The sequence below is a fragment of the Rhinolophus hipposideros genome, assembly GCF_964194185.1.
Source record: "Rhinolophus hipposideros genome assembly, chromosome: 6".
Taxonomy (NCBI): Eukaryota; Metazoa; Chordata; class Mammalia; order Chiroptera; family Rhinolophidae; genus Rhinolophus; species Rhinolophus hipposideros.
In genome coordinates, this window is record NC_138052.1 from 17,152,581 (window position 1) to 17,423,171 (window position 270,591).

Below are 270,591 nucleotides of genomic sequence, written 5' to 3' on the forward strand. Positions count from 1 at the left end.
TCCTCAGTCAAGCATTCTACATAAAAGGAGCTTATGACACCATCTCTGGCTAAACAACAAATCCTATACCTTTCACAGGTGGAACAGCTTGATCACAACAGCTCCAAATAATGAAGAAATTGGTAGTCAAAGCTTAGGCACTATTTGTAAAATACTGTACAGTGTGTGACATGTGAATGTGTACATTCACATGTGTACATTTTCTATGAATCATGTAAAAGGCGTCATCCTATTAGACCCACTGGGCACCACGCCAAGCCTCTGGTTGCCAAAAACTGTGTCCTGTTCAAAAATTATAACAAGGACCCTGTTAAAACTTCTCAGTTCCATTTACTACCCAGACTCAAGCACCCTGAACAAGTCCTGAACAAAGCAAGAGGAAATATCAAGAAGGTTGCTTAGTGAGTCCAGTTCATAGCTCAGCGATTTTTAAATAATTGAAACCTGTAGACTTCCGTAGGATCAAAAGATAGATGAGATTGCTAAAGGCTGATATAAACACCATCTCTATCACCTCACTAAAAATCTCCCCTAAATATTCCTTAAGAAATGCACTTGGATGGAAAACAGAAAAGCCTCTCTTGTCAAATTCTCCTCAAGGTACAAGGGATTTCCAATTAAAATCCCTTTGTCTACTTCTTTCTGGCCCTTTGTCTACATCTTCCCTAGCTGCCGAAAAACACCCCATTCTAATTTTCAAATACAATCACCCTTGTGTCCAATTAAAACCACAACCTAGAATGAGCAGGTCCCACACACTCCTAATAATTTATTTCCCTTTTCCCAAATGATATAAAAATCTTCCTTTCATCTTGGCCAATTGATTTTCAGCAGAAGTGAAGCTGTAACATTTAAGCAATAACTGAAATAAGCAGTTCATTTGCTAGGTATTTTGACAGCAACAATCTCAAGAGGTTTATCCACTGGGGGTAAAAACAGGCTCCTTTCAGAAGTAGGTTTAATTTTCTAAGAGAAATGCAATGGTCTGCGTTTTCTATTCTGCCACATGGCATTTTCCTTCCAAAGTCATCCTTCCAACACTATGACCGAACCACACAAACCAATCTACACACCTCACCCCTCAGCGGGCCAGCACTCCCCTGGGAGAGATTGGAATGACGGCCCCTATGGGCTGGACTGCCCTGCTAAGGAGGCACATGGTCCTCTCAACACAATAGGACTGGTGGATCTTCCCCAGATCTGATCCTTTGTGTGCCTCCCCCATGAGATTTTTTTAAATTGAAAAACTGGAGTAAATGCAATGGGGAAGACAGCCCAAGAACAGAGAAACTTTTCCATTTCTATTCAACTTTTATTTCCTACTAGTTTTCCTTTCCAAAAATATAGCCAATCCCAAGAATGGAACTTTCCATTCCTCAAAGGGAAGTGGAGTACAATTACCAACAAAGACCCAGCTCAAAAATGAATGGTCTGCTGCACAAGGTGCCTCTACCTCTGCTCCCATATTGGTGCATACACACTTGCAAGCCACAGAGATGTGAGAACTTCTGAAGTTTTCAGGAAGATGTGCTTCAAAGGTAGAAGAAAGGCAGCACAGAAGCTAAGGCAGGCCACAGATTTGCACACAGGGCTGGGTCATTCCTATTGGAATGACCTCCACATCCAAATTTCTAATCTCATTCAGATTTCACATATTTGTAATTTGGGTCAGGCAATAATAAGCAAAAGGGTTGTATTAGTAACAGGCGTAAACCTTATTATTTGAGGGGATGCAAATTTATACGGGGAGGTTGAGGGCCTCAGTCACTTGCATGCTAGCATGCACTAGTTCCGATTGCTTTGTCCTATAGAGTTAGTCATGCTTGGATTCGCTGAAGGAAGGGGAATAGTCATTAGATGGGAAGGTAGACGGAAATGCTGAAGCGTGGAACATTCAAGGCTGGGCTAGGCCCTAAGGCGAGGGGCAGAATAATGGGAAAACACTTGTGGAGAGAAGAGTATGTATTAAAAGAGAGAGGATGGAAATGCCTACGACAAATTTGGCCTGTTTTGTGTGTGTTTAGTCCCTAAAGGTCTCGGACCACAGAGCTCTTGCTCCCCGAACTATGAGGCTCAGCCAAATGGCTCTGCAGTATCGACATGAGCTAGACAGGTTTTGGGAACCAGCTCACATCACTTCTAAGGGGAAAAATACCTCCAAATTCCCAAAACACTAGATTATAAAGCAAGACAGACACACGTTCCAACAGGGTCCTGATAGCTCAGAAGGAAGTTAAGACAAGAGAGAAAGCCAAATACAGGTACACATCCAGGGTGCTCACCCCACACACACCCTATAGGTACTTAGGCCTTAGAAGCAAGCAAGCCAAGCATGATGAGGAGATGTGCTGCAGGCAACTGCTGAAGCTTCTTTCTCCCCAAATCTTCTCACCACCAGGAAGAAGGCAACAGCAATCGAACCATTCCCGAGGGATACAATAATCAATATTGGAAAGATGGGGCCCCATAAGAAAAAGCACAAAATATTACAATAAACCTCCCCAGGTAACCTGATTTATTTAATAAAGATGACTCATTTATCACTAACTCTTCGCTGGCAGGAATAGGTCAAACAAAAGAATGTCACACTGACTTTCAGCGATGCCACCCAGCAGTGGGTTCTTTGGGAGACAGGGTTTATCCTAACAGAGGCTCTCTGTGGTATGCAATGCTTTCACACAGTAACAGTTTATGAAACAGTGAATGCTTTTATGCTATAATATAATGGAAAATGAAATTCAGTAGACCAGTGAAAAATAACCTTAAGAATGAATTCAGATGGGCTTTCTACACTTGAGCATGAGCTACAAAATGATGCTAAATATGAACTCACCCTCGTACTTTTTTCCCCTCCTATCCTTTTGTGGGGTGGGGAGAAATAGGCCAGCTTTTGACCTGCAATGCTACAAAAATAAGCTCAGCTCAGAGTTCCGTCTTTCTTCAACACCAAATTTGTAAATGTGAGTTGCAGACGGAAAGGTCATTAACACTACCTATAATAAAACTGATAGGCCTTGTTGGGTGCTTGTGATGTCACCAAGCCAGTTATGTGAGACTAGCAGGAGAAACTGCAACGTAGGTGCAGAACTCGTTGCAACTGGAGCGGCTCCAGTTCTCGCCGAGCTCCCTGCCGATTCTCCATTCTCGGGGAATTGCCGTTTCCATGTCATTCTATTTCACAGGCTACAGTTTAAAATTTCGAAGACGAAAGAGATCGTGCATCAGCACACTAAACCGGAATAAAAATGTACAGGAGATACTAAGAATAGGACAGAAACCTGCTAAGACTAAACTATAAAAATCCGCCACAGCCAACAAAAAATAAGGCTTCCAAGAAAAGGGGGTGGAGGGGCAATGAGCCGGCTCCCCTGGAAGGGCCTGGCTGCAAGAATCCCGCTTCGGCCACTAACCGATTCTAGCAGAACCCGAGTCTTTCTTTCTGAGCGGATCGATTTGGATTTAGATTTGGATTCAGCAAGAAGCAGGAAAAGGTACAGACGCGGCCAAGAGCAGGGCTCCGAGCCTAACGGAAACGAGAGAGGGATGCAAAGAGGGGTGTAGGAGGAGGAGAGACACGGCAATGAACAGGGCAGTCTCTCCCATTTCGTGCGGGCAACTCAAAGGCGGCATCGCTGTCGGTCGGAAAGTGGGGTTTAGCCTCCCAGGAAAAAGACGTTTGCGAGGTTCCAGGCCAGTGACTTGGGAACGGTTCTGAAGGGGGTGGAGACGTGCGCTCCAGGAACCACCAGGTTTCAGTGGCGTTCATCCAGAGGTTGGTGGCCCAAACCCAAGTGTGCCAGTCCTCTGCCCCCATCACCCGACAGCAGGGCAGCGACCCACGGTTAACGGGGTCCCTGTCAATGAGAGTCGGGGGCCGCCCGAATTCCCTTCGCAGAGGCGGGCAGGCCGGCGGCCGCCGGGGAACCCCTCCAGGCCGGACCCGCAGAGCCAAGTTCCTCGGGAAGCTGGTGGAGGTCGGAGTTCGGGGGAAAAGGACGCGCGGAGCCCAGGTCGCTCGGAACCGAGCGCGGCCCGCAGTCCCCCGGGAGCGCTCGGCCCCGAACGCGAAACGCCGCCTCCCTCAAACTTTTGCAGTGGGCGCGGGGGGGGTCGGGGACCCGCCGGGAGGAGGGCGCGGACCCCGCGGGCTTCCCCGGGAGCAGCGGGTCTCGGGTCCCGGGGAAGGAGCGGCTGCCGAGGCGGCGCCTTGTGCTTTCCGCGCCCTCGCTGGGAAGTCCCGGCTCGGCGCCCCGAGCGCCCGGCGTCCGGCCGGAGAGGGAGAGGCTGGCTCCTCCCCGCGCACGCCGGGCCGGGGCCGGGGCCGGGGCAGGGGCCGGGGCCGGGGCCGGGGCCGGGGCCAGGGGCAGGGGCGGGGGCCGGGGCCGGGGCCAGGGGCGGGGGCGGGGGCCGCACCCGGGGAGACGGCCCGCGGGGCGCGCTCACCTCGATCTTCCAGACCGTCGCTGAGCTGGCCGCTCTGGCTGATCCGCAGCTGTTGCCCCTCCTCGGGCTGCAGCGGCTCCTGGGCTGGGGGGCTCAGCGGACCCGGGGTGGCGGCCGAGGGCGCGTGGCCCCGAGGCGGTGGCGGGACTGCGGGGCCCGGAGGGCTGCGGCGCTCGCGGCCCGCGGCCGGCTCCATGGCGCGGGACAGCAGATCGCCGCGGCGACGACGAGCACCTCCGAGACGCGAGGCAGGAGTGCGAGGCGCTGCGGCGCGGGCGGGCGAAGGGACGGACGGGCAGCGCGGAGAGGGAGGGCGCGCGGGCGCGGCGGGGCGGGGGTGCGCCGGCTGCCGGGGGCGGGGGTGGCGAGCCGCCGCGCGACTCGTGCGGGCGGTGGCAGAGGCCGGGGCCGCTCTGTCGCCGCCGCGCTCCGCCCCCGGGGGCAGGTGCGGGCGTCAGGGACCCGCCCCGAGGCCCCAGCGCCGGAGCCGGAGCGAGGCAATCAGTGTGGAGGGAGGGATCCGTGGGGCCAGACGCCTGGAGGCGCCCGGAAACTACTGGGGACGCGGGGCGGCTCGGGCGGGGCCTTGTGAGGGTGCGGGAGGAGACCTGCCCCACCCACGCTGCGCGACGCTTCCCACGGGAAACCCTCTCGAATCCGCTTTCCTCTGCCGTCCGGGAAGCCGGCGGCGGCACTCGAGCGGGAGAGCGGACAGCGCCCTGATTTGGCATCTTTCCCCCCTGGAGCTTGCCAGGCTTTACAGGCTGTGCAGGGCCTCCGCCCGAGCTGCCGTCCCACCGCGCAGCCCGGGAAAACGGTGCGCACTGGCCCCCAAGCCCACCCGTCCCGCGCCTTTTTCTAGGCGCTTTGATTGCCATCCCAGTTTTTCTCTCCAGCGCCAACTTAAGGGGACCGGGTACCTTGGGACCACCGCGTGCTCTAGAAGATGTTTGGTCCCCACTGCGACTATCCCTGGGCCTTTGTCCCAGCTAGTCCCCCACGGGCTCGTTATTTCCCCTCTGAGAATTCAGGTCTCGCCGGTTCCTCAGGACTCGGAGCGAAGCTGCCCCCGGGTGTCCGGGCGCGGCCCACGTCCCTCATCGGGGACCTCGCGGAGCTCGTACCCTCGCGCGGTGCAGCTGGTCTCCGCAGCGACGTGGCAACCTGGCCGGCGCGGGAGCCCACGCCCGCTCTCGAGCAACCCCGAGAGGTGCAGCGTCGGACCGGCCATTTATCAGATGCAGCTTGATTTCAATGGTATCAACCCAAACTGCAGCGTGTAGATTTCATTTTTTAAATGGATTTTAAACTTTTAGGTTTTTGTCGTTAAATTTAATAAGCTCTAAAATGCCAATTCCTCATTTAAAACCTGCCTACTTTGGGGGTGGGAGCCCCCTGGTTATTGGGTCTGTTTTTTGTTGTTTTTGTGGGATAAGCCAGTTTCCTTTCTCATTCTCTCTTTGCCTGCGATTGAAATAGGAGTGGGATTGAAATGCCTTTGTGTGGCACTGGAAACATCACTAGAAATGGGAAGTGGGTCTCATGTTGTGTTGCTGAGTTGGAACGAGGTCTGACTTGATGTTGGGCAACCCACTTTATACCTTTTTTAACCACTACGTAATTTCTTTCACTACAAACTGAAAGAGATGGACTCGGTCATTTCAAAGGCCCCTTCTTGCTAGGAAAACCGGGTGGAAGTGAGGGAGGAAAGCAAGAAAGAACGAAAAGAAAGAAAAATGCTGGATTAGTTGGCCTAAAAAAAAAAAAGAAGAAAAATTCTACCTCCCAATCGTCGTGCTGTCCTCCTCTGAGGTACACAAACCTTCAGATATTTGCAGACACACACACATCCTTGCTCTCTCCCGCACAGACTTTTTTCCTTCAGCTTTTCACATTTGATCCCTTTGTCAATGGCTATCAAACATTAGAATCACCTGGGGAGTTTAAGGACAAAAATACCCAGGACCCTGCCACTGCTAGAGATCCCATATCATAGCTGATTCAATTGGTCTGGTCTGGGACGTGGGCATCAGCATTTTGTTCCAGCTCCCCGGCCTTTCTAAAATCATCTAGGACACTTTCACTTATTTATTTATTAAAATGTTGGCTCCTCTTTGCTCTTTGTGATTCTGATTTAGTAGATCTGGATGGGAATCTTTCTTTGAAACACACACACACACACACACACACACACACACACACAGGTCTGTGTTCTCTCCAAGGAGCAAGTGTCATTGTTCTTTCCTCTGGTTCCTCAATTAGTTCTCTCGTCCAGCACATCCAGACATGAAAGTGCAGATGAAGACCAGGATTCTCGTTAAAATGCAGATTCTGACTCAGTAGATCCGGGTGAGAGGCTGAGATTTCTTAACAAACCTCCAGGTGCTGCTGATTCTGCTGGTCTGAAGACCACACTTTGTGAAGTAAGGATCTAGTAGATATTTATTATTCATGGGATTTATTTTCTTCCAGTTCCAGCTGCCCTGGTTCAATAAGCCATTCTTGTATCCTCCAGAAAGATTTCTCTGACTCCAGCTCTCCCTGGGCGCTCCTTTTTCTGAACTGCTAATGTTTAATAATTCACAGCCTGTTTCATGTGTGAGGTAGGGATCCTAGTGCTTGTCTGATCCCCATCTTAGCTCTACCTGGGTGCCAAGGACACAGTGTCCCCCCAAACAATCTCTGCTGATTGACGGGGTGACATTAGTTTACATTTTTGGAGGACATAATACCAGGTGTGATCAAAAAGTACGGGGAGTGTTACTGCCAAGTGCCATCCAACAGAAAGTTAGGGATCTTCAATAAGGACGCAGCACATCGAACCTTAGTAACAGGGTGTGACACATTTCAGCTTGTTCTGTGCAGTCAGTTAGGTGTGAGCTACAGTTGAGAGAACGTGTGTTTTAAAGTGTGCCATCAATTAATTATTCTCCATCATGACAACACTCCATGTCACACATCACTTCTAGTATACTGTAATTTCTGTCAAATAAATACATTACGGTGTGTCCTCATTCACCAGATCTGGCATCATGCAACGTCTGGCTCTTCTCCGAAGTCAAAATGATTCAGGACACCGAGGCAGCCACGACAGCATAACTAAAGACAGGAAAGAGGACTTCCAGAACTTCAGAAAGTGCAAGAACGATGGGATACCTGTGTTCAAAGCGAGGGGGAGTAGTTTTGAGGGGGATTATGGAAATGTGTGTTTTACTGTAATAAATTTTTTAAACATTCACCATATTTTTTTAAAATCACACCACATATGTACCAGCCATCTTGCTAAGAGTTTTATATACATTGTCTCCCTCGCTCAACTACTATCTTTATTTTACAAAGGAACAAATAAAGGCAAGTCTCCTGTCTGGCACCACAGCCCACAGTGAAAATGCCGTCCAGGGGGCATTTTGGCAATTTGCAGGTGCTTTAATTGATGGGGGGAGCACTGGCATTTAGTTGGGGTAGACGTGGGCAGGGACGCAGGAAGTCCCACATGCACAGGACTTTGCAGCACAATGGTTTGTGTCCCACCTCACTTTCATATGTCAGACTAGACATTGGGGCAGTTAAAATGCTCTTCTAATTACATTAGAACTTTAACTCTGTTTTACATAAAAGCACAAAATATTCTTGTACTATTTGAATACACATTGATGTCTAATGAACGCAAAAAGTCTGGAGGCTTTGCAAGAATGTCAGGCAGTCAGGATGATGGATGCCAAATTATCAGGAAATTTGGTCACATCAGGTGGTCTGGATACATGAGTCTTTCAGGGGGTACATGGAGGTCTGGTGTGTGGCCAGGTATTAACACACAGCAAACTGATGTACAAGGTCTGACAATTAAGTTTGCGAACTTGTTGCAACGATGCAACGGAAAGCTCTTAGAACAGTGCCTGGTACAAAGTAGGTGCTCAATAGATGTTAGCTATTATTATTGTAAGTAAGACTTACTCCCATTTATTTACCAGGAACGTCAATCAAATTTACAGAAAAAAAAATAAGTATACAATGTAAGTCAGAACTATCTCATTTGTAAGTGATTACTCAAGTTGGCCTGTATAAAAAAGGCATCAGACCGGCTCCAAGTTGAGTTGTTTTCAGACAGAGCTGGCTCTTCAGGCTTAAAGAAAGTTGTCAGGATTTGCCCTCTCTCTCCCTATTACTTGCATCCTTTGTTGGCTTTGTTGGCTTTCCTTTGTTGGCTTTACCTCCTGACAGATACTCTCAAAACTCTAGGCTAACCTCCTTACATCTGGCCATTCCTGTAGAAAGAGGGCTTCTCTTTCCCAAAATGTCCAACAAGGATTTCAGAATGTGTATCATTGGACTACCAGACATAGGAGCCCATCTCCGAGCCAAACGTCGTGGCCAGGGGGATGGGATGCACAGATTGGCCAGAACTGGGTCAGTCCGACCCTGGAGGTGATGGAGGGGAGAGGGTGGATGAAAAGGGTGTAGGGACATGGGGTCAGCCCAACCCAAACCACATCAACTGAGGGTGAGGCAAGGGGATCTCCGAAGGGAAGCCAGAGTGCTATGACTAGAAGGGGAAAAGATGCTGGCAGTCCAAAACAACAGCTGTGTGATGCAATAGCACTTCTAGTTCATATGATGTCTGAGAATTAAGTTCGCAAACTTGTTGCAACAATGTGGCTAACCTTTTTTGATATCAAAGGTTATTCATTATTAATTTGTACCAACTGGACAAACAACCAAGTTTACTATTTGGAAGTGCTGAAAAGGCTTCATGAAAAAGTTAGATGACCTGAACTTTTTGCCAACAATTCATGGCTCTTGCATCACGGCAATGCACCAGCTCACATGGCACTGTCTGTGAGAGAGTTTTTAGCCAATAAACAAATCACTGTATTGGAACACTCTCCCTACTCACCTGATCTGGCCCCTAGTGACTTCTTTCTTTACCCAAAAATAAAGGAAATATTGAAAGGAAGACATTTTGATGACATTCAGGACATCAAGGGTAATATGATGACAGCTCTGATGGCCATTCCAGAAAAAGAGTTCTAAAATTGCTTTGAAGGGTAGACTAGGCGCTGGCATCATTGCATAGCTTCCCAAGGGGAGTACTTCTAAGATGACCATAGTGATATTCAGCAATGAGGTATGTAGCCTTTTTTCTAGGATGAGTTCGTGAACTTAATTGTCGGACCTCACATATCCCGGCATTAACACAAAACTGGAAATTTCAAAAGTTTAAGTGCCCAGGCTAGTTCAAACAAGAATAGAATCGTTTCCTCATGCGTCAACCTACCTGATTTTAGTAATTGAGCAGCTTGACTATAGAGATCACATTTTATTTCTTCACTCAATTCCTCCCTGGATTTTCTGTAACTACAACTACAATCAAGTGCCTCATAATGATGTTTCTGTCAATGATGGACCACATATATGCCTGTGGTTCCATAAGATTATAATGGAGCTGGAAAATCCCTATCCTCGAGTGACATCACAGTCATCTTGGCCCTTGTTAAGCATTACACAAATATTTGTCATTGTGTTACAATTGCCTAGAGTGTTCAGTACAGTGACATGCTGTACAAGTTTATAGCCTAGGAGCTGTAGGGGAACAGAATTTGCCACCCAAAAATATGTCTACGTGGCATATTATTTTATAGATTATAAGATTATAAGATTATTTTAGGCTGGTTAATTTTAAGACAGAGCAGACATGGGAGAAGCTCTGAAAACCAAGTAGAAGTTACCCTTTATAAAAGACATTTACATTTGTAAGGGTGTTTCCCTCCCTATACCATGGTGAGGGAGAATCCTCCTCTCTAGAAACTCTTATTGATACAAAAGACACAGACTAAAACCTGCATAACAACCTTACCCTTGTTTACTGTGCTTTTTCTGGTAATCAACCTTCCATAACATCTCCTTTTGTCTAAAACAGCCATTTTGGCAAGTTACTCAATGTTCCTGGGTCTTTCCCATGTATACAAGAAATATACATGCTATTAAACTTTTGTTTTTCTCCTGTTCCTCTGTCTTTTATTACAGGGATGTCTCAGCCAAGAACCCAGAAGAGTAGAAGGAAAATTATTTTTCCTCCCCTATGGAATGTGGAAGTAGGAACGTCCAAACCTGTAAAGAATTTTTATAAGAATTTATTTGAGCCAAACTTTCAATTGTCCGAGAGCAAGATCTCAAATGTTCCTGAGGGTGACAGTTTTGCAGTTTATTTTATACATTTGAAATTAAGAAGAGAAAGTAAGGATGATTACATGAATGTGGGAGAAAGCAAGGTGGGGATTGGATTACAGGACAGTTAACAAGATTATGTGCTCTCTGGAGGGTGGTTGTTTCAAAGGTGTGTTAACCTACATGCACAGAAACAACGGACAGGGCTTCCTTAAGGCAAAGATAAATCTTTCACTCAAAATGTTACATGCCTGGGGTGTGACTACCTACCATGACCTGACCAAGTAGAAATTTATGATCAGATCACCCTGTGAGGTTACTTTTGTCCACAAGAGCAATGGGTCATACCATCTAGCCTGGTCTTCAGTAGGCCATACCATCTAGGTTTGTAAGGGCACTCTATGATGTTCGCACAACAACGAAATCACCTAATGGTGCATTTCTCAGAACGTATCCCTGTTATTAAGTGGTACATTACTGTATCGTACGAGTCTAGGGAATATTGTACTTTGTTCACCATTTTTAGAAAATCAAGACACTGAAGCCAGTTCCTATCATGACATCTGAGTCAGCAGTCAACACACCCATGCCTGTCAAATGTATAGCTGCTAGACTCCCAGTGATTCCATATGTGTATAGAAATATTTTTATTTAGCTTATACCTAAAAATAAAAGGCCAAAGTGAAAGGCAACAAGAGTTTATTTCAGACCCAAAAGAATAGCTATGCTGAAAGCACTGATTCAGGTAGAAATCCAAATAATGTGAAGGTCAGGGGTATTTATGAGAAAGGGAAGGAGAGCAATTACGTGAATAGAAGGAAAGAATTTCTATGGCTGTAGAAAAGCTAACATAGTGATGCTACTTCTAAAGAATATTTTTAATTTTAAGTCCAGTAGTTATAACAAACAGTTGTTTGGAATACAATGCTGCTTTAGGCCCAGTCCAAATGTTATTCAGCCCTATTTTAACATTCCAAAGCTTAGAGGACTGAGAAGTGCAAGAAGTTTCTCTGGGATGGCAGCTCAGGCTCTATTTTAAAGTGGTTCCATTTGTATTATTTTTTCATGAACTTTCATTTCGAAACGTCAAAAGTAAAGAAAAAGTGTCAGTAATATTCCAGAGTCTTGTTTTACTGCTCTTAAATTATAAGTAGCTGCAAATGTCTGACTATAATTGAACAATGTGGGGTATAGGGGTGCTGACCCCCTGCACAGTTGAAAATCCACATATAACTTATGACTCCACCAAAACTTAACTACTAATGGCCTACTGTTGACTAGAAGCCTTACTGATAACATAAGTAGTCGATTAACACATTTTGTATGCTATGTGTATCATAATTGTATTCTTACAATAAAGTAAGCTAAAAAATATTATTAAGAAAATTATAAGGAAAATACATTTAAACTACTTATTGAAAAATTCTACAAGATTGCCGGTTCAACTCCCGCATGGGATGGTGGGCTGCGCCCCCTGCAACTAAAGATTGAAAATGGCAACTGGGCTTGGAGCGGAGCTGCGTCCTCCACAATTAGATTGAAGGACAACAACTTGGAGCTGATGGGCCCTGGAGAAACACATTGTTCCCCAATATTCCCTACCCCCCAAAATAATTCTACATAGACCCACACAGTTCAAATCTGTGTTGTTCAAGAGTCAACTGTACTTCTTTATGACTTCTGATACAGTTCTGACTGAGCATTTATAAAAGCAAATACATATTAAATATTTTGCTTTTACTCTGCCATTACAATTAGGTCATTATATTGATGTTTAAACTATGTGTATAGGTACAATCTGTGAATTCCATTTCATGATCACAACAGTGAATAATACAAAATAATTGTTATAAGAAGGGAACCTTAACTGTCACAGCCCACAGGAGCCTAAGGAGACATGACAACTAAATGTAGTGTATCTTGGAACAGAAAAGGACATTAGGCATAAATTAAGGACATCTGAGTAAATCATAGACTTTATTTAATAATGTATCAATGATAGCTCAATAATTGTAGCAATGTACTATGCTAACCTGAGATGTCAAGAATAGGAAAACTGAGTGTAGCATATAGAGGAACTCTCTCTACTATCTTTTCAATTTTTCTGCAAATCTAAAACTGTCTTAAAAAATGAAGTCTACTTAAAAAAAGAAAAAGGTAAAATAAAGGTGGGGGAGATGGGAAGTCTTGTGTCTGAGATATAGACATCCTAACCTTGATCTTTGAATGCCCACTGCAGAAGAGACTATGGAAAGACAAAGTCCATTAGAAACTTTAATATGGTCACCAGGACTGCAACATTCATGAACAATGGTGAGAAAGATAGAATATGATATGAATTAAGCTAATACAAAGGGTGCCAAAAAACAGCATACACATTTTAAGAAAGGAAAATCTATTAATATTGTAATACTCAATATTTACCGATAACAAAAGATGAATACATCAGGTTTCACTTCTGCAATTATAAGCGATGTCAAAGTGGTCACCATCAACATAATTTTAATACAGTTTTTTTCCTTTTTTAAAATGTGTATACATTTTTTGGGCACCCTCTGTATTTGTAGTTTTAAGCCTATTCCACTGGCTTTTACTGGGACATACTTTTAGTATACTTAAAGATTTCAGAACTTTTGTGAATTTTGTGAAATCTCAAATTCTTAAATCACTGGGCTTTCACCAGGACATTTTAGAAAGTCACATTTGAGTAAGACCTGACTATTGAAAGATGACAAGAAGTTGAGTGGAGTCTTTTTCTGTTCTTATATATTCCTTTCTCCATTGCCAGGAAATGTCTCCAGATCCCCAATCCTAGCAATATACACAGGAAAGAGAAGAAAGGCCAAGAAGCCAAAGGTAACAAAGTAGGCAGTCAGAGCCTCAGCTGGAGTTAAATCACACGTACCTGATGGAGCTACCTGCTAAGAGTCATGAGTTCCAAGAACGCTGCATGTAACGGTCCACTTAGTCCACACAACCAGGTATTATTAGGTTGGTGCAAAAGTACTTGCAGTTTAGAAGGTTAAAAACAATTGCAAAAACCGAAGCTACTTTTGAACCAACCTATCAGTGTCCCTATCTTAAGGGGTTCAGTAACATTGCTAATGCACCCAGGACTGGAGCTCCCGGGGCCTGGCTCAGAACCACTAACAGTGCATGCCCGCTACAGGAGAATCTGAAGATGACCAAGAGCATACTTTCTACATCGGATTTCCCTGCATCAGATTTCACACTAAAGTATATTTGTCTTACTTTGTTATGTGTGTGGGAGTTTGAAAACCAAATATTAACATGGTATCATCTTGTACAATCTTGAAGAAACATAAGCAACACTTAGAGCTAGCCAGGCATGAACCCTGGGCCTGCGGCTGGGTTGGAGGGTCTCAACGGGCTGCCAAAGTCAACCCAGAGCAGCATTTATAGGAAGGGCCCTAAGCTCTTTCTTTGGAAAGTGGGCAGTGTATGCATTATGCCTGCAGGTGCGAGTGTTAAATAATGAACTACCTTCCCAATAGAAAAAAAAAATGGTAAATGAGGCCATGACTATGGAACATGTGGAGAAACACCATACTAGGGATAAGCATTTATTGAGAGGTTTTATGAGCAACCTAGCATCATTATTAAGACGTACAAAAAGAATTGTTCAATGCCAGCTCTGCCTTCAAGGGACTGACACTCTACGCAGATGGTACAGGTCTGCCCCGCCCACCTTTGCCACTTGCCTATGTTATAGTCACAGGACTGGGGTAAGCATCTTATCCTGGTTTGCTGAGCGTGTTCTTGGCTTTAGCACTGAAATGTCCAAGTCCTGGGAAACCCCTTAGTCCCAGGAAGTTTAGGACCACTGGTCATCCTACCAGAATGCCTTTGAAAAGCCCAATGCCCAAATCAGCCTCCTCACCATCTGCATCAGGCTGCACAGGTGATTTCAGGCGCGGTAGGAAAGGTCTGCTGGCACGTCCCAGGAAGCCCGCATTGTGCGGTCCTGAAGAAAGCCTTGCTTCCTCAGTCTGCCGCAGCCCACCTGGCCCAGCTGCTCCTCTGGGCTCCTCAGACCACTATTTCTGAGTGGCAGCGAGCAGTCCTTTCCTTTCCGGGGGCACTGGGTTTCTCATGCTGGTCAATGGCCTGGCACCACTAAGTGTTTCAGATCTGGCAGCAGTGTGCCTGGTACACGTGAGATGACAAGACCAGCCAGGGCCACAATGGAGACCACCACCAAAGCACGGACGCCTGCTTTTTCTGGCTGGCAGCCACCATGGCCAGAAGTGTTTCTGGAGGACCTACCTTTGGCCCCGCCGAGTGACTTCAATGTGAAGCCTAGCACAAGAAGGGATGGCTTGAGGACCGAGCTTCTCCACTTGAATGTACACAAGAAGCAGCTGGGGATTTTGGTAAAATGCAGGTTTCAATTCAGTAGGCCTGGGGTGGGGTCCAATTTCCTGCCTTTCTAACAAGCTTCCAGGTGATGCCAGGGCTGCTGGAGTAAGCACCACCCTCTGAGTGGAAGCGTCTGGAACGCAGAAGCAGGAGGTTTTGTTTCTACTCTGAAAGAAACTACGGTATAATCAGGAATGGGGGAATGTGGGGAGACAATGAACAAAAGGGGAAAATCAAATAAACAAAATATAAGGAACATGTAATGCAGTACAGAGAGGGAGCAGGTTCCAGAACACATTACTCTTTTGGATGTCTCAAAGCGCAAAACACACAGTGGGCATTCAACATACAGAAAAGGGTCACTAGAGGGCTAACAGTGATTAGCAAGGGAGGGAGGGCATGAAGATTCTGTGGTAAAATTAGCTAAAACTTCGTAGAATTGTACAGAACCACAGTTCTCTCCAAATAATGGTTACCATTGGGGGGGAAAGGGATTGGGATCAGGGTAGGGCATATTGAAGGGGCTTCTGGGGTGACTGGGAAAGTACCTGTTCTAGACTTGGGGCCGGGGGCACTTGCTTTCTAATAATTTATTAAGCCATGCATTTGATATGTGGGGTTTTCAGTGTCTACATTTTATTTTACAATACAAATATTTATAAATTCTACCCAGAGTAACCATCTATATTGCAAGGGATGGGTCTTCCTTGGCTAAGGCAGTTTACACTGAACTCAGCCAGAGGTTGCTAGGACCAAGAGTCATTTCAGTTCAATGGAATCTCAAACATATGGAAGAGTAGGGCATTCAATAGAATGAAGTACAAAGTTAGCTGAATCTGATATGGGAAAGGGAAGTTAAATAAGCTCAAAACTACTTTCATTGTCTTCTGCTCATGTGAAAAAAATGTTGATGACATCTACTCTCCCCTGGTTCTCCTTCTACCCCCTCTGACCTTCCCGAGCCCCAGGCCCAGGAATCCAACTGTCCCTGAATATCTCCAGCTGAGGAAGCACCCCACACTCAATGTGTCCAAAAGCAAACCTTATTATCTTCCCCCCCAAACCTGTCTCCCTCCATTGGTGAATTGCAGCACCATCCAGTCATCTCGAGCCCAAATCTGAGACATACCTCCTCTTGACGTCACTCTTCTCACCTCCTTACAAGCCGCAGGTGACTAACCTCTGTTGATTCCACCTTCTTAAAACCCCTTATGTCATTCCCCCCTCTTCAATTACAGTCCTATTGAAACCCCTCCTGCTACCGTGTTTGCCCAAAAATAGGACCTAACCGAACAATCAGCTCTTATGCATCTTTTATAACAAAAATTAATATAAGACCCGGTCTTATTTTACTATAATATAAGACCAGGCTTATCTAACATAATATAAGACTGGGTCTTATATTAATTTTTGCTCCAGTAGACACATGAGAACTGATTGTCTGGCTAGGTCTTATTTTTGGGACAACTCGGTATCTCTCTCACCTGTGTCATTGCAGTGCTCTTGTGGCCAGTCTTGTCTTCCTCTGGTCCAGCTCCCCCAGCACCCTCTACACCAGGGGTGTCAAAACTGCGGCCCGCGGGCCAACTGTGGCCCGCAATCCATTGTTAATTGGCCCTCAGCAAATTCCAAAAATATATTTAGTTTACTTAAATAAACCAGGTGAGGCAATAAGTACTTCACCTCGAGTGAGTGGCCCGTCTGTTTGTGTATTTTACCGCATATGGCCCTTGGTAAAAAAACGTTGAAAAAAGTTTGGACACCCCTGCTCTACACTCTGTTACAGAAGTTTTTCCAAGAAATCACTCAAACCATGCTGCTCCTCTGTTTACTATTGTTTATAGAATAAAGCCTTAAATCTTTTACGTTAGTAGAGAAAGCGCTCTTAATCTGTGTCCTGCCACCTTTCTCTCCAACTATACTGACCCTGCCCATCCCTCTAGCCCCTATTTCTCCAGTTGGTCAAAATTTCTTTGGGTCCCCAAACTTGCCTGGATAATTCATTCACAACTCTGTGCTTTTGGCCTTGCTATTCTCTCTCTTCCTGGAAGAGTCTTCCAGGCTCTCCTTCAATCCCAACCAAATTCAGTCACACTCCGACACATTCTGCTCTTTCAAGAGTTCCATTCTCTACAAGTCTTTCCTGATACACCCATTGTTGAAGGGGTTCTGAGCTTTCTCTCTGTTTCTCTCCCACTATATATGCCCTATACATACTTCTGTTATAGCCCTAATAACACTTTATTTCTCTAATTTTGTTTACATACCGACTTCTTTCTGCCTGATGGAGTATGTCTCAAGGCAAAAACAGTTTATTCATCCTAGTGCTTCAGACATTTACCATAATGCATGCAGAGAGTTTTTAAAAAGTTGATGAATACATGAATAAATTCTTAGCTGCTCCCATATCAAGCCTTAGATAACTGAGTTGACCAAATCATTTGTGACAGATCTCACACCTAGCCATCGAAGCAGTTCCCAGAAATGACATCTCCCTCCTAACCGCTCTGTCAGTAGGAAAAAAAAGAGAAATCCATGTTCGAGCTTTTAAACCTCTAACATGGGAGGACTTTCAGAAAAAAGAAGTTTAATTTGTACCATCCTCTTAAAGATGGCAGACAACCACTCTCATCTAGCTCTCAATGACGGATCTTACTGAAGTAAATTACATGGTTTTAAACCTGGCAGTCCCTCTTCCCAAAAGCCTGTGTTGTTTTTATATAAACCTTTCATTGAAGGTTAACGTACATGTAGAACAATACACAAATCTTAAGGTTAAACCTCAATAAACTTTCATAAAGTGAATATACACATGGAATCACTTCAATAAACAGAATATCAGTAGTCCCGCAAAAGTTCCTCCACTGTCCCCTTCTAATCATTAACCCCAATCCCCCACCAAGGGCAGACTGAAATAGTTCCAATACTGCTTTCACACAAACTATTGTGTGAAAAGATTATATATTTTATATAATTAAAAAATCTTTGTTTTAAATTACAAAAGAAAGTAACATGCTTGTCGTAAAATGCTAAAACTAAACAGAGGTGCAAAAATGTAGAAAATGAAAAACTTTCTCCCATCAACCCTCTGACCACACACACACACAAATACCCCATTCCTAAAGTTAAACAATTTTAACAGTTTGGTGCATTATCAGTGAAGACTATATAAGAAGTAAGAGAAAATTCTATTCAAAATAGAAAAAATAAGATAACATATTGGCTCTCATAATTTGTTTAATCACTTTCTGAGTAAACAAACATTTAGGTTGTTTCCAGCATTTTGCTATTACAAAAACACTGCCACATCCACCATTTCATTTTGAACATCTGAAATAGAAAATGTAAAGAGATTCTGAAAGTCCAGAGGTAGAGCAGACTTTGGGATTTGTTTAATTCAATCACTCAACTACACCCAAGACTCAGTTTCTTTCTATCTCTTTGCTTTGCCTTCCAAGAACCTAAGTCTGATTCACTTCATGATTGTAATACACTGCCAACAAGGCCACATACATCATCAGAGAGGGGAGTAAGGAAAGGGAAGGAAGAGAGGGAAGAAAGAGAAACTCAACAACCATGGTGATTTTCCTCAGCTTCATTCTGATTGGACCAAAGTTGGCCATGGGCTTATTTATGAACCCATCATTGAGGCCTGGAGAATGAATGTCAAGTATTAACTGCATCAGTTCCCATTCCTGAACCAATCTCTGTGGCAGATAGGATTGAATTATCCTAGTTGGCTTCATGAATAGGGTTGACCTCTGGAATTGGTCATGGGGTCAACTTCACTCAAACTGAGTAAGTAGCAACTACACCATGGGGTATAGTTGAAATGGATGCTGGAAAGGCCACCATATTAATCACTGCAGTGAATATCCTTTGAGCCTTTTGGGGGGAGGTATAAACATATACTCATATATACATGCACACATATTTAATTTTCAACTAAAATGAGATCACACTACTTTGTAACTCACACTATTCTGTAACTTTATATACATATCAATCTACCTCGGCTTTTAAAAGTGCAAGACATTCCATCATATGGGTAAACAATAATTTATTTAACCACTTCCCTAATTGGTGAATGTCTAGTTGTTTTAAACATTTCTTTTACAAAAATTCTACATTGATCATTTCATTCTTAACAATACCTTAAGCACATGATGTAAAGTAATTTTTGAAAGAGATATTTAAAGAGGGTTTTATTGTACCTAAAGTTTATAAACACAAGAGGACACGATGTTCCTTAAAGTTACCTAGGTATATCTCTACCAGTCTCTCTCCAAAAAATGATTTCCTTTTCTTTTATCATTTTGTTTAAGGAAGGTATGAGCTATACTGCCTGTCAAGGGGGTAGTAAACAATTCACTGTTGCTTTTGATTGAAAGGAAATAAAAGCCAGTTGCTGAAACAGAATTCAGATTGGGGGGATGCAAAAATGTTATTTGGCCAAGGAGTAACCTGACCTTGATGGAACTGAAAGACTGAAACAAAGCTCAGCAGTCGCCCAGCCTTTCCTCTGCCCTCACACCGAAATTCACTCAAACGCACCCAGACGTTTAGCTAGAAAGTTTCCTGGAAGCTGTTTAGAGTCTTAACACAAAATATTTGATACAAAGAACTTCCCATTGCGTTCAACCATAAGCACAATTCTTTATTTTTTCTCCTCAATGATGTTTTTCTAAGTTTTTATCATAACTGTTGTCCATTTCATTCATCTCCCTGATGAGGAATTGATTCAGGCCCTGAGGCTGGTGCGCCATGTTCTGCTCCTTCTTGTTGGAGGCTTTCTAGGGTCTAATCTAAAATCCTTCTTGACGTACTTCAGGCCTGTGCTCTCTCACCCTTAACAGAAATGTAAAAATGTTCTATTTCTGTGCTCTCCTTTCTTGTGGGTGTCAGAGCCTGTCTGTCTTACTCTCCCTTTCCAGCACTGAGATGTCTGTTATGGACTGAACTCGTATGTTGAAAATCTAACCCCCAATACCTCAGAATGGGACTGTGTTTGGAGATGTGGGGGTTTTTAAAGAGGTAATTAAGTTAAAATGAGGTCACTAGGGTAGGCTGTTATCCAACATGACTGGTGTCCCTATGACAACAGGAGATTAGGATACAGACACACAGAGAGAGGACCATGTAAAGACGCAGGGAGAAGATGGTCATTTACAAGCCAAGGAGAAAGGTCCCAGAAGAAGTTAACCCTGAAGACACCTTGATCTTGGACTTCTAGCCTCCAGAAATGAGAAAATAATTTTCTGTTGTTTAAGCCACCCAGTCTGTGGTAGCTTGTCACAGCAGCCCTAGCACACTAATGCAATGCCCAAACCCAAGCATGTGATGGAAACTCCTGACAGGGCCTTTAACCTTTCATCCCTATCTGGGTGGCCCCTGGGTCCCTTCTCTGTGTCCTTCTGGACTTTGATGGATGGTCCCTCTAGCTCTGCACCTGCCAGTTTCTGCTGGTTACCTTCCTTATTTTGCACATAGAACAGTGGTCTTCCAACCTTCGGGAGCTTCAAAATTCCTGCTTTATGATCACAGATTCCCAGACCAGGGCTCCAGAGATTCAGATTCACTAGTTTAGTGATGGAGCTGGGGAACCTGCATTTTAATAAACACTCCCAGGTCATTCCAAGAAACCCCTTGAGGATATTTCCACTTTCGTGTCTTTCTAACCCAGGGGTCCTCCACCTTGACTGCATATTACAGTCACCTGGGGAGCTCTTTAAAACCCATGCTCAAGCCTACCCAAGATATTCTGAATTAATCTGGGGTGGAACCTGGACATCAATTTTTCTTTTTGAATTTGTCCAGGTGATTCTTACATGCAGCCAAAGGGAGAAACACCAGTCCAGCCCCACTGCCATTTTCCTAAAGTCAAGCCATCCTCATACTCACTAGAATTGAGCAGAGCCTCCTAATGTCTCACTCTGCTTCCATCATTACTGCTCTCCCCATCCCAACTCAGTCTCCATGACACAGTCAGAGAAGCCGTTCTGAAACGTGAGTTTGGTTGTGTCTTTTACCAGTTGAAAACCCATCCATAGCTCGTCATTACTTCAGGTTAATTTAACAAGCTCCTTAGTCTGATATCCAAAATCTTCCACGTTCTGGCCTCTGAAGGCCTCTGCACCTTCATGCTATCTCCCACTTGACCCCTAAGCTCCAGCCACAGTCATATCCTGGCTCCCACAAATCACCAAGCACGCTCACACCTCTGCCGTCACCCTTGATTTCCCCCTGCCTGGAAAGACTTCAGCCTAGCTAACACCTTCAGTTCAGCTGTGACATGGTCTGGGCAACCTTCTCTGACACCCTCCCCATGCCCAGGCTGGGAGTTGAGCCTCCTTCCTTTTCCAGAAGTTCACCCGTGCGCATACAACACTGTACTGCAATTGCTAAATGTCTGTCTCCTTCATCTGCCATCTTCCCTCTCAGCCTCTCTGGGTCCCAATACAGTGTGCATGTACACAGGAGGGCTTGGTGGATGGATGTTTGTTAAATGGATGAATGAGTGAATGAATGAATACGTTGCCCTTTCCCAGATGTGCCCATGGCTCAGTGCCTGCTGTCTCATTACCACCCACGAACAGGCTTGGCTCTCTCAGTTCTAACATTCCTCCTTACTGCTGTGTTCCACGTCCACTTAAATCCCAGAATAACTCTTTGCACCAGGGCTCATCCAGCCCAGAACGAGCAGTGAGAATGGGTAATAGAATCAAAGCTACTCTGGACCAGGCACTTTCCATTCTTTAATACTCACAACCGAAATAGAAAGTAATTGTTATCATCTCCATTTTACAGCTGAGGAAACTGAGGCCCAGAGAGGTTGAAAGTGACTTGCCCAGGGTTGCAGAGTTGGGGGTGGTTGAACCAGAACTGGAACCACCACATCTGGCTCCACAAGCTCCAGCATTTCCTACTGGGCCACATGCACATCTGTTGAAAAGAGTTGTGACTGAGTGAGTGGGAAGAAGGAATGGCTGCCTGAGACTCAAGCTGACGAAGTGACTCAGTTTCCATGAATAGGTCTAGGGAAGTCCCACGATTTTGTAACCATCAGTGTGTCTGCCATTGGGCATGGTGTACCCAAGTGACCTGTCCATAATGCCACCCTCGATCAAACATGTTTAGAATGTGTGATCCATACAGACAAGGGCTTTTGCCCATTTTGTTCATTGATTTAACCTAAGTGCCTAGAACAGTGTCTGGTACAGGTAGACATTTAATAAATATTTGTTGGTTTAATGACAGAACCAGTACTCAATGTCCGTCTCAGTACTGGGCAGGCTTTTAGAACCCAGTTCTCCAATGAACCGATATGAAAGGGTTGAAATTTTTGTTCTCTCTCCTGAGTGATGTATTCTTTCCCTTATCTCATGAGGAGACTAAAAATTACAAGCATTCATTGGGTACAAATGCACATTATGATCTGATAAAAAGCCTTTTAATAGGTGAAAAAAATGTCCTGATGTTACTTTAATTCCAAAATAGTAATTCTGGGTGGCACCACCTCGTGAGACTGCAAAGCTTTGCAGCTGTTTATAAACTTGAAAATTGGTTCTTATTTATCAGCATGAGCTGTTGCTCATCCCCTTGACTCTGACTTTCAAGTCCTCTCTGAGTTCGACCTTGAGTTCTCATCCATAATGGCAACACCATTTGAAACAGGCTCAAATTATTCTATATACAAACAAAATATAAGACAGAAAGACCCCTTCTATGTCTTTTTTTTTTTTTTTAAGGAGGGCGCTGCTCACCATGGCCCATACAGGGATGGAACCGGCAACCTTGGTGTTATTAGCACCTCGCTCTAACCAACTGAGCTAACCGGCCACCCCTCTTCTATGTCTTTTTAATCTAATGGAAAAGCAGAGACAAGTGACTGGGTTCTAATTCGCCTCGGCCATGGTAGTGTATCCTTATATCTCACTGGACCTTCATTTTTTAATGTCTGAAAAAGACACAGGTACTTATTCTATCTAGTCCCAATGAAAGCCAGGATAGTAGCTATAGAATACAAATATGAAGGAGAGAGTTAGTTGGAGCCTCAGGGGTCCCCTAAGTTTTGCCGGAGGCTCCACTTTATAGATGAGGAACTTGAGGCACACAGGGATATGAAATTCCTATTGCTGCTGTAACAAATAACCACAAGCCTGGTGGCTTAAAACAACACAAGTGTATTCTTGTACAGTTCTGGGAATCAGAAGTCTGAAATGAGCCTTACCGGGCTAACATGAAGGTTGTCAGCAGGGCGGGCTCCTCCTGGAAGCTCCAGGGGGAACCCTTCCTTGCCTCCCCCAGCTTCTCCAGGCTGCCGGCACACCGTGACTTCTGCCTACGTCACTCCAACCTCTGCTTCCACAGCCAGATCACCCTCTTCTCTCTGACTCTGATCCTGTGACTCCCTCTTATAAAGACCTTAGTGATTACATTGTGATTACATTGTGATTATGTCGATTACATCGATTACATTGAGCCCACCCAAATACTCCAGGATCATCTCCCCATCCCAAGACCCTTAATTTCATCACCTCAGCAAAGTCCCTTTTGTCATTCACAAACATTCACAAACTCTGGAGATCAGGACATGGACACTTCTGGGGCCTTTATCCAGCCTACCACCTGGTGTAAAGAGGTTTGCTTAAGTTGGCACCATGAGAAGGAGCCCGGCCTAGGCCTGAGGTCACTCAGCTGCTCCCGTTTATCTACCACCTCGCTGTCCCCTGACGCCGCTCTGTCATTCAAGATGAAGTCACGTGGAATCCAGCCCCGATCCTCGACCCTCGGTTCTGTGGGAAATTTACTGGGCTCTGCAAGGTTGGTCTAACTCCGCCATCATATCTTCTCAAGGTTGTGTCTCCCCTACACCGTCTGACCTCCTGCCACCAGTGAACTCCTCACTTCATTCGCATCTCAACTCCGACAAAGCTTCTCTTGGCTCCTTGCCCTCTTCCATTCCTGCGCTGATCCAGACATGGAACTCGGCTCCTTTCCTTGAGGTACCTCACACCACTCAGAGAGGCAATTCTGTCACTCATGTGTATGTTCATTCACTTATTCATTCATTCATTCAGTTCTCCAGGGGGGACGGAATCCTAGTTGTCCACAGGGGAAACTGACTTGATGAAATACCCCGGATCTGTTTCCATCTTCCCTCTCTTTTACTTTCTGAGACCCCACTATCTGCGTTCTTGAGATTACTCCTAAATGAATTACTAGCACTCAAATTCTTGTCTCAGGGTGTGCCTCTGAGGTGATTCGAACCAAGGCAGGAGGCAAAATCAGTCCACTAGAATTGGCAACATCACGGAGGACAGTCTCCAAAAGGCACCTGTGACCACACATTTGTACTCCCAGAAAGGGGATAAGGACCCTACAGCACATGTAGCCAAGGATATCCTTCCATTTAAAAACAGGAGGTTCTGGAAGGATGCATTCTTCCCCTACTCTCACCAAGAAATAGCTCCTAAATCCATTACTCCCTGAAGGCTTTTAATGGGGGATGGTAATTTTTATTACCCAAATATACATTTAGCTTCCAAATTCTCTTAGAGTAAAGCATGTGACATCTCAAATTCACATGAAGGGGTAGTTGACTGATATCCGATCCTCTCCTGAGAAGAGACTTTAATGCAGGGAGGAGCTGGGCACATAAGAGGCAGGCCACGTGATGGGGGAGAAGGCGGACAGAGGGAAGCCAGGAGTGTGTCCTCGCTTCCCTCAGCAGCAGCACTGTGGCTGGCTCTCATCAGCACAGATACTTTCATCAGAACCTCTAGCCTCACCCTGAGTAGACTCCTAAATTTTCCCTGGAGGAATAAACATAGGGAAAACCACAATAGGACAGAAAGCCCCACAAGGATACTCTGTCTCGATGGAGTTGAGCAAAAGCCAAAAGTATCTCTAGGACCTGCCTTTTGTCAGCCCCCCTCTCCCAACTTCAGTTCCCGCTTGGTCCCTGCTGGAAAGACCCGGATGAGACGGCTTTGCCTGGGGGCCTTCTGACTGGATTAGATCCTACAGTTCCGAGCTCCCTTCCAGCTGATTCACATCCAGGTGCAAGACCTGGTAATTCTCTCCCTGGAAAAGCTCTGGGGTTGGAATAAAGAGAACAGAAACTGGAGTCAGGAGACCTGATTTGTGGTTCCAGTCTCCCCTTCTGATGATTGAGCTGAGGCTATGCCTTTGGAGAATACAGCCTGTGCCCTGGAATACTTTCACCTGGAAGTGACATCTAGCTGTGCTCAAGGTTGATCAGCACTTTCTTAGGTGTAACAGACAGAAGTCAAGGAAAGGCCTCCACTGGCTCCTGTAAGTGGGGAGGACAGGATGCGTCCAGTGTGACAGACCCAGGGCTGCACTGGTGTTGCAGACCCATTTTCCCTCTCTCCACCTCTTGATGCTGTTGCTCCTTGGTATTGGCTTATTCTCTATTACCTCAGGATGTAGCAGTAAAGATGGCCACTGACAGCCCCAGACGCAAATCCCCTCAGCATCTCAGAAGCAGGAGGCTGTCTGTCCCCTTAGTGTCTACAGCACAGTCCCAAAGCAGGGCTCTGATTGGCCTAACTTGGTCATACGCTCACTTCTGAACCAATCTCTGCAGCCGCAGGAGAAGGTGCTCTGGCCCAGGCTGGGTCATGTGCCCATGCTGTGGGAGGTCACAGGGCAGGGGACAGGGTGTGCTTGTCAGTAGAAGGGACAAGAGGAAAATTGTGCTGCGCAGCCAAAATCCATGGCGACCTCGGCCTCCAGCTTGCCTGAGTGTGTCTGATAGCCATGGTCCATGGTGCATAATAGGAGACAATGATGAGACAGAAGCCAGGGAAAGAATGAAGACAAGACAGAGTTAGCCCAGAGGGTATAGAGGCTGTGAAGGGGAAATCAGTGCTCTTATCCTTGGGAAGGAGTAGCTTCAAAGAGGGAAGCTGAGGAAAAACACTTCCTCTGCGGGCAGGTAGCCCAGAGTCATGTCACGCCTCCAGAACCACACGGAATGACTTCAGTGGGGACAGCATCTGCAGCCTCACATTCGCCTTGTGCAAAATCCAGAGAGATGGTAGTTCTGGGCTCACAGGGCTTGTCCAAGGTTCTCTAGAAGAAAGACCTGAGATGGGGGATTCTTGGTGCAAGTTCTTTCAGAAGAAGAATGAGGGAAAAGTGGTTAGAAAACAGAGGAGGAAGCCAAGAAAGATGTAAGTTCAGCTAAATTCTAAGCTCAGCCTGATTCCCCAGGGAGTTCTGTAGCACCAATGGCACCACAGAGGTATCGGCCTTGACATGAAAGACCAGCCTTCTGCACCCCATATCTGTCAGTCTTCCACTGAGGGTCAGCTCCAGAGGGAAAGCAGTCATTTTTAGGCAGCCCAGGGCTCAGAAAGAGGAAGCCGCTGAGAGCTGTGAGCAGCCAACACAAAGCTGTGTGGAAAGGGTGCCCCGCAAATTAAAGGGGAACTGGGTGGGCCCCACCAGCACCCCCTAGAGGGCCGTTGCGAGACCATGTATATCAAAGGCCCATCACAATGCTGGGAGTTATCATCATCATTAGTATTAATAGTTTATTTCTGTAAAAGTAATAGTAAACATACATAATGCATGATTCCCAGCCAGACACTACACTCAATAATGTAGGCATGTGCAGGCAGTAGGCATGTGCAGGCAGTCTGGAGTCTAGACAGACCCAGTCTTTGCCAGCCCTGCCATGGACTACTTATGTGATTGGAGGTGTGTAATAGAACCCCATTGAGCCTCGGAGTTCTAATCCATAAAATGGGCTACCTCTTGGGGCTGTTTCAGGGATGACACAAGATCATCCCTGAGATGCTCCTGGTGCAATGCTTGGAGCAGAGGAAGCTCTCCAGAGATTCGTCATTCTTATTGGCGTCTGTGGCCGGACTGCTAAAACAGCCAGCACTTCCGCTCACAGACACGCAGAGGTCATGAGGACTGGATTCACAAAAGACAGGAGCAAGAATTTGCATTATGTAAAAGGTGAAGCCAACTGTAATGAAGGCAGCAAATCCATTTTCAAAAAGAGGATGTGAAAGCTCAGCCTGAGCCGAGGATGTACGTTATTCGTCACGACGGTATGGGGTGTGGGGGCCTTTGCAGCAGTTCTTCAGGTCCACACAGATCACTGCTCAGAACAAAGGAGCGTCACCCTGGGCGTTCACAAAGATCTGTCAGCCTGAGGTCACTGCCTCTAATTTGGTGGATCAGTTTTACCTGCCTGCAACCAAAGAGGATGCCTGTCCACATACAGACTAATTAGCTCAGGCTCTGATGTCACACAAACCTGGCGTGTGCGCTAGCTCTGCATTCTAACAGCTGTGTGGCCATGAACATGTTGTTCAGCCTCTCTAAGTTTCATTTCCTTCTCAGTTAATTGGAAAAACATAATAGCTGCATTTAGGGTTATTATAGAGAATTAAATATTTGTAAACACTGAAATCAGTGCCTATTCCCAAAGAGCAGCTATTGTGGTTGTTATTGATGTTCATTTGTTCTACCATTATTTATTGATCACCTCCCATGTGTCAGCACTGTTCCTGACAGTGGGAAGACGTTGGCAAAAAACAAACAAACAAAGAAACGTGAGGTTCCTGTTCTTAAGGGGGCTTACATTCAAGTGAGAAGAGATAGTGAACAAATAAACAAAAACTCCAGATGTGTTAAGTGTTATGCAGGGAATTAAAATAGGGTGATGTGATAGAGAGTGATGAAAGAGATCCTTTAGTCTGGCCTCTTCTTTAGAAAGGCTTCTCTGAGGAGGTGAGATTCAGGCTGAGATCCGAAAACAAGATGGCATCAATAATGAGATGACCTGAAGAAAGTACATTTCAGGCAGAGGGGGCAGCTAATGAAAAGGCCCAGAAGTGGAAATGAGTTGGGCATGGTGAGAGCAAGTTCAGTATATTTGAGGGACACCCAAAAGGCTAAGATGGCTGGAGTGCATTGGAAGACGGTGGTGGTGAGGCGAGAGATGAATCTGGAACAGTAGACAGAGATTAGTTACGTTTTTTTAAGCCAGGTGTGGAATTTGGATCTTAATCTAAATGGAATAAAAAACAACAGAAGGATTTTAAGCTAAAGAGAGATACAATCTGAAAAAGGCTTTTAAAAATTCACCTGGATAATTTCATCTGATATTTAAAGAAGTAATAACACCATTATACATATCTTTTAGAAAATCGAGGATGCAGGAACACTTCCCAATTCATGTATGAGGCTGGTATCATTCTAATAACAAAGCCAGAGAGACAGCACAAGACAACTGAAGACTCACACCCACATGAACATAGGTGTAAAACTCCTTAACAAAATATTAGCAATCTGAATTCAGCCACATGTCTTTAGTGCCTTTTTCTGTGATTCTTTAGCTGCTGCTTTCTAGACCTCTTTCTTCCAGCCCCACCCATGGTCTAATTCCAACATTAAGCCTATTAAATTTCTAACACTCATTTTAAAAATGCGTTTGACAAAATGCAACCCCCATTCATGATAAAAGCTCTCAACAAAATAGGAAAAGAAGGGAACTTCCTCAATCTGAAAAGGGTATCTTTGAAAAACCTACAGCTAACTTCATACTTAATGTGAAACCCTGCTTGACCCCTGAGAGCAGAAATGGGAACAAGGCAAGGATGTCCCCACTCACCACTCTGATTTAACACTGTCCTGGAGGTTCTAGTCACTGCAATACTGCAACAAAAAGAAGTAAAACACATCTAGATTGGAAAGGATGAGGTAAAACTGTCTTTATTTCCAGATGACAGGATTCCGTATGAAGAAAATCCTAAGGCATCTACCAAAAACAAACAAACAAACCCAAACTATTAGAACCAATTCAATAGTAAGACAAACAATCCAAGTTTTAAATGAGCAAAGGCGTTGAATACATAATTCACCAAAAAAAAATGTTCAAATGGCTAAGCACATCAAAAGATGCTTAATATCATAAGTCATTGGAGAAAGGCAAATTAAAACCAAACTGAGCTGTCACTATACACCTATTAGAACTTTCCAAGATTGACAATATCAAGTATTGTCAAAGATGTGGAGAAACTGGGATCCGCATACATCACTGGGGGGAACATAACATAGGACAGCCACTTTGGAAAATATTTTGGCAGTTTCATAAAACATTAATTATGTACTTACCATATGACCCAGCAATTGTACTCTTAGATATTTACCCAAGAGAAATGAAAGCATGTCTACCCAAACACTTGTATGCAAATTTTCTTAGTAGTATGTTTTATAATAGCCTAAACTGTAAATAATGTATACATCAACTAGTGAACGGACAAAAAATTTTTAAAAATTTAATGGACAAAAATATACAAAAATTTGGTATATCCATGCGATCAGAATACTATTGAGCAATAAAAAGGAATGAATTATGGATACATCTAGAACAGACGGAATTTAAAAACATTTTACCAAGTGAGAGAAGTTAGACATAAGCAACCACATATACTATGATCCCATTTATATGAAATTTTCAGAAAAGACAACTCTATGGAGACAAAAAAACAGATTGGGGGTTGCCTCAGGCTGGGGGCGGGGGCTGAGGTTGACTACAAACAGAGGTCAGTTCTGTTGGGGGGGTCGATGAAAATGTTCTAAAACTAGATTGTGGTGGAAGTTGTACAACTCTATAAACTTACTAAAAACAACTGAATTGTACACTTACAATGGATGAAATTTTTCTCAATAAATCTGTTGAGAAAATGTAAGTAACTATGTGGAGAATAGACTGTAGGGGATATGAGTGAAAGAAAGGAGATCAGTTAGCAGGCAGTTGCACTGGCCCAACACGAAGGTGATGGCAGCTTAAACCAACATGGTAGCAGTGGAAATGGTAAGAACTGGAGGATTCTGGTACGTTGTGCTAGGAGAGTTGACGAGATTGCTGATGGCTTAGACATGCACTGAGAAAAGAGAATGATAAAGAATTGTGGTGGTGGTGATAGTGGGGTTGTATTTTGCAGTTAAATTCTGAGGGATCCCTAATACCCACTGCAGAGGGCTCTTTCCTGTGTGAGGGGAGATGAGGAGCTATGTGGGGGGCACGTTTAAAAGTGCAGATTCCTGTGGTCTTATTCTACTGAAACGGAATTGCTAAAGGTTGGTCCCTGTAATCTGTATTTCTACAAATTTCTCAGCTGATTCAGAAGCACTGCAAGGTGTGTAAACTAATGGACTGGACTTCTGGTTTTGGTGTTCTCAGGGCTGAAGAAGCGTGGATGGGGACAGCACACATACGCTCAGAACACTGAAGAGGGACATTAGCCTAGTTTATAGGAACCAACTAACAAACGTCAAGCATTGTAACACTTTCAATACCATGTCTGCAACGGATTAGTCACCCTCCCACCAATAATCTAAATTGGCCCTCCTCTCTTTTCTCTCTGTCTGTGCCCCCTCTTCTTAAGACTACTGATAGATTTGTGAAATCTGAGTTTGAATCCTTATGTACCACCTAAATGAGCCATGTGGCCTTATTCTAGTCCTGGGACTCAATGAGCTTCTGTGTAAAGGGAAAATGGAACAAAATCGGTGGTTCTTAATCTTGGCTGCATGTTAGAATCCCTGGAGGAGGACTTGGCTGATACCCTGGCCACACCCCAGACAATTGCGTCGGAATCTCTGGGGGCTGGGACACAGGTGTCCACATTGTTAGAAGATCCCCAAGGTAATTCCAACTGCAGCCAAGGCTCAACACCATCAATCTAAGTGAGGACTGAGCATGCTCAAATCTCTTTCTCTCATCTATATTTTCCTTGGTTCCTATAACCCCACCCATGACCACCACTTCAAGGTCAGGGTGAGTGGGAAGACCATTTTACAGTCCAATGGCTGGCCAGTACCCCGAACGTGAATCCACTCAGTCTGACAAGGGCCATATCTGGCCTGGCTGCTGAAGAACCAGTGAGTATTTTGAAGGTGTGTTCTTGAGGACATAAGCAAAACCAGCTTCCTTAACTTGGGTGTTCCCTAAATTAAGAAAAACTACCACTTTATGGGGAGTAGGGGTTGTAGCTCTCAAAGACACTGCCCAGAAGCCTCCAGGGACCACAGAAAGGAGATGATTGGTTGTTTTTAAATTTTTTGTTTCTGCCAAATGGAGTGAGTCAAAGAGAGGGCATGCTGGCTTTGCAAAACTGAGACTATTTTCAAACATTAATTTGACTTTTTGAATTGGTCATATGTCAACATTAGGTAACAGTATCCTGGGAAATTTGTAGGAAGCTACATTGTATGGAAATCTTTAGACACCTTATTTTTCTATGGATTTAGAAATAGCCCATTATTCTCCAGAAGGTGCCAAAATAATGTACACACATTTCAAGAAAGGAAAACACTGTATTAAAATGATAATTCAATGACACCAGCATTCATGTGATTAACTCCATCTTTTGAGCGAATGTCATACTACACATCGCTACCGTAATTCAATTCAACTTCGAAAAGTAACACAGAGATAACATCTCTTAAAATGTGTACATTTTTTGGCACCCCCCAGCGTATGGTATAAATAATTCCAAAATCTGTAAAACAAAGAATCTGAAGACAAGAATATCTGAAAGCTTCAAACTGCTTTCTTCCCATTTTAGCCACAGTAATTCTAACCTCCATGGTGATTCCCATCTCAGCACATGGCACCATCTAAACCCTGACACATCCTTGACTCTGCTCTTTCACACCTACTTGTGTAAGCCATCAGCAAATTATGTTGGCAAGGCCTTCATAATATATCTCTAGTCGGACCTTTTTCACCAGTCCTTTCTAAGCCACTGTCATCTCTTTCCTGTGTCTGACGCTAACACCGATTTGTTCTGTGACCCATATAAAAGGAGGGGGTTGGCCTAGCTAACAACCCCTAAGGTCCCTGCTAGTCCTATGAGTCTAGATAGTCTCACTCATAGAAGGGAGTAGGCATTTACTGAGTGCTCACTATGTACTAGGCGCTCTACTTAGGTTATTTTGTTTCATCCTCATACCAACTCCATGAGGCAAGTAGTATTATTCCCTCTTTGAAGATATGAGGCAACTGAGACTCAGACCCTGCTGGCTGCCTCCCCAGGGTCACTCCCCCTGCCTCCTCGTTAACAGAGCCTGATTTTTATTTATTTTTTGGGGGTGCAGGGAGGGCAATGAGTCCAATTCCTTGTGAGTCAATGAGTCAAGGTTCGTCAAAGCCAGTTTTGGTAACCTTACCGTGCTTTACCCATGATTAGTACAGATGAGGGCGTGAGGGATATAAGGGGAAGTGTGTTGGGGGTTCCTGGGAAAGTGTCTTCTCCCTGATGAGAGAAAAAGCAGCAGACGAGAAAGCCCTTTATGCCTTGTCCCTGTTGCTGCATGCTTTGGATGTTATCAGGAGAGTAGGTAAAGCTGGAGCCTTGTCAGTCTTATGGCAATCATGAGGTTGGGGGATGGGATGTGCCTCAGGATGGAGAAAGAAAGAATGAGAAATATATGGTCCTGGGTGGTCTCGTTGAGCCTGGCACTGACTACCTCTGGGCTTCTTAAGTAAACCATAAATGTCCTTAGGAATTCAGCCAGCCTACTTGAGAATCCTGTTACATGGAACACAAAGCATCCTGATACATTTAGGAAATGGGAGCACCAGGCTGCAAAACCACGTCTATCTATCTGTCTGTCTGCAAAGCCAAAGTGGACAGGTTCCTGACTCTACCCCATCCCTTGCTTAATTCCAACTCTGTACCTCTGGAATAGAATGTGTTTGAAAAAGCATTCAAGGGTTCCCCAGTCATAACTGATGTTGGGCCCAGATTTGAACACAGCTGCTCTTCTCGCTCTTCTAGGCAGAACCTGCCTGAATGCTGGCCCTGTAGGAGCCAGGATTCCCCTTGGAGCCATGGAAACACTTATCAAGGGCCATCATAATAAACAGAGACCCCTAGGAAGCCACCAGCTACATCACTCATCTTTCTTCATGGTGCCCTCTCCATTTCACTGGGCTTGTGTTTGGAGCTTGAGAGCTTCACTCAGAGTGTTTTCTGGAGTTGAGCCTCAACAGACAGATTCTTCCCACAAAACAACATGTTCTCATCAGGGGGCCTCAGAAATCACTCCACTCATTTTTGTACTAGACCCAGAGAGCTCAGGGATGCATGACTGGAATGGCCTACCTCCCTAATCCTGGCATAACCCTGCACCCCAATAGGCTGGCCTACAAGTAGATCTGAGGGAGGCCAAAACGTTTGGCCACCTTCAAATGTCTCTCCCACTGACCTGCTCCAGAGTGAGAAATTCCTACCCTTGGTCAGTCCTAGGAAATACAGTAGTATTTCCAGATTGTGTCTTCCGCAAAACAAATATATTACTTAATAGGGATAGCAGATAGCTTTTTTGGTATACATGAGACTCATATGTTGCTTCCACTTAGGTAGAGCTAAAACCTATCTCTGTTGAAAACTATGTATTTTAAAATGTGATTTGTTATTATCTATTTCTCTTTCTCAATCATCTGAAAGCTCTATCGGTATGAGGTGCCTTCTATTTTTTTACTTGCTATTATACTCTGCACATCTAGTATGGTGCCTGGCATTTAATAAATATATATGGAGAAAATAAATGGGTACCATAGAGAGGGAAAGGAAAATAAGGAAATAAATATGAGTGCAAATAACTCTTTTAAGGTTGGCTGAGATGAGAGAGATTAAGTGATAGTTACAGAAGGACATGGAGGGAAGGGAGATTGTTGTCGTTAGTATGTGTACTGGGGGGGGAAGAGATGGTAAAGAAGTAGGATTTCTATAGTTGTGCAATACGTTGGCCCAGTTTTATATAAGAAGTTGATGGACAAGAACATGGACAGGGCAGAAATCTAGAGCATAGGTTGGCCTTAATTGGGGAACTCATCCTTTGGTATTGGACAGATACCTAATATATTAGGGGTAAAGTGGGAGGCAGGAAATTAGAGCAGTTTTTGCCCAACGGCCTAATTTAGGGGTCACATAAGAGATAAAGCAATATGATTTAGGTCATATAGGAGATGAGAGACCTGGGGCTGTGTCACAGGCTTAAGGAAAGTGATGAGGGCTTGGAAGAGATGAGAGAGTTAGCTAAAGACATCTACAACGATGTAACTAAACTACAGGAAGTTGTACGGATCACAGACTTGGTCTGGCACCCACAGAGGACTCGGGGAGACCTAGCATCAACACAGAGAAGGAGTGGAGGCAAGAAATGCAGTGGAGAGGTGGTGAAACCTGCAAGGTATCTTCCACGCACAACCTCCAATTCACACATGCTTACAAAGCTCTTTTTTAAGTAAGTTGTCTAGACTCGGTAAACATTGTCCTACTGGAACTATTGTTCAATTCTCCAGCCAGCAACCCACCAAAGCCCACTTATTCTCAAAGTCCTTGAAGTCATGACCTAATACTGTATTCATCCTTCCATGTCACCTCCCACTATTGCTAATTATAACCTTTATGTATTCTATGTTACAGCTCAGTAGACCCTCTTTCCACCATCATCCATTTCTGAGACTCTCCCCCAGCACCCCTGTCCAACGTGTAGTGACAGCCTTGGTCGGCCTTCAGAGCCAGTCCCTTTGGTGGGACCCAAACTCCGTTCATCCAGAGCTTGTTAGTTGCATTCGCTTACTCAGGTACTGGACCTGTATTCATTTGTAAAGGCACCAAGAACTCCCCCAGAAATTCTGAATTCAGAGCAACGTTAGAAAAGGGCACTTTTGCAAACAAGTCTCCCTTGGATAGAGAGGTCATTTCTGTGTCATAACACTTTTCCATTGAAAGGGCTTTTATACTCTGACCCAGTAGTTCTATTTCTAGGAACTTATCTGGTTGAAATACCTGCATTAAGTGCAAAGATAATGCTCAAAGTTGTTCACTGAAGCATTATTTGTAATTAAGAAAAGCTTGGAACTATGCAAATATTCATCAAGGGGAGAGGGTAAACTAAATATGGTAGCCTTGTCCTTCTGTACAGTGGGCCACAACACAACCTTGAAAAGGATAAGGTGGGTCTATCTACAGGTATTAACATGTGTATGATTGGTATATTCGTGATAAATAATTGATGAAAAAAATGGGTTAGAAACAGTATGTGTGATAGGAAGTTAGATATAGCTATATAACAAAATACACACATGTTAAAATGTACACGTGCATGCATGATTACACATGTACTTACTAAAAAACACCTTCTCGAATGAACACCTAATTATTAGGTGGTTGCCTCTGGGGGAAGGATTGGGGGAAAAGACATGGGACTTTCATGCTCTACTTCATATATTACAGACTTGCCAGAATTTTTTTACATTGAGCCTGTATTCTATAAGAAAAAAAGCATCTTGAACTAATTTTTAAAAGATATAAGATATTGTAAATATGTCAGGATACCATAAACTAATCTATAAATAAAATGCTATCCCAATGAAAACACCAAAGGGGATTTTTGGGAATGTAACAAGCTGATTCTAAAATTCATATGGAAAAATAAACATACTAATATAACCAGAAATTCTCTGAAAAGGAAGAGAAATGAGAGGATACAAATCCTAGCAGGCATTAAAATGCAATGTCAAAACTATAATAATTAATGGAATTACCTAGGGAGTGACCTGTGAATAGACAAGCAGATCTATTCCATAGAAAAGACGCCAGAAATACACACAAATGCTTATGAAAATTTGTTACTGGATAAAGGTGACACTTCAAACAAGTAGGAAAAAACAAATCCTTCAATAAATGGTATTGGGACAACTGAGTTGTCAGTATAGGTGGGGAAAAAGAACTAAATCGCTCACTTGATCCCTACACCTAATAAATTCCAGGTGAATCTAGATATAAACACTAAAGATAAAAATTTTTAAAGTATTAGAATAATGTATGAGAGAATGTTTTATACTATAGGAACAGAGAGTACATTTCTAAGCAATATGCAATGTCCACAAGCCGTAAAAAAGTCATTGATGTAGCTGATTTGATGAAATTAAAAGGTTTCTATATGGCAACAAATATGAACAAAGTACAGCAGAAAAACTACTGACTGGAAAAATACCTGCACAGTAAATGTCAGGAGGGTAACCTCCTTAATATATATAGTGCTTCTAAACTAATTTTTTAAACAGGTCAATGAACCAATAGAAAATAATAAAAAATTCATAGCAAAACTATGAATAGGAAATTCACAGACATATAAACACAAAGGCTCATGACCACATAGAAGATGTCAGCCTCACATGAAACAGCACAAGTATCCTTTTCATCTATGAGCTTGACAAAGATTTTTAAAAGTTTAATAACAAAGTCTTAGTAAGGCAGAGAAAGCAGAGCCCCCCACACTGTCAGCAAGAGTAGGTACGCCCTCTTTGTAAGAGCATTTGGCCATATCAGAATAAAAGGGGTACCTACCCCTCAACCCTGTATTATATATTTAAGAGTTTATCCTTTAGCCATGCATGTGTGCAAAGATGCATATTCAAAGATTGTAGTAGCAAAAGTCTATCACCGGGAAAGCGCTTAAACAGACTGAAGAACATGTAAGTCCGGCAAGGAGACATTACGCAACTATGGAAACGCATGAGGTAATTTCATGTATGCTGATACATAACAATCTTCATGCTACATTCGTTAAGGGAAAAAGTAACAAGAAAAGTAGTGAGTGTAATACTACCATTTGTGGACACAGGGGGAAATGGTATCTGTATTTACAGAATCACTGGAAGCTTGCACAAGAACCTGGGATGGAGACCAAGGACTATGAGTTTGGGGTAGAAGAGAAACTTATTGTCATTATACACTTTATTCAGATTATTTGAATTGTTTACCAAGTGCATGCACTCATTTTCCAGTTAAACAAGATGTAGTTTAAAATACAGCATTAGAGATTATTAACTAAGTCAAGCCTCCCATTTTACAAACAAGGAAATGAAAGCCCAGTCCATTCATTCATTCCTTCAAAATATGTTTTGGAGTGCTGTATTGGTTTCTGATGGCTGCTATAGCAAATTGCCACAAACCCAGTGGCTTAAAACAAAACAGATTTCTTCCGTCGTAGTTCTAGAGGTCAGAATTTTGAAATGAGGTGGCAGGGCTCTGATCCCCCTACTTTGTACCTTTCCCAGTTTCCAGAGGCTGCCTGCATCTCTTGGCTCCCATCCCCTTTCAGCAATCCCATTGTTCCAATCTCTGCTTCCATCACCTCTCCTTCTCTGACTCAGAGACTCCTGCTTCCCCTCTGATAAGGACTCCTGTGATCATTTTGGGTCTATCCAGATAATCCAAGATAATCTCCCCATCCCCCAAAGCTTAACCACATCAGCAAAGCCCAAAAGGCAAGAGGCCGTATCAGGAAATATATGCAAAGGTTTCAGAGATTGGGACTCAGCCATCTTTGGGGATCATTATTTTGCCCACCACAAGTGACTTCCCCGAGCTGGTGTCTATTCATAGAACAGAAGGTGACAAGTGTGGGTGGAACATGGTAAGAGAGATGGTAGAAGATGCAGCCAGAGTGAGGGGTGCATGGTGTAGGGTCTTCCAGGCCACTGCAAGGGCTGCCTTTTCCTGGAGTGAGATAGAGCCTCTGGAGCAATTGGAGCAGAGACATAACAAGATCTGCCTTACTAACACTGTTAAAATGCACGGGTGGAAGCCAGGAGGCCATCTCGTCACCTAAGCATTACACAGTGATAGTGTGCTTCATAGAACTAGCAGTGGACGTGGAGGAGCAACTGATTTCATGACATGATAGGATACGACATATATGCTAGCCAGATTTACAGGCAGATTGTTTGTAGGATGTGAGAGAAACTAAGTCAAGAATGACTCTAAGGGTTTTGGCCTGAGCAGCGCGAACGATGGAACTGCCATTATTGGAGGAGAAGGTCTGCAAGAGAAGTGGATTTGAAGGTGATAATTAGTTTAGTTTGGAAATGATAATTTTGAGATTCTATTGGACATCCAAGTGGAGCTGCTCTGTGGGCTGTTGTGAATCCCAATCCTGAGTTCAGGGAAGAGGGCCAATTAGAGATAAACACTGGGAGTCAGAGAAGTGGCATTTAAAAACCTGAGATTGAACGATGGGCCACCCACTGGCAAGGCCACAGCTTGAACCCAGCTCTCCTAGCCCCTGCCCTTTTACCCTGGGGATCTGAGGTGGGGAACTGACTGTATTCCTTATTCTGTCTTTGGTTTATAAAAGAATTCATTTCTGTTTTTCTTTTTTTATGGGAAAGTATTTCATGTTCAACTTAGAGACTGAAAGCCAGATAATAAACACCCAAAATTAAAATGGCCTATAACCTCATGAACCATAAACAATCACTCTTAACCATTTGATCTATTTCCTTTCAGACTCCTGCCAATGTAAAGTAGATATTTTGCATGTCACACAGTGATCAGAAAGTATTGGTTGATTTTGCTTGTTTATTTTATAAAGAAATATGAGAAAGGAAACGTGCGGGGAGGGCGGTGCTTTGGAAGGCTCACCTGGTGAAAAAGACTCATACATGAAAACGTCACAAATGTAGGCTTTCATGATATTTAGGATGCTTCATTTTGCAAACGGATGGTCAGTGCTTCGTCCCGGACTGTGGGGCCACTCGGCTCTGCCATCTGTTGAGCAGACAAGGAGCCTGGTTTTGTGACGTGCCCCTCTGGCACCTGGTGTATAAACACATAAATGGGCACTTAGCTGGTGTCACTGCCTGTGTCTAATACGCCTCACTGCCACGAGGCTTCCACCCTACGCCACCACTGGGTGTATGAGAGGCTGTTTCTGTGGCAGCAGGAAATTTATTTCCTTACCCAAACTGTGAGGTTCAGGAAAGGTTATTCAGCAGTGGTTTCACAGCGGAAAGAGAAAACTGTCTCAGACAAAAGGGGAAAGAAAAAGCCTCGGGAATTTGTTGTGCTTTTTCAGCTCCCAGAACATCTCAATCAGAGGGGAACCGTTACCTTTCTATTCCTGACCTGGTACAAGGCTCAGAACTAATGGCCTGCCTGCCTTTGGCCTGAATTTTTTTGAAAATGTGAGGCCCAAAGAGAGAGTCCAGGGAGCATCTGCTCTAAATACTGATTAGCAAAGAGAGCAGAGGGCATGGGGCAAAATCTGCAGGCCCCTCTCTGCCCCCCACACACCTTCCCACTCCCTGTCTCATCCTCCCAGCTAATCCCTCCAGCACAAGGTGAAATTGTGACATGACCACATGGGGCTCAGCATTTTCACCCCTACGGAGATCAGAGGCTCTTACCACAGTGATCCGAGGACACTTTGCACCACTCACCCCTATAAGAGCCCGGCATGATGTACTGAAATGTACTGATTTTACAGGCAGCACACCTGGGCTCAAATCCCACCTTGAGCAAGTTACTTAATCTCTCTCAGACTCAATTTCCACACCTGCAAAATGGGGATGATAATATCTACCTATCAGGTCTGTGGGGCAAGACTGAATAAAATGTCCGCAAAGGCGCTGGCCCACAGTAGAGTCACAGCAAACATCCCACTCTCCCAACACTGAAGCCAGCCTTGTCCATGTGGACACCCTCTCTGTCTGTTCCTTTCGGGGTCCTCAGAAGGTCATCTGGTGACACACTTCTTTAGCATCTTCAATCGTGCTCCAGAAAAGAAATCACAGGTCATTCCCTTAACATTTACAGTCGATACTGAAATGGATGTGATATGAAATACAAAGACTCAAAGTCACAATTTAGGGTTTAGAGAGGGTTCCAAATAACAAGGACAGGGGACAGAAGTTTAATTGGGGAAAACGTGAGAATTCTCTTTGGGGGGAAAATGTACATGCTCTCTGAAGTTGCCTCAACAGCAACAGTCGGTGGAGAGGGAGGCGTGTGAGTGGCCTAGACATAGAAGAGAAGTTCCTGTCCTGTGGTCTGAGGGGCTCGTAAGAGTAAAACTGTTGCCCTGGTCCAGGTGAGGCCTCCAGACACACAGTGCATCTGGGTCCCAAGAGGACCGCCTAAGCGCTGCTGTGGCATGATGAATGGTTTCATTAGGTCATCGCCCTGACACTTCACAGAATCCTCCCAGAGGAAACGGGAAAGCACGAGATAAGCGATCTCATCCTTTGCTACTTGAGCATCGTTAGAAGATGTACAGTGGAGAGCGGTGGTGAGTAAAAATTTTGATTTGCAGTAAAGATTCTAGCTTCAAGATAATTTCTACAAATGCGTATTAAATGCCTAGGGTGTGTCAGATGGGATGAAGCCAGCTCCTCACCATGGCGGGCTATACCCCTGCCAGGCACCCTGAACTTCATTCACCTCCTCGAACACGTGTGTCTCACACACTTGTGCATCTCCACAAAACCCCCTCACGCTTCCTGATTTCAGCTCCAGGAGTGAATAGTGGTTGTGCCTATGGCCAGGCTTGGTGGTCCCATTTCCCATGCCAGTCATTGGTCTGGGTGTGAGCTTGTAACACAGTTCTCGCAAAGAGATGAAAGGGGAATGCCAGGGGAAGAGGGGATTCTGAGAAGAGTTTTCTTCACTGCTTAAACAAAAAGCACATTAAACAAAAAGTTCCTCTTATTCTGCCAGATATTGTCTTATCTGTGTGTGAAGCCTGGAGCCATGGCAGCCACTTTGTGATAGGAAGGGAGTGAGGCTGATATGATGAGGATTGCAACGAGGAAAGATGGAAAGAATCTGAGGTTTCAATGACATAGTTTGAGCCACTGGATTAATCATCCCTGCAGCTTCCTTATCTCAGGACTTCTTGTTAAGTGAGATAATACATTTCCTTGTAGCTGTAGCCATTTTGGGTTTTCTGTTCATTGCCGCTAAAAGCATCCTAACTAATATACAACTTGAAGTCAATTTTTAATGTTCTCATTTGATCGTATAAATTTTTACAAGGCTAAGTTGCCTTTCTCTGATTCTTCCAGTTTTTGAGGGAGCAGGAGGAATTGAGGGCACAGTGAGGGAGAGGAAGCACCACCTCTCTTGGTTGTCCATAAACAAAGATTGGCATTTGCCTGAATAACTGTTTGTTCCTGTGGAGATGGATGGTTACTTTTCTACATTTTACTAGGTTGTATACATGTATGTGTTTTAAAAATGAAGGTGCACGTGGACAATCATAAAAAATGAGGACCTGTGGGAAAATCGGAAGGAGATTTTTTTTTTTGCAAGAGATTTTTCTGGAGTCAATATTTGGATGGTTGGGGCATTTCTTCTGCCCCAAACAAGGGAAGCTGGCCAAGGGGGTGAGTGGGCACAAAAATCCAGCCCAGTCTCTGCTCATTGAGTCAAGTGCTCTGGCGTAGGCTGAATCTACTTGGATAAAAGGCTGCATTTTTCTAATCTGCACAAAGATACCATACGGGCTAGTGATAACTTTATGGGCACCTTTCTCCTAGATAAGAGGGGTAGCAGAAGTCGTTCATCTGTGAAGCCCTCCCACCTCCCAGAGTGCAGACTTAGGCAGATGCCATATTCGAGTCTCCATCAACCTGCTGACATTATTTGTTCCACCCTGTTGGTTCCATGAGACCCTGCCCTACCCAACTTGCAGGACTACCCAAGCCACTTCTAGGGGCTTTTCCATACAAACAGCCTATCTTAGTACACGCTGCAGACTTTCCTGAAATCTCGCAAAGGTTCACAAACCCCAAACAAGCAGGATCTGGCTGCAGCAGGTCCCATACCTATTGGTAAGAAACCCCAAGCCCAACACTAGCAGCAGCCAGCCTTAGTTCACAGCATAGCCTTTCCCAGATACCACCATGGCGAGAGTGGGTAGCTGTCATCTGCAGATTGCTTTGTGGCTCATTCCAGGTGGCCAGGGGTAGGGCACAGGCTTTTGGTGAACATGGCCTGTGGGGGATGGAGGGAGACTCCTAGGATGCCACAGAACTGGCACACCTTGTGGCCAGCTTCAGATTGAGCCAGAATACCACCTAGCTTCCTCTATGGAGGAAATACCCAAGGGCAGACTGGGAAGGCACCAGAGCCCTGCTAAAGTGAAACCTGCTCCCATAGGGTCATCCTCTGCACAATGGCTTCTCTACTGAAGTCACAGCCAATCTTCACAACAAATCAGGCAAAAGGTCAAGCCCTCCCACTGACATGCAAACAGCAACCAATTGTCAACTACAACAGGAGGGCACACATAATCCACACAAGGGACACACCTTGAGTATCTGGCTCAGGTGACAAGGAAATTGAACCACTGGGCCCCACAGCATACCTACTACATAAGACCACTCTACTAAGACTGGGAAAAATAGCAGCCCTGCCTAATATACAGAAAGAAACACAGGGAGGCAGCCAAAATGGGGAGACAAAGAAATATGTGCCAAATAAAAGAACAGAACAAAGCTCCAGAAAAAGAACTAAACAAAATGGAGACAAACAATCCGCAGACACTGAGTACAATACAGTGGTTTTAAGGATGCTCAATGATCTCAGTGACAACTTCAACAAAGAGATAGGAAACATAAAAATGGAGATAAAAATCATAAAAAAAGAACTAGTCAGAAATGAAGAACACAATAACTGAAATAAAGAATACATTAGAGCCCCTTCCAGCATTCAAGATGTCTAAGTGAGGATGTGGTGAGTCCTCCCGTGGAAAATTCTGGATTTTCCTGGGTCTTCCAGTAGGAGCTGGGCTGTACATAGGAGACAAAAATGTGTATGTAATCTCTGTGAAAGGGATCAAGGGATGACTGAACAGACTTCCTGCTATTGGTGTTGGTGACATAGTAATGGCCACAGTCAAGAAAGGCAACCCAGGGGCCGGCCCCGTGGCTCAGGCGGTTGGAGCTCCGTGCTCCTAACACTGAAGGCTGCCGGTTCAATTCCCACATGGGCCAGTGGGCTCTCAACCACAAGGTTGCCAGTTCAATTCCTCGACTCCTGCAAGGGATGGTGGGCTGCACCCCCTGCAACTAAGATTGAACACGGCACCTTGAGCTGAGCTGCTGCTGAGCTCCCGGATGGCTCAGTCGGTTGGAGCGCATCCTCTCAACCACAAGGTTGCCAGTTTGACTCCTGCAAGGGATGGTGGGCTGTGCCCCCTGCAACTAACAACAGCAATTGGACCTGGAGCTGAGCTGTGCCCTCCACAACTAAGATTGAAAGGACAACTACTTGACTTGGAAAAAGACCTGGAAATATACACTGTTCCCCAATAAAGTCCTGTTCCCCTTCCCCAATACAACCTTTAAAAAAAAAGAAAAAGAAAGGAAAACCAGAACTCAGAAAGAAGGTACCTACAGTGGTAGTAATTAGATCAGAGAAAAGATGGTGTGTTTCTTTATTTTGAAGATAACCCGGGGGTCATAGTAAACAATAAAGGCAAGATGAAAGATTCTGTCATCACAGAACCAGTTGCAAAGGAGTGTGCAGATTTGTGATTTAGGATTGCATCCAGTGCTGGCAGTATTGCATGATTCTTTAGTGTATTTGTAAACGAACAAATAAATTAGAAAACTATTTGATTTCCTCCCAAAAGAACACATTAGAGGAAATCAACAGTAGATTAGATGAAGCAGAGGTTCAAGGTTCGCATCAGCAATTTAGAAGATAAGGTAGCAGAAAACACCCAATCTGAACCGCAAAAAGAAAAAATAATCCGAAAAAAATTAGGAGAGTTTAAGGGGCCTCTAAGATGACATCAAGCATACCAAGGTTTGCATCAGAGGGGTACCAGCAGGAGAAGAGGGAGAACAAAGAATTGCAAACCTATTTAAAGAAACAATGATGCAAAACTTCCTTAACCTGGCAAAGGAAATAGGCATACAAGCCCAGGAAAAGCAGAGAGTCCAAACAAGATGAACCCAAAGAGGCCCACACCAAGGCACATCATAATTAAAATGCCAAAGGTTAAAGACAAAGACAGAATCTTAAAAGCAGCAAAAGAAAAGCAGTTATGTACATACAAGGGAGCCACATAAGACTATAAGCTGATTTCTCAACAGAAACTATGTCAGCGAGAAGGGATTGGCATGAAATATTCATTCAAAGTGATGAAAAGCAGGTATCTACAACCAAGATTACTCTACCCAGCAAAGCTATCATTTAGAATTGGATAAAGAGATTCTCAGACAAGAAAAAGCTAAAGGGGTGCATCAATGTCAAACTAGTATTACAGGCAATGTTAAAGGGACTTAAGAAGAAGGGAAAAAAATTAAAATATGAATAATAAAATGGCAATAACTACATATCTATCAACAATTGCTTTCAATGTAAATGGATTAAATGCTCCAATCAAAACACCTAGGGTGCATTTATACAATGGAGTATTACGCAGCCATAAAGAAAAAAGAAATCTTATCATTTGCAGCAACATGGATGGATCTAGAGAACATTATGTTAAGTGAAATAAGTCAGAAAGAGAAAGACAAGTACCATATGATCTCACTTATATGCGGAATCTAAAGAAAAGAATATGTGTATGAACTATCAGAAACAGTTTTGGGGACACAAAAAACCGAGAGTTGTTAGATGGGTGGGGGGGAGGGGGTTGGGGATGGGGGGAAGGGTGAAGGGATTGGGGGGCGGCTGGTGACCACAGGATGGCCTCAGGGTTTTTTGAGAATTACTTTGGGGAACTTATTCAATAGTGTTTGGGGATTTTGTTGGGTGTCCGATGGACATGTGTCCTGTTTGGGAGACCACCTCAGGGATGCTGTGGGTGCCTGGTCATGGCATTGTACACCAGAGACTGGACATTAATGAATGCCAACTATAATTTTATGTGTATAATGTGATGGCTCAGTGTGAGGTCGGGGTGGTGGTGGATGGGGGGAGGGGGGTTCACGGTGTGAGGGATGTAAAAATAAAATAAAATAAAACTAAAAAAAATAATAAAATAAAAAATAAATAAATAAATGGAAAAAAAAACACCTAGGGTGGATAAATGGATAAGAAAACAAAAATCTTACATATGCTGCCTATAAGAGATTCACTTCAGATCTAAATATATACACAAACTGAAAGTAAAGGGAAAGAAAAACATATTTCATGAAAATGGGGGTTCATCACTACCAAACTAGTGAAATGAAAGGAAAAGCTGAGGTAGCAATACTTATAGCAGACAAAATAGATTTTAAAACAAGAGACAGAGAGGGACCCAGTAATCCCACTTCTGGGTATTTATCTGAAGAAACCCAAAACACTGCTTCGAAAGCAAATGTGCATCCATATGTTCACTGCAGTATTATTTACTATAGCCAAGATAGGGACATAACCTGCATGTCCATCAACAGATGAATGAATAAAGAAGAGGTGGTACATATATACAACGTAGTATCACTCAGACATAAAATCTTGCCATCTGCAACAACATGGATGGATCTAGAGGGTATTATGTTGAGTGAAGTAACTCAGTTAAAGAAGGGCAAATGCCATATGATTCCACTTATATGTGGAATCTAAAGAACAAGATAAACAAACAACCAAAACAGAAACAAACTCTTAGATACAGAAAACATTTTGAGGGTTCCCAGATGGGAAAGGGTTTTGGGGATGGGTGGGTGGGTGAAAAAAGTTGAAGGGATTAAGAAGTGCATATTGGTAGTTACAAAATAGTTGTGGGGATGTAAATAAAGCATAAGGAATATAGTAACTAATATGGTAATACCTATGTATGGTGTCAGATGGGTACAGATTTATTGGGGTGATCACCTCATAAGTTATATAAAAGTCGAACCACCATGGTGTACACCTGAGACTAATATAACATTGTGTGTCAGCTGTAATTGAAAAATAAAAAAAATTATTTAAAAAAGAAAATCAAAAGATTTAAAACAGAGATGGAACAAAAACTATTTTTCCTAGAGGAGGTCAAGGATAGAATGCAGTAGAAAAGAAAAACAAAAGCAGGGCCATGGCAGTGGCTTCCAGGGTAATTCTTCAAAAGCCCCATTCAGGTGTGTTTACCCATAATAGCAGTCTTCTCCCATATGTAGTCTATAATTAAGATTTTTAGTTTGAGGTCTCTTTATTCCCTAATACTGGTATCTGCAGCAAGGAATGCTATTTATCATTCCTGGTAAATCGTGTTGTGAGCAAAGCCTCACCTGTTGCTTCAACTGTTCTTTGCTTCAGAGAGAAGGCGGAGACAATTGGGATCAAAGAATTCGTGGCTCAGCTTAAAGTTTCAAATTGATGTAAAAGTCCACGGTGAAGATAATAATCTTGAAAGCTGGGTTTTGTTGAGTGACAGAGGTGTTTTCTGAATTCTGAACCTTTCCCTTTAAAAGAAGCAGCAACGCTTGGATCACAGAGAAGGGAAGAACTTGGGTAAGGGCAAAGCATTTGAAAAGGGAAAGGTAGAAAAGGAAAAGGTCAGATGCAAATGTCCTGGATTTGTCTTGTGGGGTAGAAACTTCCAGAGGGGTATAAGAAGCCCATTGTTGCGTTTTGAGAAACTTGAAGCTGCTGGTGTTCTATGTCAAAGGAGTCTTCAGGGCACTCAGAGAAGTCTCATCGGGCAATGGCGCTGAATTGAATGGCTTGAGGGAGGGAGTGGTGGAGCAGCTTGTAGCAGCAAGGGCTACATTTTAAGTGGCCACTGGCTTTGGGTGTCGAGTACGGGTTCACCATGCACTGAGACAGAGTTGAGGCAGCAAAACACAATTTATTCAGGCAGGCAATAAGTAAGACAGACAGAATAAAGCAAAGTAAGACAAAGAGCAACAGCGAGTTCTCACCACCCGAAGAGTGTGTCCAAGGCCCTGGGGAACCGAGACAGCGTCTTGGCTTCAGGTGTGTCCAGCGAGCGTTCCCGTCGAAGAGTTCCAACTAGGGCTCCCCCAGGACACTAATTACACAGTGTCATGCAGGGTGTCAGGCGGGGTCTCAGCTCCCGCTCCCCACATAAGAACACAGGACATGGTGAGGCCAAAAAGGAACACCCACGGAGCCATAAGTAGGGGAGTCATATCACTATATTCTCACCGGCGGCATCCGCCTCTCTGCAATCCGCTCTTGCTAGCCCCCATTCCTTTCTGCTAGCATAGCCACAGCCGTTATATTAGTGGCCAGTGGCTTACGGGTTACAGCTGACGGCCAACTAGCCACAGCTGATGGCCATCTGATCACAGTTGATGGCCATTTACTACCCGAGCCAGCACCTTTCTATGTGAGGCCGAGAGCCTGGAAACTGCTTTCTGGGGCTTTGTCCCCACATATAGGGTTTTTTCCAATAGATTACCAGTTGGGAAAGAATGCTAGGCCATAGCAATTACAATCAGCAAACATGGGGACAATGAATCACAAATTTCAGTGTAATTATCTAGGGTAGAAAGCAGGGGGACATGATTCTGGAAGTTTCACAATGTACAGGAGATTACTATGGCCACAGGGCAACCTACTTGATCCTATTCATGTGTTTCACCGGCGGGTCAGCTATTGTCCAACCAAGGGAGCTGGCGAGGCCTTCCCGAGTTTAGTCCTGCTGACTGGGGAGTCAATGTCGGGGTGCCACCCAGACAGAGCTTTCCCCTGATGCAACAAGTGGAAGGCACAAAGGGGCACCTAACTCACATTATATTTACTTTACACAGCTCCATTCAAGTGGAGTTAGTAGTTCCAGTGGACCACAGTCTACATGTCACATCTAGAACTCCAGAGGACCCACAAGTACTGGTACTGGGGATGAGGGAGTGATAAGAAAATTGGTAGACCAAAGGAACCTGGGAATCGAGCAGGGGAGGTCACAGAGAACAGGGCCTTGTGACTAAAAGCTGTAGCAGGGAACCTCAACGTTAACAGTGACACTCACAGTTCCAGCCAGGACCCATTACTCTTCAGCATCGTGGGTAGAGATGGCCCAGAGACCCTGTAGGATGAGGGCCATCTTGTGAAAGGCAGGGGAACCTCAGACGCCCTGCCTCTGCACCCAGGTGCCCAAGGCGAGGGGAGGTACAGCCCTGAAATAGAATGTGAATTTGAATCCACTGTTTACCCCAAATTGACAGTTTTAAACTAGAAGACACTTCATTAAATTTAATAAACATCCTCAGTATGGGTAAGAAAGGGGATTGTCTTGAACAGGATACGCTCAGTTTGTGAATATAAGGTTAGTTTTAATTTTTGCATCTGAGTTGTAGTGGGTAAACTTCTATCCTGCTCCATCAGTGGTGTGTGGTAGACACACACACACACACACACACACACACACACACACAGGCTTTTGAATTCCTTCTTTGACAAAAGTCATCATGTCAAAAATTATGCTCCAAGATACTAGACATCATAAGATCCTAGGAAAGGTTGGCTTTCACATGAAAAAGTTGAGGACTCACTTTATAGCACAGGAAGCAAGAGACTGCAATAGTTCAGACCACGAAACCTGATGTGGTGCGTTCATACCTTGATTCCACCACTGACTAGCTGTGACCTTGGGAAGAAGTCATTTATAGCTCAGTGCCTGTTTCCTCATCACTAAAACGGAAATAATACTCATACCCACTTTATAGGCTTGTTATGAATACTAACAGAGTTTATATCTGGAAAGTACTTAGAACAGCTCCTGGCACACAAGTGATACCACATAAGTGTTTAACAATCAAACTTTGGTCTCAGAACCTCTAACTCGTGAAAGACCTGTGATTGAAGGGTAACATGTGAGATGGTGATTTGGACTAAAAACTAAGCTTTCTGTCCAGACTTCTTCTGAATCTGGGCAGGTCCTTTGGTCGTAGATAGCTCTTCTTTCCCCCTAAATCTCTCCATCTACACAGTGGATATAAGACTGTTGTATCTGCTTCTGACACTAAAGAACTGTGAAAATTAATGAGAACGATGTCTGTGAAGTACTTTGAATTCTTTGAATGAAAACTGAATCATAGATAATACAATTTTGGAGGCACTTTTTCACAATCATTAACATTCAACTCTTTCATCATTAATGTCTTTCTTTTAGTGTTCTCTATTTATTTGCCAGATGAATTGAAAAAGACAGCAATCAAAAATACATTTCATGAAATGTTTGACATTTAAATATCTTATAAAATTTAGGTCTGAGTGGCATACAGTATGCTTTTGATATATTTGCTGGTTGATTTTTTAAAAATATATTTCATCACAATGGTAGCATTTAACACATGCAAAGGAATTTCTCTTAGACCTGAATCCAGAAAATTAATCTGACATCTATCTAAAAATAGAGACGGTTTCTTTCTTCTATGTCCTTTTCTCTATTTTTAAAAGCTCCCTACTTGTTCATTTGCCTTTCCCAGATGTAATTCGGGAAATCTAAATCTTTTTTCAAAGCGTAGCTAGAAGAACTCACAGATATCCAAAAGTGTTGATAACACCAAAGGTGCAACTTACATCAAAATAGCACAGAATTCAGAAATTTAAGGATCTGTTGTTGCCACTTCACCTCCCATTATTAAATGCATAGCAATCACAAGGTGTGTACCTGTGAGAATTTCGTGAATTAACAAATATCTAAAATGTAGAACAAGTGGGGAGGGAATGACATTTAGGCTTTGATGCAGTAACAAATTCAGGTTTTTAAAAGGTTGGTCAGATGTTCCATGCAGATGTTGTTTTTGCTAGTGCTGTGATCATTTCATCATATGAGCATGCTTCTTGAAGTGGAAGGAAACGAGGCTTGAGATATTTTTGGAAGGGGTAGTTCCTATGATCCATCTAGATGCACATATGAATTATACTCTGCTGGGTCCACTCCCATCATCTAAAGCAGTGTTTTTCAAACTGGGTCATGACCTTTTCATAGACCCTGAAATCACCAGTATTTGAAAAAAAATAGAAAAATCGGGCGGCTGGGTGGCTCAGTTGGTTGGAGCGTGAGCTCTGAACATCAAGGTCACCTGTTCTATTTCCACATGGGCCAGTGAGCTGCGCTCTCCACAACTAGATTGAAGACAACAACTTGATTTTGAGTTGATGGGTCCTGAAAAAACACACTGCTCCCCAATATTCCCCAATAAAAATTTTTAAAAAATAGAAGAATCAAAACCAGCATTTAAAAAAATAGAAGACAATAGAATACATAACATCATACTTGTGCATTGTATGTTGAAAGACAAAGCCTTTTTCAGCGTGTGTGTGTGTGTGTGTGTGTGTATTGTTGGGTTATGATACCAAATGTGTTTTTTAAAGTGAGTCAACAAAATATATTTGAAAGCCACTGATCTACCTACATGCAGATTTCCCACAAATATGAACTATTAATAAGAATGGAAATTAGTATAAACCTAATGGAAAATAATTTTTCCATGAGTTTTACAGACCTTGAAATTATCCACAACCTCTAAACCAGATATTTCATCTTTGGATATCTGTGAGCACTGGTAGTAGTTCAGTGGTAGAATTCTCATCTTTGGATAGCTATTTTAAGGAAATAATCCAAAATCCAGACCAAGATTGTTACATGAACATATTCACTACACTGTTATGCATTGTACTGGAAACCTCAGACAGCTCAATGATCAATAACATAGAAAGATGAAGTCAATTTTAGAATATTAAAACTGGCTGAGAGCCAGCCGCGGCCCAGAGCTCGCCCCGCCGCTCCCGCTCGCAGCCTCCGCTCCCAGCTCCACTCCAACACGGCCAAAACGTCCAGCCCCACCGAGACTGAGCGGTGCATCGAGTGTTCCAGAAGTATGCTGGGAAGGACGGGATCAAGAGCAATCTCTCCAAGACTGAGTTCCCAAGCTTCATGAGTACAGAACTGGCTGCCTTCACAAAGAGCCGGAAGGACGCCGGTGTCCTTGACTGCATGATGAAGGGACTGGACGTCACCTCTGACGCGCAGCTGGATTTCCAAGAGTTCCTTAATCTTATCGGCGGCTTGGCGGTAGCTTGCCACGAGTCCCTTACCAGTTCCCGGAAGTTCATCTGAGGAGCCCTGGGAGCTGGCCTCCAGGCCACCCCTGAGCCAGCGCACCCATCGCCCCACGCAGACCGCTCCTGCTGGGAGCAATAAAACATTGTTGTTTTTTTAAACACACACACACACACACACACACACACACAAACTGGTTGAGCATTGCATCATCATTAAAAGCATATTTTCAGAGGATTTATAGTGATGTGGGAAATGCTTATAATATTAAAAGGATTCAGAATTGCTTGTACTCTATAATCTTAAGAACTGCAGAAACTTATTAGAATACAAATATTAAAATAGTGGTTTTCTGAGTGGTTGAGTTATAGATGATTTTCATTCTCTGTTCTTCTATATTTTTGGCGTTTTCTACCGTGCATGTGTGACATTCCTATTGTCTGGGGGGAGGGAAGTGTTTCTTTTAAAAAAAGTTCTCCCTCCCTAGGTTAGTTAGTATATTTTTTTATCAGACAGGTAACAATGTCATCATTGCTACCTCGGTGGACCCTCCTGTTGGGCCAGAGAGAGTAACATTTCCCTTCTTTAAATGCGTTTTCAGTGTAATATAACTTTCAGGATTCCGGTTCGTATCCTTCCTGGGTGATTAACACAAAAGAACAGCACCAGGGCCAGGGTTTCCGGTCTCCTAAACAGCATGTCTACCGATACTTTTCCTTCTTTCTAGACCAGCATCTCAGTTTCCTGTCCCTGCTATCTAAGAAATTAACAACTAAGCGGATGGCTTAAAACAACAACTTATCTTACAGTTCTGGAGATCAGGAATCCAAGATGGTTCTCACTGAACCAAAGTCAAGGTGTCACCAGGCCTGCGATCCTTCAGGATATTCTAGGGGGAAATCTGTTTCCTTGCCTTTTTCAGCTTTTAGAAGCCTCCTGCATGCATGGACCCCTGTTCTGTCTTCAAAACCAGCAGCATAGTATCTTCAACTTGTTCTCTGCTTCCGTTTTCACCTCACCTTCTCTGACTGTGACCCTCCTGCCTGTATCTGAATAAAAAAACATTGTGATTACATTGGGCCCACCCAGATAATCCAGGGTAATTCTCTACCTCAATATGCTTAACACAATGACAGCTGCAAAGTCCCTTCTGCCATGTAAATAACACATGCACAGGTTCTGGGGATTAAGACATGGACATCTTTAGGGGAGCCATGATTCTACTACCACCAGGTCTGACAAAACAGCTTGAAACTGGCAGTTGATCTCTCTTGAATTACAGAGTGGTCTGAAAATTGTACTGTGCCCAGGTAGCTGTCCCAGCTGTTTGGACCCGTGATTTTCCACTAGGGGGCAAAATTCATTAGTAACAGGATCTGTCACTCAGTTGTTGGCAAGGGCCAAATGTTCGCTAAGGAAGAGATGGTTTCTAGCTTTACTATTACTCTACAAGTATACAGCATGACAAAAATGTACACAAGATACAAAAGCATACACAAATAGGTGCTACAGGACCGACTATTTTTTTTTTTCAATATTGACATATTTCATTTTCACACCATTACAAAAGTTGTTTTGGTCCATGATACTTTGAACATCTAAATTCTATAATGACAAGCACATCACTCATAGATCTGATGTTATGTAATTTACCTGAACAAATAAGACGATTTTCAGGCACCTTTCTAGTCATCTGAAAGGAATAGTTCAAATATTTGTGGTTAAGGGATATAAAGGACCGACTATTGCAATCACAATTCCTTTCTATCCTTATCTCTTAGGCTATTGTTATTTAGAAGTCAGATTAGACAGAGAAGGGAGACTATGGACTCAAACAATTCAGAGGTTATTCTAACTCGCTCTTATTTTCATTTTAGAACTTTTAAAGTTCCTCAAGTAATTCGACATTTTTAAAAAATTAGAAAATACAGTAAAGTAATACTAAAAGTATTTTTATGTCACTTTTGGTTCTTCAAAGCTAAATACAAAACAAGTAACTTAGTTCTTGGAAAGACTTTTTTACTAAGTTGTGGATTTAGAAAATTAAAATTCATTTAAAAAACTAAATTAAACTTCAAAGTTGTAAGAACATTTGGTTATTAGTTTAACTACATTCACACCTCGTTTTGGGTTGGTTTGTTTTAAACTCAGTAGTGTGCCATTTTTAAGAAATTAATTTCACTGAAATTCATTAATTTAGAGTCACAGTTTTCTCCAGGTTTGGGCAGACCCCTCTCTCTGTCCCGCAGCTTTCCTTTTATAGACTTCAGTTAGTGTCTTCCTCTATTTCCTTCGAAGCTGATAGATGACATAAAATGCCAGCATTCCCAAGCCAATGAGCCTTTTCCTTTAATTCTTCATTGTGGACAGTAAAGTAATTAATCAAATTATTTTTATTGGCTTTGCATATTCTTACTAAAGAGGTCAACAACTTAAAATTCTGTAAAACTGTCTCTTCTCCCTTTATCCCATTTCCAGAATTATTGGTAAATACTTCCCTTTATCCCATTTCCAGAATTATTGGTGAGTTTTGAAGCTAAATATTATTAAGCTCATTTTACTCATGGGAAAAGTGAGTCTTAGAAATGTTAAGTAACTTGCTTGCGGTCACAGAGTTAGTAGGTGAAATTCTGGGATTCAGAACCCAGTCTTTCTAGTGTTATCTTCTGTGTGGGGACTCTCAAACACACATGGGAGTATGGAGAAGAGCCTCGAGATAACAACCAGCACATGTCTTGTAGGCAAAATCAAGAGGGGCTGCACATGCCATGCTGATGACACTGGGCTTTTCTTGTTGGCGATGTGCAAAGGGGGACATGACCCTACTGGCCTCTTAGGAAGGCCTCTCTGGTACAGTGTGGAGTGTGGAACGTCAGAAACCAGAACCTGGAACAGGCAGTGAGTATTGATTGGATCAACCAATACTCATGATATCGGGTGGAACAGTGATGGAACTTGATGACAGTGAGCGGAGTCCCTCCAAAAGAAAAGCTTGAGCTGAGATCTGAAGAATAAGGAAGGGACAAGCATCCCAGTAAAAGGGGACAGCATGTGCAAAGGCCCTCAGAAGGCAGGCAGCGGGATACTCACAGGGAACTGTTGGTAAGAATATAAAATCAATAGACTTCTGCGAGGCAATTTGGCAGTTACTATAAAATTTGCAATGTGCATACACTTCCACCCAGCAAACCTCTTTTAGGTTTCCATCCTAGAAAAACGACTGACACGTGGGCACAAAGTAGCATCAACACCAGTGTTTGTTATAACAAAACTTTGGGAACAGCCTAAGTGCCCATGAACAAGGGAAAGGTGAAATAAACTACAGAACAGCCATGCTACAAAACACCACACAGCAATGAAAAGGAATGAAGTAGACATAGATATAGTAGCTTGGAGATACACAGAGCATTTAATGGTTAAGGAGAAAAAGAAAATTATTGACAACTCTGTTCCAGAAGGTATCCCAGCTTCCATTACCCCCTGATTTGGCCTCTGAATGGGGGCATTTGCAAATAAGGGTTAATCCTTCCTTGGCATAGAACATGCTGCTTTCCAAAAACTAAAGTGGAAGGCTCTTCTTTCATGAGCAAAGCTTTCATGACTAGTCAGACTGAGGAAACAGTCCACCGAAGATGACTGACATTTTATTTATTTTCTATTAATAAATCTGGGCTTCTCTCGAGGCACCGAGGTCAGCTTGATTAAAGTTCTCTTTCAAATGATCCCCAGTGGTAGATTTCTCGCATGAAATTCAAAGTCTAGTGCACCTCCTCCTCAAGTGGTTGCCAGGAGATAGCCGAAAAGCCACGTCCCCGTCTCCTCTGCCATGGCAACAAACATGCTGTTATTTCCTAATCCATCTTCTTTCTGCAGGAGTCTAGGTTTCTGAGAGAAGGCGCTACCCTTGATTATTGAGTTAATCTTGCAGAGAAAAAAGAACCCTTCTAACCTTCCCTCTGCACACAGAGACCTTCTCATGTGGCAGCGACCTACCACGGAGTTTTCCTCTATGATCTTGCACTGCAGGTGCCATCAGTCTTTCTTATCCTCTCAAGGTTTCAGTGAGACACTTCTGGGGGCAGAAATAAACTTTGAACCCTTAAAAATACAATCACTCACTTACATGGTGATTTCTCCAACAGGAGGCAAGGTCTTTGTAATATTTTCCTAACCTAAGAGCAGAAAGAATGTTGAACACGGATTGATGGAAATGGGGCTCACTACATGCCTTGGTTTCTCCATCTGTAATATTGGGAGGTAGTCTCTTGTAGGTTATTGCAAGAATTAAATGAGTGAGTGTATGGAAAGCTCTTAGAACAGTGTACAATAGTTCATAGTAAGTGCTCATTGTAGGTGCTCAATAAATGTTAGCTATTATTATTGTAAGTGAGATTTACTCCCAGTTGTTTACCAGGAACTTTAATCAAATTTACAGAAAAAAAAACAACTATAAATCGTTAATCAGAACGGTTTCATTTGTAAGTGATTACTCAAGTTGGCCTGTATAAAAAAGACATCAGACCGGCTCAAGTTGAGTTGTTTTCAGACAGAGCTGGCTCTTCAGGCTTAAAGAAAGTTGTCAGGATTTGCCCTCTCTCTTCCTATTACTTGCATTCTTTGTTGGCTTTGTTGGCTTTCCTTTATTGGCTTTACCTCCTGACAGATACTCTCAAAACTCTAGGCTAACCTCCTTACATCTGGCCATCCCTGTAGAAAGAGGGCTTCTCTTTCTCAAAATGTCCAACAAGGATTTCAGAATGTGTATCATTGGACTACCAGACATAGGAGCCCATCTCCGAGCCAAACGCTGTGGCCAGGGGGATGGGATGCACAGATTGGCCAGAACTGGGTCAGTCCGACCCTGGAGGTGATGGAGGGGAGAGGGTGGATGAAAAGGGTGTAGGGACATGGGGTCAGCCCAACCCAAACCACTTCAACTGAGGATGAGGCAAGGGGATCGCCGAAGGGAAGCCAGAGTGCTATGACTAGAAGGGGAAGGGCTGCTGGCAGTCCAAAACAACAGCTGTGTGATGCAATAGCACTTCTAGTTCATATCTCATTCACATTAATGGATATGTGAACATATTACATAGTTTAAATCTAGTGGGTTTTAACAAGAGATAAACATCAGAATTATTTACAGTTTATTACAAATTCAGGTGTCCGGGCTCCAACTATAGAAATTCTGATTCAGTCATCCTGGGGTGAGGACCAGGCACTCGCATTTTTTTAAAAAAGTCCCCAGGTAAGTCCGATATAATGTATAACGTGATAACTATGTAAGTGCTCTTTTGTGGTTATTTTTTATTTTTCCTATTTGACTAAGAAGTCATGTGTGTTACGTACACATCTAGGACTTTTAAACCCAAGTCCATGAATCTAAAGAATGATAAAACACCACAAAGATGAAATACTTAAGAGCTCCTTCTTTATGCTCTCACTGCACCTTCTAGAGTGATCGATCACAGCCCTGTCACATTCATTCATCCACTCATTTATTCTTTCTCTTATTTCACTGTTACTCTTTCCTTGGCGTGAAGAGTACGGTGATCAAAGACACCACTTTCTGCCCTGAGAAGCTCCTAGATTACTGGAGAGAGAAAAAGAAGAACCCAGCCATTTACAAGACACTAAGATAAGGGGTATGATATATCATGCTTGCATAGGGTGATAAGGGACCCAGAAAACCATGGTGTGGGGCGTGGGAGCCTGTCACTGTTTACCCATCTGTATCTCCCCGCTACTCTAAGTTCCTTGAGCACAGAGATTGTGTACTTTTGTCTTAAGTTTTGCTCAGGCCCAAGGGAGGGTTGGGGGAGAGTGACATTGTAACAAATCCAAGTTTTGTGGAACCTAAAACTGATATTTTTTGGAGGCTTTCTTTAAGAAAAATACAGAATTACAAGCACACATTACATATAAGGATGAATATTCACTTAGAATGACAAAAGAAGTAAGAACAAATTCCTGGAGCCTTGGAGATTGCTGTCTTTTTAGTGTGAGGTCTCTCTATCAAAAATGCTTACAGAGAAATACCCCCAGTTGCTAACTGGTTTTGCTTCCCCATACAGTACACTTTACAGCTCCCAGCAGCAATCAATACCCTTGGGCCTATGTGAGTGAGGGGTCTTCATGCTTCAATTTCAAGAGCTTCAGGATAAATCTATTTCTAATGAAGTATTTCTTCCCTATGCCCTCAGTGTAGGGGTGCCTTGGGCAGGCTGTGCTCATCCATGGAGGATCACAGCTGCCCCCCGGCTCTCTCTATCTCTGGGTTCTGAAAACTACTCCCTTCCCTTGTCCCTTCAGGCCTAGGAGAGATAGCTGCACCCCACTGGTTCCAGCCTTGGGGTACTGCACTACCCCCGCCTACAACTTTGTAAATAGTCCCTCTATTAAAATCTCTTAAATTTTCTAATTTGAATGCGCTGTCAGTTTCACCAGCACCCTAACTGATGCGGAAGGTAAAATGTGTTCATTTATATGGCCCATGGGTAAGCAGTCTGTGTTATTATATTATACACACTATTGTGTTATGCACCCCATATTGTATATGTCATTATTATGAGTATAAACACTATTCCTCGTTCCTTCTAATTTACTAGCATGAGAGTTCATCATTTGTATTCCTCTACAGACACATGCATATACTAACGCTAATAGAGACCTAACACCCAAAGCAGAAAAGAACTTAAGTCAGGCTTTCTCATTGGAACAAATCTATCAAGGCCTCAAGACAGTGAGTCACTATTGGGGACCCTCAAAGTCAAATGGGGACTCAATGGCAACCCAGGTCTCCCATAGCTCAGGGTCTTAAGCTGCTTAGAGGGAAAGACAATGAGATCTTTGCTTCAACCAGAGATAATTCATCAACAAGCTTCAGCAGGATGACCAAAGACCAAATTACCCTCAGCAACTAGCACTTTGAAAATGTGCCCCAAAAGTCGTAAGCAGAATGAATAAGACAGTCATTTTGAAGCTCCAAATTCCACCAGTAAGCAGAATTTTAGCATACCAAGGGGTCTAAGTTTCAGTCCCAAGTAATGCATATCAACTTAAACTTGATTAAGACAAAAGAGAAGTGTATAGGCTCTTATCACCAAAATGTCGAAAGATAGATCTTGCTTGAAATGCAGCTGGATTCAGGTGCTCAAATGGTGTCACCAGGAATCAATCAATCTCTTTCTCTCTCTTTCTCTCAATCTCTCTTTCTCAGCTCTGCTTTCCTCAGGCTTGGTTTGTTTCCCAAGTGGGGATAAAATGACTATGAATACCTCCAATTTTATATACTGCCAGTCACCATCTTTCTCCATAGCAACAGTGAAATATTGACACTGAATCTGATTGGGCAGACTTGGGCCACATGTTTATACCTCTAACCAATCATCTTGGCCACTGTCCAGATGAACCAGGGAGTGGAGTTAAATGCAATGAAACCAAATGAACAGGAGAGTGGGGGAGTGAGGAGTAGAGGTTGTTAGATAGAGGAAGAAATCCTAGGGAGGAAAACACTACAGATAACCATCACACCATGGCTGCAGGGGCACCAGGCTGCATCTAATGATCTCTGGCTTCAACGTTCTCAGCAGCAAATGATGGTGTGGGATCAGATCTCTGATAATCCTCCAGGATCTAAAACAATTGATGCTTATGTATATTAAACAAATATTCTTACATCTCCAGGTCTCATAGAACAAAGCAAAATATACAACCAGACATAAGAAATAGAAATTCTTTTTCACTTTGTTTTCCAGCCACAACAGCAGATCAGCAGATCAGCCTCGTTGGCCAACCACCAAATCGTCCCCTCCTAAGGTCTCATCAAGGCTGTTCGTGGGCAGACATTAGTGAGTCCAACACTTCTCGGTCACATGCTGACCTTAGCAAAGCAACCAGAGACATTTTGGATTTCAACAAAGGGTTTGGGGTTGACAAAACTGGATGCTAAAACAAACTCACACGGGAAAAGGAAGCAGACCTTACACAATACAAATGGATGGTATGGTCTGACTTACATAGAAAGTCAGGAACACGGATTACATTTTGGCAACAGAAATTAAAGACCAGATCTGCCATGTTATGCTATTGACTGCTCAACAAACACAGGAAAGAAAACTGATCAAATGAAGACTGCTCGCAAATAGGAGTATATAAACCCCAATGTGATGTTGACTTTGATTTTGCCGGGCCTGCCATCCTTAGATGGTTTTGGTTTTGAGGGCCAGGCCTGAACGGTGGCCGGAGAGATAGATGGCCACTGAAAGATCAAAACTGAGAAGGAATAAGTTTGTAGTAGGCAGCTGCACACCAATATCAACAATGGGCAAAATTTGAAGTTTCAGTCTGCCTCTCAAAGTATGTGAAGATCTTCATACCTAGTTGGATTCCTCTGGTACCAACTGAATTACATTTGCTACTGCAGCTAAATATCCGTTGAACCCATCACTTCCTTTTCTATAGAAGTCAACAAGTGTACCTTAGTGGAACAGTACTCACTCAGACCTTGAGGCCTAGTATGAAATTCTTGCTGCGTAATCTAGAGTTGGAGGGTGGGCATAGATAGCAGAAGACGCGGCCTTATTATATTTCCAACTTGGTTTTTCCAAAGAGCGTAATAAAATCAAGGTATGATCAGAACCAAACTATTTAGACAATTACTTGTCTGCTGGTTTCTGGTTACACTGATTACATGGTCAGTTACCCATTTAGTCAACCACATATCATTTAAATGTATTTAACTGTGAAATGTTGCCCACCAATAATGAAGTAGACCCTTATTACAACCGCTTTTCCCTGCTCCAACTCTGCTCTTTCTGAGTAAGGGTTAATATCACTTATCTTGCGTTATATTAGTGATCCTCAAACGTTTTTGGTTCTCAAATTTTTCACACTTAAAAATTGTTGTGTACCCTAAAGAGCTTTTGTTTATGTGGGTTAGATCTATGAGTATTTACCACATTAGATATTAAAACTGAGAAGTTTTAAGAGTATTTATTAATTCACAAAAAAAGAACAATAATTCCATTTCATGTTAATGTAACATTTTATAAAAACCAGCCATGTTTTCCAAAACCAGAGAGAGAGAGAGAGAGAGAGAGAGAGAGAGAGAGAGAGAGAGAGAGAGAGAGAGAGAGACATATGGCAGTGTTTTTAAATTTTTCAAATGTCTTTCATATGTGGTATAGGAGAACACTGCTGGATTTTTACATCTGATTGTACACTTGATCTGTTGTGTTACGTAGTTTTGGCAAAGACTATGAAGATTATCTGGGCTCACACAGATACTCAGTTGGAAAAGAGAGGACTATTATAATACCCTTTTCAGATAATTTTGGGTATTGTTCTTTGATAATACACTAAAACTTGACAAGTGGCAGTTTCTTAAAAGTAAGTTGCAATGTGGAATCTGAAACCAAGCTGATGAATTTTTTTGTACTTTGTTACATTAAAATTCATTGGTCTGCATTTGGAGTAATTTTGTGATGTCATACATTCCAAGACCTAAAAAATATTAGGTCTCTGAATGCAGATCTCCCAAATGTTGACACATTGAATTACACAATATTTAAAAAGTCACATTCATTAATATCATTACCAATGTCATCAGAAAAATCTTTAAGTAGTGGGAAGCTATGGAATTCATGGACATGAATGCAAGGTTTCCAAAACTCTAATTTTGGAAATCTTGAACGCTAGAATTTTATCATTAGCAAAAAATATTCTTGGTTGTTTTCTTTAAAGTAGCAGATTGGTTTTGTTAATTTTCAAGCAACTGTCTGTAAGATATCCAAGTTTCAATTGCCACAGTTAGTCTGGCAGTTATTCTTTCAGGTAAAAATAGTATTTCAAAGTGGCTAGTTCAGCTCCTAACTCAAATAATCACTGAAATACTTTCCTTAAGATATGTGTCCTTCCATGTACAGAAGTTCTTTATGCAGACATCCCATTTTGTCACACAGAATATTAAAAAGGTATATAATCAAGAATTGAGATTTAATAAAATTAATAATTTTAGCTGCTTCATCAAGGACATTCTTAAGTTAAACTGGCTATGTTTTAAACTGCAAGAATGTAATGGTAAAAACACAATCACTACTAGTGTGGTTCCATGCCGTCACCTTGAATTCTGCTAAGGCATCAGAAGTTTTACCCATCATTGCTTTGGCACTATCCATGCAAACGTCAACACAGTGAAAAAGGCAAATAACATTTTGGTATTATCATTTAAATATTTTTTTAAATAATTTTTTACTTTTGAATTACAGTTGACATACAATATTATATTAGTTTCAGGTATACAACATGGTGATTAGACACTTAAGTAATTTAAGAAGTGATCACGCTGATACGTCTAGTACCCATTTGACACATACATAGTTATTATAGTATTATTGACTACATTCCTTATGCTATACTTTAAATTCCTGTGACTGTTTTTATAACTGGCAATAGGCACATCTTAATCTCTTACCCTTTTTCACTCATCCTCCCAACTCCCCTCCCATCTGGCAACCATCAAAATGTTCTCTGTATCTACAAGTTTATTTCTGTTTTGTTCATTTTATTTTGTTTTGTAGATTCATATAAGTGAAATCATACGGGATTTGCCTTTCTCTGTCTGACTTATTTCACTTAACATAATACTCTCCAGGTCCATCCATATTGTCGCAAATGGAAAGATTTCATTCTTTTTTATGAATGAGTAATATTCAGTTGTATAAATGTACCACATCTTCTTATCCAATCATCTATTGATGGACACTCAGGTTGCTTCCATATCTTGGCTATTGTAAATAATGCTGCAATAAACATAGGGATGCGTATGTCTTTTCCAATGCGTATGTTTTGGGTTTCTTCAGATAAGTATTTAAAAGTGGAATTGCTGGGTCCTTCTTTGTCTCTTGTTATATAGCATTTGTTTTAAAGTCTACTTTGTCTGATATAAGTATTGCTACTCCATCTTTTTTTTTCATTTTCATTACAAGAAATATCTTTTTCCATCCCTTCAGTTTCAGTCTGTGTGTGTCTGACAATCTGAAGTGGGTCTCTCATTGACAGAATATGTATGGCTCTGTTTCTTTTTTTTTATCCATTCAGCCACTCTGTCTTTTGATTGGAGCATTTAATTCATTTTCACTTAAAGTAATTATTGATAGGAATGCAGTTATTGCCATTTTGTTATTCATATTTTTTATCTTCTTCTTCTTCTTTTTAAAGAAGTTCCTTTAACATTTCTCATAATGCTGGTTTGGTGGTAAAGCTTTTTCTTGTCTGAGATGGTCTTTATCTGTCCTTCTATTCTGAATGACAGCTTTGCTGGGTAGAGTAATCTTGTTGGTAGGTCCTTGCTTTTTATCACTTTGAATATTTCATGCCATTCCCTTCTGGCCGACAAAGTTTCTGTTGAGAAATCAGCTGACAGTCTTGTAGGTAACTAACTGCTTTTCTCTTGCTACTTTTAAGATTCTCTCTTTGTCTTAAAGCGTTAGCATTTTAATTATGATGTGTCTTTGTGTAAGCCTCTTTGGGTTCATATTGTTGGGGACTCTGTGCTTTCTGGGCTTGAATGTCTATTTCCTTCATGAGATTAGGGGAATTTTCCATGATTATTTCTTCAAATAGATTTTCAATTCCTTGCTCTCTCTTCTCCTTCTGGTACCCCTATGATGTGAATGTCGGTAACCTTGATGTTGTCCCAGAAGTTCCTTAAACTGTCCTTATTTTTTTTTAAATTCTTTTTTCTTTTGCTGTTCTGTTTGGGCCTTTTCTGCTGCCTTATGTTCTAAATCACTGATTCGATGATCTGCTTCATTTAATCTACTGTTAATTCCCTCTAATGTAGTTTTTTTTTTAAGGAGGTCACAGCTCACAGTGGCCCATGCAGGAATCGAACCGGAAACCTTGGTGTTATTGGCAGCATGCTCTAACCAACTGAGCCAACCAGCCACCCCCTCTAATGCAGTCTAATGCAGTCTTCATTTTAGTTACTGTATTCTTCATTTCTGACTCATTCTTTTTTTATGTTTTGCTATCTCCATTTTTATGTTTCCTATCTCTTTGTTCAAATTGTCATTGAGGCCATCTACTCTTCCCCTAAGTTCATTGAGCATCGTTATAACCAGTATTTTGAACTCTGCATCTGGTAGATTGCTTGTTTTCATTTTGTTTAGTTCTTTTTCTGGAGCTTTGTTCTGTTCTTTCATTTGGGATCTATATTTCTTTGTCTCCTCATTTCGGCTGCCTTCCTGTGTTTGTTTCTATGTATTAGGTAGATCTTCTATGTCTCCCAGTCTTAGTAGAGTAACCTTATGTAACAGGCATCCTGTGGGACCCACTCGCACAGTCTGCTTTGTCACCTAAGCCAGGTGTCCCAGGAGTGTCCCTTGTGTGAGTTGTGTGTGCCCTCCTGTTGTAGTTGAGCCTTGATTGTTGTTTGCATGTCAATAGGAGGGATAGATCCTCAGGCTGATTAGCTGTGAGGAATGGCCATGAATACAGCAAAGGAGAAGTTGTGCAGGGGCTGACCCTACAGAGAAGAATCCATTTTAGCAGGGCTCTGGTGCCTGCTGAGTTTGCCCTTCATGTATGTCATTTGTGGAGGTGGTTGGTGGTGCTTCGGTGTGGTCTGAAGCTGGCAACCAGGTGCGTTGGTTCTAGAGCCTCTTAGGAGAAACTCTGGCACAGGATAAGTTCAGCTGCTGCCTGTGCCCTGCCTGGGGCCACCTGGTATGAACTACAAAGTGATCTGCAGATGGTAGGCACTTTTGTTGAGCTTGGAGGTGCCTGGCAGAGGCTAAGTTGTGATCAAGGCTGGATATCACTAGTGCTGGACTTTGGGCCACTTAGCAAGAGGTACATAACATGCCAAGGTTAGACGCTGCTTGTGTGGGGTTTGTGAACCTCTGAAAGGTTTTAGGAAAGTCTGCAGCACAAGCTGAGATAGTCCATTTGTGTGAAAAAGCCACTGGAAGTGGCTTAGTTGGGCCCAGAAGTTGGGTGGGCAGGATCTCAGGGAATCACCTGTTAGCCAGGTTGATGGAGACTCAGATCTGGCATCCACTAGCACCTGTAGCCTGGGTGGGGTGGGGGAAGGGCTCAACAAAGGAACAATAGTGTCTGCCAGCACTTGTATCTGGGAGAAAGCTGCCCCTCCAGCCCTTGCCCTAAAACCATACACTTCAACTTCACACCGTTTGTCTCTGGCACTTTTGGAGCTGCTGCCCCAGCATGGGAGCTCAGAGCAACTTGAGTCCAGCAGTGAGTAAATCCATGTATGGGGTCCTTGAAGAGGAATGCCTAGGATTCCAGCGGCTCTCCATCTCACTTAGCCATAATCCCCACTGGTTTTTACAGACAAAAGTTATGGAGACTTCCAGCACTGGAACTCTGGGCTGGGGAGCCTGGTGTGAAGCTGGGACCCCTTGCTCCTCAGGAGGGAACCACCAAAGCTGAGCTATCCCTCCCATGTCTTAACCACCACACTGTGGGAATGGGGTCTACCTGGTCCTCATCTGTGCCCCTCGTAACAGTCTCTAAGTGGTTTCTTCTGTAAGTCCTTTGTAGGACTTCTGTTCAGCTAGACTTAAGGTGATTCTCAGTGATGGTTGTTCTGTGGTTTAACTGTAATTTTGATGTGGTCATAGGATGAAGCGAATACAGCATTTACCTACTTTGCCATCTTGACCAGAAGTCTCCTATTTAAATAGTTTTTATATGCTACTATTGTGTGATTTTTCTCTAGTTATTGTCAACTGCTGGGGAGGCAAGTTGTTGGGTATAACCAAGGCTGAGTTTCTGCAAGGCAGGTACAAGAGAGACAGAGAAGATCAAGGAATCAAAGGTGTTTTAAAGAGAAGGCATATAATATGTTCTTGGGATCTAAATTAAGAAAACAACAAAGGAGCTGAGAACCAAGAGAGTAAGGAAGAGTGAGAAAGTGGTTTGCTCAATGGAAGAATGTGGGTGATGCTACAAGTAGAATGATTGCCATTGAGATGTCAGAGATACTGTAGATATTGATTATTTAAGCCTCAGTTTTGACCCTATGATAGACATAAGAGTGACTACTAATAAGAACAGTAGTTGGCATTTTTTGAGGCACTATGGTAAGTGCTTTAGAAATGCTGTATCATTTAATCTGTATGTAAATTTTACAAGTGAGGTACTGCCATTATCCACATTTTACTGGATAAAAAAATGACAGGCTTAGGGAGGTCAAGATCATTTTGTATTGGAATTGGGTTTCAAACCCAGGTCTGAAGATCCCAGAACCCATCTATTTCATCACTGTCTAATAGTTTCCTACCCCAACAAAGTTAAGGCATTTGGAAGTCAGGCTTGGTCACCCTTTGCCTTTGTAATGAAAGAACATTTGTAGTTGTGAGGTGATGAGAAGCAAGAAAATGCCATGGTGGGCAGCCAGATGGCTCAGTTGGTTAGAGCGCGAGCTCTGAACAACAGGGTTGATAGTTAGATTCCCACACGGGCCAGTAAGTTGTGCCCTCCACAACCAGACTGAAGACAATGAGCTGCCACTGAGCTTCCAGAAGGGTGGCTGGATGGCTCAGTTGATTAGAGAGTGAGCGGTTAACAACAAAGTTTCTGGTTCAATTCCCGCATGGAATGGTGGGCTGCACCCCCTGCAACTAAAGACTGAAAACGACAACTGGACTTGGAGCTGAGCTGCGCCCTCCACAACTAGATTGAAGGACAATGACTTGGAGCTGATGGGCCCTGGAGAAACACACTGTTCCCCAATATATTTTTTTTTAAAAGCCATGGTGAAAACCTAGGCAGGCAGATAAGAAGGGGGCACAAATAGTGTTTTCCTAGAAGTGCAATCACCTCCGATTTCACTTGTAATAGTCGCTTCCATTCAATGCATAGAAACTGAGTTCTTCCCTTGTGTAGCCTCAGTTTTATTCCAGTCTGTTCTTTGATCCATGGACATGTGACTCAGTGACATGAGCCTGGAGAAAGTGGGACAGATTATTTGCATGTTAATTTGAAATTGAAAATCTTTTTTTAAAGTTATGGGCAGATGCATTTTCTTCATTGAGAGATAAAACATATGTTTTGAATAAGAACAGATTGTATTACTGATTCACAAAATTTTACAAAATAACAGCTCAAGAGTTCACAGTTGTCTTTACCACCATTCTTTGGCTAATGAGACAAGCTTAAAAAAAAACAAAGCTTTTTCACATAATAATTTATTTTTTATAAGAATTTCATTCATTCTTTCATACATTAAAACCTAAATATAAAATACAAAACAATTACAGAGAAGGTCTACTCAGTCCAACTGGTATAAGACATAGACAAAGACTAAAGAGGCGAACTAAACACAGCATCTCTAATTTTACATTCTATTTGGGGAGTTAGATAAGGAAACAGCAAGCTAGATAACTTTTCACAGGTAATTTCTTTATCCCGATTCTCCTAACAACCTGTGCAGTAGGTAGTCATGGTAGAATGAATAACAACTCCCCAAAGAAGTCTATATCCTAATCACCAAACCTGTGAATATGTCACCTTATATGGCAAAAGGAACTTTACAGATGTGATTAAGTCAAGAATCTTGAGATGGGGAAGTCATCCTAGATAATCTGGATGGGCTCAATGTAATCACAAAGGTACATATAAGAGGGAGACAAGAAAGTCAGACGAAGAAGGTGTGGCAATGGAAGCAGAGGTTGGAGTGAGGCAGAGCCATGGTTCGAGGGTTGTGGGAACCTCGAGACCCTAGAAGAGGCAAAGAAGCAAATTCTCTCCCATGCCTCTAGAAGGAATGCAACCCTGCCACCACCTCCATTGTAGCCCACTGAAACCCATCTTGGCCTTCTGACCTCCAGAGTTACAAGACAATACATCTGTACTGTTTAAAGTTACTAAGTCTGTGGAGATTTATTATAGCAGCAACTGGAAACTAACACAGTTGGGCATCACTGTTGGTCCTATTTAACGGTGAAGAAATGAGTAAAAAGTTCACATGACTTAAACCTTACATTCTGGAGGGAGTGCAAAATGGTACAATCCCGATGGAGGAAACCTTGACACTCTCTATCAAAATCACTAATGCATTTACTCCACTTACTCCAATCCCACAGATTTACCTACTTGCATGAAATGATACATGTTCAAGTTCATTCACAGTAGCATTGTTCATTAGAGTAAATATTGGAAACAATCACATTTTTATCTCTAGAGGTGTAATGAGATAAACTGCATGGTGGAATAGTATGCATCTGTGAAAAACAATGGGGAAGCTCTCTACATACTAATATGAAAAGATCTACAAGATATACAGAGGGTGCCAAAAAAATGCATACACATTTTAAGAAAGGAAAAAACTGTATTAATTGTGATACCCAATATACTCATATACCAATAACAAAAGATGAATACAAGTCACATTTGACTTCTGCAACTACAAGAGGTGCTCAACGTGGTAACCATCAGCGTCCAGACACTTCTGATTATGGTAACCTACTGCTTGAGCATAGATAAATCTCTTAAAAGGCGTATACATTTTGGGGGGCACCCCAGTATTAAGTGAAAAGAGCACAGTCCACAAAAATACATACAATGTGCTACCTTTTGTGTATGAAAAGGGAAAAAATAAGAACGTATTCATATTTGCTCTTATTTGAATAAAGAAGTGCTGTAAGAATACACACAAACTAACAAAAGTGGTTACTATCGAACACAAGGCTGTGTGGAATGAGGTAGATGGCTAGAGGGGTGGGAGAAAGATTTTTCAAAATATATCTTTTCACATCTGATTTTTAAACTATGTGAATGTGCTACCCTATTTTTTTCTGATTAATTTTCAAATGAGTTTAAGTAACTAGCTAATGTAAGGTAGCACAAACAATTATCACAGGAGCACTAAACGTGAAAACAGCAGTAGTGACAACAGTTACTCTTGATTGAACACATGTTATGTGCCAGGCACTTTCCTTTCTTCCTTATTACATCCTTCCTTCTTACATCCATGTAAGGCAGGGGTCATTACCTTATTTATAGATAAAGAAACTGAAGCTCAGCGAGGCTGAGACTTGCTTGAGGTCATTCAGCTTGTTGGTAGAAGAGTTGAACTCCTCGCCTGAGTCTCTCTGACTCCAAAGCCTGTGCTCATGGCCACCAGGTTATACAGTCTAGAAACCACGTCTTTGACATCTAATGTTAGTGCTCTTCATATCACAACAGAGCACATTACACACAAGTTGTTGACGGACTAAAGTGAGAGCCAAGCTGGCTAAGGGAAGTATGAGTTTGCCTTTTTTTTTTGGCCAGACTGTCTGTGAGGCTTTGGAGAACTTGATTTTTCAAATTTGCAAAATTAAAATTAGATTTTTAAAATTAGGTAGTTCAAATAGTCTCATTAGTGTTTGCAACTTGGAATTCAATGGATGGGTTCTTCCTTTTATTCCCAGGCCAAGACCTGGGTCCCAGGCTCTTGAGTTCTCCACGTGCCAGCCTGGCCACATCAAGGTCTGGGGCAAAGATATAAATGGAGACATATGTACCATATTTATGACTACAAGTTGTAAGCCAAGCTTAGAAACTGTCCAATAAAATATATCCTATCTACTTACTTTGACAAATGCAGCTTTAGAACTACGTGGAAGATTAAGATTGAAGTCAAAATTCTTGGGCTCCTAGAAGTTCTGCTCCCAAACACAATATTGCAGACAGCTCTTGGTCCCTGGCCCGTGAACGATGCCCTTTCTCTTCTCACTCTTAGTTCCCTTCCATACCACAGTGGGCCTCAAACTCCCAGCCCACATGTCTAAGTTCCATTTACACAGCCCCAAAGAGCCACCCATTTGGCATTCTGTGGGCTTAGGGCGATGCACCCGGTGGCACATTGTGTCCTTGGCAGGACAGAGCAGAACAAGGCCCACACAAACCCTAGGAGCAGACCCAGGGCCATGACGAGTTCCAGGGCTGGGATCCACATGGTGACACAGGGCTACACGTAGGCCTGGTCCCTTGGCCTCCAGGACTCCTCACCCTGTGGGGAGGACGGAGGCCAGAGGACAGGCAGAGCCAAAGTCTTCTAACGCATGGGGCCCAGAGGAAGGAGCCCTCTTTCTCCAGCCCAGCAGAAATACTGCCTGCCCCTGGAAGTATTCACATGGACAGAAGGCAGGGCTCAAGCCAAGTCAATCACTTAGTGAACAGGAAAGAGAAGGAAGGAGAAAGAATCACGTGGTTCATTGTCAATTTCTGTGCTAGGCAAGTCAATAGTGGGGTAAGCAGCGAGACTAGACCCAAAATTCCAGTGCAGTTGGGGTGCTTTGGACATACCTAAGCTGGAATTTAAATGATTAGCAGTTAGGCAATGATGAAAATATACCATTTGCCATCGTGTTGTTAATGTCGTCAGAATACTCAGCCTCCTCCCCCACATTTCACCTTAGAAATCATTCACACCTGGAATGAAAGTCCAGGTCCAAAGTGTTTTGACTTTGTTAATTACAAGGAACTGAATGTCCCTTGGGCCTCTAAAGTAATGGGGGTTTGTTGTGACGCTGTGGTGGGTCAGATTACTAACTTAGGCGAGTGCCTAGGTTTTCCCCTCTACCACCACCACTGAGGATTCGGACTGGGCTTGTTCACACTGGCCCCTACCTGTTCTGCTAAATCAGACCTTTGGGATTTTGTAATGCACAAGTAGAAGTAAAGGAAAAGGAGGAGAAAAACTAGGATACAAAGGCTGGGGAAGAATTGGGGACATGCAGCTTTATGTAGAAAAAACATATTTAAGGAAGTTTTTTTTTGGTCTATGTATCTTCTTGTCATGCAGGAGACCTTGCTCGCTGCGCCAGTTCATGCTGGGAGACCTGTGGGGTCTCTGGTCCCACTCCCCGCATAAGAACGCAGGACATGGTGAGGCCAAAAAGGAACACCCACGGAGCCATATATAGCGGCGTCATCTCACTACAGTCTCGCTGGCGGCGGGGTACAGAGACACAGGAAGCAGGAGTCACACGATCCGCAACCTGCCGTTCACTCCTCTCTGCCAACCAACCTAAGGCCAAAAAGGAACACCCACGGAGCCATAGGTAGGGGAGTCATACCACTATAGTCTCACTGGAGGCTGGATTCACACGACGGGCGACCTGCTGTCTGCTTTTCTGCCAACCGACCGACTCTCCATTTGCTAGCTGCAATCCGCCTCTCTGCAATCCTTGCTAGCTCAGTCACCATCTTCCTGCTAGTCCCCCATTTGCTGCTAGCGTAGCCACAGCAGTTATATTAGTGGCCAATGGCTCACTGGTTACAGCTGACGGCCAACTAGCCACAGCTCATGGCCATCCAGTCACAGTTGATGGCCATTTACTACCTGAGCCAGCACCTTTCCATGTGAGGCCGAGAGCCTGGAAACTGCACACCTGGCTCTGTCCCTACACCCCTTCATGGTGTTTGAGAAATACAAGTGGGAGACTCAAGCTGCTTTGAAATTACATTTGATTGCGAGGACACATGCTGTTGGTGGTGACTGGTAATGTGATGCCACGGGAGAAGGCGCATGAGCTTATAGGTATCTGTGGAATAAGGATGGTGGGAATCTCACAGGGACACGGGAACAGCCATATTAACATATCTGTGGTGACCAGAACATAATGCAACAACCTTAGATATGGTTAGGACCAAAAGCAGTTTCAACAACCATCCTCAACCATTACATGACTCTTCAGACACAACCGTGTCTCTAATTACTCTTGCCACTATTCCCTAGGTCATGGCTCCAATGTCCTCATGCCCATGGCATGCTGTTCACTTTCTGTCTGTCTTTTTTGTTTTCAGCCTCTGTGCTGTCACTAGAGCAAATCTTCTGACTCTCTCTCCTTCTAAGCAAAGTGTAGGATTGTGTTTACCTGCTCTAACTAGAAGTTATGTGCAGGCGTATCACCTTCTCTGGCCAGAGAAACTGAGTAGAAATGACGCATGTCACTGCCAGAGGGAATTCTAAGAATCGGGGTGTGCTTTACTGTGCTCTCCTCATTCCTTTTGCCACGGTAGCCAGAATGTTCCAGAGTCTAGGTGTCGGAGTGAGGAAAATGATATTGTGCAGTGGAGTGCCCAGCTACGTTGGCTTAACATGTGGCCTGCACCAGAAATAAACCTTTGTTTCCTTCATCCGCTGAGATCTGGAGCTTGTTTGCTACTGTAGCATAAGTGAACCCCGTAATCCTCAAAGTGTGGTCCGGAATCTCAAGCAGCAGCATCACCTGGACGTACATTAGGAATGCCAATTCCTGGTTTGTAGCCCAGACGTACTGGATCAGAAACTCTGGGGGGGGGGGGCTCAGGATGCTGTGTTTTAATCAGCCCTGCGAGTTAGTCTATCGCTTCCTAAAGTTTGAGAGCCACTAACCTAACCCATTCTGATTGATTCTGCTTCCATTACCAGTCATCTGATGCTCAGTATTGAGAAACAAAATACACACAGGGAGAATCTGTCTACTCTAACTTAATCACTGGAACCCTACTAGGTTACAATGGGCAGAACTAGTGTACCATACCCTCTCATAGGCCACTGTCCAGACCATAAATCAACAGCCTTGGGCCACGTGCCCCCCTCGGGTTCAGTCCGTCCTGGCCCCAGTGGCCAAAGTTTGGAAAGGGGCGGGGAGGGGCCCTCCTGCAGAGCACGGCTGTGCAGGCCTGCATGACCGCCTAGAATCGTCCACCTTGCATCAGCCGAGGCTGTGGTTCAGAAGACAGTGTAGACGCAGGAGACACCACGAGCTATAGCAAATACAGAAGAACATATAGAATAGAGGACCACAAAAAGAGAAGTCTTTAATGGGTTCTACTGACCTGTCTTAACAATCATTTCTCATCATTCTCCTTCCTGTTTTTAGTATGCCTTCTGCCAACGTGTCTACAGAGGAGGCCTTTTAATGTTTAGCCCAGTGTTTCTGAATCTTGGTGCGCATTAAAATTACCAGAGGAATTTTTGAACATACCAGACCTCTTAATTCTGAATCTGTTGGGAGATGAGGGGAGCTGCCAGACTTACCAAGTAAAAATATAGGATGCACTGTTAACTTTGAATTTCAGATAAATAATGATTTTTTTAAAGTATAAGTATGCCCCATGTAATATCTGAGATATACTGACACTGAAAATATTATTCATTGTTTATGAATTCAAATTTAATTAGGACTCCCTGGCTGGGGGAAGCAGGGGCAGGGGCCAGGGGAGTGGCAGGTGGATCAGTATGTTTAAATTTCCCTAAGTGATTACTATTTGAGGGTTAATATTGAGAACCTATGGTTTTGCTCAACCCTCCCTCAATCCCACAGGGTAAAAGTTATGATTTTCTACCATCATAGCTCTGAGTAAGTCTAGAATAGAATTTATTCTGTTTGAAACTCACTTCAGGTGATGGATTTCGCATTCATTTACTTTTGCTTCTTCCCTCCAGACCACCGTAAAAGTGTGTAATGATTGACAGCCCGAGCATTGCCATTATGAGTGGCCCCATTATGTAAATGCCTACCACCTCATTTCTGAATTAGGCATCAATTATGGCTAATAATGAGTGAAAAGTCTTAGAGAGGAGAGCTGATCTCTGATTCAAAGTCACGGTGGAAAAAAAACAACGATGAATAAAATTCAAGTTTGCTATTAGCTTTTAGGCTGACACTCATAAACCTAATTTAGAATGAGCCAATCATTTTTCCTGAGTTCCAGTAGACATAGCTCTTTCTACCACTGTAGAATCTTATTAGGTTACTCTGATCTGGCAAATGCTAATGTTATCAGAGGAGATCCTGGATTGAATCTTAATTCTTGGTTCCTGCAGTTGATTTAAAAAATATTTCTACTGGAATAGAATGTATGTCGCTGAGGGCTCATTGAAGCAAACAGGTAAGCTGAATCGTGTCTATGTTGTCACAGATGAAACATTAGATAAAACTGCTCAGAGAAGATAAACCATAGTGTTTCGCGGTCAAAGATGACGTTAGTTTCAGTGACTTTTTGAGAACACAGACAATGTGACACATCACAAATTCTTTTTAAATATATTTTTTAAAACCTTTTCAATGACAAGAGTATTATAACTTCATTATAAAATATTTTGGAAATACAGAGATTAAAAACTCCTTCAGAAGCTTGGTCCTCTAATAGAAACAGTGTGCATTTTGGCTGCATTTTCTTCTAGATTAAAAAATTCCTCTGCGTGTTTTCAAGTGGTTGTTCATTAAACATTCTTACATTCCAACTACACTGTCGCCTGACGCTGCTCTTCATTACCTACCAAACAATTTCAATGCCATTTTAAAGCTCTTCCTTTCTTTTTTAAATCTCTAATCCTGTCTTAGTAGATGATCCCATTTTCTACCTTAAAAAGACCTTAGATACAAAAAAAAATAAAGACCTTAGACGTTAGTAGCTCTTGATGGTTGATTGCTTTTGGTTCAACACATCATGGACCCCTTCTTATCCTCTCATCTTTCTCTTCACCCTCAAAACGAGAGAGGATTTGTTTATTACTCCATGCCCCTTTCCCCCCATGAGTTATCTCTCCATCTATACTCTGGTCTCTATGGCTCCTTATCTCCTCAGGTGGCTCACATCCATTGTAATAAGTCCTATACATGGTGGGATTATCAATCCCCAACTCCCCCCAAAACCTTCCTACCCATATAATAACACTTGGGATTCCTAGTTGAGCTCACAGAAATTTCAGGTGTATCATTGTACAAATGTATGAAAAAAATGTAAGTTGCTCTACTTTTCTATAATACCTCTCAATTATCAATACAAATCCTTATGCCATCGGTGGCAAAAAATTAATCTCAGTTATTTCAGGATTTATCTTACCCATACATTTTCTTTGGTGTTTTATATAAATTCTGGCAGTCCTGTATGACAATAACCATATGAAAAACAATGACTGACCCTTACATACCACTTACTCTAGGCTAGGCATTGTTTTATATGCCTTCCATGTCCTAACTCATTAGATCCCTAGAACAGCCCGAGGTAGGTTCTACTGTTCTGCTGTTTTACCTACGGGGAGATGAGCACATACAGAATTAAGTAATTTGCTCAAGGAAACACAGTGTGTCACTCCATGCTATCTATGGCCTATGCTCTACACCATTACCCCTGACCTCCCCACCCTTAATCTCTTCTGTAGCCTCAGGCATTAGCAGGCAGCGGTGGTATCTGGTTTGGGTCCCTGTTGTGCTGACATCCGCTGAAACAGCTTCCTTCCATTGTCAACACACACAGGTGCCTGCTGGCTCAGCCCTCAGCCCTCCCACTAACACTCCTCCACGACTAGCTTGCTTTCAGCTGCTTCTGTCCTCCCTTGGGAATCACTCTGTAGCTCCCTACCTTGCTGCACCTCGAGCTCTCTGCCTATCTACCTAAAGCCTTCTCTGTCCAGGTACAACATGCAGCTACATTTCCTTGCCACCTTCCCAGACACTGCCTGGGAACCAAGGCACACATCCCCTCGACCACCATGTCGAGATCTCAAGACTTATCTGGGGTTTCTTCCCCCATCGCACCCATAAGGATGCCCTCCTCAGGGCCCCACAGTATCAACACACACATCCCTTCTTCTGTGACACCCTCTGCCTAGCCTGGGAGATCGTACTTAGTCAGGCGTGGGTAAAAATTTATCTCAATGATGGGTCCTCTTAAGTTTATGGCTCAAAGACTTTTCATCAAGCACTGAGGCTGAGGCTTTTAAAACTCAAAATCCAAAATTGTGCTTCTGTGTTTACCATGGAACACTTAATTTCCCAAATATAAACAGGGCCACAGGGTTCATAGAAATACTGCGAATGGCACCTGTTACTGCAAGATCTTGAATAAAAACTGAAATCTTTCACTTAAGAGTTCTGCATGAGGCTTAGATAGAAATGATCCTGAAAAAGATATTTTATCTACATATTGATGTTTATTTACTTATTTATTAATTAGGTCATCAAATATTTATGAAACATTTATAAAGCACTGTATTAGTCAAGGTTTCCTGAGAAACAGAACCAATAAAATGTATGTGTATGTGTGTGTGTGTGTGTGTGTGTGTGTGTGTGTGTGTGTGTTGTGAGAGAGAGAGATTTTTAAGGAATTATTTCATGTGATTGTCGAAACTAGCATGTCTAAAATCTACAAGGTAGGCCAACAGGTTAGACATCTAGGGAAGAGCTGAGTCTGCAGTTCAAGTCTGCAGGCTGGCAGAATTCCATCTTTATCCAGGGAAGTCAGTGATTTTATATTAAGGTCTTCAACTGATTAGAAGAGGCCCACCCATATTATGGAAGGTAAACTGCTTGTATCAAAGTCTATTGATTCAAATGTTAATTCCATCCAAAAAAAACCCTTCACAATAACATCCAGAATAGTGCTCAACCAAATATCAGTGTACTGTGCCTAGCCAATTTGACACATAAAATTAACCATCACAAGCACCTAGTCAGTTGCTTTTCACTGAGGATGTAAGACGAGACGGTCCCTGGCCCCATGATGTTCTCTGAAAAATTCACTGATTTAACAGTGCCCCAATGTACACAAATTCAAACTCAAGTGCAGAAAGCGGGAACAGTGCCTCTCCAAATAGCAACTATTGACAAGGAGGGAAAAAAGATAAAGACGCGTGGGTGCCAAAAGCTAGAGGCTGGGGAAAAGATAGCAAAAATGAACTTGATTATCTTTGAAGATGAACTTGAAATCATTCACAGCTTTGTCAGGGGCATTCCTACCCATTCACTCTCCCAATTTACTCTTCCAGGAGGAGGTGTTCCCCTTTTGCCATTTGGAGATGGGTATAGTCAGGAGAGGCGTCATAGAAGTGATGTTTAAGCTGAATGTTCAGTGATGGGTAAATGTACACTTGATAGAAAGAAGGACAGGGAGAGGTCCTTCCAGGCATTAGAAGTCAAAGGATCCATAAATAAGGACAAAAATGGGAAATGCATTACTTTTGGGGAGGTACAAAGTATTCCTTGTGGCTGGGGCACAGGGCACAGTGGCAGAGTACAGAGACCAAAGGGGTAGACAAGTACATGTTAGGGCCTTGTTTCCCATGCGTGCTTGGGCTTGGCAGTGAGAAACCATAAACAAAGTGAAGCTGGAAGAAGATGTGATCATTTTGTGTTTTAGAAAGATCCCACTGGCCAAGAGTCCTGGGGATGGATTACAGTGGGCCAAGACTGGAGTCAGAGACCATTGGTGGGTGATTAAACAGTCCTGGAGAGAGAGGATAAAGGCCTAAAAGTGAGACTACAGAGGAAGGAACAGGTTGGGAGATGCAATGGGATTATAATAAAAAGACTGGTGATTTATTGATTTGGGGGGTGAGGGGGAAAGAGAGAGAAGGAGAGAGAGAGAGAGAAGTTTGGCATGTTATCCACTGAGAGAAAACACAAAAAGGAAAACAGATGTAAGGGAAAAGAATTCCATTTTGGAATCAGGGTTTCCAGGAGTGGTCCTTTCAACCAGTGAAGCCGATCACCTGCAAGTGGATGGCACAGGCCTGGCCAAGGACACACATAATCACGGTGACCATCAGAGAAGACATGCCCACGTCCCACAGTCCTGGATCATATAAAACCAGGTTTCTTATAGAATCCAAGAAAGAGGGAGCAAGGTCCCTCAAACTGACCAACACCAGGCTTCCTGCCAGTCTTTGTACATGGCAGACTAAGAAATAATTAGACTATGTGTCATGGTATAATTCATAGCTGGTAGTTTTATATCACTTGAGTTAATACTTACAATAACTCGATGAGATTAGTTCTATTATCATCCCCATTTTACAAAGAGACTATGTAACTGTCCCAAGGCCATCTAGCTAATACGCAGCAGAGTCAGGGTTGAACCTTGGCATTTGAGCTGATTCATAGCCATCAGATCAGGGCGAGAAGGAAGGAGCTACTCAGACTTAGTCTAAACCATTTTTATACATATACAATCCAATGACTGAATAATTTAAGGATCTTTTGCCTTTTTCCACAAAGAAGTGCCACTTACAAAGCTCATCTGATTTATAATTCATTTTTTTAAATGTGAACATGAGATCTTATACAGTTTTCCTTTTTGTTGTCCTTTTGCTTAGTTTTGTAAGAGTGTTCCCTGTTTTGCTCACGAGAGCCCTATAACGTCCTGACAGTTTAGCCAGAAAGTTTGCCTATCTTTTTAAGCAAAAATAAAAGCATTGCTCTTGTCTTCTGTTATAGGTACACTGGAACACACAGGACTCATGGGATGTCATTACATATGCAACATTTTAAATTTCCCACTTTCTCTTTAATGCTGCTTGGTGAAGGTAGTCTTTTCTCCTCCCTCTGGATGAAAATGTATGCAGCCTCAATGACGTTTCTATTCACTTTTAGATAATAAAAATGTGTAACTTCACTTTAAATTGCAAACTCAGTCTCAGCTGAAAAAGTGAAAATGCCCATTGTAAGATCTTAATAATCTCTTTTATCCTCATTGAAAGGTAAGGCTTCCCTTCCTGAAGGTGGGCTAATGACCCTTGCTTCTCCTTTCCCAAGGCAGTTTTCCTTCTCCCTGAGCTTCTCCTTCCCTGGTGGGGTCAAAGCAGGGTGAGGGAAGAAATGTTAGGACTATAGGACTGTTGTTACTTGAATGACCTCATGGCAAAATGGCTTAGAGCTCTGTGGCAGGCTGGAGCCTAACACGTTCTCTCTTTCTCTATGGAATGCATCTGAGGTTCTTTAGGGGCTCCCCAGCATGGGGCCCTCTTCTGAAACTCCCTGCAGATAATTTTTATTTGATTGACCTATCAACAATTGAGAGACATATGTTGGAAGACTTGCCAAATATATATTTGCAATATGTGTGTGCGTGCATAGTACTCTTATATTTTGAGCAATTTGGTATAGCAAATATAGAATGATGGCGTTGCACTTAGTTGAAACTTTGATTATTATACAGTGCTCCTCTTTTGCCCTAATAATGCTTTTAGTTTTGTAGGCTCTTTTATTTGGACGGCCCTAAAGTGTTTAGGATAGACATGGCTTTCCTTTGGTTAGAATTTGCTTCTTTTATTTTCTCTTACGTTTTTACTTTAAAACTTTTTGTATCCTTATAGTTTAAATGTGCTTCTTTTTATTCTTTTTTTTTTCAGATTGGCAATTTTTCTTTTTTCCTTTTTTTTCTTTTTTTTTTCTTCTTTTTATTAAATTGATTGGGGTGACAATTGTTAGTAAATTTACATAGATTTCAGGTGTACAACTCTGTATTACATCATCTATAAATCCCATTGTGTGTTCACCACCCAGAGTCAGTTCTCCTTCCATCACCATATATTTGATCCCTCTTACCCTCATCTCCCACCACCGACCCCCTTACACTCTGGTAACCACTAAACTATTGTCTGTGTCTATGAGTTTTTCTTTCTCATTTGTTTGTCTTGTTCTTTTGTTGTTTTTGGTTTATATACCACATGTCAGTGAAATCATAGGGTTCTCTGCTTTTTCTGTCTGACTTATTTTACTTAGCATTATACTCTCAAGGTCCATCCATGTTGTCACAAATGTTCCTATATCATTTTTTCTTACCGCCGAATGAATAGTATTCCATTGTGTATATATACCACAACTTCTTTATCCATTCATCTATCGAAGGACATTTTGATTGTTTCCATGTCTTGGCCACTGTAAACAAAGCTGCAATGAACATTGGAGTACATGTGTCTTTTTCTTTTTATTCATGTTTTAATGTAAATGTTTAAATATAATTTATTTATAAAGGGTCATCAAATTTTCATCAACTATAATTATGTTCTGTTTTTTAAAAATTATTTTTTTTCAGTTACAGTTGACATTCAATATTATTTTATGTTAGCTGTATATAAATATATAAATATATATATAAATATATACATATGTTTATATATATTTTATATTTGTATATAAATATATTTTATATTAGATGTAGAGTATAGTGGTTAGACATTTATATAACTTATTCAGCAATTCCCCCCATTAGTCTAGTACATCCTGGCACTATACACAGTTGTTGCAACATTATTGACTATATTCTCTATGCTGTACTTTATATCCCTGTGACAATTTTGTAACTACCAATTTGTATTTCTTCATCCCTTCACCTTTTGCACCCAGCTCCCTAGTCTCCCTCCCCTCTGGCAACCATCAGTTTGTTCTCTGTATCTATAAGTCTGCTTCTATTTTGTTTGTTCATTTATTTTGTTCTTCAGGTTCCACATACTATAAGTGAAATCATATGGTATTTGTCTTTCTTTGTCTGACTTATTTCACTTAGTATAATGCCCTCTAGGTCCATCCATGTTGTTGCAAATGGTAAGATTTCATTCTTCTTTATGGCCAAATAATATTCCATTGTACAATTTAGGACAATTAAACTTGCAAACTCTTCCTAGAAAAAGTGCTATATACCTTATTGCTGAATATCATGGTCACCTTTGAAGTACTCCCCTTGGGAAGCCCTGCACTGATGCCAGTGCCTAGTCCACCCTTCAAAGCAATTTTGGAACTCTTTCTGGAATGGCCATCAGATCTGTCATTATATTACCCTTGATGTCCTGAATGTCATCAAAATGTCTTCCTTTTGATATTTCCTTTATCTTCGGGTAAAGAAAGAAGGTGAGTAGGGAGGATGTTCCAATACACTTATTTGTTTATTGGCTAAAAACTCCCTCACAGACAGTGCCGTGTGAGCTGGTGTATTGTCATGATGCAAGAGCCATGAATTGTTGGCGAAAAGTTCAGTTGTTTAACTGATGGGCACCTGGGTTGCTTCCATATCTTGGCTATTGTAAACAATGCTGCAATGAACATAGGGGTGCGTATGTCTTTTCAAATTAGTGTTTCGGATTTCTTCAGATAAAGACCCAGAAGTGGAATTGCTGAGTCATAAGGTAGTTTTGTTTTTAATTTTTTGAGGAATCTCCAAACTGTTTTCCATAGTGGCTGTACCAACTGGCAATCCCACCAACAGTATATGAGGGTTCCCTTTTCTCCACATCCTCACCAACACTTGTTTGTAGATTTATGGATGATAGCCATCCTGACAGGTGTGAGGTGATATCTCCTTGTGGTTTTAATTTGCATTTCTCTGATGATTAGTGACGTTGAGCCATGTGTCTACAGGCCATGTGTATGTCCTCTTCCGAGAAATGTCTATTCAGGTCCTCCACCCATTTTTTAATTGGATTGTTTGGGTTTTGGGTGTTGAGTTGCATGAGTTTTTTATAAATTTTGGATATTAACCCCTTATCACATGTATCATTGGTAAATGTCTTCTCCCATTCAGTAGGATGTCTTTTCGTTTTGTTGATGGTTTCCTTTGCTGTACAAAAACTTTTTAGTTTGATGTAGTCCCACTTGTTTATTTATTATTTTGTTTCCCTTACTCAGGAAATAGATCAGAAAAAATATCTAAAGCAATGTCACAGAGTTTACTGCCTATGTTTTCATGTAGGAGTTTTATGGTTTTGGGTCTTACATTTAATTCTTTAATTGATTGAGTTTATTCTTGTATATGGTGTAAGAAGGTGGTCCAGTTTCATTTTTTGGCATGTATCTGTCCAGTTTTCCCAACACAATTTATTGAATAGACTGTGTTTACCCCACTGTATATTCTTGCCTCCTTTGTCATAGATTAAGTGACCATATAGGTGTGGATTTATTTCTCTAAATAAAGAGGTGGGCTCTCTATTCTGTTCCGTTGATCTATGTGTCTTTTTTTATGCCAGTACCATGCTGCTTTGATTACTATAACCTTGAAGTATAGTTTGATATCAGGCAGCATGATACCTCCAATTTTGTTCTTTCTCAAGATTGCTGTGGCTTTTCGAGGTCTTTTGTGGTTCCATATAAATTTTAAGATTATATGTTCTAGTTCTATATAAAATGCCATTGGTATTTTGATAGGGATTGTAATGGTGGGAGATGAGGGTAAGAGGGATCAAATATATGGTGATGGAAGGAGAACTGACTCTGGGTGGTGAACACACAATGGGATTTATAGATGATGTAATACAGAGTTGTACACCTGAAATCTATGTAAATTTACTAACAATTGTCACCCCAATCAATTTAATAAAAAGAAGAAAAAAAAAAAGAAAAAAAAGGAAAAAAGAAAAATTGCCAATCTGAAAAAAAAAGAATAAAAAGAAGCACATTTAAACTATAAGGATACAAAAAGTTTTAAAGTAAAAACGTAAGAGAAAATAAAAGAAGCAAATTCTAACCAAAGGAAAGCTATAAATTGCTTTGGGTGGTATGGACATTTTAATTATGTTAATTCTTCCTATCAATGAGCAAGGTATATGCTTCCATTTGTTTGTATCTTCTTCAATCTCTTTCTTCGGTGTCTTATAGTTTTCCAAGCACAGGTCTTTTACCTCCTTGGTTAATTTATTCCTAGGTATTTTACTTTTTGATGGTTATCAATGGGATTGTTTTCTTAATTTCTCTTTCTGACAGTTTATTATTGGTGTATAAAAATACAACCAATTTCTGAATATTAATTTTGTATCCTGCTACTTTACTAAATTCATTTATTGGTTCTACTAATTTTCTGGTGGAATCTTTCAGGTTCTCTATACATAGTATCATGTCAACTGCAAATAATGATAGTCTTGAGTCTTCCTTTCCAATTTGGGCAACTTATATTTCTTTTCTTGTCTGATTGCTGTGGCTAGGATATCCAATACTATGCTGGATAAAAGTGATGAAAGTGGGCATCCTTTTTGTGTTTCTGATCTTAAGGAGAACACTTTTAGCTTTTCCCTGTTGAGCATGAGGTTTGTCATATATAGCCTTTGTTACATTTATGTATGTTCCCTTTATTCCCACTTTGCTGAGAGTTTTTAATCATAAATCAATGCTAGACTTTGTCAAACCCTTTTTCTGCATCTATTAATATGATCATATGATTTTTATCTTTCATTTTGGTTATGTGGTGTATCATGTTAATTGATTTGTAGGTATTGAATCAACCTTGCATACCAGGAATAAATCCCACTTGATCATGGTTTGTGACCTTTTTAACATATTGCTATATTCGGTTTGCTAATATTTTGTTGAGGATTTTTGTATCTGTGTTCATTGGGGATATCACCCTAAATTTTCTTTTTTTGTAATGTCTTTCACTGGTTTTAGAATTATGGCAATGATGACCTCATAAAATGAGATTGGGAGCCATCCCTCCTCTTGGATTTTGGCAACAGTTTGAGAAGGATATGTGTTAAATCTTTTTTGAATGTATGGTAAAATTCACCTATGAGGCCATCTGGTCCAGGACTTTTGTTTGTTGGGAGTTTTTTTATTATTAATTTGATTTCATTAGTAGTAATTGATTGGTTCAGATTTTCTGTTTCCTCTTTATTCAGTCTTGTATGTTTCTAGAAATTTATCCATTTCTTACAGATTGTCCAATTTGTTGGCATATAGTTTGCTCGTAATATTTTCTTAAACTTTTTTGTATTTCTATGGGGTTGGTGGTCACTTTTTTTTTTCTTCCCCTTTTTTCCACCTCCCTCTACACCACTCTGGTTCAAGCCGCTGTTTCTCAGGCTAGTTGTGTAGGACACAGCTCTCTGGACCATGCTGATATTATGAGCCTTGCGCTCTCCCGGCTGAGGCAGTCGGTTGTCGATAGGGCACTCACAGAAGCCCATGGCAGCTCTCACCAGCTTCCAGCCACTCACACTGCCCATTGGCCACTCATGGCAGCCCATGACAGAACACAGCAGCTCACACTGACCGCTGGCCACTCATGGCAGCACACGGCAGCCCGCAGCAGCATTCAGCAGCCCGTAGCGGCTCACGCCAACCTCTGGCTGCTCACGGCAGCGCAAATCAGGGAGAGCTGTTGTTCACAATCTTAGCTGTAGAGAGCTCAGCTCACTGGCCCATGTGGGAATCGAACCAGCAACCTTTGCATTAGGAGCCTGGTGCGCCAACCACCTGAGCCACAAGGCTGGCCCTGGTTGTCACTTCTCCTTTTTCATTTTTTATTTTATTTGGGTCCTCTCTCTCTTTTTTTTTTTTTTTTTTTTTTGATGAGTCTGGCTAAAGTTTTATCAACTTTGTTTATCTTTTCAAAGAACCAGCTCTTCATTTCATTGATTTTTTGTACTTTTTTTGGACTCTATTTTGTTTATTTCCGCTCTGATCTTTATCATTTCCTTCCATCTACTCACTTTGGGCTTTGTTTGCTGTTCTTTTCCTAGTTCACTTAAGTGTAAGACTAGGTTGTTTATTTGAGGTTTTTCTTTTTTCTTGAGGTAGGCCTGTATTGCTATGAATTTTCCTCTTAGAACTGCTTTCAGTGTGTCCCATAGATTTAGGGCTATTGTGTTTTCAATTTCACTTGTCTCAAGGTTATCTTTGATTTCTTCCTTGATCTCATTGTTGACCCATTCATTATTTAGTAGCATGTTATTTAGCCTCCATTTGTTTGTGTGTGTTTTTCTTATTGATTTCTAGTTTCATACCATTGTGGTCAGAGAATATGTTTGATATGATTTCAATCTTCTTAAATTTATTGAGATTTGTTTTGTGGCCTAAAATGTGATCTATCCTGGAACATATTCTGCATGCAATTGAAAAGAATGTATATTCTGCTGCTTTGGAGTGAAATGCTCTAAAAATATCAATTAAATCCATGTGGTCTAGTGTGTCATTTAAGGATGCTGTTTCCTTGTTGATTTTTTTGTCTGGAAGATCTGTTCATCGGTGTTAATAAGGTATTAAACTCTACTATGATTGTATTACTGTCAATCTCTCCCTTTGTGTCAGTCAATATTTGTTTCATATATTTAGGTACTTTTATGTTGGGTGCATAAATGTGTACAAGGGTTATATCCTCTTGTTGGATTGATCACTTTATCACCATGTAAAGTCCCTCTTTGTCTCTTATTATAGCCTTTGTTTTAAAGTCTATTTTGTCAGATATAAGCATTGCTACCCCAGATATTTTTTCATTTTCATTCATATGAAATATCTTTTTCCATTTCTTCAGTTTCAATCTGTGTGTGTCTTTCAATCTGACGTGGGTCTCTTGTAGACAGCATATGCGTGGATTTTCTTTCTTATCCATTCAACTGCCCCGTCTGTCCTTTGGGTGTACTGTCCTTGGAGGCAAGCAGGTGACACTCCAGCTCCATTCAAAGCTGGCAACTGGGCATGCCAGCCCTGGGGTCTCCTGGAAGCGGCCCTGCTGAAGGCCAAGTTTAGCTGTAGCCTTTGATCTTCCCAGGACCATCTGGCATGAGCCACAAAGTAATCTGTAGATGGCCACCACCCATGCTGGGCTTGGAGGTACCTTGAGAAGCCAAGCCATGAACCGAGACTGGCTGCCACTGGCTCTGGAATTAGGGCTGCTCAGCCAGAGTTAGGGGTCATGTTGAAGCCAGATGCTGCTTGTTTTGGTTTTGTGAACATTTTTGTATAGTATCTCATCTTTATTTTTGGTGTTCTCTATTTTCACTGGAAGGTTTCTAGAAATGGAGTTCTTTTTGTTAATCTTTCTTGATATAGGCTTTGAGTCTTGGATCTGTTGGCTCATCAGCTCTGAAAAATTCTCAGCTACGATCTCTTGGAATATCCCTCCTCCAACTTCTCTCTCCTCTCTTTTAGGACTTTGATTAGACTCTTTTTCGCCTGTCTTAGTCTATCCTTTGTACTTAGTGGCACTTTTATATATGTTCAATCTCCTCATCTCTCTGTGCAAGTCTCTCTTCCAGTTTATCAATTCTCTTTTCAACTATGTCTATTCTGTTGTTTAACCCATCCATTGAGTGTTTAATTTAAATTATTATGGTTTCATGTATAAATTTCTATTTTGTTCTTTTTCAAACTTGGACAGTCATTTGATAGTCTCTTTGTTAATTTGTAAATTTTTATTTCTTTAAATATTTCAAATATAATAAACATATTCTATGTTTATAATTCCAATGTACATGTCCTTGGAAGTTTAAATCTATTATTATCTCTGTGGACACTCACTCATGTTGGCTTTTTTCCTCATCTGTGTAGAATTTTTTATTGTAAGCCAATTATTTTTTGACCTTAATCTGTGGTATACTGAGATTGGGGACTGAGTTGGGATGCTTTCCTCCAGAAATGATTTTCATTTTCTTTTTCTGGGCATGGGTATAGAGGGAGTTTTCAAGCATTACCAACCTGGTACTTTAACTAAAAATTTCAGTATGTGTCTTTGAATTATACTTCTCAAAGAAAACCATTATTTCTCCTCTTCTTTTTTCTTTTCTTTTCACCATAGTGGAGATAGATTTCCTTATGACTCCCTTTGTTGTCCAGTAGATATTTTTTCCTAGTCTACTTTTTCACTAGCGGTCTAGCTCCTTCAAGAATTCTAGCTTGGGGCTGGCCTGGAGGGTCAGGTGGCTGGAGCGCTGTGTTCCTAATGCAGAGGTCACCAGTTCAATTCCCACATGGGCCAGTGAGCTGTTCCCTCCATAGCTAAGATTGTGAACAACAGCTCTCCCTGGAGCTGGGCTGCCGTGAGCAGCTGGAGGTTGGTGTGAGCTGCCATGGGCTGCTGAATGCTGTCTCAGGCTGCTGTGTGCTGCTGTGGGCTACCGTGTGCTGCCATGAGTGGCCGTTGGCCAGCGTGAGTGGCCAGCAGCTAGCATGAGTGGCCGGCAGCCGGTGAGAGCTGCCATGAGCTGCTGTGAGCGGCTGACCAATGGCTGGCAACTCAACTGACTGCCTTAGCTGGGGGGAGCGCAAGGCTCATAATATCAGCATGGGCCAGAGCTGTGTCCTACACAACTAGACTGAGAAACAATGGCTTGAACCAGAGTGGGGCAGGGGGGCAGGAGGGAGTGAGCAGGAAGAAAGGGGAAAAAAGAATTCTAGTTTAATGAGGGAGCCTCAGCTTTGTACAAGCCCATGCATGGTATGACCTCCCACTTCTGTGTTGGATATTAATCCTCAAAGCTCTAGGATTCTGCATCCACATTGCCTGGTTTCAAATTCTGGTTCTACCATTTATTGTTTGACTATGGATAAGTTGCCTAACTTCTCTGTGCTTCGATTCCTCATCTATAAAATGGATATTAGTAATAGTTCTTCTCTCATAGGACTGTTATGAGAAATAAATGAACTGATATAAGTAAAATGCTTGGGAAAGTGCCTGGCCCACAGGAAGTGCTCTAAAAGTGTTCACATTACTCTGGGTTTTGGTGTGTGCTTCCGTGTTAGTTTAAGGTTCACTCATTCAGTTTTAGTTCATTGAATTGTTTTTCAAATGACTTGAGGAGTTCAAGAAATTTCAAGCTGATCAGCATTTAAAAGTATGTTTGTTATAATTTATCCAGAATCTAGTTGAATACACTAGTAGGAAGGCTTTTTAAAACTACTTAGTCCCTGTATTTTGGAGACTGAACTGAAGAAGGGAGCATTCCAAACCAGGTTCAAGGCTTGCCAGGGGCCTGGAGTCCCTTGAATATTTTAAACTTCCTGGGAATAGGAAGGGTTAAACATAGAATAGTAAAAAGCTGCTTTGTTCCAGGCTCTCTTTTGAAGTATGATCATGAGCCCCTATGTATGCTCTAGAGGAAGCCCTCCCCAAACTGCTCTGACAACCCTCAATGGAAATAGCTACTTCCTTCTTTTCCCTACACATAGGGCTGTGTATAGTTATCTATTTCAACACATGAATCATTTTATCTCATTCAACTTTATAGCTTCAGCACCTAATAGTTCTCAATAAATATTCGTTAAATGCATGCATGAATGAATGAATGAATGAATGAATGAATGAATGAAAAAGGCTATGGAGGAAACAACATGTATGAAGAATGGATTCCTTCTATGATTGAAAAGTAAAGATAAAACCTCCCCCACAACTCTTCAACATGCTAAATTTTCATGAACAACCCAATTGCTAAGTGTTGTTTAAAAACATGGAGGTAACTAACTGAACAAAAAGAAAAAGCATTCAAATTGGTTGCTTCGGGGGAATGCACCCAAGAGTAAGAAGTGGTGAGTCAGGGATCCATTCTTTTTCTTTAAAAGCCCTCTGACTATTTGATTTTTAACCGTGTACTATTTACTATGTGTACCTTGATAAAAATGGAAACATTTAAAAACAAAGATGAGCCAATTTTGAACCCGCTATAATTCAAAAGCAGCCTGTAATACATTTGATCTCATCGGGTTTAACACAGTCCTTTTCTTTTTTAATTTGTGTCCAGAATCCTGATTACCAAAGAGGTGTTGACCCAAAGCTAAGTTGATATATAAACAGAACTTTGAACTTTCATAAGGCAGTTCCAAAGGACCCAGACTGGGTTGAGCAGGCCTGAAGGTAACCATAAAGGGACAAAGTAAATCAACTCCATGGTTTTCATAGAGATCTCTTGATACCAAAACTTCTTTCTTTACACGCTTCCTGTGGAGATGAAAATTGACATCCATAGTCATATTTTACCGAAAGAATGGCCAGATCTGAAAAAGGTAATGGTGATTCATTTGCTGAACTATTTCTGAAACTTCTCCAGGGTTTCTCAATGCCTCTGTTATAAACTGATCTTTTCTTTTGCGAATTAGATGTTAAATTTCCCTGCTCTAGGAGTGATTTAAAATTATTTGATAGCTCTGATTTCCTAGTTTTTAAAAATGACTTTTATATTAATTTTGAATTAACTTTATATTAATTTTAATTTCAAAGTCCCCTCGTCCCGTTAAGTGAAACATTCTTTAAAATTTTTGGACAATTTAAGTCAGGCAGTTTTACTTTTCATTTACATCACGTATTCATTGGCTGGGAAGATACATGCCAACTACGGCATTTAAAGTTACATTTTTAAGTGAGAGACTATTAAAAAATGAAATGTGATAGGTTTCCAGGATTTCTAAAACATCTCCTTTCCAAAATGTTTAAAGTAAGTTTTAGAAGCACCAAGAGATAGCTTTGTGGAATTTTTTTAGTCTATTTTGGGACACTGTCTGAAACCTTTCCTTTTTGATGTTCTTTAAGCTGTAAATCTTTGTTATGAACTAGAGAGAAGGAACGTCAAAAACCCTAGAGGAAATGACATGAAGCTTTTGCACAATGAGTGTCTCTAAAGACTATTCTCTATATTTCTCAAAAGATGGATATTTCCTCTTGTCATTTAGAACTTTTGAATGAATACTAAAAAAGGAAGGAGGGAAACATGAAAGAAATTTAAAATTGGCTTGAGTTTTGTTCAGGCTAAGTATTAGGTTTGACCCAATCTACAGCCTTCTCTAGAACTTTCACACCACTGATGTTTCATCTTTTTTATCCCAAGTGAGGAAAAATGAATTAACCTAAATTCTAATCAGTCATTCATTGTGCAAGTAGCTGAAACGATTTTCTTTTCCTGAAAGAATGTTAATCATAAGTGCTTCTTTGTTCATTGGTATTTTAGCTAAGATGGGTGGTAGACACTGTAGATGGAAATCTACAAATGATGGTGAACCATCTCTGCAAGGCTTTCCTCTTACAATAAACGGTAAAAGCTAGCCCTATCAAACTAACCCCTGCAATAAGAGTCTAGGTGCCTACATGGGAACTTGCTGTTCTGAGTGCTGCTGTCCTCGTCATAGTTTATTAAACACAACTTCACAATGTTAGTGATGAAGACCCCGAGCAGCCTAAAAAGGTGACTCCTCTATGATGCTACCCCGTATCCTTTGCTGCAAGCCCCCCTCTCATTACTGGCCTCCCCCCCTGAAGCCTGCCTCCAGTCTGAGCAGAGACATGGTCACCAAGTGCTGACCATTTCTAGGTGCCCCACCTCATGCAGGGCCCTAAAGTTATTGTTCAAATTGCTTAGGAAGCTGAGGGATGCAGAGCATGGAGAGGTTATAGCCATAAATGTGTGCCCTGGAGGCTTCCCAAGCACACAGCACATGTTCTGATAAACCGGCTTCTATTTGTCGGTCTCACATGCTGCAAGAAGATAACTGGTACACTTGATGATGATCATGAAGAGGATAGTAATAATAGTCATAATACTCTTATACTTCCAGGGAGCAATGTATATGCTGGGGGTGCCAAAAACATGTATACAAGTGGACACTTTGGTCAACGTTGCTCAAGCAGTAGTTCTCCGTGATCAGAAGTGTCTGGATGTTGATGGGAACCACTTTGAGCACCTCTGTCATTGCAGAAGTCAAACGGGACTTGTATTCATCTTTTGTTATCGGTATATATTGAGTATTACAATGTTAATATAGTTTTCCTTTCTTAAAATGTGTATACGTTTTTTGGCACCCTCTGTATATACATATAGATAAATTGATTCACATAAAATCTAGTGAATGGCAGATAGGGTTTATAGCGTTAACTCTGCTGGATTGATAATGTACCTGAGAGTCAGAAATGAACCTACCACCACACCCAACAGCTGGCCCAGGAGAATATCACTGCTATAAGGGTTGTCCCCACCTCCTTCTGTCCCCCAGTGCCTCCTTCGACACCAGCCTGTTCCCCAAACCCACTGAAGGCTTCAGCATGGGGTCATTGGAACCTGGCTCCCAACCCACAGATCTGTCCCATGGTAGAAGTTTTCGTCTGAGTGCAGGCAAGCCAGTGATGAAACAACTAGCAGAAAACAGTTCTGTGTTTTCAAACTGGAAGGAGTGAGATAAATAAAAGTACATGAAGTGGTGCTGGGATCCCTCTCCCTCTCTCCCAATTTCCAGTCTATCTGGTCAGAGTAAAGTGAGTATTAAAGTGACATAGTTAATAGCAGATTTTCTTTGGTGTTCATATAGTCCAATAGTTACAGCAGATTTTCCTTTGTCTTGAAATTCTTTCTTAGTAGGTAAAATATTATTTCAAAACACCAACCTCTGATCTTTTCTCACCATTTTTTTTCAAGCTTTCCAATTTCCAATAAAAGAATAAAAAGAACAAGCCAGTACTAGTTGTATGTTAGAAGACGAAGCCTGTTTAGAAGAACTAATACCTCTTTCCAAACCTGCCTTTCCTTACTAAATATTAATAAACACACTTCAATAACCTTGACCTTCTTATGCAACTGAGAAACAGAAAAGCAGAATCAACATGCCTCGCTTGATGATTAACTATTGACGACAAAGGACTGGGATTTGAGAAAGCTTTTCATTTTCATTCACTAAGAATGATTTTAGTCCGAGTTACACCTAAGATCTGGGGTCGGGGGAAGGAATCTATGTGAGGTAGAAAGAGAGCAGATTCAGGAGGCACTGGATTAAATTGTTTCTATTGAGTCAGGACCCACACTCTCTGCTGTCACAAATAGGATGGTGGCCCAAGAAACCATGGTGACAGTTGTTTGACCCACAATGAGGTAATCATAGCAACAATGATGATAATAAGGTTTTGTCTTTTTCCTTCAGCAAGACTTTACTAGCATGTGCCCAGTAGTAGGGCATGCAAAGATTCTTCTAATTTTTAAAAGGGGTCAAAAAAGTCTGGTCTTTAGTAAAAAATTTATGTTTGTATCTTCTTTCATTAGGAATAACTTAATTGCACTTGATCACTGTAAGATTTTAGGAAACAAAATCCCAGACATATCTTGACTTTTAAACAACCTCTCTGAGGAAAGATATTTGGTTTCATCACCCAGGAGGTTTATTATTCACCTCATGAAAGTGTGAGGTCCCCAAGTCATTAAAAATGTCATTTAGTTCATCAACCTCTGAATCATACATCCCCATTTCAGAAACATATCTCTTGTATATAGAACTGAATTCCCTTGAATTTTTTTTAAAAGATTTTATTGGGGAAGGGGAACAGGATTTTATTGGGGAACAGTGTGTACTTCCAGGACTTTTTTCCAAGTCAAGTTGTTGTCCTTTCAGTCTTAGTTGTGGAGGGCGCAGCTCAGCTCCAGGTCCAGTTGCTGTTGCTAGTTGCAGGGGGCACAGCCCACCATCACTTGTGGGACTCAAGGAGCCGAACCGGCAACTTTGTGGTTGAGAGCCCACTGGCCCATGTGGGAATTGAACCGGCAGCCTTCAGAGTCAGGAGCACGGAGCTCCAACCACCTGAGCCACGGGGCCGGCCCTGAATTTTTAATTTGTTTTGTATTTGTCATGCCCATAAACGCCTCTGGAACACTGGTCATTGTCAGTCAAACATTTTCAGACTGTACATGCCTCCTGGCATATGCTGTGACAAAAACAACTCCCAGGGTCATAAATTTCAGAACCCAGACTTGTTCAACCCACGGTGAGAGCTGGGGGACTGTGTGGCACCCTGACTTGGAGCAGAATTCGGTTGACTTAAATAGGATAGCTCTTCACAAGGGGCCCCAGGAAAGCACAGAGTGTTCACATTTTGTGCTTGCCAATAAAGGGGAGGGAGGAACGCAGTGACAAAGGGCTCCTCCTTCATAGTGCTTCATAGTGTTTGCCCCAGGGTATGCCTCATTTTACCAGATAAGGATGGAATGGGCTGTCACCACCAGGCCACGCCCATCTCCATCACTGTCTGCCACCACCACCATCACCATCGTTGGTACCACCAATGCCACCAAACTCACTACCACAACCATCTGCCAGCTCACTCCTCCACTGCCATTACCACCACCACCATCCCCATCAAAATGACAACCATCCCTCACCACTGTTGCCACCACCACCTCCACCACTGTCACCATCATCATCACCGTTACCACTGATGAGGTCCATTCTATAAACCAGGTCTGGTGTCAATAGCTGTCTGTGAATGATCTCAGTTAATGCCCATGAAACCCTGTGTCAACAGCTACTGCTGTTAGCCGCATTTTACACATAAGGAAACTGTCTTTCAGATGTTAAGTAAGTCCAACAAAGTTAAGTATCTTATAGTGCTTTGTCCTATATGACAAGAGCCCTCTGTTCAGCCTCCCTCTGCCTCTCTGCCCTTCACCAGATGGAATACTTTATAACCTGCTAACTTATAGGTTAAAGTTCCATAGGGAATTTTTTAAAAGTAAGAAAGAAAAGAGTGAGGAAGGAAGGGAGGAAGGAATGAATGAAAGGAAGAGAAGGAGGGAGGGAGGGAGGGAGGAAAGAAGAAAGGAAGGAAAAAGAAAGGAAAAAAACCCTTTTCTTCTACATTAAAGTAAGATTTCAGTGGCAAATTTTCAGTTTGAGAGAGAATTTAAATTTACTCTGAGGGTAACTGATGGAGGCCTATTCCATCCATTCCCAGCCTACATCTCTGGGCAGCTTTATCCAGGGGAAAAGAGGGGGAAAGCACAAGGGTATGGAATGCATGAAGGGAAAAGAGTAGGGAGCCACAGGCAAAGGAGAAATTGGGTGCAGGGTGGAGCAGCTGTGGCCCCTGGTCCATAATTTCCCTCGCATGCCCAGCCTACTAACCTAGGTTCTCTGACGTGACTTCGGGGAAAGCAGGTAGATTTCCAGAGTTCAGATGATTATTTGGAGCCATAACTAAAGAAGAGACTTTATGCTCAGGTAGAATAAGGCTGGCATAAAATTGACCCAAATCTTCAAAAGTCTGTTGGGGCAGACCCTGTGCTACAGGCCCAGGCCACCCCTCTCAGTCTAGAGAAGAGAGGGGTACTAGGAAGAGGGATCTGCCAAGACCTGACTTCCTCAAGACAACCTCCCTGTCGCGACGTAAGAACCAACCACTGTTAGCTGGTCTCATCCACTACAAGACGCAAGCAGTTGCTCTTATCTTCAGCTTCTTTAACTCGTCTCCCACCATTGCTGACAAGAGCAGCTGAGGATACTTCACATCATTCACAGTATTCTCTCCAGCCCCCACACCTTCCCTTCTCAATTCACCCTTTGAGAGCCACTGCTTTGGAGCATAGAAATGCTGAACATGGAGTTCCTCTCCCGTCGGACCACAGACTACCTTTGTAACCTCTCCCCACCCCCTACAATACTACTTAACCCAAGTTATGGGTCAGGACTCTTCTCCAGGCTGCCGAGAATCTGTGCGTCACTCTGTCACAGAATGTCTCACAAGCGATTACGGCTCTTCAGTTACTTGCCTGCCCAGCCCCACCCTCTCAAAACTGTGCTCCACACAGACTGGAATTGCCCTTCTCTTTCATTTTCTCTGCCCTACTGAGGCCTGTCATGTGTGGGACTCCATGTGGGTTTGAGAAATGAATGAATGAACAGTGAATACATGGAAGAACAAAGCGAGACGTTAAAACCTATAGTTACATGAGTCATATATACCTGTGTTCTTAGGCAGCGGCTTTCAAAGTGTTTTATTCATAACTGTCAAGAAGAAATATAGTTTATACTGACTCAGTACAAACATCCACATATATAACGGAAACAGTAGTTTCATGAAACAAATAATTACTACATGAGAGGCATCCCATCTCATTCCATTCCAATCTTACTGTCTTGGGTTTTCCAAAAAGCAGATCCTGAGACAAAGATTCAAGTGCCAACAGTTTACTTTGGAGGTGACCTCAGAAAACAGTAGTAAGAGCGGGGAAGGAAGACGGGGAAAGCAAGGCAGCCAGAGACAATGTAGCATGTGTACCTCACCTCAGTCTCTGCGGAACTGGTGTATTTCTATACAAACATCCTCAATCATTGGTTGAGGACTGCTGAGGGAAGGGGACACTCACTTCCTGGTGCTTCTGACCCTCTAGAAGGGTCTGACCAAAGCTGGCTCCAAGCCAAGCAAAAGGGAAGCTCTCATCAGAGAAATGCAGGTACCGCAGTGGGAGGGCTGGTGTGCAGAGAAGAGTAAAGGGGAGGTATATGTCTGGGACACCGTCTGCCACACATGCTATGTTTTTAGAACATCTGGGTCACTGTGCACTAAACGTCATGATCTACTCATGGGTCACAACCCACGGTTTGAAGAGCAGTGTTCTAAGATGCTATTTCCTAACAAGTGGTCCTTAGAGCCCTGGTGGTCCATGAAGTGATTTAGGTGGTAGGAGAACAAATATTTTTTAACGTAAATCCTCATTTTAAAATTTCAACCTGCACAAGGAGAAAAGGTAAACCTAGCACTTCTATGATATAGAATTTTCTTCCTGAGTAAAATACATGTAAGGAAAGAAAGTAAATTGATTTAAATATACATATTGAATAAGGGGCACCTGGGTGTGAGTTAAAAATGGGAAGGTGATGTTTAAAAGGGTGGAGCTCAGGATCCATTGCCCTCGAAATGCCCCTTTGTCGCAGGCCTCTCTGCTTTGCCCTTCCGGTCTAACTGTGCCTCTCCTTCTGCAGAGATTCGGCTATGGAGGCTGGGTACAGCTCCAACACCACAGCAAGGTGAGTTTGTCCCAAAGCATGGCACGCCTAGGACCCAGGGCCATCCTGAGCCTGAGACCTTCCTGCAGGCCTCCAGGGAGTGCAACTAGTCTGCCTTCCTATTGACTTTGTAATAGGCAAGGGAGGAGCACTGAGGTTTCTCAAAATTATTAGAAAAATGAGGGTAACTTCAAAGAGCAGCGTTTAAGAAGATAACATTGGAATTTGAGAAGCCATTAAGAAACATTCTTTTTTTTACCCTTGAACTAATTTTAGCTTTACTGCGCTGCTTCAAGGAAGCAACCCGGCCTTCTCCACAGGTCATTACAGTATATTAAGGCCAAGCAAACAAATGGAACACTTGGGGTTTGAGCACAGGCTAGAGAAATTAAATACTGGAGACAAAGGGGAGGAAAAGTCGCTGTTATTAAGACCTAACTTTGCTAAGAGGAGAAAGTGAAAGGCGGCATGAGAGAGAGCGCGAACTGGAGGGCGGCACAGAGGTCAGGTCCGACTTCATTTTCAGAGGTAGCACATGCCCTCGTGGAGTCCAGAGATTGAGCTAGAACACTGATGTGACTAAGGCCGCCTCCGAAGGACCTGGGGGCTGGGAAGATGCAGGTCTGTGCTCAGGGGTGACGCATGCAGTCTGATGAGGTTAGGGCCGCTTTCGCACCAGCTGCTGGAGGACACAGATTTGGGCGCTAAGGATTGGAGAAGGCTTCCTGGAGGAAGTGATCCCCATCCTAAGTTTTGAAGCAGAGGTGAAGGCTTGCCCAAGGAACCAAGGAAGCAAGGTTCCAGAAAGAGAAGACAAGAAGCAAAGGCACGGAGATATTAAACATACATGAGCCCAGAATGCAAGCACTTGGCTATGGCTGGTACCACTATTTCTCAAAGTGTGATCCCCACACCAGCTTGTTCCGCTTCACCTGGGAACCTGGGAGACATGCAAATTCTTGGGCCTCGCCCCAGACCTACCAAATCAGGAACTCTGAAGGTCCAGCCAGCAATCTGTGTTTGGACAAGCCTCCAGGTGATTCTGATGCTCACTCAAGTTTGAAAACCACTGGCTATATTCATTCACTCACTCACCGATTTTTATTAAGACCAATTTGGTGCCAGGCCCATGAGGACAGACACGGGGAATATGCTGGTGAACAAGACAGACATGCTCCCAGCCCTCATGACGTTCAAATTCTAGTGAGAGACAAACAAATGTGCTCACTTCAGAGAACGAAATGAACGACGGGGCTGTAATAGGGAGTGACTGGGGAAAATTCTTTTGGGCAGGCTGCAGAGGAAGCTGGTTAAGACTTGGAGGAAAGGAAGGAAATACATGGACTAGTGTCTCTGGCTGAGGGAACAGTAGTTGCAAAGGCTACCATGTGAGGATGAGCTGTGTTCAAGGCAGGGTAATGTGGCTGAGATGTAGTGAAACGGGGAGATGGTGAGAAATAAGGCTAGTGAAGTAGGCAGGGGCCAGGTCATGGAGGGACTTGTAGCACCTGCTAAGGAATCCAGATTTCATTTTCAACTCAATACAAATTCTTTGGAGGGGATTAATGGCTTAAAAAGACCACTCCAGCTGCAGAGAATGGATAGAGGCAGACAAGAGTTTGGGGAGCAAAGTAGTGGGAAGAAGTCGGAGAGGTGGGCAGAAGCCTCATCAGATGGAGCCCTGGAGGATGGGTTTAAGCCTTTGTCCTTGATCCTGAAGGCGGTGGGGAATCATGACAGAGTTTTCAACATCAGAATCTTTGGGGCAGCTCATTCTCATCTTCATCATAGAGTGCCCACTAAGTGCCAACTTAGACACTGGCTGTACTTCTCCCATGAAAACTGCTAGTTCCTAGCCGGGGCGCTGGTGATCTAAGCTGGAAGTCTCCCCAAGCAGAACAATCTGAGTGGAGCTGATTACAAGGCTACTGGGGAGCCCCAAATGCAGGGATGGGCAGCATGTGATGTATATATTTTTTTAGCTCCAGGTCCAAAGCTGCAGTTTTAACCTTGATACTGGATTTGAAGGGCCTTTATTTCATTTTGTTTGCAAGTTAAGAGATTGCATAAACTTAAGAATAAATCTAAAAACAAAAAAACCAAGAAGAAAAATATTTCCAGTCATATCTGCTACCTACATATTTCCAGCAAAATTGGATATAATGGTAGTCTAACAGAACAAAAGAGTGACACTGTCCTCCCCTCTCTCTCAAAAACAAAGCAAAGCAAAACAAAACCAGAGCAAATCTGTATTTTTCATAATTACAGTGATCAGGGCTTATAGTCACTGGAAAACAACATGCAAATGTATACAAATATTCAAATTAGGTTGAGAGCAGTGAGAAAATCCAGCATTTTGGGGTTGAAATTTCTTTATTTATTATCCTACATTCCTTTGGTGAACAAATATTTTTCTGTCCCTGTGTCTGATTTATTGCAGAGATTTCTGTTCTCTGAAAGGTCTTTCCAGAACATTTCTCTGGTCTGCCCTATTTGTTTCTCTTCTTAACCTTTGGGTTTCCAATGCTTTTGGAATGACTCAAGGGGTATTTGTTTGCCACAGTAAAGCCTTGTTCAGAATTTTAAAATACCATTTGTCCTTTGGTTGAATATTTATAAAAGCATAGGTAGCAAGCTAGTTTGTGCAGACGCCTCTGAGATGCATGGGGTGGGGGTAGAATTGCATCCTGATATCAAGAACACCTGCGAGCATTTCAAAGAAGGGTAGATATATGAGGTAGGACAATTAAGTTGGCGAACTCATCCTAGAAAAAGTGCCACATACCTCATTGCTGAATATCACTATGGTCACCTTTGAAGTACTCCCCTTGGGAAGCTATGCCCTGATGCCAGTGCCTAGTCCACCCTTCAAAGCAATTTTGGAACTCTTTTTCTGGAATGGCCATCAGAGCTGTCGTCGTATTACCCTTGATGTCCTGAATGTCATCAAAATGTCTTCCCTTCAATATTTCCTTTATCTTTGGGTAAAGAAAGAAGTCATTGGGCGCCAGCTCAGATGAGTAGGGAGGGTGTTCCAATACAGTTATTTGTATTTGTTTACTCACTAAAAACTCCCTCACAGACAGTGCTATGTGAGCTGGTGCATTGTTGTGATGCAAGAGCCATAAGTTGTTGGTGAAAAGTTCAGGTCGTTTTAGTCTAACTTTTTCAGCACTTCCAAATAGTAAACTTGGTTAACTGTACAGTTGGTACAAAGTTATAATGAATAATCTCTCTGATATCAAAAAGGGTAGCAACATCATTGCAATAAGTTCACGAACTTAATTGTCAGACCTCATAGCGCCTTTTTCAAATCCATGGGTTAGCAGCAGCTAGAAACATCGACCAAGTGTTTTTCAGGCCCTTCAGAATAAAACACACACACACACACACACACACACACAATTCTGTGTAATCTCCAATCATTAGGTTCCTGCTCTCAAAATGATTTCTCCCTCACCAGGTTGCCAAGAAGACACCCAAATGGGTAAAAAACATTCAGATAGTGATAATTTTGAACTGAGCAAAAGACACAATAAATAGTGAGGGAGTTCAGAGGAGGTGGAAAGCCCAAGGCAGGGGCAGTTTTCATGAAGACGAAGAACATACAGTTGTAGGGCTAGTGATCGTGTACTCCAGGGTTTAAAAATAGGAGTTGCAACCCAGTAGTGAGTTATAATAACAATTCAGTGGGTTAGCACAGTTTTAAAAATGAAATAAATTACACAAGAAAATAGCAGAATGCATTGTTCATGGTAAGAATAAATACTGATTCATGAAACTTTTGTCCTAGTTTGTCTCTGTATAAACAAATATATATGGGTCTACTGGGTCACAATGGAAAACATATTTCTTCATGTGGGGTCACAGCCAGAATTGATTGAAAGCCATTAATGTAGTCCAATGCTGTCCTTTCATGTTTTTATTTCTAAGGTTAATTTTCATTACATAAGTAATATTTGCATAAATTCTCCTTTTAAAATTTAAGCTATTGGATACGAAACTACAGTTCCCTTGGATTAGCACTCCCCATCCTCAAAATTCCATTAGCAGTTTGGTGGGTATCTTTCCAGACCTTTCCTACGACTTTTCTTATATGTACATGCACTTATAGAAACACATAGCATTATTCAATATGTTTATGTACTTTTTTTCTTTTGATAAGGCCATCAGGTGCCAAACAGAAAACAAATGGCACAGTTGAATTAGAATACTTTAAAAGAAGTTAATAAAGAGCCTATGCATAAAGGTGTAGGCATGTGATGAAGTTGTAGAGGTAAGCAAGGCTTAGATCACGCAGGGTCTTACAGAGCAGGTTAAAGAGTTAGGATTGTACCTTCAGGGCAATGGGAATCCATTGAGAGTTTTACGTGGAGGAGTGGCAAGATCTGATTCAGCGTTTTGAAAGTTTGCTGTGGAGGCATTGTAGAGACTGGGGGGGAGGGGAGCCAGAGTGAAAGCAGAGAGAGATTAGGCTGGCGGTGGAGCAGGCCTTTGGGTGAGCAAGGATGGGGCTTGGACCAGGGCTAGAGCAGCGCAGATGGAGGGAAGTGGACCGGCGCAGGCTCTATTCCGGAGGTGGAATTAATGGCATTGGGAAATGGATTGGATGGTGACATGTCAGGCAGAAGGAGGTGCAAACTGATAGTGTCTCAGCGGGATGAGAAGACAATGCAGGCACCAAGGACGGAAGCAGCTGGAGGACAACCAGGGCCGGTAGAGAAATGGTGGCAGGAAGGCTCCCAGGAGCTGTCCTTTGGAACCTTGGAATATGAAGGTTGGAGTGATAACAGGTTGCTTCTGGGAGACAGTGTCTGGGCCATTTCTGACAACTCTGCACCCCAAACCCCACCAGCGCAATAGCTCGCCTGGTCTAGGCGGGGGTGTCCAAACTGCGGCCCACGGGCCAACTGCGGCCTGCAATCCATTGTTAATTGGTTCGCAGCAAATTCCAAAAATATGTTTAGTTTACTTAAATAAACCGGGTGAGGCAATACGTACTTCACCTTGAGTGAGTGGCCCGGCTGTTTGTGTATTTTACCGCATATGGCCCTTGGTAAAAAAACATTGAAAAAAGTTTGGACACCCCTGGTCTAGAGGGATAGCCTGAGTGGGCACTGCAGTTAAAAGGAGAATAGAAATCTGATGTAAAGTACTGAGTTTGAAAATACATTTTTAATGATACACACAGTACCAGACATTTGCAATACCAGCTATATTTGAACTTATTTGCAGATAGTATTAGAGCTATAACTTACAAATCAGAAGTGTTACAGGTTACATTCTCTGGGAATCAGACTCTGAGACAGAGATTAGCATGGAAAGGGTTTATCAGGAAGTACCCTTAGAATGGACACCAGTGGGAAGGAAGAGAAAGAAGTGGGACAGAACAGAAGGCAAGGCTGAGACGTGATGTAGTCCCACTGTAGGCTTCAGCTGACCCTACAAGGTTCTCTAAAGCTTCAGAGATGTCCCAAGCTGGGGTGGGGTGAGAGGGCCAAAATATAGAGGACTTTACACCTCATGTCAACCAATCCTTTGGAAGTGGGCCGCCCTGGAAATGAAGCAGGACCTTGAAGGAGGTGGCTCTCCTTGGCAAAAGCAGTCTTCCCATCTCCCCATACGGATTGATAGCCAAGGGCTGTCTGCCAGTAAAACTCCCAGAAGCTGGGAAAATAAGTCCTTTATTCCTGAAGGGCTTTATTCCTAAATGGCACATCACACCATCCTTCAAAGGACCTCAGACATCAGTTACTTTGAGCCCTTATTTTATAATTAGAGTCTTGAGATTCTGGAAGGGTCAGTAGTTTACACATAGGATCCAGGTCTCCTGACCCCTGCAGTACCACAATTTCCAGTATACCATGTTGTTCTGACTTTAAAAAAATTAGCAGTGTATTTGAAATGGGTTATCAGGGTGATGATGGTTGGTTGAGGAATTCTTTAATTAAAAATAAACACTTGGTTTTCTTTTGAAAAGTTAGGAAAACTACAGAATTTGTGTCTGGGTTGAATAAATTAGCTTGCTCCAATTATTTGGTTATTAGTTTAGTTTTAGATGTTGAGTGATACTGAAGGCAACATTAAAAACAGAACCTAAGAGACAGAGAGAGACGCTTTCCCCAGTTCCTTCCCCAGCAGTAAGTGCTGACCTCTGAGGCACATTTATAGCCCTGCAGGGATACTGGGTTCCCGACTATAAAGTGAAAGGGATCAGGCATTGATTCTCTACAGTGGCTACCAGGTCCCCAAATTATGGCTAAAAGAATAATGAGTATTGGGAGCCTATTACAGGGGCATAGCTGCTCTATGGTAACTTTCACTCAGAAAGAGTTCCACTGACAGCTGCTGTCATTCATTTGCCTTTCAATGGCTCTAGCATTAAGGATGTGGAGAGAGAAGTTCAGTGAGTCTGATTCTCCTGCCATGTAATGAGGTCAATCCCACCCCCAAAAAATCAGACTCTTTAGGAAATTATAGTAATTAACTTTTGACTACTAGGTAGACACTAATTACCAAATATCACCCTGGTGGGTTGGCTTCATAACCTGGCATCTTATACCAGTTCTATACCAACTAAGTGTATTACCTTGGACAAGTTACTGCACCTATGGACTCATTGGTAAATGCAAGAGTTGAACTAAATGATCCATTTCTGCTTTAACATGCTCTGCTTTGTCTGAAACCAAAACTTATTCATGTACCTCCAAGAGAAACCCAATTTCCTCCCTTGCCATGGATAATACAATAGTCTCCCCTAATCCATGGTTTCAGTTACCTGTGGTTAACCACAGTCCAAAATTATTAAATGGAAAATTCCAGAAATAAACAAATTTGTAAGTGTTAAATTGTGAACCATTCTGAGTAGTGTGATGAAATTTCAAGAAATCCCATTCCATCCGCCCTGGACATGAATCATCCCTTTGCCCAGCATATCCATGTTGTACATGCTACCCACCCATTAGTCACTTAGTAGCCATCTTGACTGTCTTGGTGTCACAGTGCTTGTGTTCAAGTCACCCTTATTTTACTTAATCGTGGCCTCAAAGCACAAGCGTAGTGATGCCAGCAATTCAGATATGCCAAAGAGAGGCTGTAAGTGCTTCCTTTAAGTGAAAAGGTGAAAGCTCTAGACTTATTATTTAAGAAAACAAATTATATGCTAAGCTTGCTAAAGTGTATGGTAAGAATGAATCTTCTATCTATGAAACTGTGAGAAGGAAAAAGGAATTTGTGCTAATTTTGTTGTCACATCTCAAACTGCAAAAGTTATGGCCACAGTGCATAAGGGTTTAATGCATGATAAGTGCTTAGTTAAAATGGAAAAAGCATTACATTTATGGGTGGGAGACATGAACAGACACTACATTCACATAACTTTTATTACAGTATATTGTTATAACTGTTCTATTTTATGTCACTATTGTTAATCTCTTACTGTGCCTAATCTATAAATTAAACTTACCATAGGGATGTGTGTATTGGAGAAAACATAGTGTATATAGGGTTTGGTACTATCCTTAGTTTCAGGCATCCCCTGGCAGTCTTGGAATACATCTCCCATGTAGAAGGGAGAGCTACTGTATATGGTAAAATCTGGCCATAATTGGCTGAGCATGTTCTCTGGCCTGGTGTTAAGTTCTTTATTAACCTTCTATTATTGAATCTTTTGAATCACTCAGTGTTCTTAGTTGCAAACAACAGAATCCACTCCAGCTACTTTAATTAGAAAAGCAGCTCACAGACTTCCTAGGAGAGTCCGAGATCAAGCTCAGAGACTGTGCTAACAGACACGCTGCCCAGTCACGCCTGGGCGCGGGGCACTGCTGGTCCCAGACAGGAAGCCCATGCTCACCTGCTGCTGCTGAGGCTGGAGACCAAAGTGTTGCCGTTTCTCCTCCAGCCACGTCTGACACCCCAACAACACCCTGGCCAAAAGATAGACTCTGCAAGGCCCCTGCTGCCTCACAGTGTTCACTTCCAATGGGAGTCACATGTGGGGGCCTCTAGTACACATCAGTGCCCTTTCTGCAAGGGAGGCTGGGAAAGTGGGTACCGGATTCTCCCTTAGGAAGGGGGAATCAGCAGGTGAAAATGTCCTCATGTATAGGAAGTGTTCCAAGGATGTTAGGTGGCCACAAACATGACACATATAATGGTCCACATTTTACAGATAGAAAAAGAAAGCTTCAACTCAGAAGGCCCATAACTTAACCAGTTATACCGCAACTAAATAATTTAGTGAGATTTAAACCCAGGTCCATCAGTATGCAATGATGCACTTTAGCACGCTGCTAGTCTGGGTATTTTATGGTGATTAAGCTTTCTTATTAAGGAGCAAAATGAAAATAAAACCCCTAACTTGCTAAATGCAGATTAGTTTCCTTTTTCTCTTTCACCATAAACCCCTCTCCACTCCCTTCTTTACCAATGGAAAGACACGGTCCTGTATTCTATTTGTGCAATCGGTATCATTCAGGACTTTTGGTTGCAAACAACAGAAACCAACAATGATTAGTTAAGCAGAAAAAAAAAAATATGTTGCAAGCATTTTAAGGCCGTCAAGAATTATAAAATGCCTCACTCATAGGGAACCACACTCCCAAAATGGGCAGGCATTGAAACCACAGCACAGGAACAGGGTGCCGCAGTCTCCCTTCTGGACACTGGAAACTGGCACCAGTACCACTGACAAGAGACACAGCATGTGGCCAGTGCTGGAACCAATGGCAGGCTCAATTCACTGTTCCTGTCTTTTTGAATCACTTGCTCTTGGTTAAAAACCACTGACTGGCCAAGCTTGGAACAAGGAGAGTAGGTGTTTGGGCTCTGGGGCTTTATTAGAGGGAGGCTGGGCCCTTCCTCCACCAAGATTGTCGCAGGAGGTTGTTCAGATGCTGGCGGGATCAGCAAAGGAACTGAGGCAAATCGATCCTGACATCCAGAGACTTGGCTCTTCCGGGGTGTAGACACCTGTCACAGTTACACAAGTCACTCGCGCACTGACCTTTTTCCCCAGTCCATGAGAAATGTAGACATGGATCTGAGGTCTTCCTCATCCCTGCCAGAGGTGCATGGGTTGCCACACTTAAAGGTGAAATGTGGTCAGCTTTCTCCATGCAGGAGATAGGAAAGGGCTAGTCCATGGAATCGAAGGATGGAGAAGAAAGCTACTGCAAGGCCTAGGTACAACTCATGATCAAAGCAAGAGGAAGAGGAGGAGGGCAGAGGACTCCGCCAAGCAGAGCTCAGGGCCTTTGATGACCACGCGCACACGTGGCCATCACGTAGGGCTCAAAGGCAATCCTGAGGCCCTGAAGCACCACCAGAGGCGGTGTCCCCTTAAAGCAGGGGAACCTCAGGCGCTAGCCTAGTCTCTATTAGGCCGTCATCATTAATAACGAATACTCGGACACTTAACATGTGTCAGGTACTCCACTAAGTACTTTATATGAATTATCCCATTTCATGCTCACAGAACCACTATGGGAAATCATATATACCGGGGGAGCCAAAAAATGTACATATTTGAAGAGATGTTATCTGCGTATTACTTTTTGAAGTTGAATTATGGTAGCAATGTGTTGTATGACGTTTGCTCAAAAGATGGTGCTAATCAAATGAATGCTAGCGTCATTCATGGTACTACAATTTTAATACAGTTTTTTCCTTTCTTAAAATGTGTACACATTTTTTGGTCTCTCTATATGTACACACACACACATATACCGTGGGTGCCAAAAACATGTATACAAGTGGACACTTTGGTTAACGTTGCTCAAGCAGTAGTTTGCCGTAATCAGAAGTGTCTGGACGCTGATGGTAACCACTTTGAGCACCTCTTGTAATTACAGAAGTCAAACGTGACTTGTAATCATCTTTTATTATTGGTATATATTGAGTATTACAATGTTAATTTTTCCTTTCTTAAAAAGTTATACAATTTTTGGCACCATATACATATACATATTTAAGCTAAGTCATATTATTAATTCTATTTTAAAGATGAACAAACTGAAGCTCAGAGATGTTTTTCAACTTGCTTAAGGCCACACAGTAAGTGATAGAATGGAGATTTGAACCTGAGCAGTCTGATTTCAGAGACCTGGACCAGAACTTTTCCCTTTTCTTTAGGGATCACAAATTAGAGGCCCAATTTGGAGGCCACTGCCATGCTTTGTGCAGCCATTCAGGTTGCCCCCATCCCTTGAGTATTAAAAGGAAGTGTACATAGGTAGGCGTGATGGCTGGGAAGCCAGTAGCTCAGCACCAAACTGCCAAATGCAACTAGACTGAGTCACTTCACTGCCCACTTCCTCCTGCAGGTGTAGGTATCAGCGGGCCTTGCTCTGTTAGAAAAATCATTTATTCTCACTATCCATCTGTTGCTTCTCTATAAACCAAGAAGTTTGGACTAGATAGTCTATCTCAGAGACACTGGGCCTTCCTCTTGGGGCGTGTAGCCAGTGGTTCAAATCAGCCAGGTGACCAGCCATCCTCAGTCATGCAGCCCCAAAAGGGTCATGACCATGACCTTGTTCTCTCTGTATCCTGCCACTGACACCCACAGAGCACACCCTTTAACTCCAGGCCAATATTAAGGCATGAGGATGAAAAGCTGAGTTGCAGTAAATGAACAAATTTCTATTTTTTTTAAGATTAATTAAAACCCCTAAAAAATGTTAGGGAAGAACCATAGTCCAAAGCATACAAGGAAGGATTAATCTAAGTAAGCTTGGGTTGCCTTTTGCTGATGTGTGTTTTCTGCCCTAGGGAGAGGCAAAGATGCTGAAAGATGGGAAGGTCTTCAGAGTGGTCCAAGAGAACTGCTGGGATCCAGAAGTCCGTATTAGAGAAATGGACCAAACAGGTACTTTTGAGGAGAAATGCTGCCAATGACTGTTTTTGATATAAAAGACATGTCTGCCCCTAAAGTCTGTTGACCACTTTACATGATTTATGTGATGACAACTTCCGATCGCCTCTGCTCCACCAGGCCAGCCTGTTCCAGCTTTGCTGGGGGACAGATGGAACTCTTCACTTAGAATGTGGAATGAATTTTTTATTTATTTAGGTATATCCTGTTTTAAAGTGGAATGCTATATCATCGAAAAATATAAAAGTGGCATTTAATTATTTTTAAGTTTTTTAAAAATTTCAAACGTATATATCTACTTATTATAGAGTCAATTAAAACAGGAAAAATTCGAATTCACAGAGTAAAGATGCCAATTTCCTGCTTAGTCAGATTCAGGATCCAATTTCTTTCTATAATTTGTCTCATTGCACAGTACACAGAATATCCCCACTGACACGTAAAGGGGAGAAATGGGAGCAGTTAAAAAGAAAGTTAATTGTGTAATCTCAGCACACTCTCCCATGAAAACTAATTCAGAAATTTGAAGGAGAACTAGGAAATTTTTGTTTCAAAGCTGAATCACTAATGATTTTGAAGAACTTCTTTCCTTATCTTACATTTTCAAAGCAAACCAGTTCCCACAATTTAAAGGAATTTCAAAGACTATCTAAAACATGGTACGATGGCCATGTTGTGCTTTTTTATAGATCATGTTCAAGTCTAGATTTTACTCTAAGTGTGATAGAAAGTCCTTGAATTTTTCAGCAAGCGAATGACTTGATCTAAGTTTTTAAGACCTTACTCTTATTTCCAAGTGGAGAACCAGCTATAGAACAAGAATGGTGGTAAGAGACCAGCTCAGAGACGTTTGCAGTTGTCTGCACAGGAGACACAGGTTGCCTGAGTCAGGTCGTGGCAGGGGATGGGGAGATGTGGGTAGATGAAAGGAACTGGAATAGAGCAACAGGACTTGCAGGTGGACTGGATATTAGCACGAGGGAAAGACAAGCCACACTCAGTTTGGCAGCCTCTCTTCTGACGCCCAGCTCCGAGAGCTTGAAAACAAGAGATTCCAGGCATCCTGGATGCTGGATTGTGGAGCCACATCCAGGGTCCTCTACTAAGCATTCCAGACAATGGGAACCAGACCCACTTAGGAGCTGAAGTAAAAGGGCTGGGAAGGTGGTTGAGAAATATGTAGACTCTATCACGCATGACCTAAGATGAAGAGCCCTGAAAAAAGTTGGTGCAGAAATGTCTGGCTTAAATAAAACTTCACAAGAAGGAGGGTAGAAATAACCCTTGACAAATGGAGTCAATTAGGTTTTCTTGAATGATTTCATTTTTTCCCGAGACTTTACCCCTCTCCCTAGAACCTGATGCTGAGGGATGAGGCAGGCCTGGGACAGATAGCCTGGGAGAAGGGGCACAGGGAGGAGTGGCGAGGGAAGGGACAGCAGGGAGTGGGTGTTGGAGACTTGTTAGGTGCCTTGGCCCTGGGAAATGCAGGAGGAGTGTCCAGGCTATTCTTCTCATCTCCTTGGCCTTTCTTTGTGTCTGTGTCCAGGAGTGACCATGCAAGCCCTTTCCACGGTTCCTGTCATGTTTAGCTACTGGGTGAGTGTGAAACTTCAAACCATCTCCTTCTGGGTGAAGGCTCATGTCTGGCTCCCTAGCAAATAGATAGATGATTCAAGTCTAGACATGGTCCCACCCCTCCACTATTTCTCCTCCCCTTTAGAGATCAGTGAGGTCCCTCAGCTTCTCACACTCCAGTGTGCCCTACCAGTGTGCCCTGTGTTCTTAGTTCTGTTCTCGCTCTAGACCCACATGGTCCAGCATGGTAGCCAGTACTTTCATGTCGCTATGTGATTGGCATTCTATTTCTACTGGACAGCACAATTCTAGACCCAACCTGCATCTCCATCAGAACCTACCTATCTGATGACCTCTCCCTGCAGTGCCTTATTCAGTAATTGACAAGCCAATTTATTCTGATGATAATGATTTTGAGGGGGAAACAATAATGGCCTAATATGAGTATAGTGCCTCTCCCAGGGAAAGAATATGATTCAAAACAGGAGCTCTGGAGTTGGTTACCTTTCCCCAGGTGGGTAATTCTTGAGTGCTCAAAGTTTCAGGCATGATTGCAAGCCTTGGAAGGACACTCTTGTACATAACTGGGGGTACGGTAAGCACCTGCTCAAACAAATATTCACTCATATAGTGATTTAAGGAGCAATGGAAATACCACCTGCTCATACATACTTCCCCACCTGTGCTGATTATTCCAGTACTAATGATCCAGTCTTTACTGTAATTAGATTCACTGCTTAAAATTAAAATGCCCTAAGATCTCAACATGCCTGAATTTATCAGATTGGGGTATTGTTCTGACTGGACAACAGGGATTATTGTAGAAGTGCCAAATTCCCAGCAGTGGGTTGGGTTGGTGTTGAAAGGAAAGAAAATAAAGAAGGAAGAGTTAAAGGAGCAGAAAGCAAACTTCATCTGCATCGGAATTTTGTTAAGGTAACTCTGATTGTCCCTGCCAACAGGAAGTGCAGGAAGAAGGACAAACAGGGAGAGGGAAGGTACATGGGCATCCTGGCATCCCCCAGTGAAGCATGACAAAGAGGTGCCCCGATGGTGACGTCAGTCAGTCCCCAGGCCCTGCCTCCTGTGCATTGGGGAGTGGGGGCGGAGGGGGCCTGGTATGCCATCTTCTAAGCTCCTGTCTGCAGTTGTTAGGGCAGCCCATTCTTTCTATCTCCACAGTAGGAAGTCAGTCTAGTAATTGTATCCATCCTTTCAGATTATAGCCTCGTTTTTTTCTAATTAATCAGCAATACTAGCAGTTTCCTTTGCAATGATTGGCTTCTGGGTCACCTGCGACCCGTGCCTAGCTCAATCTGTGCCTTAGCTTTCTGAGGGGCAAAGCCATGCACAGTGACAAATGATTTAGCCCAGGGGAGGTGGTGTTCAGGTAAATATCGAGAGAAACAGAAGTAGGTTTTGAACGATGTAGTTTCCCCTTACCTGTCTCCACCAGGCCAAACCTCAGGACACTTTAGACCTGTGCCAGCTTTTAAACGACGACCTAGCTGCCACCGTGGCGAGCCACCCCAGGAGGTTTGTGGGTCTGGGCACGTTGCCCATGCAGGCCCCGGAGCTGGCTGTCAAGGAGATGGAGCGCTGTGTGAACAAGCTGGGCTTCCCGGGGGTCCAGATCGGCTCCCACATCAATGAATGGGACCTGAATGTGCAGGAACTCTTCCCTGTCTATGCAGTAAGTAAGCAGCACTCGATCAGGGGACACACAGCCAGGCTGGGCACTGCGCTGGGTGCTGACGGGAGGAAGATAAAGGCGCTGCACCACTTCACTGGGAGGGAGAAAGATGCCTGGACATGTGAGATGTAGAAGAAAGAGCTCCCCAAAAAGAGTGGGCCATTCCACTAAAAGAGGAATTGGTGGAAATGCTTCCTAGGCCAGCCCTGAGTTAACTAAGTGAAATCTCTCTTCTTTCTATCTCCCCCATGCTCTCTTTTTAATCTTTCATTTGGAAGCCCAAATATTACCCTCATCATAGAACCATGTTAATGACATGCAAAAAAAAAGTGTTTATTTTTGCTTTGGAAAAAAAATACTTTCAAAATTATAAAATAATTTTCAAGAAATTGTGGAAAATACAGAAAAGTATAAAGAGGAAAACAAAAATAAGCGATAATCCTACTGCCCAAATATAATTAACCACTGGTATAGTACATTTCATTTGCTTTTATTTGCATATAACTGCATATATCTATATTTTAATTAAATCATAATTCTATTATACATGTGATTTCATATCCTAATTAAGAATTTCCATCCTAAATGAAACATCTCTTAATGCATGATTTTTAAATAATTGCATAATTTCCAATACCGGGGGTGCCAAAAAAATGTATACACATACCTGTATTCATCTTTTGTTATCGGTATATATTATTACAATTTTAATACAGTTTTTTCCTTTCTTAAAATGTGTATACATTTTTGGGCACCCTCTGTATATGCATAAATTTTGATTTATTTAATTAATTCTTAATTAAGATACTTTTTAAGCCATATATTTTGAAAATGTATAATAAATACACATAACAAAAAATGCCATCCAAATGTTAACATTGATGAAACTAGATGGTGATTAGATGAATGTTCATTATACTATTATTTATAACATTCTGTATTTGAAATACAGCATAATAAAATATATTTTCAAAAACTCAGTGCCAAGAATTCCTGACGTGTCCAAGTAAAGTCTCCACAGTCCCACCATCCCCTCCACAAGTCTTCCCCTGTCTTCTGTTCTCTCTCCTACTAAACCTGCTTTCCTTAGAACCAGGATTCGAGATGCGCAATTCTCCATCCAACTGCATGTTTAAAATTTCCCTTCCCTCCTAGAATTATAATAGTAGTGTTGTCTGTTATTTTTCACTGTAAAGACAAACTCTCCAATAATGAATTAGATGGTGGTAGACTCACCAGGCACTATAATCACTGATCATGTATTCATTTCATCTCTATTGAGCTCTGACTACATGCAAGAATTTTCCCGTGCTTGTTTCTACGGACACTGCCCACCAGCAGGGGATTAAATCGCCTCCTGATGATCTGAAAGATTTACTGTTCCTCGAAATACTGAACTCCCTCAAGCTTATTGGCTGCAGTGGCTTCGCCAATGCAGTGAACGTTTTCTGGGAACTTTAATGAGCTTTGAAAAAGGATTTATGTACTGTGCATCCAAGTTGTTTCAGCACAGTGTGAGCAAACCTTCAGCTCCAAGTCATTTTATTATTCATCGGCATTGGGATTATGAATTACTAAGGGGCTCAGAAAGGAACAGTAGCCGGTTGGGGTCCAAACGGGTAGTATTTTCATTAGTGTGACTAGCTCGACCCATCCATCATTCTAACGAGGCTGTTTGGAGGCGGGAGTCTCTGAGGGGCTTCAGGAGGGCATCCTAGCCTCCCGTTGACTGGTGATGTCCTGGGATCGACAGCACATTTGTTTGGTTCACAGGACTTGCCAGCCTGACTACACTGTAACTTGTGTCAGTCACGTGCTGAAACAAATGAGAGGGGTTACCATCAGCAAGTCGGCTTTGTCATTTCATGGGGAGGCTGGACCTCCAGAGCATCTAGTTGTGCCCCTCATCTCCTAGACCTCCCTTCTTAGTGAGGGACCCCAACAATAACACTCAGGTCAGTTTTCAGGCACAAGAATGACTTTGTGAGGAGGATGAGGCCGACAGAGTGGTAGTGGCAGACGGCGGGCTTCTGCCATTTATCAGGCACAAGACCTGAGCAAGTTACTTCGCCTCTATCGGCCCCCGTTCCCTTCTTGGTAAGATGGGAGTAATACAAGTCTTCATCTCGCACGGGATGAAACTGGTTAATAATTGTAAAATTCTTATAATAGCTTTGGCACATGAGAAGTTCTCAGTCAATGTGAGTTATGATTTTGAAAGTATAAGTGATTTCTTTTTGAGTTCTCTGCAATGAATGCCTCACCTACAGAAGTGACCAGAAGTATTTGTTAATTTCAACTGACATAGAAATGAACCATCATAGGCCATAGAATCTAGTTTTGTCCTCACCGGGAGTCAAATCCCACTGAGACACCATGATCACATGCCTTTGTCATGCCAAGAAGGCAGTGTTCTATAGCCACTCTCAGGAACCAATGAACTCCTCTCCTGTCAAAAAATTTATATCTCTTCTACTCCCCAGAACCTGGTTAATTCAAAGTTCTTTCTCCAATCTACCCTTTGTCTGCCACTTCCAAGATCCCCTGTTGTCCCAGAATTGTTTCTCCATTTTAAAAATGCTTATGTACAGAAGTCCTATCACATCAGCCTAGTTAGCCCACATACTAATTAATATGTAAAGACCAGATGAGTCACTCCAGGACCTAAGTACATATAGAAAAGAAACGCGCCAAGGAATATCTGTTTGGAAGCTTGCTAAGTACTAATACTCAATGCCTGTTGAGGGGACTTTTTTAAAATTAAACATTCTGTTGAATAAAGTTTATTTCATCCAGATGGTATTTCCATTTCCCAGAAGGCCCCGGAGCAGGTCTGCCCATGACCTTCTTCTCAGTACCTGCCTGACTGAAGCCCTGAGAGCTCTTTCCTTTCTCACGTAATTCAATTCACATCAGACTATTCAGGGACTCGGATGGGCTCCTGAGGCTTTCTGATAAGCTGTGGACGCCAGAAGCCCCCACCCAGTATCAGGCTCTGAGTGAGCAAAGGGCTTGGGTCAGGCCAGCCTGCGCCCAGCACATCACCTCCTCATTTCCACATCCTCAGGTTTCCAAGTGGAAGAAAAGAGGGAACACTCCATCCCTGACTCTAAAGATACAATCTGAGCAGTCCTTCTGAAAGAGTGAACCACGTAAGAACCAGCAGGGGAAATTGCCCCCTCCTGAGAGGTGCATGATCGATCCATGGGTCCTTAAGCATTTTGCTCTCAGCCAAAACATTTGAATGATGGCTGTTTCCTGTGACTTGTTTTGCCAAACAATATATTAACTTCATCAATGGTAATTGATGGTAAATCCACCAACCCCCTTGTTAAATCTAAGCGTCCTTTGTATTTTCCAAGCAGAAGCAGAGTTTATCAATGGCTCATAGAGGACAGAAAACAACTTCAAAAATATTTGAGTAGGACCCCGTGTTTGCTGGCTCATCCAAGTAACCTGTCTCTCGTTGCTTCTCTGAAGGCGGCTGAAAAGCTGAACTGTTCCCTGTTCGTGCACCCCTGGGACATGCAGATGGATGGGCGGATGGCCAAATACTGGCTGCCTTGGCTCGTAGGTTTGTGTCAGATTGGGGATCTAGAGAAAAGGACAAAGGCTTTGGGTTTTTCCAGTTATCTGTCAACCCTATTATGTCAAAGAGAGAAAGAATGAATTAATAATTGGACTGTTGAGTTATGGAGCTCTTACTCAGATAAGTGCTGAGTAATACATCACCTCACGTGATTTTAATCAGATCCACACACAAGTCTATGAGGTTGACATTATAATAACCATTTTAGAAGGGAGAAACCGAGTCTCCAAGTGGTTAGGAAACTTGTCCAAGTCACACAGTTAATAAGTGAAAATGGAATTTACACAGGTCTGTTTGACTCCAAAACCACCTCACAACACTCCCCCAAAGGCTCCCAAAACAAGTAACCATGCCATGTAACAGATTTTTTAGAAGCCAATAATAGTATTAGCTCTTACAAATGAGAACCCTGGAGTTAAGAGGAGGTCACCTTCCACCCCTCAAGGGTCTGAGGCCCTATATTATAGATGACCCAGGCTTTCAGTTTTCCTGTTCTCTGTTCTCTTCAGCTCTTTGACTCCTGGTCTATTCATTCATGGTTCCACATGAGGGTAAGGGAAAGGGAAAGAGGAGAGACCTCCATCTGGCCTGTCCACTCTCTCATTATCATCCCTGATAAGAAGAAGAAATGGAGACAGATATAAAATTCTGGGGCCACAAGTAAACAGTGCAGCTCACCTACAAACCCAAGGAAAAGTGGTCCGCAAATGAACAGCATTGGATTTTCTTTTGGGAGGCCATTATCCATTCTCTCCTCAGCCCAATTAATACAAGTAATTGTGAAGTAACCACCATGAAGAATTAAATGAAGCAATATACTGAAAGTCAAAAAACTGGATTTCAGTTCCAGCTAATCACTGTTTTTCAGTATAACCCGTGGCAAGTCATTTTACCTACTGGGGCCCAGTTCTTTCTCTGTAAAATGAGAGAGCTCTCATCTGGATTCTCTTTCTGTCCTGATATTTTATGGCCCTGGTATTGCTTTTGGAGACCAGTGTATTTAGTAAGGCAGCTTCCTACCCATCCCCCACCCAATTGTTGAACAACAATTAGTAGAAAGAGATAACCTAAGAAGCCCCCCTGCTTTTCAGCTTCAAAGAAAACCTCATCCTACTTCGCACAACTTTGACAAGTGCCACAACTTCTTTACATCGCACTTCCCGCATGAAAAGCAGAGGAGAGCATTGCATACAGGGTCACCTCATCCTTCATTTACGCAACACATACATTGTTGATCTCCATCCGCATGTCGGGCCCTGCACCAGGCACGAAGGAGATAGACACAGACAAAACCTCTGCCCTCCCGAAGCCAATGTTCTGGTTAGAGGGAAAGGATGGTAAATAAGTATACAGATCGTAAACAAACAGGCTAATTTCAAAATTCTATTCTGGATGCAGAGGTGTTCATTAGTGGATTGGAGGATTCCGAGGAGGGGAGGGCCATAATCCACTTTACACTGTAAAGAATTCACTTTGGCTCATGTATGGAGAACAGATTGTGGGGTTATAGTCCAAGTAATTAATGGAAAGCAGAAACACAGGACAAGCAAGAAGTGATGCTGTCCATCCCCCTGCCTCAGGAAGCTCTGCCCACTCCCAGGTGCATATGAATTCATCAGGCTTCCAGAATTCCCAAGAGGCCAGGGAGCCAGGGATGTCACTTTCAATGAAGCAACGGGGCAGGAGGAGCACCCAGGAAGCCCCATTCGGCAGCCAGAGTCAGGCTTCCCCAGAAGATCCAAGGCTCAGCCGTGGAGCCCTCACGGATGTCTGAATCATAGTCTGAAAAGCAGTCATCTGCAAATGTAACCCTGACTGGCTCCGTGGAGGTGAAGGCAGCTGGCATGGAACAGCTGCTTCTTCCAGGAGCACAAAGCACTTGAAATAATTCACTGTAATCCAGTTATTTTCAACCTCAGCTTTGAGAAGCAGCAAAGATTTGGAAGGAATAATAATACTAGTTAATATTTATTAAGCACTTACCAAGTGGCAAGAACTAACCATTATGATCCCCATTTCACAGATGAGCACATTGAGGCACAGGGAAGCAACTAATTAATATTTGTTGAGCACCTTTGCTGTGAAGTTCTGACCAAGAACCTTCCCGATACCATCATTTGCAAGGCTCTGCAATAGCCTTGCAGGATGGGTGATACTGTTCCCATTTCACAGGTGAAGAAGCACTGGCTCAGGGGCGTCACATAACTTGTCAAAGGCCAGAAAGCAAAACATTGGAAGAGTTAGGGTTCAGCGCAGACTCATTGCATTTTTTGCTCCCCTGCATCCAAAACTGCAGCTGGGGGGTCAGGACAAAAGCTGGGTCCTCTGGCTCCTTGACTATTCTAGCCATTAGATGACTCTACCTGTAAGGCAAATAGGGAGCCTCAGATTGTTCTTCTTGTCAAAGTAATAGTTAACGTACAACCAAGCCATGCTGGGGCACAGGCTCCCCACGTTTCTCAGCACTAACGATTACAGCAAGCTGCTGTTCCCCCAGCCAGTAGCATCACTGAACGTCTTGCTCGAGGTGACAAGCCCTGTATCTTGTGACTGTTTCCTCACAGGAATGCCAGCAGAGACCACAACAGCCATTTGCTCCATGATCATGGGTGGAATTTTTGAGAAGTTTCCTAAACTGAAAGTATGTTTTGCACATGGAGGTAAGAACCTATCTGTACCGGTCAGCTCAGCTGCCATAAAAAAATACCACTGACTGGGTGGCTTCCATAATTAATGTTTTCACAGTTCTGGGGTTCCAAGGACAAGATGCCGGCAGGGTTGGTTTCTAGTGAGGCCTGTCTTCCCAGTTTGTAGAAGGCCATCCTCTCTCTGTGTCCTCATATGGCCTTTCCTCTGTGCATGCAGAGGAAGAGAGAGAAAGAGAGAAAGAGAGCACTCTGCTATCTCTTCCTGTTCTTATGAGGACACCAATCCTATCAGATTAGGGTCCCACTTTATGACCTCATCTAACCTTAATTACCTCCTTAAAAGCCTCCAAATACAGTCACACGGGGAGTTAGGGCTTCAACATGTGGATTTTGGAGGGACACGGTCAGTGCACAACATCCTACCAGTGGTTGTTCTAGTCATAAAGTATATGGAGGTTCAGGGACCAAATTCCATTTTTGCAAACAAGTTTAGCTTGGTTGTTACACTGTTTGCTTTATTTTGTTTTGGTTTTTATTTAAATATCTCTCCTGAAACCACAAGCTCTCCAGTTTGCAGTAGTCTCTTCCATTCACTATTGTTTACAAATAGAACTATTTCATTCATTTACATGTTCTGCTTGGCCCCTGTAGTAATTGAGTTTGTAACTGTTGTTCAGCTCTCTCTCTCTCTCTCTCTCTCTCTCTCTCTCTCTCTCTCTCTCTCTGTTTCCAGGTTGTTCTCTAATCTGCTTTTCTTTCTCACTAACATACAGAGACATTTTCCATGTCACTAAGTACAGTGCTCCATCATTTCTGATGGCTGTATACATGGGAATACCTTTTATGAATATCCATCATCATTTAGATATTCCCCAACTGATAGGCTGCCTCAGTATTTTGCAGTTTTAACCACGCTACATTCGAAAACTTTGACTACATATCTTTAAACATCTGTCTTCTCTCTTTAGGGTAAATTCCTCAAATCTGAATTTCTAGATGAGTTCATGTTGTTTCTTCTGGGTCATCGCTTAGCACATGGAGCCCAGTCGGTCCCTTGTAAATACTGTTAACCAGCTGGACGATAGTAACTCCTCTTTGTATACAACACGAAGACTCAAAGAAATCCTTTTCACTAGAAGCCAGCCCTTCAGTCATGGGTTTTACTTGCAGGTGGAGCCTTCCCCTTCACAGTAGGAAGAATCTCCCACGGATTCAGCGTGCGTCCAGATCTGTGTGCCCAAGACAACCCAGTCAACCCAAAGAAATACCTTGGCTCCTTTTACACGGACTCTTTGGTTCATGACCCTCTGGCCCTCAAGCTGTTAACAGATGTCATAGGAAAGGTAAGCCGGGTCTGCCATTTGGATTGCTTATCGGGAGCGGAGTTCAGATTCAGAAACAAGCGACTTGCTCTCCCTCCAAAAAAGGGATGAAAGAAAAGGCATTAGAAGAAAGGAGCGGGACAGTGAGGTTTGGGATTAGGGTTGCTTGCTCAGCGGGTCCTATGCAGAATGTCCTTCAGAGTCCCCCAGCTCAGTCCTCTTCCTCGGGGGCACCACGGTATCCATCGTGATGTGCTAAGCAGGAAGGAGCCACAAATTTGAAGACAAATTGACCTGGCTTAAAATGCTGACTCTACTTCCTATTAATAGGGTAAATTGTGAATCCAAATGTCCTCATCCACTAAGCAAATAAAACTGGAACATTAAAAGGGAGGGAAATGGCACAGAACACGGAGGCAAGGGAAGAGGGTGAAGGCTCTTAGGTACCACGTGAAATTTCTTTCTGGAATAACAGGGTCCTTGTCTTGAAACAATTCTTTCATTTGGCCAAAAGGATCAGCACGGTAGAGGTTTAACCTCATAAGTAAGTCTTTCCTCTGTTGTGGTGTGTTGTAAGATCTCCCTGTTGGCATTTCCACCTGCAAGTATTCTTTGGAAATGCTAGTTCAGCAAGTTAAGACAGTTTTTAGGGCAAAGGCCCAGTCTGATTAGTGAAAAGTCTGAAATATTTAGTATTTCAACTCTGTTTTATTACTGACAGATAGCTATAGAAGGTTTCCAAATTTTCCTAAAGAAAAAATGTTTGAGATTTTCTAAAAGAATATGGACATGCTTGAAGATTTGCTATCTGGTACTTGGATTGAGAACAGACTAAAAGGCATTTACAATCTTGTGTGGCAGAAAAAGAGGTCTATCATTTGAAAAGTACAAGTAAGAGTCTATCTCCAGAATGGAGACTTCATCCCCCTTTAAAGTTGACTGCCTCTCTGACTTGAGAAGCTTGCTAGAACATAAATGTTAAACACTCTGGTTTGGTAATGAATTATGTGGCTGAGATATGCTTCCAAGTCTTCAAGCTTTTGTGTTGTTCCTGCCAAAATCGGGGTTTAGCAGCTGGTTGTGACTGCAAATTATTTCTAGTTTGGACAAAGGGACCACGGGCAGGTCTATAAGGAGGAAACTACACAGAGGAGAAGCTGAAAGAGACTGTGAGCTCTGGACTTTGAGCAATGGAAGAGAGGGTGTGGGAAAGTAGCACGGAATTGGAGAAAGGGTCATTCTTATTACCTCCCTTCAAGCCTAGTACCCCCTGATTTTCTTGGAAATGACAAAATCAGGAGAAAACACCCTTGGCAAATACAACACTGACCTTGTCAGAGATACCATCAGCAGTGAGGAATATTATCAGCACCTTCAGACAGCATTCAGGGCAATCCACTTCAGCCAGGGGGTCAGAGCAGAAGCAGAATGTATGTACACACCCCTTTTAGGGACCCTCAGGGAAACTCAGAGGGCACTTTGCAAAGTTGGTGGTGCTGAGATCTTATATTCAAACTGTGAAGACTTGAGCCATTATAATTTGGACATGCAAAGCAAATTTGACCTCATTTTATGTGTGACCTCACAGGCTGGTGAATCCAGGATATATAAGCAGTATATATGAATAATTTAGGATTCTGTTTAAAATATGAATGCTTCCTCATTCTAGTTATGTCCACATTAGCAAATTCTCTCAAAAACAATCCCCAAATCAGAATGGCTAAGGAAAGTCCTAGCATGGCAGCCAGGTCAGAGAGCAACAGTCCAGATTAGAGCAAGAGGACAGAACACTGTGGAGGGAGGTCTCTACGACAGGAAAACTGAAACTGATGGAATATTTGATGTTTGAGCAACAGAAACAATGATTGCCACACATTCAACAGATCTGTTGATGCATTAGGAACAAACAAGCAGTACATGCACAGAAAATTAAGCAAATGAAAGAAAAGGAAATAGTTAACTCCAAGAAAACAGACATGAGGGCAGATAATCATTGTACATTACTGAATCATCAATGAACAATATTTATAGGCATAATAGTGTAAATACTAAGTATTGGCTTAACTGAAGATTGTAATTCTAGTAGAAAAATGGAGGAGAGAAGTTGGGGTAAGAAAGAAATTCTCAATGATCATAATGGGAAGTCAGTAAATACTCTCTAAAGCTAATAAATCAAGAAACAATAGTATGTGCCTGTTGTTTGGAACTATGAAGAGAATTATCAGAAGACGCAGGTTAAAAAGGTAAAGGTGACTGCCTTGGGGGACAAGAGTTGGGAGAGTGGGCACAGGACTGCTTTTGATTAGAAAGATATTAGTAATATTTAATTAACTGTGTATGGGAATTACTTTGATAAACCAAAATTTTAAATAATATTGAAGGACTAAACAGACGTATGTCATATATATAAATCAAAACCATTTGTTGAGCACCTACCATTTCTAAAGCACTGTACTCAACAGAGAACTTAGATCATGTAATCTCTTAGCTTCCCTCCATCTCTAAAATTCTTTGCTTTTCAGCTATGTCTACTCATTTTTAAAGACAGCTACAAAGAACACTAGTTATGTGTTATGAGTCTATCACTGAAAAATATGCCTCCCTAAAATAACATGATCATAGAAAATTACATATTTAGGTGGATAGATTTTTGAGAGGTCAGTCACCCTCCCATTATGATTATATCATAATTTTGGCTAGATCCACTAGTAATCTATTGATTTAGTACTTGCATCAACTCAGTGGCTTAAAATAACAGTGAACACTTATTATTTCTTATAGCATCTGTGTGTTAGGAATTTAAGAACAGCTTAGCTGTCTCAGGATCTCTCGTGAGGCTCCAGGCAAGCTGTCAGTCAGGGCTGCTGTCATCTGAAGGCTTGACTGCAGTTGAAGGATTTATTTCCAAGGTGGCTCTTATTCATGACCGGCACACTGGTGCTGGGTTTTGGCAGAAGTCCTCAGTTTCTCCCCAGCTGGGACTCTCTAATCTCCACAGAGCTGCTTGAGAGTCCTCACAACATGGCCACTGGCTTCCCCCAAGAATGAGTGATCTGAGAGAGGAAGGGATGGGAGGAAAGGAGGGAGGGAGGGAGGGAGGGAGAGAGAGGGGGGGGAGAGAGAGAGAGAGAGAGAGAGAGAGAGAGAGAGAGAGAGAGAGAGAGATCAAGTGCACACCAAGCAAAAGCTATCCTTTTGATGACCTAGCCTCAAAAGTCATGTAGTATCATTTCTGCCTCATTTTATTCATTAAAAGCACGTCACTATCCAGTCCATATTCAAGAGGAGTGGAATCAGGCTCTACCTTTTGAAGGGGAGAGTGTCAAAGAATTTAAAGACAATATTTTCAAACAAGCACATTTCCACATTCTGGCCACAAATGATTTCTATTCCTCCTAAATGCAAAATATCCTCACACCTCTTATGACCACCGCAGAAGTCTCATCCATTTATAGCATCAGCTTAAATAAAGACTAGGATCTCATCACTTAAATTAACTTGTGGATAATGCTCCTCATGCACAGTCTCATGAAGACCTGTGAACTAAAGAGACAAGTTCTTTCCAACACACACTCATATAAAATGGTGACACATGCAAAGAATAGTTACTATAGACTCTCTATTCTCAAAGGGTGAAAACGAGAGGTTCAGAGGAGTCACTAGTCACTGACAAATCTGACACCCACTGGGCACATGTTGGCAGTTCCTTGATTAGAACTCAAAGCACAGGAATAATTCTCCACAGCTCATGGTTCTACCCTCTGAGTCATCCCTCTTTTTCCATGAAAGGTTGCCTATGTTTGTGGCTGAATAGTTTTTATACACTGCTTCATGACCATACAAGTTTTGGGACCCAAAGGTTTCTTTTCATTTTGCTCTATATGTTCTTTTCAATCCAAACTGGTGGTGTTTCTGCTAATACAAATCTCTTAAAAACTTGCTGGGTCTCTCATGAATCTCATTAGGTTTCACACGATGAGGCAAGAGTTTTAACCACAAAACTGAGAAAGCCATTCTCTACCTTGGGTTTCTTTGAAGGCTGCTGAGAGACAACATTCTTAAGCTCGCCCATGCTGTTTGACAGAATGGTTCTCTGATGCACTGCCTTAAATCTTTTGAGGTTTTAACAAAGGATATAATCACATCTTGACTTCATTTTTAGACTATCTGTTTTCTAACTTTGCCCTGGATTTAATCTTTGCCAGAAATCCAGATCTCATTTTAATGTCATTTTTTGTTAGAAATTTTCAAACCCAACAATTCCTGGCTCCTTTATATCTAACAGTCCTTCATTTAATGTACTCCCCTTACCTTTTACTATGAGCAGCAAGAAGCAGCCAGGCAGTACTTTCAATACTCTGCCTGTAAATTTCCTTAGTTATATCACCCAGTTCATTAAATATATTTTCTACTTTTCATGTTACTGTAGGTAACAGTGTTGCTAAAATTTTGCCACTACATAGCAAAGATGTCCTTTTGTCTAGTTTCCAATAACATTTTCTTCATTCTCCCTAAAGTCCTACTGATAATAGCCTTCTCACAGGCCATCAGGCTTCTAATAACAGCCTTTACAAGGATATTTAGTCTTTCACTATTCTCAAAGTCTTTCCCACTTCCTCCCACTAATCAGTTCCAAATTCACTTGCACATTTTTGTTTTTGATATGGCAACACTGCACTTCCAGGTACCAAAATCTGTATTATTTATTTATTGCTGCATAAAAAATTAACCTAAAACTTAGTGGTTTAAAACAATGAACATTTATTATCTCATTCATTTCCATTGGGTCAGGAACCCTATGGTTGGGCAATTCTGTTCAGGTTTTCTCAGGAGTTTCAATGAGATGACTACAGCCCACCAATATCTATCTATCTTTCTATCTTAAGATAGAAAGATATCTATTCAGTATCTATCTATCTTTCATTCTTTTGTTCTTTCACTCTTTAATACTTTTTTGCATCTACTTACACTAACTTAACCCCAAACTCTCCAAACTCTCCACGAATTTTGTGAGTCTCCTCTCAGTACATTCATACATATTGGGTACAGCAGTCTATTAATTCTATCTTCTTGAAGAGATACCTTCAGGAGTCTTCTGACTTGCTCCAAGCTGGACTGGGTCGCTATTTAAGCCTGCTGCACAGCTGTCATCTTGAAATCTCCCCTTACATTCTCTCTCTCTCTCTCTTTCTCTCTCTCCCCCACCCCACCTCAATTCCCTGTTTCCTGAGTCCTATAATTTTCCAATTTTTTGGTGGAGAACATCCACCAATAACTTTCTGAGAAAGGGAATATGGGAGATGAAATTTTTTAAACCTTTGTTATCTATAAATGTCTTTATTCTTTCTTTACAATGAGCTGTCTGGCTAGGTGTATAATTCTAGCTTGGAGACTGTTTTCCCTACTAATTTTAAAGACATTTTCCCATTGTATTCTACCTTTTAGAATTGCTGCTGAGTAATGCCATTCTAATCTTTGAATCTTTATTTAAAACATGCTTTTCTCCCTTTGCCCCACCCCGACCCCAATCTCAAAGACTAAGATCTTCTTTTTGTCCTGAAGTTTCACAATATGTGTCTATTTTCACCCATTATGCTAACCACTTGGTGAGACCTTTCATTTAAAAATTTTTTTAATTTATCTTTAATGACTTCTTTCCCTCTGTTTTCTCTTTCTGGAGTTACTATTATTCTAATGTTGAACATCATATTTTTTCTGTCATATACCCCCCACACACACACTTCTTTGTGCTTTTGCTTTACTTTCTGGGAGAGTTCTTGAACTTTATTGATAAACCCTTCTATTTAATTGGACTTTTTGCTTGTTTACTTTCCAAGAGCTGTTGTTATTGTTCTTGTTCTCTAAACTTTTTTTTAAACATCCTGTTCTTGTTGGGTGGATGCAATATCTTTTCTTATCTCTCTGAATATACTAGTAATTTGGGGAAATTTACTTCTCCCTGCAAATCCTCCTCCTTGCCTGTTTTCTCTTTTTAAAAAAGTCTCAGTCTTTTATATTAAATGCTTTCCTCAAATGTATGTAATTCTTTGCTGTCAACTCATATTTCAGAGCAGTCACTAGAAAGATGATTGGAAGTCTGCATGTAGGTGGGGCCAATCAAGTGTGGTCTTCTCTACAGAGTAACCCAAATGAGCCTTGTTTTTTGGACACTCTGAAAACTTGATCTTTCCTTTTTCATTTGTCAGTTTCCCAAAGAAGCTTTCCAATTGCTTATCTGAATATTAAAGGCCTGGTTGCCAGTATTCTGGGAACTGAGTAGGGCAAAAAGGCTGGGAGTCCCATTTTTAATAAGTAAACTTTCATTTAACCCACCTACTTTCAGAACAGTCACCATTCTTAACTGTGCCTAGTATCTCCCCAGATGAGACCCTCTCTTTCCCTCTCTTTTGAGACTAAATGACTAATCTTTTGCCTAGGTGAGAGAAAAGCAGACACTGCGCTAAGTAGAATCAGGTGTTTAGAGTCTAACTGCTTCTTAAACAGGCTTAAAATGAATCCTTCTGTTTTTAGTCCCATCTTTGTCTTTACTTCCAGAGGCACCTGATGCTATTAATTACAGATATTCAGGGGACTTGGTAATATAAGCCAGGCTACTTTTTGGCTTATCTTATACTGACTAAGAATTTCACTTTTTCAGTCTTCAAAATTCAGTTATTATTGTCCATCTACTTTCCAGTTTCTGAAATTTTCTGGTTGTTTCTTTTATCCTGTTATGTTTGTCCTTGTGGGGAGTTTCAAATTGTGATCCTCAGACTAATACCAGTCCATAAAGAGTTTCTTACCAGTCCACGATGAAAGAAGGAACTTGTGCCAGAATGTAAATCAAGTCCCTAAACAGTGTTTAACTGACTTTTGTTTTTAATGGCAAGACTTTCTTGATAAAGAGAGCAGTGCCCTGATTTACATTTTATGGCAAGTTTCTTATGTCATCATGAACAAGTAAAAGTCCAATTTGGGTACATTTATTAATATCAGTCTTGAACGTTCCTCCCTTTCTCTAAAAAACTTATCTTACTTGTATTGCATCTCCCTATGGCCCAACTTGCAGCTCCCTAAAGTCACTTTCAAAGTTATAGGCAATTACAGGTCAGCAGAAATTATAGCAATAGAAGGGGGTCAGGCTGAATTTTCAGAAGCTAAAGAATTTTCTACTACTCTGGCTTTGGTTGACGGTGGAAACAAGATAGATGATATACACATCTTAGAGTCTTCGGTTTTTTTTCTACTTTCAAAATTTATTAATTCAACTAGAACATTTAAAATCACATAACTTCTTACTTATAAATATTAATTTTCCATATTTATATTTCATAAAACAATTTTATTTAAACGTATCTTTGACATAGTGCCTTGTCATTATTAGAAGCACCACCATTTTAGGTATTAAAATTGTTTTTCAAAGTATATAAGCATTATAATAAATAAACTCTCTTAATGACAATGTCTGTTTCCCAAGTTTCTAAATATCCAGGCTTCATCTTCAACCAAGTATCATTAGAATTTTCTTCTGGAAATGGAGGAACTATAGGACTCTTCATATGTCATTCAAATATCTATTCCAAATTGAATTCATTACTGCTGCTAGTCTTTGTGTGTAGTTTGTACTTTCCACTGGTTTTAGTTTGTTGATTTGTTTCTGCATGCCTGAGAAATGTGGTGTAAAATGATATTATGATTAAGTGCAGAAATAAAAATAGGAATGAAGATGAAAATGTGGGGAAAAAAAGTCCTGAAATTCCATTTTTCTGAAGCAAATAACGAATGATGCTTAGAACTTTAATGCTGTATTACTAGTCATAGCTATCAGGGATAGATGTTGAGTAAATTATTTGATCTCTATAAGCCTTAGTTTCCTTACCAATGAAAATAGAGATAGTAATAATACCTAATTCTTGGAGTTTTTGACAGGGTGAAATAAGATAACCACATAATGTATATAGCACAATTCAAGTTTCATAGTAAGTACTCAATAAAAGCATTTGGTAAAGATACATACAAACTTTGAAGAATGAAACTACAGTGAAAACCACTGTGACAGTATCAATTTGCAAGATTTTTCAACCACCTTGAAATTTTAGCAACTTCAGAATTATAAAATCATGAAAAATTGAGATAAAGGAAAAATTTCTATCGAAATTAAACTTCACAACAAACAAAATGTGTCTCTGTCTGAAGCAATAATGTAAAATGAGGCTTGCATTGTCTAGGAGATTTAATCAAAAGTGAAGAAGGAAAGAGAGGTAGAAAGAGGGACGAATCTAGAAAGTCACACACACGCCCAAGGCAGGACACATGCTCAGAAAAGACATGGTAGGACCCTAAGCTTTACTCTCTAGCTGATCTGTAGGCTCAACATCACAGGAAGCGAACACTAAGGCAGAGGTGTAAATGGCCTGGCTAAATGCTGAAGAAATGACCATGACACAGCCAATCTGCAAAGACTAGGAGAGGTTTTTGTCCTTCCTTTCTCTCTCTCTCTCTCTCTCTCTCTCTCTCTCTCTCTCTCTCTCTCTCTCTCTCTCTCTCCCTCCCTCCTTCCCTCCCTCCCTTCTCTCTCTCTCTCTTTCTTTCTTTCTTTCTCTCTCTCATTCTCTTTTTGCTTTAAGCATTTAAGGAAATCTTAAGCTGACCCCAAGCTTAAGGAACAGAGACTTCAGAGACCACATACAACAAAGAATAAGTCTTTTAAAACTGGTTTAGAAAAATCACTACATGAACAGCTACAAAGTACAGCAAGGAACAACAACAAAACCCGAGGAGAAGGAAACATCGATTATCAAAGTTACCACATTATAATGTGGTACTCAAAATGTCTAGTTTTTAACAAAAAATTAATAGGCATGCAAAGAAACAAGAAAGTATGGCCCATTCTCATGAAAAAATAAAACAAATCAACAGAAATTGTCACTGGAGAAACATTGGACTTATTAAAGACTTTAATCAACAGTTTTAAATATATTCAAAGAGATAAAGAAAATCATAGACTAAGAACTGAAGAATAACAGGAGAATGATTACTGAACAAAAAGACACTGTCTAAATATTTAGAAATTATAAAAAAGGAACAAAATAGAAATTCTGGAGCTGAAAAGTACAATAACTTTAATGAAAAATTCACTAAAGGGACAAGTATCTAATAAGGAACCTGTATTCAAACATATAAAGAATTCTTACACTTCAATAATAAAAACACATACAACCCTATTAAATTAGGCAAAGGATCTGAATAAACATTTCTCCAAGAAAGATAGAAAAATAGTCAATGAACACATGAAAAGATGCTCAGCATCACTGGTCATTAGTTAAATACAAATCAAAACTACAATGGGATACTAATTCACACTCACTAGGATGACTATAAGAAAAAAATGGAAAATGTGGAAGAGGATGTGAATAAATTGGAATTCTTGTATATTGCTGTTTGGAATACGAAATAGTGCATCCACCATGGAAAACAGTTTGGCAGGTCTACAAAAAGTTAACCATAGAATTAGCATATGCCCAACAATGCCATTCCTAGTTATATACCCAAAATAATTGAAAACAAATATTCAAGCAAATGCTTGTACACAAATGTTCATAATAGCATTATTTGCAATAACCTAAAGGTAGAAACAACCCAAATGTCCACTAGCAGATGAATGAATAAGCAAAATGTGGTGTATCCGTACAAAGGAATATCATATTCAGCCATAAAAAGAAATGAAATACTGATACATGGTATAACTGAATGGACTTTGAAAACATGCTAAGAGAAAAAAGTCAGACACACGGGTCACATATTGTATGATTCTATTTATATGAAGTGTCCAGTATAGGAAAACCCACAGAGATAAAAAGCAGAATAGTGGCTGCTAGGGGTTGGGGGTGGGATGAGGCAAGTGGGCAGGGGGAGGAGGCAATGGGTAGTGGCTGCTTAATATGCACAAGGCCTTCCTTGGGGGTGTGAAAATGTTGTCGAACAAGAGAGAGGTGATAGTTGCACAACATTGTGAATATACTAAATGTCACCAAAGTGTAGACTTTAAAATGGTTAATTTTATGTTATGTGAATTTCACTTCATTTGTTTTTTAAGTGAAGAGGCTTCTCTCTGCAAGTTAGACTTTCAACCACTCCAACCAAAATATCTATTCATATGTTCTCTTCATTTTTAAAGAGAAACCAGAAATTCCTGTTCTGCAAAATAGAAAGTATATCTCACAATAAAAGAAATGGTTCATTTTTAGAAGTAACAATGTCATTTTAGGCATTTTATGCCTCAAATTTTTACAATAGGCATATATGAGGTGTGATCAAACAATATGGCAAATATTTAAATTTAAAAAATTATTACAGGAAAAGACACATTGCCATTAATCCCCTTCAAAATACTCCCCCTCACTTCAAACACATTACTCCCATCATTCTTGCCACTTTCTGAAGCAGTTCTGGAAGTCCTCTTTCATGAGTGTCTTTAGTTGCATTGTTGTGGCTGCTTCAATGTCCTGCATCGATTGAAAACCATTACCTCTGGTAATTATATGGTCATTTTGACTTTGGGGAAGAGCCAGAAGTCACATGGTGCCAGATCCAATGAATAAGGTGGATGGGACACACCGTAATGTTTTTATTTGACAGAAATTGCCGTACCAAAAGCGATGTGTGACATGGAGCGTTGTCATGATGGAGGATGATTTATGGCACACTTTAAAACACACCTTCTCTCAAGCGTAGTCATACTTGATTGACTGCACCAAATATAGTGGTATCTTGGTTTTTGAACGTAATCCACGAGTTCTGAAACGTTCGAAAACAGCCAACAACTAGGCCTCAGGATCTTGCACTCAGTGGAAGCCAAGCGACATGTTCGACTTCTGAGTCATGTTCGAAAACCGAAGCATTTACTTCTGGGTTTACAGTATTCATAAACCAAAATGTTCATCAACAGAGACGTTGGAAAACTGAGGTACTACTGTAAGTTGAAACTTGTCACACAACTGTTACTAAAGTTCCATGTGCCCTTTCCCATATTAAAAATCCCTGCCTTTCCATCGGATGGCTCTCGACAGCAGGATTCTCTGTATTTTGCGACCACAACAGAAAGGCTCCATGTCACACATTGCTTCTGGTAGGGCAATTTCTGTCAAATAAAAACATTATAATGTGTCCTCATCTGGCTTATTCACTGGATCTGGCACCATGTGACTTCTGGCTCTTCCCCAAAGTTAAAATGACCATGAAAGAAAAAAGTTTTGTACCGATTCAGGACATCGAGGCAGCCACAACAGTGCAACTGAAGACTCTCATGAAAGAGATCTTCCAGAACTGCTTCAGAAAGTGGCAAGAATGATGGGATAAGTGTGTTTGAAGCAAAGGGGGGGGGTAGCATTTTGAGGGGGATTAATGGCAATGTCTTTTACTGTAATACATTTTTTAAAATTTAAACATTCACTGTATTTTTTTATCACACCTCATAAATGTTATCTTGTCTTGGGAATTTGATCCATGGGTTAGAAGATGAACCTAAGTTAGAGATCAGTCAGGCCCAAAGGCCAAAGTTTCTTCATCCCTTTCCCACACCTTCTTAACATTCAGGACTGTTCTATTCGGGTGTTCTAAAAGGTTAGAATGATCTAGAAGATATGAAAAGGTCCTTCATCATCAAAGAAAGACTTCATTATTTCCAGAGTAACTGTAGGCAGTAGACCACACCCTATGTATTAGAAATATTTCCACCTGACTTGAAATTTCAATATATTTTAATAGTTCTGTCTGTAAAAACCTCAACCTGTATTCCAGTTAAATGATGTTTTCTTGTGCACTACTATCCTCAGTAGAGTGGAACCCTTTCTGATGCCCAGAAGCTTCTTGAGAATAAGAGTATAACTTAATACCTTCTCAAGAAGTTGTGATAAATGAAAGAAAGTTCAAGTCCCAACGCTACCACTTGTTAGCGGGGTGACCTTCAGTAGCAAGTCACTTATCTTCTCAGTCTGTTTCCTCAATTGTAAAGTGGCGAGGCTAACCAGGCAGAATTGATATGAGGACCTAAAATAATACGATGCCAAAGGACTATGCCAACGTCAGTGGTTTATATCATCCAGTGCTTTACAGACAGTAGGTGTTAAGTTAATGCTTCTTTGATTGCGTTGTATGATGATCTTGTGGATATAAGGCTAATCTTACTTTGCACTGATTGAGTTAAATCAGGCTCTTTCTCTGGGAAAGTATGTCTCAGGAAAGGAACTGAACCCTTGGTATACTAGAATTTTTATAGTAAGTTATATTATAACAGTTACATTATATTTTCTGCAAATGCTACTAATGAAATAGGCTAATGAGAAGATAGTTAATTGCTCTTTTTTGAGAAGACAAATGAATTCTTTTCCAGCATTTCAATTTATTTAGTAAGCCACATCTTTCAGTGTTTGCAGCATTCCCTGAAAATATGTAAGAGTTAATGCATCTCAGCAGGTAAGCAGTTTATTTTTCTTCCCTGGCAGGAATATTAATCACGATTATTATCAGCTCTGTAAGTCTTTGGCCTCCTAGGGAATGTGTGCTGCTGGCTTTGGGAAGGGAAAGATGTGTTGGGGCAGAGTGTTGGTGCTGAGAAATCAATCAGGATTATCCACGGCTTTACTGCCTAATAAAGAAAGCCAGTGTCTGTCTACAAGGTATAATTTCAGGACCCCAAAAGAGGCAGGCATGGTATCCAAAATGCCCACCATTAGAATTATTCCTTTGGATTTAATAGAGTTGTTAGAAAGGTCCTACTAAAATGTAGATGTCGTCAAGTGTGGCATTAACACCGATTCATGATCACTGTCAATCCCAAGGGAATATACTCCTAGATCACAGAGCATAGAAGAGAGTTTCATCTTTTGGGAGGCCAAGATCAGGTATGTTACTTGGGAACCTGAGCTGTCACAAGAGTCAGGTATCACAGGGAGCTTGGATCAGTGGGAAATAGGCAACAGTCATCCAAGGCCATACCCTATGCCTCTTTAACCAATTATGCACGTAATCCATTGAAAACATAATCAACTTGCAGTTACGAGATAACAGGTAATAGAAATAGCAATACAAAAATGTATTTTAAACTTAAGTATTTATTAGGCATCAATCAAGTAGAGACTAGTATTAAGCAATGGAGTATGCAACCTTCATCCAACAGGAAGAAAGTACTCTTGAGGAATCTCTTCTCCCCACTTTTTCCCTGCTACTGTCCCTTCTCCCTCTGAACAAGAAAAGCAATTAACAAGAATTCACTTCCAGTTCTTTTACGCCTACTCCCCTCTCCCTTATGAAATTACTAACAAGTTAAAAAATGGTCAAAAGTTTACCAGAAGGTATCAATAAAAGTTGTACAGATAGACAGGGGTATGAAAAATTCACAAACCAGATGATTGCAAGAGGATAATTAACCTCCTATAGAGAAGAGTTGTGAACAGCTACAAATAACAATGAACTACTATCAAACCATGAGTTTGGTGTCTGCAACAGGCATCCAAAACCAAGTTAGGAAGGGGTGCAGGGAAGTATCTTAACCAGGAAGGATGAATTGCTGAATGGTTTTCATTTCTTTCTTAAAACCATTTGCTTTTTCCACATTAAAACAGAACAGACCCTCCCCACCTACTTAAAATGTATTTATGTCCTAGAAGACCATATGGGAGAATCCCAGACTAGAGGGAAAAATTAATTTCTAGATTTCACTGTCATATTAACGTAGCTGAGGAATGTAATATAAGCATGGGACTTGAACAAATTATGTTGCGTTGTATGAGAGGGGAGAAAGTTAGCACTCCCCTTGACAAGGATGGAAGAGGCCCTTGGGCCCTAACTCACATACGGTCAAGGCATTGCCACCTACTTTGAGGCATCTAACCATCGTGGGGGAAAAAAGTTGTGTTTGGGAATTGTAAACAGCTTTGGCAAGAGGAGTAGAAATACGGATAAACAAACCTCCAGTGCCCACCAAGCAGGCGGTTCAGAAGGAGATCAGCTGTTGGCACAGTAGCGAGGAGACGGAACTTTGGTTTTTTAGGGTCTCTGTCAGCAGGTAGAGTTGCTCAGTTTTATACAGTAGTGAGTATAGGAATCTAGACATAGTTGTCAGTCTGTCACAGCCTTCCTCTAAACTTTATCATGCTTTAAACTTTATCATCCTTTAAACTTTATCATAAAACCTATTAAAGTCTTTTTTTTGGTAGAAATCAAAGTGTCACTTATCCTGAACACAGTTCGAATTTAGCATATTTAAAATACATTTAATATGTCAAGCCTAGTACAAATCAGACTTCCCTCTTTCATACATTCAAGACTTCATTCCTTCAACATACACATTTGTTAAAGCAACTCTAAAATTGATGATAAGCATATGGTAGGGTTTTATTTCAAACTTGTTTCCAAAGAAGAGGCTTTCTGAAAAGTCAAATTCAAATATTCTATCTTGGCAGAGACATGTTATAGGGGAAAATGGGTATTGTCAGACTGGAAAGACAAAGGAGGGGGAGGAAGGAGGAAGAAGAGAAGCAGTAGGAATAGTAGGAGCAGTAGTAGAGTTGACAATTAGTCTCTTTACATGTTTGGTAAAGGTCTTAGACTAGTTTCAGGACTAGTAGTCAATTGAATCCCTTTCCTAGAGAGGGTTCTTAAGCTCATATAAATTCAATAAAAAATTGTTTCCATATTTTATTTTATCAAGAATGTTAATTATTCCACAGGAAAAGCAGCTAGTCACATCAGACCACAAAGTTCTGCCCTAGCTCAGGTTTGGGACCACTTTCTTTCTCACATTTATTGGTGACGACTGGTGCCATACTAAGGAATTTGGGCTTTACCTTCTAGACAATGGGAAATTATTGAAGGATTTTAAGCAGGGATGTGGCATGATCGGATTCATATTTTTAAAACAGCATTCTCTCCAGTTTTAAGTATTGGTTAAAATTCATGAGACCGGAATAAGGGACATCAGTTAGAAAACTACAATAACGGCCCAGTTTAATTCCACTCTACACCTGGCTTTTGGCTCAGAGCTGGCGACATGGTTTTGGTCCCAGTTCTTACCTGAGTGGATGAGATGGAGACACAAACCTGGCTCCACCACATACTAGCTGTGCGACTCCAGACAAGTTAGTTATCATCTCTGTTTCTTCATCCGTTGTATGGGAATAATAATAGAACCCATCTCATAGGAAGGTTGTGAGGATTAAATGAGTCACTGAATGAAAATTGCTTAGAATAGCCTCCTGCATGTAGTAAGCAATTAATAAATGTTAGATAGTATTAATATTATTATTATAAGAAATTATCTCATAGCAATGTAAGAAGGGCTGTGAATAAAACTGTATACAGGGTGCTTCCGGGGTACAAAGATCACATGGGGCTGAGCTAAGAAATGGTAAGGGCCCAAGTTATGGAGGAGCTGGGGAAGTGGAGAGTAAGTGATGGGTGCAAGAAATGATACAGAGGTAGAATCAAAGGGCTTAGTGACCCACGAGATCCAGGCCCAGACATATCCAAGTTTATGGATCAAAAAACTCCATGTTGTTAATTAAGATGTCAATTCTCTCCAAATTAATCAATGGATTCAACATAATCCAAATTGAGGCTAAAGTTTATAGAGATATGCAAAGGACCAGAGAGCCAAAATAATTTTGAAAAAGAAAAAGAAAGTCAGAGACTTGTACTATCTGACTTCAAGAGCTGCTACAAAGCTGTAGCAGTCAACACAATGTGGTATCAGCAGAGGACGAATTGACTGGAAAGTACAGAAATACACTCACTCTTATGTGGTCAATTAATTTTTGACAAAGGTGTAAAAGCAATTAAATGGGGATAGAAAAGCCTTTTATGCTGAAAAAAGTAGATATCCATATAGGTCAAATAATCAATCTTGACTCTACTTCACATCATATGCCAAACTTAATTTGAGGTAGGATTTTTTTTCAATTATTATTTTTCATTTATATGGACGTTCAATATTATTTTATATTAGTTTCAGGTTTACAGCCTAGTAGTTAGGCACTTATGTAATTTATGCAGTGATAGCCCCGATGTGTGAGGGTTTGGTTCGTAAGGCGCAGTTAGTGGTGCCAAAAACCTCTGTTTGCTAGAATGCTGCAGAGGTCATCCAGAGCCCACAATCCTAACACTTTTACCTTTTCCCAAGAAGGGAATAAAAGAGGTTGGATGATGACAGCAGTGCATGCTAGGCTTGAGCAAAATAAGTAAATAAATTTAGTAAAATGCAGGGGTCTCCCTGTTAAAGAAGGTACTTACAAATGTAGATAAATACATATAGAAATACAGAAGTGTCTGTGTGTACACACACATACACACACACAGAGTTCTACATCGGCAATAATTATCCCATCTAGTGCCCAGATCTTGGTTTCTAGATACCATTTTCCACTATAAGGAAGCTGGGCCGCTCGGAGAAAAGGCTGATTTCAGGACAGAGAAAGTACAGAATGAGCTAGAACAACTTCTTGTGCATGAGAATAAGAAAGTACTCAGAATAGTGGTATCACACTTAATGGTGAAAGACTGAAAGGTTCTGCCCTCACCCATTCTATTCAGAATTGTACTGGAGATTTTAGTCAGGGCAATTAGGCAAGAAAACTAAATAAAACGTATACAGATTAGAAAGGAAGAAGCAAAATTATTTGCAGATAATATGACCTTGCATATGAAACATCCTAAGGAATCCACCAATAAACTATTAGGGCTAACAAACTGATTCAGCAAGGGTGTAGGATACAGAATAAAATATAAATTGTATAAATACAAAATATTTATATGTATAAAATTTAATATAGAAAAATTAACTGTACTTATATGTACTAGCAATGAATTTGAGGAAATAATTTCATTTACAATAGCATCAAAAAGAAGAAAATACTGAGGATAAATTCAACTGAAGAAGTACGAGGCTTGGACACTAAACTAGAAAACACTGTTGAAGAAAAAATTAAAGAGACGTAAATAAATGAAAAGACATCCTACTGGTTGGAAAACAATATTATTAAATGGCAACACTCCCTAAAGTGATTTACAGATTCAATGCAATCCCTATGGAAAATCCAGGTGCCTTTTTTCTTTTTTCTTTTTGCAGGAATTGACAAGGTGACCCTAAAATTTATATGGAAATGCAAGGGACTTAAAATAGCCAAAACAATCTTGAAAAACAAGAACAAAATTGGAGGACTCAAATTCCCAATTTTAAAACTTTTTACATAGATACAGTAATCAAAACTATGTGGTACTGGCATAAGTACAGATATAAAGATCAACTGATTTTGAACAAAAGTGTCAATACAATTCAATGTGCAAAAAATAGTCTTTTCAACGTACTATAGTGGGACAACTGGATATCCACATGCAGAAAAAAATTAACTTGACCCCTTCTTTACACCATACACAAAAATTAATAGCTCAATATGGATCAAAGACCAAAATGGAAGAGCTAAACTACAAACTCTTAGAAAAAAACATAGTTGTAAATCTTTGTGACCTTGGATTTGGCAATAATTTCTTTCTCTTTTTTTTTCATTCTATTGTTTTATTATAATAATATCATTATTATTATATATTGTAATATCATATTGATGTTGATATTGAACAGCTTTGGAACACATCATGGTCTCTAAATCTTGGCACTGTTGACATTTGATCTGGATAACTCTTTGTTGTAGGAGATTGTCCTATGCTTTGTAGAATGTTTAGAAGCATCCTGGGCTCCAATTCACTAGATGCCAGTAGCAACTCTTGATTTTGACAACCAACAATATGTCCAAACATTACCAAATGTCCCCAGGGGATAAAATTTTCCCTGATTGAGAACCGCTGGATTACATATATAAAATCATGCTTCCTTTATAACAGTATTACAAATCTTGAGCTATACTTATCAAGAAAATAATACTTTCTATTCTTAAAACTTAAGAAGATCATAACCATCTCTTCTGGATTACTGGTTTGCAGGGGGGGGGGGTTTTGTTTTTGTTTTTTGTTGTTTTAGTTTTTGTTTTGTTTTTTTTTTTTATTAGTTTCAGGTGCACAAGACAAAGTAATACTTAGATGTTTATCATTTATATCCTTCACACTGTGTGAACCCCTCTCCCCCATCCACTATCCCTCTGACATCGCACACAGCCATTACATTTCCACTGTCTCTATTCCTAATGCTGTACTCCGCTTCTTGTAAGTATATACATATATGTATATATATACATATATAAATATATACATATATACGTGTATATATATATACGTATACATATAAAATTATAGTTGGCATTTATTATTGTTCAGCTTCAGCTTCAGGTGTACAGAGCAGTGATCAGGCATCTACATCATCCCTGAGGTGGTCTCCCAAATGGGACACGTGTCCATCGGATACCCTACAAAATCTTTATAACATTGATTACATTCCCCAAATTGATTTTCAAAACCCCGTGACAATCTTGTAGTTACTGACTGTTTTCTAATCCCCTCACCTTCCCCTTTATCCCCACCCCCACTCCCATCTAGCAACCCTCAGTTTTTCCTCTGTCTCCAAAACTGTTTCTGATTAGTTCATTCACTCATTCTTTTCTTCAGATTCCACATATCAGTGAGATCATATGGTCTCACTTTGTCTTTCTCTGTCTGACTTATTTCACTTAACATAATGTTCTCTAGGTCCATCCATGTTGTTGCAAATGGTAAGATTTCTTTCTCCTTTATGGCTGTGTAATACTCCATTGTATAAATATACCACAGTTTCTTAATCCAGTCATCTACCGATGGGCATTTCGGTTGTTTCCATGTCTTGGCTATTGTGTATAATGCTGCAATAAACATAGGAGTGCATAAAGATTTTTGAATTAGAGTTTTGGATTTCTCTGGATAGATACCGAGTAGTGGAATTGTGGGATCATAAGGTAGTTCCATTTTCAGATTTTTGAGATACCTCCATATTGTTTTCCATAGTGGCTGCACCAATCTGCAATCCCACCAATAGTGCACAAGCGTTCCCTTTTCTCCACATCTGCGCCAGCACTTGTCGTTTGTTGATTTATTGATGATAGCCATTTTGACTGGGGTGAGGTGGTATCTCATTGTGGTTTTTATTTGCATTTCTCTGATGGTTAGTGAGGTTGAGCACTTCTTCATATGTCTGTTTGCCATTTGTATGTCCTTTTTAGAAAAATGTCTCTTCATGTCCTCTGCCCATTTTTTAATTGGGTTGTTTGTTTTTTAGGAGTTGAGTTGAGTTTTTTATAGATTTGTGATATTAACCCCTTATCAGATATATCATCGGCAAATATCTTTTCCCATTCAGTAGGATCCCTTTTTGTTTTATTGATGGTTTCCTTTGCTGTGAAAAAACTTTTTAGTTTGATGTAATCCCACATGTTTATTTTTTCTCTTACTTCCCTCGTGCAAGGGGATATATCAGTAACAATCTTACTCCGGGTAATGTCTGTGAAGTTTCTTCCTATATTTTCTTCTAGGAATTTTATGGTTTCAGATCTTACATTTAAGTCTTTAAGACATTTTGAATTTATTTTTGTATATGGTGTAAGGAGGTGGTCCAGCTTCATTTTTTTGCATGTGTCTGTCCAGGTTTCCCAGCACCATTTATTGAATAGACTGTCTTTACCCCACTGCACATTCTTGCTTCCATTGTCGTAGATTAAATGGCCATATAGGCATGGATTTATTTCTGGACTCTCTATTCTGTTCCATTGATCTATGTGTCTGTTTTTATGCCAGTACCATACTGTTTTGATCACTGTAGGCTTGTAGTATAATTTGATGTCAGGTATTGTTATACCTCCCACTTTGTTCTTATTTCTCAAGATTGCTGAGGCTATCCAGGATCTTTTATGGTCCCATATAAATTTTAGGATTATGTTCTATTTCTGTGAAAAATGTCATTGGTAGTTTGATAGGAATTGCGTTGAATATGTATATTGCCTTAGGCAGTATGGACATGTTTAACTAAATTAATTCCTCCTATCCATGAACATGGTACATGTTTCCATCTATTTGTACCTTCTTTTATTACTTTCTTCAGTGTTTTATAATTTTCTGAGTACAGATCTTTTACTTCTTTGGTTAAATTTATTCCCAGGTATTTTATAGTCTTTGGAGCAATTGCAAATGGGATTGTTTTTTCAATTTCTCCTTCTGATGTTTTATTATCGGTATATACAAATGCAACTGATTTCTGAATATTAATTTTGTATCCTGCTACTTTACTAAATTCATGTATCAGCTCTAATAGTTTCTTGGTGGAGTCTTTAGGGTTCTCTATATATAGTATCATATCATCTGCATATAATGACAATTTTACTTCCTCCTTAGGCAATAATTTCTTAAATATGTATGATACCAACAGCACAAGCAACCAAAGAAAAAAACAGCCTTGATCAAATATTAAATTAGTCTTGATCAATATTCTAAAAATCCGTCCTTCAAAGGACACAATCAATAAAATGAAAAGACAACCACAAAATGATGAAAGTATTCATAAATCATATATTGATAAGTCTTTACTATTCAGATAACATAAACCCTTACAACTAAACAATAAAAAGAAAACAAATAGGCTTGCATAGACACAAGGGATCTGAATAGATATTTCTTCAAACACATACAAATGGCCAATGGGCATATGAACAGGTGTTCAACATAATTAGTCACTAGAGAAATATAAATAAAAACCACAGCAAGATACCACTTTACATACACTAGATGGGTCTAACAAAAAAAGATGGACAATAACAAGTGTTGGTAAATATTTGGAGAAATTAGAACCCTCATACATTGCTGGTGGGGATGGAGAATGCTGTAGCCACTGTGAAAAATAGTTTCTCAAAATGTCAAACATGGACTTACCATATGATGCAGCAATTCCATTCCTAGATATATAAGTAGGAGAAATGAAAACATGTATTCACACAAGAGCTTGTACACAAATGTTTAGAGCAGCATTATCATAATAGCCAAGAAGGAGAAACAACCCAAATGTTCATCATCTGAGTGAATAAACAAAATGTGGTATATCTACACAATGGAGTATTATTCAGCTGAAAAATAACTGATTCAGGCTACAACATGAATGAACATTGAAACCATTATACTAAATGAAAGAAGGCAACATGTCACATGATTTTATTTATATGAAATGTCCACAATAGGCAACTGCATAGACACAGAGGGTAAATTACTGTTTTCCGAGGGACTAGAAGGAGTGCCTGCTAATGGGTATGGGGTTTACTTTGGAGGTGATAAAAAATGTTCTGGAATTGGATAATGGGAATGATTACACAAATTCATGAATATACTGAAGCCCATTCAATTGTACACTTTTGAAAGGTAAATTTTTATGGTATGTGAATTACATATCAAAAAAGGAAGGGGGATCTCCTGCATCCCCAAATCCTACTGTTCTTTCCTGAAGGCAGCTAATTTACCTGTTTCTTGGGTACATTTCCTGAAATATAGTGTATCATATAAACATGTATTCATGTATCTATAGGTCCCTTGCTAAAAACACAAATATGAGCATAGCAGATACACTGTCCTGGACTTTTCCCCCCTCTTATAACTCCAAGATCATTCCTCTTTTACAATATAACGTGGCAATTGTTCTGCTTCAACATATGTAAGTATTCCTCAGTCCTTTTTATTTTTGGACATGCTATAATTTAGTTACTAGTGTTCTGCCGCTACAAATAATGTTTAATTTCCTTGTATATATGTCCGTTACTGCCTATGAAAGGGACATGTTTCTAGAAGTAAAATTTCTGGTTGAAAATGTGTTTTTTATTTTACTTTAGTAGACTGCCATTATTGATCTAATGTCACCCTTTCTTACTAGAAATGTAAGAAGACAGGGACCATTTCTCTTTTGTTGACCAGGATAATCTAGATTCCAGCACATTGCCTGACATACTGCTTTATATATTTGTAGATGGACAAGGCTATGTGCTTTAATATACAGTGTCAAATGGAAATTTGAAGCTACGTCATACAAAAAAACAGACACCAATCCAGTTTATAGAGATAGGAATTGTTTTGGGGGTTGGTTTTTTGTTTGTTTGGTTTTGTTTGTTTTTTTGTTTTTTTCTTTTCATCCAGTTATTTTTTCCTTTTTGAACTCCAGCATGTTTTCAAAAATTGTGGGATCAATTGCAATGTATCATTCTAAGAAATACAGAATTCTTAATTTCATCTGAAGACATCAGTATTTTTTTATTAAATAAATGCCTGCTTTTTATATTTGAGTATTCTTTATTTCAGTTGTTGAGGAAAAAAGGAAGGGAGGGTGGGGGTTGATTTGCAACTTTAACAGACCTAACAGTGACACCTGCTGGAGAAAATGTCAGAATAAATGTTAAGTCCATTAAATCTTTAAAATTTTAGAACAGTTTGTTTCCATTAATCAAGAAGAAATTTGATATTTTACCATAGGAGTGCTTGTAAGAATTAAATATAATTAAGTTTACAGAAGGTTCTTTGATGTTCTATAAAATTATAAAAATATATTTCCTTTCCTTTTTTCAGGATAAAGTCATTCTGGGAACCGATTACCCCTTTCCACTAGGTGAGCTGGAACCGGGAAAACTGATAGAATCCATGGAAGAATTTGATACAGAAACAAAGGTATATGTCTTTTACTTCATGGTCTTCTTCCTCAGTTTTCTTGCTCTAATTGTGTTTGGTTTCAGAGCATTTTGATACGTGATAACAAAGAACAGGGAACGATTACACTTAATATTCTTAGAACTGTTACTTGATCTCCAAAAATAGCTGAACTATTAAGCACAGAAAAAAGTTTAAAAGCTGATTGTGATAGCGTGGTACAGTGTCACATGTTTGCTGATTTATCACGGTGGAATATCTACTGTGTACACCTGAAACTAATATAATATTGTATGCTAACTGTATTTTTGATTTTAAAAAATCTTTTAAAAAAAAGTTAAAAAGCTGAAAGTCATCTAGTACAACTAAATTCATGAAGACAAGAAAGAAAACTGTAAAGAAGCATATCATAATAATATTTGTTTTCATATTAGATGAATAATAAGAAAAATGTTTAAATTTTTCCTTTAATATTTGTACAAATCTACCAGTCTCAAAAATTGTAATGATTCTAGTTGAGAATCATTGAGACTAAATTGAGTTGAGAATATTGAAATTAAAGTCTTGATTAACAAGGACCCAAGGAACCAGAACCCACAAGTAACTGGATTTTTTTGTTCCAGCATTTGACTTTCAGGGTGGGTAAATGTGCCATCATGCTGCCATGCCTATTGTACCCGTTAGGCTCCTGCACCAAGATGAGCTAAAATGAGATGCATTGTCCTTAGGTTCCCTCTCCTCTGCTATCTCTTCCCCATTCCATCCCCACCTCCCAACAAGACAAGTTCTTCAGAAGGCTTTACCAACAAACACTACCAGGGGTCAGAGATGGCCCAAAATAAAAACATGTGGTATATAAACTCTTAACAAATCTTACCCAGTATTAGTCATACTCCTTGAGTAATACACAATGAATTACACTCCTTGTGTAATTCACATACCATAAAGGAGTATGACTGTGCTCGCTTCGGCAGCACATATACTAAAAGGAGTATGACTAATACTGCTTTAGAAGTATGGCTTGCTTCTAAACTAGAATCCAAAAGTTCTCTTGGACTCTAATTCTCTGGTTTAATCATTAAGGATATAGCTCATCAAATCTTCTCAGTAGGCCTGCAGCACATTAACAGATGCCAAGAAGAGTGCATTCTGATATTTACTCGTTGCAAGTTATCAACTGGGAAACCTGCAACTGCTTTATACAGGAAGCATGCCCTTTGGCACTAACTTTAAGGCAGTAAAAGTCTTGAATTGTTAAATATTTACTTATTAAAGTAGGAAGCTATAATAAGAATCAAAATTAAACCAAAACGAGATTCTCCCAAGTCTCCTAAGAGTTTAATGGGATAATAATTATTTTATGCCTTTTACTCTTTAATTTTATGTGCTTATCACTTTCAAGTTTTAAAAAATTTTGCATACAAATTTTATACTGTCACAAATTCAAAATGACACTTTTTACAAGGTTACTCATTGCAACATCGTTTGTAATAAGAGACTAAAAACAATCTACAAGAGAATAGTTATATAAGTAATAATATATCCCTACCAGGGAATCTATACAGCCATAAAAAATACTAAAAATAAATTTCCAAGATAAATTAAGTTAAAAAAGCAAGATGCCAAACAATGGGTATAGTATCCTTCCATTTGTGCATACCCATTTATGAAAAGGAGTATCTACATACCTAAATATAAGTATTTGCTGATATATACTTAAAATATCTCTGGAAGAACAGACAAGAAACTGATAACTCTGGAAAGATTGTATCCATTTTATACACTTTGTATTTTGAGCCATGTGAATGTAAATTTCACTAAAAAAATTTTTTTAATGAAATAAATCCACTTGATGAAAATATAAAAAAATGGGAGGTAGACAGGCAGATGCCTTCTCCCATATAGATGCAGAGGAGACTTAGGGGTTGAGTGATTTGTCAAATGGAATATATCTGTTGGATTACAGCACATGCACCCAACCCCAAATCTCCTGACTCGGGCATCAGATCTCCAGTCAACACACCAAAGTGTATCTCCTCCAGAGGGTATTTGGTACCAACCTGTTTGTAAAAGCAAAGCAAAGGATTTCTCAGAGCAGCAAGTCGCTTCTGAGATCTTCCTTTAGAGGAGGATGGCCCAAGTGTGGATCAGGGGAAAACCCTGCCACAAACCGCTAATTCTTCAAAGCTGTGTAAGAACCTTGAAGTGATCATAATATATAGATATACATTAATGTTATGGATGTTATACAACCCATACATGTTTCCTTCTACCTTCAGCTGCTCTTCGCAAGCTGGACATGTAGGATATCACGGAGTTACCCTCAAATCACAGGAGTTCTTTCTGTGGAGTTGATCTAGTCTAGCTTGGGAGAAAGTGAAGGAAAATTTGGCAGTCCTTTTCTCATGTGAAACTGATAAATGCACATATTCGTAAAATATTCTGAGATTCTTCATCTATATCACTTTTATTGCTCCAAAAGAGATTACCTTTCCTATGGAGCCATGTGAAAGGACAACACATATGACTTCTGGGCACTGTTCCCAGCTCTCTTGTCCCACAGTCCTAAATTGTACCTTTTCTCTGTTTTGCCTCCAAATAGTCCTTAAAATCCATTGGGGGTCCTGTAGAGGTTTCCAAAGAAGGACATTTTCCTAAGAGGGCTCTCTCCCTTATAATTTTCCTCCTTTCCTCCTACAACTAAGTTTTAAACTTAGATATAAAACAGTAGGGCAAAAAATGGGTCAAGAGGATTTGGGTAAAAAGTTCATTGTTTAACCTGCTAATATTTTTCTCACATTGGGGAACTGATTTTTATAAAACCTGATAAAGACACTCAATAAAGTACTTAAAAAATAACTGTGAAATAATGCTTTTAAATAAAACCTTTTCTTTTATTTTTCAGGATAAACTCAAAGCTGGCAACGCCCTAGCATTTTTGGGTCTTGAGAGAAAACAATTTGAATGACTGAATGACAGAAGCAACCTTTCAAGAAGATATTTTATTTTTGTTTTTAAATATGTATCACACATACATTACCAAAATCCGATTTTGAACCATTTTATCCAGAAATAGAATATGTCTGAGTATCCTAAATTATTCATAACAAAAATTACTCACGTGTTTTCACTCTAAAAAGCAGTCCATTATTTCATGTGTAAATCAAAAATGATTTTCCCAGCACTTTTAAAATTCATGGCAGAAGTAGAAAGCAAAATGTCATTAATGCTTTATATGGAGAAAGACTCATCCTAGAGGGCTCAAGGACGTTCTCCACTTTGGGGAAGTATATGTGACAAGGGCCTCAATGACCTGTTTTTATTACTTCAAATACCTTTCATTAGCCCAGAGCTGGGTTGGGAATAAATAAATGATGGTCATATTCTATCACCTCCATGAGTTAAGAGTCCAAATAAGGAGGCAAGACATATGTACACGTAACAATGACGAAGCAATACAACATGAGTATCACAGAAGTTTCAGTAAGAAAAATTCATCTGGACCCAAAACTGTTGGGAAGATCTTTACAGAAGCTGGAACTAGGGCTGAGTCTGGAAGAATAGATAAGGCTTATTTAGAGTTGGAGGTGGTAAACATATAGGAAGGCAAAACTATGGGAACACATGTTTCAGACTGAATGAGAACTTACCTATTCTGGAGAAAAGTCCCAGTCTGTAAGTTACTTCTACCAGAAGCTCTTTTAAAGTACTGAGCAGAATGTGTAAAGCTAACTGTGGAGATTGAGCAGGGCGCCAAGGCAGCCTGTTCTACTCTCTTCATTAATGGTCCCATCTGGACTGCTGAAAATGAACTTGGTCCTGGGAGGGGTGATGACCATCTGTGATTCAAGTACCTCTGGCTGAATTCCAAAATCAAATATCATTTTTCAAAAGTACCTCTTGCCTTTGACTCATTAATACTTCTTTTCCCTTCGATTAGCCCGGAAAATCAAGGGTTCAGCATGGGCATATAATTTGTGCTAATATAATTTTTGCTAAATTATACTCGTTCCGTTATTTTCACTTTATTTAGTTTATTACACTATCTTTCTTGCTTCTCCTGTTGCTTTTTAGAATTTTATCCACCCACCACTCTGCTTATTATTCCAATCTGCCTAAAAAGAAAAACAAAGTTGAACAAAATAGCTATGTATTCACACATTGTTTATGTGATGTGTCAGGGCTGTACGATTGTTCCAGGCACTGGGGTTATAGAAGTAAATAAAAAGTATAAAATTCCTTCTTTGACGGAGCCTACAATCTGGAGGGTAACAAACATAAATAAAGGAGGGAGGGAGGAAAGCAAAAAGAGGAATTCAGAGGAGGGAAGGAAAAAAGAAGGAAGGAAATTATTCTTATACTGATAAACACTATGAAAAAATTAAAAACAGGGAAATGTATAGAGAGTGACGAGGGGAAGAATGGGGAATAAAACATTAAATTGTGGACCAGAGAAAGCCTCTTTAAAGAGGACGTTGACCTAATACTTGAATGATAGAAAAGTCATAGTTAGAAAGCCCTACCCTACACCCAAATTAAAGAGGACTTTACTCATCTGTTCTTCCAGTACCTGCATAGTTTAATTTTCTTATAGTTAAATGTTTGATACAATCGATGTTGGAGTTATTCTTATGTATGATGTGGGAAATGAATCTAATTTTTTAAAAAGATTTTATTGGGGAAGGAGAACAGGACTTTATTGGGGAACAGTGTTTATTTCCAGGACTTTTTCCAAGTCAAGTTGTCCTTTCAGTCTTAGTTGTGGAGGGCACAGCTCAGCTCCAGGTCCAGTTGCTGTTGTTAGTTGCAGGGGGCACAGCCCACCATCCCCCACGGCAGTCAAACCGGCAACCCTGTGGTAGAGAGGACGTGCTCCAACCAACTGAGCCATCTGGGAGCTCATCGGCAGCTTAGCTCAAGATGTTCAATCTTAGTTGCAGGGGGTACAGCCCACCATCCCTTGTGGGAGTTGAGGAATCAAACTGGCAACCTTGTGGTTGAGAGCCCACTGGCCCATGTGGGAATCAAACCGGCAGCCTTCGGCGTTAGGACCACGGAGCTCCAACCGCCTGAGCCAGCAGGCCAGCCCAATCTAATTTTATTACAGCATTAGTTGTTATTGCAAAATATTGGAAATTATAAGTATTGTCCAAATGTAGATTGAATGAACAAACTATGGTGTGTACACGTGTACACACATGCACATACATACACACACAGATACTAGGAGTCAACCTTGATTTATTTCCTTGCCTTCCTCCTTCTTCCTTACATTCAATCCACCAAGTGCTGTTAGTTCTACTTACCACATCTCACATCCCCATTCTGCTAATCTTGCCCAAGTCGCCATGATGTCTTGCCTAGTCTCCCTACTGCCATTCTTGACCCCCTTAAATAAATTTCTACACAACTGTTAATGTGGCTTTTTAAAAAAAATTAACAAGTCAGAGCATATCACAGACCTATTGCTAAAACTCCAATGGCTTCCTATGAAACTTAATATAAAAATAATCTCTTGACCATGGCCTACTTATCTGGCCAACTTTCCAGCTTCATATCTCACCTCTCCCATTGCCCACAAGCTCTGCTACAAGCTCTTTCCTGCCTAAAATCAATAAGGAAACATTGGCCTTAAACAACACATTAGACCAGTTCGACTTAACAGATACATACAAAACATTCCATCCAAAAGCGACAGAATACACATTCTCCTGGAAATATCATATACTCAACCACAAAACAAGTCTTAATAAATTTAATAAGGTTTAAATCATATCAATCATCTTTACCAAACAGAAACTAGAAATCAATTTCAAGAAGAAAACTGGAAAATTCACAAATATATGGAGATTAAACAACATGCTACTGAATAACCTATGGGTCAAAGAAGAAATCAAAAGAGAAACCCAAAAATACTTTGAGACAAATGAAACTGGAAATACAACATACCAAAACTTATGGGATGCAGTAAAAGAACTCTAAGAGGGAACTTCATAGCAATAAATGCCTATATTAGTAAACAAGAAAAATCTCAAATAAACAACCTAACTACACCTCAAAGAACTGAAAAAAAAAAAGGAATGAATGAAGCCCAAAGTTAGTAGAAAGAAAGAAATAACAAATATCAGAATGGAAATAAATGAGAGACTAAAAAGACAATAGAAAGATCAATGAAACCATGCCTTTTCTGTGCCCATAATTCTGAGGACATTTAGCCTCTGAGATGCAGTTAATGGTATTAAATTCATGCATACTTTAGACATAGATGCTTTGACTCCCAGTTTTTTTACTTGAGCAGCTGGGTAGATTTATGATGAGGAAGACAGTGGGATAAACAGGTTTGGGAAGGAAGAGAATCAACAGTTCTGTTGTTGGACTTCTTATATTTCAGATACCTGTTGGACATTTAAGCAGGAATGTGCAATAAGCAGTTGGGTACATTAGTCTGGAGAGTTCCGAGAGAGGTTGGGGAGAGGTCATCAGTATACAGAAGGTATTTAAAGAAATGAGACAATGAATCACCTGGAGAAAAAGTAGAGGAAAAAAACCAAAAGAACCCAGGACTAATTCCTGGGATTTGGCAATACTTGGAGGTTAGATGAGAAACCAGTATAGGGCACTGAGTGAAATAGGATGAAAACCAGAAAAATGTGGTATTGGGAAGACAATGTTTTAAGAAGTCCTAACAGCTTTAGGCATTAAAAAAAAAATTAAAGCTATAATACTATGGTACTTTAGAGAATCATATGCCCCAAATGTAACTCAATCTCTTTATCCCAAAAGTTAGTTCGACTTCCTATACTATCAACTCTGATTAAGGGCACCACCCAGTCACCTAAATCCTCTCTTGCACCCATATTAAATATGTCATAAATCCAATAGATCCTACCACTTTTATTATTTTTCATATCTTATCTATTCTTTCTTCCCTATGGCTCCTAACTGAATTCAGGTCCTAATCTCTCACCAGGACTATTGACATAATCTCTTATCTATATTAGACTCTGGGTTTAATCTGGTACAATCCATCTTCCACCCTGTTGCCAGGGGAAAATTTCCAAAATACACATCTAATCATATTTCTCTCTCTCTTTAAATTCTTCAAGACCTACAGTGGTGGTTTCTAGGCTTTGAAGTTTCATTGATCAGGAGCTCCCATCCTTAAAAATTACACTGATATCTCTATTAGAGCACACTTCTCATTTTGAATTACAATTGCTATTTTCCCACTAGACTGGGACTTCCTGGAGAGCAGGAACTATGCCTCCATTCACTCATTCGCATGCATTCAAAATATTTATTGAGGGCCTGCTACATATCAAGAACCACCCTAAGTGCTGGAATAATGTAAGTAAAAATGAACATGATTCCTTCCCTCAGCGGTGCTTATAATCTAGTTAGGGAGACAGGTATCAAATAAGCAACCAATCAATATAAAACTACTACAATGACAAGAGCTATGAAGGAGCACACAGTGTGTAGAGAGTTTATAATAAAGGATTTGGCCTAGTCAGAGTTGGAGAGAGACTTTTTTGAAAGAAGTGTTGGTTAAGCTGGTGTTAGAAAGAGCAGACGAAAGCTAAAAGTTTTAAAGAGACAAAGAGGAGAGGGAAGAGTACTCAACGCAAAGAAAACAGCATAAATAAAAGCCTTATAGCAGGAGAGAACACAGCAAGAAATAAGGCCACTGAAGTAAGAAAGCAAGACATTCTTGGTATAAATTGGCAAGATCATATGGGGTCATAGGTAAGCTGAGGAATTTTGTCTATCAAAAAGCAATGAGGTTTTTAAGTAGGGGGTGACATAACTGGAGTTGAATTTTGAAAAGAAACTGCTAGGTAGAGTATTCCTGGTTAGCAGTTTTTTTCTTTCAGCACTTTGATGCCTTCTTTCTAACAGCTGACTAGTATTTCACTGCATAGATGTATTATCACCAAATCCTCAATTCACGAACAATCATGCAATTATGAACGGCTACTGAGAATATCCTTATGACATGATGTTGAACATGTTTTCATATGCCTATTTGCCATCTGTGTATTTTTATTGTGAATGTTCACCTCTTTAGCCCATTTTCAAAATAGGTTCTTTGTTTTCTTTGTTGAGTTTTATGAGTTCCTTGCGTATTTTGGATACAAGTCCTTTATCAAATATGTAGTTTGCAAAAAATTTTCTCCTTGTATTTTGACTCTCTTAACAGCATCTTTTGCAGAACAGAAGTCTTTATTTTTAATGAAGTCCAACTTAATTTTTTCTTTCATGGGTCATGCTTTTGCTGTTGTACCTAAAAACTCACTGCCAAACACAAGATTGACTAGATTTTCTCCTGTGTTATCTTCTAGAAGTTTTATAGTTTTTCATTTTACATTTAGGGCTATAATCAATGTAGAGTTAATTTTTGTGAGTTATTAAGGTCTGTGTCTAGATTTTTATTTTTATTTTTTGCATATGAATGTCCACTTGTTCTAGCACCATTTTTTGAAAAGGCTATGCTTTCTCAATTGAACTGTCTTTGCTCCTTTGTCAAAGATCAGTTGACTGTATTTGTGGGGGTCTATTTCTGGGCTCTCTACTCTGGTCCACTGATTACTAGGTCTTTTCTTTTGCCAACATATGCTGTTTTTATTACTGTAGCTTTGAGGTTGGGTAGTTTCAGTCCAACTTTTTCTTTGATATTGGGTTAGATATTTTGGGTCTTTTGCTTTTCCACATAAACTTTAGAATCAATTTTTTTTTTGATATTTACAAAATAACTTGCTAAATTTTTTATTGGGATTACATTGAGTCTATAACTCAAGTTGGGAAGAATTGACATCTCATGATATTGTCTTCTAATCCATGAACTCAGAATAGCATTCCATTTCCTTAATGAGTATTTTGTAGTTTTCTACATATATATCCTGCACATATTTTAGATTCATGCCCAAGTATTACCTTTTGTAAATGGTATTGTGTTCTTCATTTCAAATTTCAATTATACATTGCTGGTATATAGGAAAGCAATTGACACATATATAAACTTGTATCTTATAATCTTGCTATAATCACTTATTCTAACACTTTTTACACTTTGAGCTTTTCTACATAAACAATTGTCATCTGTGAACAAAGTCAGTTTTATTTCTGCCTTCCCAATCTGTTCACCTTTTATTTCCTTTTCTTATTGTATTAGCTAGGACTTTCAGTACAATGTTGAAAGGAGTGGAGAGGGGATACCCTTGACTTAGCACAAAAGCTTCTAATGTGTCACCCCCAAGTATGACGCAAGCTGCAGGGTTTTTGTAAGTGTTCTTTGTCGAGCTGAGGAAGTTCTCTTCTATTCCTAATTCATTCAGTTTTTATCATGAATGAGTGTTGGAGGTAGACACTTTATAAAACTTCCCTTTACATCACTCTATCCTGGAACTTTTAAACACCGTCAGATTTTGAGACAAGCAATGCAGGTAAGAAATTAAGTTATATAGACAACTGTTCATAACTACCTACTGCAACCAAACCAATAGATCAATAGTGTAGTGTAAGGGGGACAGACTGAACCACGGATACAGCGGCACAATGAATATAGGACCCCCCAAATAATGACAAAAGCCTAGAGTTTTAATCAGGGACTCATTGAAAAATATCAATTGCCTTTCAAAAAAAGTATGTCTGCCTATACTCTAGTCTCTGGCAAATAGTTAAAACCTAGCAACCTTTTTCATCCACAACGGGTATTAGCTCGGAGTGGAGCTCTGCAGTATTTTCTTACAGGGACACAGGAGGTGAGTGAACAGTTATGTGCGGTGTCACTGTATTAACTACCAACATATAATCAAACGTTTTACCGTCCCTCCTGCATTATCTGCTTCTCCTAACCTTCTCTGTTAAATCGTAGCGGGGGTTTACTAATAACGCTATTGTTACGGCCTCAAAACCTAGTCTACCAACTCAGCTCTTCCAGTTACTAACTGGATAACCTTTGGCAAGCAATTAAAAAAGAAAATAAACGCACGGCCTGCGTGGTTGCGGGATTCCAACGAGACAACGGAGGGAAAAAACAGTGCAGTGCGACAGGAACGTGGAGCGCCGTCGCCGAGGCACTCTTCCCCAGGTAGGTCCCTGTCGCAGCCTCCCGCGGGGCGGACGGCACCCGCCACAGACACGGGAGTCGAGAGCCTACGGCACCGCGCAGACCAGCGTCACGGCCAAGTGGTGGCTGCGGCGTGTGGCGTCGCCAGAACACGGTGTTCCGCGCCGGGCCCAAGCACCGCGCGGGTTTCAGAATCCACGCCCACGCCCACCGCGCCGCCGCCCGCCCGCCACTCACACCGGCCGACCCCAGACCCGCCTCTTCTCTCCTCCCCGCCCCTCGGCCCCACCAATGCTACACCCGGCATGCACCGCGCCGACCTTCTCCTTCCGCCAACCCCCACCTTCGGGCGCCTCCAAGTGACACGCGACGCGGAGCATTGTGGTCCTGCGCGTGAGAGCGGAGCCCGGGACAGGAAAAAGAAAGCAAAACACCAACGCGACCCGGTAGAGCGGCCCCCGCGCACGCGCACGGGCGGCGGCGGGGGCTGAAAAGGGGCGGGGCGGGGCCTACGGCGAGCGGAGTGGGGCGGGGTCGCGCGGCCTTGGCGGGGAGTCCGCGAGCCGGGAGGGGCGGGGGCGGGTGAGGGAGCGGGCGGAGGAGGAAGTGTCATGGCGTCGGGCCGTGGAGGTTCTTCTCGCTGGTTCTTTACTCGGGAACAGCTGGAGAACACGCCGAGCCGCCGCTGCGGAGTGGAGGCGGATAGAGAGCTCTCGTACAGACAGCAGGCGGCCAACCTCATCCAGGAAATGGGACAGCGTCTCAATGTGTATCCTTTCCCATTCTTGGCCCTCCGCCGCTCACGCCCTGGCCCCCTCGCCCGTCGCCCGGTCGCCGGGCCTGGTGTCCCGCGAACATGGCGCCGCTGCCTCGGGCTTTCGGTGGGCCTGGCAGCGCTGGAAGGGAAGGCAGGCTCCGGCTCGTCGGGCGGCGAACGTCCAGCGGAGGGGGACGAGTCCGGGATGGCGGGGAGGGAGGCGGCGTTGTGTAATGTGGGGCCGCGCGTGGTGGCGGCGGGGCATGGAAGTGCCGCCGCGGCGACGGGGGCAGCCTGGCCTGGGCATTGTCGCGGAGGAGCGGCGGTGCGGGCAGGGACTGAGAGGCGGGGGGTGCGCGAGGCCGAAAGGCGGCCGGCGTGCGCAGCGCTTCCCCGCCCTCCTCGCCCGCCTGGCGGCGGTCCTCCGCTACCTGGGCAGCGCCCTGGAGGTGCTCCCGCGCTCGGCGTGGTCGTGTGCGAGTGCGCGCGCGTTTCCACCGCTGTGGAGTTGAGTGAGTCACGGCCGTGGATGATCCCTTCCTCCGCCCGCGCGGTAGCCGTACGAGAGGCAAACAGCAGTGGGTACTCTTCCTGTTTGGTGTGGAGCCTTCCCCCCTCCCCCGCACGGGGGTGTTAGGTATTTATTTTCTTACAGGTTTGGGTTTGTTTTGCGGGAACGGGCGGCCCTGGAAGAGAACCGTGTAGGTCGGGAATTTTCCATCGAAATTGTTTTGGAAATGAGACCCTGTTTTGCTCAGATCTATTTCCTAAATGTTAACGATCCAGCTCTCAGCTTACAATAAACACTGCGATTGTTTATATGCACAGGTTTTACATGCACCATTCTTTCACCAAGTTCAATAGAAATGTAAGTACCGTTTTATTTTCCGTTTTTTACTACCACCACATTTGCGGTAAACCGTTATGTGCAGAGGAAAGTTGGTTATGGATTTTGCTGTTGGATTTAGGGTTCCAAGATAACGGTGAAGATAAATCTAGTGATGAACGTTTTGCTTCAAATGCGGGACTTACTGGTTTGTTTTTTAATTTTTGGTGACAAGCTGCCAGGCACTGGGTTAGGCTCTGCTAGGTCTTCTGAGCGAAAAGATACATAAGAAACATTTCTGTACTCAAAGGATTATTGCGTTGGTATTCATTTAAATCTTACACGTTTGAATAATTTCAAATAGTAATGTACAATGTAATTTGAGCAAGCGTAGTCATTCTGTTGTACACCTTAATTGTGTTAGACTACTGTCGTTTCAAATCCTATGAAGTGGGCTTAATGTAATTGTAACTAAGTGTAATTAGTTTGAAATTATCTTTTGAAAGAGTTAAATGTTTAGCAGAAATAATTCATTTGCTAACACAATTTCTTAAGGTGTCAAAAGTAGCTGTTTATCATACAGTAGCATTTGTTGTCTACTTGAACTTCTGGTGATTGAAATGTCAAATCTTGCTCAAACATACTGTGTCAGAGGGTGTGTGTGTGTGTGTGTGTGTGTGTGTGTGTGTGAGCTTTGAAGTGAAACTTATTCTCTAATACTAAGGCAATCAACTTGAACGTAATCTGTAAATCTTGGCAAATTGAGTAATGGCGTTTAGTTGAAGTTTTTAAGTTATGAAAGATGTGAATTTGATGTCTGTTCTTTTCAGAGTAGCAGCCATACTGTGTTGCATCTGTTAACAAAGAAAATTTTGTATTGTTTAGAAATGTTTATTCCTACATTTTCACTGTATTTTTTGTCTTTTAATCACTGCTAATTTAAGAACGCTATTCTGCAAGGTGTGTGTAGAAAAATGGACCATGAAGACTTTATACTATTTGTGGACTGTTATTAGGACCTTTTTGCTAAGAAAACAGTGTTTGAAAAGGTCCTTAAAATATTTTTTTTGAATTGGAAGGAAAAGATAGTTTAGATTAATTCCTATTCTAATCTCTTGCTCATAAGTCTGATTTGGCTTACTAGAGTGGCATATAGGTTTGTCTTGAACATTATTTTTTGTATACATTTTGGTCTCTTACAGTCTTAGTTGCTTCTACTCTTCCTCTTTTAAATCTGCATGATTCTTGATCCATTTTCGTAGTTAATGTCTTATGCAGATTTAGGTCAATGATGGTGTTATGGAAGAGAGGAAGCCTTTTTTGTAATGACATTTAGATTGAGAGAGTTACATTTTTATTTAAATTGGCTCCAATGGCAGTAGTGAACTAATGAATACTAATATAAATGTGGCTTCTCATAAGTAGCCCTGGAAAATGCTGGTAGAAATCACAAGTTAAAATACTTCTGTAAATTCTTTATGGGGCTACAGATGTACCATTTGCTGAATCAGGCTCCTTTTCTACTTCCAGTAAGTGATCTCACCACAGGATTACACTTCTCATTTTGAACCCTCCCTCTTTCATAATTTGTCTCTATGGACTGGTTGGTGTGCTTTAAAACGAATATTTTGCTTACAGCTAAAATTCACAGCTTTAACTTGAAGTTAACTGGTGAAGTCCAGGTCACTTGCATTTAAACTTTCACTATTTAAATGCCATTGTTCAATAAAAAAGCTAGAGTATTTTTATTCCCTTACTTAGTGTCTTATATGTGTATGAAGGTAAACTTCAGCATTTTACCTTGAGTTGTTATTAGCAGAATAATTGAAATCTGGTGGTAATTTCTATTTTGAAAAGTAACATCGCACTCTTCATATCTAACTGTTGTCTTTTTGTTTTTGTCTTTGCTATTATATCCAAAGTGGGTTTAAGTTTCTGTTTGAGCACTTGCATCATTTGCATAGCCTCACTCTTATCTTTTCCCCCTATTCTTTTAGGGTCAAGGGGGTGGTCTTAAATTGAATGTGAGTCACTTTTAAATTCATACTCCCCGACATCATTGGGGAAAATATTTTATAGGATTATAGTGGAATGTCGTAGTAAACTTAGAAAAAGCATGAGCCTTTACCACAAAGAAAACTGAACACCATTCCCTAAACTGTAAGAAGCTTAAACTTGAAGATGTTAGTGACAAACTCTCACCCAGTTTTATAAGTATCATGCATTGATTGTTAAAACTTTTTTTGATGTTAATGTGGCTTCATTTTCCTACATTGACAAATTTAAAAATGAAAAATCCTTTCAAAGTCAAGTGCTATTGTATTTAAGAATAAAATTAGTGTTACGTTGGGTGACTTGGAAACTGTCCTTTATCGAGTTCTATTGTTACTTGCTCTTAGAGCATTTGTTCACTATCAACAGTAAATAACTTACACGTAACTTAGATAAATCTACCCTTTGCTCACTGGATGTAGTGAGGTTTATGTAATTGGGATTAGTAATTAAAGAATGGCTTTGCTGGATCCAGCTCAAGATAAATTTAGTAAAATATAAAAAGCCTTGGAGTCAACAGTGCCTCCAAGGTATATACTGTGGGAGAGCGTCCTCTCCTAGGTCAATCTTAGACTAGATACTGACCCAGCTTCTGTTAGAAACTGTTCATTAACTTGGTTAGACAGGTTTATGATGCATTTGATTCTTACATTAATTCCAAATCTAATGAGTTCTCCTAAGATCAGTTTGTAAAGAGCACACACTTTTCTGAGTATTTTGTTGGTCATGGTCTATTCTTAGGGCACCTCTCCAGTTCACGTGGTCATTTTAATTTTCTCTTTCTTTAGTTCCTTTGCTTCTTTTTTGACCTGCAGCAATCAGAACTGTATATAATATGCCAAATTTAAATGTGTCGTAATTCCTTTTAAGGTCATAGTACGTGGTTAGTTAAGGACAGTATGCAGGACTAGTGATTTTAAGGAATGACTACAGTGACTTCTAAAGTCCACTTCTAAGAATGTATCATCTATCTCACATCTTGAGTTTGATTTTGTGTATGTAGGTTAGATTGCTACACATAAGCAGACTTGTATTTGCTTGTGCTAAATTTTACTACGTGCCACTTTTTGCTTACAGTCTATAATCTTTTTCTTTCTAATCTGGCTCTTGACCAATCATATGAAAATTTGAGGATGTTCTTTTTGCATTCCTTTCTTTCTCTGTAAAGACTTAAATCATATAAAGGAAAGCCATTCTTTTATCTATCTAGAGCAGTGCCCACTCTCCGTGATCTTTGTCTGATAATATAGCATTCTCCCATTATAATTTTTAATTATAGTCCTTGGCAATATAAGTTTATCCAAGACTGTTTAAAAAGTAGATTTTATCCATTTTACACTGTGCTTGTTTATACTCAAGTTGCTCATAAAATTGTTATACACGATTGCCTTTTGTGAAAGAAAACCAACATTTCCGGGGAATTGGTTAGCTAAAGGGCCTTATTTAAATTTTTACTATGAAAGCCCGAAATTTCTCTCAAAGGTAGGACTACAGATAAAGATAAATGTAAAAACATCCCACCCCCAACACACACACATAGTCAAACTAGAAGGTACTCACTATCAGGGCAGGGAGTTTTTTGTTTGTTTTCTTTCTTTTTGGCTTTACTTAACTGTTGTATTATCATTACCTTTCATAGAGCAGATATTCAGCAACTATTTGTCAATAGAATGGATCAAATCTTATTGCTCACAGTTATATTGAATGAATCCTTAAACATGTTTCTATATGTATGTCCTCCCCACATAGACACACTTGGAATGTTTTCTTTCATTATTGGAAGCTTATGTAGACATATGGTAAATGAAAACAGTAGGAAAAGGTATATGATAAATGTCCCTCCAATCCAAGGGTCTAAGGCCCCTGCTGTACAGCATTTGCTATTACAATATTTGTGTACCCTTTCAGAAACACATTTTGCTTGTGCAGCCATATGTGTAAAGATCTTCTTTAGCACAGAAAAGCCGCCTCCCCCCCAATTCTTGGCGTACAGCAGCATTTGAGAACATAAAAGAATTGGATTGGTTCTACTTAGGGTTAGTTGTGGCTACTTCAGGGGAAGTAATTTTTAAGATGGCACCAGAAGGGATAGTATATGAGGTGTGATTTTTTAAAAAAAATATAGTGAATGTGTAAATTAAAAAAAAATTGTCACAGTAAAAGACATTGCCATTAACCCCTGCCCCCTCAAAATACTCCCCCTTGCTTCAAACACACTTATTCCATCATTCTTGCCACTTTCTGAAGCACTTCTGGAAGTCCTCTTTCGTGAGTGTCTTTAGTTGCACTGTCATGGCTGCCTCGATGTCCTGAATGATCAAAACATTTACCTTTCATGGTCATTTTGACTTTGGGGAAGAGCCAGAAGTCACACAGTGCCAGATCCGGTGAGTAAGGTGGATGAGGACACTCTGTAATATTTTTGTTTGACAAATTGCTGCACCGGGCCGGTCCAGTGGCTCAGGTGGTTGGAGTGCCATGCTCCTAACACCAAGGGAGCAGGTTCAATTCCCACTTGGACCAGTGAGCTGCATCCTCTACAGCGAAGATTGTGAACAACAGCTCTCTCTGGAACTGTGCTGCTGTGAGCAGCCGGAGGTCGGCGTGAGCTGCTGCGGGCTGCTGAGTGTTGCCGTGGCTATCATGGGCTGCCATGAGCAGCGGGTGGCCAGCGTGAGTGGCCGGCAGCCAGCGTGAGTTGCTGGCAGCTAGCGTGAGCTGCCGTGAGTGGCTGACCGATGACTGGTGGCCAACTGCCTCAGCTGAGGGGAGCGTAAGGCTCATAATACCAGCGTGGGAGAAATTGCCATACCAGCAGCGATGTGTGATAGGGAGCGTTGTCATGATGGAGAATGAACCCATTTGCCCATTGCACTTTGGTGTGTTCATGATCCATGATGTATGTCACACTTTAAAGCATACCTTCTCTCAACCGTACAAAACTGACGTCACCAAACAAGTTGAAACTTGCCACACGCTGTTACTAAGGTTCGACATGCTGTTTCCCAGGCCGCTTCCCCTGTTGAAGATCCCTGCCTTTCCATGGATGGCACTTGGCAGCAGCCTTCACTTCACCGCACTTGTCGTTGATGCCTCCTGATTCAGTAGATCTCACCTGGGGGCAGTGTTGCACACAAAGGGACGTTTGACAATACCTAGAGGCATTTTTGACTTTCATGAGTGGGGGAAAGGGTGCTACTGGCCTCTTGTGGACAGAAGCCAGGGATACTGCTAAACATCTCACGACGCACAGGACAGCACAACATAACAGAAAGTTACGTGGTCCAAAATGTCAGTAGTCGTGAGGTTGAGAAAACCCTGCGTTGCTAACCTTGAGTTAATTGAGTGAAGGAGACTGACTAAAGCTATGTTTTTCCTCTAGATTAATTTTGAGTGTATTTCACCCGTTCTAGTAAGAAATCACCTATTCATCTGTAATCCCTTAAGGACCTTGAGAACAAAGATCACACTTGTAAATTTTTTTTTCTTGAAAAAAATTTTTTTAGTTTCATTTGTAATCTTTCAAATTGAAGGCTTTAGGGAAACTGGTTTTGATATTCCTAAAATTTAACTTTTAAATTTAGTTCGTTAATGTTGCCTTTTGGTGAAATAATAATTGTTTCTTAGCTAAAGTCACACAGCAATAGAATAACAAAAGCAAAAATTTTACCCAGTTCTAGAAGACCCCATAGTTTATGCAGTTGTCACTATGTCTACCTCAATTATCTGTTACTAGGCATCTCCTCATAGCCCTGAAATTTCTCACTGAAAGCAATATGTATAAAGCTTTTGCAGTGTGCTACTTGTGATTCACCAACTACTTGCATCAGAATTATCAGAATGCTCATTATAAATATGCTTTATTGGTCTGTACTTTAGACCTATGTAATCAAGAATATCTGTGGTGGGACCTGGGATTCTTTACCTTAACAAGCTTCCCAGGTGATACTAATGACTACAAAACTTGAAGACCATTGGTTTAAATTTTGCTTTTTCCTATGTGTGTGTCATAATAACCCATTGTTATACTCTGGTCATGTTTTATAGAAGTCAGATCAGCATGCATTTCATTCCTTTACTTCCTAAAGTGTCTTGTGAAATCTGAATGGTTGTTTATGTTATAGCTCACTTCTTCTGCCTTTTAATTTAATAAAACAATTAGTCCAAGAATAATCTTATGTTCAAAATCCATTAATACTACGAAATACTGCAGTGCTCTCCAGTACAACTTTTTGCAATAATGGAAGTATCCTGTATCTTTGCTGTTTAAAATGATGGATACTAACCAAACATATTTCCTGGATTATAAATTTGAGATTATTAGACTAAGTGATTTCTAAATTCTTTTTCAGCTGTAAATTGCATGAATGAAATTTATGGAAATCCCACTGTGTAACAAGGCACTTAGTCATCTCAGCTACAGTATTATCCTCCTGAGGAAACATGTAGTTACTAAGTAACTTGTCCAATGTCCAAGCAGCCCTTATGTGATTGGTATTTTATGCATTGTGCATCCCTACTTTTTTTCTATATGGTGCTTTCTCGTTACTTTTCATGTGACCGTGATCTGTCAGTTTTTAAGTAAGACTCAGCTGAAGTTCTAACTCTTCATAAAGCATTCCCCGGATAACTGCGCTCTTCTAAATTTTTATCTCTGATCTTATCTTTGGGTCCTATTCACATCCTATTGTATTCCATCTATTTGGTGTCCTTTTGTATTGTAGCATAACTGCGTGTATGAGGTGAAATTTTTATTATTATTATAAAACAAAAACAAAACCACCAAACAAATGGATAGCTTAATGAATTATAAGACATACAGCCTTGTAACCCCTACTCAAGTCAAGAAACAAAACTTTGCTCACTACCCCAGAAGTACCTCCATATGCACCATCAACCCCTTCTCTCCCTCCCGAAAGTCATCAGGATTTTTATGTTATAGTAATCACTTTTTTAAATTCCTTTATAGTTTTACCACCTAACTCTGAATTCCTAAACGCTACAATGTAGTCTTGCCTATTACTAAAAATTTAATAGGCCTTTTAAATTTCAATGTACAGATTTCCCCTCCATCCCTTTCTTTTACCTAAATTTTATCTGTTGAAGAACCTAAGGCATTAGACCAAAAGAGTTTCCAACTTCTCTGGAATTTGCTGTTTGTATACGCATGATGCAGTTTATCACGTTCCTTTGTTCTTGTGTTCCCTGCAAATTGCCAGTTGGATCCAGAAATTTGATCAGACTCATGTTAGATCCCTTTGGCAGAAGTACAGGTGGTGTTATGTTCTTTCATCAGGAGGTACGTAATGTCTGGTTTTTGTGGTGTTAGCAGCTATTGATATCCAGTGCCTAGATCCTTTCGTTGTGGTACTCTTAATTGTCATTTCTTCTTCATTTATTAATTGGAATATTTTTATAATGGAATGCTATGATTCATATACTATTTGGACACCCAGTGGTACAGTTCATAGAGGAAAAGACAGGATAAATACTTATTTCTTGCCCTATATGTGCCACCTTTGTTGAGACAATTTACATACCATGCATTTCACCCACTGGAAGTGTACAACTTAATAGTTTTTTTAGTGTACTCAGAGTGTGCATCAATTTAAAAAATTTTCATTATCCAATGAAGAAACCCCACACCGTTTGGCCCTCTCTCCCCATTTTCCCCCCAACTCATTCTGAGCATTTTCTATAAATGGAATTATACACTATGTGGTCCTTTGTGACTGGACGCTTTCACTTTGCACATGTTTTCAAGGTTCGTCTTTGTTGTACCATATATATCAGTACTTCATTTATTTTGCTTGATGAACTACCATAATACCATTTCATGTATATTCATTAGTTAATGAACACTTGGGTTGTTTTCACTTTTTGGCTATCATATTGCTGCTATGAGTATTTATGTCTAAATTTGTGTGTGGACATACGTTTTGGTTTCTCTTGGGTGTATACCCAGTAGAATTGGACTGTAGTAACTTTGTACCTTAATGATCTTGGATAGCTTCCTCACTCTCTTACAGCACACTGTTCCAGGTTCATCTTGTATATTTTGTGCTCCACAGCTGCATTAACCATTCTTTAAGAAACTTTTTTTTTTTGATTACCGAGTGATATTGTTTCTAGGCATCTTGAATGCACAGAAAGAGGAAATACATAGTACAGTGAATATATATTCACTATGTACATCAGTATATTAAGTGTTATTCTTCATTTACACGTTAAATATATAAAATAGATGTTGGCTGGCCTTTTTTTTTTTTTTTAATTTTATTGAGGAACAGTGTGTTTCCCCAGGGCCCATCAGCTCCAAGTAGTTGTCCTTCAATCTAGTTGTGGAGGGCACAGCTCGCTGGCCCGTGTGGGAATCGAACCAGCAACCCTGTTGCTCAGAGCTTGCGCTGTAACCAACTGAGCCATCCTTCCACCCCTGGCAGCCCTTTTTTGTATGTGTTTATTTTAAATATACATTTAAAATACCTCAGAGTTCATTATATTATATCTCTGACCTTTCACACCCAAATCTTAGTTCTTAAGAGTGTGAGGATGAGGGATGATAGAATTTAAATATCCCATAGTCACATATTAACTTAGTTCCATATTACACAAATAAATTTCAGAATAACAGTACGATCACCATCAGTATTTTACTGAGACCAGTTAAATGTTTCTGCTCTGCTCTCGCATCTTACCCCTGGTTTTTAAAAGTCATAGCTCCATTATCTTAAATAACCATTACAAAACTCTCCCTTTTAATCCTTATTTAATCTTAGTTCTTCATGTAACTGTATTGTTCACTACCAGTGCTTATGTTGAAGTCTTTGCAGTCATTTTGAAGACCACGGAAACAATATTCTCTGAATCGCATGTTTAGAAGTTTGCCCTTAATAGTCAGGGTTAGTTTTGCTGGATAAAAAAAATCTTGATTTACGCTTTCTTTTCTTGGGTATTTAAATACGTAACAACTTTTTTCTGGCATAAAGCACAGTTTGGGTGGTGATCTAACTTTCTTAAATGTATTGTTGTCTAAATGGCCAAAGGATTTCTTTTTTTCTTAAAATTCAGTAATTTTACTACAATGTATCTTAATGTTGGTTCTGGGTTGGTACATTCAGGTGTGTGATGAGCTCTTTCAATATGTAATCTCACATCTTTTCTACTTATGTTTCGTGTTTTGAATTATTTTCTTAATGTCTCATTAGTTTGGAGGTATGCTACTGTTTTAATTTTTTGTTTGTTTTTCATTGTGGTAAATACATGTATATGTAACAAAATATACCATTTTAACCATTTTTTTAAGTGTATGGTTTAGTGACATTAAGTACGTTCACATTGTTGTGCTATTATCACAACCATCCATCTCCAGAACTTTTTTATCTTCTCAAGCTGAAGCTCTGTATTCATTAATCAAACTCCACATTTCCCCCGCTCCTACTCACTGGCAACCACCATTTTACTTTCTTTGTCTATGAATTTCTTGGTACCTCATATAAGTGGAATCATACAATATTTGTCCTTTTGTGTCTGGTTTCTTTCACTTAATGTCTTCAAGATTGATCCATGTTGTAGCATGTGTTAGAATTTCCTTCCTTTTGTATATATGTGCCACATTTTGCTGATCCATTTATCCGCCGGTGGACAGTTGGATTGCTTTTACTTTTTGGCTATTGTGAATAATGCTTCTATGAACATTAGTATACAAATAATTGCTCAAGTCCTTGCTTTCAGTTCTTACTGGGTATATACACAGAAGTGAAATTACTAGATCACACTGTAATTCTGTTTAAATTCTTTAGGAACTGCCATATTATTTTTCACAACCATAGCACCATCTTAACATTCCCACTAGCAATGCACAAGAGTTTCTAATTTCTTCACATCACCAATGCTTGCTCTTTTCTGGTTTTCTGATAATACCCATCCTGTGATGGGCAGTCAGTTAGCTCAGTTGGTTAGAGCACGATGCTTATAACACCAAGGTTGCCGGTTCAATTCCCGCATGGGCCACTGTGTGCTGTGCCCTCCACAACCAGATTGAAACAGCTGTTTGGCTTGGAGCTGATGGGTCCTGGAAAAACTCACTTAAAATAAATAAAAGTTTAAAAAAAATAACCATCCTGGGAAGTGGTATCTTGTAGTTTTGATTTGCATTTCTCTGATGGCTAGTGATGTTGAGCATCTTTTTTTCCCCCATCTCTGCCTCCTCCCCACACTCCGGTTCAAGCTGTTGTTTCTCAGTCTAATTGTGTAGGACACAGCTCCCTGGCCCATGCTGGTATTATGAGCCTTCTGCTCCTCCCGGCTGAGGCAGACGGTCGCCAGTTGTTGGTCGGCCACTTACAGCAGCTCACGGCAGCCAGCTGCTCACAATAACCACCGGCTACTCACGCTGGCCACCAGCTGCTCACGGTAGCCCACACCAGCACACAGCAGCGCACAATAGCCCATCTTCAGGGAGAGCTGTTCTTCACAATCATAGCTGTAGAGGGCACAACTCATTGGCCCATGTGGGATTCAAACCAGCGACCGCGGCATTAGGAGCATGGCGCTCAAACCACCTGAGCCACCTGGCCAGCCCAAGCATTTTTTTACGTGCTTATTGGGGCATTTACATATCTTCTTTGGGAAAATGTCTACTTAAGTCCTTTTTCCATTTTTAAATTGTTGTTAAAATGTAGTTCTTTATGTAATCTGGATATTCCTTATCAGATACATGATTTGCAAATATTTTCTCCCATTCTTTGGACTGTCTTTTTACTTTCTGATGCACAAAAGTTTTTAATTTTTATAAAGTCCAGTTTACCCATTTTTTTCTTTTGTTGCCTGTGCTTTTGGTGTCACATCCAAGAAATCATTGCCAAATCCAAAGTCATAAAGCTTTTTCCATTTTCTTCTAAGAGTTGTATAGTTTTAGTTCTTGTATTTAGGTTTGATCCATTATGACTTAATTTTTGTATCTGGTTTAAGGTAAGGATTAGATTTCATTCTTTAGCATGTATCCAGTTTTTCCATTACTGTTTGTTGAAAAAAAAAAGCAGTTCTTTCTAATGTAATTTTGTTGCTTGGGGATAACTCTTATAATTTTTTCTTAGAGGTATCTTTGCACGGCCTAAATACTCTACGTTACTCACTTTTGTAGGAGAGATTACTTTTCCTGAGCTTTAAGTAGATGTGCTTCAGAGAAGCTTTTCACTTGAGCTACCTTTTCTGTTATTTTGTGTAATGTTCAGAAATGTAGCAGCTTGTTTTCTGAGGTTTAACTGCCTACGATCCCCCTCCCTCATCTTCACCTTCTCTTTGCAGTGTCTCTATCCTGCCAATTTTGCTTTTGTTCCCAGACATTTCTCTTCATGTAGTCCTGGAAGAGAGCCTTGGGAATTGAATTTCAAAATTTCGTGGACATTAACTTCAGCCCTTTACTCCTTACTCTAGGCCTCTTGCATCCACTCACTTATTGGACTTTATAAAATTCCTCCTAGGTTAAGCTATTGTTCTCAGATTGGCCCACCGTGATTTCTAATGAATGCCTCTTGGCTACTTTGAAGTTCTTCTGTTATCAGTCTAGCACATGCTCCATTACTTTCCTTTGCTTCTTGTTAGGTAGATGCTGATACTATGTAGATATTGTGGTTATACAGTATTCTGTTTTGCATTGGGGAGATTTCCTAGGAATGCCTTATCAAGTGGTTTGGTTATACATATCGATGGGGTTTTGGTTTTGCTATCTTGTTACTCTGGTTTTCTGTGGGGATTTGGGTATCGACTGTCACTGTCTTATAATTCCTCACATAAGACATTAAAATGGTCATCTTTAATCACTTTAGAAGGTGATACATTAATTTCCAATCACACTACAATAGATTGTCATTTAAATGTACTTAATAGGTATAAGTTCTAGGAAGATAAGGATGATTTTTTAATAGTAATTAGGTAACTTGAACTTCCTTCTGTTAAACAAGGAGGATGATCTATCTGGGAGAGTTTACTGATAGATGTTAAAATATATATATATGTGGGCCAGCCCAGTGACTTAGGCGGTTGGAGCTCCGTGCTCCTAACTCCGAAGCCTGCCGGTTCGATTCCCACATGGGCCAGTGGGCTCTCAACCACAAGGTTGCCGGTTCAACTCCTCGAGTCCCGCAAGGGATGGTGGGCTCCACCCCCTGCGACTAAGATTGAACACGGCACCTTGAGCTGAGCTGCCGCTGAGCTGCTGGATGGCTCAGTTGGTTGGAGCGCATCCTCTCAACCACAAGCTTGCCAATTCGATTCCTCAACTCCCGCAAGGCATGGTGGGCTACACACCCCCTGCAACTAACGACAACTGGACCTGGAGCAGAGCTGCACCCTCCACAACTAACATTGAAAGGACAACAACTTGACTTGGAAAAAATCCTGGAAGTACACACTGTTCCCCAATACAGTTTTGTTCCCTTTCCCCAATAAAATCTTTTTTTAAAAAAAATATGTATACATACATATATGATGTTTTTGATTGATTTTTTTTCAAATTGATTCTGAAAAGAACTCTAGAAAGTTTTACAAAAGGTTTAATATTATTTTGAAACATTGTGCTCTATCTGCCTAATTTACAGGGATGTTGATTATGGTGTGTATTATGTATTACACAAGTCTTTATAAGATCTTCATGAAGCAGCTTTATTTTTCAAAATTAGATGATTATAAAATATTCAAATAATTCAAAGCTTTTCTGTGTGCACACACAAGCATGTGTCTGTTAGTCTTGTAGTTCACATGCTTCTGTGGTGGCTTTAGCCCGTGTACCCGAGAACAGACACATTTTGTACAATATGGTAATATGATTCTAAACTAAGTCTCATCGTTGAGTGTTTGCATTGGCCAAGGCACACAAAGGTCTCTATATAAAGGCTGACTTTTTTTAAAGAACAAAGTGCCTAAATCATTACACAGTTTAAATATGTATACACATTCTAGAGAATGGGGGAAATGATGGAAACCTTACTAACCTACAATATTTTGGAGCATTAACTTAATATCCTATATTTTAAAAAGTTATGGTTTGGGCTGGCCGGTTAGCTCAGTTGGTTAGAGCGCGGTGCGCATAGCACCAAGGTTGCCAGTTCGATCCCTACATGGGCCATGTGAGCTGCGCCTTCCACAACTAGATTGAAACAGCTACTTGACTTGGAGCTGATAGGTCCTGGAAAAACACTTAAAAAAGAAAAAAGTTATGATTTAAGTTGTAAAGCTGGCATATTAAGTATTCCTGATGTGATCATGTTTAAAGAAATACATGTAATGTGAAGTTTTTCTCTAAATCATTTGAGTCTGATACAGAAAAAGAAATGAATGATGAGGACTACAATAATTCACCTACGTGTTCATTGTTAAAATATTTTGAAGTTATGGCGTTGATGGCTCATACTTAGTGACAGTGTGCTGTCTGTTTGCATGACAACAATTATTCCACAAATATTGAGTGCATATTAGGTAACAAAGCAGTATGCAAAGTTGGTATTTATTTTCTTACAAATAAGAGTGCTTTTCCCTAAGGGATTTATTTACGTTTTAGTAGGAGAAGAAAAAGAAACTTGTCTATCTAATGTGGGAATAACTAGGAACGGAAATAAATTTGAGCTAATTTGTGATGCCTATGAATATTTAATAATTTAAATCTTTTATATAATCTTAATGAATTTTCTATTTAGAATGTCAGCAGTGGGTTGCAACTTGTGCTTATATATAGAGGCTGACCAAAAAATGTTTACACATTTTAACAAGGGAATAAAAACTATTAAAATTGTAATACTCACTATATACCGATAACAAAAGATGAATACAAGTCACGTTTGACTTCTGCAATTACAAGAGATGCTCAAAGTGATTACCATCAGCATCCAGACACTTCTGATTACGGCAAACTACTGCTTGAGCAACGTTGACCAAAGTGTCCACTTGTACATATTTTTGGCACCCCTGGTATATTTGTCTATATAAAACCACTAACTAGATGCGGTTAATTTCCTATTTCTTTACTATGTTAAACGTTGTTACTAGAAAAATCTTAAGTACATATGTGGCTCACATTGCATTTGTAATTGACAATGCTGTTTTGGGTTATAAACTTTTAAAAGAAGTACTAGTTAATGGAAAGTGTAGACATTTGTATCTATCAACAAATAAATTACGGTGCAATTCACACTGTAGTAATTTGTTCTGTAGAGAAGTGTGCACATTCAAATTTTAAATTGAGGACTTATTTAGTAGTTTAAAAAATAGGAATGATGAATCTTTTCTGCTCAAGAATCTTCGGATTATGAAAACTGACAGTTTCCATGCTGGAAAAATAAAATAGCCTAGACATTTGAAATAGCCAAGAGATAAATAAAATAGCCGAGAGAGCAGGGAAAGGAAATTCTGAGGATTTGGAGGTAGTCTTTAAGTGATGAATTCATTCAGAGATGATACCAGATTTTTACAAGCTCCCCATATCCTTAGATGTTTTAGATAGTTTGTATTGCTCTAGTTAAATGATTGGTGTTTTAAGCACTTAATAAGAGTAGGTATTTGAATTAATGATATATGGTTCACTTTATGTAGACTTAAACATCTGTTCAGATTATTTTTGTTAACCAAGCAAACTAACGGTTTTCTGAAATAATTGCATAATTAAATGTCAATGTGAATCATTATTTAAGAGATGGATATATACCTTCTGAAAGTGAAACCTAGTTAAATGTGCAATAAAGTTATACATGGTTAACGTGAATTTTGTTTACCAATATTTGTTGTGCTATGATAGAGCTTTTGGTTTCCTTCAAATTTCCTTTGATGGTGTGTGTACACTAAATATTTACCAGATATCTTTATTTAAGAGATGTCTTTAACATTAGCTCCTTTTAAAAAACATCTATTAAGTTATAATTCACATACCATAAAATTCACCCACTTAGAATGTACAGTTCAATGGGTGGGTGTATTTACAGAGTTGTACAACTATTAGGTTGGTGCAAAAGTAATTGTGGTTTAAAAGGCTATAAAAATTGCAAAAACCTTGGTTACTTTTGCACCAACCTAATACCATCACAGGCTTAAGTTTATAATATTTTCATCAACCCAAAGAGACGTTTTAAGATTTATGTGGACTATTTGAATACTTATGCAATGTTAATGTCCTTGTTTCACAGTACTTATGACTACTCGGAGGGTGGTAGGAACCGAGTATAAGGCAGAAATAGAGAGTTAATGAAATGCTAAGAATACTCTGAAGTATAAGTTAGTGTTGTTTTTCATTCTGTAACAAATTCGTAATGGTGAGGTACTCTTCAGTAAATGTTACAATGCCAGACAGCAGTAAGCATATTAAATATGTTTAAATGTAATTGTGGCAATCAAACTTTATTCTCTTAGTACTGCTTTTTAGCAATACTGAATACTAGTACTTTTCAGTCTTTAAGCCAGCTCTCTATTAAATATAACTAGATGTCCCAAATAACGTCCAACCTGAAGATTTTTAAATTCTCAATGTAAATTCTTATGTTGACAGTATTATATTCACACATAATTATATAGGTAGCAAAGTAACTAAAATACCACATTGGGTTAATGACATTTTCTGTAACAGTGTAATGCCAGTCTTTTCAGTGCAGCAAAATTAAGGGTTTAAATCACTTTTAACATTGTATTGGAATTTTGGTTTAATTTGTTTGAGCTCGGTGATCTTTCTCATAAACGAATGGACATTTTGACCTATTTCATTTTCTTTATTGGGAACTGTATCTCCCTTGCTTTTCCTTTTATCTAAATTTCTACTTTCCTTTTTGTATTCTAGGAGCTTCTTTCTACTAGGAGTCTTTGCTAAAGTTACAACATTACCACTTTTCCTTAACTATAGCCTTAGGCAAGTGATTTCCAAATCTTAAGCTATGATATCTAGAACTAGCTATTTATTTATTAATGAAGTCCCTTTCAAGGCACAGAAAATTATTATCTTAGTCTTAGGAGAGGGGGAAGTATTGGGACAGGTAAGGGACGGGGAGAAATGGCTTCACCAGCCTGTAGGACCTAAAGATAAAACATAAGAACGGTTTAGGTGCCTGTTAATACTATATTAGCAAATAGAAAACAAACTTGAAAGTCTTTTTTTTGTTGGTTTTTTTTAGGGCTTTTTTGGATTAGGAGATTTAAATTTGAGTAATAGAACGGCTATGGGTAGATCTTAAATACAAATGTACGTACAAAGTGTGTGCACAAAATTAATTACTAAAAGAATAAAGACCAGAATGAGTCTCTTAAAACTGGTCATCTTTGGTGACTTAAAAATTACCCAGTCGTTTTGTGAATGCAAACTGACCTTGCCTCCAACTATCAAGGTTGAACCAAGCAATGGAGAGTGAAAATTGTCAGCAGTGAGGGTATCTAGCGCAGAAAGGGAGACGACGGCCAGAAATGGGCCAGGAGGAGAATAGGTGGAGAAGGAAGGGAGTAAAAGGGGGTGGAAACAACTGGACGGAGAAGAGAAGAAAGGAATCTGAGTATAACCATTGACATAATGTCAGGTGTCATTATTTTAGTGTTTGAAACACTTAGTTAGAACTGAGAACTTTTAAAAATTGAGTTTTACTGGAAGGAAGAAGGCGAGCAAGAACAAAGGAATTTTAAAAAGCATGTTAAATCACTTAAAATTTAACATCAACACTGACAATACTCAATTGGCATAATGTGTGAGGCACTATTCTAAGTGCTCTACATATATTGATTCATTTAATCTCCATCACAACTTTATAAGAAGGTACTGTTGCTCCCATTTTACAGATGCAAAAACTGAGCCACAAAGAGAATGAGCAATTTGCGTAGGCTAGTCAGATGACAGCCAGGATCCACTGAGGCAGTCTTTGACAGCTGTGCGACAGCTGGCTTCATCACCTCAACCTGTCCCTCTCCATGATTTGTATAGTATATTTCTGTAGAAATTTGTCTCATTTTGAGGATTTAGTATCCTCTTGAAATAGCTGTACATCTACTAGATGACAAACTCTGGACTACTTCAGAATCATTTTATCTTCCCTTTAGTTACAGTATCTGGAGAAAGTTTATTATTAAACTAGAGACCAAAATGCAAAGACAGACAGTGCATGATCCCTGTCCCCAGTGAACAGAATCTGTTTGTAGTTGCTTCATCACTTGAATCAACCGAGTATGGACTCCAGTGTTGGTATGAACTCTGTGACTTTGAACCAAGTTTACGTGTGTTTGGTAAAAGCCACCAGACCAACTAATAATATTGCCATTACTTATAACTTCTGGAATTCTTTTCCTTTTAATAAGCCACACAACAGAATCAGTTTTTTGTACAAAAAGCAGTACCTAGTTTGATTACTTTCTTTAGTCATCCTTAAAATTAAAGCCTCACATGGATGGCCACAAAATATTTATCTAAAAAGGTGTTTTGTTTGGTTTGTTTGGGTTTGTTTTTACCACCTGATAGAGTAAACTGTTTGCAGGCTGCAGAGGAGGCAGTGTGAATGGAGTTAGTGGATTTCACCAAGAACTTGGGAAGTGTTGGGTGTTAGTTGCACTGGAGGAGGATGAGGACTATTTAGAGAGAACAGAAAGGCCTCTGTGAGGAGTGTGGTAAATACACCAGGAATCTACCCTGAAGGTCACTGATTGTTTAGTTCCCTGAATACTTAATTTTTAAGATCATTTGCAGAATTTTAGAATCATTCACTAGTACACATTATTTCCATTGAGACTATCTTCTAAGGAGAAACACTGTGTGGTGTGAAAGTACCTCTGGATATTGAGGCTTTCAAAAAGTCTGAAGAGGATGCAGCTGAGACTGGGTATACTACAAGATTTTACCAAGCAAAACTCATTGGAGACTTTAAGAAGTGCCTTTTAGGCAAGTAAGAGAAATTTTGGATCACCTGGCAGTTAGGAAGGAAGTTTAAATATTAAGTTCAGTCTAATCTGACTTTTGAATTGATGCTCTTTTGCTTCGCTCTTTGATTAATAGTTGTGACATTTGAAGGCTGGCTTAGCCATTCCCCTCTTAGACATGAACAAGAAAATGAATGAGAGGTTGTAGGAAACTGAGTGTTATCTTCATTTTATGGGGTGTTTCTTACATTTCTTACGTTGGTATCGGCTCTCAGATTTTTATTGTGGTATTTGGAATACTTTGAATATAGCATTGGTGCCTTACACAGAGGTGCTAAAAAGAGGGTACCAAAAAAATGTGTACATATTTAAGAAAGGAAAAAAACTAATATAATTGTAATACAATGAATGATGCTAGCATTCGTTTGATTAACGCCATCTTTTGAGCAAACGTCATACTACATGCACATTACTACGTAATTCAGTTCAACTTCGAAAAGTAATACTCGTACATAGATAACATCTCTTAAAATGTGTACATTTTTTTCGCACCCCCTGTCTATAGATTATCCACATGTCATTCAGATATATATTGAATAGTAGCTACACAGTGCTAGATAATGAGAACATGAATGAATAATTCAGTCTTTGTGTTCAAGCTGCTTCTAGACTGTCAGGACAGATGAAATTAATAACCCAAAGGTAGAATACAGCATAAGTACAATGGTGGAGGTATGCACAATTTCCTATTGAATAAAGAAGGGTACTTCATTCTGACTCAGGGATTTTACCTTAGGAAGAGGTGCTCTTTTGAGTTAATCCTTTAAATAGAAAAGGAATTAAATAGACAAAGTAGGCAGCAGTGGTAGGAAATTTTAAGTGTGTGGAAAAAAAATAACTGATGTAGGAATTATTGTTTGATCTCAGTTATCTTATACTTTCTGCACCTCAGAAAACTCCCCGCCCTGATGGCTGCTATTTAACTGGTATTTCAAGAATGTTAACTAGTTTTGATGTTGCTTAATTAAATCTGTTGTAAAGAAGAGTAACAGTAGTTTATTCTAAATCCATGAAAACTCAGAATAAGTTTTTTTGAGCAGTCTCAATTTTTAAAATATTTTCCTTGTAATTTTAATTTAAAAAGATGGAAAAAGCTTGAAAGTCCGAGTTGAAATTACTCAGTCCTTTTAAGGTAACATTGTTTGGAGCCAAACTCAATTTTTAGGTCAGTTATAAAGATTTGTACATCAGGAAGGAACTTCATTTTTACTCCATTTATTAATCTGCAAATGGATTTGGACTAAAGAAGGTCCCTTTCAGATCCAAAAACCAGTGATTTAATTTCGTGTCTCAGCAATGATATTTGTAAGTTGTTTTAAAAGCTCTCAGAGCTAAGGGTCCACCTTCTCTGTATGAGAAAGTTTCTCCTTGTGTTACCTTCCCCAAATCACATATCATGAGTTATGTCCCCTCGCCTGCCTCCTTTGGCCTTGTTTCTGATTAGTGGTTGATCCCCAAGATACAGTGAGGCCCAGATGTTCATCTCTTGAAAAATAATGTACCTGAATCTTTATCTTTAGAAATTATCTTTCCACGGGATATTCCTTTTTTAAATTAAATTTATTGGGGTAACATTGGTTAATAATTTTATATAAAGTTTCATGTGTGCATCTTTCCGATACAACATCTGTATACTCCATTGTGTGCTCACCACCTAAAATCCCTCTGTCACCATGAGGTATTTCTTGTATGGGATCTTCTTGTATGGGATCTTTAAACTCTTGTAATTGAGTTTAAAGTATGCCTGTTTTCTGAATCAGCAATTATTTGGTTTATTTGTAACTTTGGGAGTAAATATTTGCTCAGAATTGATGTTTCCCTGTCTTACTCAATGTCTTTGTTAGAGCTCTGTTTTTATACTTCTATCAGAAGAACATAATTCACTAAAACTAAAAAAAATTGCTAATTTTTCTATCTCCAACTGGCAATGTTTCTACTCTGTTGGTTTATCTGACACATTTATTCCGTTTTCTACGCTGCTTTTAATACTACACTAGTACAGTAATAGAGATATTAAGAGCAGTTTTATATGCAGACTCTTCTTCTCATTTTTCCTTGTTATAGATCCTTTTTTCTGTCTCTTAAGCAAGATTGTGTGGCTCTTAGCCACACAGTGAATTATTAATTTAAAAGAACTCTAGAAAGTGGTGACTGCCCCAAAAGGGAAAATCTGAATATACTTTATAATCCACTTTTCATCTTTTTGTTTCAGCTATTGCTTCTTCATTAGTTGTCTTGAGGGTTTTTTTCCTTTTCCTTCTCAATGTGCATTAACATTTAAACTCTTTCTCGGTTAGCTAAAATGTAAGTCTTTTCCCTTTTTCCCTTTAGAATTCTACTTGCAAAACAAGTAAAACAGATTGTATAGACTTGGGTAACTAGTTCTATGTAATGAATAACTTTATCAAAACTCTTGTGATGCGTCAGTCTTGTCATAGCCCGACTAGTGGTTCCTTCCTTGCATACCCCTCCCCTTTAGAAAGTAGCTTTTTCCAAAATTGTTTTGAAATAACCAAATTTTTATCTTCTCTGCAGGTAATATCACCTACTGCATTATTTTTGGCTGCAAAAGTGGAAGAACAGGCTCGAAAACTTGAACATGTTATCAAAGTAGCACATACTTGTCTGCACCCTCTAGAGCCACTGCTGGATACTAAATGTGATGTATGTAAAGACGGGTGTTTGTGCTTTTTCTCGCTAAGTTTGAAACCTTTTCATTATTTTGGTACCAGTAAAAACATAATTCATTTAGTGTTGCCTTCCAAATGTTGCTTCTTTCTTTTACCACTTAGGAATCAATCTGGCAGAAACATATTAAATACGTTTATGAATTATAATATCATTCTGAATCATGTAAGGCTTTGATTCAAAGGTACTTTCTGTTTCACATTTTTGTTGTTTTTCTTCACAGCAAACCTGTGATATATATGGAGGGTAAATCCTATCACCTCCATTGTTTGGGTGTTTTTAAGACAGAGATAAATAGTCAGCAAATGAAGGAATAAGAAATCCTTTGGATTTACCTCTAGACCAGTAATTCGTCTTTTCACAGAATTGTTTCTTTATTAATGCTTACTGCTACTTATCTCTCTGATACATAAAAATACATTTCACTATGCTTTCATGAGCGGCATTTGTAAAAAGTATTTTAATTTTCCTAAAGATTAATACTAGATTGCAAACAACTTGCTCATCATCAACATTTTAATAGTTCTTGTTTTGAAACCACCATTTAAAATTTTCTGACATCTTAAAACAAGCTAGAATTCTGTACCTTTAAAATCATTTTTTTTTATCAGTCTTACTATAGGTGAATTACTTTATCAGGAACTTTTAACTACTTATAACTATCAGATTATATCTATTCATTTTTTTTATTTAAGTTGAGTTTAAGGTCCATATTAAATATATCTGATTTTATAAATGACAATTTTATCCTAGATGTTGGCTTTAAAAGGGAGTAAAATATTAATGTAGCCATTCAATAATGAAGAATTGTAGTGTCTACTAACTTTACAAATTCAGAATTATTTCTTATGAATACTTAGGCCATTGTTCAAATAATAGAAATCTGTGTTTTAAAATCAGCTCAGTGACCTTTTCAAAATGGGGCATAAATAAAATTAAAGGTGCTTTCACTTTGGGTTTAGCAATATGTCCTTATATAAATGAATATTTATATATAATACATTTTCTTATCACTGTAGTCAATTTTCATGATCTAAGAATGAGATGGCAGAAAATTTTTCATATCTTTTATTTCCAGAGTAATTACAGTAGGGGAATAATTTATTCAACTTGAAGGAAAAGGTCCTCTATTTACGTCCCCATCTGTATATGATACATTATTTTGATATTTTATACTGTTTCCCTGAAAATAAAACCTAGCCGGATAATCAGCTCTAACGCATCTTTTGGAGCAAAAATTAATATAAGACCCGGTCTTACATTGTAATAAAATAAGACCCTTACATTATATTGTATAAGACCGGGTCTTACATTGTAGTAAAATAAGACCCGGTCTTATATTAATTTTTGCTCCAAAAGACACGTTAGAGCTAGATCTTATTTTCAGGTAAACACGGTATCTAAAATTTTCTCTTGTAATCTAGAAATCATAGGGTTTGTTTTTATTTTGTCTTTTCTGAAGAGAGGAAGTTAGTTATAAAAATAACTCACTGTGACTGTCAAGAAATTACATATGAAGTACTTTGATTAAGTTGATAAGCCTTATCTTTAAAGGCAGTTTTGAATTTGATGTTATTACCTGGGTTAATGCTTCCTGTTCTTAATGTGTCTTGAAGTCCCAATAATACCTCAATAAATTTTTACATTACAGATTGACGATCTCTTTTGTTTAATTAACTAACCCCCTTTCATATTATCATCATTATATAAAGGGATTTTTTTGTTGGTGGTGATCGTGGAGTATTGGGTTTTTTTGTTTGTTTTTTTAGTTTTTGCTTACATTTCCTGTATTAGAAGTAATTCAATTTAGACTTGTCACAGAATGTAGATTTTTCTCTAGCACCCTCAATTTATTTCCTAGGAGAGTAAATATTAATGTAGCCATTCAGTAATAGAGAATTATAGTGTCTACAAATTCATTACAAATTCAGAATTATTTCTTGTGAATGCTTAGGGTATTGTTCAAATAATAGAAATTTATGTTTTAAAATTAGCTTGTGACCTTTTCAAAATAAGGCACAAATAAAATAGTCTAGTGGTATGATTTTTGTCTTAAGCATTTTAATATTATTACTTTTACCTGGCAGGCTTACCTTCAACAAACTCAAGAACTGGTTTTACTTGAAACCATAATGCTACAAACCCTAGGTATGTACTTACGTCATTTATTATTTTGTGTGTGTGTTCTTCGGTGCAGTACAGTAAGTACTCAATGTCATCAATAGGTTCTGCAACTTTAGGTGAAACAACAAATAGCAAAACTAGTTTTGCCATAGGCTAATTGATATAAACAAGAATTAAGTTCCTATGTTATAACAAAATGATGTTGAACAAAATGACATTTGAAGACCTCTGTATTCTAAATAAAGGAAAAAGTTTCTGGAGTAATTTTATCATTGAAGAAAATTTTATTTAAAACAAAGCTTGGGGCTAGAATATTATCACCGGCTTATAAAACCATGTTTTGAATTTTAATTTCATAATTTAATTGAATGGTAAACATAGTCTTCAATGTGATTTTTATGTTTTCAGGTAATTGAGGCACTATGCCTCATTCTGGATTTGCATTGGAGAATAAAATATTTCTTTAGGGCTATTGCATGTGATTGTAATGTGTACAAACATACATGGCAGTTCTTGTTCTCCTACAGCTTATAGTCAGTATTTAATGAATTTATCACATCATTTTTAATGTGACATAATAGTTACTTAAATGTTGATCATCCTTTCCTAAAAGTTACATTGTCTGCAAAGTTTGTGCAATTTAAGTGATCACTAAAGATCATTTATTCTTTCACTTCACTGATGAGATTGAAACCTAACGTTTTGACTTGTGTAGTCATGTTATATTTCTTCTGGAAGAACATGGGCTTTATTGGGATCTGGATTTAAATCTGTAGACCTCTGACTTGCTTTGTAAACTTGAGCAAAGTTTCCTTTACCTTTTGTACCTCTATTTTGTGTAATGAGGTGAAATAATAATGCCTGCCTTAACATTGTGAATTTGAAGATGAAAGATAATGTAAGAAATTTGCCACATTGTGTGTTTATAAATAATCATTATTTATTATGGTAGTTAATTTTATTTATTACTCCATTCCCAAATGTTGAATTGTAATTATAGCTTCCCATCATGACAGATTCTTTTTATTACAAAAGTAGGTTGTTTGACATTTTTATCACTTGTTTGAAGTTTTTGTAGTATAAAAGATAAAAAATAGAACTGAGTCTTCTCATTCCTTCCAAATCCAATGATTTTGCATGTTGTTTATTGTCTTACAATGTAAAATTACATTAATATGAAAATTACAAATTTATATCATGAAGGCTGAAAAGGAAAATTATATTATGTGGAAATAATATAGTTATTTTATTTAAAACCATTATATCATATTTGTATAGTTTATGACAGATTTTTAAGCACAGAGAACGAATAGCATTGTTTTGTAAATTAGAATTTACAAATTACTCGTCTTTGGCTTTCATTAAAGTATGATTGTGCAGGTTTAATTACAGTAGAAATATATATAGACCATACAATAAGTTTATAACTCTAGATTACCTGTTTATTGGGATGTTAATTCATTTACTGCTTCTGAAGGCACTAAATGTGACCGCCACATTTTTTGTAAAGGTAAAACCACAGCTCTTCCTCAGGGTTGACTGAACATTGAAAGCTTTTCAACCTTATGTCTTTGGTTGTAGAAACAGTGATTTAATGAATCTTGAGGCCTATAAGATTTACTTACCTTAATTTTATTTTATTATTGATGAAATGTAGTTATAAGCTAACCGGCTGGAACACTTTAAGGCATACTAAGAAAATAAAGGACTATGTCATTTAAAAGGTCATTTCTCATACAGTGACCCAAAGGTTATATTTATGAAAAATGTTATTTTCACAAAATCTTCTGAAAGAGTTGAAATACATTTAAGAAACATATTACATAGTTGAATCCCTGCTTAAACTACTGTGAGGAAGGCTTAATAATTGCATTTGTTATGATTTTAGTTTGTTTTTAACTTGAGGATAATCTCAAACTAATTGTAATTCAAAATTTTGAATGAATATTACCCTCTGACCTATAAAAAACTTTGATATCAATTTTCATAATTGGAACATTGTTTTTGAGAGGAAATGTTTTCTCATTGGAGGTATAAGGAGCATGTCAGTGATGAGAAAGTAACTTTCTTTGTCTTTGGATGTTTTAATGAAAAATACACATTTATGGTTGTGTGATGAATGGCATATCTCAGGCAAGTATTGTAGTGGTAAGTGATTGGGAAAAAAAGTACTTTTCATTTCAGGTTTTGAGATCACCATTGAGCACCCACACACAGATGTGGTGAAATGTACCCAGTTAGTAAGAGGTAAGTGATCTGTGAAACTTGTAAATTAAGCACGGTGTTAATGCTTTTTATTGTCTATCATTGATTTGAATGCTATTTTGTTCTTCTAGCCTCTTTGAATTTTATTAAAATGGGGGAAATGTCATTTTGAAGCATTAATTTTTCGTGTTATACATCTACCTATTCATCTACTTATATTTGTGGTTCTACCAGTTAATTAATTAGCTTCCTTAAACTTAGGCTAGAGTCTCAGTTCACTGAAAAATTGGAGGGCTTCCAAATATTTGTTCTCTCTCTACCTCTCCATTGTGCTATGCCAGTCCTATTTCAGTTACTATTTAAGATGTAGGCCATTAACACATAAGTGCAGAAAATAGTATTAATTTTTTATTTATGTCAAACTTTTATTGACTTCTTGAAAAGATTATACAGTATAAGAATTTGGCGCTAAGCCTCAAATTTTTCATATAAAACTTGCCTGCCTTAGCAGATTTGTCACTTTTGAAAACGTTTTGCTCATGTTCATTTGAACAAAATTGATTTGATATATTTTTCACAGTTCTTTAGCATTACCAAAAATTGTTTCCTTTTTGTGTATAATGGGGAAATAATTACATAGCATGGTAGCATGCAGTGTGTGATATGACTATTAAACCTTTTATAAACAGGAGTGGGAAATTCTTGTATTTTTTGCTTTACTGCTTTGTTACATTTTTCTGCTTTTGTTAATGAATCCTATGTATCTGTTGTCCTATCCCTAGAAATATTTTTTACACAGTTGCGTGTTGTTATACTACTTGTTACTTCAACTTTCCTGTTTCCCGCTGAAGTATTATGTACTAATAGCAAGCACTTGGAACCTTTTGTGTGCTTTTTTCTGTTATTTCCTTTTTGAAAATGAAATTTTGCAGTTCCATTCTTTTACCCCTAGACTTCTTTTAGGTTTAACAAAATGGGTAAGACTTTTGAAGGCCTTGTTTTATTTTTTAGTGTTTATCTAAATATTCTCACATTTTATTCATTCTAAATTGTATTCATTTTATAGCTAGGTAGGATTTTTATTGTTATGGCTACATTTAAAAAAAAAAAACCCAACCTGTTTAAAACCACAATGATTTTGTTAAGAACTGGACTTCTAAAAATGCCATTTATATTTTTTAGATCCTAATAGCACACGTTATCATTTGTAAACTAGAGCATACGTATAGTTCCTGTTTTTCGTGGTATGTGAATATACCTCATAGCACATTCTCATCCCCAGGATTACAGTGTAGTATAGTGTTGTATAGATAACTAGTGTGAATGTTGAATTAAGAAAAAAGAAGCAGAATAGTAGTTCTGTTTTCCTGAAAACGTGAAAGGGTAAACTGTTCTGTCAGAATAATGGAGACCCATATAGTTTGTTTTAAATTGAGCCTAATGAAGAAAGATATTGAAGGAAGATATTAGTACAGGTTAAAATATGTACTTTATTTTAGTAACAATGAACCTGGATTCATCTTAGTATTATTGAGAGATTTTAGCTTCTTTTAAATCTTTTGTCACAATTTGATATTTTTGTACATGTTCTATATCCAAAAAGCTAGAGGCATAAACACCGTTCATTTACAAAATTGAATAGTAAATTTTAAAACAATGCCAAAACTACAAATTTGAATATCATTTAAAGCAAAGTATTTAAATATGATTTTTATTGTTAATGTTTAAAGTGTGACTGATATTTAAATTTTAGTATAAATCTTATATATATGTTTAACCTCATTTTGTCTGATTAACCTTTCAAGTAACTATGGTATCTCACTCCATTTAAAAAATATTCTTTTGTTTGGTGTCTTTGTCTGCTCTGTTATAACTTTAAGCTAGCAAAAGAACATTTTCCCTACATTCTTCCTCTGTTGCACAATGAATGTTAATGTTATTGAATTTAGATGTATTCTGTGGTTAAAACTGCTATGGAAATTTAAAATTATTTTTACTTTTTCTACATATTTTGAGTCTTTTGTGGGGGAAGGGTAAATGGTTTGGTTTCTTCAAAGTCCTCCTCCATCCCAAGAGAAAACTGATATGCTACTTTGCTGCTGAATTGGCTAATGTAATTTTACAGGGACCTTTCACTTCTGTGATTTCTCCTTCCCTCCCCACCAGGAAAGAATGTCATACTTAAGTCACACTGCCTCCAAGACATCTGATGCTTTGACACTCTTCCTTAGCACAACTCTACTAAGCCCAAGTCCCTTTTTGTAAATCTTTATGTTATGATTCACATGGGGCAGCAGGGATTACAGGTCCTACGAATAAAAATAGGAGGGGGCAAGGAATTTGAGGCCTCTTAGAGAGGGGTGAGTTGAGGGGAACTGACCCTAGAGCAGGAGGGAAAGGTTTGTCAAGTGATTGTAAATGTAATTGGAAAGGGTGGGGGGAAACTAGCAAAGGCATCCCTGTTGGGAAGAATGAGAAGCAAAAGAAGGGAGCGGGGACTGTTTTCAATGTCTTAATTTCTATTTCAATTTTTGCTTTTCTGTTGCGGACCAGTGTTGAAGCATCCTGATTCCCTCTAGAGTACTCGCATCGTTTCTAAAGTTGTCGTTGATTAGATTCCTAATTAAAGAAAAATACAGTGGAGTTTCCTATATCTATGTCCTTATGATGTTTCTAGGTTGTTTATTCTCTGTTGATGCTTAGCATGATAAAAAAAACAAACGGAGCAATTGTGCTCTCTAGAGTTTGGGGTGGGGGTGGGGGTTTGTTTTGTTTTCTTTTGATGGAAATACTTAAACCAATTTAAATATGATGATTGAGGATTAAGTCTGGCAGGCAACTTTTTGTATTTTGTATTAGACTTCAAAATCTTTTCTTCTTCTTCTTCTTTTTTTTTTAAATCCAGGAGAATACTTTATTGCAACTTTTAGCTGACTAGATGCTTAACTTAGTAACAAGTTTAGCCCTTGTAACTGGCTAGCTAAAAGCAAATCGGCTTGTTTCTCAGATCTTTGGGGGATAGCAAGAAACATTTGAGTGAATGTTGTTGAAGATTTTCAGTAGTATAGAAAATGATGGCGCTCTTGTGATATTTGTAAGTAGTAAGTAAAATTTACTTTTTGTGTACACATCTTTGAAGTTTTTGTTGTGTTGAGAACTTTTTGATGGAAGCATGTTAAAGCTGATAGTTTTGTCTTCGTGTTTTTTTTTTCTTACAGCAAGCAAGGATTTGGCACAGACATCCTATTTCATGGCTACCAACAGGTTGTTATCCTGACCCTCTTTGTTGCACTGTTGTAGCACACTATAGCTTCCTTTAATGCAGGGCCCCCTCAATGTGTCTCTTACCCTTGTTGCAACAGGAGACTGGACCATCTACTGTGGTGGTACCTTCCTGTCTGCTTTGCGGTGTATTGTACAAGGGACTTTGGGCACAGAGGGGTTAAATGCACAATGTGAAGTGTAGTGGTGCTTTCTGATGACATATTCTCGATTTGTGAGTGCATAAGTCTAAAATTGGTAGCCTGAATAGCAGCTAAAGATTACAAAGAGCTAAACTTAACGTAGAAATTCGAGCAACTTGGTAAGTATAAAGCTATTTCTAGTTTACAATTATAGTTAAATGACAATTTTTAAAATTTCACATTGATCCAATCTTAACTTTAATCATAAAAGTATTTTTTAACAAATAATAAAGTTTATGTAACTTGGGGTTTTTTTCCAGATAATACCCACTAGTAGTAAATTAGAAGTAGCCAAGTTCTATCAGTGCCTGGATTTGCATAAGTACAATTTTTACTTTAAGAAAACTTTCTTTTCATTTTATATAAATAAAAAATGGTGTGGGTTGTGGTTGATCAATAAACATTTTCATCAGTTCGGAGACTGAAGTGGAACAATAGTTTTTAAAAGCCTTTAGTATCTAATATGAAATTTTGTTCTGTATTGATTATATTAATGTTCTAAATTTGGTTTTTAAATGGGTCATTGAGAAGGGCCTCAAACCAACTTTGATCCAATTTCTTGTGACATGTTAAGTTTCATTTAAAACTTTGGATTGGCAAATATCAATAGAGTTTCTTAGATATATGTTGGGATTTAACCTCTATCCTTAGGAATTCTGAACAAGAAAAAAAAAAACATTTAAGTTTAAAACTTTGTTTAGAAAAGGCTAGTTGTGACATGTTATATGCCCAGTATAGTAGAAGGAGAAGGGTAGTATTTCTGTAGTATTTAGCAACATTGGGACTTGAAGCTATTGAGCGAAAGGTAAGTTTTCTCTATGGCTTTGCTGAAAAGAAGACAGAGTTTACATAGATAAGTGTTAAAGTCCCTTTGATTTACTTGAGAATTATGTTTAAGCCACATCACATGGTAGAATCCCTGATTATAAAACAATGTTGAAATTACTTTGTCAATTTTACAGTCTTCTGCTTTTTCTTTATTTTTTTGCCATGAGTATGACCACAAAAAAAAGCCACAAAAAAGTTAAAGCTGTTACATTTGTATATAGTGATTATTGGAAATATAAGTATATTAAGTATATCTTCTGTTATAAAGAAATAAAAATACTTTGAATTTAGATATAAAAGCAAAATTTAGAAATGTTAATATTAGTATTAATATATTACTAAATATATTAATATTAATAGAATACTCTGGGAAGTAAGAGTATGGGGAATGTTTATAATCTATAGAGTTTTTAGTACTAGAATTTTATAACTATAGTGTTAGCTTTTAATTTAAATAAGATTTTGTACTCTAGACTTACAGAAGAAAACCTTCATAATTCTGTTTTTTTCTTTAATCTTACTGGTAAATGTTTGGTTTTTTTGTTTGTTTGTTTTACATATTTGAATTTATATGGCTCTTCATTTTCAAACCTGCTCCACAACAGTCTACATCTTACAACCTTCTGTCTTCAGTACAAACCAACAGTGATAGCATGTGTATGCATTCATTTGGCTTGCAAATGGTCCAATTGGGAGATTCCTGTGTCAACTGATGGAAAACATTGGTGGGAATATGTGGATCCTACAGTTACTTTAGAATTACTAGATGGTAAGTAAAGAAAATAAGTTTGTTTTTTTTTTATATTAAAAATACTTCTTTTTATTTGGGGAATATAGGTTTAAAAAATAGTGAATCTCAAATAGTGAATCCCATATGTTCATGGGATTCACTATGAACAATTATTAATTCTGGCCAATCCAACATCCTTCCTTCCCCTGTAGTTATTTTGATGCTCATCCCAGATATCATTTCATTTATTACTATTTCAGTTTGTATTTCAAAAGATTAAGACTTTAAAAACATAACTATAATTCCATTTGAACAATTTGGTAATAGAATTTAAAAGTAGATTACGTGATCAAATGAACAGGATGAAAATAAGGATTCATTAACCTAAAGAAAAAAAGTGAACATATATTAACCACCACTGAATATCTAAAGCCCTTTCGGGGTTTTTCAGACTTTTTAAAGTGTGCTAATTTCGTTGAGTTTAAAATAATGTAGACTCAAAGTCAGGTATTAGGTTATTATAGAAGATGTGAAGCAATGAGCTAAAGATGTTTTCTGGCTAACATTCCTTACTCTGTATAGTTCCACTGATAAAGTGTGTCATTGTTGCCTTAAATTGTTAAATGTGAATCAACATGGTTAATTGGGGGTGCAAGTACCATAGATTATGAACCTAGAATTTGGGGATCTCCTGATAAGAAATTTCTCAGATTCTTGGAAATTGAGACATTTTAACCTGATACTCTAGATTTCAGAAAGGAAATAGGTAACACTCTTACTTAACAGATACACCTAAATTTGTATGTTAGGTTTTCAGCTAATTCTTTTTGTGGGCTTTCCCCAGCTCCCTTCGCAAAATTGAAGCTAATGGGAAAAGAGGATTTACATCTGTTGCCACTAAGGACATGTATCACATACAGTGAGAGATCTCTGTGGCTTTGGAATGTGGTCTTCCAATAAAATCTTAGATGTTGCTTTAAAGGTCTGCACCCTTTTCTGTGAAGGGCTAAATAGTAACTATTTTAGTTTATGGGCTGTGCTGTCTCTGCAATTACACACCTCTGCCACTATAGCTAAAAAGCAGTCATGCAATTTGTAAATGAATGAGTGTGGCTGTGTTCCAGTAAAACTTTGTTTACAAAAACAGGATGCAGGTCATAGTTAGTCCACTGGCAATTTTGCCTACCCTTTTGGTAAAATAGGCTTCTTTGTTAGATCTTGATTTTCTGATTTTTTTCCCCCTCTGGAAACTTTCTCCCAGAGTGTGTATGTATGTATGTACGTACGTACGTACGTACATACATACATACATACATACATATATATATATATATATATATATATATATAGTGCTAAAGTTTGTGCGGAGCAGAAGGACATCTTTAGTGACCAGAAATGATATCTAAAAGCCCACAGTGTGTTGGCTGGGGCAGTGGGGTTCCCTGTTGTGCCCATCCTTGGAAAGTCTTTTGAGTATTTAAGGTTTGTAGTTGAAAAGTTTACTGTAAACGAAATCAAAAACAAAAGTGTTGTTTTTACAGAATAAATTTATTGGAATGTGTACTGGGAGTGAGTTTTAAAGTCACAAACAACTTAAATATTTACATAATGTGAGGTATTAATGTGATTCATACATTAAAGCAAAGTTTAACAGCAAAAAAAGATAAACCTGTAGGGGGCTTTTTTTCTTCTGTGACTTGAAGATTAGGTTATCTATGCCACCATCTAGTAGTCAGTAGATAAAGTAGGCATAATCTTAAGAAAAATAGTTTATATACATGGTACTAAAGTAAAGCTTACTGAAAAAATTTGCCTGTTCTCCTGCTCTTACGTTGTAGGTAAAGTTGGGTTGATTTTTTTTTTTTTGACAGACAGGGGTTACCTAAATACCCTCTGATTCCACTCTGAGAGGGGTCAAGTACATTATTCATTTGGAAAGCCACTGAATAGGAATCTTGGACATTTAACATATTAAAAATATCTACATATTACACCTGCAACTAATTTTTAAAGTCTACATAATATATAGCAGCCTTCTCTGCTTTGATTACAAAAGAAATACAGTAACAAAATTGAAAATAGATCTGAATTTTAGCATGGTTTCTGAAGTATCGATATACACTGAAATAATTCATTTAATGACCGTTTCAAAACATTTGCTCGTATTTGTTCTACCTATAAATTTTGTTTGTTTTGTGGGTTTTTTTATGATTAATAACAAACCCTCGTGTATTTTTTTTATATTTTGAATTTCTTCTGTATATTAGCTTTGAGGGAGAGAGGCCTCTATTTTAAGTATCATGCGTGCATGTAGTTTTTGTGCATGTAGTTAATTAGTTACATTAGTACTGATTATTTGACAGATTCTTTTTTTCCTCCACTATAAAATTTAAGAGTAGGATACTTGAGAAAGGAAAACCAAAGCTTGTATTTTATTCCAGTTGAGTACCAGGTATTGGACCAGAAACTTGATGTGCATTTAATCTTTGACAACCAAGCTGTTAAAGAAATTGAGTCAAACAATTTCTTGTTAATGTTGTGCCCCCAAGTATTATTTATCTGCTAGATTTATTAGTGTCCAAGTAGAAAAGGAGTCTTTTTTTCAAATGAGCAGGTGGTAGTGCAGGCATTTGTTTTTTTTCATCCTAACTGGGTCAAAAGCTCATGAAACTTTAGCAGGAGTTAGTTGTCACAACTTGTGGACACACATATAGTGATGCCAAGACTAATATTAATGTTTGTCTTAAGAGTTGCCAATAACTATATTAAGAACACTATTTTGGGGTAGAAAACTGTAATTCATAACTATGCCGCTTTGGAAAAGTGGGTCATCTCATTTTAATCCTAAATTTAAGGGAGAAAAACGATGTGAAAATATAACCAGGGTGGTTTATTAAGACTGTGTTTCCCCGAAAATAAGACCTAGCCGGACCCATCACCTCTAATGCATCTTTTGGAGCAAAAATTAATATAAGATCCGGTATTATGTCATATTATATCATATATTACTATATAAGACCCGGTCTTATAATAAAATAAGTAAAATATATTAATTTTTGCTCCAAAAGATGCATGAGAGCTGTTGGTCCGGCTAGGTCTTATTTTCAGGGAAACACGGTATGTTAATAGTGTTGATTGCTAGGAAGTTATGACATAGGTGGAGGAATGTTTTTCATTTAATATCAAAATAATTCTGAAATTAAAGAAATTGCAAAATAATACAGATATTCTGTATACGCTTCACCCACTTTCTCTAGTGTCAACATTTTATATATAATAATACGTGATTATCAAAACCAGGAAGTTAATATTGGTATAATACTAATAACCAAACTACAGATTTTACTCAGATCTCTCCAGTGTTTCTGTTCTAGGAGCACACATTCCATTTGGTTGACGTGCCCTTTAATCTCTTCGGATCTATGACAGTTTTTCAATCTTTTCCTTTTCTTTCATGTCCTTGACACTTTGAAGAATAATAGCTGTTTTATATTAATAGAATGTTTCTCAATTGGAGTTTTCTCATTATTAGATTGAAGTTACACAGTTTTTTTGGCAGGAATACCACAGAAACGGTTGTTCCCTACTCAGTACATCCTATCGGGTACATCATGTTGATGCGTCGTCGTATGGCTAGTAATGATAACCATGATACTTGGTTAAGGTGGTATCTGCCGGGTTTCTCCATTGTAAAGTTACTGTTTTCTCTTTGCGATTATTAATATCTTGAAGGTATGCAGGGGTTATATGAATATCCTTTTTTTCCTCAAACTTTTGCCCACTAATTTAAAAAGAATCTATTGATGGATCTTGCCTGCAACAATTATTACTATGGTGTTTGCCTAAAACAGATTTTCTGTTTGGGGGCAATTTTTTTTTAATGCTACCAAATTTCTGAGTAAGCGTGTAAAATCAGGTGTGGGGCAGGGGTTGATTTTCTTTTTTTAAAGGCTTCCTCTTTAAAAATACTCGTTCGGAGCTATGTCTACTTCTGTATATGCCAAAGTTGAATAGGAGGGTGATAGTGAAGTAGATGAACTCTTGAGGTCCCTTTTTAAAATTGCCCACTTAAAAGAAATTTAAATCCTAAAGGCACGTTCTAAGTTATACATTTACATTTTATTTTTAGAGCTAACACATGAGTTTCTACAAATATTGGAGAAAACGCCTAGTAGGTTGAAGAAGATTCGAAACTGGAGGGTAAGAGAATTGGTAGGGTTTAATAGAATAACAGTTTGCCATTTATCTAATTGTATAGCTAACCAGTTCAAAGTTTTGTGGTTAAATATTCTTATTTCCAGTATTCCTAGATAATTACAGTGTATCATAAGCTACATACACTCATAGTTTATTCAACTACTATATCCAATGGATTTTGCTAAGTACTTCATAAATTTCTTGTTTAATTCTCACAATGATGGAAATAATCTCCTCGTTTTGCAAATGGGGAAGTTAAAAGCCTAGACAAGTTAAATTTCTCAAATGGCTGGGCTAGAGTTTAACCTGTATCTAATTCTAAAATGAGTGCTTTCAGCTCTTTATAGCTGTCTTTTATGCCTATAAATAAAACATTTATTTACTGGCAATATAAAGCCTTGAACCTCAGTTGATTTCATTTCCATATATTTAATACAAAATTTTTGTAAGCAAAGAAATGTGTATTAAGGTCCTGTACTATCATTGCTTCTTTTGTTTTTTATTTCATTAGGCTAGTCAGGCAGCAGCTAGGAAACCAAAAGTAGATGGACAAGTATCAGAAACACCACTTCTTGGTTCATCTTTGGTCCAGAATTCCATTTTAGTAGATAGTGTTACTGGTGTGTCTACAAACCCAAGTTTTCAGAAACCATCCTCATCAGCATTCCCTACACCAGTATCCCTAAATTCGGGAAATATTTCTGTTCAAGACAGCCATACATCTGATAATTTGTCAATGCTAGCAACAGGAATGTCAAGTTCCTCATACAGTTTGTCATCACACCAAGAATGGCCTCAGCATCAGGAATCGGCAAGGACAGAACAGATATATTCACAGAAACAGGAGGCGTCTTTGTCTGGTAGCCAGTACATCAACTTCCAGCAGGGTCCTTCTATGTCGCTACATTCAGGATTACATCACAGGCCTGACAAAATTGCTGACCATGCTTCTGTTAAGCAAGAATATACTCATAAAGCAGGGAGCAGTAAACACCATGGACCCATTTCTGCTCCTGGAGTGATTCCTCAGAAAATGTCTCTAGATAAATATAGAGAAAAACGTAAGCTAGAAACCCTGGATCTGGATGTCCGGGATCATTCCATAGCTGCCCAGGTAGAACAGCCGCACAAGCACGTGCAGCCCCAGGCAGCCAGCAGCAGTTCTGTGACTTCTCCCATCAAAATGAAAATTCCCATCACAAATGCAGAAAAGCCTGAAAAATACTTGGCAGAGAAGAAGGAAAAAAGCGGATCTCTGAAATTACGGATTCCAATACCACCCACTGATAAAAGTGCCAGTAAAGAAGAACTGAAAATGAAGATCAGGGTTTCCTCCTCAGAAAGACACAGCTCTTCGGACGAAGGCAGTGGGAAGAGCAAGCACTCCAGCCCCCACGTCAGCCGAGAGCATAAGGAGAAGTACAAGGAACACCCCTCCAACCGCCACCACCCCAGCAGCCACAAGCACCCGCACGCGCACAGTGGCGGCAGCGGGGGTGGCGGTAAGCACGGTGCTGACGGACTGCCACCCCCTGTGCTGAGGAGTCCTGCTGGCCTGAGCAGTGATGGCATTGCCTCTAGTTCCAGCTCCTGCAGGAAGAAGCTGCATGTCAATGATGCGTCCCACAACCATCACTCCAAAATGAGCAAAAGTTCCAAAAGTTCAGGTAGTTCATCTAGTTCTTCCTCCTCTGTTAAGCAGTATCTATCCTCTCACAACTCTGTTTTTAACCATCCCTTACCCCCTCCTCCCCCTGTCACATACCAGGTGGGCTACGGACATCTCAGCACCCTCGTGAAACTGGACAAGAAGCCAGTGGAGAGCAACGGTCCTGATGTCAGTCACGAGTACAGCACAAACAGCCAGCATATGGACTACAAAGACACATTCGACATGCTGGACTCGCTGCTCAGTGCCCAAGGGATGAACATGTAACCCCGTGTTTAGGTCACGTTTTCCTTTCCTTTTTTAATTTAAACGTTGTTAGAATGGAATCCTCCTGATCTAGCAGTGGTAACACCTGCTGTTGCTGCCACTGTGTCAATATTTGTAAGTGCTGCTTTATTCTTCATTCTGAAAAGAAGAGATTATAGTAAACACGTCTTTATCTCCACATATGATAGTGTTATAAATACTGTAAACGCATGGAAGGTGCAAAACTCAGTATTTCTACAATTGCAGCTAAGAACATTAGGATGAATGGCTGGCTGCTTCTAGGAATATAAGATGCCTCAAGCATTTGTTATTTATAATTTGAATACTGTAGCTATGTTTTGTTGTTGCTTGGCTTTTGAATGAGTGTCATTGTTTTCTTTTGTGTATTTATACTTGTATGTATGATTTGCATGTTTCAGTGATAAAGGGATAAAACAGTATACTGAAAACTGTTTACAAGAAAGTGGAGAAAAATGTACATACATTTTTGTATGTTTAGATATTACCATAAATACTCAGGATTGGAGCTGCTTGTAAGTATAACAATATACAGAATAACTTTATTTGATCTTGTCAGAGTCCATCACTAATCTAAAGCAAAGGTGGCACTTTTTCATGTTAACCTTAAACTCTAGGCCTTACTGGACACCTCTGAAGAGGACACTTCACTACCAGGTTGGGTATGCAGTGCCTCAGAAGGTCACTTACACGGCGAGGCACTGAACTTCTGCCTTCAGAGGTTCTCACCAGATTGGCTGCTGAAATAGCCCCTAATTTTCTGAAGGCTTGAAGAGGGAGAAATAAAGTTTACATACTCTTGATGTGAAGTGCAGTGAAATGTTGGCTTGTCGCAGTACTATAGCAGAGCTGTTAATAAATGGTTATGTAGATGACTGTGATTTGAAAGCTGAATTCACAAAACTTAAATAGTGAAGAATTAGTAAGCTTTTTTAAGTAACTTTAACACTACATAGTTTAACAGTAAACAGGGATCACTTTGTCCTCTAGCATTCAGAATAACACCACATTCCTAAACATACTCCTCCCCTGAAGCGTGTTTGTGTGTGATGCCATATTTCTTTTTCAAGTAAATGCAGTCTTCCTTATAAAAATAAAACTAAACCTATTGCTCTCTCAGTTCTTTTATATTCCAAGAATAAATTTAAAAAGAAAACATTACTGTGCATTGTACCTGTATTTATAGCTTCTCAGGAAGCTCTAAGCAAAAAAGGTCATCCTCCATGTAAACAGCAGTTGGAGGTTTTACATTAGTTCACACATCTCAGTATATTCCTGTTGAGGTCACATTTGCACTGTCATCTGACTTAGGAATAAACGATAGACTTGGACTTGTTTAAAATTTCTTAACCATCAGTAATATGGTTCTGGTTTATGAGCGAGTCTTGAATTTATTCTGTGGTAAATCTTTGATCTGTTGAGTATCTTTGAGATGGGTTGAATTCAACATCTGTTGAACTGAAAGCTGTCTTAATTTTTCCTCTGTGTATATGAATTATTTTTGTTAAAAAGCCACTGATATGTGCACAATTGTAATTTTACTCAAATATGTTGCAGTTGTAAATATTAGAGAGTTTAATCTCATTCTCTACTTTTATTTAGCAATTACCTAATTTGTCAGTAGCTTTATAATTTTTTAATTGTTTATTATTTTGTCAATGTTATTTGAATTTAGGATACTAGGAGCCTCTTTCTAGAGACATTGCTTAGTTAGCGTGTCCTAACATTTGTTCTTGTCTTGCATAACTTTAGTAATCTTTGTCATTACGTGTAACTTTGTTCTGTATGGCATATTATTGTATCCACAAACATGATAATTTTGATACAGTTATACTTTGACAGTGGTACATAATCCAAGGACTAGTGTAGAATTATGCTGAGTGCAAAAATTAGGGAGGGAAGGGTTTTGTTCTTGGTAATTTAGATGTGAAACCTCTAAGGAGCAATCATGTGAAACTACATAGGGTGGTTGTGCTACTGTATAATTGGGGATGATAATACCAGGAATTTTAATAAGATTTTGTAAAGAATATCCAGAAAAGTAGTGAACTTATTTTCAGTATGACATAGAAAACAATGTGAATATTTAAGGTCTGTGACTATACTTAAACTTCACAAAGAATTTGCAGAATTGTTTTGAGATGTGGGAATAAAGGTAATTTTGTTGAATCTTCATTGGTGCTAATGATGGACAGTTAAAAAAGTAGCTAGTGTATATTGTTATGAGTCAGTACTTATTAGTACTTCCAAAATTGAATTTGAAATGCTATGTATTCACTTTTCACTCTGTAAATGTAAATCTTTACAATAACTTTATTTATTAAAGGGCAGCCAGTTGTAATTTTTACAGGATTGTGTGAGCTATTCGAACTCTTTAACCTCTGAGCAGGATATAAGCTTCCAAAATCACAACGGGGATAAATATGGAAGTCCTTTTTAAGTTTCATTCCCATTAAATGAAAACCCTTATAATTTATGTTACCATGAATTTGCTTCAGCCATCTCATTTGCATAAAATAGTTCATCAGCCTGGTCCCAATAGGCTCAACCAAAGAAAAAGACTCCAGTGAATGGACATTATTACTGAGTCTTCTTGTAAGTAGCCATAAGTAAACCAAAATAGTATCATCAGATTTAGGTATGAAATTCCACATGTGCAAAGTACTGTTAAGGTGATACATTTTTGATGAGATTTTTTAAAATATTTGAAATATTAAAAAGCATTATCTTTTAAACAGCCTATAAAAGAGTGATTCATTTTTTAGTTGTGCTTTCCCTAGATCACAGATCTGTTACCTTTATGCAGAAGCACATTGCATAGATAGAGTTTACTTCTACCTCTTTCAACTAATTTTCCAATATTGAGCTGTGCCCCCTAAATATTTGCCTTAGCTACCTTAAAATATATTTTCAGAACCAAAGCGAGGGAGTACCTTTTCACAGAAATATTGGAGGCCTACTTGACAAGACTGGCAGGTACTATCCTTTATTGGGTAAGACTGCAAAATGTCCTAGATCCTTTTTCTTGTTTAACCTGAGGTTCATTGTTGTTGCAGGTATTTAAATACTGAAAAGTCATTTAGTCACCCCTGGGTTTATCTTTGAATGTATTTAAGATGCATCTTGCTCTTTCTCTATGCAGTTCATTCTGATTAGAGGTCTTAGGAGTCACAGCTTCTACCATGATACATGGTTTCATGCAGAATTTCATGAGGCGTGCTTGCAATTACTTGAACCAACAGATTACAGTTATGTTTAAAAACCTTCAAAGCCAAAAGTTTTTCTGAAAGAGTTTACTGAGCAATATGCTGGCCTGAGTAAGAACCCGATATGGAGCATGCGGTCTACACCACCCGCAGCAGGGCTGGGTGAAGAAGACAGACGTGGCTGCCGCCCCGGGATTGGCGGGGCTGTTTTATACAATGAGTTTGGAGAAGAAAGACGTAAGCCTTTTTGAAAGAATTTACATTGGCTGTGGTTAAATAGGGGTGGGGAAGGTGAAGCGGGGACAGTTCTGGGATAGGTACATAGGCTGAAAAAGTATTTGCGCTTTTGGATTGGTTATGGGCCACAGTCTGGAATGTTCATGTGTAAACTGGATGAGGTGTCAACTGATGATCGGCTGTTTCCCTAGATAATCAGAGAAACAGCCACCTGGAAGTTAATTCAGAGTTTCAACATACATTCAGGCATGTGAGCAGCCTTGTTGGGTTCGGACCAGAGCTCTGTTAACTGATTAATTTCTCCTGTCTCCCACCCACCCTCTGGCCTGCTATTAATTTAATTTAGGACATCTCAGAATTTTTCTCTTGTCAGTAGGCTACCTTAATTTTGTCCTGTCTTACCCCTTTGAAACTACAGAAATGACTACTTGAGATCTATTTTAGGTCACCAAATTAATTTTTTTTTCTGCATGCTTTTCTTTTAAAGCATTTTAAACATAATTTTTTGTTATATTAAATTGCTGGGTTTTATCCTTAACAAATCTTAAAAATAAACCACCGCTTATATATGCATGACTATTGTGTACTCTTTAGGTATACTTGGTCGGTTAGGTATTTTACGGTTTTGCATTAACTGTGGAAATAAGTAAGGATTTTTTTTTTTAACATGATAATATCTGTAACGGAAGATGGTTTTATTCCCAAGATACCTCACTATTTCCAAATGTTACCTAACAAAAAGTAATGGTTTCTCACCTACTACCTTGCTGAAATTGCTAGGCAATTTTTAAGATGTCTTTGCTGAGAAAAATTTGAGAGCTCCTGTTACAAAGAATTTTTGATTCAGTAGTTTCTCACTCAAGCAGCTTCCTTGGGGGGCAGTAGAAATCATGAAACTGCCTTTTCCCAGGTGAAGCATCCACAGACCCCATACTCAGGGAAACTTGTGCTAACTTAGCTCACAGGATGATCTATGCTAATCTTGTGCCAATCTGTTTATGGTAGGTTGATTTAGACAGATTTTCACATTTGGAGAGCAGCACACTGTGTCCCTGGCCGCCCACGGTGCCAAGTTACTATACTAGTGTGTTAGAAAATTCATAGCTACATTAATACCTTCAATTTGATCACTGTAAGCTGACATACGTAAGCCCAATAATCAGGAGGTTGCTTATTTTTTAAGAGAAGTTTGCCTCTGAAACATCTTTACTGTGGGTCTGGAATGCTTGAAGTGTTTTGGTCTGATACCAAACGTCCACTTTTTATTCCTCAGTGTAGAGTTGGGCACAGCCAGCTTTCGTTCCTGGGACTCCTCTCTTTATGTTTATATAATTTACCAGTATCTGTTCTGCCCAGCAGGTTCTTTAGGTAGGCTGGTAAGCAAGATACATTGAAGGTTGTGTGGCTAAGAGTAATTTTGTTCTTATACATGTAACTTAACCTGTTCACTGTGATCCCTTAATCTCAAAAGTAAATTCTGAGGGCTATCTAATTTCCTTTATTTCCAAGTTCTGGGAGGAACCCTCACTTAAAACCTGTTTAGTGGTTGCTTTGATTTGATATGCCTGTTAATGAGTACACTCTTATTTTTAGGTGTGTTTTTCAAGCAGTTTCACTTGGTTTGAAAAACTTATCATGTACTCATTTGTTGTCAGCAATTACTGAAATTTCATTTTCTGAATGTACTCAAAACTCCCAAAAACTATTGATTAAATAGGATGTTTGCTGATAGAAAATCCAAAATAGGAATATGTGTATATGGCATGAATTCCATTAGTCATTGAATTTCAATTCAGTATCTAATACAAGGAATGAATAAAATTTGTATATTGACAACGTAAATCCAAGGCTCTAACATGTCTTGTTAATGTGAAGCAGAAAAACTGGGAAATGTGGGAAATAAGGTTTCTAATATAAAATACCATGTCTGAGTAACTTCATATATCATTAAGGAGTGTGGCCTCAGATCAGATTGTTCACATCCAAATCTTGGCCCCACCACTTAGTAGCTAGTGACCTTGGGTGAATTACTTTGTGCGTTGATTTCCTTCCCTACAAAATGTTGGTGATATTAACAGTACCTGTCCATAGGGTTGTGAGGTTTAAGGCTTGGGTGATCAAGGAAGGCTAAAAATAGACAACATGGAAGAGCGGCCTAATAGAGGTATATATTTTGGATATTAGAGGGAATGATGAAGGCTGATCCAGGCGCATTAAACTGGAATGAATGTATATTAAACACTACTGTTTCCAGAATTTAAATGTTCATTCTTAATTCATACTTTGGGAATTTCTTGTTTAACCTCTTGTGTCACCTCTGTGAAAAGTAGAGAGTAATTGCAATTATCTGGAAGGGGAATTATCCATGAAAAAAATACTTAATCATAAACTTTCAATATTGCTGCTCTTCTCCAGCCCCTTTGCCCCTCCCCCACCAATTTCCCTGCACCTTCCACTTGAAAGAAAATGGAAGCCTTGCAATGACTTTAATAAAATAGAACTAGGATAGAAAAGTTACTTCCACTAAAATGCAGTTTAAGAATAAATAAAATACTTTGAAATCATCAAAAGGTTTGTCTTCATCATATGTTGATAATACCAATAAGGGCTTATTTTATTAGCACATAGTAACATGAGTTTTATTCAGGAATGTTACAGAGTTGATAATTCCACTTAACCGAATTTAGTAATTCCACTTGGTGATTCATCCTACTCCATTGTTTTTTCCATTTTCCCCCAGTTGTTTTCAGTATAATGAAAAAAATTGTTACGCTTTTGTTGTAGCTACATGACCTGCCTGTTCCCTCCCTGCAACACCTCCTCTCAAAGCAATGCAGGATCTCACTGATGAGGGTTTTTATCATCTTACCATGAAATTAAGAGGCTTATTTTGACCTTACAGATGCCCAAGCATATCCCCGAGATCAGTTTTTAGTTTTTCAAGTTGTTATCTGTAGGAGCAACTGCTTTAGGGATGAATTCAGCCATGGCTTTTCACACAAAAAAGTGAAAGTTTGAGTAGGGCAGTAAGGAAGTACCGTAGCACTTCCTCAGGAGTGTGTTCTATTTCAGCTTCTCGCAGTATGATGCCATACAGTTACTCTTTCATGTTAACTTTGTTGATCACCACTGAACATGCAGACTGCCCACACCCGGTCCTTTAAAGCTGACAGATCACCTGGAAAGCCCTTTAAATGCAAGTTTTGACATTACGTAGCTGCTGTGAGCTGAATACTTGTAGGTGCAGCGAGGAAGAGAAATAAAGCCCAGTAGGTGAGGGAGGTTCTTGGTTGCTCATGGAGCAGACTGAGTTTTTATCTTGGAGCTGCTCACTACATTATGGACTGTTGTAGTTGTCAGGCAGGAGGGACGGAACTGGAATACTGTACACCCCTCAAACCCACACTCAGGAGCTCACTTCCGCGATGGCAACTCTCCTAATTCAGCCACTGGGAATGCCTCCCAGTGAGAGGGCTAAAGTAGGTTCAAGTTAAGAAGATGCGGTGGCATTGGAACTACTTTTAGAAGTGGACTCGTGGAGTTAAATTTCCTTTGGTTGAGCTTGGATCCCAGAGCATATAGAAAGATTGAGTATGTGATGAAAGTGACTTCTGAAGGTGAAAACCTGGCATGTTTGGTGAAAAGGGAGGTGATGACAAAGGGGATGGCAATACTGCTAAGCGGAAAAGGAAAAGCTCTCCCCACCATTAAAGTAACGAAAATAACTCGACTGGTGAATGTATCAGCATCTCAGTGGAGTTTCGTTTGAGTAAAGCGTAGCAATGTAACTGATTTTTTAAAATAAATTTTATTGGGGAACAGTGGGTTTCTTCATGGCCCATCAGCTCCAGGTGGTCGTCCGTCAGGCTGGTTGTGGAGGGCACAGCCCACCATCCCATGGTGGGAATCAAACTGGCAACCCTGTTGCTCAGAGTTCACGCTCTAACCAACTGATCCATCTGACTGCCCACGATGTAATTGATTATAAAACTACAAATCTGGGATGCAGTAGGGAAAGGGCACTAAAGTCAGACAAATCTGGTTGGCAGTCCCAATTCCCACCTACCAGTTGGACAGCCTTGAGAAAGTTATTTAGCTCTGAGCCCGATTGTTCATTAATAAAAAGAAAATACTACCAACCCAAACAGCCAGAATTAAATGATGTGCCTTTTTTCTATTAAGAACTCCATGAAGCTAGCCCTCCCATCCCCACCTATCTACTCTCTCCTTCCAGACCCTCGTCCTCCTAAAGGAAGGTATAAAGGGGGCAAACATCTGGGTGACAATAACCGCATAATTCCAGTCTGCCATCTTTAAACACAATGACCAGCAAAACAACAGAGAGCTCTTAGGACCAAGGCTTGCCTACTGAGACTAAAATTTTAAAGGTTCTGTTTAATATTCCAAACTGTTCAGAATCCTATTTAGTCACACCAAAGTTGTGTGTCCATTACTGTGATCTGCATACATTACTATAAACATACCTTATTGACCATAAGGTTTAATTGGCTTGAATGTAAATAGTTAATTGCTCCAAAGTCATATATAACCATTTAGATTTTAAAGAACACTGAAGATCCCAACTAAAATTTAAAAAATATGTAATAAGCCCTACTTTAACAAAATGGTTCAGGTTATTTATGTTGATGTCCAAGTACAGGCATACCTTGGAGATATTCCAGGTTCGGTTTTAACAGCACCCAAATAAACCGAGTCATAATCTTTTTGCTGATGGAAGGTCTTGCCTTCAATATAATAAAAATGCAACATCTGTGGGGCACAATAGAGCAAAGTGCAATAAAATGAGGTATGCTTATAAGTAAAATAAGAGACATACCCCTTAAATTTCTATCAAATATGAGAAAAGAACTGTACAAATGGAAGAGAAAGGTGGAAGGTACACCCACAAAGACCCATCTAAACATATTGGCCAAAGTAAAATGTGTTCTATCTCAGATGGACTGCTTTTCACGTTTATTTCTCAAAAGTTTGAAGCAGCAGTTCGATTTTAACAAAGCCTGCCAACTGGTATTAGAATATACCTAAAGTTAGTTTGGAGTTGTACCATCTTGAAGTTTTTTTAAAAAAAAATCTATATGTAGACATAGCTTAAAACAATAGGAGTCAATGAAATTTAGATGCGTGGAGGTGACAGCAATGGAAATCTTACCAAAATGCTTCATCCACCAACTTAAAACAAGGGCTTGTAATAATTTTGACAACTTGTCTGTGTTGATTTTTGTGAAGTTTACCAATGTGCTAGAAACGAAAGGGACATCTGGGGATGTCCTTCCTTCAGGTAAAGTGAGCAAAATGCCCTGAAAACATTTGCATGCTGACCCACGCTCTCCTTACTTGATCTAGCTTTTATCCTTCCAAAATTATCCTAAACCAGGTAGCTTTTATCCTACCTAGCTTAGGTTTTGCTAGTTCTAGATGTGGTAATGACCTAATTCACTCCGCAAATAAGTGAAGACCTCAATTCATAGCTTTAAATTACAGGGAAAACAGCCTGAGGTTTATGAATCCACCTTAAATAACCCAGCTTTTTGTAGGTGGAGACTTCTGAGGAGTTTGGGGACCCTCTGATAAGGAAATACCCAGGCCCTTAGCTCTTCCTTTTAATCTTGAAGCTCCTGTAATCTGCAAGTTTAAGACTGCCGCCAAAGTAAGCAGAATCTAGCACCTCTCAACTTTTAACTTCTCACCTTTCTCAAGTCCCCTTTGTAAAACGTAGATAAGCGTTCTTACATACCAAGCAAGAAAATTTCTTTTGTTTTTACAATTTATTTTAAACTAATGACATTAAAATTGACGGGCCAAAAATAAAAAGAAATATTGTAAAAGCAATAGAGATTATAGTTCCTGGGTAGTCAAAACTAAACACTGGAGTAGGGTTTTTTTGTTACTGTTTAAGAAAATTTTTTCACATATATAAGTAATTGTGCCTGAAGCTTGAGGAGACTAGTATGCAACAAACTTTTCAGTTAGTGACACTACGGAATCTGTTTAAATTGGGTCAGATTGGCTTTCCAGTAGGAAAACAAGGGTCCCTTCACCATCATCCCCACAATGAAGCAATATCAGTATCTATAATGCAAGTGGAAAGTCTTGATGTATGTTTAGTGACTTCTCTTCAAGAAGGAGTGTTTCAGGAGCTGAACAGCAGAAGGTCGCTCATGCTGGTCCCTAAGAAGGGAAAAACACATTAGAAGCAACGCCCAAAAACGTGCTACCGACTAGACCTACTTGACTCAAAATGCCAACTTTAAGATGAAAGTACAGCCTCTGCCAGTCAGACGGGTTGAGTCCAGGCTCCAGTTTTCAGCTGTGATTATAGGCAAGTGACTTATACTCTTTCCTCATCAGTAAAATAGGGATAACAATAACTCTGGAGAATTGAATAGTGTATATACCACTTTTAAACAGTGTCTGGCACATAACAAGTGTTCAAAAAATAGTAGACATTATGATTAAAAAGTAGGCCCTCTTTTTTCATTGCGGTTTTGTTTAATGTGTTTGGGGAATACTTTATACACAAGTAAAATTCACACTTAGATGTGCCGACTAACGCACTTTTAAATAACATTCAATTTACTTTTAAAATTTCAAGGCATTGCAATCCAGAATTGAAAAGCCGTTAAGAAGGAGACATTTTAATGTGCTTTGGTGATTAATTGAAGTAATCCCATTTGGGGACTCTTGGAAGAACATAAAGGGAGACAGTTGCTCAATTAGTACAATTGTGGTTTTGTGGCCAATGAACCAATCAATGAACTAATGAACCAGTCAATAGTTATCTGCAATGACTTACCATGTTTCCCCAAAAGTAAGCCCTCGCATGATTTTTCAGGATGACATCCCCTGAACATAAGCCCTAATGTGTCTTGTGGAGCAAAAATTAATATAAGACTCAGTCTTATTTTGGGGGAAACACGGTATTGCAAAAGCATTTTTTTGGTTAAATTGGCTATCTTGGGATAATTTTGGAAGCAAATGACCACCAAGAATAACCCAGGTGAAAATGGAAATAAAAATAAAATACTTTAAAAACAAAGTGATGATAAATCATTGTAAAATAAAGACCTCTCTCTTCCTTGAGGCTCTTTCTCAAAAATATGCAGTAATCTCTCCAAAAATCCTTTCCTTAGTCTAGCTACCATGTCCAGCTGCCATCCTATTTCTCCTATTCCTGCCAAATTTCCCTAACATAACCAAACACAATGACTTTTTTTTCAACATTCATTATCTTAAATCCTTAGCCATTTGGCCTACTCTTCTTTATATAGAAATTGCCCTCTTGAAATTAACCATGACCTTCTCATTACGAAATTTAATGAGCTCATCCTCCTTGTGTCTCTGTAGCATTTGAAGTGTTCACCATCCCCTCCATCCTGAAATGATCTCTGCCCAGACAGGAGAAACCGTTCTTTTGATTCTTCTTCTACCTTGGGGGCAACCCCCTTCCCTCCTCCTTTCTCTCCTGCCCTCTCTCCCTTCCTTTTTTTCCATTTATGTGCTAGACTTGATACTATATATTGTTATCTTCTCCCATGAGCATTTTTAAAAACATTATCCTCAGCCCTCTAGTTTTTTCATGACTATAGCTACCAGCCTTATAATTTTCAAATACCCACCTCCCATCTTAATCGCTTTCCTGGGCTCCAATTTCGTAGCTTTAAATGCTTCCTTAGTGTAGGGAGCGGGCTGTAAGCTGACAAGGGCCTTGCAGTCTGCAAGGACATTCCCATGGGAAGCTTCGCCTCAACATCTTCCCAGAAAGTACAAGATAACACTAATGCAGCCACAAACCATACAAACTTGCCAATACACAAAACAAAATGTTCTACTGATAACCTGCTTGTTCTGCTAATACTTGTTCGTATAGCCAACTGTTCTAAGACTGTATAAAAACTGTGTGTGAAATAAAGAGTGCGCCACTGCTCCGCCATCCGTGGACGGTGGACCTCCCGATCCCAGCTTTCTGTCTCTGCGTCTTTTCTCAATCTCCTCGCCCTTCCCCCTCAGGCCAAGCCCTCCTGGCTGCACGGCCGAGGCACTTAGATGACCCTTAGGGGACGCTCTTCACCTTCCTCTCTTGTTCCTGTTTCATGACTTTCTATTATAATTTCTTCCATTTCCAGATTCAAAACCATGAAATCCTATTATCCTCTATCACCAAGTCCTGATTCACCTTCCCCTAACATGTTCTGGAATCCTCTTTACAGTCCCACCACCATCAAAAGTCCAAGCTCTGGATTCCTGCATGACTTAGTCTCAAACAGCCTCTATTCGAGATCTTTCAATGCACTGCCATCTGACCTGCCTTCCAAAAGACTTTGTTATTCACGGCATTCTCTACCCCAAATGTTTTCCACGCCCCTGCTGCTCACTGCCTGTGTAACAAAGCTAAACAACTTGGCCTGTCTTTTCAGAACTTTCAGCCTGCCTTGGGAATACCCCTACCCTTGCTTCTTACTGCTCCCTGAAATTCATTTCTGTTCTGTTCAATCCTTGTTCCTACTCTATACCTCATCATCTCTACTTCTGGATCTTTTAAAGTGCCTTACCCCTTCATTTCTGACTATTCACACTCCAAGGAGTATTGTCATAGACATCAGGTGAGATTCTAGAGTCCTTAGGGTCTTTGCCATAGATTTTCAAGAGGTAATTAATTATATGCTTGTATATGACAGAAATTAGGTACAGTGTATTAGCATTCTCCCTAACAGTTACTGACTGTGGAGCTCTAATTACGTACCCTATACTCCACTAAGCAATTTGCATACACCATTTCACTTAACCTTCACAACACTATAAATTCATTATCTGTGGTGTGAGTTGTGTGTTGCTTAGTTTATGAGGCAATAGTTCAAAAGGAGAGCCAGAAGAAAGGTTCTACCCTTTCTCTTTAAACTTCATGAGTAGTAACAACTTGAAAAAAATGGCAATAGCAAGTAGTTTCTATGGATCAATAATAGACAATTACTCAGTTCAGAGCAAAGCGACTACAGTAATTTTAAGAGCTAAGACCAGTCTCCCAAACTAGTACTGGTCCACATGATATTCCTAACACCTTCATGTCCTATTTGTGGTTTTTGGGGGAAGGAAGGGGCAGCTCTGGGGCTCTGCCCACAAAATCAATACTGGAACACCATGGTGTCTCTGCATCGAGGGATGCTCAAAACTGCATCCCTGGACCACAGGTCCTGCCCTGGCCTGAAATCAACCAGGACAGGCTGATACACGTGTGCTGAGAGAGAGAGAGAGAGAGAGAGAGGAAGAGGGAGGGAGAGACAGGGAGACCTGTGGGTTCTGAGATTCATTAAGAAAGACAGAATGAACCCCCTGGTCTCCATATATGCTTGCTGAAAGCTGGGGCACTGGAATTTTTCATCTAGGGATAAGAAAGCATGGTTCCTCGAAAGGCCCAAAACTTGTGTTTGGGCCTCAGGCCTTCCTCATCCCGTAAAGTATCTTAATGCTGAGCCTCACTAGGTGGGTAGATTTTATGCCGTTCTATATCATCCTAGAAGCTACTTTAGTGGGCTTCAACACCCCCACCTTACTCTTTAGCTCTTGCCACCCACCCAGCCACCCCGTCACACATTTTAAAAAGAACTATCTCTCCACTTTTACATTTTATTTTTTGAATTAAGATTTCGTATGAGCAGAGAGTACCTGGCTAAGAAAAGTTTGAAAACCAACAAGTAGGTAATATCGAAGGTCCCTTACAGTTCTAACATTTTACCCAGAGTTTTATTCCATGGATACCAACAGGGCATCAGAACAAGAGAAAACAGGCAACTTTCTGGGGCTTTTCTTCTACCTCACTTGATGCTTGAAATGCTCCAGGTAGAGATCTGTTCCTTTGGCTTAAAATGTTCACCCTCACTTTTAATGTAAGTACTTCTGGGGGAAGCAAAGCATTAAATGTCAGTCATCAATCAATCCCTCAATATGAATGAATTTCTCACACATACTTTCCTGAGAGCTGTTTTTAGGAAGAAAATGAGAACACTGGTTTCCTGAGAAGGAAGGCAGCCTAGGAAAGGGAAACCTAAGCATAATTGATGTCATTTTACCTTGGCCAGACCCTGGGATGATGTCCCGTGGGTAAATAAGTAGATCTTCAGCAATTTTTGCATATCCTTGACTTGGGGAAAAATAGTTGGGACCTGATAAGACCTCTAACAGGCATTTTGTTTCTACTTGAAGCATTAACCCCCTTATACCCTGAACACAATCACCCAGTATGGCTAGTGACGACTCCTGGCACAAAATCACTGCCCACTTGACTTCATAGGACAGGTGGAGAGCTTTGACTAGGTCACAAATTGCAGGGGAAATGTCAGCTACTTGGAATCTCTGGGACTTTATCCTCCTTCTCCTCCTGCTTTAACTTCCTTACCTTGTTAGGCACACACGCACGAAGTCTGCTGCGTTTTCTGAGAAGTGTTCCGGTAAAGAAGGCATCAGCCCTCGGTGCGCTCCAATGTAAAACATGGCTGCCATTCTGTCCATGGACGCGAGTGGAGGCTTCCCTGTGGCCATCTCAAACACGGTGCAGCCAATGCTCCAGATGTCCGACTTCCTTCCGTAGCCAGACTCGTTGATGACTTCGGGGGCCATCCAATATGGTGTCCCATGCATGGACTTGAGCATGTCACTGTGTGTGCCATTTAAGCCAGCCCAGGCCAAACGTTTGGCACAGCCAAAGTCGATCAGCTTTATTATTCCTGTAGGCATGAGCATGACATTATTTCCTTTGATATCTCGATGCACCACACAGTTCTCATGGAGATAAGCAATGCCTTGCAAAATTTGTTTTGTATATTTACAGAACACCATCTCAGGCAACGGCCCAAAACGATTGATAATACTAGAGATGGAGCCACCGGGAACAAACTCCATGAAAATGCTTACAATGTTCTCTTCCAAGCATGTCCCCAGATAGGCCACAATATTGACATGTTTCAATGCTTTGAGCAAATCCACTTCTTCTTGCAGTTTCTGATATTCTTTTTCAGTAGCTAATTTATCAGAGGTGTCCAAAGCCACCTGTTTTACAGCTATTAGCTGTCCTTGGCTAGTTAGACCACAATATACCTAGAAGAAAACCAACACCTTATGATTAAATATAATCCAGTGTTTCAATGGAGCCAAAGTGGGAACGAGCAGCATGATGAATGGTTATCATAATGGTTTGGAGTCAGGTGGCCTGGATGGGTTAGAATCCTGGCTTCACCATTGGATACGTTGTATACTCTTTTTGACTTCAGTTTTTCTCATCTATAAAACTGAACTAACAATACTTACCTCACAGATATTTATGATGACTACATGAGATGGTGGTTTGGGAAAGCTTCTCACCTAATAAATGAAATAGGGCTATTTCAGCACTAAAGCACTAAGGAGAGAAAGGAAGGCAGGCCTTGAGACAATTCAGCAGTCTCCCTTGTCATGTGATTTCAGTGGTTTCATGTCTTCCCACCTTCTCACTCATTCCTGAAATGTCCGCAACTAGAAATGTAACATGTTATGTCTGGGGGTTTAGTCTTTTCTTTACCAATCTCTATAAACAGGAATTTAGGTGATCTTTTATGTGATTCACAAAATGTAAGGAGCGTCTTTGTTTTTGCCACTCAGCAATGGTTCTCCCAACTTCTGGTAACATATACCGAGCTACTGAACAGAGAGACTTCTTTCCCAGTGGATTTGGACCTAGGAAGATGAGAGGCTAGAAATGCAATGGCCACTATACCACCACCTGGGGCCTGAGAATGAGATTTGGAAGGAGAAACGATGACATTGTTTGGCCCCTGAAACCAGCTGTCTGGGAGCCAGACCTATTCCAGATTCTTCGGTTACATAAAGTAGTGAGCATCCTTTTCCTTAAGCTGGTTTGTGTTGGGTTTCCTGCTACTTGCAACTGAAAGAGTTCTAAGTAAAAGAGTGTGATGGGGAGTGGGGAAGGGAGGACTCACAGTGAGGATTAAGGAAGAAGGAGGGGTCAAGGAGGAGTCGGAATTTTTGGTGTCATCTTGTTTCCTATTTAACTTACTGTGCCATAGGCTCCCTTCCCAAGGATCTCACCCTTGGTCCACAGGATAGGTTCTTCACACTTTAAACTATTTTCAGAAAATACCTTCTTTTCATTGAGAAAATTCTCCTCCTTGTCATATATCCTGAACCCATTATTATGTCTCTGGAAGAATGAGACAAAAGAAAAGTCTGAATGGCAGAGCAGTAAACCCATCTTAGATTCACAGACACACACATACCCCCATTTCCCACCAGGGCCTGAAGGCCTCTCTGAATCACAATTTACCTCCCAGGAGAGACCAAGATCACCATGAAGGTAGAGCTGGCTTCTTAGGACAAGGAACATCTTCACTGTGATGGAGTGATTAAGGGTGTGAGACTGCAGTCAGAATGCCTGGCCACACCACTCTAACTGTGTGACTTTCTAAACCTCAATTTCCTCATCTGCAAAATGGGGACTTGTTAGTACCTTTAGTAATTTATCTCATAGAGCTGTTATGAAGCATATAAAGGAGAAAATGATGCATCTTGCTCATACGTGGCAAGTTCTTAATAAACCAAGTTTGAGTATAATTATTTACCTAGTGTATTCTTCTGATCTTCTAATTATTCCTGATCCTGATATACTGTGACATAAACTGAGTTAGCACTTAATAAGTAATATTTCAGGTAAACCTACTCTTTCTGTCTTTAAAATTTGAGTAGAAGAGGAGGTTCACGTGCTTTAGTGAGAACTAAGACAAACAAAACAAAACAAAAGAACTAAGACAAAATTAGTGATATCCTCTGCAGCCCCCACTCCCATGACAAACAAAGTTTTTAAAAACTTTTTTTCAGGATTGTTGCTTATGCTTCCTTGAGAGCAATGGCTAAGTCTTGTATCCCACCACGTCTCTAATTCATAGCCCAGTGCCAGAAACACAGTAGGTGTCAATATTTTTGTGTTACAATAGTGAACTAGATAGTGAGCCACTTCAGGGCTATGCTCATTTCTTTCTATCTCACAAAACACCTTGAACAATGTTTCATCCATAATTATCTCTCTGCTGACATTTGTTAATTGAAAACTTCATCACTGTATAAACTATTAACCTATTTTAATAAATAGTTTTACTATATTAATGTACTCAACCTTTTGCATTGCAGTGTCCGGTTAAATTCCAGAAATAAGGCGGCATAATGAAAACATCTTAGCCTGAGAGTCAGGCAACCTGTATTCCAAACTTGCAAGCAAACGATGAGACTTGGATGAAATTATTTAATTGTTTAGAGTTTCTGATTCCTGCTTTGAAAATAAGGGCTTTGAACCACATTATCTCTAAGGTCCTTTCCCACCCTAGTGAATCGCTGACTCTAATTATACCAACCTGTATTTTGACATTCGTTGTCTCTCTGCCCAATTCTTGCAAGGTATTTCCTCTCCTACTGAAGACAAGATTTAGGTTTTCAGGATCTGTTTCATTTGCCATTATCTGGCAAGGGTTGTTATCTTTCTCATCAAGAGCTAATAGTTCTGCAGCTAGACACCCTAATAGTTCATCTGTCAATTCTTCATTCTTTATAGAGTCTAGTGTTTCTTGGGAAATTGAATTTGCATCATTTATACTTTTTCCAAACATTTGGTGTGTTATTGTCTTATTACCTAACCAATCATGATCCAAAGAATGTGCCCAAAGTTGATATACTTGGGAAGATGCCTTTTCTTGTCCCTCTTGGAAAATAAGTGTTTTAGACTTCCCTGAAACACTATCAAACTCCACATCATTAGTAAAAATTTGGTTGGCATTTATTTTACCAAGAGATGCTGTATTCTGCTTTTCTTGCAGTACATGCTTGGTGGAACTCTTCTCGCTGGGCACTGCCCAGCTGTTTTCCAAAAGGTACATCTGGTGACGTACCTCTTCAAGTTCATGCAGCTCTCTGAGGCTCGTGGCAAGTATCTGACTGTTAGAAATGTCTCCTTCATCTGCAGACTCTTCCATAGAGACTTCTTCAGCAATGGACAAACCTGAGACAGGAAGGAATTCGTTCTGTTCAATTGACTGCTCATGGGTCTGAGCAAAGTTCACGGGCTGAACTTCATCTTTGGAAGATAGAAAGTCATTTCCTGAAGACTTTACCTGCCACTCTAGTTCTGAAATACCACCGCCATTTTCAATGTCTTGTAGGTTACTACCTACGGCCTTACAATCCTTTTCTTTAAAAATCAAACTTGTGTGCTTTTGTTTAATTCCAAGCAAAGCCTTTGGGGGTTTAGCATGTGGTCTTTTCTGAGAAAGTCTTGCTCTGCTGTTGCTGCTCCTCTCATTGTGTGAAGATCGGCATTTATTGGTAATACATCTGCCTGATGGAGCTGAGCATATCTCTCGGTAATATTTGTTTTCATGCCGTTCAGCCTCTCGCATGTGACAATAAACAGGGGTCCCAAACATTTCATAGATTCCAGGTCCATTAGCAGTTGAATTGATTTCTTTGAACATGTCACTATACTTAAGATCTAGGTAATTTAGTCTTGGCTCTGTTGGTTGAATAGGGAGAGGAACTGAAGATTTTTTTGTTCCTGGATTTTTACAGATGCAAGGAAATGACTGCTTTTTAGGTTTCAGAGCCCGGTAAGTTGATTGCTTCTTTTCTATCTGTGGCATTCTCCTTTGAAACTTTGGTGATTGCCGAGGTCTGGGGTCAACAATCCCCAAAGCAGGGAAAATTTGAGTTTTAATACTTGTTTTATGTATGGTAGGCTTAATGGAACTGTCAATGGAAATTATGAAATTCTGAGGTGTCCTGTGACAGTTCTTGGTTTTTGAATCCAACTTATTTCTATGGGTTTTCATCTTATGCATGTCATTTTCTTGGTGTGCAAGTATGTTGAAGCTATTGTTGTTACGAAGGGTGCCCTTTCTTTTTTGGAGGCTTGGTTTGGCTATTGCCGGTTCCTTGGGAGTTCCATCTCCAGGAAAAGTGATGTGGATATGAGGTACTGTCCCATTTCCGTTCATTTCTGGTTTGGTTGCCTCTGGTATTGATATTTGTGTGTGTGTCTCCATGCCGTTTTGATCTTCTGGGAGCTTTTCAATGGGGCCATCAGGGACTACATTGGATAAACTTTTAAGTACAGCAAACTCTTCTAAAATGTGATTTGGCTCAATTACTTCACCTTTATATACTGAAGCATTTTTTGAATCAGCTTTATCATTTCTAGTCTCTTTATCCTTTAGAGTTATCTCTGCGTGCTGGGCTTCTTGGAACTTGATTTGTATGGTGCATCCAATTTCTGAATTTTGTTTATAGTTTCCGGCTACTGAACCCTCCTTCTTTCCTAATGAAAGATATTGAGAGTTTTCTTCTGTTTTCCTCATTTCACTACCATGGCAGTCAATATCCACTTCCCTATCGGTAGGAAGACTTCTTTCCTTAAAATTCTCGAAGGACACTGAAGACTGCCCTTTTTCGCAGTGAGAGATTTGAATTTTGTCACATTCTTCTGTTGCCTTAGATTTCCTATTTTCCTCCATCTCCAGGTGTTGTCTGTGATGGTTAGCCTTCCAAAAAGAGCACATGTTTCTAGACCAAATAAAGTTATCAGAAGACCTGAGGGTCTGATCCACAAACACCTTCAATGGGGCTTCCTGTTGCTTGTTTGATGGTCTAAACTCATCAGAGTGACTAACAGGCTCTGAGAGTGTAGGCGTGAAGGATACGACATTTGGGATATTTCTTTCTCTCTCTCTTTGATCCTTGTGATTTGGGGGGATAGTAAGGAGACCAGGTCTCATGGGCAAGAATGACAACGGTGGCAGAGGGAGCTAAATGGAAAGAGAGAAAAAGCTAATGACCACAGAGACATATACGCATATCATGTTAACTCATCTAAAGTAATCTGAAGAGATTCTACACTTCTCTTAGGAAGGCCTTGTACTTACGAGGTACAAAGCTACCCTGGAGATAATGATTTTAAAAGCTGAAAACTCATTCCCAAACTAAGATGATCATAGCTACAAAGGTTCATGGTTATATATTTAAAAGAAAGGCCCTATAATGTAAACATCAAAAATTTATGATGAGGGGGCGGCCGGTTAGCTCAGTTGGTTAGAACACGGTGCTCTTAACAACAAGGTTGCCAGTTCAATCCTTATATGGGCCACTATAGCTGCACCCTCCACAATAGATTGCAACAACTACTTGACTTGGAGCTCATGGGTCCTGGAAAAGCACACTTAAATAAATAATTTAAAAGAAAATTATGATGAGGCATTTTATTTTTCTTCTCTTTTCTTTTTTGTGCTCCACAGAGTTGATTAAGATATTTAAAATTCCCATTTAGCCCAGATTAAAATTGCTGTTCACATTTACTTCAACAATGATCATTAGATTACAGACTAACTCAGAATTTGTATCCAGAACACAACTACTCCTCATGTTTTGCTGAATTGTTTTGTTGAGTGTGGCTTTTAAATGTGCCACACTATACACTTGAAAGTTAGCAACGCTGATGGTTTTAGATTCTCCTTTGCCCTCCCAACTGTTTTCAATCTAAGCTAGTTTTTGTTATTATCAACCTCTAGAGGTCAGTGTAACACAATATATAATATTCAGCTTTCTGGTCATTAAGTTATAAACTCTTTATGCTTCTTTTCAGTGAAGACTTTTCCTGGGTATACAGATTTAATACCTAATTATATCAGAATATTTATGGGCTGGATCTTCAGTAGTAATTGAGAGCTATGTGCTTCATTCTCATTCTATTGCCATCTGTGTGTAAGAAGAAAGGAAAAGGATAGGAATCTGACACTGGAAACATATGCATTAGAATCAGGTGAGATGCAAGGTAATCCCCCAGTTTTATTGCCCCAGTTTTAAATCATTTATTTAATGATTTTCTTCAATTTCTCAAAAATAACAGGAAATAAACTTCTCCCTAATAGCAGCCTTTTTTTTTTTTTTTTTTTTTTTTGCCAATGAACTAATTCTTACAATACTAAGCAGTACCTATGCATTTCCTCAAAGGCTCCTGGATACAAAAGAGTTAGATAGTTGATAGAATTGCAAGGATCTTTCTAAATGCTTTACTTATAAATTAGACAACTAGGAAAATCTTTCCACCACTGGAAAAGAGAATAGCCTAATTTCTAGATATGCTACAAGAAGACAGGCTAAAATATGTCTAAGAGAGCTACTAATCTCATTATGTAGAGAACAGGAAACACCCCAGTAAAGAAATGTACACGTCAACGTATAATTTCCCCAGAAATTATTGGCTACTCTATAAACTATGTGTGAGTTATTGTTTTTCCAAGCTATAATTACTAAAGATTATGGTTCTGAGTTCTTTGATGGAGTTAGTCTCTAACAACAAAAGTTCTTTGGTATTAATCCTTAAGTCAATAATGCTAAAACTAATCTTACCTCAGTTCTTCGGCTGTTGTACTTCATATCAGAGGTAGAAAAATCTATAACAAGAAAAAATAATAAAAATTAGATATTCTTAATAGAAGAGTGAACACAGTCAGCCTTACACCTGAGTTTGAGGATGGAATGATCTTGGTGCTGAGGCTTAAAAAAATAAAAATTAAGAATTAATCCAGGTGTAATCCATATGGAAGTGGTTATGGTATAATTAGACAAAAGTAAAGGCTACTTCCACTTAAAGGGGGTTCTTTCTTGTCATACATAATGTTTCACACATACATGTATGTTACATATATGTTTCACATATATAACATTTGTATATATGTTGATAAATAGTTATATATTTACATTTACATTTATATTTATATTCATATTTATATTTATATTCTAGCAGGAAATATGAGATCTCTGGATCAGAGAACAGAGCATTTATTATTCACAGGGCATCATAGCACCAGTTCCCCACACCCTAGTTCCACACAGGACAATGCATTGAGAGCCAGATGTTTACCTGCATATTTTGTGGAGGTTGCCCCACAGGAATGAACCTTGAAATTATGAGACTCAGAGCTTATATACAGAGGGTGCCAAAAAAAAATGTATACACATTTTAAGAGAGGAAAAAAATTGTATTAAAATTGTAACACTCGATATATACCGATAACAAAAGATGAATACAAGTCGTGGGTATTGGCACCCCCGGTCGAGTGTTTGGCACTTCAACCCATCTTTCCCTCCCTAGAAAGAGAGCATTACTATGAAATGTAAACAAATGTCTCCAGGGGAAAGGGGAAATGTGTCTCTGGGCTTTGTTACCCTAGAATGTAAGTAAACAGCTCCTGGGGAAATAAGTCTCTGAATCTCTCTGGAGCAATACACTGTCTCTAATTTTTAAGACGTATATCCTTCAATCATCTTTTAACCTAGTTTCCTACTGCCTTTTGCTTAGAAACACTGGAATGTGCATAAATGTGAAAATATTCATGTATAGTTGTCTCCCAACAGCCGTTTGAACTCGAACATGGATAGATCACAAATTCTGAAGGCGAGGTGTGCGGAGGTGAAATATAGGATTCACTAGGTAGTGTTTGTGAGCCTAGTTGTTGTCTTTTTACCAGTAAGTCAGAATGATCCCTAAAATCCCACCCATTGACACAGCTTGAAACTGCAGCCAGAAGTGCCAATGTGTCCAGAGTCAAAGAAGGTCATATAAATGGATGGAATTGGACAGGTGAGGATAGTGGTCAATTGAAATCATGTACCCCAACTAAAGGGATATCCATTGTCAAGTTCTAATTGATATTGTCCATTCCAGATGGGTAATCCATCACTGCTAGATCTCCCAATTGCCTTCTCCCAAGAGAAGGCAGAAACCTGGAGACTTTAGTGAAATCTCCTTCCCACTCCGCTTTATAAATGCTTTGAAGGCTGAACAAAATGTATCTGTGGGTCCATTTTAGCCACTGACTGCTGTTTTGAAATTTCAATTTATCTAAGATGTAACAGGTACAGAAGCCATTCTCGGGTGAAAAACAGTCACCTAAGATGAGGCTCCCAATTTGGAGGGGTACAGGCATTCCCCTTACCCACACTGGGCCAAAGCACCTCCCCCCAATTCTTCATATATTTATTCAACAAATATTTATTGAGTGCCTACTGAGTGGCCAACACTGTCCCAGATGATGGCAATATAGTTATGAACAACAAAGACAAAATTCTTGCCCTCCTAAAGGTCATCTTTAGAGGTTGAGATTTCCTGTTGCAAAGATACTACAAGTTAATACCAGAAATACAACTGAATATAATTTATAGTTGGGCATATGTATATCCTCCTGAGTTTAAAGAAAAACCTTTCAGGTATTATTATAAATATTTGGATAAATATTATCTAGTGTTGGTAAGGAATGATGTGTGCTAGAAAGGCACTCAACATTTCTGGTGAGAGTGCAGATGTAAGATCTTTCTGGTAGATTTTCTGGTCAAGATGACAGAGCAGGTAAATGCTGTGCTTGCATCCTCTCATGACCACATTGAAATTACAGCTAAACTACAGAACAACCATCCCTGAGAATCGCTTGAAGTTTAGCTGAGCAGAAGTTCTAAAACTAAGGACATACAGAAGTAGCCACATCAAGACTGGTAGATGGGGCTGAGACATGGAATGGGTTGGTCCCACACCTGTGTGTGGCAGTTAAAAATTGGGAGGGATACCTCTTCTGTGGAGGTCTCTTTTGAGGAGTGAGGGATTCCAGCTCCAGACCAGGCTCCTTTGCCCAAGTTTCCAATGCCAGGAAAAGAAGTCCCCACAATTTCTGGCTGTGAAAACCAGCAGAAATTTTGGCTGAGTGAGACGGAGGGCTGCTAGAGTCCCAGGTGCTCCTCTTAGAGGGCCTTTGTACAGACCTCCTCACTGATGGACTAACTTCTTCTGAGCTCCAGTGCTGGGGTAGCCACTGGAAAGGTGCCAGGGAAATACAGGGAGGAACTGAACTGTCTGGCTACAGGACAAGGGCTGAAGGGACAGCCTTTTTTCCAGACAGAAGTGATGGCAAAAACCATTATTTCTCTGTTGAGCCCTCCACGCTCCCAGCATGAAGACTTAGGCAAGCAGCATATCTGAGTCTCCATCAATCTAGCTGACACAATTTGTCTCTCCTTAGTGATTCCCTGACACTATGTCCCACCCAACTTGTGGAACCACCCAAGCCACTTCTAGTGGCTTTTCCATACAAAGGACCTGTCTTGGCTCATGCTTTTTATTTTCCTAAAATTTCTCAAAGGTTCAAAACCCCAAACAGATCTGGCCTCAGCGTGTCCCGTACCTCTTGCTAAGCAGCTGGTCTTGGTTCACAACCTAGCCTTTCCCGGGCATCTTTAAATCCAGCACAGCTGGTGGATTGCTTCATGGCTCATTTCAGATGGCCCTGGACAGGGCACAGACTGAGGCTAAACTTGGCCTGAGGTGGGGCTGGCAAACCCAGTGGTGGGCTTCAGACACAGCTGGAGTACCACTGGCTGCCTCCATGGAAAAAACACCCAAAGAACAGACTGGGTGGGTACCAAATCCCTGCTAAAGTGAATTCTGCTCCATAGGGTCAGCCCCTTCACAACAGCTCCTCCACTATAGTCATGGCCAGTCCTCAAAAACAATCATCCTGAGAATCAATCCTTCCCTTTGACATGCAAACAGCAACCAAGGCTCAACTACAACAGGAGGACACACACAACCCACACAAAGGACACACCTAGAACACCAGGCTCAGGTGACCAGGGAGACTGCACCACCATGTTTCACAGGACACATACCACATAAGGCCACTCTACTAAGACCAGGAGTCATAGAAGCCCTACCTAATCCATAGAAACAAACAGAGGGAGACAGCCAAAATGGGGAGATTTTTGTGTCTCAAATAAAAGACAAATAAATGTCTCAAATAAAATGTGTCAAATAAAAGAGACATGTCTCTTTTAAAAGAACAGAATATGTTCTTTATTTATGTCTAAAACATGTCTCTTTTATTTATGTCTCAAATAAAAGAACAGAACAAAGCTCCAGAAAAAGAATTAAACAAAATGGAGACAAGCAGTCTATTAGATGCAAAGTTCAAAACACTGGTCATAAGGATGCTCAATGATCTCAGGAAGAATTTCAACAAAGAGACAGGAAACATGAAAATGGAGATAGAAAACAAAAAAGAACTAGTCAGAAATGAAGACTACAATAACTAAATAAAGAACACATTAGAAAAAATCAATAGTGGATTAAATGAAGCAGAAGATCGAATCAGCTATTTAGAAGACAAGGTAGCAGAAAACACCCAATCAGAACAGAAAAAGGAAAAAAAATCCAAACAAATGAGGCTAGTTTTGCACATGTTTGTCTCTGGTGGTGTAGGCTGATTGGTTCAGGACAGTGGTAAGCAAATATCAAAGACAGTATTGCCGTAAGGGGAAACGCTGGCGTCAGTGCTGCTACCTGGTAAGTCAGTCTTGGGTGGGATAGAGTGGAAACTCAAATCCTGGAGGACAGCGTCCTCAGTGTGGGCCCCGAAAGTTCGAACAGATAAACACCAACCAAATATGAGTTCATGGTAAAGATTTTCAAACACTCAAGAAAAAGATACTTATTTGTTGAATGAAGAATAAAGACATGACTATGTAATTAAATGAACTCACCTTCAGATTTTCTTTGCTGGCCCTTCAGAAAGGGAGAAACATCTTCTCTGATGACAGATTTGGAAATGTTTGGTTCCAAGCAAGGTCTTGGCACCAAAAAGCCCAATTTTTCGTCACAGAGCTCCTTGGAACTTGCCTCTTTCTTCAGAAGTGAAGGCTGCATGCCTGGCATATTCGTCCTGACGTCCATCATCTTCATTTCATTTGGAAGAGAAGCAGAATGTGCTCGTGCCGGTTCCTGATGCACTGTGGTTGTCTGACTAGAAGGTGGAGGAAATGGTTTGATTTAAAACTTTTCCCATGTCTCCTGGATCTCTAGTGCTCAGTCCAGCCTGACATCCCTAGAAAGTTGGGAGAACGATTTCCAAATGGTGCTGCTGAGTAGGATGGCTGTATTCCTGAAAGGACAAGACCTCTCCAAGCCCCCTGACTCACACCCCACCTTGTCTGCCCTCTGTCTGCCCACTTTAGTTTTCCCAGTCCCTCTTTCCTTGAGCAGAGCAGAGCAGAGATATCAGATGTTCAAAGGGCAGGCATAGGGGAAAGCACCCTTTTATTTCTCCAAAGGCTTTAACCAGCCCAGTGCTTCTCAAACTTCCTTTGATGAAGAGCCAGTTTTTAAATTTTCCAGACCATTGTCTGGACTGACACTTTTGGAAACTGTAATAAAACCGAATTACATTAAAAATGAAATGAAAAGCAAAAACATAAACATAAGTGCCAATTTTTCATTATCAGATCCATGAACATAAAATTACTTTATCAAATTGCTGTACAACTTTGTAAATGTTTAAATTTTTAAGTTTATAGTGACTTCATCATGGATTGGTAATGGAAGAACCACAGAGCCACATTTTAGGTAGCACTCATGCTACCTAAAACAAACTATGTTCTCCAGTCTGTTTTTGTAGATTTACTGGATCACAACCATACCCATTTGTTTTCAAATAGTCTATGGTTGCGTTCAGGATACAGCTGCAGAGTTCAATCATTGCAGTAGAAACTACATGGCCCACAAAGCCTAAAATATTTATCTGGCAATGACACAATATTTATTACGACACATGTTTTCAGGTAGGTTTTTTTTCTGGTTGATTTACTAAAAATGTAGGCTGCCACACAAGTATCACTTCATACTTAAATTCCAATCTAACATTTCCTTACTTGTTTTCTTTCAAATCTTCTTGGCTCATTTCTTGGGGGCGACGGACATCTTTTGGAAAAGTAACAACAATCTCGACACCTACAGAAATGCATGGCAATAGTAGGAAGAAAAAAAATGAATTCCAGTGGTGACCGAGAGAAGTATTTTATTTTTGGTTATTTGGCTAATTTATTCTTAATGATTACAGAATGGAATTATCCAGGTACTAAGTTTTCGCCATCTTTGTATCTTTCCTGTCTAGCATATGATAGGTCTCAAATAAATGCTTGCTTAAACAGTAAAATATCAAAACTTTCCAGATGTAAAATAAAGTTTTATGGTGAGCAATGTTGTTCCTCTGATGGGGAAAACAAGGTCACCTTCTGTAAAGTGTAACGCATGACACCTGCTTCACAGGACAGCCATGAGAATTAAGTAAGATCATTTATGTATTCCCATGGGAGCTTGCTCATATTTATAATTTTGTCCATCTCCTGTCTGATTCCATGGAATGATTCCCAGTATAACCCTTAAGACAGAAAGTTCCAACTTTTGGAATTGATGCTTGCTTACGATATGCCATGTTAAACAAAAATACCTAAAAAACGACTGTGAATGCTGCCAAAATTGTCTGTGCTTTAAGGTTTGTTCATTTATTCACTTTTTCCATTCAACAAACTTTTATTAAGTGTCTATGCCAAGCCCAATGCTTTGTACTGAAGATACAGAAATAAACAAGGTGCAGCTGTGGCCCTCGCAGAGCTGCTAGCGGAGTATAGTGAGATTGGCATTGTGATAGTATAGAAGTGTGTGATGGTTATGTGGGAGCACAGGAGTGTCCTTCCAGGAGGGCACAGTCTTGTCCCAGTAGTCTGTCTTATCCATGAATTTGTCAGGGTCATTTATTTAGTCTACACATCCCTCCCCCACCACTTCCTGGGTGACCTCAGGAAAGTTACTTAATAGCTGTCAGTATCAGCATTATCTCAATTATGGTTTTTTATTATTTTTAAAGGATTTTGGATATTTTGTCAAATATATAGGAACCACCACAGTGAAAGCATTTTTATTGTTCAATTTGTATGCCTGTGTTATTTACGAAACTGGTGCATTAAGAAAAGTAAATATCCTAAAAGGAAAAGTTTTGTTTACAATCAGGCAAATGATAATAGTATTTCCTATCTTCCTCATCCAATATTATGTTTTGTGGTACCATGAAAATGGACCTAGCTCTCGTGATGTTTCTTAAATAAGATAACTAGGTTGCATGTTTTCTAATATTATATGATAGCAAAAAAATGTGCCAATAAAAATGAAGTTTCTTTGGAATGATTGTTTTTTTTTAATCTTCTCAAAGATCCTCTAACCACATTGTTTATGTAGCACAAAATGAGAGGCTCAGAATTACTGTACAGAGCTGAAAGAACTTTAGAGGTCATCTGACCAAAGCCCTTCATTTTAGGGACGAAGAAACAGATACCCATGAGGTTATGTGATGTGCTCAGGGCCACTCTTACACTTGAAAGGAAGATGGATGCCTTTCATAACGTTTTTGTAATCATCCTTGAGTGCTAAAACCTAGCCGACATGTTAGAGTGAGAAAAACATACAGCAGACATTCCTAATAATTAAACTTGTCAGTGAAAAAGATGTTCTAGTGCAAAGGCGAGATGCAGTTACTCCTTTGCTGTGAAAATTAGAAAATTATGCAGTATATTCATGTGAACATGTTCTTTTTTTAAAATTTTATTGGGGAATATTGGGGATCAGTGTGTTTCTCTCCAGGGTCCATCAACTCCAAGTCATTGTCCTTCAATCTAGTTGTGGAGGGCACAGCTCCCTGGCCCATGTGGGAATCAAACCGGCAGCCCTGTTGTTTGGATCTTGGGCTCTAATCAACTGAGCCATCTGCCACCCCTGAACATATTCTGAGGGATGACTGTACTTTTACAATTATCGAGTACTAGTAAAACCAGAATATTTTAAAGCAAATTTAATGTGTTCAAAAGTCTGTTCATTGTTAATTCTTTTTCAAACCAAAGATAGAATAAGCAAGTATAAGAAATACCAGCTTTTTTAGAACTTGTTCAAAGCTGACTGGCTTATCCTAATTGTTGACCTTAAGTGGGGGAAAATGTATATATAAAATGTGCTACCTCTGAAATAAGCTGGGAACATACAAATGTGTTTCTGTCTTGTCTCTCGAATACTGTGAGTAGTCACGAGGGCCTCTGAACCTACACAGTGAGCCAGGAAAGGTGATGCATTGTTACATGTAAAAATAAAACACTTGCTTCCATCTAAATGCATCTTTCCACATAAGAAGGTATAGATTCAGCCTACCAGAAAATGTGATAGTAGAAAGAAACTAAACAGCAACACTTAAACATAGGCGAAACATAATTTCTTCACAGAAGAGGTGAAAATGAAATTCATAAAGTCTGAAAATGTTTGCTAATGTGTAACGTTGAAGCCATGATTAAAATGAAAACTTAAAATGGACCCAGCCTAATTCGTTCAATAAAGAAAACTTATTTTCTCCAGGAAAGCCTCACTCTCCTGTGTTTTCTGCTTGTTCTTTTTCAATGGATAGAGATCAAGTTTCAAAATACGTAGTTTGAAAACTTCTCCACGTTTGATAATTTCCTAAATCATAAATCTCAGCACAGAATTATCAAAAACTGCATTTCCAGCCTGTTTTGCCACTAGAATGCAGCAAGCTAACTTTAGAGATGGAGTCACATGAGTTACATGAAAAAAGATGGGGTGTAGGCATCATTTTTGCTGATGTGTCAGCAGAGGGAGGAGATTCTAAAGTTGATGTGGGAGTATCCCTGATTGTGGCAGAAGCAGCACGATTTGGGGGTCAGCAGCAACCGGTTTGAGATGTTATTACATTAACTAATATATATATGAGTTAGTGATGGTGCCTTCTTACCAGAATAATACAATGGACAAACAGACAGAAACCAAATGATTAAATGTGTATATGTGTAACAGAGTAAATAATCACATAGTATATGCCCAAGATCTTCAGAAAGTGTGCAAGCACTTGTAACATTAACTACTGCCCGACTGAAAAGAGTAACTAGCTCAACTGAAGACATTTGATACTATGAGAAGAAAATTTAGAAACATAATTGTTTCTTACACATTTGTAACCCGAACATAATTGTTTCTTACACATTTGTAACCCGAGTTATTAAAGCTTAAAACTGCAAGACCTTAATGGAGATGCTGTGTGTTATGGCTTTTATATGAAAATCTAAACTATTGCAAATTGATTTAAAAAGAATGACTAGCACCTCAGATGGCAACTCATCTCCAAATTGAGTGGAGTAATTGAATTGTTTAACCTCTTGGAAGGTGCTTGGGACACAACTGGGTATCTGAGAACTTGGCTTTGAAGTCCTTGAATGTCAAAGGCAGACCACAAGGACTGCTTGGAAGGGGACCGGGATTTGTGTATTTTACTTAGGTCTTTCAGGTTTCGTGGTGTTAATAATTTCAAATGGTACTAAATTATTCCCCACCCTCAGCCTGGGGAAAGATTCCGAGGGAGACTGAGAAAGGCAGGAGGCTTCCCAGGAGAGGGCAGCACCACATAAGGCGCCAGAGACAGTACCTAGACTAGCTCTGCAGTGCTCTGGGGGCTTCACAGGGATGAGAGAAAAAAGACATATAAGAGGACAGCTTCCCTGGAGTGTTAGAAATGGAAGTCAGAAAATTGCCAGAGAGAAATTGCAGCAGTTTGAATACACATTTGATTTGAGAAGTTTATAGGCGAATAGGGATAGACAAATGTGATCTCTGCGGTGACTATTTTTCTGAAGTGAGAATCCGCAAATACCTTGTGGTCTGTTAAATGCAAGGACAGTACGGGTATGACAGGGTAATGTATTTGGAATGGGTGTTGTTTTGAAAAACTCCAGACTTATGCCTCATAGAATAGAAGCTTTAGTGCCTTGTTCATTCAGTCCCCCATTTCCTCTCAAGGCAGGAGCTCCAGGGCAACACCTATGGACAAATGCTTGGTTCGGAAAGGGAACAGATCCCTGTTGCTGATGGAAGATTCTGAGAGGAAAGAAATAGGGTGGGGGATGTTATCAGACACAAAAGAAAGTGGCAGAAAATGGCTGGCTGAGCTAGAGTAGGGTGGAATAAGGGCAAGAGACAGTGCAGACATGCTCATTTTGTCAGGGCAAGTTGACAAGGCTCACTGATTCAGATATGGACCAAAAGATAGGATTATGAGTGTTTTCTCATTTCCTTTGTGCTTTTCTGTGTTTTCAAAGTTCTGCACAGAGCACTTCTGAAATGAGGGGGGAAATCCAAATAACCGTTATCTTTGTAAATACTTCAGGGACAGAAGCCAAGTTACCTTCAACCCCGGGCTGCCAATCTTGTCCATCACCATGTGGATCTCCTTCTTCACAAATCAATATGGAATGACTGCAGTCATCATCTTGGGCAAACTCCTGAAATATCATAAAATAGAAACTCGGTTATGCAATGGGCTACTTTGTTGGCAGACTGACTGTTCATTTTTCTAAGCTAAAGTTTCACACTGTGGATTCCTTTTAAGTTGGATAAAGTATTTAGGACTAAAATAATGGGAAAGCATCTGCCCCCAGAGCATCAGGCTCAGACAGACATGGACATGACTAACTGCATAATCAAAAATGAAGATCAAAGCTGAAATCACATAGACACATAGAAATTCAATATTTTATACTTTATCATGTCAGCTTCTAGGCTGCTAAGCTGCCACAAATTCCATCTGGATGGGAGCTGGAAAGAATCCTTTGGCCACAGCCACAGTGTACAACCCCACAGGAGCATGATCTCTTTCATACGCTTCCCCGAAACATCCTTTACAAATGGCGAGGGTAGAAATCCATGCTCCATATGGAAGTTACAGCTAGAACCCTAGACTGAAAGGAGGCACGAAAGCTGATTCAAGTTTCATTCTACTGGCTTCCTGATCTAATCATGGTGTGCAGCCTCTCAAACTTCCTTTATACCCTCTAAAAAAACAATCGTTATGCTGAAAAACATGGTTGAAAACCAACTTGATTTATAAAAAGTACTTCAAACTCTCAAAAGAAGAAATGTTTTCTTATTAGAACTCGTTGTTGTTGATAGGTTCCTTCATTAAAAGTTGTTGCTGGTGAGTTGGCCCTTTTTAATGTCTAGAACAGTGATACATGCAAGTAGTAGTTACAATATGCCATCGTAATCCAGACACTGCAATGAGCTCTCTGGTTTCTCTGAGATGGGTGAACAACCTAGTAATTAGGAGATGGTTGAATAAAAAATCCTTGCCCTAAATGCAGACATCTGTTGTCTGGAGATTCGAACAGGCAGGCAGTCTTTTTACAAAACCCCTGATATTTCATTCATCATTTGCCAGAGAGAGTGGGAATCTTTTCTTTTTAGCTTTGTTCATTTTAATTATTACAAAAAATAATAAAAATAAAACCCTTATTGATACTGCCGCTAAAAATATTTTTGGTATTCAATCGTAATAACTTAGTTGGCATACCTTCCTTTCCTGAAGCAGCAGTTTATGGTTTTAAAAGTATTTTCTACGTCCTGGCAAAGGTTAGGTGTCCTGCTTAGACTGCCTTGGTTGTCAGTGGCAGATAAAAGACCGGACTGGTTCACCCTGATCTTAGACTGCTGTCACTTTCACTGCTCACCCTTCTCTGCATTTCAAAACTTCTACCACTACCGGGCACATTTCTTCTCCCTCCCCTCCAATTACAAAGTAGGGGAGGGTGAGTCTTTTTGGAATACATAGAAATACAAAGTAGTCTTTTTTTTAAAAAGCAGAAGAAAAATCACCTATAATCCTACAAATAAAAAGCAAAGACTCTTAACATAGAAATCATATGTCCTTTATCTTTTTCCTAAGAGTTTAAAAATATAGTTGCATTACATAATTTTATATCTTTTTTCTTATATATTTTATTTATTTATTTTTAATTTTTTTAATTAAAAAATATGCCTAACATATTATATTAGTTTCAGGTGTACACCATAGTCAACATTTATATACCTAAAGAAGTGATCACCATAAGCCCAGCAACCACCTAACACTGTACCACGTTATCACAATATTATTGACTATGTTCCCTGTGCTGTACATTACATCCCCATGACTAATTTGTTCTATACATGGAAATTTGAACCTCTGTTTCCCCTTCACCTTTTCCTCCCTCTTTTTAAAATTTTCACTTACAGTTAACATTCAACATTATTGTGTATTAATTTCAGGTGTATAGCATAGTGGTTAGACATTTGTATAACTTAAAAAGTGATCTTGCCTGGCACATAGCTATTACCATATTATTCACTATATTCTTTATGCTTTACTTCACATCCCCATGAGTATTTTGTAACTACCAATTTGTACTTCTTAATTCCTTCACCTTTTTTACTGTGTCCCTCACATCCCCTCCTATATATCACCCTGATAAATCTAGTACCCATCTGACACCATACATAATTTATTATAATATTATTGACTGTATTCCTGATGCTATATCCTACATCCTCAGGACTACTTTGTAACAACCAATTTGTACTTCTTAATCCCATCCTGTTTTCCACCCTCCCTCAACCCCCCTTCCATCTGGCAACCATCAAAATGTTTTTTGTATCTATGAGTTTTTCTGCTTTGTTTGTTTGTTAATTTTGTTCTTAGATTCAACGTATAAGTGAAATCACATTGGATCCGTCTTTTTTTGTCTGACATATTGCACACAGCACAATACCCTCCAGGTCCATCCATGCCGCTGCAGATGGCAAGAACCCATTCCCATCAATGGCCGAGCAATATTCCATGACATATATGTGCCACCTCTTCTTTATCCATTCTTCCATCAATGGACACGCAGGCTGCCTCCACATCTTGGCCACTGTAAACAATGGTACAATGAACATATGGATACACAGGTCTCCTTGAAGTAGCATTTTGGGTTTCTTCAGATAAATACCCAGAAGTGGGATTACTGGGTCCTTCTTTGTCTCTTGTTATAACCTTTGTTTTAAAGTCTATTTTGTCTGGTATAAGTATTGCTACCACAGCTTTTTTTGTTTTTTCCGTTTCTGTTATTATGAAATCTCTTTTTCCATCCCTTTACTTTCAGTCTCTGTGTGTTCTTCAATCTGAAGTGAGTCTCTTGTAGGCAGCATATGTAAAGGTTCTTGCTTTCTTATCCATTCTGCCACTCTGTTTTCGATTAAAACATTTAATCTATTTACATTCAAAGTAATTGCTGATAGATATGTAACTACTGCCATTTTATTATTCATATTTAATCTTTTTTTTTTTCCATCTTAAAGAATTCCATCTAACGTTCCATGTAACACTGGTTCAGTGGTGATGAACTCCTTTGACTTTTTCTTCTCTGGGAAGCTCTTTAACTGTCCTTCAATTTTAAATGCTAGCCTTGCTTGTAGAGTAATCTTGGTTGTACGTCCTTACTTTTCATCACATTGAATATTTCCTTTAAATCACTTCTGGCTTGCAATGTTTCTGTTGAGAAATCAGCTGACAATCTTATGGGAGCTGCCTTATAAGTTACTAAGTGCCTTTCTCTTGCTGCGTTTAGGATTCTCTGTTTGTCTTTAAATTTTGCAATTTTAATTATAATGTTCGTTGGTGTGGGCCTGTTTAGGTTCATCTTGTTTGAGACTCTCTGCATTTCCTGGCCTTGTATGTCTATTTCCTTTGCCAGGTTAGGAAAGTTTTCAGTCATTATTTCTTTAAATATGTTCTCAATCCCATGCTTTCCCCTTCTCCTTTTTGTACCCCAATGATGTGAATGTTAGTATACTTGATGTACGCTTGTCACACAAGTCTCTTAAACTATCCTCATTATTTAAAATTCTTTTTTCCTTTTGCTGTTCCGATTCAGTGTTTTCTGCTACTTTATCTTCCAAATCGTTGATTCGATCCTCTGCTTCATGTAGTCTGTTAGTGATTCCTTCTAGTGCATTCTTCATTTCAGTCATTGTATTTTTCACTTCTCACTGGGTCTTTTCTATGCTTTCTGTGTCCTTTTTTTATGTTTGTAATCTCTTTGTTGAAGTTCTCACTAAGTTCTGTGATTTGAAGCCAAACTCCAAGTGTGTTGGTTCTGGGGCTTCTTGGGAAGGGCTCTGGTGCAGGGCCAGGTCAGCCACTGCCTGAATCTGGCCGGGGAGTACCTGGTAGAAGCTACAAAACGATCCATGCTGTCTGTGCTGGACCTGGAGGCATGTGGGAAAGGCCACACTGTGAACCAAGGACAGCTGCCACCACTACCAGGCCTGGGTGTATCCCACAAAAAGCCAGTACATGCTGAAGCCTGCTGCTACTTGCTGCCGGTTCCTGGCTTCAGTAAGTTTCAGCCACCAATAAAGCCTCCTGCAGCAGGGAGTTGGGTGTGGTGGGGTCTCAGTGTGTCCGCAGGGCAGAGCTTCGGAGTTTACCCGGCCAATCAAATTCAGTTTTGGCTATGAGCATAGGGGGCGGGCTCAACACAGGTAAGATGGCATCCACCTGCAGGCTGCACGGTAGGATGACCCCACAGAGTGAAAATGCTGACTGTCCTTCTGGCCTCCCCACTGAGGCCACACATGTCAGTTCACCCCGTATGTCTCTGACATCCCCTGAGTCACCATCCCTCGGCCAGAGCCCAAGGTGAGTGCCTGTGAGTGAGTGAGTCTGTGCGTATGCAGTTTAAGAGGGCATCTGGGTTTCCTACAGCTTTCCATCCCATCTGGACATTCGAAATCCTCACTGTTTTTCACAGCCAGATGTTGTAGGGCTCCTCTTCCCGGCACCAGTACTCTTGGCTAGGGAGCCTGGGTGGGGACCTGGGGTCCCTTGCTCCTCCACGGGGAGCCTATGTGGCCAAGATATCCTTCCCAATTTTCAAATGCCATGTTAGTGTGGGACCAGCCCGTTTCATGTCTCCACCCCGCCTGCCAATCTCAACTCGGGTTCTTCCTTATATCCTTAGTTATAAAACTTCTGTTCAGCTAGACTTCAGGTGGTTCTCCAGGTTGACTGCGCTGTAACTTAGTTGTAATTTTGATGTGTTCTCGGGATGAGGCAAGCACAGCGTGTATCTGCTCTGCCATCTTGGATTGGTCTACCTACAATTTTATATCTTAAGGCAAGCACAAATTACATAGCAATTTACTATGTAAATGTCATTTTGATGGAATTCAAAATTTCTTTCCCTCAACAAATATCCATCAGAGCATTATAAGAGTGCTCAATAACACCCACAAATCTTACAATATAAGCCCCATAATGCTTACTAGGCAGTTTTTAATTCTTCATTATTACATCCGTGCTGTGAACATCTTTGCAATTAATACCCCAATTTTGCATTATTTCTTTAGAGTCAGTTCCTAGATACGGAATTTTGGTACAAAGACTGTGAACATTTTTAAGGTTTTTCCCCCAATACACTACTTTAAAAGTAATGTTCACACTTACTACTAACTCTCCACCAGCGGTGCATGAGTGTGTTTCTCTACATCTTTTCCCTTATCAATTCTCATCACTTTTCATTTTTAGTAATGTAATATATGGAATTGGTCATCTTATTGCTGTCTGAATGTGTGTACTTTGATTAGTAGAAATGTTGGAGATAGTTTCAGATGCTTATTGACCATTGAAATTTTTTTTAGTGTACGAGTATATATAGTTTTTGCTCAGATCCTTAGTCTAGAATACTCTATGAGACCTCAAAATATTTCTAACATTTCATAAAATAACAGTGATTCAGTGATATTTTTATGTTAAACTTTGGAAAATAGCAGCCCTAATTTAGAAGTGTTATATACACAACTAGTTCTCACGTTAGGTTTTTATGTTGATTAATGGGCTGTGGTCAGCCTCAACTGCTTAGCTCATTTATTAGTTGATTGTTTAAGAAAAGTCGGAATATGCAGAGTGTGGGCACACCTACCTCTGAAATCCATAACAATGATTAGCATTTACACAGACACTGTTCTATGCACACTACATATATTAACTAATTTAATCCTCACAACAATTCTAAAAGCAGGAACTATTTTCTTCCTTTTATAATGAGGCCCAGAGAAGTCATGTTACTTACTCAAGTTTACTTAGCTAGCCATTGAAGGAGCCTGGATTCATACCCAGACTCTAAAGTCTGGTTCCAGAGCTCTTAAACCACTTGCTTTCTTGCTGTCATGAAAAGATTGGAACACCTGAAACCTACGTAACTTTACTAACAATTGTCACCCCAATAAACTTTAATTTCAAAAGAAAAGAAAATGTTGAAACAAAGAATCTCAACAAAAACCAGAAAGAAAAGAAAAATAACAATGAGCAAAATTAAGAAAAAGGATACTCAAACCCAATGTAAGTTTGGGTAAGGAAAAAAAATAAAATATGTGTGTTACCACACATGCCTGACTAAATGTTCCTATAGAGAACAACCTGAAAAACCATGAGCATCACAAACAAAAAGGATGTTGGGAATGACAGCTACTTTGTAGGTTCTCATGGAAATGAAGACTCTAGAACAGAAACAGCTCAGAATTTTGTAATTTCTTTTAGAATGCAAAATATGAAAGACTTTAAGATGTGCTTGGGTCCCACAAGAAAGAGAATTGACATAATGACACAGTTGTGATAAAAGAGAGAAGACATTAGAATAGCATGTCCCAAACATAAATGGATTTTATAAACCATTGACAATAGTGCAGGAGGTGACAATAGACTAGAAATAGAACATAGCATTCTCATTTGCAAACAACAGAGTTCTAAACATACAGAAGAGAAAAAAGGCATGGAAATCACATGTAATTAAATTTGGAAAGATTTTTTCTTAGATGAAAAAAGATTGAGAGAGTCTATAAAGAGCCTCTAGGAGCAATCTCACAAGCAAGGCAGCTACTTATATTTGTGAACTATAAAAACCTATTGGAGACAACCAAAGAGAAAAGCGAGCTTTCATTCAAAGAAAAGAAGTGAAGGTTTTGCAATTTAAACCCTAGAGAAAGAACTAGGAAAGAAAAGCAAGTTTAACAGTGAAAGAGTCTATTTCTCTCTCAGAAATGAGTTCAAAGTTATTTCAACCATAATAAGAAAAATGTAGAGTGAAAGTTCAACAAACATTTTAAAGTTACACGAAAAAAATGTAGTAATGTGAAGGGAATTTTTGGGCCTTTTCAAAAAAAAACATTGCTTAAATATACCATAAAAAATTAAAAGTATATGTGTTTTATTTATCAATTTCTAATCCATGACACTTACTTTAAAGATTGGTCTCTAGGTATTTTATTTTGATAACCATGTTATATTAGTAACCAAAAACAATGCATGCTTCAGTGTCTTGACAAAATCTACTACACTGTAGGGGTTCTCAGCCTCAGCAACTTTGACATTTGTGGCTGGATAGTACTTTGCTGTGGGGGCCTGTCCTTTGTATTGTAGGATGTTTAGCAATATCCTTGTCCTCTACCCACGAGATGCCAATAGCACCTCTCCCTCAGTTGTGACATGAAAAATGTCTCCAAATGTTGCCAAATGCCCCCTGGGGACAAATCACTTCCTACTGAGAACCACTATAGTAAAACAACGTTGACAAGGAGACTGACCTGTTTAGAAAAGTTATAAATGCACAGAGGTAAACTATTCAAATAGTAGTAAAAAAGAAAAGTTTCCATTCTACCTCCTCCTATCCCACACCCTAGAGGAGTTCTGATTTGTAATTTTTGTTATCAGTGCAAACAAATCCATCTCATTCTTTTAATTTTTATGCAATTTTGTTTACTTCTATTCTAGGAAAACTGTTGCTCTTAATACCCTCTAAACCGTCACCCCAATCTGGTCCACCACCCTCTCCTCCCCTTCCAGCTCAGCCAGAGTGAGCAGTTCATTTGATGAGTCCTTTCATATCAATTCCTCTGCATTTACTTACATGACAAACATCTTCATTCAAAACATATGGCGTTGTTGTGGAGTTTTCTTTTTGATGTAAATGTATCACACTCTACACACAAATTAAACCATGTCAGAGTTTTCTACGGTATGAATATATCATGGTGGGCCTTTCCTTAATTTTAACTTTTATCAAATTTAACATTTTTAAAAAGTCAAATAATGGTAAGAGACTTATAACAAAAAGGTCATCAGTTTTCTTCCCTACCCTTTTCCTTAGAGGCAACCACTTCCAGCCTTTTAATGGTTTCTTTTGGTATTTCTTTCTATATCTCCAGAAAATATATTTATTCTGCTATCTTTTAAGGAATCAAAATGACGCTTGGTCTCCTGACTTATTATTGTAGTTGACAATTCAGTATTTTATTCCTCACCCTGATCCTCTCAATAAATTCACGCTCTTTTTCTGTTAAGTCAATAATCAAAGTTCAAATTATGATTATGTGGAAATAGTACAGTGGTTTGTAATATAATCACACTTTCTTGTACAACTTTTTTTATCTTCACAAAACTTGTTTTTATTTCTAGTTGTTTTGTTTTACTCATTTTCTTATGTGTTTTTTGTTCATGCCTAAATCTCCCAACCTCCAAGAGTCTCTTCATTTATTAACTATATCAGATAATATGTCAGTTCCATTTCCTTCCTGGAAATCTCCATTATCCCACCCTTCTTCCTAATTATCTGACCTGATACATGGCTGAAGCACTGGGACTTGCCTTCTCCATTATACCAATGATTCCCTCCTCTCCCGTGTTTTGGATCCCAGATTCCTTGAATCAAGGATCCAATTTCCCCCTCTATTTTTATCCATTCCCTTAATTTACTAGAGCACATAATACAATAGCTTCCTTAAAAAGTGTATGAGAAGTACATGAGAGCTAGTGTGTCTGAAAAATGTCTTTTTCAACTCTAATACTTGATTTATATATGTCTGGATATAGAAACCTAGGTTGAAAACCGTATTTTTTTTCTCAGATATTTGAAGGCCTGCTTCTCCCCTTTCCATTATTTTAATTTAAGTGCAGCATACATTCAGAAAAGTGCACATATCATAAGTTTATAGATTCATGAAGTTTTATGAACTGAACACACTTGTGTCACTAGGACCCAAATCAGGGTAAAAGTGTTTTTAGACATAACATAAAAATTGAGACCCAAAGAAGAAAACAAAAGATAAATTAGTTTTCATTAAAATAGAAAAATCTGTTCCCTAAAAGACTTGTTTAAAGAGTGAAAAAGAAAAAACAAGCCAAGTTTTTCTCATTGATTAGCAAAAAATACTTGTGAATCGCACATTCAGAATATATAAAGAATTCTCTAAACTCAACAGCAAGAAAACGAACAATCCAATTAGAAAATGGACAAAAGACTTGAGTAGGTGATTAAAACTGATGGCAAATAAACACATAAAAAATGTTCAGCATTGAACATTAGGGAAATGCAAATTGAAACCACAATGAGATATCACCATACACCTGTCAGATTGGTTAATATAAAAAAATATTGACAGTACCAAATGCTGGCAGGGCTGCAGAGAAACAGGATCTCTCATTTATTGCCAGTGGAAATATAAAATGGTACAGCCACTCTGGAAAATTGTTTAGCTTTTTTTTTTTTTTTAAAGTTAAGCATACATTTACCATATGACCTAGTAATTGGACTCCTGGGCATGTATTCTAGAGAAATGAAAACATTATCTTCGCACAAAATCTGTACACAAATGTTCATAGTAGCTTTATTTGTAATAGCCTCAACCTGGAAACAACCCAAATGTCTTTCAGCAGGGGAATGGCTAAAAAAACTGTGGAACATCCATATCACAGAATACTACTTAATATTACAAAGAAACTATTGCCACACACAACTTGGATCTATCTCAAGAGCATTATGCTGAGTAGAAAAAGCAAATCTCAAAAGTTTGTATTGTGATAATTCCATTTATATGACATTCTCAAGATGAAAAAATTATAGAGATGGAGAATAGATGCCAGAGGTTTACGAAGGGGGTGGGTGTGGCTATAAAGAGGGTAACATGAAGGGATTCCTTTGTGGGGACAAAACAGTTCTGTATCATGATTGTGATGATTAAGGGGATAAAATGTCATAGAACTGTACACACTGACACACACACAAACAGAAAAAAAAAAGGCATGCATGCAAAAATTAGTGAAAGCCAGGTATGCTCTGTAGTCTAGTTAATTGTACTGCTTCTATGTCAATTTCCTACTTTTGACAATGTACTACGGTTATGACCATAGTTCCCATTGGAGGAAGCTGGTGAAGGGCACAAAGGGTCTCTATGTGCAAGTTCTTGTGAGTCTGTAATTATTTCCAAATACAACGTTAAAAAATTAAATTTATTGTTTTTTGTTTTCTTTGTTGTCTTGGGATGATTTTTGAAAGGAGAAAAGAACTGAAATGTATTTACCATATCCCAAACTCCTCATTATTGTTTATAAATATTATAGTCCATACCTTATTCACTTTTTTTGAAGAGTATAGGCCAATTACTTTATTTTGTTTTTTAATTAGAGTTGACATTCAGTATTATTTTATATTAGTTTCAGATGTATATCATAGTGGTTAGACATTTATGTAGTTTATGAAGTGATTCCCCCCAATTAGTCTAATACTCACCCAGCACTATACAAAGTTATTACAATATTATTGATTTTACATCTCCATGACTATTTTGCAACTACTGATTTGTACTACTTAATCCCTTCACCATTTTTTACCCAGCCCTCCCATCCCCCTTTCCGTCTGTTTCTGATTTTCTGTTTGTTTATTTTGTTTTTTAGTTTCCACATATAAGTGAGATCATACAGTTTTGTCTTTCTCTGTCTGACTTATTTCACTTAGCATGATACCCTCTAGATCCATTCCATCAAAACTTTTAAAAATAAACAATTTTGTGGCCACATTTTTCTTACCTAACAAAATATTGAGTAGTAATATTTTTAACTGTTTGGGCTGTTAATTTACATAAAAGTTCAAAAGGTGCAAATAGCATACACTGTAAATTCATCTCTAATTTTCTCCCCGTAGACAACCACTGTTACCAATTTGTTGTATGTCTTGGGTATCATTCCACAGTTTTCTATGGATCGCAGTGTTTTTTACTAATGCTGTTACTATACTACGAGGGACTTTTTGTGGAGTCATTCATCACAGGACGAGGCGAAGATCAGGGACAAGAGGAAGCATCTCATTTGTACTACCCTGTGATGGATTTTACTGATCAGACTACTGATCTCCTTTTCCATATTAGCATACATAAAGACAAGCCACATTTTATTATTTAGTATGGATTCACCACAATATTTGGTTGTATTAGACACACACACACACACACACACACACACAATGCATGAGACTGAGAGTGGACTAGCTACTGTTCTGAGATTATACTTGAAGTACACTGTCTTATTAATTGTGCTTTAAATTTCTTTATGATTGCATTAAAATATAATTGTAGTATACAATTGTTATAAAATATTCAAGCAACATAAATGAAGCAGTCAATGGAGTAAGTTATCCATTTTTGTTGGTTTGTTTCTTTAACAAGAGCATCTTACCTCACTGCTGCTGATGCTTTGCAAGAGTATATTTTGGTTTTTAGTAACTGTCATATCAGTTGGAGAAGAGTTTGTATCATGACAAACGTCAAGCAATGATTCAGCCTGTCTCCCTGCCAAAAGAAACAATAATGTGTTTTGATAAGACTCATCTCCAGCAATTTCACTGGAAGATTTAGCTCTAGGTTCTGAAATCAGTTCCATTTTGTGAAAGAGTTTCCTGAAATAGTGGTGTGGGATTCTGATGAAGCTTCAGGTGATAATTTTTACAGGAAGAGATATGAGGACAAGAGGCCACAGAATGGATGGGGTTTGGTTTGTTTCTTTAAAAAGTTAGGCAAAGTTGTTAAGTGAAACACCTAACAATCGGCTGGAAATTACATTTACTGCATAGTTTCCAAAGACAAAAACACTCAGCTACTCTGAGCACACTTCCTGTTCAGCACTGACATCACATTACATTGACAAAGTTTGTACATCAAACAGTGAACTCCCAGTTCTTTCCTGAGGGACATTGTTCTTATATTCATCCTTTTCTTGCTAGCCTGACTTTTTCATATAGGTATGGCCTCTTTGATGAAAATTTTCCCTTTTCCAATGGTTCTTCCATTTACCTTATAACTGAAACAAAATTGAACATGTGATCTATACTCAGACCCTCTATTTCTTCACCATATTTTTCTTTTTTACTCTTTGCGATCTATCTTCTGCCTCTATCCTGCCATTGAAACTTCTCACTTCCTTACTATATTTGATTTGTAACCTCTTTTCTAATTTGATGTTGTTTCCATTTATTTCTTCTTGCAATTCTCTCTTGATTCTCCTCCTTACTCTCTCACTCCCGAGACCCCATGTGCACACCACTCTCTAACTAGGGGAGCACCTCCTCGGCTCAGCACCCCCTGCACTTTTCTCACCATCATTAATCCTTCAATGATCTTGCCTACTCTCAGATCCTCACAATCTCCGTTGTGCAGAGAACTCCCAGACTAACATAGGAACCCATCCTTTCCAACAAGCACTGTCCTACAGAAAACTGCCACTTAAAAGTGCTACAGTTCCATCAATACAATGTTTTAGAAGTCATTACGTTCATTATTTTCACCAAACCAAAATGTTCTTCGATCTTGTTGATTGTATTTCCATCTCCCCACTTCCCAGGGCTTTGGAATCACGTCTGACTCTTTCTCAACTTTTGTCTCGGTGTCTCTCCTATCAACTTTACATCACCAAGTTCTGTGAATTCTTCTTTCACAATATCCCTTAAACGCACCATATCCAGCACCTCTCAGACCCCCTACCACACCAAGGACCCTTTTCCTGGTCCTTATCACCACACATGGACACTTCTATACTTTCTTTCTTTTTTCTTTCTTTTTTTTAAAAAACCCACTATCCTGATTTTTTTATATATACGTAAAATTTATTGGGGAATATTGGGGGACAGTGTATTTCTCTAGGGCCCATTAGCTCCGACTCGTTGTCCTTCAATCTAGTTGTGGAGGGCGCAGCTCAGCTCCAAGTCTAGTCGCTGTTTTCAATCTTTAGTTGCAAGGGGCGCAGTCCACCATCCAATGGAGGGAATTGAACCGGCAACCTTGTTGTTGAGAGCTTAAGCTCTAACCAACTAAGCCATCCAGCCACCCCTCCAGAAGCTCTGGGGCAGCTTGTTGTCTTCAGTCTAGTTGTGGAGGGTGCAGCCCACTGGCCCATGTGGGAATCGAGCCCTGTTGCTCAGAGCTCACGCTCAAATCAGTTGAGCCATCGGGCCGCCCCACATACTTTCTTAATAGAATTCCCTGCCACGAGTCTCTTCCTCCTAATCCATCCTACACAATAAGAACAAGTTCATTTTCTTAAAACATGCTTTCATTATTCTCTGGCCTAAAATTCTTTAGTGATTCTATTTTATTGAAAAAAAGAATTATGTCCTTCAGCTTTACATTCAACGGGTCCTCAATGGACTCAGTTTCTTTATATATCTGACCTTATGTGTTCCTTTCTTCTGACATGAAATTTTGGTTTTAGGCTCCCATTTGGCCCTGGGATGTCCATGCTCCCTTAAAACATAGTGCCTCTGCTCCACAAAATAAAATCCCATCATTTTCAAGGACCAGACTGAGTCTCACCTCTTCCATGAAACCTTCTTAGGTATACCCTTGTTCCCTGCCCAGAAGCTTCAAACAAAAAGCTAATTAAACCACAAAGTCAAGGAAGCAGCTTTCACACAGTCACATGTTGCTCAGTGGCACTTTTTTCATTCCCCCTTTCTCTGTGGCTCTTTCTATGTGTTTGCTCAGACTCTTTCTTCCCACCTGGATCAAACCTTCTCTCTTTTTTCTTTCCTACTATATCTTATTCAGCATTCAAGAACCACTAGAAGTCCCACTTCCTTTATCAAGTTCACAATAAACTCTTTCTCCTCTGACTTATGGGATGTGTCCCTGAGCACACAGAACACTTTCAAATGTTTGGACTGTGTCTTAAGCTTTTTCGCATCTCTCAGAGCACCTGCTCGTGAGTCTTGTAAAGTCACTGCTCAATAAATAGATGTTGGTTTGATTTTGTTAAATGGATTCATCAAATATATAGGAAAAAAGGAAGATTTCTAATCAGGGCCCTTATTGTTGGGAAAATTTAAAAGTGGATTACAACTATTTACCTTGTTTTGGCATAGAATTCATTAGAATGTTCAATAACTGCTGTTTCTTAAAACTCTGTAATTGTGACACATAATGTATTGCTGATTTTCCACCAAAATCACAGAGTTTAGGATCTCTAGGAAAAATAGAATCAACATCAAAGATTAGTTAAGTCTGTTGAAAAAGAAAACCAATATGAGAGGAGAAACATTGACATCAAATAAATACAAGTAATCTTATGTAGTTTGGGAATAACAATAATGACTTCAAAATGTAGGAGACAGAGAGTGACAATTTTTCAAGATTTTTAAACAAAAGCAATATGCTGTATATCTTATTCCCACTCCCATTGTAAAAACAGTCTAATATTTGCAGAAAATTTCCAACTTTGGACAAAAATTTTCATAATTCTTTAATGATGCATAATATCAAGTAAAAGTAAAAACATCTTAAGAAACTGTTGTCTTATCCTTCCAAATAGCTGACTTGGCTCTTTTTTTCTTTCCAGTGTTTTAGCTAACTGTTTATTTTCTTGACGTTTCTGTTTTCTAATGCTACCACCAAGTTCTTTTACCATTCAAAATAGTAGAATGGCATGCATCTCTCTTTACAATGAAGCCAGTGTGCTTATTTCACAGGCTCTTGGTAGAGCCAAGTGATCTTGTCATAAAATCCCTCTCTGCATGATCTTTCCATTCCTCTTCGCCTTGCCCCATGGTTGGTAAACCAAACTGGCCAATCTTAGGGCTCCTTGCAACAGTGCTAATAATTCCCTCTCTGTGCTGTACTGAATGCTAGGATTAGACATCAGCTCAGAGAGATCCAGAGGGTAAACAATGAGAACCCTATTCGTAGATTATGGTGAGAGAAACAATGGTTAACATTTCATAGTCCCATTCTGTGACAAGGAGTGAGTTAATCATGTCTCCAACCTCACACCTTTGGATTTGAATCTCTTTATTACTATGGGCCAGGGTAATGTTTTAGGATCTGCAACAATATTCTAGTATGGCCTTTTCTCCATCAAGGGTCATGATTCAAAAGAAATAGCATCGGACCAGGAATTGGGGGACTGCCACTACCTTCATATGTGGCCTTAAGCAGGTCAGTTAACTCACTGGGACCTTACTTAGCTTGCTCCTCTGCTTTGGTTAGTGTTTCTCCACGTGGAATCCTTTGATCTCCTGTATCCTGGACCCCACGCCAGGCCTGCTGAACACCATCTCTGGGGTGGTGGCCAGTAATCTCCATTCATAGACGATCTCCTCAGCTGTTTCTTAACTGCATTCTGAGGTAGCCTCAGACTTCCACGTTCATCCTCTTATTCTAACTGATCCTTTTACAATAGCTCATGTTCTTGATGGTACTGTTGCTTTGGAAGCTCCCTCTTCCTATTTTTATTTCCAAAACAAAATTCATACGAAATATGGAAAAAGAGCTCGGGCCATCTGTTCTTATTTTTATGACAAGCTATCTAGGTAACAACCAGCATTAGGAAACTGCAGTTTAACATGAGAGACTGCTTATGAACCCTCTGATATTTTTTTAATTAATTGTTTATTTCCCTCCTCCTAAAAGAGCATGTCGGCATATAGTAATTTTTAGATAACTGGAAATCTCTACCATACATTGTTTTTGATATTTGACAATGTTTTCCAATATAATTAGCAACAGCCTGGGGGGAGGGAGCTACATACTCAAGAATTATTTGATATCCTCAGTAACTATCAAAACAGTAGGTATTTTTAGTGGTTACCAGATGGTAAGGTGAGTGGGGGGTGGGAGATGAGGGTAAGGGGGATCAAATATATGGTGATGGAAGGAGAACTGACTCTGGGTGGTGAACACACAATGGGATTTATAGATGATGTAATACAGAATTGTACACCTGAAATCTATGTAATTTTACTAACAATTGTCACCCCAATAAATTTTTTTAAAAAAGAAAACATAGCTTACCAAATATACTGAATTAGATAAGTGGGGGAAAAAACAGTAGGTATATAACTAAATAAAACAAAAGGCCAATATCATAAGAATAATAGATAGTAACAACTAACATTTGTACAACATTTTGCAACTGCAAAGCCCCTTTTATGGACATGCATGTGCATGTAGTATACATAATTTAAAAACCCCTAATCCATATGTCTAGATTTACAAATGACTTCTGCAAATAATAATGGCATAGACACACTTCCCCTGGTGCTGTCTGACCGCTCACACTCACGCGCGGTGCCTGAGGAGCTCAGACAGAACCTCCACAGGTCTGTAGACTGTTAACATATCGAGATTCTCAAACAGGTCCACGTCTCTCACAGCCAACATCAGAGGGGTCAAGCCATGTTGGTTTGGAAAATTTATATCCAGGAACTCTTCAGATGCCTTTAAAAACATGAAACTTTATTTCCATTATGTTTCTCACTGTATGATTATTTATACTAATCTTTGCAATTTCATTGCTTGGCCAAATTCTCATTTTAACTTGAATACCTTCTTTCTCAATGTCTATATTGAGAGGGAGCAGATGAATTGAAAAAACACAGTCCTGAGAGACAGACAGACTTACGTCTGAATTTCAGCTCCTTAAGCTGGTTATGGAAGCTCCCTGATAAGGTTATATCAAGGACACTCTGATAAAAGGTGATCAAATCACCCTGATAAAGTAAGGGACACCCAGTTAAACAATGAATCATTTTCATTTGTGACATAATTATACCAAAAAATTATTTGGTATTTATCTAAAATTCAACTTAAACTGAGTGTCCTGTATTTTTATTTGCAAATCTAGCAACCCTACTCTGAAGGTCAGAATCTTCGTCTATAAAGGAGGAATAAGAGCGTTCTCCCTGCAGGATTGTTTTGATGATTGGAGAGCAGAATGTCTGGCACATGTTCAATAAACATTTGTGGAATGAAGGACTCATTTACAATAATAAAGCAGCTCGTTTATATTTATATAGTCAAATGGAGGTGGATATATAGATGTTATTTGTTGTTTCAATGTTCTAAATTCATTAAATTTTAAATTTGGATAATTTGAAAACTGAAAAGCTACTAAAAGTCCACATTATCCAATTTATTTATTTCATAGACCAAAGTAACTCTAATTTCCATTTTTATTTCACTTTCTGTCATATCTGTATAGTCAGTGTCTCTACCTCAGTTTCTCCAGGGACAAAAGAGAGATAATGATATTACCTCAGAGAGGTGCTGTGGGAATTAATTAGTTAACATATTTTTTCTGTCTCTGAAAAGAAACCACCTCTTTATATCAATGCTTATTATTAGTTAAAACCAACATGAAAGTTTTGAACTGAGAATACCCTTACAATAGCACATTAATTCAGCATCTGTTGATTAAGCTCCAGATCAAGCTATAGACACCAGTTTCTTAAAGCTTTGCTGCCAATTTTGTGAAAATTGGCAGGGGTGAAAAATGTGGTCATGAAACAGGCATTGGATTGCATTAAAATGGATTACCATTAAAATAAAATGCATTGTCCTTCCAAAAAATTTTCTAAGGCTCAGTTCATGCCATATGGCAATTTTAGACTATCATTCAGTACAACAAAAGAATTCAGAGTCCTTTGGATTTTGTTGTATATTTCCTTGAACTCTAGGTGACCAGAATATCATTCACTTTTTCTTTATCGGTTTGCATCTCTACCATAAAGGAATGGAAGAAACTGTTTCCTAGCAGCAATTGATTTTCTTTCAGTTGGAAGGTCATGTGATCTGACAGTATCTCTGAAGGTAAATGTTAAGAGTAGGCAGTTGTCCACCACCAATACTTAATGTCCTGGGTTATACATATTATTTTGCAAATTATATTGGGAAAGAGTATCTATGGGTAGAAAATGTAAACAAGAAAGAAGATCAATATCCTAAGAAGATAGCATTTTAAAAATGTATCCTATTAACTTCTTTAGTCACAACTAAATATTATGCAAAGCACAGCCTCTCTGATTCCCTTTTCAGGATAAAGATAATAACTTCAACTGGTCCAAAGGGATCTAAACAGCAATTGTACAAATGGCAATGATGTCAAGGGAACTCCTTTGAGCAAGTTGACAGTGGTTCTCTGGGGACATCCTGGGAGCACATCATTTCCCAGGTGTGTTGCCTGACTTCTTCTAAAATCCAGCTGGGTAAAAGTGGAAATAGGCTGTGTGACCTCGGTTTTCACCTCAGTGTCCGGTTTGATCCTACCGCTTTCTCATATTTCCGGCCTGAAACTTTCTGGGACTGCATTTGAAAAGAACTTCTTTTTCTTCAAGAGGAATCACACTCTGTGCCTTTCTTACCACCCAACCACCCACCTACCCGAAGGTAGAAGCAAACATCAGTTGAACTGACCAACAAGTGCTGCAGTTGTTCAAGATTGCCTTGCCACGAACTTTGTAGAAGCTGCATTTGGGGATCCTGGATTCCACTGATGGCCAAGAGTTGTCTTTGGACTTGGCAATTAGCCACATGGACTGCGGTTTGGTTGTTGTAATTGCAAAGGGTGATATCTGCTCCCTTTTCCAGAAGAAATCCAACAACCTGCAACACCACAGCATTCTTTTTTTAGCATTTTTGAGTATCAATAGTGTCTTCAGGGCTGGGTGGAAAACTTACACGTGTCTCTGATTTATGTTATAGGAAAGGAGAATAAGAGGGGCACAAAATGAAGGATTGATTTGGATGCAGGTGACTGCTATTTGCCTTTTTTAAATGTGGAAAACAAAAATGTCCATAATATGGATGGTTTGGGGGATGTTGTTTTTTTAAAAAGAAACTAGATGTCTGTGAATATTTTATGTTAAACCCACATAAAACATTGAAGTCCTATTAGTATCATCTATAATTTAGAATATAAAACCCCACAATTCAGGCTTATATATTATTGAATATTACAAGTATTTCCACAAGTATTTATAGGGAGAGAATAAACTCTTCAAAATGGTGAAGGCATAATTTACTCAACAAATATGGACTGAGCGACTAACTAGTACATGTCAAGAACTGTCCTTGGTGCTGAGATTCCAATAATGAACAAGACAGATGGCCAGCCTTTAAGGCATTTGCAATCTAGTGAGGAACAGTGACAGATTAAAAAAAAAAAAAAAAAAAGGCAATTGCGACACAGTGTGATAAATGCAATGATAGAGTGAATACAGGAAGCTGAGAGGACACTTAGAAGAAATTTATTAAGCTGTCTTAGAGGAACTGGGAAGACTTTTTGGAGAAAGTGATGTCTAAGTTGAGAACTGCAGGATCAGACTCAGTTAAGTAGGCAAAGACTGGGAGAAAGATTGTTTCAAGCAAAAGATATAGTATGAGTGTGAACAAAGTACTGTGAATGCTATGGACAGAATTATGTGCCCTAAAAATTCATATGTTGAAGCTCTAACCTGCAATGTGATTGTATTTGAAGAGAGGGTCTCTAGAAAGTACTTAAGGTTAAATAAGTTTATAAGGATGGGGCCCTAATCTGATAGGAATAGTGTCCTTATGAGAAGAGACTCCCTCTCTCTCTTATCAAGGATAACTCCCAGGTAGACTGCAGTCTATTTTTGTCTATATTCCCTACTGCCACTGCAGACCAGACCACCACGATCTCTTGCCTGAAACAATGCAACAGCCTTCTAAGAGGTCTCTCCATTTCCAAATACCTTGCATGAAACCCATTATAATAGCTAGAATCAAAATTCAGATAACACTGTTAGCAAGATGTGGAGAAATTGGAACCCTTATACACTGCTGTAAATGGTGCAGCCACTTTGGAAAATTGTCTGGCTGTTCCTCAAATGATTAAACATAGAGTTACCATATGAGCCAGTAATTCCACTCTCAGGAATGTTAGGAATGGCGTGAAAGAGAAATGAAAGCATATGGCCACACCAAAACTTGTACACAAATGTTTATACCAGCATTATTCATAATAACCAAAACATGAAAACTACCCAATTTCCATCAATGGACAAATGGATAAATAAAATTTGGTATATCCATATAATGGAATATTCTTCAGACATAAAAAGAAATGAGGTACTGATTCATGCTACAACATGGATGAACCTTGAAAAACAGCATGCTAAGTGAAAGAAGCCAATCACAAAGACCACATACTATATGATTCCATTCATATGAAAGTCCAGAATAGGAAAAACTATAGAGACAGAAAGTAGATAGTGGATGTTTAGGGCTAGGATGGGGAGAGGGAGGAAGACTAGGGAGGGAGAGCTGAAGGGTATGAGGTTTCTTTTTGGGGGAGTGGGGAGTTCTTTTTGAGGTGATGAAATGTTTGAAAAATGACTGTGGTGATGCTTGCACACTCATGTAATATATTAAAAAATCATTGAATTGCATACTTTAAATGGATAAATTGTAAGGTATGTGAATTATATCTGAATAAAGATGTTTTTGAAAATTTCTTTGCATGCCTTTGTGGCCCTGAGTGATCTCTGCCCTTATTTCCAGCCTCATCTTGTGCCACTCTTCCCTCTCCCTTTGCAAGCTCTAATCACCTTTCTATACTTCAAATATGAAAATTTTTACTAACCGAGGTCCTTTCTCTCTGTTATTCCCTCTGCTCTAACTGCTTTTCAGATGTCACCTCTTATCATTATTTCAGTCTTAGCATAAATGTAAACACATCAATGAGGACTTTCCTGACCACCTTCTCCAAGGAGGTTTCACTCTGTTGGTTACTTCAATGTGCTAATAACCATTTGTAATTTAATGAAGTGCTTTTTGTTTCCTTATTTATTGTGTTTTGCCTTCATTAGACTGCAAGTTCACAAGGGCAAGAGACCTTATCACATGAATAAATATTTTGTGAATAAGTGAATGATTTAAAATAAATAAATGGTGATACTATTTAATAAAATGGGAAACACTGATGCTGGTGTTCCCCAGGAGGATTAATATTTGGGGGGAATGATAAATACACTTTGAACATGATGTGTTTGAGATGTTTGTGACATAAAAGTGGAAATATACAGATGGAAGCTCAGCAAACTATATATACAGCACTTCAGGAGAGAGATGTGGGATGAGTTACAGAATTAGCAGCCATCCCCACATTATTGAGGAATGCCACCATTTAATGGATGAGAAGAAAGAATCCATAAATGAGACTGGGGAGATGTTGCCAGAAAAGGAGGGGGAAAACCCAGAAGGAAGCCAATGGAAGAAAGCATTTCATGAAAAATTGGTGTGCAATGCTTCTAAGAGCTGAAAGTGCCCAGTGATGTTGTAGGTCACGTTGGAAGAGCAGTCTCAGTGGAGTAGTAGGAAAAGACGACAGACTGCAATCATTTGAAGAGGTGAGGAAATGGAGACAGGGAGGGTTGACCAGCAGGACATTCTTTAGAAAGGCTGTTGAAAGACAGTTCTCTAGAAACTCCGGAAATTTGGTTTCTGTAGGTCTTGTGAGCAGAGGCGCTGACGAACAACCTTGGAAGATAGAGATGGTGTCTCCCTCAGGAGTATCAGGAAGATATGTTCCCTGGCCATTATTAAAGATCCAGACTTTCTAAGCTCAAGGCTCCTTTCTTATAATTCAACTCACTGTATGTGCAGATATCACCTCTTCATGTTGCCCTATAGGAATGAGGGCTCAGGGAACTGAAGCAAATGCTGACTAATGAACTGCCGTTTTTCTGTGACACAGGAGTTTTATGTCTTCTGCCAGACTCTGAAACGATGTCTGGCTGACTTACTAGCTTGCAAATAAAGAAAAATATCAGATGCTTCACAGATGATAATTTTTGCAAAAGGTGAAATTATGAGTGAGACAGGAATGAAAAAGGAAGAATGAGGGCTTCCTGGACTAATGAGTGGGATTTAAGGAAAGTTCATAGGAAGTAGTAGCAAATTGTATATGAATTGTTGATCAAATTGTATGGTAAATTGGATCCTCCACTTTATTGATTATAAATAACTGTTTAAGGACCTGGGAGGTAGTTGGGCTTAGTATCAGGAAATAATTTCAAAACAGCTGTTCCCTGGTTTTTGATAACTCTTCTGTGGGTGGTATCTTCCTTACCAATTGTAACAAATACAGCTAAAATTTGTCCTGGGTACATGGAAGATTCTATTCCATTTCAGACAACAGTTACAGAGATGCATATTTTCACTGAGCATGAAAGGAGGAAAATTCATGACTGAACATGGGCAGAAACCAGACAAATGTTGAACTTTGGCTGGTTTATTTGGGATACGGATGGCTAAAATGCATAATGCTTGTGAAGGAGGAGTGATAATAGTGATACCTTACAGCTCAGTCCTTCCTGCTGACAACCTTAGATCAATGTAATGATGATGGTAAAGTCTCAGAATTTTCTGTAGTGGGCTTCGGCTGCTTTAAGGAAACATTGGCTTTCTTGGGGAGATTTCCCTGCCAAAGACAAATTCTTGTGGTAAACCACAGATGAGGCATTAACTAGTGTTCAGGTTCTTAGTGACTTGATTGGGTTACAATGCTGATAAAGCTGACTCACTCACTGGAGAAACTGACACAAAGAAATCTAGACAAATTCTTGAGAATACCCTGCTGCCCTGGAAAACTCCCCTCACCCATATATTAAAACCAGGTGAAAATTTAAGAGATGTTATCATGACAATGAGTCAGCAAGTGATTCAGATTAATGTAAAATCTATTTTTTAAAAAGTCCTGCTGTGAAAGTTAAGCATGAGTCAACCAAAGGCTTCAGCTCCAGTCAGAAAGCGATGGGTCTGTCACCAATGAGTCAAGGGATCCCTGAAGTTGAAATACATGATGTCAGTAATATATCCAAAGCCCCCTCATGTAGGGCTTTGAATGGATTGAAAACTTTGGGAGTTCATTTGGTTGAGCAACGGGAAGCCTCCATGCTTCTGGAAACCAAAAGCAAATGTGCCTTGCTCATTTGCCTGTAGCCACTCTCTTTCTCCATGATCCTATACCTTTCTTCCTCCTGTACCACAACCTCAGCTGCTTTAAGGTAAAGGATCTTTAGAAGTGAGACCAGGGAAACCCTGTCTACAAAGAGGACTGAAGGTCATGGCAATCCATGAGAGTATTTTGCTGAACTTTGGGGAGGGCAGAGACTAAAACTTTTATGGCTCTCTTGAAGTCACCATCCTCACCAGAAAACTAAAGATAGAATGACGGGAAATCCTCACATATCAATAACCACCCTAAATGTAAATGACTGAACTCACCAATAAAAAGGCACAGAGTAGCAGATTGGATCGAAAAACTAAACCCAACCATATGCTGTCTCCAAGAGACGCATCTCAGCTACAAGGACAAGCACAGACTCAAAGTGAAAGGGTGGAAATTGACACTCCAAGCAAACGATATCCAGAGAAAAATCAGGTGTAGCCATACTGATATCAGATGAAACAGACTTCAGGGTAAAAAAGGGAACAAGAGACAAAGATGGACATTTCATAATGGTAAAGGGGACTATAAAACAAGAAGACATAACAGTCATCAATATTTATGCCCCCAATCAGGGAGCACCAAAATATACCAAGCAACTACTAATAGAACTAAAGGGAGAAATGACCAAAACACAATTGTGTTGACCAAAACACAATTATACTAGGGGATTTAAATACATCATTGACAGCTATGGATAGATCATCCAAACAGAAAATAAATAACAGAATAGCAGCCCTAAATGACACATTAGATGAAATGAACATAATTAACATATATAGAGCACTTCATCTTAAAACCTCAGACTATACATTTGTTTTGAGTGTACATAGAACATTCTCAAAGATAGAACATACATTGGGATATAAAATCAGCCTCAGCAAATTTAAGAAGATTGAAATCACACCAAGAATATTCTCTGATCACAAGGCTTTGAAATTGGATATCAAATGCAAAAAGAAAGCAGGAAAAAACACAAATACATGGAGATTAAACAACATACTTTTAAAGAACGACCAGGTCAAAGAAGAAGTTAGGGGAGAGATCAAAAGATACATAGAAACAAATGACAATGAAAATGCATCCTACCAAAATTTTTCGGATGCATCGAAAGCAATTTTAAGAGGGAAATTTATATCATTACAGGCCTATCTTAAGAAACAAGAAAAATCCCTAATAAATAACCTCATGTTACACCTTAAAGAACTAGAAAAAGAAGAACAAATGAAACCCAAGGTCAGCAGAAGAAAGGAAATAACGAAAATCAGAGCAGAACTAAATGAAATAGAGAACAAAAAGACTATAGAAAAAATTAACGTGACAAAGAGCTGGTTCTTTGAAAAGATTAACAAAATCGACAAACCCTTGGCTAGACTCACTAAGATAAAAAGAGAGAAGACACTAATTAACAAAATCAGAAATGGAAAAGGGGAAGTTATCACAGACACCACAGAAATACAAAGGATCATCCAAAAATACTATGAAGGACTATATGCCACCAAATTCTATAATCTAGAAGAAATGGACAAGTTCTTAGAAACATATAGCCTTCCTAGGCTGAACCATAAAGAACTGGAAAATCTAAACAGACAGATCACCAGTAACGTAATTGAATCATAAATCCAAAACCTTCCCCAAAGCAAAAGTCCTGGACCAGATGGCTTCACTAGTGAATTCTACCAAACCTTCTAAGAGGATCTAATACCAATCCTGCTCAAACTCTTCCAAAAAATTGAAGAAGAGACAATACTCCCTAACTCGTTTTATGAGGCCAACATTACCCTGATACCAAAACCTGATAAGGACAACACAAAAAAAGAAAACTACAGACCAATATCTCTGATGAATACAGATGCAAAAATCCTAAACAAAATATTAGCAAATCGAATACAACAATGCATTAAAAAGATTATTCATCACAACCAAGTGGGGTTCATCCCCGGGGCACAAGGATGGTTCAACATCCGGAAATCCATCAATGTGATACATCACATAAACAAAATAAAACAAAACAAAAATCATATGATTATATCAATTGATGCAGAAAAAGCATTTGACAAGGTACAACATCCATTTATGATTAAAACACTTAATAAAATAGATATAGAAGGAAAATACCTTAACATAATAAAGCCCATATATGACAAGCCCTCAGCTAATCTCATAATTAATGGTGAAAACTGAAGCCCTTTGCTCTACGTTCAGGAACACGACAGGTCTGTTCCCTATCACCTCTGCTTTTCAACATAGTGTTGGAAGTCCTTGCCAGAGCCATCAGGCAAGAGAAAGAAATAAGAGGCATTCAAATTGGGAATTAATATGTCAAATTATCCCTCTTTGCAGATGACATGATGCTATATAGAGAAAACCCTAAAGACTCCACCAACAAGCTGTTAGAAACAATCAACGAATACAGTAAAGTTGCTGGCTACAAAATCAACGTACAAAAGTCCATTGCTTTCCTATATACTAACAATGAAATCTCAGAAAAAGGACACAAAAAACAATTCCTTTTGCGATTGCAGCAAAAAGAATAAAATACTAGGAATAAAATTAATCAAGGATGTGAAGGACCTATACGCTGAAAACTATAAGACATTTTTAAAAGAAATTGAAGAAGACACAAAGAAATGGAAAGACATTCTGTGCTCATGGATTGGAAGAATCAACATAGTTAAAATGGCCATATTACCCAAAGCAATATACAGATTTAATGCAATCCCCATCAAAATCCCAATGACATTTTTAAAAGAAATAGAAAAAAAAATCATCAGATTTGTTTGGAACCACAAAAGACCCTGAATAGCCAAAGCAATCTTAAGAAAAAAGAACAATACTGGAGGTATCGCACTCCCTGACTTTAGCTTGTACTACAAGGCTACAATAATCAAAACAGCATGGTGTTGGCAGAAAAACAGACACGTAGACCAATGGAATAGAATTGAGAACCCAGAAATAAAACCACATAAATATGGACAGATAATTTTTGACAAAGTAGCAAAAAACATGCAATGGAGAAAAGACAGCCTCTTCAATAAATGGTGCAGGGAGAATTGGAAAGCCACGTGCAAAAGAATGAAACTGGACTGCTATCTGTCACCATGTACCAAAATTAATTCAAAATGGATCAAAGACTTAAGCATAAGACCTGACACAATAAACTGCATAGAAGAAAACATAGGTACTAAATTTATGGACCTTGGGTTCAAAGAGCATTTTTGACTCTTTTGACTGATGAGCATTTTGACTCATCTCTTTTGACAAAGAGAATTTGACTCCAAAGGCAAGGGAATTAAAAGCTAAAATAAATGAATGGGACTATATGAAGCTTAAAAGCTTCTGCACAGCAAAAGAAACCATCTACAAAATAAAGAGGCAACCGACTGAATGGGAGAAGATTTTTGCAAACAGTGCCTCCGATAAGGGGCTAATATCCAAAATATAAAAGGAACTCATGAAACTCAACAACAAAAAAACAAACAATCCAATTGAAAAATGGGCAGAGGACCTGAAGAGACATTTCTCCAAAGAGGACATACAAATGGCAAATAGACATATGAAAAAATGCTCAACATCACTAATCATCAGAGAAATGCGAATAAAAACCACAATGAGATATCACCTCACCCCAGTCAGAATGGCTATCATCAACAAGACAAGTAGTAACAAGTGTTGGAGAGGCTGTGGAGAAAAAGGAACCCTCATACACTGTTGGTGGGAATGCAGACTGGTGCAGCCGTTATGGAAGGCAGTGTGGAGGTTCCTCAAAAAATTACGAATAGAATTATCATATGGCCCAGCAGTCCCTCTCCTGGGTATCTACCCAAAAAATCTGAAAACATTTATCCATAAAGACACGTGTGGTCCAATGTTCATTGCAGCTTTGTTTACGGTGGCCAAGACATGGAAACAACCAAAATGTCCTTTGATAGATGAATGGATAAAAAAGTTGTGGTATATATACACAATGGAATACTATTCGGCGGGAAGAAAAGACGATATAGGAACATTTGTGACAACATGGATGGATCTTGAGAGTATAATGCTAAGCGAAATAAGTCAGACAGAAAAAGCAGAGAACCTTGTGATTTCACTGATATGTGGTATATAAACCAAAAACAACAAAAGAACAAGAGAAACAAATGAGAAACAAAAACTCATAGACACAGACAATAGTTTAGTGGTTACCAGAGGGTAAGGGGGTCGGCGGTGGGAGATGAGGGTAAGGGCGATCAAATATATGGTGATGGAAGGAGAACTGACTCGGGGTGGTGAACACACAATGGGATTTATAGATGATGTAATACAGAATTGTACACCTGAAATCTGTGTAATTTTACTAACAATCGTCACCCCAATAAATTAAAAAAAAAAAAAAAGAGAGAGAGAGACCTTGTGACCCTCAGACCCAGTATCCCCACTTTGGGGTGAGTCAACTCAAAGTCAATGACAAACATGCTGGGAGAGGCCCCACCAGCCTTGCTAGTCACATGGAAATGGTATAGTTAAAAAAGCAGCTGGCCTGGCCATGTTGGCATCCTTTCTTTACATGAAAAAGCAGTAAATTTCCTTTTGAGGGAAGTTTCATCCCCCACTATGCCACCTGAAGCAAAGCCACTGGTTCAGAAGGATTTCACATCATAGGGGTTCCCCTAAGTGCATGGGCCTGGGGCACTGATGGATAAGCCAAGCTGAAACGTGATGGCATGTGCTAAGCTGCTGTAGCTGGTCAGCCTCCATCAGCCATGCAAAACTAACAACAGATGTGATTGTTCCATTCAATGGGTAGGATTCATGGCTGTTCCCATAGCTCTAGCCACCACTCCCCTTGATGAACCCTGTTACATTTGTACCGATTCTTGGTCTTCTGCCAATGGCCTAGCTGTTGGCTCTGCCACTTGGAAAATTATAGACTGGCAGATTCAAAACACTTTGTTAAGGCCATGAACTGTAGAAACAAACTGTCTGGGTGAACTCCTGTAGAAACCCATGGCGAGGGTCTGTTCTCCCATGGGATAGACTGGAATGAAACTATTGATTGATCCTGCACAACCCAGATTGCCTCCACTGCTGCCTGGACCCACCATTATCAGACATGGCAATACAGCCACCAAGATAGACTGAGCACAAAGTGAAAAATTCTGTGTGTGATACACGGGTGAAGTTGTCGCTACTGAAGTAGGAAAAATAGACTTTGTGGTGGTGGAAGGAGAGAAACAACCCCAGTACCTAAAGAGAGAACATCCTAGAGCCTGGGAAGTGCAGGGGAGGGAGGGTCATTAATAATCTTTGCCCTTCAGAACCACCCTGGGAGCTTTCCTCATGAAAGAAAATGTCCTGGTGTGGCTCTCCGAAACTGTGGCAAACACCTTAAATTTAACTGACTGTTAGGTCGGCCAGATAGCCCAATCATGGTTTGATTGCCAATTCCCTTAGCCTTACCAAGAAGTCTATTAACAACAGTTGCCGACAGCCCCCGTTCTTGTACCATCCATGTAAGATTCTTGTCAACACCTCCCGATTTCTTCTCACTCCCATTCCTGTAGCCATCACTCACTCATTCTGTGGGGCGAATGAATGCTACGAGGCTATTGGCATAGACAAACAGGACTGATAATCCTCCCAAATCAGGGCCAGACGCAATGATTCAGACCGAATGGGGAATCCTCAGGCTTGCCAGTCAGCTGAGAGGCCAAGTGGGGGCTCTGTCAACCTGTGCCCCCTTGCTAATGTAGGTCCCACTTGGGGGCAGGGGAACAACAACTGTAAACACCACTCTCTGCCCCACACACACCCCTATCCCCAAGGGAAACACTTATGTGGGAACCTGGCGTTAACTTGCATCCCTCCTGAAAACACGATCTTAGGCCTTAGGGGTGGTTATAAGAGACCTTCAAATCTTTAAGGAAATGCCGTCAGTAAATAATGTAGCCTCAGTTGACTTCAGAGCTCTCCCCAAAATGAAGCTACCATTGGTTATTTGGGGGACCTTCCAGAGGGATAGCTGACTTATCATTCATGTGTCCTCTGTGGATAATTATGCTTAAGACAGGAGTCGTCCAATTAGAAAAAAATAGAACAAAATTTGTCCCTGACTTTCGTTGACGGTATCAATGACACCACTTCATCCCTGAAAGACATTCAGATCAGCAGTCCAATCATTGGCCAGGGTTGTTGTGGATGATAGAATTGCCCTAGACTCCTTCCTTGCAGGCCAAGGGGCATTCTGGGCAATGGCTAATACATGCTACTGTACTTGGATTGATGTCCAGACCCAATGGGAAGACCAAGAGAGAAGCTTCAGGAGAAACAACCTGATTTTTGAGGGCAGACCCTGATGGTTTATGGGATTTGTTCACCTGAGGGGTCCAGGACCCTGGGTGGCATGGTTAATGCTGGCCTATGGTATGGCTTCATTCTGCTGGTCGGAGTCCTGTTGATAGAAGCTTTAATCAAATGTTGTATGAGACATATTAACAGATTTGGCCCCAGCCTTTGTTGGTCAGATTAATCAGAGTTACCAACAGAGGGCTGTACTCATGGGGAAATTCAGCAGAAACCAAGACAATGTAGAAATGAAGGGTAGATATTTTTAGGAGACAAGTCTCCCTGGGTCTGTCATATTTCTACAAGTCTTATGAGCAGAAGCACTAACTACCTTTGCACTAGACTCTATTTTCAAGTTTGTTTGTATAATGAATAGCCTTGGATAGCCATAGTGTCTTCTTCTGGAGCAAAGGATAAGTTTGCTTACTGACCATTTTAAAAACTTCAGTTCCCTAAGTTTAGCGTTCCTGTCCTGCAATCCAATCCACTGTATGAGCAGGTCATGTGGCCCCCTTCCTATCATCCTATGGGAATGAGAGCTTAGGGAACTGACACAAAACTGATCACACTCTGGCTAATGCTATTGTTATGAGTAAGAAAGTGCCCTTTGTTTCTGACCCATTTGTGTTTCTTATGCCAAGAATCCAAGAAATTGTGGCAGGCTAACTTGTTAGTTTGCAATTAGGATAAAAATCTCAGATCTTTCTTAGTTCAGCAGTCTGCAGGTGAAGAGGCCTGAAAGAGAAACAAAAGTGGTTGGAGGAGGATTGTGGGGTCCGGGAAGATGTTTGTTTATTGATGTGTCATCAAAAGGGAGGTATCTAAGTACATTAAATGCTAATACAAAGTAGCATCATTGTTTGCAATAACATAAATATGAAACCAACCACCTGTCCATCAAAGGATAGACAGATAAGATGTGGTGTAAGTGGAATACTAGATAGCAGGAAGAATGAAAAACCACAGCTACATGTGTTGAAATGGATGCATTTCAAAAACATAATAACGAACAGAAGAAGCAAGTTACAGAGAAACACATGCAGTGTGAGTTTGTTTTTATAAACTTCAAAAACAGGACAAGTTAACAATGTAGTATTTAGAAATATATGGAGAAGTTGGGAATGAGTAACCCAAAATTCAAGGCAATGATTATGAAGTGGGAGGATGCGATTCACGAGGAGCATATAGATGGTATTTGAGGCCCGGTGGTGTTCTAATTTTTGGCTTAGATGGTTGATATATAGGTGCTAGTCTCATTTTTCTTTTAGTTGTACATACATGTTTCTTTTTTTTTATTAGTTTCAGGTGCACAAGACAAAGTAATACTTAGACGTTTATCATTTATATCCCTCACACTGTGTGGACCCCCATCCACTATCCATGTTTCTTTTTAAAAGCATATATGCTAATATTTTACAGTTTGCTTGAAAGGTGTTAATAGAAAAGAATCAAAAGAGAAAAAGAGCTAAGAATGAGCCAAGAGAGAGGCTAATTGAGGTTGCCAGGAAGGGTTAAGGGTCGCTTTGCCTTTAGACTCCCAAGAACTTGTGGTAGAGGCACCAACCTGTGCAGCTGAGTGAAATTCATCTTTTTCAGCATAGTTTCCTCATTCCAAACCCTTTTCTATAACCATTGTAGCCACTTCCTTGCTGCCCCTCCTCAATTCCAAGTGCTTATATTGTTACCACTTCCACCTACGTTCTTAAAAAGGGTCGTATAAGTTCCACACGCTATGGTATAAATGATCAGTAAGATTGAAATGGATTATTCACTCACTAGTTTATTCATTTAATAAATATTTATGAAGTACCTAGGTATGTCAGGCACTCTAGCTGTGTATATAGCTAGAGGACAATCTTCTGCCCTTTTATATCTTACTGTTATTTACGTACTCCTCTTTCCCTACTATCAGGATTACATGCATTTGTTAGAACAGGGAACACATTTCCAGGTACTGATGGGCCTGAGGGTGGGAAGTTAAAATGAGGAAAAACTCAGGCTCCATTATGTGTTCTCACTGGACCATCAGCTCCTCAAGGGTGACATCTGATTCAACTTTGTATCTAACATGAAGTCTAGTATATTGCCTTGGGTATAGCGAGAATATTTGTTGACTGAGTGAGGGAATAGCTAAAGATGGCAACTGTCTACATTATTTAGGGTCCCCCAGTTCTCCCTCAAGTAGCCCCATACACCTTACCTCCACTGCCAACCCGCCCCCCCATCTCCCCCCCCCCCCCCGCTTCATGCCTTCAGGTGTTCTTTCATGGAGGTGGGTGATAATGCTATCCCCAAATATCCCATCTTGAAATCCTTATCTTAGGAGACTATTCATGGACCCCTGGATACCACACGTTACCTCTGTTAGATTTTCTTCTGCTGCAGTAATGAGTGGTGTATTCCCAGTCTTAGGATGCTGAAAGTCAAGGTTTCCAAGGATGGAATGGACTTTAGTAATATGGTCACAGATGAGTTCCACATCACCTCTTGAAATTACTTCCAGGAAATCATGAATCAGTTTATTTTTATTCATCTTTCTTGTTCCATATAATGGCCTCTAAGAGAAAATAAATGATTTAATTAAATGACAGCTCACAAAAGAGTGGGTAATTCAAATGTAACATATTCTATTTTTAGTGTCACCTGTTTCATTCTCTTATATGTAAAATATTGTAAAAGTTTTAAAGACAAGTTTGAATAAGGGGGAAACCCATAATCCCACCAATTTTGGTTCTTTGCACACATTTTGTAAATTAGGAACAATAATAATTTTACTGTCACTTTGCAAGATCTGCTATGTTGAGGCAAGGATGGATCAACACCAGAATAGAAAGTGTACAAGCTTTGGAGACTCATAGAATCCGGGTTCAAATCCCTCATCCACAGATTATCAACTGTGTATTCTTGAGCATGTCACTCAACTTCTCTGAACTTCATATACTCATCTCTAACATGGAAATGATAATGCCCTCTTCAAATGGTTAGTGAGGATTGGAAATTGGAAGTGTTGGCTCATTCTGTTGGAGAAAATTCTTGTAGGATTTTATTTTCTTTAGTGTTCTGTTATTAAAACTCCTAAAAGTATTTTCTTTGTGGAAGTTTGATCTTCCCAACAATACTGAAAACTCTTCAATAGCAGGGACCTTCCATGCCTTCTGCTTTTGTATCCTCCATAATTCTAACACAGTGTGAGTCATTGAAGAACCTGGTGGCCACCATTAGAGATTTTCCAGGGAAGTTTTAATTTTAAATATCCCCTCAGTTTTCCAAATCATTGAGGTAGCTCTTAAATTGCAGTTTTTGAAGTCACCAAATGGCTTCCCCCCCACCCCAGCCTCTTGCTGTTGGAAACAACACAAAATCCTGCCTTAGGCTCTGTATTTCATTTTCAGCTTCAGACACTATAGTCATATGCTAATTCATTGAGTGAGCAATTTACTTACAATGAACTGGCATTTGTCTAGAAGCAAAAGAACAAAAGGCCCATTTCACAGTACAATTTTGTGGAGAAAAGCTAAGAAAAATACACAGGAAAAAGTCTAGAATTGGTCTTCAACGTTCTAAACACACAGATGCCTTCAGAATACATGGGCCAAACTACATGGAGTGGTTTTTCTCAAAGAGAACATGTACTTCACCCCAGAAATAGTACTGTTTGATAAATTCATCCATTCATTTAAGAGGATACTATTGTCTTCAGGATCTTTCATTGACTTGTCACAATAGAACATAATATAAAATAGTTAAGACAAAATATAAGGAAGAAAATACATAATGAAGCATCAAAGCAAATGATAAATATTGAATCTTATAGATGCCAGAGAAATGAGATGGTCATGTGGGCTGGAGCATCCATGGAAAGAAAGGCATCAATAATATTTGGAGACCCTGAGTGAAGGAGGAAGGGCAGATTGGAGTGGGGGAAGGGCATGAACAAAGGCCTATACCCACGGTCAGTGAGGAGAGAGTGGACCCAGTGGGAATTTACACTCTACTGCTGAACAGGTCTGGAAGGCCAAGGACAGTTCTGAATAGTGCCTTTCAGAAACGCTGGCACTTTAGGAAGATTATTAGGATAGTGAATAGAAAGGCACAAAGAAAAACAAATTGAAAGTAAAGCTTACCAGGACTTGTGATAGGTTGGCCACAGAAAATGAAAGATGGGTCCAAGAGGGTGGGGTTGGGCAGCTGGGAAAGGCCTGATATGGAGGAAGCACGCGTTTACATTTACGGAATGATAATAGATGGGGTCAGCAGCAGAGCCAGCATGTAAGGAAGGCATCTTGTATCTTTGGCTTTTGAAGAAACGTGGCCTTTACTTAGTGCAGTTTTCTACACTTCCTTGAGTATAAGTGTCATGCGATACCTTTGTTATAAATAATGATTTCCAGATTCCTTTTGATTTAGTAGGTCTGGCATGAGACTGGGACTCTCCTCCCTTTTTGTTTTAATTTAAAAAAATTAATAGACTGTATTTTTTTAGAGTAGTTTTAGGTTCACAATAGAATTGAGTGGAAAGCACAGAGAATTCCCATATACTCCCTGACGCCCCCCTCTCCGCCCAAACACACTATCAGCATCCAGCCCCAGAGGTGTACAATTGTTACAAGTGATGAACATACATTTTGACACATCATTATCATCCAAAGTCTAGAATTTACATTAGGGTTCACTCTCAGGGCTGCACATTCTAAGGGTTTGGATAAATGTCTAATGACATGTATCCACCATTACCGTATCAGTAGTTTCACTGCCCTGAAAATCCTTCATGCTCCACCTGTTCCATTCTCCCTCCTCTCTAATCCCTGGCAACCACTGATTTTCTAACTGTCTCCAGGATGTACTATTTTCTTTTTTTTTCTCTCAAGCATTCAGATGATTCTTATCATTAGACAACTTCTGGAAACACCGACCTAGTGATTAGAATCCATACCACAACCTTTCTTGTAATTCACTTTATTTTCTAATCAACCTTCATCATTTCCACTATTTCTCTCGATTTAAGTTTCCTAGGATTAAATAATAGTGCTTCCCCAAATTTCTAGTAGAGAATAAATTGAAATAGAGAATCAATTCCTAAAGTCTTTTCCTACCTTTCCTCAAAGTGACATTACATAAGAAAACCAATACTATAATAAAAACATTTATTAAATGCTTACTACATGCCACACACATTCTAAATGCTTTACATAGATTTTGTCTGTTTAATTCCAAACAGCACCGTCAGAACCGTAGTATTACTATCCATATTTTACAGGTGAGGAAGGCAAAGCGCGGGCATTGGCAAAATGGGATCTCACACTGGAGAGATGTGTCAGGGCCCCAAAAGACTTAATGGAACTAGTATTTAAAGGAACATTTGTAAAATAAGCCTATTTTCATTTCCTCATTTGCATCTTAGGTAGAAGGGGTTGGGTTAATCACGCTCCTCAATGGCAGTATTAGGCCTTGTCTGGTTTTCCTCTTGTTCATTTGTTTCCCCCCCACCCCCCCCACACCCCCACACCCCCACACCCCCACACCCCCATACCCCCACCCCAGTCAGCTCAGATCCCCGGTCCCACTTCCCTCTGCCTCACAGTGACCCAACCTAACGTGCCTGGAGGTATCCTCATATGTGTATGTCTTTATAAGGCATATGGTACTGTTACGTGTGTGTGCCTGTTTTAAATTTGCAGAAATGATGTTGTATCATAGCTCTTGCTACTCATTACTTTAACTTAACACGTTGTTTTCAAGCGTTAGCCTTATACTTCTGCGTACCTCTGGTTGTTTGCTTCCAATGGCTGTATCGTGGGTATCCACCAGATTTTATTATCCCTTCCCTTGATGATTGACATCTAAGTTGCTCCAACTTCCCACTCCATAAACAACACTGATAAATATCCTTGGTCAGGCCTTGTTACGCACTATGCAAAAGTCTCTTTGGGGTGAATGGGCCGAGTGTATTTAATTTCACCAAATACTTCCGGATTGTTCTCTAGAATGGCTGTATAAACTTACACCCCACCCGTAGTGCCTGTTTACTTTAAGCTTTCTAAAGGAAGCCGACATTTGGTTGATTGCTGTCACTTAACCATCATTATCCTAATAATTAGCATTAGATAAGCTGTGTACTTTAAACTTTACTAAGGGCTGGCTGAGGGAACAAATGATACACTCGAAATCAGGCCACAGAAAATTTGAAAACCAGTATACACATCTGCCCTAGCCAATTGCTTTACAACTTGTATTTATATAGTATTTGCAAAGAAATGCTTTTGAAAACAAAGGATAATTAAAACCTGTCCTTCAATAAAGCTGAAAATCAGATATTCAAATAACAAGGAGGCAAGAAATATACACTTATATCACCAGCTTATTCATAAAGTGGAAGTAAGACCCCCACAGATATTTTTTCCCATAGTTATTACTCCTGGCAATGAAATGACAATGTATGTTATGGAATTATGGTTTAAATTAATTAGTTGTGGTTTAGAGAGTACTATCTATTCTCTAAATAAAAAATGAAAATTAAGATTTAAACCAAACTGCAACCTGAAAATTATCAAATTGAATCACTAAAATACTGGGCAATGTGGTCATTAGATGGTCATGCATTGTCTCACATGCTCACTAGTGACTAGAGGAAGACAGTAGCAGCATTCCTATATACAGAGGGTGCCAAAAAATGTATACACATTTTAAGAAAGGAAAACTGTATTAAAATTTTAATACTCAATATACACCAATTTAAAAAAAAAGATGAATACAAGTCATGTTTGACTTCCGCAATTACAAGAGGTGTTCAAAGTGGTTACCATCAGTGTCCAGACACTTCTGATTACGGTGAACTACTGCTTGGGCAACGTTGACCAAAGTGTCCACTTGTATACATTGTCGGCACCCCTGGTACAGTTCTCTCTTTCAATTAACATGGACAGACCCACATTGCTTTTGATTAGTGAGCTCCCTACATTTCAGTCTGTACATTTCCATTTTAAGTTTTTTTATAAGAAAATTTTTCTCAGTTTTCCCTTTAGGATTATTTTGATCAATGATTTATAAGCAATAATATTTCATTCCACAGGGATTTCTGATGTAGCATCTATTGAAGCCCAGTTTCTTTTATCTTTAATTGTGTGCATGGTTAATTCTAAAACAAAATCTTTTTATTACACTGTACATTTGATTTGGAATCTTATGTAATTAAAACAAAATTATCAGAATCCTCTTTCATATTGAGAAAATATGACCAAGGACACATATATACAATAATAGGGGATTACAAGAAAGTTTATACCACGTAAAGTCAACACTTGTTGAGGTGATTAAAATAAAAGATTGTCCCTGGATATAATTCAATGGAAGCAAGTATTTTATATGCTGTTCTTGTTTCTACCAGTTTAGCCTATAGTCTAGAGGCATTTGCATAAAATATTAGAAGGGATTGTCTCAATATTGGAAAAGACAAAAATAGCTTATAACAACTCTAACGATATAATTATTTGAGATTAGGACGCATTTTTATCTATCAGTTTACCCGATGTTCCTCCTGTGGGATACCCTTTGGGGTGAAAAAAAGTTATAACAGATGGTATTATCTTAAACGTGATGAAAAGTGGGAATTTGGCTTACCTATAGTGTGTTTTGCGGATAGAGTTGGTACACAGTTGAAGAAACACCAAGCCAAACAGCAGTCCACGTCATCCTAATTCATTGTGGCATTGATTTCGGGGACAGCTTGTCAACTTGCACTTCAACAAGGGTTACATTTAAAAGCAGCATAGATGTAGATTTTTTTCGTTGATTGTTTTCCACTGTTACACAGCTCAAAGTACTTTTGAAAAAATAATTAAAGCTGGTTCTGCGTGCACAAACCCTTCAGTTAGCTGCAAAACGACTGCTTAGTTTACAGGCTGTCACCCAGGCAACCATCCACTGTGCACTTAGCTTGGAGAATTGAAAGCAGGACAATCTCATCCAGGAAGGAAAACAAGTATTGTACACTCCTCAAAGTTGCTGTTTAAGTGCTTAAAAGAGTTGTATCCCAGTGTATTTCCCTGGTTGGCACAATTGCTATTATCACTGACCCACTGAGATTTTCTCCAGGAAAGCCATACCTTTGTAATCACTGTAATATGCCAGAAGGGCTCCTTTCCAAATCTGACTGAATCTAATAGAGTGAGAACCCAATAGCTTAGGCCCAAAGTGGTTGTATTATAGAGTCATGCTTGAGAAACCACTGGTGAATGGAAATTCTTACATTAGAACATATTTCTTGTCTCTACTTGTGATTATTTCCAAGTAAATGCTTCAGTAAATGGACTACATTTTTTTCATCACCCAATTCAAACTGAAGCAATTTGACATTAATCCAAGCACATACCGGCTTGGATTACTCTGTTTTACTTCCTACAACCTACCTTGTTTTCTCCTCCCAGTAAGAATAGTACACTCTCTTAGCTTTTATGTCAAGAGAAAGTGAGAAGTACTGTGGGTTTCTGATGTTTAGGATTTCTGCAGAGCTACCCTTGGGTTCAGGGTGGTCTGCAACCCATCAGTATTTCAATTGGTTCCCCAAAGAGTAATCCTCTTCTTGTCTCTCATTTTGAGAAATAGTCATTCATTCATTCAAATCATGTTTTTTCAAGAAATTCAGATTTTCAGAAACAATGGTGAGTCAGGCATGCAAAACAAAAACAATATTAAGTGATAAGGCCACCAAGGAGCTGTGCAAAAGGCTCTAAGGAAGCATGGAAGGGTCATGTCTAACTTTCCGGGTTGGAAGGAGTAGGGTATATTAGTTTTCTAGGGTTTCCATAGCAAAATACCACAGACAGGGTGGCTTACACAACAGAAATTTATTTTGTCACCGTTCTGAGGCTGGAAGTCCAAGATCAATGTTGGCAGGTTTGGTACCTCCTGAGGCCTTTCTTGTTGGCTTTCAGATAGCTGCTTCTCACAACGTCCTCACGTGCTCTCTTCTCTGTGTACTTACATACCTGGTGTCTCTCCATGTGTCCTAATCTCCTTTTCTAATAAAGATTCCAGTCAGATTGGACTAGGGCCCTCTCTAATCACCTTTTTAAAGGACTCATCTCCAAATAAAGTCACACCCTAGGTACTAGGGCTTAGAGCTTCAACATATGAATTTTGGGGGAACACAGTTCAGCCCATCACAGAATTACATAGGGAGCCTTCAGCAAAGAGATAATGATCTGAGCTAAACTTAAAGGACAAATAGTTCACCAGGTAAACCACAGACAGAAAGTCCTTGCAGGTAGACTAAACAACAGCATGTCTATAGAAAAGATAAAAGCACAAAATACTGAAAACATTTGGGGAGAGACATGATCAAATCTGTGTTTTAGAAAGTTCCTCCTGACAGAAGGATTGAAAATTAATTGAAGGAGAGGGACAGATAGAAAAGTTAGAAGATTATTGTAATGTGTGTGTCAGGAAAAAACTAATGCTGACTTAAATCAGTAACAGTAAAGATAAATGGAAGGAGCTGAGTCAAGAGATTTAAAAAAAGAAAAAAAGCATGTTTCAGGTTTTTCAGGAATATAGTAAGCTGTGTTATTTAGACCAATCCTTCTACAGATAACAAATAAAAATGCCAAGTAAAATATTTTAGAATTTTCTTAACAGAGAATAAAAGCTAACAAGGTAATAAAAAATTACCAGGCTAAAATGTAGGTGAAAATAAGAACCCATATTGTTTAAGGATGACTGCTATCACCACTTTTTTTCAACATTGAAGGGGAGAATTTAGTCAGCATATTAAGGCCAAAGAAAAACAGAAGAGAAAAAGAAGACAATAAAAGTTAAAGATTGGAAAGGAAGAAACAAAATTGACATTATTCATGGTTACTATGAATGTGTATATGGAAATACAAAATAATTATAAGAATTAATAAAAATTGCTGATTTGATCCTCTTGCTTCATCTAATCTGCTGTTGATTCTTTCTAGAGTATTCTTCATTTCAGTTATTGTATTCTTTATTTTTGATGGCTTCTTTTAAATGGTTTCTATGTCCTTCTTTATGCTCATTATCTCTTGATTGAAATTCTCACTAACTTCCTTAAGCATCCTTATAACCAGTGTTTTAAACTCTGTCTCTGGTAGGTTGGTTGTCTCCATTTCATTTAGTTCTATTTCTGGTGGTTTCTCCTGTTCTTTTATTTGGGACATGTTTCTTTGTTTCCTCATTTGGCTGCCTCTCTGTGTTTGCTTCTATGTATTAGGTAGATCTCTTATGTCTCTAAGTCTTTGCCAGGTGGCCTTATGTAGTAGGTGTCCCGTGTGGTCCAGTGGCGCAGTCTCCCTGATCACCTGTGTGTGTTCCAGGAGCACCCCTTGTGTGTGCTCTCCTGTTGTAGTTGAGCCTTGATTGCTTCTCATTTATCAATGGGTGGGATTGACTCCCAGGCTGACTGACTGTGAAGACTGATTCCACCCATAGTGCATGAGCTGCTGTGTGGGGGCTGACCCCTCAGAGGGAGATTCACCCCCATGGGCTCTTGTGCCTGTTAAGACCACCCTTTGGGTGTGCCGCCTGTGGGGCTAACCAGGTAGTGCCCTGGTGTGGTCTGAAGTTGGCCTCTAGGTGTGTTATTTCTGGTGTCTCTTGGGAGGGTCTTTTGTGCAGGCCAATTTCAGCCTTGCCTGTGACTGGCCCAGGGCTACCTGGTAGAAGCCACAAAGCTGTATGTGGTTGTTTGCTGCTGTGCTGGAGCTGGAGATGTGTGTGAGTGCTCTTGCTGTGAACCAAGGCCGGTGGCAGTCTTGGGCCTGGGGCAGCTTAGCAAAAGGCTCAGGGACTCCTAGGCTCTATAGGCCCTACTTCATGAATAGCCTCCTGACTGTAGTTTAAGTGGCTGTCTTAGTAAATCTTAGTAAAAGGTGATGTTGGGTTCATAGATCCCTTTTTAGATACGGCATTAAAAGCATAATCCATGAAAAGAAAAATTAATATGCTGGAGTTAATTAAAATTAAAAATTTCTGCTCTGCAAAAGACACTGTTAAGAGAATAAGATAAATCACAGACTGGAAGAAAATTTTAGCAAAACATATCTGATTAAGAATCAGTATCCAAAATATATAAAGAACTCTTAAAACCCAACAATAAGAAATGAACAACCTGATTTAAAAAGGGGAAAAAACTCTGAACACAAACCTTACTGTACAAGATATACAGATGCACCACATCATATGTCATTAGAGAATTGAAAATTAAAACAACAATGAGATACCACTATACACTTTTTAGAGTGGCTAAAACCCAAAACATTGACAACACAAATGCTGACAAGGATGCGGAGCAACAGGAACTCTCATTCATTGTTGGTGGGGATGCAGCATAGTGCTGCCACTTTGGAGAGAGTCTGACAGTTTATGTTTAGTTCTTTCAAAACTGAACACACTCCTTAAATACAAAGAGAGAATCTTAAAAGCATCAAGAGAAAAGCAATTAGTTACCTACAAGTGAGCCCCCATAAGACCATCAGCTGATTTCTCAACAGAAACTTTGCAGTCAAGAGGGAGTGGCAGGAAATATTCCAAGTGATGAAAAGCAACAACATATAACCAAGAGTTCTCTACCCAGCAAGGCTGTTATTAAGAATTAAAGGACAGATAAGGCGCTTCCCAGACAAGAAAAAGCTAAAGGAGTTCATCACCACTAAGCCAGTATTACAAGGAATGTTAGAGGGACTTCTTTAAGATGGGAGGGCGTTTAAGGATGGATGAAAGAGGAAGGGATTAAGAAGTACAAATTTGTTGTTATACAATAGTCATGGGGATGTAGGTTATAGCATAAGGAATATAGTCAATAATGTTGTAATAACTAGGGATGGTGCCAGACAGGTACTAGGTTTATAGGGGTGATAGATGGGAATGGGGCTGGGGGCAGGGTGAAAAAGGTGAAGGCATTAAGAAATATGAATTGGTAGGTAATACAGTATGGGGAATACAATCCACAATGTTATAAAGATCATGTAAGGTGCTGGATAGCACTGGACTTATCAGGGGGATCAAGTCATAGAGTGTGTAGACGCCTGACCAATGTGCCATACACCTGAAGAGCTGAAGTAGAATAATATTGAATGTCAACTATAACTAAATATATAGGTATATATAGTCACGGGATGTGGAGTACAACATAGGGAAGATAGTCGATGGTATCGACTACATAAGATGTCAGAGGGGTAGTAGCTTGGGGGGTGAGTTATCACTTTATGAAGGGTTTAAATGTCTAACTATTACATTGCTTTGTACACCTGAAACTAATTAAAAAAAAACACACCAACTAAACATATTCTTAAAGTATGATTTAGCAATTGTGCTCTTTGGTATTTACCCAAATGAATTGAAAACTTATGTCCATACCAAAACCTACACACCAATGTTTATAGCAGCCTTTTTATAATTGCCAATACTTGGAAGCAATCAAGATGTCTTTCAATAGTTGAATAGATAAATAAACTGTGGTATACCCAGATGATAAAATATGGTTCAGAAATAAAAAAGAAATGAGTTCTCAGGCTATAAAAACACATGGAAAAATCTTAATTGCATATTGTTATATGAAAGAAGTCAATCTGAATAGATGTCATTCAGTAGGATCCCAACTCTATGACATTCTGGAAAAGGTAAAAATATGGAGACAGTAAAAAGATCAGCGGTTTTCAGGGATTCAGGGGGTAGGAAGGAGGAATGAATAGATGGAGCACAGTGGATTTTTAGGGCAATGGAACTATTTTGTGTGATACAATAATGGTGGATACATGTCATTATACAGTTGTCAAAACTCATGGAATATACATCACAAAGAGTGAATCCTGACATAAATTATGAACTTTAGTTAACAATAACATATCAATATTGGTTCACCAATTGTAACAAATGCACTGCACCAATACAAGTATGAATAATAGGGAAAGCTGTGTGTATCAAGGGGTGGGGTATGTGGGAACTCTCTGTACTTTCCAATCAATTTTTACTTAAACTTAAAACTGCTAAAAAGAAAATGAAAGTTTATTAAGAATTTTTTAAACTGAAGGACATTGAGTGGAAGATATTTTTACATAAATAAAAACAAAGGATTTGTCACCAACAGACTGGCCCTACAAAATGTGCTAAAGGAAGATCTGTAGTGTGAAGTGAAATGATACCAGATAGAAACTTGGAGCTGTAGGAAGGAGTGAAGAGCACTAGAAACACTAAATATGTGGGTAAATATAAATAGGAAAGTGGCAATATATCAATGACACCTCAATTTTTTTAAAAAAAGCAAGCTGGGGAAGTAAATGAATTTACATGGTTGAAAGGTTCTTACATTTCATGAGAAGTTAAACTATATATTAACCATAAATATTGTGAAAAGTTAAGGATGAATATTTTCATTCCTAGAGTCACCACTAAAAAAGTTCTAATTAGTAAACCTCTAATAATGCAGAAATATAGCTAAAAAGCCAAGAGATGATTTTAATTTATTAATTCAAAAGATGAAGAGGTAAAAAGAAACAAAGAATGGATGGAGCGAATAGAAAACAAATAACAAGAAGGTAGACATAAATTGAATCATGTAAGTGATTCCATTAACCATAACTAAAAGGTAGATGTTGTTAAAATGGATTAAAAAAGAATACCCAAACTATCCTCTGTATATCAGAGACATGTTTTAAATATAAAGACACGGGTTGAACATTAACAGATGGCAAAAGATATACCATACAGAAATCAATAAAAAAAAGCCAAAGTGGCAATTAATATCGAATAGACTTTAAGACAAAGAGTATTACCAGAGAAAAAGAGAAGTGTTTTATAATGATAAAAGAGTCAATCATCACAAAGTCATAACAATTATAAATTTGAGGCAAAAACTGACAAAAATAAAGGAGGAGAAAGAAAACTCTTCTGGAGATACAATAGTCACTGGGTGATTTAGTCAAGGATTTGTAAGCTAGCTAGATTGCTGGAACATTCAGTGGCACCATCTTTAAAACATGTGAATCAGTGTAATATTACCGTGACTGTACACTTGCTTTGGAACACATATTTCTAAATTAAGCTTAGACAGTTTGTTTTGCACATCGTGGTTTGGTACAGTTTACTGTTTTATGAGTCAGGGAACACTTCGCGTTTGCAAGTGCTTGTTTCTGTTCCAATTCTAAACTGGACAATTTGAAACATATTTTAGAAATAGAATTAAGAGGGTACACTGAGAAGATTGAAAGTAGGAGGTGAGGGGTAGAAAAGGATCAAGAAGACTTAAATTTGGGACTTAAGCAAATGTAAAAATGAAGGTGTCATTTATTAAGATGCAGATAGTGGGAAAGGAACATTTGGGGCAAAAAAGCCAGGAGTTATGTTTTGGATCTACTAGTTTGAGACTCTTGTTAGTCTTAAAAATTGATATCAGGTAAGGCAGCTGGATAGAGAAGTTTGTAATACAGGGGTTGCTATTCGGATGGGAGATTAAAACTTGAGGGTCATCTACATATGGATGACATAAGATCACCTTTGAACGTCAATGATTTTAGCACTTTATTCTTTTCTAATATATGGCTATACATTTCCCTCCAGGCACTGTTTTGCTGTATTAACACAAATATTGATATGTTGCATTTTTATTATAATTTACTCAAAAACATTTTCAAATTTCTCTGACGATTTCTTCTTTGATCCCTGGGTTTCTAATAAGTGTGTTGTATGATTTTCAAATATGTGAGAGTCATCTACATACAGATATAAGGTTACATTACCTGAAAGTGTACCTGAAGGAAAAAAAGGGGTGCCACCCATTCACTCATTTAACATCATATCTTGAATGTCTTTTTTGGGCAAAGCATTATTCTAAGCACTGGAAAAATATCAGACAAACAAGACAGATACGATAAATATATAATCAAGGTATTATCAAATGGTTATAAATGCTATGGAGAAAATAAAAGTGATGGAGACTAACAGTTGTGGATAAGAGGGAACTGTATTGAACATGTAAGATCTTCCTTGCAGGTAACATTTGATCGGTTACCAGAATGAAAAGAAGCAGCCAGCCTGTTAAAGAATTGGAGGCAGAGAGTTCTAGGCAGTGGGGAGAGGTGCAATAGCTGGTGCAAAGGTCCTCAGGTATATATAAACATAACATGTTCAAGTTACAGAAAGATGGAGGACTGGGAAGGTGTTAGAATTGAGGCTGAATAGTATGCAGGGGCCAGATCTTGAAGGTCCTCATAGACAGTGTAAGAAGTTTGATTTTATATGAAACCATCAGAGCATTTTACTCAAGGGAGTAACAGGGTCGTTTTTTTCTTTTTTTTTTTTTAAGACATATCAATAATTCTGTAGAGAAAAGATCATAGGGTGCAACAGTGGAACTCAGAGGTGAATGTAAAAGCAATTGGTATGTGGTTTGCCATAAGTGGAAGCTTTGAAGGCATAAAAATACATAAACGATTGTAAGAGTGTTTTTAATTGAAGGACATTACTATGAGTACGTTTTTGTTCTTTCTTTTTTCTTCTCTTTTCTTTTCTTTTTTCTTTTTCTTTTTCTTTCTTTCTTTTTTTTGTGTGTGTAAACCAAGGGAGAGTGAAATAAAAGTCCTTGGGAAATGACTGCTTGTCTGAGGTCCCTATTACTTGTTTGGCCCAAAGAAATTCATTTGTGATAAAATTTTTACAGGTTATGATTAAAGATGCTTTAGAACCAAAACTCTAACATTTCCATCTCCCTCTCACTATGATCATAATTACATATGAAAAACAACAGGCTTGTTTTTCCCCGTTTCCTATGATGGAGTATCTGGTAGTGTTATAGAAGATGTATACATATGGGTTCTATTTATGTTTTATTGAATACACAAATAATGGGGAAGGAATTAAAGCAGCCTGCCTGTGATCCATTTCTTTCTCATTACTGGGGATGAAGAGGTCAAGATGTTCTCAGGCAAAGAAAGAAGGTAGGTGACCCAGTATTGTAAATATGTTGATAACTGGACCTCTTGGAAAATATGCTACATTCTTTGCTAGGAGAAGCGTCCTTATCTATGGAATGTTCTTTGCAGGACATCCCTCCTTCTTTAAGATTGTTTGTGGTGAATCTATGGATTTAAAGAGAATGGCTTCCTGAAAAATGTCACATAAACTACTCAGCTATATGACTCTAAAATGAAAATGTTTCATTATAGAGAGCATACATCTTATATGAGAAGGAAGGAGCTGGGAGCTGCCCTCAGTGTCTCAGACGACTTCCTGCTTTGCTTGCTCCTGTTGATTAATTATATTCCTGAAATTATTTGTAAAGTTTGATGCTGGATAAGATCTCCGATTTGTGTGAATCTGATTTGACAATATAATCCTGTGTTACAAACATAAACATACATGTTCAGCTACTGAATGCAATTATCTTTGAAACAGGCCTTTGAGAACCTTGATATCAGACTGATATTTCAAGAGACAGAGAGCAAAGAAGTTAAAAAAAATAAACAAAGAAATTTTTTTTGAGGGAAGGAACCCTAGAATAGGAGTTAAGATTATTGAGTTCTCATCCTCACTGTTATCTAGCTAGATGACTTGGGCTTAGTTTTCCCATTAGTAATGGAAAGGTTATATAATATGATTTTACATTTTCCCATTAGTAATGGAAAGGTTTGTAATATGATTTTACAAAACCTCAGGTCCCAAAACAGTAAGAAAAACAATTTTGTTACCCAAGAAAAACTAAGGAATGTGAACTAACATTGTGATCAAGTCCTCCCTCTGGTTGTCACCATATTCAAAAGCTGGCCCTCATTCTGCTATATCCCTGAGGGCTTCAGTACCTCCAAAGCTCTACTAGCCTCTCTGAGCAAATATACTCCTCTCCAATGCATTCTATTCCCATATCATTTCATACTTCTGTTATGACACTGAACAGAGTCAGCCTCCCTGTAGAGTTCTTTTATTTCTCCATTAGAGTCTAGTTTCTAGAGCACAAGGAATGTGTTTTAATTATCTTTGTTTTCCATATTGTGTTTATGTATTTTACACATAGAAGGTCCTCAGTGAATGTTTCTAGAACTGGATATGTGCTCAGGAAAGCTCAAAGACAGTGGAGAATTTTATTCAGTGGCATTTTACTTACTATGGGAAAAGCTCAAGTTCTCAGTAGAGCTGTTTTTATTACATCCTGGCGTAGGTAGAGAGGAGAAGAAATAATTTCAGGAAATAATAGTAGCAAGTGAGATACTGCACAGGAGCTTGAGAGGGACGACAATTAAAGTTTTGAATCCAATGTTAGCTGTCAGAAGCCACTATGAATAATTTTGGAATGTCTGGGCAACCCCAATGTATTGAATAGGATAGGATTAAAAGAGTTAGAAGTTATAAAAAGAGCTTTTCTGCTGAGGCAGCAGTGTTTTGAACATGAGCTGCATCTTCTGCATGTTAAGTTCAACCTGTTTGTCCCTTGCAGCACAATTGTGGGAAAAGGTGGAAGCTTTTCCAGGAAGATTATGAAAGGCTCGGTTGTTTTTAAGGAACACAATCTTCCTAGGAATGCTTTGCCCCAAACCTCTTTTATTTTCCACTTAGAAGGTGGTGGAGGGAGTAGGGAAAAAGAGGAACGGAAGGAAGATAAATTGGGCCTCTTAGGAAACTGAGAAGAGAGAAAAAGGAGATCACTGAGCTCCAAGGGCCATGGCAGCCTAGAGAAATTTGGTAGAGACCAGATTTTCTGTGACTGAATGAGGTGGGGGCTACTGATTTCATTAACTAAGGTGTTTTGCAATTCAGCAAGAGAAGATGAGCAGGGAAATATACAACTGTATGAGATGGAGCCAAAAATGACATTCGTTAAAGCTTTGGCAACCAAATAGGGTTGACGTCAGCTTCATCTGAGAGATTTGGTAAAAACACAGATTCTTGCAATCCCACAGTGAAAGATTTGAAATCACTCTTCATAGGAGAGAAATAAGAATTGTAAACAAATACATGTAAAATTGTTTAGCCTTACCAAGAATTAGGGAAATGCAAATCAAACCATTTTTGTTCAGCTCACTGGCAAAAATTTAAAAGATTGATAATATTAAACGTGTAGGAAAATGGCTACTCTTGTACAATATTAGTTGTACTATTAGTTGGTATGTAAATTAGTAATGCTCATTTTGGGCACTGCAGTCTGTTGCTATCTATTACAGTACATTTTATTTTATTTTTTTTTATAGTTTTATTTTATTTTATTTTATTTTTACATCCCTCACACCGTGAACCCCCCTCCCCCCATCCACCACCACCCCGACCTCACACTGAGCCATCACATTATACACATAAAATTATAGTTGGCATTCATTAATGTCCAGCCTCTGGTGTACAATGCCATGACCAGGCATCCACAGCATCCCTGAGGTGGTCTCCCAAACAGGACACATGTCCATCGGACACCGAACAAAATCCCCAAACACTATTGAATAAGTTCCCCAAAGTAATTCTCAAAAAACCCTGAGGCCATCCTGTGGTCACCAGCCGCCCCCCACTCCCTTCACCCTTCCCCCCATCCCCAACCCCCTCCCCCCCGCCCATCTAACAACTCTCGGTTTTTTTGTGTCCCCAAAACTACAGTACATTTTAAAATGCACAAACCCATGCACAAAACCCAGCATTTCCATTTCTCAGTATCCACCCTAGAGTAATTCTCACACATGATCACAAAAATGCTGGTGTAATAAATTTTTACCCTAGAATTTTTTATTTTTTTTTTTTAAAAACTTTCATCATGGAAAATTTCAAACATGCAAAGTAAACAGTACAATATAAGAAACCGCTATATACCTGTCACCCATCTAAAAACATTATTAATAGCTTTAAATAGTAAAGCGTCTACATGTCAAGCCATAGGAGACAATTAAATATAATGTAGTACACTATACTTTGAATTCTGGAATGTGTGCAGTAGTATAAAAAAAGGAGGAAAGACCTTTACATCATGTCCTAAATGGGCTCCAAGTCATACAGTTCAGTAAAAAAAGCAAGTTGCTGAATATGCTTATATAGTAGTATGATACTGGTATGAGGAGGAGGTTCAGAGCATGAACTCAGGAGCCAGCCCTCCCACTTTCTACCGTGTTTCCCTGAAAATAAGACCTAGCCAGACCATCAGCTCTAATGTGTCTTTTGGAGCAAAAAGTAATATAAGGCCCAGGTCTTATATTAAAATAAACCCCCGGGTATTATATTATGTTATAATTATATTATATTAAAGACCAGGTCTTATATTAAAATAAGACTGGGTCTTATATTAATTTTTGCTCCAAAAGACACACTAGAGCTGATGGTCTGGCTAGGTCTTATTTTCGGGGAAACACAGTAGGTGTACAACTTGGGCAAGTTACCTATGCTCTTTCTGCCTTAGTTTCTCATATGCAATGTAAGAATGTATGATAATAATAGAATCTACCTCATAGGGTAATTGTAAGAATTAAATGAGTTAATATGAATAAAGCACTTAGAATGCTTGGTACATATTAAGTACTAGACATTCTTACTTGTGCAAAATTGATTTAAAAAAGGGTAAAACTATATATTTTATATGTGCAAACATATGTGTAGAAACATAAGAAAGGGTCTGAAAGCGTTACACTTTAACTGGTATTAGCAACTTTATCTAGGGCGTAGGGGAATTGAAGACAGTCAAGAAGGCCATTTATTTTATGCATGTGATTTGAAACTTTTATGATGAGAAGAAATTCCTATTACTTATGTAGTACTTGAACAGTTTAAACTACGATTACCTTTGGTAATAAATAGTGATTTACGTATTTCCTACCAGACAGTATATTGCAACATATAAATGGACAAATGCAAAAAGAGAGATTAACGGAAAATAAAAAATTAACTGCAGCAAAATAGCAGAGCAGTGGACATGGAAATCAGTTAATCTAGTCTAGTTAGAAATTAGACTGAAGTTAATGTTAGAAGGGATCTGAGAAGTACATGTTTGTGCAAAAGTTATTGTGGTTTTTGCAATTATTTTTAACCTTTTAAACCGCAATTACTTTTGTACCAACCTAATAGCTCATCAAGCATTTAGAAATATTATTAATATAAAGTAGGTGGTGGAGCTTACAATAGTACAATACACAAGAAGTTAGGATTAGTTTTAAGATTTCGCATTTATTAATCATCTGTGGCTGAAATAATTCATTTTCCTTAACAAAGAAATATTGGTGATTAATAAGAATATGCCTGTGTAAAATATAGTAATTAGTTGTACATACACACATATGCTTAGAACATGCTTATTCCGTAAACTTGTACACAATTCTAATGACTCTTCTATTAATTCTTTTGTTTCCTACGTTCTGAGTTTGAGACCCATTAAAATATTTTAAAAATAGAACCTGTAAACATGGACAAAATAAATCAACCTGCCAGCAAGTACTGTCCTTTCTGAATCTATCAGACAAGTTAAGTTACAAACGTAAGAATTGGAACTAGCTGCTCTTGACTTATTATAATCATCTGGAAGATCTTCAATTACTTTATACTTGAAACTTTGTTTTTATATTTTTATTTCCCAGTTTCTAGAACAAGCACATACCACCTGCTTTTAACAAATGTTTATTGTATGAAAAAAATGACTACTGAATGGTGGGTATATGAAGACTGTATCACTTTTCTTGAAATTTTCTGGAGATTCCTTGCCTTGTTGACTACACCTTTTTCTAGTTCAAAAAATAGTGGACTAATTAATTAGAATATAAGATATTGTGTGTGTGTGTGTTCTGAAATGTCACTTGAATATTTTCCTACCAACTGATTTTACAAAGAGTTTTAAGAAGTTGGATAACCATCATGAATCCCTTTCTAAACCATATTATAGTTCTTTATGTCTTAGCTCAGACTGTGAACACTTTGAGGGCAAGGATTATTTTTTGAATCCCTCTATAGGATAGACCAGAGTGCCATGATAGTAAATACTTAATAAGTATTACCGAATGAATGAATAAATGCCGTTCGATAATTTTTATTTAGAGAATGCCTCTCTAAAGAGTTTCTTGTTCTCACATGTCTTCCTCTTCCAGCTCTACCTTCTATTGCAATTGTTCTCAGAGCAGCGACATAGAAAATTCCTGATTCTCTCTGCACAGAGACCGTCGAGGTAGATGAGGATGGTGTAGTCCCACTGTTGTTGCTCCTCTCACAAACAATGTTTGCTCTCTTACGAAGACCTAATTAAACTGTTAGGTTCCCACATTCCTCTAAGGACTAAGCCACGGGTGATTTTTCCAGGCTTCTGATTTCTTAAATTGCCTATGCGTCAAAATTCTCCCCATCGCCATTATTGGTAACACCTTGACATAACTGAAAATTATGCCAAAGAGAAAATGCCCTTGCATGGAAAAGCCCTTGCCATTGCATGTGTAGCAAAATAGCTCTTAATGCAGAAGAAACAAGATCTTTTCTGCTTTGTGAACTAGTGAAAATCTAATAAAAGTGTGTCTCCCCTGGGTACCTTACATCATTAGCATGCTGGCTTCACGCTTCGCTTTAACAAATAACTTACTTTAAAAGTTTCTCCCAGGAGACGACAAGGAGCCAAAAATATCTTGGAAGAAAACTTTACCTAGCAACCTGATAAGACTGTTTCATACAGTTTCTAAAATTTAACTTCATGCAGCAAAGTCTTTGTGATTTTTTTCGTTTCTGATTTTGGTATGTCCAGAAACTTCATGGCTAAGCAAGGAGGAAGAAAAAAAGTAATGCCTTACATGTGAGTAGCATTTATGGTTGTTGTTTTTTTTAATTAAATTTATTGGCATGACACTGGCATGACATAATAAGATTGTATAAATTTCAAGTGTATACTACTATAATACATCATCTATATATTGCATTGTGTGCTCATCACTCAAAATTTAGTCTCCTTCCATTACCATATATTTGACCCTCTTTACTCTCTTCAATCTTCCCCCAGACCCTTTCTCCTCTGGTAATATGGTTTTCATAGCACATTTATTATAAATGCTACTACCATAATTGATTACCTACTAAATTCCAGGACATGTGCTAACCATTTTACATATGTACATATGTAACTTGATCTTTACCACAAGTCCATAGAGTAAGAAGTATCCCAAGCCCTATTTTACTAATGAAGAAACTGAGGTTTAGAGCAGTTAATTTGCTCAGTCATGTAATTAGTAAATGGCTAAACCTGGATTTGCCTGACCTTAAAACCTACAGACTTATTTCGTTTGGTGAGACTTAAAAAGTTAAGTGAACAAGTAACTCTTTTCCTTTTATACGCACAAATCTTCCGATGTTTATGTTTGTATCCATGTTTTTCATCCCTTGTTTCCCTTCTCAAAGAAAGCCAACTTCCCACGTATCACTTCATTTCCTCCGGCTACATCTGCTCTCAATTCCTGGTACCACCTTGCTGCACAGCTCCAGGTGATCTCTATGGGTGGCACCTCGTGAAGCAAGATTTCAGAATGCAGTGTGAATGGTACCACCTCTGGATTTCCCCCTCTCATGTTATCTAGAACTCCAGCTCTTTCATCTCCCCTTCATCATCAGTCTCTCTCGCCTAGATTATTATTATCAGCATACAAACCCACTGACCCTTGAACACGCAGCGGGGGTGGGGTGGGGTGAGGTGGGTGGGGGAGAGGGGGGTGCCACAATCCCAGCACAGTTGAAAATCCAGCTTTTTACATCCTCAGATTCTACCAACCAGGGATGGAAAACAATTTTCGATCCACAGTTGGGAATCTGTGGTTGGGAAAGCGAAAATGTTGTTTTCCATCCATAGTGAGTTTAATGCAGATGTGAAATTCACGGATACAAAGGCCTGACAGTGTTGAAAAAAACTTCATGTAATTGGATCCGGGCAGTTCAAACCCATGTTATTTGAGGGTTAACTGTACTATCTTCTGCCTTAAAGACAAACAAAAAAATCCAAGAAACAAAAACAATCACCCTCCACCCTATATTCCTCTCTCACATGATTTTTCAGCAGAAATCAATATTTACCATCTTGGAGCATTCTCCTTTCATGGTTTTTGTGCCATCACTTTCCTCAGTTTCCTAATTCTCTAGCCACTCCTTTCCTGTCTCTTTCACCGGATACTTTTTCTTTATTCATCTCGAAATTTCTTCAGGCCTTTATATGAGGCTTCTTTAATTCTCTTTCTATAGTCTCTTTTTAAATCATACCATCTATCTTATTATTTAAAATACTTCCAAATTCATATCTTCACAGAGTTCTATTCTTATACCCAACCTTCTCCTTGACAACTTTCCTGGAACGTCTTACAAGCCTGTCAGACTTAACACTTGTCAAACCAAACATGAGTTTCCCTGCTCCTTCCCATCTTTCTCATCTCAGGACACAGCATCATCCTCATACAGTTGCTTAGGCTAGAAACCAGAAATTTATGTTTGATTCCTTCCTTTCCCTTATCTCTGCATGTAATTCATCAAGTCCGGTCTATCTATTGTTATTTCCAAAATACATATCACATAAGTTCACCTGGTCTGCTGACCACCCTAATCAAAGTCTCTACACCATCTTCACTGGATACTTTAATAGTCACCAGCGTTCCTACTTATTTTGTCCTACCCACCCCCCAATCTATTCATATAGCATCCAGGCTATTACAGGACGTAAACTGGATCACATCACTCTCTTAAAACATTTTAGTGGCTTCCATTGTGCTTCAAATAAAGTCCAACCCTGGCCTGGAAAGTCCTATATGATCTCGTCATACCTACCTCTCTAACTTCATCCCCAACACTATGCTCTAGGTGCTCTTCTTTGGTTCTTTAGACAGATCAGACTTTCCTGCCTTGGAGCCTCTGGACATGCTATTCCCTCTGCTTGGAAGCCTTCCCTACCCTCAACCTGGCTGCCCACTTCTTATCCTCCAAGATTCTTCTTGTCAAGATTACCATTAATTAACCTCCACATTGCTGATAGTGATGCTGACACATGTAGTACCTCTTCTTTCTCTTTGCGCAGCAAATTTCCAGTTTCCCTACTGGACCCTGAGTTCCTATATTCAAGTAAATCCTGAGCATGGTATCATTTTATTTGTAAGTACTTCAGTATGTATGAGATATAATTATTAAATGGTAGCTAAAACCCCTTCTGTTCCTCAATGGCTTAAAAAAGTGAAGTGTTTATTGAACAGAATGTTGCTCTTCTCAGAAACCAGGTAACTAGCATGGTGATTTTTATTTCCTGGATTAACCAAACTGTGCAAATTCTTAGAGGGGATGAGGATGGGGGAGGGTGGTTGTTAGAGCACCTCGCTTAGTGCCTGCAATCAATAAAAAGAGGATGAATGAAAACAAACTCAATGTGCTTTAGTTCTTTATTTATTTATTTATTCTAAATATAGTTGGTATACAATCTTATATTGGTTATATTAGTTTCAGGTATACAATATAGTGATTTGACATTTTTATACCTTACATGTGATCACCCCCAAAATTCTATAATCATGTCATTGTGTAAACTTAACACAATACTGTCGACTATATTCCTCTCCCCCTTTTCACCCATTTCCCTCCACCTCCCTTCTGGTAACCAACCATCCCCTTGGTCTCTGTTTCTATGATTCTGTTTGTTTTTGTTTTTATTGGGGAATATTGGGGAACAAGTGTGTTTCCCCAGGGCCCATCAGCTCCAAGTAGCTGTCCTTCAATCTAGTTGTGGAGGGCACAGCTCTGTCCCATGTGGGACTGAACCCTCAAACCTGTT

At 39.6% G+C, this 270,591-nt stretch overlaps 4 protein-coding genes across 16 annotated transcripts in view; 2 read left to right on the forward strand and 2 right to left on the reverse strand.

Annotated features, from left to right (window-relative positions):
• TMEM163 (transmembrane protein 163) overlaps positions 1-4,868 on the reverse strand; it is a 206,005-nt gene extending 201,137 nt beyond the window's left edge. Inside the window, exon 1 of the mRNA XM_081052608.1 lies at positions 4,444-4,868. Within this exon, the coding sequence (XP_080908734.1) occupies positions 4,444-4,639 (196 nt within the window). The 5' untranslated portion in view covers positions 4,640-4,868. The remainder of the gene's footprint in view (positions 1-4,443) is intronic.
• Positions 4,869-72,498: 67,630 nt separating this feature from the next.
• ACMSD (aminocarboxymuconate semialdehyde decarboxylase) lies at positions 72,499-144,438 on the forward strand (the record flags this gene model as incomplete). Of its 5 annotated transcripts, none has more annotated exons than XM_081052620.1 (10): positions 72,499-72,684; positions 93,999-94,043; positions 104,796-104,892; positions 106,448-106,497; positions 107,933-108,169; positions 111,650-111,743; positions 114,323-114,418; positions 115,577-115,749; positions 138,295-138,393; positions 141,278-143,786. In XM_081052620.1, 8 exons carry the CDS (start codon positions 104,808-104,810, stop codon positions 141,338-141,340), a joined length of 897 nt encoding a protein of 298 aa, XP_080908746.1. In that variant the 3' UTR covers positions 141,341-143,786. The 5 variants fall into 5 exon arrangements, with proteins under 5 accessions (XP_080908746.1, XP_080908744.1, XP_080908747.1 ...); XM_081052618.1 differs by lacking the exon at positions 72,499-72,684 and adding an exon at positions 87,083-87,275 and having other exon boundaries at positions 141,278-144,438; XM_081052621.1 differs by lacking the exon at positions 72,499-72,684 and adding an exon at positions 87,088-87,126.
• Positions 144,439-146,822: 2,384 nt separating this feature from the next.
• On the forward strand, positions 146,823-188,543 carry CCNT2 (cyclin T2). Of its 8 annotated transcripts, none has more exons than XR_013993574.1 (10): positions 149,022-149,210; positions 149,985-150,066; positions 170,542-170,670; positions 172,782-172,842; positions 175,003-175,065; positions 178,242-178,606; positions 179,921-180,084; positions 184,175-184,245; positions 184,754-185,909; positions 186,011-188,543. XR_013993574.1 is itself a non-coding variant. In XM_081052613.1 (10 exons), exons 1-10 carry the CDS (start codon positions 149,053-149,055, stop codon positions 186,076-186,078), a joined length of 1,998 nt encoding a protein of 665 aa, XP_080908739.1. In that variant the 5' UTR covers positions 149,022-149,052; the 3' UTR covers positions 186,079-188,543. The 8 variants fall into 8 exon arrangements, 7 of the variants coding, with proteins under 7 accessions (XP_080908741.1, XP_080908738.1, XP_080908739.1 ...); XM_081052613.1 differs by having other exon boundaries at positions 178,242-178,287; XM_081052615.1 differs by lacking the exons at positions 149,022-149,210; positions 149,985-150,066 and adding an exon at positions 146,823-148,887 and having other exon boundaries at positions 178,242-178,287.
• A 6,877-nt stretch (positions 188,544-195,420) lies between these two features.
• Positions 195,421-253,758, reverse strand: MAP3K19 (mitogen-activated protein kinase kinase kinase 19). 2 transcript variants are annotated; one of them, XM_081052609.1, is made up of 14 exons: positions 253,473-253,758; positions 248,215-248,412; positions 234,971-235,159; positions 232,842-232,996; positions 230,632-230,747; positions 227,970-228,082; positions 216,795-216,891; positions 212,434-212,512; positions 211,270-211,529; positions 207,091-207,134; positions 203,052-205,490; positions 201,704-201,847; positions 200,051-200,748; positions 195,421-195,828 (listed from the first exon to the last, which is right to left on the reverse strand). In XM_081052609.1, exons 2-14 carry the CDS (start codon positions 248,386-248,388, stop codon positions 195,762-195,764), a joined length of 4,575 nt encoding a protein of 1,524 aa, XP_080908735.1. In that variant the 5' UTR covers positions 248,389-248,412; positions 253,473-253,758; the 3' UTR covers positions 195,421-195,761. The 2 variants fall into 2 exon arrangements, with proteins under 2 accessions (XP_080908735.1, XP_080908736.1); XM_081052610.1 differs by lacking the exon at positions 195,421-195,828 and having other exon boundaries at positions 200,566-200,748; positions 201,736-201,847; positions 253,473-253,608.
• Between the last annotated feature and the right edge of the window lie 16,833 nt (positions 253,759-270,591).

What these genes read in the sequence shown, in the direction of transcription:
- CCNT2 (XM_081052611.1), top strand. Translation starts at nt 149,053, where the DNA reads ATGGCGTCGGGCCGTGGAGGTTCTTCTCGCTGGTTCTTTACTCGGGAA. An exon ending in TCACCAAGTTCAATAGAAAT is followed by an intron (nt 150,067 to 170,541) that starts GTAAGTACCGTT and finishes TCTTCTCTGCAG; the next exon opens with GTAATATCACCTACTGCATT. An exon ending in ATGTACCCAGTTAGTAAGAG is followed by an intron (nt 175,066 to 178,241) that starts GTAAGTGATCTG and finishes TTTTTCTTACAG; the next exon opens with CAAGCAAGGATTTGGCACAG.
- MAP3K19 (XM_081052609.1), bottom strand. Translation starts at nt 248,388, where the DNA reads ATGAATAAAAATAAACTGATTCATGATTTCCTGGAAGTAATTTCAAGA. An exon ending in GAGCTCCTCAGGCACCGCGC is followed by an intron (nt 230,748 to 232,841) that starts GTGAGTGTGAGC and finishes TATTTTTCCTAG; the next exon opens with AGATCCTAAACTCTGTGATT. An exon ending in CAACGAATGTCAAAATACAG is followed by an intron (nt 201,848 to 203,051) that starts GTTGGTATAATT and finishes TCATTCTTCCAG; the next exon opens with AGACATAATAATGGGTTCAG.